The 288,358-nt window shown below is 44.8% G+C and overlaps 1 protein-coding gene across 5 annotated transcripts; it reads left to right on the plus strand.

The window, feature by feature from the left end:
- The first annotated feature begins 21,797 nt into the window (after window positions 1–21,797).
- On the plus strand, window positions 21,798–165,190 carry LOC147691754 (cdc42 effector protein 2-like). Of its 5 annotated transcripts, none has more exons than XM_086938035.1 (2): window positions 21,798–21,919; window positions 163,629–165,190. In XM_086938035.1, exon 2 carries the CDS (start codon window positions 164,050–164,052, stop codon window positions 164,812–164,814), a length of 765 nt encoding a protein of 254 aa, XP_086794161.1. In that variant the 5' UTR covers window positions 21,798–21,919; window positions 163,629–164,049; the 3' UTR covers window positions 164,815–165,190. The 5 variants fall into 5 exon arrangements, with proteins under 5 accessions (XP_086794161.1, XP_086794164.1, XP_086794163.1 ...); XM_086938038.1 differs by having other exon boundaries at window positions 21,918–21,967; XM_086938037.1 differs by lacking the exon at window positions 21,798–21,919 and adding an exon at window positions 59,206–59,341.
- Window positions 165,191–288,358: the final 123,168 nt, after the last annotated feature.

The following is a 288,358-nucleotide window of genomic DNA, read 5'->3' on the forward strand; positions in this document are numbered from 1 at the left end:
GTCCTGGGCTCTGCTATATGCACTGGCTATTTCAACCGCCGTTTCTAGAGTGAGGTTTGCCTGTTGCCGCACCCATCGTTGAATGGGTGGATGCAGAGATGTTAAATATTGTTCTAAATATATTTTTGCCATAATCCCATCTTTAGTTGTAGTAGTTGGCTTCAACCAACGATCGGCCATGTCTTTTACCCTAAAATAGAGTGCACGTGGAGTTTCTTGTGGACCCTCTTTCATTTGTCGCAACTTGATTCGATATGTTTCATCATCTATTCCTAGTCTTTCCAAAATACATTTTTTTATGTCGGCGTAGGGAACCGTTCCCTGAAGAGTTGCAGCTTGATAAGCAGCCTGTAAGTCACCTGACAACAGTGGACCCAAATATTGACCCCATTTTTCCGGGGGCCATGATGCCGTGTTAGCCATGCGTTCGAAATTACTAAAGAAAAAGTCTGGGTCTTCTCCTGCAACGTATCGTTGTAACACTACCGAGGGTAAGGTTGTTGGCCCTCTTTGTTGACTGAGTGCTGCGGTTAATTTGTCCACAACGGTTCCCTGTGTTTGTTCTTGGTCGGTGAGTACTTTTTGTAACTTCCCTCGGTCTTCTTCCACGACCGTTAGGAACCGCTCCATAACTTTTCCCAAATGTTCTTGGTTTTCAGCCATTTTGGCTAGGGCGGCCTCCATTACGCCTTCAAATCCCACTTCTGACACCACTTGTGGGAGGGCAGGCTTGATAAACAGGCGAGGAGGCTGCAAAATGGGTTTAAAAGAAGGTTTATTAAGAATTGGTAAAGAAGTTGAAGGTTGTTGAGTTATAGGCTTTTGAGATTGTACGGCGTCGTCCGAGTCTGACGAGGATGTGGAAGTTCGATCTTCGTTGTATCCGTGATCGTGATGTTTTCCCCGGAGGCTCATAGGAAAGAAAGAAATGAAAAGGAGCCGTTAGAATTAAGTAGTGTTAGGTTCGGAAAAGTCATACCATCCTAACGTTACAAACTAAGCGCTTTGGTGCACAGTCCTGCACCCAGTATGGACTAAAAAAAACACGATAGGGTTTTATCACCCTCAAAATGATAGTCTCCTATTATTTTAGTTCTAAGGTTCGATTATCAGGATGGGCTGGCAATAACATAAGACTCAACCTAAGGCAGTGTTATTTTCACAAAGAACGCATAAATTATTACTTTGTTGAACGCTACCTCCACCCCTGCGTTACCACCCACTCCCGACTGTTCCCAGTTTACAATCACTAACCTGGCTCCGCCGTAACTCTCCTGAGTCACGGCCGCTCTCCAGCCACCTCCGGACACCACCAATCTTCGGACCACGTTTCTACTTCGTCCTCGTTGGCTCCGGTTGTCCAATTCTCTCTTCGGTCGGGTTCCGCGTCTTCTTCCTGCTTTACACCGGGTCCCGCGTTTTCCTGCTTGAATTCGGGTCCCGCATTATCCTGCTTGTATTCGGGTCCCGCGTCTTCCTGCTTGAATTCGGGTCCCGTGTTTTCCTGCTTGTATTCGGGTCCTGCGTCTTCCTGCTTGAATTCGGGTCCCGCGTCTTCCTGCTTGGATTCGGGTCCCGCGTCTTCCTGCTTGAATTCGGGTCCCGCGTCTTCCGTCCACGTTGTCCTCGTTCCACCTCCTTCTCTCTCATAACGGTTATTCCACTCCCCTCTTATTGGTCCTGAGGAACTGTTTCCGGTCGTCGAGGGAGGGATTTCCGGGTCGTATCCCCGTTCGTAGCCCTGCGAAGATAGACGAGAGGAGCCTGGATGTCGTAGTCGGAAAGGTCTGGTAGGCAAACTCTCACATGGGGTGAGTTAGATAATCTGAGGGAGGCGATAGATGGCTATAGATCAGGGCCGTGGTGGTGGTGGAGGCCAAGTTTCAATGAGATATTTGCTCATGAGGAATGATTTGGCATCCTTTTTGAAGCGAGTTAGAGAGGGGATTCTTCTGATCTTCGGTGGGTGAGAGTTCCATATTCTTGGAGCAGCCCTGGAGAAAGCCCGGTTGCAGTTTTTTTTCCTCTCCGAAAGCGTGCGGGTTGGAGCAGTGGGTCTCTGGCAGATCAGGAGTTTCTGATTCCTCCGGAAATCACATGTTTCTGCCTCAGATATGCAGGGGAGTTAGAGTATAAGGCCTTGTGTGTGATGCATGCTACTTTGAGCTATATTCTTGCCTCCAGGGGAAGCCAGTTGAGAGCTTCCAGGTGTGGGGAAATAGGTTTGTATTTCCTCGTGCCGGTGAGTAGTCTGGTGGCCACGTTCAGGCAGGCTTTTAGAGGTGCCAGGGAGATCTTGGGTAGACCCGAGAGGGTAGAGCAGCCGTATTCCAGTCTAGAGATGACAAGTGCTTGGACTGCCATTTTTAGGTCGAGAGTATTGAGGAAGGTTTTCAGTTTTCTAAGATAGCTCAGGTGGAATCTTGATTTGGCCATTGAATTGATGTAGTCGCGCATGTTCAGATTACTGCTGAGGGTGATTCCCAGGGATTTGGCCGAATCCACAATAGTTGGTGGGCAATTCAGGGCTGTGATAGCCTTAATCCAGGATTGAATCTCAAGGTTGGTGTTAGGCGGGGCGATCAGGAGAAATTCCGTTTTCTTTGCGTTGAGTTTGAGTTGATTGGATGCGAGCCATTGGACAATGAGTTTCAAGGCTTCGTTCAGGGAGAGGATCTCTTCGAGAGATGAGGTTTTGATATAGATCTGAGTATCATCAGCGTACATATGACAGGAGATATTAGCAGTGCGTATTACTTCGGTAAGCGGTTCCAGGTAAAGATTGAAGAGGATGAGGGAAAGTGTTGATCCTTGCGGGACTCCAACCGTGACAGGGGACTGTGCCGATAGGTTGCCGTTGACAAGGAATCTCTGGGACCGGTTATGGAGGGAGGAACTGAACCACTCTAGAACAGTGCCATCCAAACCCATCCTGAATTTGAGGCGCTCAAGTAGTTTTTCATGGTTGACCGTGTCGAAGGCAGATGATAGGTCCAGGAGGATTAGCAGACAGGTATTGCCTTGGTCAAGGGCTTGGAGAGCATCGTCAATGATGTGGAGCATAGTAGTTTCGGTGCTGTGCCCTGGTCTAAATCCTGATTGGTAGTCATCAAGCAGGTGGCAGTTGTTGATGTGTTGACTTAGCTGCTGTTGCACACATTTCTCCATCACTTTGGCTAAGAGGGGGATGTTGGAGATGGGTCTGAAGTTGTCCGGGGAAGCTGGATCCAGTGATGGCTTTTTCAGAATGGGGAGAACTTGCCCGGCTTTAAGAGAGCATGAGCATTTTCAATGATTTCAACAGCAAAGCATTGCACATAAAATACAGAAACAAGCATTCACCAAACAGATAATTACTTTACAAATAAATATTTTAAAAATCTACATTTTAATAGGAAGGTTGGAGCTTTTCTACATTCAATTGAGGTCGCTCATCGTCCAGACTATCTATATCTATCTATATCTATATCTATATATATATCTATATATCTATATCTATATCTATATCTATATCTATATATATATATGTATATATATATATATATATGTATATATATATATATATATGAAAAACGTGTCTCCTGTTAAAGCTGCAGTCCAAGTTGAGAGGGGGTCCGTAAAAAGCCGACAAGAGACTTCACTCGGCTTTCAATATTCCAAAGGTAATCCGGCAGCAAGGCAGGCTTCACTCTACTCGAAAACACGGACACGGACCCAAATTCGGTGCAAAGTGATTTAATCGGTGTTAGTTTTCCCAGCCATCATGACGCGTTTCGCGCTACACAGAGCGCTTGATCACATGACACAGGTAAATTTACGGCATTGGTTTATAAACTGATGACATTGCAAGTCTTGGCCTACAAAATGCATAGACATGAAGAAAATCCTCGTTTGTGAACTACAATGACCTGTTCTTTTCAATACAATGTGTTTATGTATGAATAATGCATTCAATATGCAGTCAGCCAAATGAAATAAATTAAATCGTGTGCATCAGTAAAAAAACATACAATGCCTAAGTATTGTGAAGGTGAGAAACAATATTAGACGTGATTTAAAATAAATGAATTCATTATTATTGAGTCTTGGTGCAGCATGACTCCTGATGTTCGTAATGAATATATATCATTCAATTATAGCAGCAAAACATTTTCTTTACATCCCTGGGTGTATTCACGGGTGGAACGGTATGGAGCCCCATACGTTTGGAATGTTCCTTTAATTACAATCCCCAAGGGATGGAGATAAAGTGCAAGAAAACAATATCATATGACCTCCCGGAAAGCCACTCATAAGGGGGTTTAGGGTGATATCAGTAAAGTACCATGATTGTACAGTCCAGCTACAGTTAATGTGCAAAGTAACGCATGTTTAAATATGGATTCTGAAATTCACATCAATAAATAAATGAATAAATTTCCATTTGTAAAATACCGACCATCATCAGCAATAAATAGATAAATATACATAGACAAATCAATTCATAATTACACCTATAATTAAGACCTTAAAATGGTATATACAGGCTAAAATTGATTTATAAATTGTACATATCTACAAAACCATCACAGTGAATATTGTTGCTAAAAGATGGTATGGCATTACAAAACTTAAGAATTCATCATAATAAATATATATCTAAAATCCATAAAACATGCTAATTCATAATGCAATTAAAATTGGACCACATCCTAAAATATCGTGTATGTCCCCAGTAGACCCACTATAAGCATGTGTAAAGATCTTCAGTAATGTTAAGGCCTGACGGGTGTTTGGTGTTCAGTGCAAGTATATAGTGAGTCTCGAGGCGGCGAAGTTTATCCTCTCTGTTGCCGCCTCGTCTACTTGCCGGTACGCAGTCTATTACATAGTACCTAAGTTTGTTACTCTTGGAGTCGTGCTTGGCTTTAAAATGTCTCGCGACAGGGTAGGTATTATCTTGATTGTCAATTGCTCTGAGATGTTGGAGAATTCTTTTGTGTGCGGGATGTTTAGTGCTCCCAACATAGAGCAGCTCACATGGACAAATCAAGACATAGACGGCGTATTCAGTTTTGCATGTTAACACCTTATCTATTTTATGTTCCCTCCTGTCAAATGGCGAGCGGTATCAAGATTTGTTAACTGCTTGTTGGCAAGCCTTGCATACCTTACAATTAAAAAAGCCTGTGTGTGTTTGATACCAGGCTGTTGACTCCAAGATCTCTGGGCTGGTTTTCACCAGTTCGTCCCTCATAGACTGCCCCCTACTATAAGTGATGGATGGTCTTTTTGGAAGATCGCTTCCTATCACCGGGTCACTGAGGACTAATGGCCAATTTTTGCTGATGATGGACTGTATTTGTTTGAATTGTGCGCTATACTGCACTATTATCCTGAATTCAGGTGGCTTAGTGACTGTAGCATTAGCTTCCAGTGGCAACTCAGGATGTCTTAACAGCAGTTCGGATCTATCTTTTAATTCAGTTTTTTGGATAGCTGCATCTATAATTTTACTTGAGTAACCCCTCTGTAGGAATCTGTTTTTACTCTCTTTTTGTGCGTCTCTCAGGTCACTCTCCCTGCTATGTATCCTTTTAAGCCTGAGCATTTCCCCGTACGGAATGCTGTTCACTAGATGTTTAATATGTGAACTTTTGGCATGCAGGGTAGAGTTCCCTGCGGTGGATTTACGGTGTAGTCTCGTCTCTAGATTGCCTTGTTCAACAAACACTTCTGTGTCTAAGAATGTGATAGATGTTTTACTTATAGTGGCAGTAAACTGGAGGTTCAGATTGTTTCTATTGATGTTAGTTATGAATAATTCTGCTGATGTTACATCCCCCCTCCAGATAACAAACAGGTCATCGATGAAGCGTAACCAAGTTACCACCCTGTTTTGCATTGTCTCTGCGTGTTCTACCATGAGGACCAGCTCCTCCCAATAGCCCATGTGCAAGCACGCGTAGCTAGGAGAGAAGCTGGCCCCCATGGCAACACCCTGTAGCTGCCTATACATCATATTGTTGAACATAAAAACATTGCTGTTTAGACAAAACTTTGCCATATCCACCAACATATTGTTATGCTCTGTCATGTTGGGTTGTGCTCTTTGCAGGTAGAAGTTCATGGCATTGAGGCCGTCTGAGTGTATGATACTCGTGTATAGTGAACACACGTCCAATGCGATTAGTAAATAGTCCGGGTTCCATGCAATGTTCTTTATTTTATTCAAAAAATCGCTAGTATCACTTATATATGACGGCAGTCTTTTTACCTCCCCCTGCAGGAAGAAATCCACATATTGTGACAAATGTTCAGAGCAGCTGTTCCTAGCTGAAATAATGGGACGCCCAGGAGGATTTAGCGGGTCCTTATGCAGTTTAGGCAAAAAGTACATTGTTGGTACAATGGGATGATCGTTTTTAAGGAACTTGTGTTCAGATTTGGTAATCAGGCCCTTGGTTTTCCATTTGGACAATTTTTTATAACAGTCCATATATACCGCCTTTAGTTCCAATCCTGTAAATCTGCCTAGTGTGATCCCTGGTTAGAGTAGGCACCGAGGCGAGAATTATCGAGTCCGCTGACCCTGGTCCATAACCCTGCCGGGAATTGAACCCTGGTCCCGGGCCGTTCTCTGCTTCCGGGTCTGCCGCCTCTAACTAGTGAGCCACACCACTATGTTCTGTTTGATGTACCTGCACTGCTCCCACAAATCAATTTATTTATACTTTATTAATCTGTTAATATTATTAGTTTTCTAAGCAGTAATGGACCCTATGAGTGGTAGTAAATTTATTTTTTTGTTAATTAAAACTAAAAATACAAAAAAAATAAACATTACTTTAAAACCACATAAAATCCCTTCATCTTTTTAATTTGTGCACCATGTGCGGTTGCACCAAAATGTAAAGTAGTTAATATGTAGTTCGCTGTTAATGCGGCATGAGGGGAGGACCACACCCAGGTTTCAATCCTAAAGTCTTGTTAAGCGCAGAGAATTATGTCGAATTAAAGTGCTGGTGCATCAAGGTGTAATCATAATCAGTGCAGTAGGCTTCGTGGCCCCCATGGGCTGTAACTATATATTTGCATATTTAGGCATAACTCTCTTGCCCCATAAGTCATTGAAGCCACACATTACCAAGGCTATGGTTCAAACTGACCACAGACCTCTCATATGGCTAATGTAAATGAAAGGGGAAAATCCAAAACTACTAAGATGGTCCATCGCCCTACAGGGAATGGACTTTGAGGTAGAACACCGACCAGGGACTGCCCATGCCAATGCAGAAGGACTTTCCAGGTTCTTCCACTTAGTCAATGAAGACTCCCTAGGGCAAGGTTAGTCTCATCACCTTTCGTTTGGGTGGGGTGGGGAGTTGTGTGAGAAAGTGCCATCTTTCTTGCATGGTATGCCACCACTTTTTGCTGAATTGCTGATGTGCTTTGACTGAGTGTGCATGCAAAGGCAGTGTGTGTGTGTCAGGGTGCAGGGCCCCTAAGGGTGGCACAATAAGTGCTGCAGCCCTCAGGGGTCTTCTCTGGTCAGAATGCCCTGGGTATCTAGGGTACCATTTACCAGGGGCTGACATGTGGCCAGAGATGCCAATTGGGTTTTAGTTTCAAAAGAGTTTTAGGGAAGGAACACAGGCTCTGTTTACCTGATTGGCAGGAGCCATCCGCTCTCTTGGGCCTGCAGCAAAGCACATCCTGGGCGAGGTGCTAGGTCTCCTCCCCCAGGATGGGCAGGGGAAGCTACAAAGGCATGCTGCCTTTGTTAGCTTCTCCAGGCCACTTGGTGTACTCAGCAAAAGGCCCCCACCGGTTCTGACCCCCACTCTGGCGGGAAGACAGGCGGGAAACCCTAAGTGAGGAAAGGGGGTGTGCCAGCCTCTGCCAACCCCACCCCTCAGGTGGGAGATGCGAGGTGAAGCACGACTCCGGGCTCCAGCCATCTTGAGGATGGGGAGCCCTGCCCAATCAAAGATAGGCTCCTGCCTCCTCCCACAGGAGAGGAGCAGGATAGGGGGTGTACTCACCCCAGGACAGGGACCCATTGGTCTCTGCCCTTACCCTACTTGTAACACCCCTAAATTTAGTATTTAGGGGCACCCTGAACCTTCCTTCCTCAGATCTCGATTTGAAACAAGCAAGAAGATCAAGAAACCAGAAGACATGCCGTGAAGCTGTTAACAAGAGGAAGACACCAACTGACTTGGCCCCTGCCAAATCAATGCTGACCGTTCTCACTCAAGCTGTCAGGGCGGCCCAATGGCGAGGGAAGTCCTTCATAATATAGTAAGCAGTGATACACACCGTTGAGCAGCAGAAATGTAAACAAGTTTTTTTTATGACCGAGGATGTGGTAAATAAATGAGGGACTGTGTTTTAGAGGCGGATTCTTGATGCATGCTCGATAATTAGTAAGTCATTTACCCAGGTCTGTATGTGACATTGTATTTCTACTGTCTAGTGTATTTTTGATACGAAATATAAAAATATTTATAGAATGAAAGTATGTTACAGCATTTGATAATTTAAATGTTCATAAGTCATTCGCAGTAGTTATGCATCCCAGTTATATTCTGTTTCATTCAAACCACGTATGAAGCTTTTTTTGCCCTTAAAGTATTCAGCAACCCTGTTGTATGCTATGTATTCAAGATACTTACAGCGTTTTGATTCTGACTGCACCCCTTGCATAACTTTTGTATCCAAGTCATTCACAGCGCTTTCTAGTAAAGTATTGTGCATTGCTGTCTGATGCGATGCATCCAAGTCATTTACAGCTCTTTTATTCTGCACCCCTGTCATAAGTTATGCATCCAAGCAGTGATGGCGCGTGAACAATCCAGTGTGTTTGTCACCTAACATGAGCAGTTCAGACTTTATGAACTCAATTTAAACAGCGCCTACACATTGAATGAATGAATGAATGAATGAGAATCTTAAATGTCATGCTTGAGTCTGGATCAAATATATATGAGAATGCAAAAAATCATAACAAGTCCCCACTGCCCACTTCCACGTTTTCTCCATGGCCACCATATGATCTACTTTAATGACGACAATCACATTCATATTGTGAATGGAAGTGGCATCCAGATGTTTGCAGACAATGTTTGTAAATGGCACAGACACTGTAGGGGCATATTGTTCTTGCAGCTATGCCCTCGCCTGTCGGATGGTGCACCCTGCCTTAGGGCTGCAAGGCCTTCTAGAGTAGTGACTTACCCGTGCCGAAGGCAGTGTTGTGTAGGCATATTAACCCACAACAAAGCCTCCTCTTCCTTTAAGTGGATTTTGGATGACGTCAGTGGTTGCAGTGTGAGAGATCTATTGGGACGACCTTCCCAATCTTTCCCAGTTCCCATACCGTGTGTTTAAAAACTGCAGTTCCAGAACATAATGCTGACCTTCAGGTGCCTCAGGCTGAAAGGAAAGCGAGGGGGGTCTCCTGTTCTGTGAAGCCAAGTGAGAGACAGACAGCGAAAGAAGAAACAGTCTCTCCAAGTTGTCTGCTAACTGAAGTAAATGGAAATGTGTGCCGTTGGTTATACAGCAAATTTAAATACTGCGTGGGAGCCAGTATATGGATTCAATTGATGGAGTCATTTGGGATTTCAAGGGGACAAATATTAATTATTTATGAGAGGTAATGAAAGAGTGTTATCAACTGAATTCAGGAGTGCATCCTTCTATTGAAAACTAATAAAACAAGCATTGGCAAAGCCAACTGGTCTTGACCATGCAATATGTTTTTAGCCATGTTGTACCCCAGCATGGCTAAAAATGTGTGGGGTAAAGGAGAGTGGACAATGAAGTAAACAGTAACAAAATATTTGATTCAGACCTCAACTGAGATCAACAAATACAGAATTAAAATAATTTTATATACTCATAAAAATGATTAGATAAAAGACTTTTGCTTTTTAGGCTTACTACAAGTTGGTACAGTAGCAGTATTCTACCACCTACTCATTCAGCATTCGATAGGATTAGATATGGTGAAATCTTCGGTTTTGTGTTTATAACTTAAAACAACTGCAAAAAGCTTTTTAAAAACTTAAACAGATTATGACAGACAAATTCATTAACGGGAGAGTTACACAATTTGATTAGGTCTTGGGCAGAGACTGCGTTATACTTTAATTGAATTGGGGTTATATAACGTTGACGAGCGGCAACTATGCTCACATTAGGACATATTAATAAAACGTGTACAAAATCTTGTTGGCAACAAAAAAATAAAAAAAAATTAAAAAAGTGTTGTAAAGTGGTGTAGAGTGGAGTGTAATAGAGCTGACTGGTATAGAGTGTTGTGGAGTGTCGTGGATGGTGCAGAGTGTCATAGAGTGGAAGTAAATAGAGTGGAGTAGAGTGTCAGAGTACAGTAATGTTGTAGAGGAGTGGCATAGAGGGTTGTAGAGTGGTGTACAGCAGGGTGGTGTGGCATAGATGGTGTTCTGTAGAGAGGAGTAGAGTGCTATAGAGTAGAGTGACGCGCAGTAGATTGTTGTATAGATGAGTGGCACATGGTGGAGTAGTGTAGGAGAGTGGAATGGCATAGACTGGAGTAGTGTTGTACAGTCAAGTGGCATAGAGTAGAGTGGAGTGGAGTGGCATAGAGTTTCAGAGTGGAGTGATGTGGGGTGGCTTAGAGTGGGGCTGTGGAGTAGTGTGTCGCAGAATAGAGTAAAGTATAGTGGCATGGAGTGGCGTACAAGGAGTTGCATAGGGCATCGTAGAGCAGAGAAGTGTTGTAGAGTGGAGTGGCATAGAGTTGAGTAGTGTTGTATATAGGAGTAGAGTGGAGTAGAGTGGAGTAGAGTTTAATGGAGTAGAGCACTATAGAGTGGAATGTTGTCTGGTGAAGTGTAGTAGAGTGGTCTAGAGTGAAGTGAGTAAAGTACAGTAGTGCAAAGTAGATTGACATAAAGTGCATTGGCTTTGAGTAAACTGATGTAATCCATTGGGGTAGAGTGCAGTGACACAGAACTGAGGGGTGAAGAGTAGATTGCAATGGCGTAGGGTGGAGTTGTGTAGAGAGGAGTAGAGTAGCATAGAGTGCAGTGGAGCAGAGTGCAGCGACGTAGAGTAGATTGTTTCAGAGTACAGTGAAGTGATGGAGAGTGGAGTGGGTTAGAGTGCAGCGCTGTAGAGTGCAGTGGCATAGAGTACATTGTCGTGGAGTGCATAGTCATAGAGGCTTTAGAGCAGGGGCCTTCAAACTGTGGGGCACGACCCCCAGGGGGGCTGTGGAGTGATACAAAGGGGTCTCGCATTCCCAGTCACACTTCTGCCTAGGCCCATAGAACTACAAGGGCTTCAGCTCCCCTCCTCCCCGATTGTGTGTCTCAGCACGGGCTGCTGCAGTACAGCTCGAGCTAATGTGGGCTCAGCTGGGCAGTGTCTGGAGTCTTATCTCCAGCACGCCCGAGTTTTTCACAGGCCTTTAAAGACCATTTGCATATTTATATACCTTTGTAAACTGGTTACCAAGGCTTAGTTTTTTTTCTGGTTCCAGTGCCCACTGGGCCCCCACTCTGCCTATTCCTTACATTTGCATACTACATTTACTGCTGTAGTGTGAGAATGTATTTCATGAAAAGGAATATAAAGTAGGGTTGCCAAAAGAAAAATGCCTGCCATGTGTTGTTTAAAGAGCCTGCAAAGACCTCCTCTTGACACTAAAAAGAGTTATAAATAAAAAAGTATGCATTCATTCGTTATGGGACTATTCTGTCTTTGTTCTCATTAATTATCAGTCATGGATCATTCAGGCTGCCCTAAAACACAATTAAAAGTGCTTTCTATTTATATTTGCTGTTCTAAGTATGCACAAATAAGTGCTGAAAATACAGCTTTAGGTGACTGCTTATTTTTGTACAGTCTGGGACATCAAAATAATGAGCTGGCAACCCTAACCATAGGACTGGAAGTTTGTTGCAGGATCAGAACATTATTTGTTTCCTCCAACCTCGATCCCTAATTAATACCATAATAGCAATAGTTTAACTTATATCTTAAAGCCTACGCCGCCGTCAATAACATGTTGAGTTGCTTGAAGTGTCTGGGAATGCACCCTGCATTCAGACAACTCACTTCTCATTCTCGCCCTTCACTTTCACGCACACCCTGCACTCACAGCGATCACTATGAAGGCACAGTGATCACCATGCACTCACACCATTCATCCGCTCACAGTGATCACTATGCACTCACAATGCTCTTGCGCTGTTCACACTGTACCTCACTGTGCAGTCACATGAGCACACTACTTATCCTGCACTCATGTCACACTTCAATCACCTGTCTCCCTCACTGCTCAATCTACAATCTTAGTCAAATAAGCCCAACACTAACCATACATTCATTCGTCCCACTCTGCACTTACCTCCGCACCCAAATTCATATGGTCACCTCACTCACCCTGCAGTCACTCCTCTTACCCTACTCTCACACTGTTGCATCACTCACCGTGCACTCACATGGGCGCTCCTGCCACCTACACAGCGCAGAGGGTTAATATGCCTGCTACACAGAACATGTACCATGCAGATCACAGAACTGAGTGTGAGTAAACTATGAGTAGCACTATAAAAAAATGAAATGTTTGTCTGAAAGGTGCTATAGAGAGTTGAGGTGCATTGTTGGTGAGTGGTAGTGAGGGAATTTATGGAGAAGGAGGAAACCGGGGGGTGGGGCACCAAAAATGACTGTGGCACCGTGTGCAACCAGTGCTAGGGCCAGCTCCCCTCCCACCCCTCCAAAGTTCAGATCTAGGGGCTCCCCTGCTTCTGCCTATGATTATTATTTACATTTGCAGAGTGCTGCTGTTACCAAAAGGTGTCCTGGTGCTAATAGCCATCTGCTGCCTGAAGCAAATGAGAAACACACATAAGGGAAAGGAGAACCAGCCAAATGGGGTAACCTACAGAGCATAGAGGCAGGTTTTTATATCTTTCTAAAGGATAATAGATTCTTGGTGGAGTGAAGCAAAGGAGGGTGCAAGTTCCATAACTGCGCGGCCTGCACTAAAACGCAAGACAGACAATTCATGCCTTCCTGAATTAGGGAACAATAAGCAGGGTGGAACAGGCTGAGAGGAGCATACGGCTTCAACCCGTATGTTTGGTGATAAGAGAGGACAGCAAGGGAGTGAAAGAATTTAATTGAAGAGGTCGGGGATGAGGAAAAATGTGAAGTGCCGATGGGAAGTGTGGACACGCAAGAAGTGAGTGTGAGCCAAAGGTGAGGGCTTCTGTTAAACTGAGAGAGATAATCTGTGACCTAAAAAGATAATTTGATGAGACATGGTTGAGGGACAGCAGTGATAGGGAAAGAGAGGGTACTGGGGTGGGTGGTGAGCAGTGATTAATTTGTAATAAAACATGTGCCAGGGCCCTCACCAGTAGGCCACTGCAACTTTAACTACCCACCCATTGCCTTGCCTGCGCGGCCAATGACAATACCTATGCAACTACCAACCATAACACGTGTACCAAGGGTGACTATTGAGACTATTTCAAGCCCCCAAAAGAATAAGAATGGCATGGGTGTCAGGAGTTTATTGCTTTTAATGTATATTGAATTAATTAACAGCAGTTCTGCTCATCTCTAAATTACCAGACAGAGCCAAAATGTGGAAGACTGTCAGAGTGCCAGTGCGGAGCACCGGAAACCACCTGCTGAAATTAGGCACTGGTCCTGCGGTAACAGGGGAGAGGGACATTGGTTTAAGAAGGTGTCGAAGAAAAAAGGGGAGATGTGAAAAATGAAGGGGGGACTGGAGAGGTGTAAGATACAAATAGACATAGGCTTGAGGTGAATGAGAAATGCTGAGGGAACACGAGAGGTGACGGGCCGGAGTAGTGGCGTAACAAAACTTCAGGGGGCCCCCCTGCAAAGTACATGCAGGGGGCCCATAAGCTCCGGACCCTGTCCAGAGCTCTAAGGCCAGGGACCTGCCAATGCTGAAGAGGGTCCCTCGGAGCTCGGGCCCCCTCACCGCAGGGGCTGCGGGGCTTTTGTTACGCCACTAGGCTCACTTGGTTCTATGAACACCCCTTTGCTAGGAATCTTAGAATTATCACTACATAAGACTTCCTCTTCCCAGTCCTAAGATTTGAAGGGTGCAAATCTCTAAGGACTGACTTCTAAAATCTTTAACTAAAAATATGAAAGATTTTTGCACCACTCCTCCAGGGGAGGGATAGGACAGAACTGTAGCATGGCACAGGCTTGTATGGCATCTGTGGTAGACAGGTAATGCTTGTTTTATTATTTAGTTCAGTGAGGTTTGAAGGACTTATTCAAAGAGAATGAATTAAAGAGGAGGCTGCTCTGCTTCCATCTTCTTTATGATTAAGGCATAAGTCTTGTTAGGTGAGCAGCCAATGGATTCCTGCATGCCACTTCTCCTCTTTGCCCTGATGATGCCATGAAACTGTTTATGTACTCCACAATGCACAGCAAGCAGCATGGTGGGGAGAGTTTCAAAAATAAACTTTCTTTTTCCCTGTCTGTGTAAAATTTGGAAAATTGTTATGGAGCCTTGCTTGGCTGATCTCGCGGAGTGGATCCCTAGATGCAGAGGGTTGTAAATGATGCTTCTGGGCCAGTTTTGTGCTCTATCCCAGTAGTATTTGCACACACTTTTCATAGGAGCTTTCTTTATTTAAGAAGAAGCTCAGTTTCACATGGTTAGTAGTTTCACTGAGCATATTTTGTGCTAAAAGTATCTCTTGTATGCTATGAACGTGCACACACAGATCACACAGGCATAACAGGAGAGAGCAATAGCATTGGTCTGTTTTCCCTACATCTCCTGCTACTCTATTCCAGTTAACAAATATTTTGAGGCTGATGATTGAAAAGACTGAATGCTGTCATTGATATGCATTTCTAACCTCAGTTGCATCTGCATGGTCCTGGTCTTATTCCAAATGAATGGACGTCTCAACCTGGTTATCATCTGGGAGGGAATGATGAAGATTTTGTCTCTTTGATAAATCATGATGAAATCCTTACAGTGGAGCAAAATGGTGTTATATTTTTTAAGTGTTTTCATTCAAAGTCCTAAGATATGATTTTTTGGTTCCTTCCTGAGATCTTCCATTAGTTGCAAAGGCTTTCCAGCTGGCCCGTTTGAGCCCATAAACAGGCCCCTTTTAATATCCTTTCTGCTAAGGTAGTTTTTCTGGAGGTCATCGCTTTGGCAAGGAGAATAGAGCAAATTGGTGCCCTACATTTTTTTCTTCTTTTCTTTCCTGTGGTCATTGTCTTACGTCTCTCTCCTGCTTTCATTCCGAAATAAATTATTCGTACTTATCTATATCCTTCCACTTCTTTACCTGGGGAGATTCTTCTGCACTCTCTAGATGTGGACAGAGCTGTATGCATTTACCTTCAGAGAACTTCTGAACTTCATTCATCAGATCATTTTCTATGACTTTTGGTTCACTATGAAAATGATATAAACCTTCAGTGGATACCTTTAGTGATCGAGTATGAAGTGCAATTTTAACCTCTTATGAGTCGTCACGTATTCCTTTCTCGCCTTCTATTTTGGGTTGCTCCATATGGCTTGTTGGGCAGTGGCCCTGAGAATTTCAGTTTACAGACTAGACTGCATGTGTTAAATGTTGTGGTTATGTTGGTTGCTTCAGTCTTTGAAGCAGTGAATACATTAATATATTTTATTTATTTTCCAGGTAAATGTATGGGTGCAGCATCAATTTCTTTTTTGTTTGTTCAACCATGCCTCTTTTGTTTATTATATCATCAAATCCTATAACTGAGAGAAAGAAGTGTAACAAAGCAGTAATGCCCTAATTACGTACTGGCACTTTTCATTATCCTGAGTATACTTTTCCTTGCCCCAGTCCTACTCCCTCCATCCCTTTCTTGAAGTTGTGGGAGGCATAGATGTATTTTGTTATGCTAACAATTTCAGTAAGTGTTTAGGGTAGAGCTCTGTCTAGTACCTTCCTTGGAGGAGGGTCAGAAGACAGTCCTTCCTCAACTCTTAGGACTGGGAAAAGTAAGAGTATATAATGAAAGTAACTGGTAAGTAATAAAGGAGTTCTGTAAAACTCAGCACTGGAAGCTTCTAAGCTTTCCTCTCACCACTGGCCAACAACAGGGTACAAGGTAATATACATGAAATCGTCCAAAGCCTTCCCTCTCTGCAAAGGCCTAATCAATGCCTTAATAATGAGCAAAATAGACAACTGTAAAAGCTCCTTTCCAACCTTCCACGATATGCTCTTGCCTTACTGGACAAGGACCTCAGCTTTGCCAATCAACCCTTATTTGACCACCCCAAACAATGATGAGGGCAGTGAAAAGACAGAATGGCAAGAGGTGATTAAAGGTGAAGTGAGAGGTTGAATGGAGAGAGTTCAGAAGTTGTAAAAAGGGGTGAAAGAAAATGGCCTGCAAAGTGAGAGGGATCTGGGATTGGGAGAGAAGAGAGAGGGGTGGAAGGGAAGGGGTGAGAGGAAAGCGGCATGGTTATACTGTTGTACTGCTTAACTCTACACAAGACCACCAGGGTTTTAAGGGACCCTGCTGCTCCCGGCCAGGGTCAGGTGAGCGTCTAATGTGGCAGCACGTATTCCTGCGGAGTGGAAGGCCCTTCACAATGGTTGACTAGACATCTTTCTGATGTTAATTGCTGTATTTTGGTTATAAACTGGAACTGATGGGGTGAAATCGTTCCTCAGTGTTACTGTATGTACAAAATTGCCAAAATAATGAAGCAATGCTATCCAAAATAATGTTGTCCTCACCTGCCTCATAATTCCAGTAGCCCTGCCTAAAGGTTTAGACATTTTTGACAGGAGTGGGTCCTTACGCCTGAAAATGTTGACAGGGGGGTCTCGGCATCCAAACGTTTGAAAACCTCTGCTTTAGAGTGAAGTGGCATAGAGCGCAGTGTCACAGAGTGCAGTCGTGCACAGTAAATTAAAGTGGTGCAGAGTGGACTGGATGGAGTGTAGTGGCGTAGAGTGCAGTGGCGTGGAGTGTATTGGCTTAGAGTGCTGTAGAGTGGTGCAGAGTAGAGTGGTGCCAAGTAGAGGGAAGTGACGTAGAGTGCAATTGCGCAGAGTAGAGGGGCATGGAGTTCAGTAGAATACAGTGCAGGCTTGCAGAGTAGAGTGTTGCAGAGTGAACTTGTGTAGAGTGCATAAAGTGCATTGGTGAATAGTGCAGTGGCGTGGGTTGGTGCAAAGTAAAGTGCCCTGGGTGCAATGCTGATCTAGAGTCCGAGATACATATGGTCTTTTTCTGTCCTCTATACAAGATTCCCAGGAAGAATTGGATTGTCCCTATTTGCAGAAATGTGGGCATCAGGCAGCACCTCGATTCGTTCCGAATACTAAAAACTGACCTGTCGCCATGGATTGTGTTTGGGGTTACTAAATTCTTGGCGGCAATGTGGAATCTAAGAAGGAAAAAAGTGGAATAATGATCTGGTTTTAGTTGCATAGCGCCCAAGGACTAACTGATCTGCAATTTTAGCCCCTCCTTTTTAAATGACCCTATTCTGTAATCAGTGTTCTATCATTTCTAATGTTGTTTTTAACGTGTTGCTTTTATGACATACATGTCGAAATAAAGATTTAATAATAATAAAGTGACGTAGAGTGCATTGATGTAGAGTAGAGTGGTACAGAGTGCAGTGGCGTAGAGTGTTGCAGAGTAGAGTATAGTGGCATACAGTTCAGTGGTGCAGAACAGATTGGTGTAGAGTGCAGTGTCGTAGAATATATTTATTTTGAGTAAAGTGGCTTATAGTGCATTGGCGTAGAGTGCAGCGGTGTAGAGTGGCTTATAGTGCAGTGGCACAGGGTAGATTGCAGTGTCATAGAGTTGAATTGTGCACATTGGAACAGAGTGGCGCGGAGTAGATTGTTTCAGAGTAGAATAAAGTGCCGTAGAGTGCAGTCGCGTAGAGTACAGTGTCGTAGAGTACATTGGTGCAGAGTAGAGCAGTATGGGGTAGAGTGCATTGGCACAGAGTAGAGTAGATAAGCGTTGAGAGAACCGGCATAGAGAGGAGTGGTGCAGAGTGGAGTGCAGTAACCTAGTGTGGAGTAGACAAAGTATAGTGCAGTGATGCAGTGTAGAGTGGCATAGTGTGGAATTGTGCAGAATAAAGTGCAATGTCGTGGAGTGGTGTATAATGGAATGAAGGGGGGTAAATTGGAATATCCATGGTATGGTAGCACTCTGCCATTACAGACAAAACATTTTCAATTGAAATCACCATTACATTTGCTCAGACATTCAGTTTTAATGATAAAAGTATACAGCGCACAAACGATAATGTGTGGAAATGTCATCAGCTAGTGTATTGACTTGATTTGATCATATTAAAATATTTGTTTCCACCATACTTCATAATTACCCAAAAACGTGCTTCAATTGTGCTTTCCTTTTTCTGAAATATTTACAGTTCATTTACAGACATTTAAATTTGGTTTTGTGCTAGAAAAATTACATTGTACATCACACCAAAAGTAGCTAGCATGATTGTCACATAAATGCTTTCACTTTGAAGTCAGAGAAAGAAAAGTAAACACCAAGCTCCCTGGAATACAGAGCCTGACATGTGACCTCTGACATTGCATACAAATGTGAGTTACAATCCACAGAGCCAATGGTGGCAAGGGTGGAATGCTTTCCAGGGAACTTTTTCCAAATGTCCCCAAGATGCTGTTTGCAACCAGGCATGGCTTCCCCCTAAATAAGTGTGCACTGGGTGCAGTCTGATCTGTTAACATTAAAAATATATATATAAGTGCTTGCTGTTTTTTTTATCTTATACACTAACAGCCTTGTATATGTCTTTGACGATGGGACACAATCACAAATGTGGCTGACGGCTCATTCTGCCTATTACAGGTGCATTATAGCCCAAACCACTTGTAATACAGCGGGCGGGATATCTGCCACATTCAAATGAGCAGCCCACCTGCCAAACTCTAATCAAAACATTTAATACCTGCATATTTTGAAGCACCATTTCTTATATTGTGTATAATTTAGTTTTAAAGTGACGTGCATATCCACATTCGCTCCCAGGCTGAGACCTTGTAGCACTATAGAGGCCACTATATCACTGTACTTGGTGCCGGATTCGGTTCTGTAACTGTCCGGTTACACACACAGACGTCTGTAAAGATCCTAGGAACCAACTGAACTTTCGTAACATAAAGAATACATTTTTCACAGATTACTTTAAATTGCATTTATTTTTTCCATTTAAAGTGTGGAGGTTATACCAAAAACACAGTTGCAGAATATGTTGTTCTTTTTCAGACTCGTCTCTGGCCCTGCCTGTGTAACTCAATTCAATTTCAAAGCTTTTATTCGATTTATAAAAAAATCATACAAGCAAAACATGAAATCAATCCATTACATTAAAAATTGTTATAAAATACGAAATTTATACAGGGGAATCCAAGATAATTCATGTGAGGATAGGACACATACTGACAAGCGTTTACATTGGAGCGTGATTAAGAAACACATAAAAATGGCAAAAAGGAAAAGAAGTTAACAGTTAAAATCGTACAGACAGGAGTAAATAAATTAGCACAAAATGTTTATCCTGGCAGCTGTACGTTGAACAACAAGCCCCCGCCTAATCATGGGACAAAAAAAATTTTGATTTAAAATTTGTTGATACAGACAGGAAAGTATAGAAATATAGCAGCATTAAATATATCCTGGCAGCTGTATGATAAAAGTATAAAAGAATCAAGAAAAAGAAAACATGTACAGACAGGGTTAAAGGTAAATTGAACACTGCTAAAAAAGTGCTCACCCTGGCAGCTGAACGTTTTGAGAAGTACAGACAGGAATATGGAGATCATGGCAATACAATACTTTTCCTGGCAGCTGTACATTTCAAAATATAAATGGCAACAAAAAAACATATGTCCACATTTTCTAAAGCTGATAATAACACAAGGGCATTCTTAAAAGACCGTATATTGTATTTAATAAATATAGGTTTTAAGTACCTTAATCTTAGAAAATGATAAAATTTACAAAAAAGTAGGAAATGGCAGCAACTCTGGCGTGAAACATTGTCACAAGGGCAGGGGGTTTCAGATTTCTGTTTCTGTACTAGGAACGCAACAAGATGGTGTACAATGCCCAACCTGACGCGAGTTAAAACATATTGATGAGATGTGCGGCTGACATGTAGGAGATATGCTTGGAACCCCGATGGTAAGTTAAGTTCTCTATAGAACTTTACGGTAGTTAACTTGCCATATGCCTCATCTCGCCCTTTCTTTTTGAACATCAATAAAGTTTGTTTAATCTCTTTTTTGGGTATTTCTACCGCGAGTTCGGGGTCAGTGAGAACATCAATATCAAACAGAGTCTTAAACCAAAAACTAATGTATTTCAGCCAAAGAATACGTAAAGAAAAGTCCAGGCCTATACAGTCAAGAATAATTTCTTGAGTGAATCGAGTTTCAGGCTTAGCCCAAATAGAACGCCACAATAAGAGTGGACGAACGGCTGCTAAGTCCGAGATAAACTCGACCCCAACCTCGTCATGAATTAATTGAATGGAGGCGGAGTGGGGAACACATAGCACTTTTCTTAGGAACTTGTTCTCCTCTTTTTGGAGAGGGGTGCCATCTGTGTGGCCCCACACTCCAGCCCCATACAATGCTGAGGGAACACAGCGAATATTGTAGATGTTAATCATGTCACGAATGCTTCTCGAGCCGAGCTTAGATGAGAAGCGAAAAACACTGCTGGTACAGCGAGTCATTTTCATCCTAGCATTTTCAAGCTCTGATTTCCAGGATCCATCATTAGCATAGGTGATTCCTAAATAACAGAATGTTTTAACTTGTAACATTTTATCGCTGTCTAGATAGAAATTGGACTTTAGTTTATTGGCTGACTCACCGCACAACATAACATAGGTCTTGGATTTGTTTACACAGAGTCTCCTGTTTTGGATATCTGCCACATTCAAATGAGCAGCCCAACTGCCAAACTCTAATCAAAACATTTAATACCTGCATATTTTGAAGCACCATTTCTTATATTGTGTATAATTTAGTTTTAAAGTGACGTGCATATCCACATTCGCTCCCAGGCTGAGACCTTGTAGCACTATAGAGGCCACTATATCACTGTACTTGGTGCCGGATTCGGTTCTGTAACTGTCCGGTTACACACACAGACGTCTGTAAAGATCCTAGGAACCAACTGAACTTTCGTAACATAAAGAATACATTTTTCACAGATTACTTTAAATTGCATTTATTTTTTCCATTTAAAGTGTGGAGGTTATACCAAAAACACAGTTGCAGAATATGTTGTTCTTTTTCAGACTCGTCTCTGGCCCTGCCTGTGTAACTCAAACGACCTTGTCATTGCCCCATTCAACAGTTACCATATTTGCATTTGCTTCAGCCTCTGAATGAGCTGTGAAGTAGGGCTGTCATTGAGGCCCCGTCTCACACGCAGTCCTGTACGTATCAGATAAGAAAACTGTGAGCCGTGGAAGCGTCGGCAGCACTGGCTAAGAAACACGAAGGGGGTGCAGAAGCTCTCTCTGCGTTGGACGTCTGAGTACAGCTTTATCTCATAACCAAAACATGGCGGGGGGCCTATGAACGAGGTGCTCCCTCAACGGGCCCACCCTTTTGAACGTCGGTGTAACCGCAGCGTTAGCGCCAATCCGGTACTATCGCGACAACACGAGCTCCAACCAAAGTGGTGACGTCAGTTCGCCCCGCCTTACTGTGGGCATGACGACAGAGGGAGGGCAGTGACAGGCGTGGTTTTACGGCGATGAGGGGTGTGTCTCTGAGTAGGGGCACGGCGCTGCGGCTGAGGCTTGAGCGCATACTTTTCTGGAGTAGTGAGTTGCACATTTCTGGGACAGGTGAGTGGGGAGCGGATTCTGTACCTTACAGGTGGTAGTGGTTAACAGGTCTGTTTAAATGTGTGTCACTTGTTTTTATCTGCCGTCGTGTGTGTTATGTCATGCCTGTATATAGCCTGTGGCTAATGTTCAGAGTATCGTTCGTTGTAACAAGTTCCCATGTACCGCTCGTGTTACATATTGTGCTATGTGCAAGGTATTCAAATACATTTGTTTTATACACAAACCTTCATGTGCAGCACCGTGAGTTTGTGCGTGTTTGTATGTGTGTATTTTTGGAATGCTAACTGCAATATGCTACTTTTTACCATTACATGGTGAGTGGAGGCGCTATGCTTCACGAAAGTAGTGCATTGAGTGGGTCGTCATGATAGCCCTCCCTTCCCTCACCAACCGAAATAAATAGCGCATCACCGCCTCGCGATGTGCATAAAGTTATATGCTACACTGTTTTTTTCATGTACCTTGTAATATCTGCCACCATAGCACAAAGAGTTAGCTGCTGCTCCACATAGTAAAACAATAGTTGTAAGGTGCAGTCTATTAAGTGGTGTGTTTCACATTACCCTGATGGTACTCTGGCAGTAACAAAGAATGTGACCTTGGTACTGTAGCAGTAAAGGGTGGACTATATGGCCTTAGGACACTTGTTCTATATAAAAAAATATTGGTCTCCATGTTGCTCATTTATAGCATATATCAGTATACTCTATGGAGGGCTGCTGCATGGCGATATCTTGTAACTGCTGAAGTTCCTTGGCCTTGCTATGCTGTGAATGGGCTCTGAAATTACCAGTGGCCAGTTGGTGTGGGCTTGTTTAGGTGCTGGGGCACGACAGCGATGTGCTGAAGAAGGTTCTAGTAGGATTGGGGTGGCTCGTGATGGGTTGGTGACACGGGATCCCCTCCAGCCCGCTCACCCCAGGCAGGCCCCGCAGACAACTTCTTGTGTGCCGAGGAGGGCCCTTCGTAGACGGAGTAATGACATTATTGGTCCATGGGACTACCGAGGTGAGGGGAGAAAAGGAGTGAATTGTGCTGTCTCCCGAGGAATTCCAGGAAGGGCGTGGTCATCGTTCAGAGAACTGGGGGCAGATACTTACAAATAAGGTGGGTCACAATAGGGTGGGGTACCTGCGTGTTAGGTTCTCTTAGGGAAGGTTACTGGCAGGTTGCAGTTGCTGCCAATAGGCAGAGCCACTGGGATTATGCAATTCTCGGCTCCTGTGTTTTCTGCATAATCATGGCTGTGCATTACTTGCCAATCAATCCAGAATCTGCTGCATTCATTGCAGATTTCGCAAGAAAAATATTTCTAGTGCAAACGTTACTAAATAAAACGTGCCACACACATTTCCGGGTTGTGGCTGCTCCCGAGCAAAGCTTAACCAGCCACCTTTCAGTTGCTATTTTCTCTATCCAGGTGTTAAATTGGCACTAATGAGGTGCAACTTTGAAGTGGCAACGTTGCCAGTCGTGAGAATGACAAAATAACAAATGAATACTGCTACAGATTGTACCACCTAATTCTTTTTTCTTACCACATCATTTTGTAAGCCATACTGTATAATACAACATTATCCGCCAATAAGGCATAATTCCAGTGGTCCTGCCTATAAGGAATAACCATGTGGAGAAGAGGAGCCTAAAAAAAACTCCCAAATCCCCAGGGGGTAATGAGTTAGAAGGAGAGTGTTCAAGCGGCCTAATTTTTAACTGTAATATGCAACAATGGGTCGTATATAGTTGTGCCACAGTAAACAATTAGATTAGGCAAACCTTAGACCCATGGGAACCTGGGTATACAATGATACCATGTAACAACGGTCCGTATAGGCATCTTATTTGAAAGAATATTAACGATCAATTTGGACAAACAACTCTCATGAATCATGAATATTCAAATGAGTGCCAGACCCATTTGGTGCTGGCACATTAACGCAACAAAACAATAATAAAAGCACAACGAACACAACTTTTTAATAGCATATATATATATATATATATATATATATATATATATATATATATATATATATATATATATATATATATATATATATATATATATACAGTGAAACCACAAGCATTCAGTAATAAGGATGGGACTTCCCCGAAAAACAAAAAAAGTTATTAAAAAGGTAAAACATGCAATGTGTTCCTCATTGTCAAAGCTGCTCCATGAATAATATACACACGGCTTTCCTTTAGTAACAGACACCTTCCCACATTTTTTGTATGGGTCTTGTGGAAAAATAGACACAAACAACTGTTTGTTACAGTGATTAGTCAATGACTTTTCCACCCCTGAAAGGGAAAAGGGATATCATCAGGACTTAGAATTGCATGGACATCCTGAATGCCAGAAGGCGTGGGCGTGACATGCAAAAGGTGTGTATGCTCACCATTGAAATAGTGAAGGTTATAGTACCGTACTCCTGTAGGACATAGGAATAGGTGATAAAGTACAGCCCCGAACAGGAGCTGTTGTTGGTTCCTTCCTTACTAAAGTGTTGTTACACAAAACCAAGGAATGCCTGGGCGTTTTGCTGGCTCTGCCTGAAGTGTCCAGGGCAAAAGAATAGTGGGGGAGTGAGTATACCCCCTCACGCAGGTAGCTGTGATCCGTCTGAAGGCAATCCCTGTTTTTGTGTAACAAAACTTTAATGAATAGGATTCTCTTCCTCACGCTCCATCCCTTTTAGCACATTGGCTGATGGCTCTATTCATTTCCCTTATTCTGCCCCTAATACTGGCACCAGGAGCCAACAACAGCTCCTGCTCCGGCTGGACTTAATCTCGTCTCTCCAGTGTCCTAAAGAGAGTAAGGTACTATACCCATCACTTTTTTAAATAGTTACCCTGCACACCTTTTGCATGTCATGTCCATACCTTCTGGCATTCGGGATGTCCATGCAATTCCAAGTCTTGATGAACCTCCTTTGCCCTTTCAGGGGCATCGGCGGCTCCTTCGCTAAGGCGGCCGAGTGTTGCCCACTGCTCTTTGAGCAGTTCAAAAAGGAAATATAAAATGATAATGCAATGTTATATCATTTTATTTTCCCTCTTGGCTTAGCTGGTTTACATTTTAGGTGTGGGGCTGGGCTGTCACCAAAGCAGGGGGCGGAGTGGTGAGCACTCCCTTAAGTGCACATGCCGGTTTGGTAGCCGTCTTTGGCCGGCCAAACAGTCATGCGCACTTAGCATGTTCTCCACCTGGCTGTATTGTACAGCCTGGGAGGAGAACCAGCACAGGCTCCCAGTCCCTCTATGAGTGCCAAACCACAGCGCTCAGACTAATCACAACGCTGTTGTCATGCTGCGGACAGCAGCATCATAATTGGCTAGGGGAGTCTGGGAACCTGTGTGCTTCCTGATTCTGGAGTCAACCGATGAGGACCGAGAGGCGGTAGCCGGCCTACAAGTACATGATTTTTTTTTTCCTGCCCCGCCACCCCAATTAAGTACCAGCCACCACTGCGGGTCGAAACGTCATCGACAGATCGTTGTAACAGATAAACAGTTGTTTGTGTCTATTTTTCCACAAGACCTATCAAAAACCTCTTGGAAGTTGTCTGTCACTAAACAAAAGTCTCAAGCATTTATTGAATTCATGTATATTATTGATGTATCAGCTTTGACATTGGGGTCACATTGCACTTTTTTCCTTTTTAAGTATACTTCTTTTGTGATTTGGGGCAGTCCGGCCCATATTATTGGATGCTTGTAGTTATAAATAAAAAAAATCTTTCCTCTGAAAAGTGGTATTTATTGTGGTTTTATTATTGTCTTTTTTCATTAATGTGCCAGAACCAATTGGGTGCATTGTGAATATTCATGAGACTTGTTTGTCCAAATTGGCAGTTAATATTCTTTCAAGTAAGATGCCTATACGAACCATGGCTGCATGATATTATTGTATACCCAGGTTCCCATGGGTCTACGGGGTGATCTTGCACCCTCATCTAATTGCTAACTGTGGCACAACTATCACAATTGAATGAGCCTGTAGGGCTATGTCTTGCCGAAATCAAATGTGAAGGAGTGGAGCAGATTAGTGTGGCATTGTGTGTGTGTTAACAAAAATAAAAAATTTGGTTTGACAGTCGCCAAGACCTTTTGACATGCTACATCATCTAGTAATATACTTATAGGCAGGGCCACTGGAATCATGGGAGTCTGCAGCCACTGCTTTTTTACACATATTTAAGGATTTTCCAAATGTTCCACATATTCCTTTATCTGCTGCATAACCAGCAGATTTGAACAACAAAAAATGTGTTTCTTGCTCAAATGGATCAAAAGTTAATAAAAATGTGGCGATATGTGTTCACGCGCGTTGGAATACACTTTGCAAATGTTAACTGATAATCTTTCAGTTCCTCTTTTATGTTTTTGGCTGTTAAACTGGTACTAATGCGGTGAAATCTTTGCCCAGACAGAATTAAACTGTGCAAAAATCACAAACGAATTAAGTAATACCATCAAAAAAATGATCTCTTTTATGCCACATAATTTCCTTTTTCTTACTGCATAATTTAGTCTACCATGCCGCATATTTTGGTCTTCCCCTACTTCATAATTCCAGTGGCCTTGCTTTTAGGAGCTTTCAGCCAGCCTTCTTCATCCATTGGTCTGTTGTGTCATTCACACTTTCCTTCTACAAGCTACAGCATACATCATGGGGCAATGGGTCAGCTCACTTCAGCCATTTGCTTATTTAACTGTGAGTATTGGTATTCTGCTCTTTCACGAGGAGGATATCCACACACAAATTAGTTCCCTGCAGGGCCATGGGCTACTATGGCAACGTGTGCTTTTTGAAAGCAAAAAGAATATTTTGCCTTTAACCAATTATTTTTTTATATAGGCAGCAATGCATAGCAGCTCCCCCGCCACCCCCAATATATTTTTTTACAAAAACCATGACAACATAAAAAGAGGCACTGACAGATCCAAAAGGTTGGACGCCAACCCCAGAACTTTTGGCTTTGCCAATGTTTGCTTTTAATTAGACTGCTACTAGTGACCTGCTTTGGACATCGGAGAAGTAGAGTTGGTTACGTTGTGTGGTGTGCGCTCACGGAAGTTGCACTTCATACTTTACTCCTTTGATACTGTAATAGCCTTTCAACAGATGTCTTTCCCACAGAGTGCTTGTCACAGACTCCCAGTCTCCACCCTGCCTTCGAGCTATCTCAAGTATGGCGCAGTACAAGCAAACACTTCTCTTCTACTATACTTTCATCTAGGAAGCTTTGTAGTTTGATGTGTTTAACCATTATTAGTTGACATATTCAAGGTTTCTTTACAAACCTAACGAAAAGATTTTCAAAGGCTAGTCATATTATCTAAGCTACGGGGCAGACAGTTACCTCTTATTGATATGTGCCAATGCATGCATTTATTCATTTATTTACATTTATCTGTAGTGAGCACATGAGCCAAGAGGATGCTGAAGCACTTTATACAAATAGGTGAATGATGCAGTGAAAGCAGCGGTCCAAAAACAAGATGAACCCCCCGGGCACCAGCCTGTGTGTTGGTCCATATGGCGGGGGTTGAGAAACATTCGAAGTTTATCCTTCAAGCAGTCATTGGCTGAGATCACATCTGCTTAGCTGGTCACTGTTCCTCTAATCAAGGCCACGTTGACTTCTAGCATTCACTTCCCAGTGTAGTCTGGTCATTTGCCAGTTAAACATGACCGTTTTGATGGAATGGCCTGCTCAGAGAGTAGCTGCTGACCGTGCACAGGCAGAGGCATCACATGTTAGTGTTCGGTGACTAGAGGGCACCAGTGCCTTTGTCCATGGTGATCACTCTGTGTACCTGTTCGAGCAGTGCCTGTTCAGCAGGTTTTGTTCATTGTAGGCTGTAGATTCATTTCAGATTTTCAGCATATCCATATCAGATACATTTAGGTACATCAGGGCCTATGCACAAAGGTGAATTCGGCCCTAAAAGTAAGTTTACGAACAACTGCCAGGAATTTACAAAGGGATTCCTGGCAGGCGTTAGACCATTCGACTCCGTGACTAGTGCAGAGTTCCCTGCTCCCTTAAATCACACCTATTGGGTGGGAATGTGGGTGTTGCAGTGCATTGTTATCCTTGGAAGTTTGTGAATTCCCACGAACATGTGCTGGGGGCATTCACAAACTCCTAGCATTCCAGTTTGTAACCTGGAAAGGATTGGAGGTTTTGTCCAGCACAATGCTGGCCTAAGTGCCCTTTCTCGCGTGGAAAAGGGAATGAATCACCCCCAGATTTGGAGGGGGTGTAGGGCAAGAGGTTTCTGCATGTGCGATCATTTATTTTTTCTGTGGAGTAAAAAAACAAAAATTGGGCATTTGGACAGGAGATCTGATTCCCCTTACGGGCGTAGAGCGGGAATGGGATCCTGATTGGAAATCACATGACTTTTCGGGAATCAGTATGGAAACTTGCACCTGGCACACCTATACTTGTAGATTCATGGAAAATTGAATGAATTTAAAAAAGCAGAGATAGGCAGGTCCCTGGACGCTTGTGCCTGAGGTCTGGTTCAGACTATGGTTCGCTGGGAATCTTGAGTTCAAAACAATCCGAGTTTTCGGATAACTTTCGAGTGCTGTGGTGTGGTCACTCATGCACCCTCCTGCTCCAAGCGTGTGGTTTCCTTTCCAGCTGCAGTACAGAGGTTCATTTCACAATTAATCGACTAATAGTGTGTTGCTCCAAAGTTCCTTGCATTTGACAAAGAAAAATAGTGGCATTTTTAATAATTTTTTTGCTATTGTGTAACAGTTGTTGCAAGGGCCTGGTTAAGGAAACAGTGACATACAGACAAGAATGCCCTACTAGAAGAGTTAACATAGTTACACCCCGCTAAATGTAGATATAACTATGTGTTAAGTGCTTTTCTTTTTTATCTTTTACCTGGGTGCTGTGTCAATTTTCCTAAGACCAGCTGCATTGCCAGATTTCAGACTTATGACATTGTGCATGCAGGTCACTGCTGGGGTGTGCAATCAAACTGGGCTGCCTTGGCACCAAGCCTATTTGAAAAGCAGCTGGCATCCAGCTAAACACAGTAGAGGGCTGAATAAGTTTCATGTACCCGATGGGAAGTGAAAAAAGTTAGGGTTCACTGTCTGCCTGGATTAGTGGGGAACCTGGCACGTGCATGCCAACATTTTAGAAGGGAAAAGTGGGAGATTAAAAAAAAAAAGAATCAGGAGACAGTATTTCTCCCTTTGACTTCTATTGAAGGAAAAGCAACTTCAGGCGGGAGACAGCCAAAATAAAGCCATTTTTGGATTCACAAATCGGGAGTCTCCCACTTGAATCGGGCCTGTTGGCAGGGGCGCAATGTAGAGACGTGATACTAATTTAGCCAGAATGGAGGTGGGGGTGACTAGCTGGACTCCTCCTGCCCTGTCTACGCAGCTGATAACTAACAAAGGGATGGGACATTTGGGGCATTGACCAGTTGACAGAGTGACACGTTAACCATTGTCCTTTAGTTTGCTGCACTCAGCCAGTGTCTTGTCTTGAGAGACTTGGGATCCAATAAAAGAGCAGACGCAGGCCTAACAAGAAAGGCTATAATGTCCGAGGAGAGGATGTGGCCTTCCGGCTAGACAGCCGACTTTGGAGCTGGGAAACCAAGGCTCGAGCCTCGGGGTCGACTCCACATCCTGTGACTCTGGGCAAATCACTTAATCTCCCCGTGCCTACCAAAAACATGAATGTGTCCTTGTGTAGCGTAACTGATGCTCATGTAAAGCGCTCCAATACCCTCGGTCGGGTTTGCGCTTTATAAAACTGCGAGAAAATAAGGAGTCATAGGAGCCTGTGGTACACAAGTCATGTGTGATATGGCTTTTTTTTTTTGCCAACTGAGCATAGGGTTCTGGGACTTTCTGTTTCATCGTTATGAGTAGGGGACTGAGAATACCAACTTGCAGAGTGTATTGCTTTTTCCATGTTGTTAAAGCTATTCAGCATAATTTATGTCCTTTTGTGTGAATCGCCTCCTAAATGCAACTCGGTTACATACAACGAACATCCCAAAAGACCACGATTAACCTTCGCGGCGCGTGTCTGAGGTTGCTTTAGTCTGCAATAGAAATTGGCCCGTGAGCTGCGTCGTTGAATGCATACAATAATACTATTGATTTATTTATTTGAAAAGTTATCAGAGGTATTAGAGCGCTTTACAAGAGATAGGACATTGTTTCAGTACATTGTTACATAGTTGAATGGGGTAAGGTCTCACCTCTGACTCGCGCCTCACAGGATTGTGTCAGTGATCTTTTTTGGGTGCGACTGGTGCGCTTTACGTTTATTTCTGAACAATTGACTGGCAGATGAAAAACCCAGCTTCTAACATGAGTGAAAATGGAAAGGGTCCTTCTCCTTTAAGACTCGCCTCTCAGAGCGCGCCTCTGGGGAGCCCTCCAGGCCTGCTTGTTGTTCTCTTGCCTGACCCCTGGTCCCTGGAACCACCCAAAAATCTGGCTTGGAATGCGCGTCAGTTTGTCGAGAATCAACATGTATATAGTTAACAGAAAGCAGGCCGAAATGCGTGGTCATCACATTGTTAATAGCATTTTGAAGAATAGAATATTAGGATTTGGTATAGTCGCGGTAAAAAGTATAAATACCCCCCCAATCTCGGCTGTGAGGGTGATACCTGCTACGGGTGAGGGTGATGCGTGAAGGGGGCACGAGATAAGTTGGCAGAACAAAATTGTGCGCCTGAGCAAAGCAGTTTATATTTTTCTGTGGCGCAGTTCGTTTCTTTGCTAAACTTGGTAGCTTTGAAAATGAGACCCGATAGCACTGGGTGGGTTTAACAGTGTTCCATATAAACAGAAAGATTCTGGTTTTGCTAAGAAAAAGCTTTTCTGTTGGCACACCGGCACCGTTTCAGAGCAGCTGTTTTCGTTCAGTTATAATCTGCTTTTTTTGTGTACTCTAGTCAACATTTCGCACTGTGTAGCTCGCTATACGTCTGATAACACGCCTCGGTGCCTCTGCGGGGCATGTCGAACTATATATACCAATGCAGTCTCAATTACGGTAGCCAACAGGGTAGTGAGTTAACTTCTGGGCCCTCGCTCACGGTGAGGCTTCGAAGCGCTGCGGTTGGAAGATTCTCATAATTAACAAACGTGAAATGTGAACCTCATGGTAAGAGCGTTACTCATTTTTTATGCTAAAGCTACAGGCAGGGCTGCCCATGAGGCCCCCTTTTTGGGTCCTCGCCATCGATTACATAACTTTGGCGGTTTGGGGAGGACTTTGTGTTTGTTAGAGGCCCCGAGGAAGATGTTTGTGAACGAGGGACGTTTTGTGTGAAGAATGGGGGGGCCAGGCAGGGAGCAGCCTTTCACTGGGGCGCCCTCCATGACCCCCACATCTGAAGGTGCCGGCCCGCCGGGGCACGGCTCGGAAGGACTCATCTGCATGTGAAAACATGGGAATGAACTTGTTTTTTTTCGTGTGTTGGAACAGTTGGCCCCTTGAGTGTGCCCACTTTGCTGGCATTGAGGGTGATTTCAGGGTTTACATTGAAAAGACGCAGGAACACCCCCCACCACGTTTCCAAACACTTGAAGGCTTTTGTTCTGCTCTTCCTGGGTACAATTGTGCCGTTTCATATAATTACACCCCCTAGCGCATGGACTCCTCTTGTATATATTCAGCATACAAGATAACTGATGATATTGGAAAAAAAATCAATGAGGCCTCTCTATGTTAATGCTAGTTGGGGTTATTTATGTTCGATCCATGTCATCAGCAGAACCAACTGAATGACACCCATCTAGCAAAGCCAGAATATCTGGGCATCTATTGCAATACGTTTTTTTGTATTTCATTACTAATTTATTTAACATGATTTTTTTTCCATTTAACATCACCATTAAGGACACTCCTGTTCAAGGCGGAGCAGTCGCCAGACCTACTGTTAGGATTCCAACTGTCCCTGAAAGGATTCAGGAACGCCATTGATTTTATTTCAAGGCCCAAGGCCCTGCTCTACTTATCTGAGGAATAACCATGTAAATAACTGAAATTACCCTTTCTGGAGTATCTTTTTTTTCTTCAGGGGTGCTTGGAATCTCCCTGTAAATGTGTATTGCAGGGCGTTTTAAGAGGAACAAGTAGCATATTAACTTAGGGTAAAAGAGGCTGCTCTTGCAAGATTTTAGTTTATTTCTCCTCTCAAACTGCTGAGATACAGCCCGGTGAAGGCTATGTGTAGGTGCCCGTCCCATGTACCTCTTGAAGGTTAACACTAAGAGCAGACGATGGTATGCTTTGGAGGAGAGCACACAAAGATGCCATCCTTTACAGTGTAATCTGATCTCTCTTTCCGACCTGATGCAATAACCCTAAAGTCATCTCTGTTACTGTAGGTTGGGTGTTATGTTTGGACTCTGGCAGTGGCGGCTGGCTTGTAAGGAGGGTGGAGAGGCGGGGGAAAAAATAAAAGTAAAAGTAAAACAAATAAATATATATAATACCACTTACCATCTTGTCGCAACATCCTCCTCCGCGCTCAGATCTTCTCCAGCCAGACAGACTGGAAACTGCAGTAACCAATCCTGGGGCTGCTCTCTTGCTGCATGAGAGCAGCACCAGGTTTGGAGGGAGTGGCCTCTCTCGACGCTCCCTAGGGCACTGGAGCCCTATGCTGTCTAAGACAGCCAAAGAGACTTGCCCTTTAAACTTAAAGTGCCCTGCCCATCACTGCTTTTTGCAGCTGCCTGACTGACAGCAGCGGAAAGTCCTGCCCCGTCCTGACACTCGGCTCGGAATGGGGATTCGGAAAATAAAATGGTAATAAATTAACTTTATTACAATTTTATTCTTCGATCTCTCGGGCATTTTTGTAGTGGGACAGCGCTCCTCCGCCCTAACGGGGGAGCTGTCCTCTGGCTTTTGGATCAAATGCATGTCTGAAACTGTTCTGACCCTGCTCATTTACAAAGTTTATTGACACCACTGCTGGAGATAGGAGACATTTTTGTTTAATGGTCTACAAAGAAGACTTGCTAAGGCCTATCGGTTGTGCAGTTTCAGAGGGGACCTACTTCCTGCTCCAGTATTTCAGCACCCTTCACTGTTAAAGCTTTTATGACATTTTTTTAGTGACTACCACAGTAGGGTTTGATAGTATTGCAAAGACTAACAGGTGTATTTCTTTTCTGAAGTTTTCCATCATCTTCTTTGAGTAGTCGGGCATATGTGAAGGGTTTTACACCACGAATGCCTCTTTTTTGTTGAATCTTTAGTAATTTGAACTGTGTTCTGAAACTCTACAAGGTTGTTACTTTAGTTTTCCATTTTATCTGATCAGCACCAAGTCTTGGAGAATTGCAGCTTACTGGTGTTGTTTCTCCAGAAAGTTATTATTAATAGAAGGTGGATTATTGCAAGCAATTCATAGAGGCACTGCTCTTAAGTTCATTATGTGAAGGAGATTTCTGCAGTCTGAGTTGTAATAACATTGATAAACCTCATATGTACCTCATATTTTCCCCTAAGACTTACGAAGAACATATCGTGTACAGACATGCCTTGGTTTATCTGAATTTCTTGGAAAGCTGTATTTTGTTAATGTTCAGAGAAGTTCCAGAAGTCTGCATGAGTGCATTGTGTATGAAACCCTATGACCTAGAAACATATTTATCGTGGAGCGCACACCATGAGCTCTATTCCCCCTCAGCCAGTTAGACTTTAGCGCTGCTGAGAGGTGATGGATTAAGTTCCCTGAGAACGAAATCTTGCAAGGCATTGAGATTTCTTCAGTTCGTGTGTGTGTATATATGTATATATATATATATATATACCCAACGTGATGGGTTGCTGCTGTAATAGCAGTCTTGGAAGGAAAGGACAGAGGATGCTATTTTTCTCCCTTTTGCCTGATGTCATCCACCAAGGATAAACCAATGCATGTAATCTTGTTTTCCCGCTTACCCACTGGGATGGCCATCTTATTCTCCAGCGCCATGAAAGAGGTAGTGGAAAGTATCCCCCTCCCTCCCCCCCAATTAATAATTTTTAAGGGTCGTCTTCACATCGAAGATGGCATTTTTAAACATGTACTCATTTTTTTATGGGTTGCCTTTCTCTTTTACAAACAGCAATTCCATTTTGTCATGTTTGTCTTTAGCATGCATACAATGTTAATTAGGTGAAAACTCTTTCTATGAGTGATTCCATATGACTGGGACTTGGAGTTTCAAAGTTGTTTATGCTCAATCCAATCGTCTTGTCTTTTTTGTGTTTCCGCACCAAGTCCTTGTTCTATTATATCCGATCCAGTAAATTCTTCTTGTCATTATACTGCATTAGCCACAGAAGTAAGGCAATCTCCAGGGTAGAGAGCTTACGTTTCACAGTCATCATGGATTCTCCATCCACACCTGGAGCCCATGAACCTTGGCGTCCTAGTTACACTCTGTCCACTCGAGCAGTATTTCCAGTGACCTACAGTAGAATGGTAGTAAGGTCTGCAACATATTGCCTGAGACCTGTAAAAATTCTCATTAACATCAGTGGAGCCACCCAGCTGCCAAGACTGGGTGATCGGCCTCGTCACCAAGGGCATTGGGCCAGGTCTGGCTCCAGTGAATGTTGGGCATCTCTGCACTGTATCAACTTACATTATGTCCTGCTGTGCTTCGCTCTACTCTTGTTTTCAAAGTTGTCCCTGTAGTACAGCACATAGGTGTTTTCATGTCAGTAGGTACATGTTGTCCTGTCTTGGGCTTTTGTTTAGGAAACAAATGCTTTGTGAGTGTTGCAGGTTTGGTTCGCTTCAACCGATCGGTTGCATCAAACGATTCTAATCTATTCTATGCAGATGATGCCATCCTTTTAAGCCAAAGTAAAGTTGGACTACAACGTCTAATTAACCGAACAACCATATACGCAAAGGAAAATGAAATGGTGATAAATGAAACCAAAACTAAAATCATGGTGGTCACCAAGAAAATAAATCTGAGATATAAAGGCAAATGGTATATGGAGAACACCCAACTAGAACAAGTCGAAGTATATAGGTATCTGGGTGTATTATTTGACGAAAAGGGAAATTATCATCCACAAAAAATGGGCATAAAAAGGAAGGCAAATGCTTTGACGGCAGCATTTAGGACCCTACAGAAATCCCTTGGTAACCTCACATATCGTCCCCTCTTGAAGATTATAGCGGCAACATTGCTTCTGACTATTACATATGGCAGCACAGCGCTAATTGGGAAAGATTCGGAAATAATAAATAACGCTCTATCCAAAACATTTAAATCTCTTTTCTACCTCCCAAACAATGCCTCACCTGCACAAATTAGATTAGAATTTGGATTAAATAACCAAGTCTATGCAAGAAAGGGGCAATTCATCAAAACATGGAATCTGATAAAAAACGACCATGATAACCAGCTATCACAACTATTATGGCAAGAGATAAATAACAATGTAAAGTCACCTGCATGGAATTATATTAAAAAAGAGATAGAAGAGTTTGCTGTAATGCCAATCTGGAGCAACACAATAAGTAAGGCATCCATTAAAAAAAATAATCAACCGAACAACAAATCAACTGTCACTTGTAAATGATAAAGATATGATGGCTAAAAGAAAACGTGCATGGACAATAATAAATGGATATACAAAAATGAAGGTACAAGAATATTTAGAAATACCCTGGTCGGAAAAAAATAAGCAAGTACTTGTTAAAGCGAGATTTGGAATACTCCCGGGACTAAGTCATCTGCCCCCATGGAAAAAAATGGAGAGTTGCACACTATGCAGATTGTGTAAAAATGGAGAAGAGAACATTGTCCACCTGCTATGTATTTGTCCTGGTCTCCAGATCGAAAGAAAAACTTTACTTAAATAACCTTTTAATATACGAGGAATAAGGACATGTAGGCAGGCACTGATAAAGTCTACACTCTAATGATATACGTATAAACGCTGCATGCATAAGGTTTTTACTGATAGCTAAAACAAAATTGGGAGACTAAGTTAGAAAATTAAGAGGCTTAATTAGATGTAATGAATTTTATGGTGTAAATGTTTTTAAAGGTTTTATTATTATAGTATATGTTTTGTATTGGTAGTATTGTAAGATTTTAAATAATCAAACAATAAAGAATATACAGTATACAGAATGAAGTCAAATGAAATAATTGCATTTCTATAGCACTTACTACCCCATATGAGATGTAGAAGCGCTATTTGGACAGTAGCATGCTACTCTGGAACCCAAAAAGGATAGTGGTGAATTAATAAAGGGAGAAATCAAATTAATTTGAGCGGTGGACATGTGTGTTTGTTATTTGATTTGAAAAAGGATAGTACATGGCCACTTTATATACCTGTTTGATTAACAGTTAATGAAGCTCTGCTTTCTGAAATGTGCTAGCTGTTCATAGGCTCTTGTTAGCCACCAATAGGAGAGGCATATGCGTTCGACTTGGACCAAATGTGTTTGGATGAATGAGAGATTACCTGTAGTGTATTGCGATGGCAAACAAACAAATGAAGGTTCACCGGGTACAAGAGAATGGCAACAGCTGCCAGAAGTGATGGGTCACCCAGTAACAACTGAGTATTAACCCCTTCGGGGCTATTGACGAGCTGGGCTCGTCATCGCGCTTACCTGTCCTGCGCGGATGAAAAGGCCAGCTCGTCACGTAACGCGGTAATTTTGAATTTGCCGCGCACAGCGGGAAAAGCCGCCGCAGCGAAGCGGTTAAAGGGGCTGGTAGTGAAAGTTCTATAGTCTTAAGAGCTAAAGGTTTCACTTTGTGTAACATACAGGAAGTTAACGAAGGCTCTACTTCTAAGCAAAATGAGTAATTAAATTGCAGGCTTTACTCTTCCAGACAAACGAGTGTACTCAATTCTTGGGATCTGGGTGGGTGGCCATTTTGGTGATGCCACTGTTATGCTGCTGTCCAAATTGGCCCTTCTGTTTTGCTTCTTGGCAAGGGTTCGTGTAATATCTGTTCTCTAAATAAAGTGATAAACTTCTTCTTGGCTGTAGCATACTCATCAATGTTATCCAGATGGTTGCCTGTATTTGTCCAAGTGGTTGAGCCAGTAGAAACTCTGTACAGAACAGTTTAAAAAGGCGACAGAAGAACATGAAAACACTGAAAAGCTAGTAAATATTGTTTCCCATTTTCAAGGTCACTGGATTTATGGGATAGGGGAGGACCAAATTGTGTGCCAAGATTCACAAAATTTAGTAATAAGAAAAGGCAAGTAATGCTGCACATTTTGAGATAGTATTACTTTATTATTTTGTCACTTTTTGTACACGTTTACCCTGTCTGGGCATAGATTTTACCTCAATAGTTCCAGTTTAAGACTAAAATACAGCAATAAGCACCTGAAATGTGACCAGTGAACCTTTGCGAAGAACTTTCACTACACTGCAACATGTTGCTGTGTTTTTAGTAACTTTTGATCCGTTTGAGATGGAATTTTTTTGTCAAAATCTTCAAACTATGCAGCAGATGGCAGATTATGTGGCACATGCAACAAATCCATAATTATGCTGAAACTCTCAGGACACAGATGCACATAATTCCAGTGGACATGTCCATAATATTCGGGTAATGAGAGAATAATAGTCTAACTCTAGTTTTCGACTATGAAAATCTTTTGTCACCAGTTCTTTGCAGATAAAAAGCTGTACACGTTTTTGACCTAGTGCACACTGCAGCACAGGTGACAAATGCATAGAACACCCTAACTTTTTAGATGGTGGGGGTGCTGCATGGTAAACTCGCCGGGTTAAAGTGGAGCAACCAAAAAGGCTGCTTTTTAGTTTCTCACTTTCTTGCAAGTATGGAGGAAGGTACAAAATGATATGCCTTCCTTTTCCAATAATTACTTGTGTGATGTATCCGTTAGCCACGCCAAAGGCCTAGCTAAAAAAATGGAAGACTACAAAGGGATCTCCTGACTATCTCCCTCCACTACATGCTGGGTGTGTCTCTGTAGCCTCTCTTAAAAAGATTGCAAATAGAACAATTGATGGACAGAATGCAGAACAATGTCATTCATTCACCCTGTATAGAGATCTGGGCCTAAATACATTATTTTTTTGCTCCCCATGCCATTCCATATTTGAACCCAGCCATATGCAATTCAGTCTTGACCCTGCGCCTAATGGGAACAGTCCAGCCTGAACTGCCAGGCCAAGTTCTCCCTGGACTGAAAAAAAAGCATCCTAGGACCAGTTTGGGGGTTTGACCCCTCATCATCCAGGATAGTGAAGTACTGAAAATTATTCACCACCTCCCAATTATGGATGTTATTTCAACCCTAGGCTTGTCTCCTGGTTTGTGATCCCTGCCCCATACTCGTAGCTCATCCCACGTACCCCCTAATTCGGCGTGATCAGAGTCGTGCACCTGTCGCCATATATCCACCGGCACAAGCAAACCAAAGAACAGCTCCACATCTGCTAATGTCATAACAGCCGAGGCAGCAGCCTCGGTCAGTTCTTTGTAATAGGCTGTAGGGTTCTTGCGAGGGTGGGGCAGTTAGGATTTCAATGAAAGGACCTCACTCCTTTTCCATGGAGTGTACACCCATTGCTCCTGAAACCTGGCGTCTACTCGTTGCCGAGTAATGACCTGATTATCATCGCGCAGTTCAGGAACCTCGGGATGATAAATGGGATGGACCTCTCGCATGGGGTGCTGCGAGGTCCACTGAGTCAAGGGGTGTTCCGAAGTCCATTGGGGACATTTAAAAAATAATCTTCCCCTATACTGGACGCATAGTGACTACGTTTTTATACACTTCCTGCGGGCTCAAATTAAACCTATAGGTCCAATCACGAATCTCATACAATATTTGAGGAGCGCTCCCATTGCTAAAGCTGACCTCCCAAGCCCAAATGAGGGAATTTGACATTTGAAACACCACATGTTGTTGCATTACGGGCTCCAAATCTTTCACAGTGCTCCATATGTCTTCTACTGTATATGCGTTATTCCTGATCCATTGTACAGCTTGATCAGCTAACGCTTCCTTCTCTCCATAGGCCACGGATGACCTGGTGAACAACCGTTTACCTTCCAAACCCCCTAATGCCCCTTTCGGAGTCTGATCTGCCGCACCGGGCGTGGTGCTGGCTGATTGAGAGACCCCTATGGGACTTGGTACGCTCAGTTGTACTCTGGGGGAATGGATAGGTCGATTTAGAATCAGGGATAAGAGTGGCCATGCCTCCAGGTGAGGGAAACGGGATGTTCGTGTTGCGGTTAGGGGTGGTGGAACTCTGATCCACGGGTGCCGATGCCGGTGGTACAGCGGCTGCCTGGACGGGGACCGCAGGGTATATGCGTTGCGGGGCATATGGCGGGGGAGGTCTTTGATCTAGAAGATCCTCAATCTCATCCTCAGCTTCATTTCTTGTTACATAGCTTTTGTCGACTTGCAACCTAAATCGTCTATCTTCTATCTCTATGTTCTTTTCTGTTTTACTCTTGTCATGTGCAATAGCTTTCTGCGTGATAGTTTGCCCTTGCTGAACCTTAAGTAATTTTTCCGATCTAATACGTCTCCTTTTTGCTTCTTTCTGCCACTTATTCAGAGTATCAAACATAGCCTGTCGGCTGCGCTTGACGAAAAGACGTTCTTGTAAATACTGAATCTTTTTCTCATCAAAAGATCCAGTCTTTGGCCACTGTAATTCTATGTTATCCTTGGTGTACTTATGCCACAAGGAATTAAAGAGAAGGGGACCAATACCGTGCTTGCAATACATATCGTGGCTGGGTGTACCTTCCGGAGGAGAAGGTTGGCTTTCGTCCAATCTCATGCTTTCTGGGCGGAAACAGCCAAAGCACAGTTTGCTGAGACACGGCATTGTCCCTATCTATACTAAGTCAGCTGGAAAGGAATCAAATGTTATTATTCAAGAAAATTGAACCAAATTGTATTCAACACAATTTCATCAAACACATGGCCATGTTTTCATTCATTCAACGTACATTTTCCAACATACATAAAACAAAACGTGCTGTATACAAACGAGATACAAATAGTATACCAATATCCTGCAACCAGAAAGGGCGGAGCCCGTCAACTCCAGCCCGTGGAGAACTCTTTGATGCAATATTCAAAAGCCACAAAATTAATGTTCAATAACAGGATTGTCCTTAGACTGCCTGAAGATAGTTTACACAGGTTTCTAAACCACAGACCAACCTACAGGCCATCCGGCAGTATTCCTGGTTCACCTCCCGGACTATGCTGGCTAAGCCCGCTTTTGCAAGCGCTGCTCCAGATTTGTCCGAGCGCTACCCAATCTCAACTGTCGGCGTTCCCGAGGACAATCCGGCCCAATTGCGAACCGCAGTCTCCCACAAGAAAGGCGTGTAATCGCTATCTCCAGTTTTTCGCAACAGCCAAACCAGGGGCATCTACACGTGCAATCTCAATATTGCCCCGTCAGACCCCCTTTTCAGAGTATCTCCGTGACTATCAGTCACCAAAATGCCAAGTACCAAGTCAAGAATCCAACACAAGACAGGACAAAACACTCACCTAGTGCACGCAGGTCTGATTGCACGTTCTCCACTGCTAACTCTCAATAAGGCCAACGCTGCTGGTTCTCGGGTCACACCTGAAGGACTCCAGCGTGAGGTCACTAGCAGCTGAGATCCTCTCCACCGGAGGGGCAAAGCAAAACCCCAATTTCTCGTTGGTTTATTCTGCAATTCCCCCCCGATCAATAGTACCCCTTTTTAATGTCCCTCTCTGAGATGCAGAGAGACGACCCCAACGCGGAGTCCCGGCGGAGTCGCCAACTGAAGTACTGAAAATTATTCACCACCTCCCAATTACAGTTATCATCACAACCAATCCCATTTGCATTACCAATAATCAGTCGGTTGGCAGTGTAGAAGGTCCAAGCATTCATTAGACAAAGACAAACTCTGCCAGAGGAGCTCCTTGCGACCTAACCCCACGAGGTCCGCCAAGAAGACTGCTGGCACATTATCAGAACATCATGTATATACAGTTGCATTTGCAGAATCATTGCCCAAGATGGAAAAATACAAGCTGGTACAGTTTGGTGCATGAAGGAAAGACCATATATGGCAGACGAAGCGCTCTTGGTTTCGCTCATCCTAGATTAGCAAGGTCGGCCAGGTGACTCCCTTCTGCCAGCTTCTGAACAGCCTGCCCCGCACCCCTCCCGGAATGTGCTTATCAGGCCCTCCTCTGCTACCTACAACCTTGACGGGCCTAACGAGCTGAAACAGCAATTCTGCAACAGTTGGCGTATTTCTCAGGAGAATGCTTTCCAATATAGTAAAGTGAACGGGGCTGTTAATACAGGACTCCGAGTGAGGCCACAAAATGGCGTCGGTCGGGACAACAAAACGTAAAATGCAAAGGCCAATGCAAGCTAAGGTTCTAGAACGTGACAGATGGAAATATGCTAATGTGTATGTGCATATACTAATAGGTTTAGATACATCATGCTAATTCTAACACATCGATTATAGGAACTATATCGTCGTACCTTGATGCTAGTTCCTCAATAGCTTGATTCCAGTGGCATGGAAAGCACTGGACCCAGATCTGGACATACACGTCATGTCCTTGTTCTTCCTTAGAAGGATTGGCATCAACCTCACACCTTCATGATGATCAAAATTGGAGCTAAATGATGAATTTCATCCACCTGGAGTAACTCCAGTGACTGACACCTAAAGTATTTTGACCAAGTGATTTGGGATCTTCAATTTTGCCCACCATAGTGTGCTTGACAAAGCCATTGCGGTCACTGGCCTGTGAACCAGATCAAATCGAATGTCCACGCTGAGCTGAAGAAGGAGAGAGAAAACTTTGTTTATTTAGACCATAGTCTTTTAAACAGTACAAAGCACAATTGGGATCCAGATAATAGGGACAATATAAATTCTAAAACCAATAAATAATTAAAATACTATACAAGTAAGAAAAAGGTACCACCCTCAAAAACATACAATTTATTAACGCAATTTGCAAAAATCTCTAACTTCCTAAAAAATTTACATTAGTGGGAGAGCCCTAAAAACATTTAAGATGAATGTCCCTCCTTCAATTTCTCCCTTACAAATTCTTTTGTTGCCTTCAGAAATGTTTCCAATCCTATTACAGTTTCTAACGATGGCATATCTTTAAGTAAACAAACCGCTTGGGCATGCAAATGTATCTTATGTGATAAAAATATTGGGCGTAAAATCAATTTCCGTGTAGCTAGGACAAATGTGCAATAAAGCAATATGTGCAAAATGTCGTTTCTTAATCCTAGCCCACAGTTACAATTATCATCTGAGCCAATCAATGCTGCCTTTATTTTTTCTTCGTCTTCCAAGGATTAATCCCAACTCAGGTCCTTAAGATTTCATGTCTAAAACCTTGGTTGGGAAAATTATCCACGTACTGAAACCAAGCTTCATTTGCCCATTAGCTTTTTAACCACTGGACCGATTTTTTTTTTTTTCCCTGTCATATAATCAAGGTCCTGTGATCTTGAATAAGACTGCCCTTGTTCCCTAAGCACTCTCTTTGTAAAATCGACTACTAGGGATTGCTGAGAGAGTCTCACGTTAAGGCGTGCTGCTATTTTCTGTAGGTTTCTTCTCCCGTCCTTTGCCCAGCTAAGGCTACTTGTTTGAATCTCCTCTCTGCACCATTGTGAGACCTTCTGTACATCTCCTGGGTCCTGACGCTTCCAAAATCTTAGCAAGGCCATTTGGGTATGCACACTCCAAGATATTAACCCTAGCTCCATTCTGATTTCTTGGATCATTGTGCAGCTAGGTAGAGACATTAACATTTTTATTATTTTTCCTTCTTCCTGATCCCACCCATATTTACCACTCAGGTAAAGAACCTCTGCCCCGTACAGTACTTGCGGGGGGATCATTGCTTCGAATGCCTTTAGCATGAGTCTATCTGACATTTCACCATATTCTTCATTACATTTTTTAAGCCCACATACTGACGAAAAAGCTTTTGCTTTTTGTGCCTCCAGGTGGGTGCGCCAATCAAACCAGAGGCCTAAAGATCTATATTCTATAACTACCTCCAATTTATCTTGACCTAAAAAACTGTTAAAATTCTTATGACTCTTCTAAAAACATAAAACCTTTGTTTTTTCACTATTTACAGTTAAAAACTTTCTATCGCAATCATTTTTAAAAGCATGTAATTTTCTTTGGAGTCCTATTTCTGTTTGATCAAGGATCACAAGATCATCTGCGTATAGGAGGCAGGGAACTTTGTTACCACTCATCCTTGGGCTTGCACTTCTTTCTACTTCTAATACTGCAGGGAGATCTGCTAAGAAAATTGCAAATAACAGGGGCGCCAAAACTCACCCCTGTCTAAGGCCATTCCCTACAGATATCTTATGAGTTAGTGACCCCTGCATGTCTCTAATAACTTGGGCCCAGTTCCCTCTATGTAACTCTTTTAAGATCATCAATATGACGTCCGGCATTTCATATTTTATCATGTCTTCCCAGAATCTGTTACGGTCTACAGAGTCCAAGGCTGCCCGAAAATCGACAAAGCAGCAATGCAACTTCACATTTTGCTCTATCGATTTCTGGGCAAAACAATGATCTATTGTGGAATGGCCTTCTTTAAATCCATCCTGTTCAACTGGGATGATTGATTCCTGTTCTGCCTAAGCTTTTAACTTACCTAGTATTATTTTTTTTCAAAACCATTTTTATTAGGAGTTCAATCAAGATTCAGTACAGCCCTCCACAATCAGGAGGAGACTGTCAACGGCAGATATGAAAAGATATAGCATTGATATAGCATTGAACCCAATACATAGAGCAAATTTTTGAAACTACACCCGCCCACCAATCCCAACACCCCATCCAACCCCGTCCACTACCCACCCCTTATCCCACCCTAACCCGGTGCACGTGATCACAGTTCAGCCATAGGAGGTCGTATACAAGGGTGGAGCCGGCCAACAGTCTAGGGCGTGGGGTCAACATCCTGCGGCAGTGCATCATCCATGTCCATGGGAGGGTCGAGGGTCAAGCCTCTGTAATCCGCCCACCGTTTCCATATTTTGAAATGTTTGCGGGGACATCCCCGAGCCTCAAAAACAGGCCGCTCCAAACCCATGAGGAAGTCCAGGCCCGCCTTCCAGGCACTGAGGGGGGGGCGCGCTCGCTCTTCCAGGCCTGCACCAGGTCCCTCTTCGCCACCACCAGCCCCAGTAACAGCAGATTGCGCTTGTACATGTTGCCCCCAATATTTTCTAGAACATGAAGAAGGCCCAGCCTAGGGGTACGGGGCAGGTCCCACCCCAACACCTCAGACAGACAGTCCCAGATCCCGGCCTAGAATCGTGTCAGCCTCACACAAGACCACACAGTGTGAAAGAGGGTGCCCCTTTCAGAACCACATCTCAAGCACTCCGGAGTCGCAATGAGGCCCGCCCGCCACAAACGGTCTCTTGTGAAATAAGCTCGGTGAAGGTACTTGAACTGGATGAAGCGGAGGCGGACCGCAATAGCGGCACCACGGGGGGTTCAAGGGCCTCGCGCCAGTCGTCTTCATCCAGGGGACCAACATCCGCCTCCCACGAGACCTTCAGTGTCGAGAGCGAAGGGGAGCAGTGTGTAACCAAGGAGCGGTAAATCTGGGAGACCTTCTTGTCACCCAAATCCCCCATAAACAGTTTCGCCTCTATGGGATTAAAGTCCGGGAGATGTTCCAGTCCCACCAGGCTAGGAGTAAGAGCGTGCCGAAATTGGAGGTAACGAAAGAACTGAGACCTGGGCATGTTGAATTCAGAGCTGAGATCCTGAAAGGATTTAAGAGTGGTGCCAGAGAGGACATGTCCAAGGGACGAGATCCCAATCGCGTCCCAACCGTCGAATCCCTGCAGAGACGCAAGCGCCGGTAGCAGGCCATTACGCCACAACGGAGTCTCCGCCGTCAGCCTACCCCACCAGCCCATACGGTGTAGGGCCCTCCGCCAGACCCCGAAAACCACCTGGGTGACCCGCAGGAGCAGTCGCCTCCGCCCGGCCGAATACAGCAACGTGTGGAGGGAGGCGTCGCCCATTAGAGAGTGCTCCAGAGCATAGGCCGGGTCACAGCGGTCCCCATACCACCACTCATTAAGCACTAGGAGATGGGAGGCATGATAGTAGGACAATATATCCGCGGTTGCCAAGCCGCCGCAGTAAGTCGAGAGGAAGCACGTACGTAGCGCCACCCTGGAGGCACCCCCAGCCCACAGAAACCTGCCCAACACGGAGTCAACACTGCAGAACCACTGCGGGTCAATCGGGTAGGGATGATTCTGTAGTTGGTAGAGGAGACGGGGCAAGGCCACCATCTTAAAGATGGCCGAACGACCGTAGATGTTAAGAGGCATACGCGTCCATGTCTTGATGTCCAACTGGACCCGGTCCCAAACCGGCTGGATGTTCCGGCTCCACGCCTCCGTGGGCGAGGCCGAGAGGAAGACTCCCAGGTATTTCACACCCCCCACTGCGATCTGAAGGGACGCAGCCCAAGGATACTCAACCGCGCTACCTCCCAGCACCCATAGGGTCGACTTGCGCGGGTTAAGGAAGAGCCCCGACGCCCGACCGAATCCCTGCATCAACTCCAGGACTCGAGGGCCTGTACGCCGCAGGTCAGTCATGAAGAACAGCACATCGTCCGCATATAAAGCGATGCGGTCCGCGTGATCCGCACTCCACACAAAGCCACGATAGATGGCATCCTGGCGTACCCTGGCGGCCAACGGTTCCATGGCCAGCGCGAAAAGGTAGGGGGAGAGCGGACACCCTTGACGCGTGCCCCTGGTCACTGGGAATCGAGCCGAAGCCGCCCCAGAGACACGTACCGAGGCTGTGACCTCAGTATAGAGCAGGCGGATGTAAGAGATGAAGACCGGACCGAGGTTCAGCAGCGGTAAAAGAGTGAAGAGGAACGTCCAGCTGACCGAATCAAAGGCACTATCGATGTCGGCCAACAATAACGCCGCCTGATCCTCCGAAGAACCGATCGCATCTATCGCAGCCTGCGCCCGCCGTATATTAAGAGGCATACGAACAAGGGCAGAAATATGGGGAAGCAAGCGGTTCGCGAGCGCCTTGGCAAGGAGCTTGGCCTCGAAGTTAATAAGGGATATGGGGCGATAGGATTCATGGCGGTCCGGCGGCCTTCCCGGCTTCTGGAACACCACGATTTCGGCATGGCGCCAGTCCGGTGGGAGGCGGCTCTGCTCCCGCGCCTGCTCCAGGGCACGCAGGTAATGCGGCCCGAGCTGCAGATGGAATTTTTTATAGAATTCGCTGGGAAAGCCGCTCGGTCCCGGCGCTTTGCCCACATTTAGTTAACCCAGCGCGTCACCGAGCTCCTCAGCCGTCAGAGGAAGATCCAGGGCGTCACGCACCTCGTCAGATACAGCGGATGGGGGAACCGACGTGAGATAGTCTGCAATATCAGTAGGGGAGAGAGTCTCCCGGGAGGCATATTGACGCCCATAATAATGCGCAAAGCTCGCGGCGAGAGTGGCCGGGTCTGTAATCGCCACACCCGCGGCATCGACCAGACCCGGGAGTGTAAGGGGCTGCAAAGTTTGTTGACAGAGCCTATGGAGCATTGAGCAGGACTTGTCGCCCCACTGGTAGACCCGGCTACGGGTGGCCAGCCACGTCTGACGAGCCTCGTCCAATAAGACCGAGGAGTAAGACCGCTGCGCCTGCAGGAGCAGTCGCAGGGCGACATCATCTGCCGCCTCTCTGTGGCGAGCCTCAAGGTCTTCCACCCGCCCCGCAGCAGCAGCAATGCCCTCCAGCCGAGTCCGGCGAGCAGATGCACACCATGCAATATCAATACCCCGCAGAGTGGGCTTCATGGCCTCCCAGACGGTCACAGCGTCCACCCCCCCGGCAAGATTGTCCTGCCAGTATTGGGCGATTGCGCCACGAAGATGCCGGGAGTAGTCAGGGCGCTGCAGATGCCACGTGGACATCCGCCACCTGAGAGGTTGGCGCGCGTTATGGAGATCTATCTGGACTGCCACAGGGGAATGGTCGGAGAGCCCGCGAGGCCGAATCGCCGCCCCCTTCACTCTAGCAAGGAAGGCCCTTGGAACAAACACATAGTCCAGGCGCGAAAGGGAGCCATGGACCGCTGAGACGTATGTGTACTCGCGTCGCTCTGCATGCAAGTGCCTCCACACATCCGCCCATCCCAGACCATCCATCAGAGCCCCCAGCCGCGTGGGGGAGGACACTGGTGCCACCCCAGGCCTCCGCTGTCGGTCCATAGCCACATCCACCACATCGTTCCAGTCACCACCAATCACAGCCAGGGAGTCGGGGAGTTCAGTCCATAGGGCAAACAACCGCTCAGCCAGGGCCCATTGCAGGGGGGGGGGGGGAGCATACACACAGCCAAACACCACAGACTCCGCACCAATCTTCCCTTGGATAAACACAAAACGCCCCTGGGGGTCGAGCCACTGACGCTCGTGAATGTATGCCAGCCGCCTATGAATAAGAATGGCCACCCCCCTGGAGCCCCTAGCAAACCCAGCATGGAACACCTGGTGGAAGCCAAAGCGCTGCAGACTCAGGGCTTTCGTACCCAGCATGTGCGTTTCTTGAAGAAGGAGCACATCCGCCAGGTCCCTCTTGGCCCAGCGAAGCACCGCCCCCGTTTAATCTTGTCCAAGAGACCCCGGACATTCCAGCTAAGAACATGCATGGAAGCGCCAGTAGGCGCTAAACGGGGGACATCAACCATCATTACGACACACCCAGCCCCACAATCCCCGGCTCCCGGCCCAGGCCCCAGACCCCTCAATAGCATAGGTCAGAAAGATCACGTGCACCCCAGAAAACAGTACCCCAATACCCAGTACCCCCAGAAAGCAAACCCCCCCAACGAGCCGTCTAACAACCCAAGACCCCCCACCCCCACCCCAATACCTCAAGAAACAATGAAGTATCTGTCGCGGCATACGGTACTTCAGGCCCAGAACAGAGCGCCGAAAGTCAGACATGCCAATGGATCCCAGACAACCCCCTATCACTAACCAAGCACACTCCCAAAAACACCCCCCAAACCCAACAAGAGGAGGCAGCCCTCAGAATCTGCCCCCCCCCCCCCAAAGGTTAAGCACAATCAATAACATTGTACAATATAGTGCATTTGTTCACACGAGTCCCATACAGAAACCTAAGAGCTAGGTAATACTGCACCAGACGAAGTCCAAATCGTCGAGCAGCAGGTAATCGCCACAGCCGGCAGCCACAATAGAAATGCAAAGAGCCAAAAGTCGGTGAGCAGTGGTCAAGGCCCCTTGCCAGAGTGATCCGTCTCCGGCTGTGTGTCCCCCAGGAGGGGGTCTCGAGACAAGGACCTCCGCCTCGAACGAGACTTGCGGTGCCGCTTCCCTTTGGCCTGGTGGTCGTTCCGCTCCTGAGAAGAACTGCGTGAGGAGCCGGAGTGCAGCCCCGGTTGGACGTGTGGCCGGAGTCGGACAGCCTCGTCTGTCCAAGCAAAGACCGCCTCCGGGGAGTCAAAAAAGTGGGTCCTTGAGTTGTAGATGACACGGAGGCGGGCCGGGTACAGCAATGAGTACTGAATTTTCAGGCCCCGGAGCTTGGCCTTGGCCGCCAGAAAGGAATGTCGCTGCTGCTGGACCAGCTTGGTATAGTCCGGGAAAATCATAATTTTGCAGTTATCGAACAGCAGGGTATCCTTGAGTCGTGCCTCCCGGAGGATGACGTCCCTGTCATGGTAATTTAGGATCCGAGCGATGATCGGGCGAGGCCGCTCCCCAGCCGGCGGCTTCTGTGTCAAGGCGCGGTGGGCACGCTCTACCACAAAACAGCGCGACAGGGTATCCGGGGATAGCCAGCTCTCCAGCCACCGGGTTAGGAAAACATCCATAGGCCCTTTCTCGCAGTCCTCCGGAAAGCCGACGAAACGCAGATTATTCCGCCGTGCCCGCCCTTCGGCATCCTCCACACGGAGCGCCAGGCCCCGCTGCGTCTGCTCCAGGTCGGCAACTCTCCTCTTCAGTGCACCGACGTCGCCCTCCACCGTCGTGACCTTGGTTTCTGCCTCCGTAATGCGAGCGACCGCGTTGCGAAGGTCCTGGCGCAACAGCATCACATCGGCGCCCACCGCGCCGATCTTCGCATCCAACATATCACGGGATTGTGTGATGGCCGTCAGCAGCTCTGCATTGTCCGGGCCTGCCGCCTGACCCCCTCCGGTAGCCCTGGCACCACCCCCGGGGCCGGTGAACTTGTCGATGGGCCCCTTCGTGGCTGCAGCAAGACCACCCTTGCCTCTCGTCATGGCCGCCGGCGGGGTAGTCCGGTGATCGGCACTCGCCACGGGTCACCCCGTGGGAGCAGGCAGCAGACGGGGCACGGGGCGTCCGCGGCAGACCAGTCCCTCGGGTCCAGCTCGCCCCCAGCTCGTCAAGATATAGGCCAGTTCCGGGGGGGGGGGCACTCCACCAAGGCACAGGTATCACAAGGCAGGGGCCCAGGGCGGAATCGCCGGAATGGCGCCACCAGACCGTCCGCCCCAGGTGGCGCAGCCGACCCACGAGGCTGCTAGGGCAGGTCGATCGGGATACACCTCCGGTCCACACAACCAATCCGTCAGGACCGCTCTCCTCCGGGAAGGCCCGCGGGCCCCCTGTCCCGCAGCTCCAGCGATTCTGCTCCGGCGGTGCGGGCTGAAATGAATGACGCCCAGCCGGCTTCAGGGCTTCCCGGCGGGCAGGAGAAAAATCGAGGCCCCGGCTCACCACGCGGCAGGAAGGCCCAGCATGCACGGACCCCAAAGGCCACGCCAGCGGAGGTCTGGGGCTCCAGAAACCACACCACTGTATTCCGCCAGGCTCCAGCAAACTCCTGCACTAGCAAAGGCGAGGGAAGAGGGTGTAGGGCAAGGATAAATTAGCGGATAAGGATCGGGCCGGCAGGAGCTCTACAGAGCCGCGTCCGCCATCTTCGCCCTCGAAGCCACGCCCCCCTACCTAGTATTATTTTAGCAAAAATCTTTTCACCAATGTCAAGTAAGTTAATTAGTCTAAAATTCTTTGGTCACGGTCGACTATACCATCTTGGTCGACCGTGTCGAACAGGCAGGCCTCAGGGGCCCTGCACTGAGCTGGATCCGTTCATTTATCACTGACCGAACTCAATCAGTCAGACTAGGCTCCTTTACGGCTCCCACCATTTCTACCATCTGCGGAGTACCTCAGGGCTCTTCGCTGTCTCCCCTGCTTTTTAACTTGTATCTGCGCCCTCTTTTGTACTCCCTCAGGCACGCTAAGGTCACCATTTTCAATTACGCCGATGATTTGCAGTTCATCTTTCCTTTGAACACCAAGGACTCTGTGGTAGAATTCCAAACCACCATGTCCCACATTTTGAGTTGGATGAGCTGCAATCATCTTAAACTTAATCCAGGCAAGACCGAACTGGTCTTGCCGGGACAGAGCGCCCTCAGCTGGAACCCTAGCTTCTGGCCCACATGCATGGGCGCCCCTCCATCCAAATCATCCTCGGTCAAGAGCCTCGGCATTTTCATCAGTGAGGACCTCTCTCTGAAAAAACAAGTTGGAGCTGTTGTTTCCTCCAGTTTTTTTCAGCTGAAGAAAATAAAAAAAATCGCCCGCTTCTTTTCCCAAGCTGCCCTCACTCAGATCATTATCTCCCTGGTTTTGTCCAGATTGGACTTCTCCAACAGTCTATACCTTGGGCTCCAAACTGGAGAGCTTAAACGCCTCCAGCTGGTTCAAAACCAGGCAGCCAGACTCCTCTTGAACATTCCTAGAAGGCAATCAGTCAGACCTGGCTTGAAACAACTACATTGGCTCCCGGTCGAGCAACGTGTGGCCTTCAAAGCTGGGTGTATCCTTTTCAAATCTTTACACGACATCGGGCCCATCTTCATTAGAGACCTTTTTAAAAAATATAGTCCCCCCCGTAATCTCCGATCTGCTCATAAAGCCCTTTTGACTATCCCCCCTTACAAGAAAAAGCGTCTGGGAGGCAGCTGCTTTGACCATCTTGCCGCTGTCCTCTGGAACTCCTTCCCTCTTCACCTAAAACTTAGTGATAACATCCTCAGCTTCAGACACGCTCTGAAGACCTGGCTCTTTTCCCAGGCGCATCACTAAGCTACCTTACCTTCACCCACCGATGGCCACGCCTGTTCCTTACTACAGCGCCATGAAGCCTCCGGGCGTACGAGCGCTTAATAAATGCCAAATAACATTAACATTAACATAAACATCCCCTTTCTTATGGATCGGCCTAATTATCCCACCCTTCCAGTTAGTCGGAATCTTCCCTGATTCTAGAATTACTGAGAACATTTGGGAGAAAAATTCTGCCCACCAGGACGGCCTTGATTTTATTATCAGAGCTGGCAAGTTATCTAGATCTGCAGCTCTTGTTAAATTTAAGGTCTTTATCGTATTAAAGACATTTTGGGCCCGATGTAGGTAAATCTATATTTACCACTTCATAAATACCGAATCATACCGACTCGGTATTTATGAAGTGGTAAATTAGACGGGGGGGAGATGTAGGTATTTCAGATTCGGTAAATACCGACTCTGTAAGATTCGGTATTTACCGATTCTGTAAATACCGATTCGGTATCCCCCATTGATTCCTATGGGCCTTGAAGCCCATAGGAATCAATGGGCATTACCGATTCGGTATTTACCGAATCGGTAAATACTGATTCCAGCAAGGGTGCAGGGGGTGTCACTTTGACACCCTCTAGCACCCCCAATACTGGCTTGTGTGCCATGTGGCACACAGACATGCCCTAAGGGCATGTCTGTCTGTCACATGGCATAGGTGTGCATGCACACATGTGCATGCACACCTGGATTCTGTATTTTAACACCCAATTGGATTGGGTGTTAAAATACCGAATCTGAAAGGCCTGTGGGACTCAGAAGAGTCCCACCTACATCTGGAACAGATTCTGTAAATTTACCGATTCGGTAAATATACCGAATAGGTAAATACTGGCCCCCTACATCTCAAAGTGCCAAATACCGGTCGGAAACGGCCGATTTCGGCCGTTTCCGACCGGAATTTGCCACCTACATCGGGCCCTTTCTACTTTAAAATCTGATTTTAGATCATCTACCAGGCCACTCCAGTCCCCTAATACTTCCTCTTAAATTTCTCTCCCCGGGGTATATAATTCCTTCAAATAATCCTCCCAGGCACCCTCTTCTACCACGCAATTCATTGAGGCAACTGAGGGCTCTGTTGCTGATTGTACCAACTTCCAGGACTGACGTATATTCTTGGATTCAATGGCCTCCAGCAGATTTCCCCAACAGGTTTCCTTGTGGGCTCTTTTGGTACTATAGAGAAGTATGGTATATTCTTTCTTTAGTTTGACAAGATTTTCAGCCCTGGTCTTATCAATTGTTTTAAGCAGGCTACGCTCTTCTCTCCTTAATTTTCTCTTCTTGTTTAGACAGTCTATGTTGAACTAGTTTCCTTGTCTAATGTATTTTGTTTTCTCTTAGTAGCCCTTGCATCTGTTCTAAATTCTACCTTGATACTTTGTACCACTTGATGTATTTTTCAACATACCAAGCCAAGTTTAATCCACTCACATCCTAGATCAATGTTTTGCTGGAGCCTGGTTAACCTCCCTATGTATTCTTCTGTTAACCATGTTATGCTACTTGGGTAATCCATCTGTTGTATAATTACTTTCTCACAGACAATCTGATGGAAGTTTACCAGCTCTAATTCTTGAATATTGTGGTCACTGCCTTCTATGTGGCTAATCCTAAAGCCCTTTATTAAAGAAAAATTCCATGCTGGCATAAAAATATAATCTATGGGGCAATTTTGTGTCCCTTGTTTAAAAGTTTTCTTTGCCTGGCAATCTTGGGATAACCTACCGTTCAAACAAAAAAGGCTTTTTGATGCATTCAGGACACACCTCCTGGCCTCCATCACAATATTCACCCCCATTACCTCCCTACTCTTATTGTGTAGTTTGGACCAATAATCCTGGATTTCAGGGCACTTTCCATAGTAGGTGCCTAAACGTTCCAGTCTCCCCGCATCCCCTCCGACACTCCCCATTTTCCGCCAGTCCCATCCGGACCAGCCGAGGGCCAGTGATGTAAGTTCTGTGGAGGATCTTCAATTGGACCAGCCTAAGTCTCATCTGGATGGTTACTACCTTTGTGAAGGAGACCGCTTCTCTCCAGTCCTCATCATCCAACACCAGACCGTCCGCTCCGCACTGCTCCCTAATGGTTGCTAAGGGATCCCCCATATGATTAATCAATTTATTGTAGATCAAGGAGATAGTTTTTTAGTTCAAAATGATTTTATTGAAGTATTTTGTACACAAGAGATAGTTTTAACTGGGAGATGTCCATCTAATACCCTATCCTCCAATGGGGATGCCTCTGGGGCGTGGTGCCCCTGGGGATGTGTGTCATTAGGGCATGTCTGACCTGAAGATATCGGAAACGCTCACTTTCCTGCAAATGATATTTCCGTTGTAGAGCGTCAAATGTGAGGATCTCATCTTTCCCCCAAATGTCTCTAATCTGCGAGATCCCAATGAGATCCTATTTGTCAAACCCCTTTGTCTTCCACCGGCTTCCCAATCTCTCTGAGCTCCACAGTGGGGTTGCAAGGGTTAGTTTCCCATCCCATTTAAGTTGTCGGTGGCCGCGTGCCACACGTGCACCGCATGAGCCGATGGCCTGACAAGGGGAAACCGGCCATTCCTGGCATATAGAGCTCTAGTTATATCCCCCCCTGGGGCCTGACCGCGATCCATCGCATAACCGGATCTGATGGGGATCCATAAATAACATGGTTTATCGCCGCAAGTTGAGACGCCCAGTAGTATTTCCGAAGGTCTGGCAAGCCAATCCCCCCATCATACCAGGCAAGAGTGAGCCTGCAAAAGGAAACCTATGTTATTAAAATAATAATATTGATGTTTCAAAAACACAAGAGCAACCCATGTATCCATGTGAAGTGGGTATTAGCGAATAAAATAATAACTGTAACCTAGTTTCTGTAGAGTAAGGTTAATTAAATATATCTTTCAGACCATCCTGTACCTCAGCATTAACATATAACACAAGTAATGTCTTTGGTAACACTGAAGTTGCTACCTGGTTCAGTGAATGACCTGGAATTGGAATTGATAAGGTGAGGAAGCAATAGGGGTTGTTAATATCAATAAGTGTGCCACTTTATTCACACGTATGGAGGAGCATGTTGGTGACCGGTGTATGCCTTGTTTATAAAGATTAAATTACATATGACCCCAAATTTGAAGGCTTTCCTCGGACACCAGACTAACAGGATAAATGGCAGGCTTTGATGTGACACATTAAGTATTTCCAGTGACTGAAACGTATCTTGAACTTGGATGCATGTCATCTAGAGCAAAAGGCATCTGCCCACATCTTTCTGGTAATGCTTGCATTGACATGAGTGGGCCTTCTTCATTTTCTACATTTATTATAACAACGGATACTCAAAGTAGGGCTGGCAGGGGCGCTTGCGGCCCTACAGCCTTCTTTATGTCTGCTTGGTAAACAGAACCACGTTGCTGCTGTTCACCTGGCTGCCTGCTAGCAATCAGGAGATAGGCCATGGGGGGATAGGCTGTGAAGCTCGGGGTTCCCTGCTATGATGTACCTGCGGGGTGAACAAGATCTGCACAGAGGTTTCTTTGAGGGGCCAGCATATATTTACTAGATAAATGCGAATAAGGTACGTGCAACCCTTTAAGTACCCTACCCAACACAGTGTCCTACCTGAAAGCTATTTAGGGATATGCTAAACTTTAGAAATGCAAATATCTTCAGAGACACAGTCCAGAACTATGAAAATAGAGAGAGACTGCCCTAAACATTTTACAATAGTTCAGCTAAGTTAATGAATAGGTCTGTGTTAAAAGAAAATACATTGCAACTTCAGAAATTAAATGCACCTAAACACTGAACCGCATCTAGCTGCAGGGATGTGGCAAATGTGTCTGTTCACCTAAGTAATATGCCTGGTCAGCTCATGCAATGCTCTGCAAGGCATTCTGTATTCAGGTATGGACTAGAAACTCCACCCACTGTCCGCCCCATATTTTTCATTGACTTGTCACTGTCCACTGTAAACTGTTGCTTTTTATTGGTCAATAGACTTAGTAGTTCCTTCTTAGTACCGCCTTTTCTTATTTTGTAACCTCCCATGAGCACACCCCTGTGATGTGTGTTGCTACTCTCTAGTCTTTAATTACAGCATCCAAGCACTATTTTCTCAAATAGCTTTGTCCGGCCTGCTGTTGCAGGCAGTACACGCTCTCTCTTAACGCTTAAAAAAACTTAATAGCACGGGTGCCGAACACATTTGCAATGCAATCGGTCTTGCATTTGCAAGAGTTTATGGTATTGGCATTGTAAACAAAAATACCTTTTATTCATCTGTTTTAAAAACATATAAATAAAAGGCATTGTCATTTACAATTACAATAGCTCAAACTCTCGTAAATGTGAGACATATTGCATTGCAAATGCTTGTTGTAATAGTACTCACTGACTTAATCCAGCTTTTTTAGGAGTCATTAGGAGATTGTGAGGCCCTTTCTCTGATTCGTAGAGACGTAGATCCATTTGTGGCAGCATCTGTGGTGAATACTGCTGTTCAGTGTCTCAGTATTATTTAAATTTCATTTAGATATCTAAGACCCTAAATTTATACTCACCTAGGGTAGTGATAGTTAGTCCTCACGCCTTCTTTGGTAAAGGTATTGATACTAACATGTCATTATGGCACACTAATTCCACTTAATTAACTGAATATCCGCTAAGATCTATATCTCTTAAAGCGATTAGTTGCCTCATTTAGGGGTCAGTGGTGTGGATGAACCACAGAGCTGTACTTTGTGGCTCATAGTCTCCAATGCTTATTTCCTTTGAAGCTCATCAGCCCTGCAAGGACCAGTGCAGCCCTCAGTCATAACCCCATACCATACCTTTTGGCTCCCCAAAAAATATTTGCAAGGACCTATGTCTTTGACATAACTCTATATGCCTTAATTTCCTAGCTCTCATTCGGAAAGAGAAATATTCTGCCACTGGTTATCTAAAATGTAGAACAGAATGTAATATGCTATTAAAACTCACGCCTGCCTAATGAAGGAGCAGATGTATGAAACTTTTTACTGGTTGCCAACTCTCTGATTTGCTAAACCTGAAGTTTTGCGATTCCCTCAAGCATTTTTGGATTTACTAAACTCACTGATTCGAAAAAGTATTTCTGAATCGGTAAATGGGTGTAGAAATAAATTACAAATCTCAGCTTGGGAGGGGCTTGTTGCAGATGTCCCTTCCAAACTGCGATTTGTAACCTAATATATCTGTGGTTTGCTGCCGTAATTCCAGTTGCAAATCATTGAAAAGTTACCCGCTCCCAGGTTGGGAGGTAATTTACTCACAAAAGGGAGTCCCCTTTCGACCGCTTCCCCTATGTGAATTGTAGTACAGGTTTCAGGGGGGCAGGTGGTTGTCCACTACTGGAACCCTCACTAACCTTTTAAAAAAGAAAACTATATATATATATTTTTTATATATATTTTTTTAAATATTAGCCCTGTTAATTTTAAGGGAATCCGGCTGGTTTTAAAAAAACGTCTTTCTTTGAAACGCAATCTCAGGGATTTTGGTCTGCTGACCCTTGCAGACCACTGTCCATGTGATCGTGACTAGTCGCTGTCGCAAATTTGTGACCTGTCTAATGCTCGTTCAGCAGGACGGTCTGCAAATCACTACGATTTTATAATTTGTGAACTGACTTGAGGGCTGATTTAGATCTTGGTGGACAGGTTACTCCGTCACAACGGTGATGGATATCCTATTCTCCGAAATATAAATTCCATTATATCCTTTGGAATTTATATTTTGTTGGACGTGATATCCGTCACCATTGTGATGGAGTAATCTGTCCACAAAGATCTCATTCAGGCTCTTAATTTCTTATTTTGCTAATTGATATTCTAGTAATTCAAACTATGTGCAAAATCTGAATCGAGTCGCAAAAAGTCCGTGCGCATTTTGGGACTGCTTTTGCTTATGGATTCTTAGTACATTTGGCCCAGATTACTGTACGTTACCGAAGATGTGACTACAGTTTCAGAGATAGTATAGTTCAGACATCAGGCTGTGTGGCAACTGCTCTATACAATACAGGATTTGATTGCTCCCCGTACTTGAGGTTCCAGTGGTAGGATATTTTTCGGATGGGTGAGTCCTTAATTCCCTTTATTGACTAGAACTGGGGACTGCTAGAATCTGATGACAAATAAGGCACTTATCTTTTGCGCAGAATCCGCAGCACTGCCTCCTCATCTTACATCCCTATACAGAATAGGATTTACTTGGAGACCTGATCCACATTATTTTCTGTCAATGGCCTATGAGTTTTTGCCTTCAATACATTGTCTGCTTAGCATTTGCTGAGTTTAAAGTTACTGAGTTGCATTCGTTTAGCATGGCGAGAGAGCATGGTTTGAGTGATGCTGTGTGAAAGTGCCACCCTTTTGTTTGCACTCTGAGAAGGTGTGAGGTTAAAGGATCCTTCCTGGATGGTATCTGGACAATCTCCAAACATGCATATTATATTGGGTGTATTACTTTCTGAACAAAAACCTGTTGGTGTGAGTGGTACAAAGTGAAACTAGGTGCATGTTTTACAGCCTGTCCATTTAGAGGTTACCTGTTGTTCCACAGGAAAGAAGCGCATATGTAGATAATGACAACAGTAGGGGACTGCCAGGCCCATTCACCCCATCAGCTATATAACGGTAGCCTGTGCTTTTTCTTGTCTTAATTGTGACATAGGCACCACTTGTGTCACATATTGTTGTGCTGTTGAATGTTTTGCTGATTGAGCGTTGGTTTCTTGACTCTATTGACTGTTGGCTGGGTCCGAGCCGCTCTGGGTCCCCTTCTAGCCTGAGTTCAAGGGCATATCCAGAAATTTCCAATGTGTACATCTAATCATGTAGCTCATCGACACCCATGCTGTCAGCTAGACTGCGAGACAGTTTGACCCCCCCCCCACCTCAGTGACTTGGAAAAGTGTCCTCTGAAGTTACCAATAGAAGTGCTAGTACTCACTATCGTAAGAACATTTGCTCCTGAGAAGTGGTGATACTCTCCTACTAAATGTATTGAAGCAGTGGTGAGAATTGTAGGTACTCTCCCTTTCAAATTAAAAAAGTGCAGGTACTCGGTATCGGGAGGTACCTATCCATTTAGAGCGCTGCCAATAGGTCCGATTCAAATTGGTTTTTTTTGTTACCCTGTTTTAGACTCGGCAAAGCTGCCTTTAGCAGTCAAAAACATGCAACAAAAGCAGTGGCAGCTGGCTTCTTCCGAGGCTGCTGGGAATGCCAAATAAAATGTCCCTTACCTTCGAAAGGCGAGGTCCTCCTCCCTCATGTGTGTTCCAGGAAGCTCCCAATGCAGGAAACACCCCACCCAATCCTGGCGCTGCTTTCCCACCATGAAAGCAGCACTAGGATTAGATAAAGCGCTCCTAAGAGCACTCGAGGCCTTCACTTTTCTCTAACCCTACTGTTTAAGACTGCTAGGTTAGAGAACTTTAAAATGCGCATGTCTAGCTGTCCGTCCCAAGACGGCCGTCCCAAGAGACCTGCATTTTAAAGCTCACATCTCCCTGCTGCTGCCACTCTGCAGCGCTGACCCCGACCCATCCTGACACTTGGTTCAGGGCGAGTTGCTGAAAAATACAACGGTAATAAATAAACGTTATTACCGTGTTATTTTTCAGCTCTGGGGCTTTTGGGGCGACGTTCCTCCGCTCAAATGGAGGGGAGTTTAAATTGTGTTCCCCCTTCGAGTGCCCCACTGACTTGAGGTTGCGGATGCACCCTGCTTTCATTCAAAATTATAAGCACATTTCACGTATTACCACATAACCTTCCTCCGTGAACAACGTGCTCATGTAACTGTGCAGCGTGCCTGTAAACCTCGTCGACGCCCTAATAAGGGCGCTACAACTATTTATAATTAATTGCCTTGTTTTGGTGGTCACTCGGCAACCAAAATATGTTCAGTCCAGCGGGCTGGCCGGATGGTATTGACAGACAGAGATGCGGCCGTGCGCTCGAGTGCAGGCTGCAGGAATATTTTTAGTGTGACAGACAGACCGCGCAGTGGACATGAAGCGCGCGCGATGTTCAGGAAATAAACACCACGCCCATGACAGGGGAACATTGCAGGGGTCCTGTTGCTGCCTGCTCGGGAGAAGCCAAGGCTAGTGGTTACAGGGTAAGTGATCTCAGGGGGCGGAGGCTATACAATTACTCTACTATTTTTGCTTTGGGCAAGGCTGCTATTCGAGGGTTCTGCGTACCGAACTCTGGAAGCTTGCTCAGGGTGTGGGAGACGAAGACCTCTCTTGAAACGTTTGTTGGCTTTAGTAATATGGGATATGTGCTCCGCTAAAGTCTGTCAGGGCGATGCGCAATCAGTGGTTAAACCATTAGAACGTGAATGCATAGAGCGAATGCTTTGAAACGAAAAAGCCTCATGGGTTTTCGTTTCAATATTCTATGTTTGGCGCGAATATGGTCGTAATTAGGCGCCAGAATAAAAAAAAAAACTATGCTTTCTCCTGCCAAATGGAGACTGCAGACCGGCTAACAAAGTAAGCTAATACTGTCAGTGGGGGCGTGGTCTTGAGGGGCGTGGCCTTGTGCCAAGAGTTACCTAAGACTGAGGCACTTAAGCCCCCTCCAACCCCCAACCAAACAAAAAGCGTCATCAGTTTTAAAGCCCTTCGAAGAGTAGCTGGAAATACACTATGTACAATGCTTCCCAGCTTGTTTTCCACCTTGTGATAATCTGGTCCTCACCAGGTGGCCGTGTGAAGGGAGCCGATGGAGTGTGATAAATGGTGGCACCGTGTGAGTTGGCAGGTCTGAGGCTATAGCTGGAGGAAGGAAATGAACCAAGGAGGAAGTACAACAAGCATTGGCAAGCCAACATTTGCGAACAGGAAAGTGGGAGATTTTGAAAATAATTTCAGGGGAATGGATTTTCCCCATTGACTTCTATTAAAGCAAAAGCAGTTTCATTCGGGAGACAGCTACTATAAAGCCTTTTTTATATAACATATACAGGAGTCTCCTGCCTGAATCGGGGAATTTGGCATGTATTCATTGGCAAAGCCAAAAGATCTTACCTATGCACTATTAAGAGCTATTGGCGTTGTCAATGTCTTGTAGCCATGCTGCACAGAGGCACTGCTGTATGGCGGAATCAATGTTAGTAAAAACAAATGTGCTATGACGCGCCCTGTACTTTTTTTTCCTGGTGGGTGGGGCAAGCAACACATTGTAAATAGTGAAAGGAATGTAGTGTTTCATAAGCACAAATAATTACTTACCATGTTCATTATTGTGAGAACAGGGCATGACTCAACATGCCATGTTTGCCTAGAGCGGGGATACTTATGCATTTGGAGTGCTGTTTATTGTGGGATTTGAGGATTATTTTCAGAGGCTGTTAAATCCATCCTTCTCGCACACGGTGACTTAACTGATATATATATATATATCCTATACCGATTCGGCAGCCTGAAATCTTAATTTTCTTCAATTATGATTCTAATTGTTTATAGCACTATCACTTTAACATTTACTTTTTTAAATACAACCCTTTAGGAGTTTACATACATTGTGCAATATTCACACATCAATCTATAGATGATTTTTAAACATTGTTTACCCACTTTGGGTATGATGGTGAATCACAGTACAGCACATACATTCCATTTTTTAAATCCCTGATTAGTGTGCAAAACCAATAAATAATGAATTCCGTATTGATTTTTAGACAAATAATGCAATTGTTTTGAAATGAAATGGTTTTTAGGATGGCTTTCCTTTTCTAATTTTTTAAGGAAGTTTAAAATATTTATACTGTGTACATATATTAATTTTGTACAATGACATGTGTATATATATATATTTATGCTTTTTTAGAGAACGATTTTTTCTAAACATAAGTTATATTGTACTGTATTTAACTGTTTGCGTATTTGCACATCTATATACTTCTCACACTGTCAATTTGGTGTGGGAAACAGGGATTTTGATATGTATGGAATTAGGGCACTATGCCCAGTATTACTATCAAATATGTAACTGTGACTTTAAAAAATGTGGAATTTTGCACTGGTCACATGACCACCCATACTATATATGTCACCTCCTACTCTCCTTGCATGACATGTGATCAAGCCTCGGCTGAGGCGAAACGCGTCATGACGACTGGTGGGCTGTTTATTCACAAATAAATGCACTGAAAATTGGAACGCGCTTACTTGGTGGCTTTATTCCCTTTTCCATGTTTGCTTCGTATGCTGTGGTCGAACGTTGGTAACTCGAAGCAATATATATATATATATATATATATATATATATATATATATATATATATATATATATATATATATATATATATATATTTCACCACTTGCGCTCCTGCTACTTCGCCAGCTATCAATCCTCAGCCAACTTTCAAGCAAGAACACGGAAGACCCAAAGTGCAGGTGAGTTTTTATTTTGTAGCACACCACGCCAGGATAACGTTTCGCCCTACACAGAGGGCTTGGTCACATGGCGCACTGAAAAAAGTTGCGTGAATTTAAAGTGCTAGTGCAGTAACAACGACATCACTGATTGGTTGTAACTTAATTGGTCAAAATTAACAACACCATTGTAAAAAGCAATTTCTTTACAAGTGCAAAAGGGCAAAGCATGGCAGTATTAGGCTAATGCATGAAAATACCTGTATGAATACAGTTACGTTATCCGGTAGGATATAACAGAAGCTAACAAAGCGGAAAACCACCTGGGTATTCCCTCCGTACAAAATAATTGGAAAGGGTTGCAAGTTTATCACCATATTTCATATATTTACAACTTGTGCAAGAAGACATCCACATCAATATACGCAACCTGGCTCTTGAGTAGTCACTGCTTAAATGCAATAGCCCCTTACGATGTGAGAGTCCGCAAAACTTCTAAATAAAATATATACAAAATTTCATATATATACATCTATATACAATGGATATTTTACATACTGTTATCAGTAATCACCTTTAGGGTTTTTAACTGGTAACGTTACACCGGATAGCGCGGAAAGGGCTTAAGATTGTACACGCCCTACCACCTTTGCTAACGCCCTACTAAGGATATTGATGCCATCTATGCCCATGACGTTTGTTACTGACACCCAAATAAACAAGGGAAGGTTAAAAAGCATTGTTTTTCATTTTTGCTGAGTATAAGATTGTAAGGTACAGCTACCTCAACTACGGAAGAACTAGTACAGTAACTAGCAAAGCAACTTCAAGATATAGGATACAGGCGTGCTGCGAGCAACATACAGTTTGGAACTGGGGGGTATTGACGAGGACTGTGGAGATAGATGGAACTATAGACATGTATAAAAGTCCTCCGTGGAATTAAGACCATTGGGGCTTTTACTGTCCATCTCCAAGATATACCTGGTCTCAAGAGCCCTCAAGATCCCTTCTCGATTACCTCCCCTCCTGAGTGGACCTATGGCGTCAATAGCATAGTATCTAAGGAGCCCACTGTTATTATTATGGAACTCCTTAAAATGCCTGGCTACAGGGTATGTGGCGTCGTTCATGTTGATTGCCCGGATGTGCTGGAGCACCCTCTTGTGCACCTGCAATTTGGTACTACCAATATATTGCAGGCCACACGGGCACTCCAGCACATACACCACATATTCTGATTTACAGGTTAATTGCTTGGTAATTTTGCGGGGCACTGTAGAAAAAGCTGTCAGGAACTCGGTTTTGTTGAGTCCCTGCGAGCAAGCCTTGCAACTGGAACATTTTCTGAACCCGCGGCTTGCTGCTAACCAATTTTTCGGAGGGATCACTTCTGGGCTGGATTTAACCAGGGCATTTTGCAACGAAAACGCCTTCCTGAAAGTGATCGCGGGTTTGTTGGGCATATGTTCTTCTATAACTGGATCTAGTTTTATTAGATTCCAGTTCTGATTGATGATTTTTCTCAGCGCCCCATGTTGACTGTTATAGGCCCAAATGAGTCTGACTGGTTGCTCACTGCTGGCTGCACTAGTTTTCTGATGTTTCCGATGGGTCAGTGCTTCAGTGCGGGATAGGGCATTCGCTTTCCTGATCGCTGTATCGATAAGATGTTCTTCATAGCCCCTAGCTAGGAACCTTTGCTTACTTGCCGCTTGCGCCTCGCTGCAGTGGAATTCTGTGCTGCAGACCCGCCGAATTCTAAGCATCTCCCCGTAGGGGATGCTACGAATTGAATGCGGGGGGTGGTGGCTTTCTGCATGCAGTATAGTATTGCCCGCAGTGGGCTTCCTATAAAGCTTGGTTTCTAGCTTGCCCTGACTGACCTCCAGAGTAACATCAAGGAAATGTGCTGTGTCCTGACTGATGTGCGATGTGAAAGACAGGTTATATGAGTTCTTGTTCAAAACATCAATGAAATTGGTTACTTGCTCATAGGTTCCTCGCCATATCATTAGGATATCATCAATGTATCTATACCATCGAATGATATGGCGGGTGCAGATGTCTTGGTGAATACCATTGAGGACCTGTCTCTCCCAGTACCCCATGTGTAGACAGGCATAACTGGGAGAGAAACAGGCCCCCATGGCAACCCCTTTGATTTGTTGGTAATAGCGGTTGAGGAACATAAAATAGTTGTGATGCAAACAGAAACTCATCATGGCAAGTAACATCTTGTTATGTTCTAACAGCTCTATTGGTCGCTTGCCAAGAAAAAACTCTGAGGCCCTTAACCCATCCTTATGTACTATGCTGGTATACAAAGAGGACACATCTAGGGTTATCAGCCAGTAGTCATCATGCCACTCAAAGTCCATCAATTTCCTCATCAGGTCACTGGAGTCCTGAATATATGATGGCAATGCCAACACATGCTCCTGGAGGAACAAGTCGATGTAGGAAGTGGCTTTCTCCAGTAAACCCCGCACGCCGAGATGATGGGTCTACCTGGCGGTCTATTTGCGTTTTTGTGTACCTTTGGAATAAGGTACAACACAGGGGTTATAGGATGGTCATTTTTAAGGCATTTCAGTTCGTCCATGCTAATAAGTCCGCTGGAACGCCATCCCATGAGGAGAGAGTGGAAGTCTGTTTGTGCTTTTTTAAGTGCATTTGCATCACAATGTCTGTAACAATCCGGATCATTGAGTTGGAGGTAGGCTTCTTCAAGATATAATGTTCTTGGCCAGAGCACAATGTTACCCCCCTTATCAGATTGCCTGACTATCATGTTTTCATCCGCTTTGATTTTTTTGACCAATTTTTGATAGTTATTATTGTAGGAGAGTAGGGTCTGCAATCCCATGATCACCCAGATTTTTCGCTTTTGTTTCACTGGTTTACGACTTTCTCTGGCTGTGGGCCTGCCAATCAGACCCACAGCCTGGCTGTTCTCTTTCTAAATTACGAGATGTACCCTAGGTGCATATACCAATTGGTACTGGGCCACCTTATCAGACCCTGTAACCCAGGGCGTAGGTGTATCCAGGGCCGCCAGGGGCTGCAGCATGTATTATGCCACCCCTGACTGGCCTCCTAAATTTGACACAACTGGCTGCATGACAGCTGGGGCAAAGTCGTGTAATCACCCTTTGTTTTAGATATAGTAGCCTATATCTAACCCTCCAATGGACACCCGAGTCCCTATCAGTCACTCCTATGGCAGGCCTTGACAATCCTGAAGGCAGAGTGCATGGGCTCGTGTGAACTAAGCTCTGGCCCGAGCCGAGCCCGGTTGCAGCCTGCGGAATCAAGACCCAATGGCTGTTCCATGATAACGCGTACCATATCGGTAACTTCGGTGTCGCGTTATCAAGACATGTCGAGTAAGGTGTCATACGAATCGGGATGCTGTCCTCTCACCAACTCTGGCGACGAGGTTAGCATTCCGCCCTTCTAGAGGGACACGACATGTACGTAACTGTGAACCCCGGTTAAAGTTAACGAAGGCCTCAGCTCCACAAAATGGATGCTGCCACCACAGACACAAGTCTGACCTCCTGCTGCTGGGAGTCCTTCCAGCGAGGAGCACTTGGACAAAGGGTTTCCTGTCGAGGGCGGTGTTCGCACCGTCCCAGACAGGGTTTGTGTATTCTGGGTAGGTAGGGCTTTTGCGAGAAGGTGACTGCGGAGTGGCACCCCGGTGCTCACTACGCATCTGCCGGTTAGAACCAGTTCCAGGGGCGACAGCCCTGGCCTGGGGAAAGTCCGGCAGGGGAGAGGGGTGTAACTACCCCCCTTCCTGGTCCCACCCTTAGGGCAGGACCTAGTCATGTACCCACCCCTTTCTTTAGGATAAAGGCCGGAGCGGGGACCCTTCCAAATGAGATCATCTTTGAATCAAGAATACTTTCTACGAAAGGACTTCAAGACTCTTCTTAAGATTTCTCCCTTGTGACTAAGGAGTAGTCACCCTGCATCAGCGGGCACCATCTAAGAACTCTGCGGTTTGCTGTAAGTCCTTCCTCAAGGAATCCGACGGCCCAGCTCGACGAGAACCGGCTTCCCTGGCACCTCTGACCTCTACCCACGTCATCAGCTCAGCTGTGATCTGTGGGTGCGACGAGACCTCGAGGGACCGGCCATCATCAGAACCTGCACGTTCTTAAAAACCAGCACGACCATCGAGATAACTCTCTGGTGAGTGCTCTGGGGTCCGAGAAGCCCCGACCCTGAGCCGCTCTAGCACCGAAGTGCAGCCTCCCAGCATCTCCACGATCTGCGTGGGGCCCTTCTGCTCGCTGCTCAGCACGTTGTCTGGTCACTAGCCGCTGGCTTGTGCCCTTCTGTGACGACGACCAAGAATCAACACTGCCGGTCTGGTTGCTCCAGACTGGCCCTTGCTTCCATCTTTTGAGAAGCACCCCGGACCCTCCTGGTCCACTCAAGACGCCGACAGCGACATCCGTCGTGGGACAGCTCGCACCTCCACCGTGGTCGCCGACAACGCCTCCTGGTCCGTGAGACTGCAGAGCCTAGCGTCGCCCACTCACCTGGTCGAGGTGACGGCCAACTGGTGCCTTCCTGGTACCCTCTGACTACTGGCTAGTAGTACGAACTTGGTCCCCTCTGCTTTCAGGTTTCATCAATCTCCGATCCAGGCTTGGATCTCTACGAACTATTCATCACTGGTCGCCGGCCAGCAACTCCTTTTCGTCCGGCTCCTGGCTCGTCAGCGAAGACCCCGACGCCTGTAAGACTTGTGCAGCCGCAGCCCTCGTGGCTAGGTAACTCGGCATTTCGGTGCCTGCATAGCCTCCTTACTCTAGGGTCCCGAGTCCCTCGCTTCCGACTTGCCTTAACCTTTCCGTGTCCTCGGACACTTGTCTTTAAACTGTGCACTTGAAGTATTTGCTAAAGAGATTTGGTTTGTGCTTAGTACCCTGTCCTCATAAAGAGTACAGGGCTGTTGTGATTCTTAATAAATATACTGTTTATTTTCATAACACTTGCGTGGTGTCCTTTCACTGGGTGTTCAAGGGGTACATGTGTGGTAAACAGCTGGCTTAACGCGCCCTCTCGAGTCTTTAGCCTTAGACTGCTCGTATCCACGCTACTAGGATAGCTGGTCTATAGGTTGACTTACAACCAAACACCATAAGGGTCGTTGGAACGATACATAGCGGTCGCTAGAATAGCGAACGTTGCATATCGGGCCAACTTCTCACAATTATTACCGTGAAATTTGCCAAGGTTGGATTTCAAAGTTTTCACATGTAATGCTTTCACCTGTTTCACAACTGCATCCTGAAATATATCTATGTTGTCGTAAGGGGTGACAGGGGTGAACGTTGAACGGGGTTTAAGGTTGCTTAGGCCACCAGTATACATATTTTCTTGTCCCTGCGTGCTCTGAGAATTTGAAGCTTCTGCCCGAAGAGCTGCCAAATCCTTCATAAGCGGGACATCATTCACCACCATTCCCCCAGGTGTATCAACTGCAACCACTTTTTTACCAACATTGCGTGATTTGTTATTGGCAAAATGTTTTTTTAGCTTCAGTTTGCGCGTGAATTTAAAAAGAACCAGTCTAGTATCCACATAATTGAAGCTGCTGGGGGGGCTGTACGACAATCCTTTAGATAAAATATTGATTTCCAGGTCTGAAAAGTTTGTATCGGTCAGGTTGATGACAGATAAGCCATTATCTGCTGCCTGTGTCTGATTCCTTATTTGAGTTGCGCTATTTACTGTTTTTTGTTGGCATTCCATCGTCTGTAATTTCTTTTCTTTGGCTTTTCGCTTGGTGCGGCTTTTCCTGCGCTCCCGCCGCTTTGCGTTTGGGGTTTTGTGGATGCTGGGAATCTTGGGCGCAATGTTTCGCGCCTGTCCTGCTGGACACATTCCATTTCCTGCTCCACGGTTAGCCGTGTAAACCCCAATTGTTCTGAAGGTCTACCGGCTTCTGCTTCTGACCCGCTATCTATATTGGAACTAAGGTCTGTGAGACTCGAGCCTTCAAGGGAATTAGAGCGTGCTTGTGATGTTCCTTGCGCTGCGGTGGCGCCTGCCCGTTTTATTTTAGATGCTTTAATTGCATCATATTTGCGGGCAAACGTGAGATTCTGCCTTCATTATAATCATTTTTGTCACGCTGAAACTTGAATGCTTTGCGTTTCCTGATCACGTCCTCTTCTTTCTGCACTCGTTGTTCCATAGTTTCCCTGTATTTTTTGCATTCCTGCGTGATGTTGGCATCATCCTCGCACATATTTGCTATTACTACTTCAAGTGCATCAATCTCCGCTTGTATCTTGGTTCTGTCACTATATATATATATATATATATATATATATATATATATATATATATATATATATATATACACACATACACCACTTTTCTGACGGCAAGCTTTCTGTGACAATCTATACTTATTAATCTGCATCACTGATATAATTAGGTCGGTGGCGTGCCTGCACTGTAGGACTCTATTATTGGAGGCAGATCAACAGCGGCACAATCCCTGTTGAATAAGTGCCCATGTCCGTGCGCTTCCCCGATCCCCCACCATGTCTTCATATTTAAAGAGCTCAGACACCCCTGGAGTGGCAAGAGTACGGGGTTGAGAGGTGCACGATTCTATGCTGGAACCTGCAGCCACACGGTGGAACCTGGCTTTGCTGATCGGTTCTCTCAAGCCGAACACACAATAAACACTAAGAAGACTTACTGCACTGAAAACTCATCGTAGCCAGAAAGCCTGCTCAGCAACCACTACTTCCACTTAAAGTCCAAATTCTGAGTTATTTCCTCGTAACACAATGATCGCTGCTGGGCATTGAGAAGATAGACCGGAGCTAAAATCAAGCCTAGGGTTTTTATTTCTGAGGACTTTGGATTTTTTCAGAAGGCGGTTCATTGCTTGTCATTTACAGTCTAAGGGGAGAAAAGTCAAAACACCATGATGCAGGAATGGGATAGAGGGGACGGGCAGGCAACACAACACTGGAGGGGTGTGGGAGGGACATGGCATGCAAAGCATTGAGTGAGGAGGGTGTTAGGGGTGAGGAAAGCCCCACAATGTGGAAGGGGATGGGACACTACATCAATGCAGGAGGGAGCCGTGGCAAGTAGCGACGATGGGGCAAACAACTAAAAGAAAAAAAGTACCTCCGAAAGTGGGAGCCGTGGAACAATTCACTGAAAAAAAGGAAGCAGTACTTGGGACAAGCACCAGGGGCCGAACAAACACATGAAGAGGAAGCGAAGCCAGCAGGCACTGACCAAGGAGAAGCAAGGAAGTGAATGTGACAATGAAGCCAACCAATGGTAAGCAATTGGCAGGCTCGAAGTCCCCTGCAAGCTAACCAAATGTCTCACAAGTGATAGCATATGTGATGTCTCAGGCGAGACCGAAAAAGCAAAAAAAGACGGAAAAGAAAAATGGATACAGAAAGAAGGTTCTCACATGCAAAACAAATATAAATAAAAGACACATAGTGCACTTGATAGAGCGCGCAGTCCACCCGGGTCACCGAGATTACCAATTTCTTACACGCACTGGGCCCTGGCGTGCAAATCTAGATACAATAATGACATTTGGGTGAACCGGGTGAAGATTACCGTTTTTCCTTCTCCTCCTGCACGCTGCTATGAGCAATTAAAGTTTGGTTTACCTCTGCTTACCATGTACCCGACTTACCACAGGCACATTACTTATGACAGATCTGGAGCTATCAGGGAAATAGTAGACAGGGGCCTAGGAAAAATACTCTTTATAAATCAGTTCATACTTATCCACAATTTCTGTAAAATGACCACAGACACCTGATGATGTTAAAAGTTTTATATAGAAGTTCAAAGAAAATATGACAAGGCAATAAGTGATATGCAGAATAATACGTCAATCATCAGTATCAAAACCACTAGGTAACTATGAATTAAAACTAGGACCATTTGAGTATATGGAAGACTAAAGGTAGGAATTTAGAACAGAGCTAGTCACTGCAACTTTATACCAGGACATAGGACATGGATGGGACCTAGAACATGTACTTAACCTACGTTCTTTAGACTATTCTTGCTAAGTTCACCGCAATCATACTAAAGGAAGGGGAAAAAATTGGAACATACTAATAAATTCGACAATTCAGCAAAGTTCTAAAGGAAGGGAGAGATGTGGAACAATTCTAATAAGCAAAACGTATATAGTTTGGCATTTCAGAAATCAATCTCAAAGTCAAGATTATTCCCTTAAGAAAGAGAAAAAGATATGAGTCTAAGTGAGAGAAGACTATGGAAAAGACGCAAACCCACAGTTCATATTTACCTAATTAGGAGTGAGAACTAACCCTGGCCACGGGTCAGTTTGGAAAAGACGGGGACAAGGACCCTCAAGGATTTGGACTCCCAGAATGCGAGTAGACACAGCCCAAGGACAGTCAGGACAGGATACCCCTTAGGTTTTGGGTCAAGACTGGGCCTCCCAGGGTACGACCAACACCCACAGCTTCGGACAGCAACGCCTGCGTTACCCCTCTCCTGCAAGTAATCCGCCAGCAACCCCGATTGGGTTTTCGAATTTCCCAGCAAAGTGCTTCGCCAGCACTTAGGATTATTTCCACCCCTTAGGAGTTTGTGGAAAGTATGTACAGAGTGCTCCGCAGCACTTTAGATTTGAGCACCTATAGAGTTCGTAGGGTCAGTGACAGGTCTGCTACTCGGTCAAGTCGGACAATTTTCCTAAGCTAAACTAGGGCAGTTATACTGTTTTGGGGTCCCTCAGACCACCCACTAATGTTGCAAGTGACAGTTTCCCACATTATGATTGGTCAGGAGAGGTGGTGCGGTCATTACCACCTCCTAGAATTCGACTTTCCCACCCTAAATATTAAAATTTTCCTACCCGCCCCTTGGGTTCACGTTCCCATGCATAAGCATACAGCAGTACAGTAAAGTTCATAATCGGTAGCAACAGTATTGCTTCTTCCAAGGTGAGATTTGTTCTTCCCAGAGAGTTTCTCAGGCGCATCGTGCTTCAGGAGCCAGCTGGCTTGTTTCAGCTTCTGCGCAGTAGAGTTTTTCCCTGGTCACATGTTGGAGCCCAGCAGAGCCTCAAGTATGGCTCCACTCCCGAATTTCCCAGCCCCAGAGACGCGGTACATGAAAAGTAAGCGAGAACAAATTAAAATCACATATAAAATGATCACACTGTATACCATGATGAAATTCTAAACATCCCTTATTTTATAATAACTATAGCATTACTGTTTAGTGCGAAAAGACAGATAGGCTGAAGCAGCTGTAGCAAGCACAGAGCGTGGTAAAAGACAAGCGGCCATGTTTGCAGCAGTGCGCATGTGTAATAGACTCCCTCCAGAATGCGAGTGCGTCACATCACATGGGTATGACCGACGCATGCGCAGACTGAATTTCAGCGAAGCAGCCGTTTCTTTAGTGCAAGTTTCGTTAGTATGGGAAAGACATACAAGCAAGCATCCTGGGGACACCCGCGTGTTTGGACAAACGCTTAATAAATGACGAACAACTGGATTAATATGATTATACATTTAGGCAAGGTTCTTGTATGTGAGCAAGGCGCTTTACGTGCGAATCCTTGCTCCATCAATCCCCTCTTTGATGATATTTACTATCATCACCACATAAAGGAAACAGATGCCAACTTTTTCTCCTTCATCCACATCACTCATTTGGATTTCAACAAACTTATTGTTGAGTTTTCTTTCAGCTTCTCTATGAGAGTGGTGATTTTTCACCTTTTTGTAGACTTCATTCCTTAATTCTTCTAATTCTAGTTCATCAATATTTCTCTTCACCCCCCTCTTATTTACTGTATATTTCTTTTTGCATTTCTGGCATTTGCAGCAAATGAAAATGATCAATACAACTACGCCTATTACAACTATTGGCATCAGTATTTTCCACAAAAGATTTCTACCTAGGTTAGTAAACCAACTACCTATAGAGGAGAGACCTCCAGTCAGTCTTGTCCAGGCACTGTCAACCTCCAATGGTTTGCGTTCTTTTTCCAAATTAGTTATGTTCTTCACATATTGTTTTAATTCGATACTTTTATCAGGAATGTAAGTGCAACAATGTTGCGCTTTCAGCATTCTACAGACTCCGCCCTCTTTTGCTAATAGGGTGTCAAGAGCAAGACGGTTTTGCAAAACCATTGATCTGATCGCAACCATTTCAGTATTGACCATCAGGAATCCAGCAGCAGTGTCCGTTAATAGCCGGTCCACTACTGTAGACAATTTGCAGATTCTATGAGTGTTCAGAACTACCCCCATTCCAGGTATCAGTGCACTAAAAATATCACCTATAATTTCACCTACACTTTCACGTTTACTACGCACTAAGCCATTAGTCTCTTCATCGCTTCCAGCTGCATTATTCACATGGTATATTTTCGGGAAAACAATGCCAAAGTAGCAGCTTCCATACCAGTGATCCGGCAATTTGAAATAAGCCTTGTTCCCACATATATAATATATTCCGGGAAACACAGGTTCTGACCCATTTTTGAAACCCCAACCTCCAATTACCTTGTAATTATGTTCACACTCGCTGGAACCGATGAATACATTGTTATAGTACTCTGTCTTTTCCCTATGGATACAAAGTTTCCCCTTTCGTTCAAAATCCAACAACAAGGCAGGATTAGCTTCGCCTTGCGAGGTGTTATCCATGTGCTCAGCCCACCTAGGGACTCTATCCTTTTCGTCATTTTCTTTCTTCTGAAACTTTTCTCTCCTTCTGTCTGCCATCTTTATGAACATCTTTTCCTGCTCTTGCAGAGAACAGGTCAGATTAGCTTGTCTTGCTTCGTCTAAATCTATGTTGCCTATAGTCAGAAAATATTCTCCCATATAACGGGTCACGTCACTTTTAATATGTACAAGGTTCAGGTGTCCTCTAATAGGAAGCTCAGAAAATACTACGTCAGCATTTGAATAATAGTACTGCAAAGTGCTCCTATAAAACAAGCTAGCTAATATACTACAAGAAATTCCATAGGTTAAAGGTAGATGGTGATATGTCACGCCTTCAGCCACTGAGGTGGGTAGCTTCATGCAGACATAACAGTCCTCTATTTCCATAGCTTCTACGTAATGCACTAACAAGTTAGCAAAAACATTTAAATGTGTCCTGTTTCTCATTTTGTGAAAGTGTAGTCCATCCTCATCTGAAGCTTCTAACTTAGGTCGTGTGTGTGTCAGACTTACTTGTTTGTCACGTCTTTCTAAGCTTCGTGGTGTCTCTGCAGTCTGTACAGCCCCTACGTCTACTGCTTCTGGTTCAGTAGGGGACAAGTTAGGATTTTTACTTATCATAAAAGGTAGGAAAACTGTTAGTCCTATCCACATTACTATTAGCATTGCTATACTACACAAGCATATCTTACAGCAAGTTTTAAGACACCCACATCTGGATCTTCCAGAGACATTCGGATCAAACATTTTTAGCTTACAGGTGGCTTTTGCTACCCCTCTTCGTTTCTTTGTACCAGAGGCTCACTTCGGGGCTTTCTCAAGGAGGGTCTTCGTCAGAACTCCGATCAGCGATGGACTCTTCGTCACTGTTGCCACTGTGGTGGGGCTCGTCAATTTCCTCCAACACAAAGTAAGTCCATTCAGGGCTCCGATACAGTCGGTTCTGTTTCTTTACTCTGTCGCTCTTTCTTAGCGACTTGCCTTGGGCTGCCTTTCTTTCACTTTCAGCCCTTTTTCGGTCTTTCAGTTTTTCTTCGACTGTCTTTGGTCTGAGCCTCAGTCTCTTGACGTATCGGGGTGCACTTCTGCCTCCGTGCCTCCCAGTAGTTGAGGAAACTTGGCCTTCTTCGTGCACTCTCTTTACTTTTTGTTGTGGCACCTCAGTTTCCCTGCCTGTCTGACTAGTTCCAGGTCTTTCATCTATTTCTTCTGCCTGGTCCCTAATCTGACCCTGCTCAGATTCAAATCGTACTTGCTTTTTATTTTTAGTTGCTTTTATTTCGGTTGTCTGAGCACGTTGGTCTATTTCTATCTGTTCCTGTTCATGCTCTTCGATCTCTTCGTTTTCTTCTGCATGAACGTCAGCTCTAATTATTATCTGTCCCTCTCCAGTCTCCGGAGTTTCAGGAGGAGTTTCGATGTCTTGATCTGACCCTACTTGGCCTACTTCCTGATCAGGTGTACTGTGATTCTCGTTGACCTGACCTTCTTCCTCTATTTCTAGCTCACCTGGACTATCCCACTCACTGTCTAAGTAGGAATATTTCCTGGTTCGTATTGGGTCATGAACCTGGTCGTCGGCGGGGAACCATTCAACGTCTCGACTTGTGCTCGGCAGTTCGATGTCAGCTAGCTCCGGACTTTCCTCCTCGGAAGCCTCTTCAGCTGCGCTGCCTTCAGCTCCAGTCGCGTTTTCTCCAGTTACCCGCTTTGTGTGGCTGGCGTGGATCCACTTCGGTACACCAGCACACTTTACAGCAGTTGTAGTGACGAGGATCACTGGTCGTGGCTTTCCCCACCTTGGTTTCAGGCAACTGCTCCGGGTGTGTTTCTTTAACGCCACCCAATCTCCTGGTTGCAGTTTATGTGCTGGAGTCTTTGGCCACTCGTCAGCTGTCTCTCCAATCTGCTGAGAGAGAGAACGCACTTGGTCACCCAGCTGCTTGCAGTATTCTAATACCATATCATCAGAAATGCTTAGCAGTTTGTGTCCGGGTACCCATGCCTGTCGCATCACTCTTCCCATTAACACTTCATGGGGACTTAGGCCAGTTTTTCTGTTCGGGATACTTCTCAAACTCATCAGCACAAGGGGTAAAGCCTCTATCCAGTTCATCTTTGTGGAATCACACATTTTGGCCAATCTGGATTTCAAGGTGCCATTTATTTGCTCCACTACCCCAGAAGCCTCTGGACGTTAGGCACAATGCAGTCTTTGCTTCATTTTGAATGCTTTACAGAGTTCTTCTAGGACATCGTTGGCAAAATGCCCACCTTGGTCCGTTTCGATTGTCTCGGGAATTCCGTACCTAGGTATCAACTCCCTGAGCAATAACTTGGCTGTAGTTAGGGCATCATTTTTCTTTGCGGGATACGCTTCCACCCACCGGGAGAATAGGCAAACTATGACTAAGATATATCTATACCTTTGACACCTAGGCATTGTTATAAAGTCTGCCTGCATTCTGACAAAGGGACCTACTGCCTTTCCGATATTACTCTGTTCTACCACAGTCCTTTTTCCTGCATTGAATTGCTGACACACTAGGCACCTCTGGCAAAGCCTTTCCGCCTGGTTCCTGAATTTTGAATTACAAAACACCTTGTCAAACACCCGACACATTGCGTCCCTTCCCATATGTGTTGGTTCATGTATCGTTCTGACCATGGGGTCTATCAGGCTGTCAGGCAATACAGGCACCTCAGTCGAGTTTACCACCACACCATCATCTCTCAATTTGCATCCCTCTGCTGCCCACCTGCCTTTTTCTTGCCTGTCTGTTGCCTGTTGCAAATCCTTTAATTCTTCCCACGTTGACACATTCTCAAACAACATAAGTTGGCAGCTGGTTCCACCCCACAACGCAATTTGGAGGGACATTTGGTATCGGGCACAAAACTGGGCAATTTGGTCAGCGTACCTATTACCGGCGGTCACCTCATCATTCCCAGATTTGTGAGCCGCGCACTTGACCACAGCCAATTCTTTGGGCAATTGGATAGCTTCCAGTAAGTTATGCACCACCTTCCCATTTCTGATAGGGGTGCCTGAGGAAGTCATGAATTCTCTTTGTAACCACAATTGGCCGAAGTCATGAACAACCCCGTAACAGTACTGGCTGTCGGTGTAAACAGTTATTCTTTTGTTCTTACCCCTCTTACATGCTCTTGTTGGCGCAATGAGCTCTGCCACCTGCGCAGATTTCACTTCGCATAAGTAAGATGCTTCTATGGTTTCCGTCAATGTGACCACAGCATAGGCAGCACACAGACCCCTGCTCTCATGTCTCAAACATGAGCCGTCCACGAACATTGTCTTATCCCCATCAAGTAATGCTATTTCACGGATGTCCGGACGGGGCTTAGTACTGAACTCAGTTAAATCGATGCAATTATGTTCCCCTCCCTCTTCAACTTCTACATCTAGAGGAACAGGTAACAGTGTCGCAGGATTTAGGACATTGCACCGGGAAATGGTTACATTTTCAGCACCAATCAAAATTCTCTCATACTTAGTCAGCCGACTAGGTGTGAGGTACTGGGTCTTAGTTCTAGTCAGTAGGATTACAACAGAATGAGGAACATATACAGTGACGTGATGTCCCATGACAATGTTCTCACTCTGTTCCAGACTGACGCAAGTAGCAGCCACTGCTTTCAGGCATCCAGGTAATCCAGCAGCCACCGGATCTAGGGTGGCTGAAAAATAGGCCTCCGGTCATCTAATTAATCCGTGCTCCTGGGTCAGGACTGAAAGAGCACAATTCTCTCTCGTGTCACAGAATAGCTCAAAGGGCTTACTGTAATCAGGCATACCCAATGCAGGAGCGGTACATAGACAGTTTCTCAGAGTTACCCAAGCGTTCATGCTTTCACTGTCCCAACTGACGGGGTCTTCTACTCCTTTCTTGGTCATTTTTATCAGGGGTTTTGCTAGAGCCGCAAATCCTACAATCCATTGTCTGCAGTAACCCACAACTCCTAAGAACATTCTCGCCTCTTTCTGTGTTCTGGGCAGTTCCATTGCTTTAATTATTTTGATTCTTTCTGTAGTAACTTTCCTGATTCCTTTTTCTATCTGGTGCCCCAGATACTTCACTGAGTTCTTACAAAATTGTAACTTGTCAGGTGACACTTTATGTCCTCCCTTTCCTAGGTGATTCAGCAAGGCAATTGTGTCGGTGACACAGTCCGTCTGGGTTTTAGATGCCACTAACAGGTCATCTATGTACTGTACCAAAACAGACTCTCTTGGCAGCACTAGGGTTTCAAGGCACTTTTTTAGTATCTGGTTGAAAATCGATGGACTTTCGGTGTACCCCTGGGGGACACGATTCCAGACATAGATATGACTGTCAAATTCAAAACTAAAAAGGAACTTGCTTTCTGGATGCAATGGGATGGAAAAGAATGCATGGCACAGGTCGATGACAGTGAACCATTCTGCATTCCAGGGAATCTGATATAGTATCACTGCAGGGTTAGGCACCACAGGACAGCAAGGCACAACAATCTGGTTTACCTTGCGCAAATCTTGCACCACCCGGTATTTCCCACTAGGCTTTTTGATCCCAATGATAGGTGAATTACAGGGACTGCTCATCACTTCCTCTATTATTTCTGCTTCGAGCAGCCTGGTAATCTCAGTCGCTACTCCTGCTTTTACTTCTGCACTCATTTTGTACTGTCTCGTTTTGGGGTATACAGCATTGGTTTTTATTGCTATTTTAACTGGGTCCACATTTGCCATTAAGCCTACATCTTTTCCTGTGAAATCCCACACTTCTGGAACTACTCTTAATTGGAGCTCTTCAGGTAAATCCTCAACTGTTAAAGGTTTGATATCAGAATCTTGTCTGACTAACATCAGCTTGTACAAACCATCTTCATCGGGGGTCTGAATTTCGACGCCCTTTGGTGTGCAATAGATGGTACAATGCATCTTGCACAACAAATCCCGTCCTAGCAGGTTCACAGGACTGGAATCACAGACCACAAATCTGTGCATTTCTTTGAAATTTCCTATAGAAACTTCCATTGGTTCAGTTACTGGAGTACTTATTATTTGATTGGAGACACCCACTACTTGGATCGCTTCTCCCGAGAGGGGTAGGTTAGGAACATCCACTGTTCTTACAGTAGATCTAGTAGCACCAGTGTCCAACAGAAAGGTGACGTCTTTTCCTTCAACCTTTCCTTCAATGTATGGTCCAGTCTGGTCTACCGGTAAGGAGGCGCCAAGCACGCACTCCTCGTCCTCCCCTCTCAGGCCCCGTCAATCTTGATCTTCCCGGAGGAAGGTATCATTTAACAAATACTGTGGAATGATGGCATCTCTTTCATTCTCGATTTCCCATACTTCCGCCCTCTCATTCTGCTGACCCTGATTCTTAAAATTTTGTCTAGGAGCGCGAGGTACTGGAGGTAATTTTACCTGTTGCTGGTTCTTTCTTGTCCCCTCTTTCGGCACCTGTGGATTTAAACCATTTACAGGGGCATTACCGGCCTGCAGGTGTGGACACTCGTCTCTCCAATGCCCTATCTGGCCGCACCCATGGCAAGGAAACTTCTTCATGGCCTCTTCCCGACTCATTTTAGCTCGGGGCTTTCCTCCTCCCCCAGCAGTGGCATTCTGAGCATTATTACTAGAAGTCAATTTACTTAACTGTTTTTCCTGCTGTTCAGCTAATTTCACCTGTGCCCACATTACCTTTTCTTTGAGAGCCTTCTTTTTATTTTCGATTTCATCTTCGCAGTATTTTGCATACTTCAGGACATCATCTATGGGTTTTCCCTGCCAACTGATTTTGTTATCTCAAATCCATTGTGATATTTCAGGTCTTAATCCTAGCACAAATCTGTAACTGAAATGGGTCATGTCTTTCATGTCTACATTATCGATTCCACTGTAAGTCTTGAATACTTGCAGTAACCTTTCATAAAAGGAATGTACAGTTTCATCACGTTCTTGGGTGGTTCTATCTATTCTGGTCCAATCTGTCTCTTTTGCGGGCACCTTTTTCTTCAGGTACTGTATGACCTGATCATACTTCCTCATTACCTCAGGTGAGGGAGCTCCGGTTTTCTCATCTCTGGGATATTCATCATTGGGCCAATTAATTTCTATTTTACATTCGGTCCATAGGTCTACAGGGACCACAATGTCGAAAAACCCATCTAGGTCTTTCAAGAGACATTTCTGAACTTTTATGAAGCGTTCTACCTGCCTGTACCAATCAACTGGTTTCTCCCGTAATTTCGGGAAGTCATTAGTAAATGACACAATATCCTGTCGGGACCAAGGGACGTGTACATATTTTCCTCCTGGGACCTCTCTCATGGGGCACAATTTTCTGTCGGCTTTACTTCTTTCAACACGGATTCTGAAGCCTGAGACTTAGCCCTGCTGTCTTCCTTTTTCTTTGCCCACCGGGTTCTCCATTTCCCCACCTCTCCCCACTTCTGCAAGAGCTTCAACAATTCCTTTATCTGGATCTGTTTTCCCACTGCATTCAAGCTTTCTAAATCTTTGTCTGAAAAGTCTACTCTGTATGGTTTCTGAAGGATTTTGGAGCGGCTAACATCAATTCCCATTTCTGTGGCTGTATCCATTATCCTTTAATGGAGCAATCTAGCATTTCGGGTAAGATTTTTGCTGATAAACAGTAACTCTTCTTCACTGTACGAGCTTAGGCGCTCAACTCCTACATTTCCAGCCATCATTTCTTCTATTTCTATTCTCAATTTATATATCTCTAATGCTTTCGGTTGGGGAGTGGCCTCCTTCTCCAGCTCCTTGGTCCATCTGTCTAATTCTTCTGGGGATACTACGGTGGCACTCCTAACCCCAGATGCACCTTCAATCAACACCTCTTTGGGTCTAGTCTGACTTCTTGCCCCCGACATACTAGTCCTAGGCTCTCTAATGGGCAAGTCCATCAGGACCACAGATTCACATTCACTCTCTTGATCATCATCTATGAATACTTCCTTCCTCGGGGGAGGGATGCTAGGAGTAGGCAGTATTGGGGAGATAACAGGAGGACGAGGACTAGCCAGGTCATCTATATACAGTGGAATAGCTGGACCAATAGTTACTGGAATAGTCAGGGAATCAGGATGGGGATGTATCTGGGCAATGGTTCGAACTAAATCATCTCGCTGTCTAGCCAGGGCTTCTTTCTCCTTCTCTCGTAAAGCCTTTTCTGCAGTGTGGTCATGCAATACCTGAGGTACTAAGGGAGGATAAATACTGGGAGCAGTCGGAGTGACCAACCGAGGTGGATCTTCTCCGAACGGCTGATAATTTGGGACCGTACATTTCGGTCTGCAAAACCCATCCCCATTACTGATTTTACTGTCTGTACCCGTTCCATCTGTATCACTATCCCTCCGACATCTGGGATACTTCGAAAAAGGGTTTGGAGAATGCACAGGTTCTGATTCTGCAACATAGGGTGGTGGATTTTTCATTAACAGATCTTCTAGGTGCTCATCCTCTGAGTCCCCCACGGGCATTAAATGATGGGTCTTTTCTTTACTTTTTCCTTTCCCCTCTTCTAACACCCCCATCATTGGGAACAGTCCTTCAGTCATCATGGTTTGCCTCCACTGTTTCATTTTCTGCTCTTTGGTCTGTGCTTGAACCCTCGGATACCATTTACTTACTCCCTTGTCCATCCGGGGTCTATCTCGCTCTAGAGCCTCAATCTCCCATTCTTCCAGGGCTTCGTACTGGGTCAACCTAGGTCTAGGATGTAATTCATTCATGCGGGTCCTTAAGTTAAACAGAATCCGACCATTAAATGTACCTTCAACAGGGAAGGCTAGGACTCCGTCATCTGCGGTATACTTTGCCCAGTTTTCTAACCATACACAGGTATGGTACCCTTTATCAAACATCATGTAAGAGGCTGGAGTATTCGGCGGGGGAATGAGCACGCCTTCCCTCGTTCTAATGGGCTTGTCAGTTTTGAAAAAATTCTTTATTTTATCAGTAAATGACATTTTCCTTTTTATTCCATACATCATGTGCGGTCTACCTCGTATAAGCTGATCCTTATGAAATCCTAGGTACTTTGGATTCGGTATGAAATCTGGATACCACATGCAACTTTCCAGACTCGCTTCTAACTCGGCCTGATTAATTTTGTTTACCTTTGTGCTTCCAATGCTAGCGCGACTTTTTATTTCGTAACACCCAATCAACTCAGAGAACACAAAAGATCCTTAACCAATGGGTGCGCAAGACAGAGTCTCACGCTTCGGCACTCACCCCTCCTTCACAAATTCAGCTCCACTACACACCCGCTGTTTTGACCAATACCAGCGCGGCACGGAGTGACGTCAGAGCAGCTTTCCGCCCGACTCCCTCCTTCACAAGGTAACGGAAACTTTTTACTCTCCCTAAAGTGCGAATGCAAATCTTAGTCAACAACACGCAACGTTTGCCACTATGTCTGAGTGTTCTAAAGAGATAAAAGAATTTTCTTTCACTGCTAGTAAACCACTTCTGTCTACTTTTCATTCACTCCGGATAGACTTCTTTGCCTAACCTTTTACATACGTAAAATAGAACCTGTTATTCCCCTGACTTATCCACTTCTTCCTGGGATATATACTAAGTCAGGCTTTCACCAGCGGACTAATTTACTTACCATTCAAGCCTCGGAGACCCTACTACTTCTTCCGTATGCGACCCTTACTAGGTGATATCGCAATGAAAGTTTTATAAAGGACTCGTAGCTATCATTTACTTCAGATGCAAACAAAGGTCCTAATTAGTGCTTCCAGTTATTCCTAACCCTGCACTAATGACTCAAAACCAGTGACTTCAACAGCTAACCGGATTCTGCTCACCGTTTAGCTAAATACTTCCCCGGGGATTCAGACTACACCGAACATTTACAAACAATTTTTCTGTTAATATTACATACACACTAACAGCAGCAATGCAATATTCATATGCATAGACATATATATCCTAAAAATGTCAAAATCTTTAAATCAATGTAATAATAAAAAAAATATCAGCAGCATAGAAATTTCAGCAGCACATTTTATTTATCAGTTATCCTGTCTACCTAATCTAACTAGTCCAAGCCATCCTCTGGTTACCAGAAAATTACTGATAGAGCGCGCAGTCCACCCAGGTCACCGAGATTACCAATTTCTTACACACACTGGGCCCTGGCGTGCAAATCTAGATACAATAATGACATTTGGGTGAACCGGGTGAAGATTACCGTTTTTCCTTCTCCTCCTGCACGCTGCTATGAGCAATTAAAGTTTGGTTTACCTCTGCTTACCATGTACCCGACTTACCACAGGCACATTACTTATGACAGATCTGGAGCTATCAGGGAAATAGTAGACAGGGGCCTAGGAAAAATACTCTTTATAAATCAGTACATACTTATCCACAATTTCTGTAAAATGACCACAGACACCTGATGATGTTAAAAGTTTTATATAGAAGTTCAAAGAAAATATGACAAGGCAATAAGTGATATGCAGAATAATACGTCAATCATCAGTATCAAAACCACTAGGTAACTATGAATTAAAACTAGGACCATTTGAGTATATGGAAGACTAAAGGTAGGAATTTAGAACAGAGCTAGTCACTGCAACTTTATACCAGGACATAGGACATGGATGGGACCTAGAACATGTACTTAACCTACGTTCTTTAGACTATTCTTGCTAAGTTCACCGCAATCATACTAAAGGAAGGGGAAAAAATTGGAACATACTAATAAATTCGACAATTCAGCAAAGTTCTAAAGGAAGGGAGGGATGTGGAACAATTCTAATAAGCAAAACGTATATAGTTTGGCATTTCAGAAATCAATCTCAAAGTCAAGATTATTCCCTTAAGAAAGAGAAAAAGATATGAGTCTAAGTGAGAGAAGACTATGGAAAAGACGCAAACCCACAGTTCATATTTACCTAATTAGGAGTGAGAACTAACCCTGGCCACGGGTCAGTTTGGAAAAGACGGGGACAAGGACCCTCAAGGATTTGGACTCCCAGAATGCGAGTGTAGACAGCCCAAGGACAGTCAGGACAGGATACCCCTCAGGTTTTGGGTCAAGACTGGGCCTCCCAGGGTACGACCAACACCCACAGCTTCGGACAGCAACGCCTGCGTTACCCCTCTCCTGCAAGTAATCCGCCAGCAACCCCGATTGGGTTTTCGAATTTCCCAGCAAAGTGCTTCGCCAGCACTTAGGATTATTTCCACCCCTTAGGAGTTTGTGGAAAGTATGGACAGAGTGCTCCGCAGCACTTTAGATTTGAGCACCTATAGAGTTCGTAGGGTCAGTGACAGGTCTGCTACTCGGACAAGTCGGACAGTTTTCCCAAGCTAAACTAGGGCAGTTATACTGTTTTGGGGTCCCTCAGACCACCCACTAATGTTGCAAGTGACAGTTTCCCACATTATGATTGGTCAGGAGAGGTGGTGCGGTCATTACCACCTCCTAGAATTCGACTTTCCCACCCTAAATATTAAAATTTTCCTACCCGCCCCTTGGGTTCACGTTCCCATGCATAAGCATACAGCAGTACAGTAAAGTTCATAATAGGTAGCAACAGTATTGCTTCTTCCAAGGTGAGATTTGTTCTTCCCAGAGAGTTTCTCAGGCGCATTGTGCTTCAGGAGCCAGCTGGCTTGTTTCAGCTTCTGCGCAGTAGAGTTTTTCCCTGGTCACATGTTGGAGCCCAGCAGAGCCTCAAGTATGGCTCCACTCCCGAATTTCCCAGCCCCAGAGACGCGGTACATGAAAAGTAAGCGAGAACAAATTAAAATCACATATAAAATGATCACACTGTATACCATGATGAAATTCTAAACATCCCTTATTTTATAATAACTATAGCATTACTGTTTAGTGCGAAAAGACAGATAGGCTGAAGCAGCTGTAGCAAGCACAGAGCGTGGTAAAAGACAAGCGGCCATGTTTGCAGCAGTGCGCATGTGTAATAGACTCCCTCCAGAATGCGAGTGCGTCACATCACATGGGTATGACCGACGCATGCGCAGACTGAATTTCAGCGAAGCAGCCGTTTCTTTAGTGCAAGCTTCGTTAGTATGGGAAAGACATACAAGCAAGCATCCTGGGGACACCCGCGTGTTTGGACAAACGCTTAATAAATGACGAACAACTGGATTAATATGATTATACATTTAGGCAAGGTTCTTGTATGGGAGCAAGGCGCTTTACGTGCGAATCCTTGCTCCATCACACTGAGAGGGGTACGTCAAGAAAAAGGGGCAGCCCTCCATCTCTAGGAACCTCTGTTATATTATCCCAAAAGGAGACAGTGGTCAAGAGGGGTAGCATGAACGATGGCATTCAGGGTGGTTGGGGGATGTTTACCTCTTGTTCATGGAATACATCAATGAAGCAAAGAGATGAAAAAGTAGAGAGCATTGCAAGATAGAATTTCAATGTGAAAAAAAGTATGAACCCCAACATTTGTTTTTTTTAATAGTCTATTCACATAGAACCGGAAGATGTATTTTTTAATCACACCGCTTAGTTACAAAATATTATAATTTGTTTTCTGTCTAATTCTAAATGGGATTATATATTTGTTTTTCATCGTTACACAATGCAGCTGGAAGGAGACACGTTGTGCTCAAAGATTACACATAAGTATTCTTCTGTTTTAATCAGTGTAACTTCAAGCTCTGATGAAAAGTACAGAAAAAATCTTTTTGTAGACATAGCCAATCCTTTAAAGAGGGTGGAATCATTCCTATGAGCCTCACATATCATAAATGTAATCTAATTTCTACAAAAAAGATGGGACTTAAAAATGGTGTCCCTGTCTAATAAGACAATCAACCTTGCTACAGTGCTTAATCTGTAAAAAAAAATATAGGTGCCAGGACTCTCATCAGGAGGCCACTGTGGCATGTACCATCCGTTGCCCCCCCCCCCCCCCCCCCCCACCCCCAACAAGGGCACCCAGTGCCCGTAACTACACAACTATTAACCATCACACTCCTAGAGGTGTGACAATTCAGACCTCCAAAGCTATAAAAATGACTTTGGGCGGCATGCATTCGTCGTTTTGAATATTTATTGTAATAATAAACAACTGTTGTTGTTCTCATCAGCAAATTACATAAAAAGCACCACCATGTGTCAGGCTATCATAAGTGCTGGTGTTGATAATTAACCGCATACGCGCTAGCGGGTTTTCCCGCTGTGCGCTGAAATGTGAAAATCGCGAGTAACGTGACAAAGCCAGCTCGTCATCCGCGTAGCGCAGGTAACGCCCATAACGAGCTGGCTTTGTCACCAGCGTTGAAGGGGTTAAGTGCCAGTGCTGGGCACTGGAAACCACTGGCTCAAATTAAGCACTGCCTTGGTTCCATGCAACTACAAGAGTTGCATTGGCTAAGGGCCTATTCCACTGGGCTCCCTCTTTCAGTCCACTTGACCATTTCTTTTAATGATCTTTGATGCTCGCTCACAAGATCCATATTTTACATGAGTCTTCCTATTCTGCCTTCTCCTGTGACATGACAGACTGCCTACTTTTAAACCAGATGTGTATAAATAAACACATAGAGTGTGAGCACATCCCCGTTGTGTCTCTAAAAAATTGGCAATTTTTGACCTCCTTTTCATCCTCGTCTACATATTTATTGTTTCTTTTCGACCTTAAAGTCGATATTTTCTAACTTCAGGCAGCAACCATCTGTCCCTTTTGGTATTTTTAGAAACTGCTTGTTTCCAGGTGTGCTCCACATTTTCCAAAGTGACTAAATTATTTACAGCTCTTTTATGTAGTCAGGTAGCCTCACCTCCTTGTGTTAGTGCCCCCGGGCCTTCTATGAAATGCTGTCGAAACATTCATTGCTGCCAGACTGTGCGCTCTGATCCACACGAAATAAGTATTTCATTCTTTAAGTTTAGAAAGCTTCATTAAGTAGGATATACAAAGTAAAACATCATTACACAAACAAATGGCAATGGAAAGATATAGAAATATTAAAGTGTAACAATATGCAATGCAATCCCCAAAAGGGATATAAAAACTGTACCAAGGAACAAAGCTTTTTAAAGGTATTTTGTTTTGTGGGAGGGAGAAGAGGAGAAAGAAAGAGAGGGGAAGGAGAGGGAGAAAAGGAAGGGAGAAGTATTTCGTTCTAACTGGGAAAATGCCACACTTTCAAATGGGTGAAAAAATATTGAAAATGTCATAGGGGGCATTTTTCTGTCCCCGGAAGATAAAAAAGATTCTTTGAAAACGTACATTCGGCTGCAGTTTTGATCGATCCTCCCTTTGAGGAGCCTTGGAAAAATCCATTAGCAGGGATTTTATAATAACACTAGCAGCCCGCACCAGCGTTGCCTGGGGCAGAAGGGGGCTGGGGGCAGCATTCCAGGCTTGCGTGCACCTTACCTCAGCGCTTGCTCCCAGTCGCACAAACCCAGGCCCCCGCTCCAGTCCGCCTCACTTCACCGCCCCCACTACTCTCACCTAAATGTCTGCACCCTCCAGTCCGCCTCACTTCACCACCCCCCACTACACCAAGCCAGTCTACACGCCCCGCTGCAGTCCGCTATCCCGCTCCATTCCGCCTCACTTACCGCTCCTTCCCGGGTACTTCACCGCTCCTCCCCGCGTTTCACATACCTCATGGCGCTGCAGTCTTGCTACGTTCCCCGCTCCTCCATTCGCTGTTGTTCTCCATTCCGCTCCAGTCCGCCTTACTTTACCGCTCTTCCCCGCGGTTCACATACCTCATTCCCTCCAGTCTGGCTAAGTTTTCCGCTCCTCCCCGCGCTGTTGTCCGCTCCTCCTCGCGTTCCTGTCCTCCGATGATGTCAGCACGCACACCCCCCTTTCCAACGCTGTATTGGGTGTTGCAATTGGTGGTGTACTTTTCGAGTTTACCTGGCTCAAAGCACACAGTTCTCTCCTTATAATAGTAGTATAGATTGTAGCTAGGGGCCAACTTGGCTTCTTCGTACTCTATACTGTGTTGATGGGGTTTACTTATGGGCTTTTAAAAATGGACGCCACCCTACATGAAACCCATAGAATCCCACCTAGAGAATTATGTTTGCCCTACACTCACCGCTTCCCACTATACCTTTCTAACTTTTTCCTCTTTAGTAAAGAATGCCAGTTTGTACATTTCTAACGTGTTCTTGCAGTGTCGGTGGAGAAATTGGATGAGTGTGGCTGCACCCTTAGCTTTCTCCTTCAGACAATTGACGTTGCATCTTCCAAAAGGTAACTGTAGTGTTTTCGTCTTCAATTCCCTGTCATACAGAGGCAAAAATAACATCTGCAAACAATGCACCCCCCACAAAGGACAGTGGGTTCGAGGTAGCACAGTTCTGTTGCTATCTGACACAAGGCAGCCCAGGTCTCGATATAGACTAGACCACAAGGCTTTTGAAGATGTGCACTACTGCCATGCCGCAGCTTTGCAGGTTACCACAAAACAAAATGTCTGATCGAAGTGTGTGTACTACGCTTGCCTTGGTGCTATTATTGGACCTTTTGAAGCAGACTTCTTTGCCACGTAAATTGTCCAGTTTCAGATTGTTTCTTTAATAACATCCTCATGCGTAATCTTATACCAAAATACAATAATTTTGCTGGGAAAGCTAGATTACAGCAGTCGCATAACATTTTGATTATGATTTTGATTTTCTGAAGAAGCAATACACAGGGTAATGTGTGAATAAGAGACACTGAGTAGCATATGTACAAGCCCCTATCGCCACGGAAGCATCACTTTTAGTGACGTTCCCGTGGGGGTAGGGGCTGCGCCTTATTTACAAGGCAGGGTTAAGCCACCTAACGTGGCTTACGCTGCCTTGTAAATAAGGCCCCCTTTCACGCTATGCCTAGATTGAAAGGGGTGGGCAGTGGGTGTTGCGATGGGCGTTCCACCGCAACACCCATTGTTTTTGACACTGCCCCCTATTTATAAGGGCAGTGTAAATAGGAGGCAGCACCAAAATTAAGACCAAGAAAAACATGGTCTTAAATTGGCGAAGTGAGGAGAAATGCTGCATTTCTCCTCTATTTTGCTTTTTCCATGTGTGCTGCATTGTGCAGCGCACATGGAAAAAAGCAAAACGCGAATTGTTTACGTGTAGGAAGTTGACCCTTCCTGCACATAAACAATCCTTAAAAAAATTGACATTGTGTAACTTGCATATGTGCTACATTAACCAGCACACATAGAAGTGGCAAAATGGCATTCCAGGACTGTTTATGTGCAGGAAGTGTCACCTTCCTACACATCAACAATCCTCCCCTGCATGCAGAGACCCTTGCACTATGGTGCAAGGGTGCCTCAGTTGGCGCTATACTGCTAAGTGTAGCGCCATCGCAGGGGGAAACGCAAGGCTGCAACAAATCCTTGTAAATGTGGTGCAGCCTTGCATTTCTGAAGTGGCGGAGTGAGGTGTTAAGCCAGGACGGCTGACGCCTCACTCCGGCACTTCCTTGTACATATGCCTCTTTAGTCTCTGTTGCAATCGACATTGGCTGTAAAGAAGGTTTGTGGGACAATGTATCAGTCGGAGATTGATGGTTACATTTGACCATGACGGAAAGTTAGTTTCACTAGAAAGCTCTCCATATTCCTTTAGTCTCTGACACATTTTCTGTAATTAGTTTGATTTATTTTCTTCAATTTGTGGAGCAGTTGTTGCAGGGCTAATCACATTCAGTGTCCATGGAACACATCATTAACCATCCTAGGATTTCAAACATTTTTTCTGCTGCTTATCTCACACTAAAGCACCCTAATTCTGTTAGTCAAGTCCTTGTCACCTTGTGAGTTGTGTGGCCTGTTTGCTGAGTAAACATTAATTTGTCCCTTAGTAACCCATTTGAAAAGGAAGGTGAATAACATTTTACAAGGACAAGAAATAGTATCTAGAAAGGAGTCAACAAACTGGAATGTGCCTTAATCCCCACGGAGTAGTCTGTGCAGGGACTGTAGTGTTAGCATAGGTGAGTGCTCAGCGTTAAGCTGTTCGTTGGCTAAGCTGCTAGTGACCACGTCTGTTCAGGTTGGAGGCGTCGGTGAGCAGAGTCCATACGGAATCTGGCTGCAGGTAGATGTCAAAAGCGGTCTTTCAGGATTAAGCAGTTAGTGGGCCTGGACTGAATTTACAGGTGTACAGCTTTGAGAGCTCAGTGGGCATACTCTGTGGGTGTAACCTAGGTTGGGTCGAGCTGGTAGAGGGCTGAGCATGTACAGTAATGCACTCTAGCTAGGCGGTGTCCATATAACACTAATATATTGACGTTTAAAATACTAACTTAGAAGAGCTTTTGATGGGGGACAGTATGTACTGTTTGCTTTTGTGAGTGATTAGTGTTTAACCTCTTGAGCGCTCATGAAGAGGTCAGCTCGTCATGAACTACGGCGCTCCGGTGCTCATGACGAGCTGAGCTCGTCATGACTGCGCACGTTAGATGGAACGCTCGCATGCTGGGCTGATTCCCCTGTTGTGCTGAACGTTCCATTTGAACGGCGCGGTCATGACGAGCTCAGCTCCTCATGAGCACCGGAGCGCCGTGTTGTTTGTCGTCTTACCTTATGTTTGCTCTTCATGCACTTGTGTGTTTTGCTTGAACAAGGGTGTGTCCTCCTAATTCAGACTTGTGTGTGTTTCTGCAGTTGTGATTTTTCTTTATGCACACTTCCCCCGGGTGTGCGTGTTTATCCACTTGGCTATCTTTGTGCCCCAGGCTTGCATTCGCGGCTTTGCTGTTCCTGCACATTTTGTCTTGATTTCTTTTTTTTGGGAAGTGCATGTAAGCCTTACTTGATGCTTTGAGAGAAGCCCACAGTGGTTTATTTGATAGGTGTGTTCTACTGTTTTTGCTGTATATTTATTTGCCTGTGCAGTCACTGCCCGTGCGCCTTTGCTCCAATGCTCCGATTTCAGTCGTCCCCATTAACTGTAATGTGTGGGATGACTTCTTTTAGTACACATATTGTAAATACAAAGGGGCAGATTTACAAGCCCCTTGCGCCGCTTTTACGCCGCCGTTGCGTCACTTTTGTGACGCAGCGGCGGAGCAAAAGATGCGCCATGGTGCGGGGTATTTACAACGTGACGCAACTCCCAGATGCGTCACGTTGTACAGCCCTGCGCCAGAAGAGGCGTACGATCGCAGGGGGAGGCGTTCTTGCACAGGAACGCCTCCCAAAAGTGGCTGAGTGAAATCTACAAGATTTCACTCAGTCACTTTTGGGCCCATGCTGCGTCAAAACCTTGCGCCTGATTGAAGCAGTCGTAAGGATTGGCGCAGCATTGTGCACATAGGGCCCCCCTGATCATTGCTGGAGCTGCGTCGCGCTTGCGACGCAACTCCAGCAATGCGTCGCTTTTACGGCACAGATGCGTGACACATCTGTGCCGTTAGCCGCATTGTAAATGCGGCGCATCAAGGGTGGCGGAGCTGCGGCGCATAATTACTGGCGCATCCCTGCCGATATGCAGGGATGCACCAGCAATTTTAAATCTGCCCCAAATTGTGCAACAAGTCCCCCACAACCTGCATTTCCCCCCTGGTAGATTTCGGTAGGGAAAACCTGCTCAAGTTTACAGACGAAAAAATGCCCAAGAAATAACTGGGCAAAGCAGCAACATTATGAAATTGGGCTTATGCCCCATTTTCAGGCAGTTATCATAAACAGGTAGTATTTATCACACCCGCTCAATGCCCTGTTAGGAATATATCAGGTGTGATAAATATTACACCTTTGGCCGGCCAACCGCAATGAGGGTCTAAATGTGTCCTTCCGCGCCTGTGATCAGGCTCGCGTCATCTTTCCGTTTTCTGTGTTTTTTGGGAATAAGCTTGCGTGTGCTGTACCAGCTTGTTCTTTTCAGAGCGTGTCCCTCTGATGTTTTTTGTTCAAAATATTTCATTAGTATTTATAGTTTTGAAACGAGCCTGGCTCGCTTGCAGTTTCAGAAAATGCGTCTTCTGAGAATAGCACTCTAAATGACAAGGTTTCCTTCCCTCGTCGCTTGCCAGCTGCATATATCAATTCCCGTAATGGGTACCAGCTGTGTCTCCTCTGGGCACGTGCTCACTCACCTGCATAGCCCCGGGACTGCGGCCCCATCCTTTGCAGTGGCCCACGTGCCGAGGAGCACCAGTCCTCCTCGGTTTCCCAACTGTTGTTGACTATTGCTGTTTTCTTTTTGGAACAGTGTATGGACAGTTGCAGATAGTCTACGCACTTCCATGTTTACATTTAAGTGGGCAGGGAACCTTCATGACTGGCCGAACTAGTCGCACATCCAGGCTTCTGTCCCTCCTCGCGATATTTCCTTACACAGCTGCTTAAAATGTTTTATGTTTGGTTAGGGACAATTCGGGCACCAGCGTAACTCAGTACAGAACAAGAATATTGAATGTCAAAAATGGATAATGTATGCAGATTTTGACTCTCTTTATAACCGTGGATAATTGGTTCCAGATACAGACATTTATGACACCTCTTTTGGCCAAAATAATTTAATTCACTGGTATTTACTCTGGTCTGCATTCTAGTCCATTGTTTTTTTTTGTGTTTTTTTTTACCACAACGCCACTCTTGACGTGGAACACCCAAATGTAAAGGAGACGAGGTCCCGCTCTAGAAGGAACCTTCCAGTAGGTACCTTTCAGCCTGAACTGCCAGGCCTTGTCTCCTTCACTTGCAACCAAGACTGGTTTCAACATGTTTGAAACTCATCACTAAGTTGTAGTCTGAGTCTTGTGACACAGAAAGCAAGGGGCCCATGTCTGGGCGCACCCTTCTCACTTAGAGCACCTCACTATGAAAAACAAAAAAGTGATGGCTTATCAGCGAACAGTAAGTGTAGTGACTGCCCATGAGCAGTTGCGTTTGGATTTTACCAACAACATTTTTGTTGACCTCCAGCAGTACCCGCTCGACTTGTTGTGAAGATTGAGCGATACAACAGCACTACTCAGTGGCTGACCTAGCTACACATGTTACAACAGCATTGCGATCACTGCATTGGCTCCATGACTGGCTATATCTAGACTTCAAGGTATTTTGAAGGGTAAGTTTAGGTCTTCAACAGCCATGATTCTCCTTTCCTACAAACTATATTGTCCACTGTATCCCGCTAAGATTACCTGGCAATGCTAATACTCCAAGGGTGCCCGGGACAAAGGAAATCCAGATGGGTAACAGATGGATCATACTCTGCCTTCCTGTGAGTCTGAGGGCCACAGAATGTAGGTGTATTTGATAAAGGACTGACAATATGACTTTTCCCCAAAGACTGACTGGATTCTAATATATGACTTTCATTTTGAAGAACATCACACACTTCTAGTATTTTGCGTCTTGAGATAGCCATGAGTAGCGATACGCTCTACAAATGCATGTGATGTAGGAGTCCCTGCTCCTTTTCTTTTAGGGAGCGAAAGGGGTAGCGGAAACCTCAACCAGAAAAGATACAATGTTATCTTCAGTTTCTTCTCTGTTTCTTTATTAGAGGAAGAACTCCCTGTATTGCTTCTGGTTCTCCGAGTCTCCCAATCAAGAATGTTATTTTGAGATGCAGTCATATCAGAGGATAATTTCGTCCTCTCAGCCCTGGTGTCAACGTTGCAGTTGAGGTGCTCAAATTCCCTAGTCCTTGTCACCAAAGGATCATCGCTTTCGCTTAAACAATCACTATTGTGGTGTACGTATGACTTGTCTACAGTCCTTCAGATTGGGAACCGCTGCCGCCCAGGGCAAGTTTAGTAGTTAAGTCTTTCTAAGAGTAATCATTAAGTCTTGATGGCTATGAGAAAAGATTCTCTTGTAACCCACTTCCAAGGTAAGTGCCGCTACTAACGGATGACCGATTTCTAGTTTGGTCATGGTGTTCTCTAAAAAGCACATTTACTAGGAGCTTATTTTGGTTGGCTTTTATGTCTTTCCCCCATATGGTCTCATCATAGGGCCCAGTGATATTTATCAGTTTTGTTATGTTACTTACAGAGTGTAGCTATCACTTATAACATTGTTTGGTGCTGCAGAACCGTCAGACTGAGCTGGAACGGAATCAGAGTTAGTTGCTCTGAAACAACCATGTTTTCAGAGGTGGACTCCAGCGACCGCATAACATAACGTGTGTATGTATAAAGCGCATGTTCACCCAGGAAGGCCTCTTGATGCTGAATAACAGATGTGTATTGTTACCCCCATTCAATGGTACTCAATTTTTCAGCCTCAGAAGGATGTAAGGCTGAGTGGACCCGCCAGAATTTGAACCTTTGACCATGAGGCCCCTACAGTGGACGCATTAGTCCACTGAACCCGCAGACCTGACAAGGACTGAGCATTATATTTCTTTGATGTGAAGCTAAACAATGTTCGGCCTCCACTCCCGACCCTACAGAGCAGAGGGACCCGGAGAAGGATGAGGTTGGTTACCGCAAAAAACGAGAGTGGAATATCTATGTAGTTTGCATTTTTTTGTAGAACCACATGGGCTGCTTCATGATTGGAGCAGTGCTCCATACATAGGACTATACATGTGCTTCTGGACTTAGTTCATGGGCAGTGCAGCTATTTTAACAGAAAAACAGAAGTGGATTTATGGAACCGGACCAATAACTTTTAAGTCTCATTGGTACTCACCTGAGTTTGTGAATAGGCCCCTTACAGTCGAAGTGAGCTTCCATAATACAACCAAGAGTTAACCAGGCAGTGGGAGCAGTGATTAGACGTACCGGAGATGGACAAAGTAACATCTTCCATCAGTTTAGAATAACTTCCCTGCAGGTATGTATAGAAGTGTTGTTGGCGCCTGAGATCTGTAGGCGGCGCCTTGCATGCTCGGCGCCAGGCACGCCAAGTGTTTGGAGGCCTGGAGCAGGCATATGATGTATTTACTCCAGGAAGGAAGTCTGATGCAAGACCCGATGAGAGAATGGTTTCTGCCTGCCCAGGGATCTGCTGTATTTTGACAAACCGCAAGTGCAGGAATATGTTCGTTGAGATTTAGCATTGGAGCTGGTCTGTGCAGAGTTCAGTGTCTAAACACGACAAAAATCTCCCTCAAGACCTAAATTATTCTACAATGGATTTAATCCGCCTATGTGCAGTGAGCACCCAAACCAAATTATTAACCCACTAAACAAAATATTCCAACAAGAATATAAATATTTTTTTATTTCATTTTTTTTGTCAAAAATATTTTCATTGATTATACATGTTTTTAAATACTTTTTTTCATTTTCAACATGGATTCTAGATTCATAAATAAGCACAACACAATAAATGCAACTAAAGCAAATAAACCCCGGTAGAGAGAAACAATACAAATTCACAACAACCATTCAGACCCTACTCACACACATCCAGACAAACCTTCACATTCATAACATATCTGGGGAACTCAACCACAGAATAGCAACGTAGTTGGAAAGACCAAAGACAAGAACTGCAAACAAAAGGATGATCTCAGGGCAGTGATCAGTGTCTAGCTTGAAGGCACTGCCCAGGAGACCTCCCCTGCCTACCGTGGCGCCCTTGGCAGGGACCTGACACTACCCTTGAAAGTTGACTCTATAACCATGGTAGTTCATTGTCTCCCCGCCTGGCAGGAAGGACCAGGCACTTTGGTGGCCCAGGCGCCTGACAGCTAGACACCAGGCCTCATGGAGCCACAGGCGTGCAGATTTCATCAAGGTTCTGTATGTTGTAGAGCCTGTTTTCTCCAGTCACAGATGTGAGGAAGACGGCGAGGTATAATCGGACCAGGTGTCCCTTGTGCGCTGTAAGCAGTAAAAGTGCAACGAATGACGGTCAAGTTACCAGTCACTTGAGTGACTTAGAGGGCACTCAGGTGGTTGCATACTTTCCAATAGGGAGGCGTGTCTTCCCACCCATATATTATCCCAGGCGTCGCCCCACACCTTTGCATGCTCAATTAGAGATTGTTGTTTGACATCATTATTCCTACACATTGTTAAAAGACGTTACTCCCACACCTGCTTGCCGGGCAAGTGTGTTTTCACTAGCCTGCAGAGCTTCGCAATTTCATTTTATGTGTATTTACAGTATTGAAGAGCTTGTCTGATGGGGTGTTGCACTAAGAGGGCAGCCTCTGATCAGTGGCCAGCTGGTGCTTTAGAACCTCCTGTAAAAACAGGAGTATAACCCATAGACCAAGTTGAGGTCTGGGTAGGTACACAAAAAGGACCTCCTGGGCATGAATGATGGAAGGACGTTAGTGCCTCCAGACAGGGTCTGGACTGCCCTCTGCTCCAGGTTTATATATGAGCGCATGCGGTGTATGGTAAATTGAACGTGCAGAATGGCACTTTCATTAAACATGGTTTTCTACTTTATTGGTGGTTTGAGACCTTTACATTGTTGATGTAAGATGTTCTGTTGTCAGATTAAGAAGCATACATATTGGCAAGAGGTTTGTGATGTTTTTTCTCTTCTTGTAAAGTTTGCCCTTTGTATTGGAGGACTTCCTATGCAAGCAGATTGTTTTTCTTGTACATGAAGCATCTGATGGTTGCAAATAGCATGGATACTGGCAGGTAGGCCTACAGACATGGTTGCACTTTAGAAGTCCATAATAGCTTTTTAGGTCTGGGGTTAGCTAAGACATTCTGATTTTACAAAAAAATGTATATCTGTAATAAATATATTTAAAGGGGTTTTCAGCCAACCTTTTTCGCCTATTAGTCTGTTATTGTGTCATTGGTGTTTGTCTTCTGCCCACTACAGCATTCAACATGGGGCAGCGAGTCAGTCCACTTCAGCCATTGGCTGACTTTTCTGTAGGTGAGGGCATTCTGCTCTTTCACAAGAAAAACATCCACACACAAAGTAGTTTCCAGGAATCCAGAGGCTTCTTTCGCAATGTGTGCTTTTAGAGGCTAAAACATATTTCTATTTTTACACACTTTTTAATATATATATTGGAGGAAGCCAGCAGCTCCCCCAACAAAAAAATGTTGTTAAAGCAATGACGAAGCAAAACAAACATTGGCAATTCCAAAAGGCTTGCAGACAATGCAAGGCTGATTGACTTTGCCTATGCTTGTTTCTCTGTGTAACACAGAGTTGCATTAACTCTTCAGACCCCTCATTTTCATTGCAAGTTCCTTGTGTCTCAGATCTCATTGGATAACGATCAATACGTGCGCATTCTGTAGTAGGTGAGTGTGTGTTTCACGCCTCTTGCCCTTGGCAGATCTCCCCAACGAAGCATTGGAGAGGTAAAGATCGTTTGGCTTTCTTGCAGCAAAAATGTGGAACCAGCTGCCACTGGATCTCAGGAGTCAGCCCTCAGAAGTGCTGTTTCGTAGGAAGTTAAAAACGTGTTTTTTTAGGAGATCTCAGGCCAGTTAGTGGTGAGGCAGCTGATGGAGTCCTGCTTACTGACAAGGAGGAAGAATTTCTTAGCGCGAGACTCTACGTTGGAGTAACCAGGCACTTTACAAACGTCTAATCTAAAAAAAAAAATTGTTTAAATGCCTCCAAGCGTTAATAGTTTTTTTTAGATCCACCTAACTCCTTATTATATAAAATTATCATAAGGAGCTTACCACCAGATGCATCAACAACCCATTTTGCGATTCCTTAATAGCGAAAAATATCGATTCGCTATTAAGGAATAGCAAAATGGAATGCATCAAGAAATCACTAAAAAAATAGTGATTTCTTAGAATTCCTTAATTGCGACTCGCAAATTCCAAGTCTCAATTAAGGAATACCTCCCCATTCATTCCTATGGGCCTAGAGGCCCATAGGAATGAATGAGAAGATAATCTCAATTTGCGAATCGCAATTAGCGAATCGCAAATTGAGATTGCGATTTTAAGGGTGCAGGGGTGTCCAAAGGACACCCTGTTGCACCCCTGAAATTGATCTGTGCACATATGTTGCGCACACATGCCTTAGGGCATGTGTGTGCACAACATGAAACTTTGAAAAATGCACTTTAGTGCATTTTTCAAAGTTTTTGCAAATTACCATGAAGTTGTACTTCATGGTAATTGCGCATGCTCCTATTAGCGAATTCACTATTTTTAAAACTTTAATGCATTGCATTTAAGGAATCTCAATTTGAGATTCCTTAAATGCTAATAATCGCAATTTAGCGAATTATCAACGTGCGATTTTTGCATTTGGGATGATGCATCCCAAATGCAAAAATACCGGTTGCAAAGGGGCAGATTCTGGGAATCTGCCCCTTTGCGAGCGATTTTTGCTTGATGAATCTATGCCTTAGTATTGTGTTTTTTTTTTTAAAGATCCATGTATTCATGTCATTCACCCACTAGAGCACTTTATGTCACCCATTTTGTGTGGCACTGGATCGTGATAACTCATAAAAAAGAGATAAAAACGAGATAATATGTCGCAATGTCGCATCATCGCACCCCATCTCCGGGACATCATCAACACCTCCTTCAACACCGCCACCTTCCCGGAGATCTGGAAGCACGCCGAACTCAGCGCCCTCCTGAAGAAACCAACAGCGGACCCCACCGACCTCAAGAACTACCGGCCCATCTCGCTCCTCCCTTTTCCTGCCAAAGTCATCGAGAAGACCGTCAACAGACAGCTTGCCGCCTTCCTCGAGACAAACGGATCCCTCGACCCCTCGCAGTCCGGTTTCCGAGCCAACCACCGCACCGACACCGCCCTCATCACAGCCACTGACGATATCAGATCCCTGCTCGACAATGGGGAAACAGCGGCCCTCATCCTCCTGGACCTCTCCGCAGCATTCAACACTGTCTGCCACCGCACCCTAGTACAGCGCCTCAGCAACATCGGAATCCAAGAGAAGGCACTGGAGTGGATCATCTCATTCCTCGCCGGAAGAACCCAGAGAGTCCGCCTCCCCCCTTTCAGATCCGAGGCCACCGAAGTCATCTGCGGCGTACCACAAGGATCATCACTCAGCCCAACCCTCTTCAACGTCTACATGAGCCCTCTCGCAGCCATCGCACGCAAACACAACCTCAACATCCTCTCCTACGCCAACGACACCCAGCTAATCCTCTCCCTCACCAACGACCCCGCCACCACCAGCCTACACGAAGGGATGAAAGACGTCGCCGAATGGATGAAGAACAGCCGCCTGAAACTGAACTCGGACAAGACGGATATCCTCATCCTGGGATCATCACCCTCCACCTGGGACGACTCCTGCTGGCCCCCTGCCCTGGGCACCACTCCCAAACCAACGGACCACGCATGCAGCCTGGGTTTCATCCTGGACTCCTCCCTCTCGATGACCAGACAGGTCAACGCCGTCTCTTCATCATGTTTCAACACCCTGCGCATGTGTTCCGTAAGATCTTCAGATGGATCCCCACCGAAACCAGGAAGACTATCACCCAGGCACTCGTCACCAGCCGACTGGACTACGGAAACACCCTCTACGCCGGAACCACAGCCAAACTTCAGAAAAGACTCCTGCGCATCCAGAACGCCTCCGCACGACTCGTCCTGGACATCCCCCGACATAGCCACATCTCCGGCCACCTGAGAGACCTGCACTGGCTCCCCGTCAGCAAGAGGATCACGTTCAGGCTCCTCCCCCACGCACACAAGGCCCTCCACGACCGGGGCCCCAAGTACCTCAACAACCGCCTGACCTTCTACGCGCCCACCCGCCAGCTACGTTCAACCTGCCTCGCCCTCGCCGCCGTACCACGCATCCGCAGAGCCACCGCCGGGGGAAGATCCTTCTCCTACCTGGCAGCCAAGACATGGAACTCCCTCCTGATCCACCTCCGGCTGACCCAGGATCATCTCTCCTTTAGGAAGCTCCTCAAGACCTGGCTCTTCGAGCAGTAGCGGACCCCCCCCCCAGCGCCTTGAGACCCTTCCGGGTGAGTAGCGCGCTATACAAATGTCCATGATTGATTGATTGAATGAATGAAACAATTGCATCATAATCAATATATGTTGTCCTAACCCTTACTTGCCTTTCTAACTAAATTGTTGCATACGGGCTCCAAATGTAAATATACAAAATAATATGTTTGTAAAAAAAAAAAAGCTTCGCATTCTAGATAAGTATAAAAACTAGCTGGCCTCAATGAAACATTGTTTTTCGAACCCTCCAAACGTTAACAGGGCAGATTGCATTTGCAAAATGTTGGATAAACATTTGCATGCGTTTAGGGCCGTTTGAAAGATGCTCCTCTGAGTTTTTCGGCCGAACATGAGCTCCGCCCATATCAGTTAAAGCGCCTACTGCGGAGTTCGTCCATGGCTATCTGTTCCCGCTCTTCTTTCCTCCGAGCCTGTCTTGTCTTTGATCCTGTCATCTGAGCTCGGCTGATGACCCTTGTGCAGCAGAAAGGAATGTGCTCCTGGCACAAGCCCAGGCCGCGAGGGTGTGTGCGGAATGTGATGGAGTGACTCTTATCACGTCAGGGTGTGTGTGTAAGAAGACCTCTCTGCCTTTCCCAGCCTCGTTTATCTTCACTCGTGTTGACTTATGTGCTGACGCTTTCGCAAGGCTTTTTCTGTTGAATTTTAAAACAAGTTTCCTAAACCTCAGCTTTGTTTTTTCGAGAAGGCGTTGCTTTTATAATAGTTTACTCTGCTCTTGTGAGTGAAAAGGGTCTGAATTGAGTGCGGTAAGTATGATGTTCGTAAGTATTCGTTTTTTTCGTGTTATTTACCCATGCTCTCTGTCTCATGCCGTCTCTCTCAAGTTTTCTCGCGGTATCTGACCAATCTCTACTTTCGCTCTCACTTGCTGCAACTCCCTCTCTCGTGGCACACAGTCCCGGCCTCGGGATCGGCGTGTGATCCACGTATAAGCCAATCGTGTGCTACAGAGGAGTTAGGGTGACAAGGCGCCACATATTTGCCAGGATGCTCCCAGTTTTTCACAAGCCGTCTCGGCACATTTGAGGAAATTTAGCTCATGTCCAGGTTTTTAAAGAAGGTCGACTGAAAACGGCGGGAGGTGCTTTTTTATATTTTACAAAGCAGGGATAGTTAGCAGTTGTTTCAAGAAAGCAATTTAATTAACAGGCAAGCTACTGGGTTTAAAAATTGCAATTTATGTATGTTCTTACTGCCTGTTCTGTAATTATCCGCTGAGGAGCGCTGTCATTCTGTGCGCTCGCTTGAAGTAAAATTGTAGTCCTTCTTTTACTTGTTTGTGAAATGTCCTGGTTGTTGACTTTAAAATTCTGGTCACCCTAAGTAGAGGGTTTCCTGTCTGTAGACCCACAGGGGGTGAAACTTCCCAAAATCTGCACATGGTTTCCAGTTACTCCACCTCTTCGCACTTTAGGGAACAGAAATTAGTCCCTTGTTGTGGGGTGTTTTGCCAAAGGTACTCAGAGGAGCAATCGACTAGAATTACTGTCCATGATCTGTGGTAGAGGAGGGGGCTAGGGATACACTCTGTATATTTTCGTGTTTTGATGGTTTATTATGGGGTCTTATTATGCAAAGTCCTAAATATGTATGTGGGTCACTCTGCCTCTGTTGTTGCAAAAAAAACCAATAAAATATGTTATTTAAAAGAAGGTACTCTAGGAGGTAGGTTTTCTGTGTCGGGTTATGCCCATGACGGTGCTACAAAGAATATGGCACATGCAACTTAACAGACATATCCAGTGTGATTGTGGGATTTTAGTTATTGTGTGTGATGATTCACAGAGACAGTTTTTTGTGTGACTTTCTGCTTGAACCTGGTTAGCTCTGGTGTGTTATCTATCACATACTAGGTTCTTCATGGACCACTTACGAGTGACACTGAACTTCTCTACAGACCAAGTTTGTCTTGTTTCGAGAGGTGATTCATAGAGCGAAAGTGCGATGATTGTCCCTGAACTTGTCTAAGATGGTGTTTTGGGGTGTTGCATTTGGAGGGTGTAGAGCCAGCTGGTGGTTTCTTTTGAGCTCCCTGTAACTAGACAGTATATTATTTTCCCTGGCTCTAGTCTAGGGCCAACTTAATGTCTTGGGTTCCGGTAAGTGCAATTCTGCTGACTTTTTGATATCCTTCGTCCCTTGCATCCTTTTTTCCTGCTCAGGTATTCTCTGGGTCCTTCTGCTAAGATTGACTGACTCAAAGTACCCTAGGCTTCAGGTACCCTTGTTGGTCAGCCCCCTCTATCTTAATCCACTTCAGTTGTAGTTCACTTTAGGAATATTTTGGGTGAGGTTCCAGTACCTAACCCAAGAAGAGTATTTATACTAGTCATTCTTTTTTTGGGTGGGGGATTTATATAGCACAAACTAGACCCGAAGGTATCAGAGCGCTTTACATGAGCACCAGTTACGTCACAGACACATTCATTTTTAGGTCTCGCCTAGGCAGCTTGCATGTGTTGCTCTAGGAGGGTCTTTAGCCATCGGTCTGCTCATTTTCAAGCACACACTCGTGCTTGTGGCAGCATCCACCTTGCAGGAGCGAGCAGCCGCGCATGCCAATTGGATGTTGCTCGCTCCCGCAAGGCGGATGGCGCCACAAGCACAAGTGTGCTTGAAAAACAGCTGCTGTTAGTTTTAGCATTAGTCATTCCCTCGTGCACGGCTCTCTCTCCTAAGTGTCCCATCACATTTATTCACCACCACCACGTCCACAGTTTTTTCCAAGATTACAAAAACTAATATTCATATTTATCCTGACCTTCCTTGGATTCTTCTTTCTCACAAGTGGGATGGGGATTACCCACTATCCAAGACAAATATCCACAGTGCATTATACTCAATAACACAGCCAGTAAGGGATTGGGACCTGTTTTCTCCCCCTCATAACTTTTGAAGCATTTATTCAATTATGTTTGCATGTCACTTTCCTACTACCAGCTGCGGGACAATGCATCTTAACTTCCTGCTTGAAAAAATCTTTTCTTGTGGAGAAATCCCTTGTTCTCTTGTACCCTTGTGATATCTGATGATGTTATTCCCCCCCTCACTCGCTTGTACTCTGTCTCTCGCTTTCTCTTTCTTTTTTTTTCCCCTCACTCACTCTGGCTTTCGCTCGCACTCTGCACCACGTCCACCACCACTACGTCCACCACCACGCCCACCATCACGTCCATCATGTCCACCACCACCACGTCCGCCACCACCACGTCCACCACCACGTTCATCACCACCACCACCACGTTCATCACCACCACCACGTTCATCACCACCACGTCCACCACCACCACGTCCACCACGTCCACCACCACCACGTCCACCACCACCACGTCCACCACCACCACGTCCACCACCACCACGTCCACCACCACGTCCACCACCACCACGTCCACCACATCCACCACCACCACATCCACCACCACCACATCCACCACCACCACGTCCACCACCATGTCCACCAACATGTCCACCACCACCACCACGTCTACCACCACTGCGTCCACCACCACCACGTCCACCACCACCACGTCCACCACCACCACGTCCACCACCACCACGTCCACCACCACCACATCCACCACCACCGCGTCCACCACCACTGCGTCCACCACCTCTGCGTCCATCACCACTGCGTCCATCACCAATGCGTCCACCACCACTGCGTCCACCACCACTGCGTCCACCACCACTGCGTCCACCACCACTGCGTCCACCACCACTGCGTCCACCACATCCACCACGTCCACCACATCCACCACGTCCACCACATCCACCACGTCCACCACCATCGCGTCCACCACCACATCCACCACCACATCGTCCAACACCACATTCACCTCCACCACCTCCACATCCACCACCACCACCACGTCCACCACCACCATCACCACGTCCACCACCACCATGTCCACCACCACGCCCACCACCACGTCCATGTCCACCACCACCACGTCCGCCACCACCACGTCCACCACCACGTTCATCACCACCACGTTAATCACCACCACGTCCACCACCACCACCACCACATCCACCACATCCACCACATCCACCACCACGTCCACCACCACGTCCACCACCACGTCCACCACCACACCACGTCCACCACCACGTCCACCACCACGTCCACCACCACGTCCACCACCACGTCCACCACCACGTCCACCACCACGTCCACCACCACGTCCACCACCACTGCGTCCACCACCACTGCATCCACCACCACCATGTCCACCATGACCACCACCACGTCCACCACCACCACGTCCACCACCACCACATCCACCACCATCGCGTCCACCACCATCGCGTCCACCACCATCGCGTCCACCACCATCGCGTCCACCACCACATCCACCACCCCATTCACCACCACCACATCCACCACATCCACATCCACCACCACCACCACGTCCACCACCACGCCCACCACCACATCCATGTAGACCACCACCACGTCCGCCACCACCACGTTCATCACCACCACGTTCATCACCACCACGTCCACCACCACCACCACGTCCACCACCACGTCCACCACCACCACCATGTCCACCACCACATCCACCACATCCACCACCACCACGTCCACCACCACGTCCACCACCACGTCCACCACCACGTCCACCACCACGTCCACCACCACGTCCACCACCACGTCCACCACCACCACGTCCGCCACCATGTCCACCACCACCATGTCCACCACCACCACGTCCGCCACCACTGCGTCCACCACCACTGCGTCCACCACCACTGCGTCCACCACCACTGCGTCCACCACCACCGCGTCCACCACCACCGCATCCACCACCACTGCGTCCACCACCACCACCACCACCACCACCACCACGTCCATCACCACATCCACCACCACCACATCCATCACCACCACATCCATCACCACCACATCCATCACCACCACATCCACCACCACCACATCCACCACCACCACATCCACCACCAACACGTCCACCACCACGTCCACCACCACCATGCCCACCACATCCACCACTGCGTCCACCACCACTGCGTCCACCACCACTGCGTCCACCACCACTGCGTCCACCACCACCCCGTCCACCACCATGTCCACCACATCCACCACGTCCACCACATCCACCACGTCCACCACATCCACCACGTCCACCACATCCACCACGCCCACCACCACCACGTCCACCACCACCACATCCACCACCACATCGTCCAACACCACATTCACCACCACCACATTCACCACCACCACGTCCACATCCACCACCACGTCCACCACGTCCACCACCACCACGTCCACCACGTCCACCACCATAACGTCCACCACCACCACGTCCACCACCACGTCGTCCACCACACCACATCCACCACCATGTCCATCACCACCACCACCACCACGTCCACCACCACCACGTCCACCACCACCACTTCCACCACCACCACGTCCACCACCACTGTGTCCACCTCCACCACATCCACCACCATGTCCATCACCACCACCACCAACACCACGTCCTCCACCACCATGTCCACACCACGTCCACCACCACCACCACGTTTACCACCACCACCACCACCACGTCCTCCACCTCCACCACGTCCACCACCACCGCCTGTGACGGGTAAAGTGTCACTGGAGAACAGGGATAATAGGAGTGTCAACCCCGGCTGTACATGGGACATTTAAGGATGCATTGGGTGCGGTAATATGGGCTAGAAGTATTACACCAGACCCAAGATACATTTTGAAGAGGCGCAATGTCACAGGGGCTCCTGTAAAAGCACATGCAGCATCTCTACCTCACAGTGGCATACCTGCACGAGCCACTCACTCAAAACAAGTATTGGCTTAGCCAATAGGTCTCACATTTGGGACCTTATAAGTGTTTAGCCATGCAACAGTTGATGTTGTTGCCCCAAGGATAATGTGCTGGATAACTAAACATTTATAAGGTCCCAAAGGCGAGACCTATTGGCTATGCCAATGTTTGTTAGGCAGCGGGAGATTAAGTGATTTTCCCAGAATCACAGGATGTTGAGCACTCCTGCTGAGACCCGAACCCAGTTCCCCAGCTTCGAGGTTACCTGCTCTAGCCTTTAGGTCAAATCTTCATTGTCTCCGGCCCAGTAAGAAGTAGGAGTCGCCTCCTCTTTCCTCTTTGTGCCCTATGAATGGTTTCTAGGGTAGGAGAGTTTTGTACTTGGATTATTTGCCTAACCATTATGGAAGAGTGTGGGGATAACATTGGGGGTGAGTGTGTGGCCAAGGGATATTTTAGTGTGAGTAGTGGGACAAGGCGTATATAGAGAGCATATCTGTAATTAAAGAGTGTGGCTTAATGTGGAAGATAGTGGTGTGTGCATTCTGACGGGACATGTGGTCGTTGGCAAGAGAGTTTGCCTATGAGATAAAGTATTTGGTCATGCCTTAAGTGATGTTATATGTATTGTGCGCTTGTGGTCTGATGTGTTGTATGAGGTATATTGGTGAGGAGATCTGTTGGAGGTGTTACTGTGTTGAGGGATGTGGTGCATGGAGTGTGCACCCGGATGTATAATGTTGAAAGGTTTCATTTATGCTGTGTGGTGTAGGATGATGCACTGGAGTGTTTCCTTTGCAGGTTATGGTTTGAATAGCTGTTGTACAAGTTATGGATTGAAGTCCTAACCATAACTTGCGAATTACGGTGTTTTTCAGTTTTAATTCCAAAACAAAACTTTACTTCATCCTTTAATTTAGGTGAATTTTTAAGCCTTTTAAACCTAAAAAAGTCAACCAGAACTCCACTTTAACCTTTGGCTTTTTTTCTGTTTTTTTGGGGTGGATCATACTCCACATTCCAAAGATCTTTGCACCCAACTTTTGCAGCAAGTTATCACTCCTGCTGTGCTTGACCTTCAGCCTACATGAATCAGCACGAAATATGGCAAACCAGTAGTTATTTTTGGGGGGGTATGTCAAGTTTTAATATAGATCAACCCAAGAAGAGCTTTCATATGGTAGTAGCTTTGGTGCCTTTTCCCAGATCTGCATGAAATTCGAAAGGCCCTTATGTTCACCTTACTATTGATATATTGAGTTTAATGCAAATCCGCCAAGGAGGGGGCAGCATTAATTTGGAGCAAAAAAAAGGGTTCATTTGCAAATAATTTTGATGCTGGTCAACAAATCGGCAAGATATTTGATAAGCTGTGAACCAGTGGAGTCCACTGCTGAAATCTCGGGTTTCAGGCAGATCTGATGGAAGGGGCAGAGTTAAAGTTGAGGTTAGAACATATTTTACTTGCTAATATCTCTGGTGCTGTATCATGGACTCGTATGAACTTTGGCAGAACCTTAACATGTTTACTTTACCCGAAGTATATGGTGTGTTAAGAACATCCATCAACAGGAGGCACAGTTAGTGGAGGAGGGGTTGGAAAAAAGTACTATATGCTAATAATTTACTCACCTGCCACTCACTGGCTTCAAGCATGCACAGCACAGCACAGGTAGGCTATAGAGTCTGTGGCGTGGGTTATTTTCTTTGGGAAACCTAGTATATCAGGTTAGCAGACCAACTTTTGTACTGCAGACTCGAAATGAGCAACTGTAGCTAAAAGCTTCTTTGTCCAATGGGGGCTTTTATTTGTAGGTGTAGATCCACAAAAAGTCTGCACATCTGGGTTTGAGGACTGTCTGCGTACTCATTTTTCAACGACCTCTTTTAACTGCTTCAAATCCAGTGAGGTAATATTGGAATGCTCATTTCTTAAAAACTACTGAATGTATTTATTTACTCTGAACCAACAACATCATTGAGAAAAGATTAACATCCATTCCAAAATTGCTATAATTCCCTTCAGGGTCTCTTTCTGTGGCGGGACAGATACCTGAAAAATCGTACTTGTTTATAGAGTAATTTGAACAGCAATGGTAGGTTGGATGATGTCAGTTGAGATCTCATCAGTGATATCATCATTGACGTAATTGAACATTTTTTATGATCTAATTTGTGAGGTCCTAAACAGTGCATGGTGAGGATGCAACTTCTAGTTTGTGTTATAAACCATAACTGTTGAATCTCAGTGTTTATTTTGTTTTACAATGCTAGTTTTTATATTATTACAAGGCCTAAATGTAGCATACTTTATTTAACCCATGGCTTTTCAGTGAAGTTCTCTCTTTTTCTAAATGTAAGATTTTAGCTGTTCAAGCCGAAACACGTCTCAGGACTGGTTGGTACAATGTTGCCTGTTGAATAAAGAAAAGTTTTTCAATAGTCAGAATATATATATATATATATATATATATATATATATATATATATATATATATGTATGTATGTATGTGTATATATATATATATATGTATGTATGTATGTGTATATATATATATATGTATATATATATATATATATATATATATATATATATATATATTAAAATATAATAATTTTTTTTGTGAACAAAGCCGAGGTCAGGCTGAAACGCGTTGGTTAGAGTTGTTATTGAATAAACCGAGCTGAAAATCACCCAAGTCTGTGTGCCTCATCATTGGAGTAAAATTGTTGTTTTTGGTCCATGATCCGGCCCCTATGCGGAGCACCAGTAGTGGAGCGCAAACAGGGTTTGACGGACAGGGGTGTGGAAATTTTTCAAAAATCTACTTGGCCAGGGGACAAAAAGTTACATAAATCTACTTGTCCTGGGAAGGTAACTGCTTGCCCCGCCTACTCAATAAATTACTACGGTAGGTCTGCACAGAGAGAACCTGCACTGCAATCATTGCAACATACTGAGCAATATATATTTCAAATGCAAATCCAATTATGCAGTGCATGGTCATTCACTCTCAAATGCAACTGTTGTACTGAGTGGTTGTACAGCATGTGTACAGATGTGTCCATGTGCCCTGCAACCAATTATCAACTAGTGTGCATGTAACACATTTTCATTGAGTTGGGTAACAATAAAAATGTATTATTCAGCACAAAATTAGCCCTCTGGGTAAATGTGTGCTTTACAAATGCAAGTTATATTATCAAGCTAGGACACAGGCCTAAACACCGAGGCATTTTCCATGCACCTCTTGCACTGATGGGGGTAGAGTCTGAGTTCAAGATGCAGGACTCTTTCCTTTCACCTATAAAAAAGGGAAAGCTTCAGAGCCTGCTTTGTCTGTGAAAGGAAAGCACCGTGCTGGTCATGTGAGCATTTATTTTTTGCTGATAGTTTATATAGCGCGATCACGACCCAAAGGTATTGGAGCACTTCTCATGAGCACCAGTTACAATACACAAGATTGTGTTAATTATTTTTTTTTTTTAGGCCAGAACAGATTAAGTGACCTGCAATACTGAGACTCAAACCTGGTCCCCAAGGTTCAAAGTTGGCAGCTCTGGCTGTAACAGGGCGGTCAGGAGCGGGGTGGGTATGTGTGGGGTCTTTGTGTGAAGGGCATAGGGATGGTGGTGGGGCAGCCCCACTCTCTCTTAGTAATGGGGGACTCCTTCCTCCCTTCACCCACTCTGGAGTCTGTGACATGAGGCCATGGCCCTACCTCTTCTCCTTCCCTGCTCTCTAAGCCCCATGGCAGCAAGTTCTGAATCCTGTGTTCAGAGGGCAGTGAGAGTGCAGGGGTGGTAGCAGAAACAGCTTGAGAGGCTGGAAAAGGTGCTGACTGCTCAGTGGTTGAATTGCATTAAAACATTTATAAGAACTGTGATGCTGCACAAAACGGTGGAAGCAGGGTTAGTGAGTCTGGGGACTGGGTCAAAGCAGTGGCTAAAAAACCCAAAATATTTTCTAACTTTTTATGGTCTTTCACCTTCAGGTAAACTACATGTATAATAATGGACAGCTTTAATTGAAGTGAAAGTTATGTTAATCAGTGGAACACTATGAAACCTCTATTAGTTCCTGCACTGATCAACCGATGAACATTTAGCACAGCAGGCAGGAATCTCTCGGACAGACCATCCTAGGCACAGGCACCCACATGTGCAGACTGCACATGCATCTCTGTGAACAGGTAGCTGTGCAAGTTTCGCTGTAGACTTCTGATGCTGGCCACAGGCATCCATCCTGCAGGCCACTGAACTCCACCAGAGACAACATCAAACTATAAAAAGAGCCGGGCAAACCTTTGAGTAGCTATGTTTGAAGTGGGGCTGTGAGATGCAAATTAGTCTCTGCTGAAGGTGGGTTTGGCCACCGGAAGTGGAAGGGGTAATTTAACAGCTCTGTATCCGCAGGGGCCTGTCCTGGAGGCTTTGATGCCACCTAATGGTGACACTGAACCAGTGACAATGAGGGGTTATGACCCTGAGATCCCCTGAAAATCATTTTTTAGTCCGAATAAAAAATAATGCGGAGGGGAGAGTGCAGGCATCGAGTGGGGTTTTGGGCTTGGCATGAGCTTCAGGAGTGGCAATAGGGGTGAGGGCAACAGTCTAAACATTCTTCATGTACTTCTAACGTACCCAAGCATTGATGGCTCTTTGCCTAAATAGAGCTCGAGAAAATCTGATCACATCACAAGCTACTGTGATGCTTACTGATTACAGCCTCCATTCCCGATAGGACAGCCAATGAGGTCGAAGGTCTGCTGCGGTGATCAGTTTGTAACCTACGTGCCATAGATAGATATAAGTATGGTAGTTTGGTGGGCTTTTGTGCCTGCTACCACATATAATGTAGAGACACCTGCAGTTCCCCAGCCCTGATCCTAGTGAGTTAGATCAGCAGGCTGAGGCTTTTCTTCTGTGATCTGTTTACAATGTGCCTGTCTTAGGCTCCAAAGCCAGTATGCTAGTTTGAAGGGTTGATTACCTGTTGGAGAGGGACAGGGGTAAAGGGAAAAGGGGCGGGGGAGAGGAGCGGGCAGGGGGGAGAAAATGAAGTATAGACTGCATGTGAACGTGTATTAATGCAAGGAAGCGTGGAGTCGTTGGTATCTTTACTGCATGTTTAGTAGTTGATACAGTCGAACTCCCTGGAGTAACGGGGGAATACAGAGAACATTTTTATAACAGCAGGAACACCCTAACTTGAGGTGCTTTAGCAAGAACCGATTGGTGTGCATGGAGTATGTGAAGAGTGTGCGAGGACAAGTAGTAGCGAGGAATTACTAGGTTGTGCACTCGTGCAGTTCGTTTTGATATTTTCCCCTTTTTTTCTGACACAGTCTGAGCAACAGGGAGAGAGAGAATCATTTTAGAGCAAAATTACACCTGCTAAAACCAGAATATAACAAAGGTGTGCGGGTTCCAAGACTGAAGGGAGTACATTTAACTATGATGAAGTAAAGGAGTTCAGCTGCTGCAAGCTGACTCGTGACTGGGAGCTCATGGAGTGCTCCTACAGAGTGCTGGGGTGTCTCTTGCAAACCCTGCATGCCTCCCGTGCAGCCCACATGCAGGATATTCTGTGCCAGGCGAGTGTTAGGGGAATTGCGCAATTTTCAGTGCTATAAAATTAATTTCACCAGTTCCGTTGTAGCTTGCTAAAACACCCAATTATCACAAATGACGTTAGAGCGCTAGTTGGAAATAATTTTCTTTGTGGTCTCCTGGAAGAAAGCAGACAATGTGGTGCTCCGAACACACAACATGTAATGTGCAAAATGGGGAGGGTGCCAGGCGTCCTCTTGATTGGACTGATGTGGTTTGACCCATACGAGTCAACCAGTTAAACTGCAAGTAATGAGCTGCGAGAATCATCCTAGGAGGGGGCTTTGAGGAGGAAGAGACAGGGCTGAGGCGCTTGCAGCACGTGGCTGCATGCAGCACTCACGACCCAAGCCGTTATTTCAAAATGTGCTTACACAGGCACATGGTCCCGAAAAATACCAGAAAAGAGAGCGTGAAATGTTGGTGTGTGAGAGAAAAATAATGCAAGGAAGAGAGAATGAGACCGTGTTAACTCATGTCACATTGTGTGCAATGTGAGCTGCGCACTCTATTAGCCCACCAATGAATGAGTTTCTGCGCTGTGTTACTGATTCGGGACACTGTAATTTCAACATCTCTTCGTCTTTTTACATATTATATAACAGCATACAGAGGCTCACTGTCGCAAGGTAAATTCTCATACCGGCAAAAAGAAGATTGCTTCGATAAAGGCACTGTGCCGGTTAACGGTTTGCAACTTCTGTCCCTAAAGGAAATAAATACAAATTGCATATGCGCCCCAACAGTTTTAAAATCCACCAGCTGTCACAGACAATACGAGGTAAAACAAAGATATTGCTCATTTGCTCTAATGCTAACGTGTGGTGATGCGGAGATACTGAGCGCAGGAATTTTAAATGTTTACGACCCAGTATAATTCTTTAATGGCACATTTAATATAATATGCATAGTTGAGCTCCACTTAAAGAACAGGTCGCTTCAAACCCCAAGTTAGCACGCTCTGTTTTCTCTAGTGGAATCTGAACTGGGCACTAGCGTAATGCCGCGTTATTTTCACTGCGATCAGTGGAGCTCTCAGCAGGATGTTTGCATTTCTTTTTCAATTTGCGAGCAGAGAGAATAATGTGAACTGTATTCCTACGACCCTGATGCCGCAAGTTCACTTTGCATTAGCCTATTAATAATAATGTCACACTTTCTTCTCACCTCGTTCTAAAGGTCGCGTCCCAGCATCGAGTTATTTGTGCTATCCTCATGTGTTAAAATGGAAACGGCTTCCTCGTGGTTCTCTGCACGTCCAACCCATTGATATTTAGAAAGCGAGACACCAGATTGCTGACATTGCCGCGTGTTGAGACTGACGCTTCAGTCCCCCAGCCAATCACAGGCTACAGCCAGTCATGGGCTGCTAGCCAATCAGAGGCTTTAAAAGCATGTTCGGGCTTTCTGATTGGTCGTGAGTCCCAAAGTGCGCAAATCCTGTATTTTATGTACGCGATTTAATGTCTACTTGTCCATCGGACAAAATAGACATTAAATCTTCTTGCCCGTGATAAAAATCAACATGGCTCGGGCGTCGGGCGATACGATTCCCCCACCCCTGGACGGATCACTTTGTATGCATATATATATATATATATATATATATATATATATATATATATATATATATATATATATCGCCAATAGATTGGTATAGTTAGGACCAAAGTTTCCAAAGGAAAAGCGTTTTTTGTTTTGCCCAATAACTTTGGCCCCGCTTGACGAATCACCACGAAATTTCACAAAACGTCCATTTTTTTGGTTTAGCTGCTTTGTTGAACGTTTCGGGGTGATCCGTCAAGCAGGGGCCCAGAAAAAGGTGGGGGTCCTAAAACGCGTTTTCCCCATGTTAAGTCTATATAGGGGGGTTTCATCTTTTGAACATAACTACAGCCTGAACTGCTGAATGCAATAACACCAAATTTGGCATAAAGCTAGATGTTGGTCCAGAATGTGTGATTTTTGTGATTTGGTGTAAATCAGTTCGGTAATTTTTGAGATATCTATCTTTAAAAAAAATAGATATCTGGGGACGCGAGTCATTGCAGCGGATTTGCGAATCCTACTAAAATTTGAGTGGCTGTCAACACTTCAACCAGGAAGTGTTGGTAGACATCTTTGGACTCGGCCACATTACTTCTACATACGTTCACACACTTGCACTCTACGCTTGTTTAAAGTATCACATGCTACACCACTCTGTACCACTTCAGTCTATACCACTACACTGCACCTCACTTAACGCCACTCCTCTTTATGCCACACCACTCTACTCCACTCTACTGTAACCTATTCCACTCTGTGCCACTCCATTTTATGCCAGTCATCACTTTTCCATGCCACTGTACACTATTCCATTGTACAACCCTTCACCACACTTCACTCTGTCACTCTACACCACTCCACTGTATGCTATCTATTTTATGCCGCTCCACTCTACACCAACCCAGTCTACACCACTCCACTGTACGCCACTACAGTGTACTTCCCTCCACTCTACTGTACGCTATTCTACTCTTTGCCACTTCCCTGGACGCCACTCCACTGTAAGCTATTCCGCTGTAAGCCACTCCACTCTACTCTATTCCACTGTATGAAGCTCCAGCCTACGCCAATCCGCTCTAACCAATTCCACTCCACGCCACTCCACTCTGCACCACTCCACTCAATGCCAATCCTCTGTACCCCACTCCACTCTGTTATTCCACTCTATGCTTCTCCACCCTACCCAACTCCACTGCACGCTACTTCACTCTAAGCCACGCCACTGTACCTTACGCCACTCCAATATGTTATTCCTCTGTACACAACTACATTCTACGCCGCTCCAGTCTATGCCACTCCACTCTACACCACTCCACGCTGTTCCACGGTACGCCCCTCCACTCTGTCTCTTCACTGTACACCACTCCAATGTATTCCACTCCATTGTACGCTATGCTACTCCACTCTACCCTACTCCAGTCTATGCCACTCCACTCTACACCACTCAAGTGTATGGAACTCCACTATATACCACTCAACTTTACAATATTACACTCTACACCACTCCACACCATGCCACTCAATTGTACGCAATGCCACTCTACACTACTCCATTCTACGCTATTGCACTATATGCCACTCAATTCTACATTATTTCAATCTATGCCACTACAGCCAATGCTATTCCACTCTACAGTCCACTGTACGCCACTCCACTGTGTGCTAATCCACTCTTTTCCACTTCACTCTACACCACTACACTCTACACTATTCCACTTTACGCCCCTACACTATACCTCACTCCACTTTATGCCACTCCACTTTACTCTACAATATTCCACTCTACCCCACTCCACTTTTCGTCACTCCAGTATCCACCACTCCACTTTACACTAATTCACTGTACACCACTCAACTTTACACCACTCTACTCTACGCCTCTCCACTCTACACCACTCGCTATTACGCTCCGCGCCACTCTATTCTATGCCACTCCAATGTATGCCCCTCCACTCTACACCACTCAACTCTATGCTGTTCCGCTATACGCAATTCCAATCTACTTCCCTACACTCTACGCTATTCCACTCTATGCTACTCGCCCTTCCAGTCTTTCACTTCACTGTACACAACTCCACTATACACCACTCCACTCTATGCTGTTACACTCAACACCACTCCTCTCTACATGATTCCACTGTACACCACTACACTATACCTCACTCCTCTTTGTCAGTCTTCTTTACGTCATTCCACTCTAATCCACTCTACTGCACCCAATTATATGCCACTCCACTTCCTGTCACTCCAGTATCCACCACTCCACTTTACGCTAATCCACTGTTCACGACTCCACTCTACACCACTTCACTCCGCTCTACACCACCCCACTGTGCGCTATTACACTCTATGCCACTCCATTCTATGCCACTCTAGTCTACGCTACTCCATTGTATGCCCCTCCACTCCTTACCACTTCTCTGTATGCTATTCTATTGTACGCAACTCCAATTTACACCCCTCCAGTCTGCGCTATTACACTCTTCACTACTCCACTCTTACGGAACTCTAGTGAAAACAACACCACTATCCGCTACTCCACTCTACTCTGCTCTACTCTATTCTACTCCACTCTTTGGTATTCCACTGTAAGCCACTCCACTTTACGTCACTCCTTTTGTATGCCACTCCACTCAGCACTATTCCACTCTACATCATTCCACTCTACGCCACTCCACTGTATGCTATTCCAATCTGCTTCACTTTATGCTACTCCACTGTTCCACTGAACACCATTATACTGTACCTCACTCCACTCTACACAATTCAACTGTGCACCACTCTAAGTCACTCTACTCTAGGCTTTTCCACTCCATTTTATACCAATCTACTCGATTACTCCTATGTATGCCACTCCACCGCTTCACTACACAACACTCCACTGCATGCTATTCCACGCTATGCCACTCCAGTCTGTACCACCCCACTGTATGCCACTACACTGTACCTCACTACACTCTATACCACTCCACATTACTGTACTCCATTCCACTCTTTGCCACTGCACAGTATGCCACTCCACTGTCTGCTATTCTGCTCTACGCAACTCCATTCCGCTCCACTCTACTCTACGCGATGCCACTCCATTTTAAGCCAGTCCACTCTACTCTGCTCCACTGTACACTAGTCCACTCTTCACTCTGACACTACACTCTACGCTATTCCACTGTACTTAACTCCACTCTGTGCTATTCCATGCTATGCTACTCCACTCTACACCTCTCCTCGCCCCTACACTGTACACTGTTCCACTATATGGCACTCCACTCTGCACCACTCCACTCTACACCACTCCATTCTACACTATTCCACTGCACACCACTCTACTCTTCGCCACTATGTGCTACTGCACCCTACTTTTCTCCACTCGACACCTCTCAAATCTATGCCACTCCACTGTACGCTATTCCACTGTGCGCCTCTAAACTCTACTCTACTCCACTCTACACCACTCCACACCACTCCACACCACTCCACTCTACACCACTGCACTCTACCCAACTCCACTATGCGTCACTTCACTCTACGAGAATCCACTTAATGGTATAAAACTCAACACTAATCCAATGTACGCAATACCACTCTGCCCTGCTCCACTGTTCGTCACTACACTGTGCGACACTCTCCTCCACTCTACCGTATGAAATTACAATGACACTGGACTATAATTTTAGAATTTCGAACGTTTGGGTACTTTAAGTTTTAGTTTCTATAGAAAGAATAAATACATTTGTCCTAACTATAGCTAAGGTTTAACCTCTGTTTTTTTCATTGAAAAAAAATAGATAACACGCATATCGAACCAGCCATCTCTCAACAGTAAAAAGGCATTTATGTTAATGTGTTTCATAGTTTATGCAGGTGCAAAATAATATTTTTATTCTTTCTTAATCCTTATGACCCAAGGGAACAAGACCCATTTTGGAGTCTAAATGCATTGGTCTTTCACTTGTGCCATAAGGATAACTAAGCAATAATAAGGTTCCTTTGTACATGCTTAAACATAATGGTACAACGGTTTCCTGGTGAAACTTGCACTGTACTGCAGCACAATAGGGTTGAACTTTGAGCAGCGTCTCCCACTGGAGCACCGCGGTTCCTTACGGGTGGACCAAGCTGGGTCCTTTGTGAGTATTGCAGTAGCTACACCATGAAAAATATTACTTTTAAAAAGTGTTGGCCTGAGGAGGTCCCCTTTTGCCCACCCCACAAGAAGGCCCCCTTGACCTCAAAGATAGTCCTGTAGTGGCAGCTGCAACATTCTGTTTAGAGTTGTGGCTAGCCAGTTAGTTCTAGCAGTTCCAAAGGACCTGGGAAGTCCCTAAAACCAAAATGGCAAACAGGAGAAAGGATTCCCTCAGCCAATCAGACGTCCCTACTTTTTAAAGTTCTTGGCACCCCATGGGTACAGGGCGACCAGCTGTCCAGAGTACCTAACTTTTTAACCCCCAACACATCTTTAAATGCTCATTTCTCTAACTGCTAAATGGATTTACACCAAATCACAGAGCATGTTTGTGAGATTTTTGTTTTGTATCGGAGAGCAAAATTTCCTATGGGAAATAACATGGTAAATCAAAATTTTGGGACATGCCCTTTTCCTTTGCCACTGCTTGACTGATCAGCGCAAAACGGTCTTTTTTTTGGGACGTTTTATCAACGTTGTTATTTTATTGTGTGTTATGTTGATTTGTAAAGTGCAGCAAACCTCCCATGAGGGTACCCAGGCACTAGAACATGTGAGTGGGTGTATTTATTGTTCCTGCAGAGTTATTCGAAGAGCTATGCCTTCAGCTTCTTGTGGAACTCAAGAAGTGAGGAGGAGGCTGTAATGTGATGGAGGAAGTCGTTCTATATTTTGGTTACAATGTAGGAGAATAAGTGCCTTCCTCTGTGTTTTGTGTGAATGCAGGGGTGTGCTAGAGAGAGTGAGGTAGAGCATAGGTATCTGTTCGGCTGGTGAAAGTGTATGAGGACGTTAAGGTATGTTGGTCCAATGTTGTGTAGGGCTTTGTATGTGTGAGTAAGGAGTTTGAATTGGCTGTGTTTGTTGATGGGGAGCCAGTGGAGCTTTTTGAGTTGAGATGTGATGTGGGCGTGGAGGAGGAGGTCCAGTATGAGTCTAGCAGTGGTCTGGATGGTTTGGAGTCTTTTTTTAGCAGTTGCTTGGAGATTCCACATAGAGGGTGTTGCGGTTGTTGAGTCTGCTTGTGGTGATTGTTTGGGTGACATTCTGCCTGGTGTTCTTTGGTAGCCATTTGAATATTTTGCTTAGGATGCATAAGATGTTGAGGGAGGAGGTGCTCACTTTATTTGACTTGCGCTGTCATGGAGAGTTTGTCATCTAGGATGATCCCAAGATTTCTTGCATGGTCGGTAAACGTTGGTACTGGTCCTAGCTTTGATGACCTCCACGTGGAGTCCCGTAGGGAGGTCTTGTTTCCAAAGCTCAGCATGTCTGTCTTTTCAGAGTTTAGCTTCAGGCCGTAGTTCTCATCAAGTCTGTTACCATGGTCACCCAATTTGTGAAGTTGGTTCTGGAGGTCCGTCAGGGAGAGGATAAGTTGGGTGTCGTCTGCATATGAGATGATTGAGATGTCTATGGATCGGATGATGTTGGCAGGTGGGGTCATGTAGATGCTGAACAGGGTGGTGTTGGGCGATTCCTGGGGGACTCTGCAGATCAGTCTCTGATGTGAAAAGTGACATTCTTACTCTTTAGGTGCTTCCCATGAGGAAAGAGCAGATCCTTGGATTGTGGTCCTTGGATACTTCTGTTGTGCTGTCTTCTGATCAGGATGTTGTGTGGGACTATACTAAAGGCTGCTGGTATGCCGAGTAGGATGAGGTCTGCCATTTCTCTGTGGTCTGGGATGGTCCTAATGTTGTCATTGGCTGCAATGAGTGCCGCTTCAATGCTGATATTCTTTCATTTATTCAAAAATGCTCTTCCTATGTCAAGCTTTTGTTTTTCTATGCTCTCTTTTTATAGTCCCCCTTTTATTTATTTCCTTCTCCTTTTATTTTAATTTTAATTTTTAATAAGCATACTACAGCTTATGAGAATGTGCTAACAGGCTGCATTCTTGCAACTCGTCTCATCTGCAGTGCAAGCTTCCTGTGGGGACCACTGCCTGTAAAGCAGATGCCTATCATGGAATGGCATTGCCATAAACAGGTCCACTCGAATTGTGTGGCAGGGGAGGACCACATTATGCAGCTGGGTTGACTAAACTATGCATCAAAAGATGAATTATGCAAATTCATGAAGTAAATTTTGTGATTTGTTTACATCATAATGTTGTCATTTATCATCACTGTCTGGACAAAACTTTCATCTCATTAGTACCAGTTTAACAACCAAGTACAGTAAGAAGCAACTGAAAGATGACCAGTCAGCCTTTCAAGAGGGCCATTTACTATGTGGCAACTTGAGTAGCCATAATTTCAGTAACACTTAATCTGTTTGAGTTAGAAACATTTTTTGTGTTAAAATAAAAAGATTATGCAGCAGATGATGGATTATGTGGCAAATTCAGCAAATGTATAATTATGCGGAAAGCGCTCTGGCCACAAAATTGCATAATTTCAGTTGCCCTATCCAAAGTGTACCATTGTGGTACTACTTTATTTGCACGCATATGCCCTCCATGTTTTGGCAGCAGTAAGTCTTCATTTTTCTTTTCTCTTCTAATTTATCTTGCGCATGTGGATTTTTGTGTGTTTTCTTGTGTTTTTGTAAGTAGGCGAATGCAAGAATGAGACAGTGGAGGGATGCTGAATATATCATTGCAAGGATGAGTGGCAGATTGCATGCATTATGACTTACTGGGTGTGTAAATCCATCAAAGACAGAGGAGACACTTTAATTTGCAAGCCAGATCTTCTGGCACTGCCAAAGCTTGTTTGAAATATTTACATAGTAGAGCTCCAATGCCAGATCGAACGCCTTAGCAGTGTTTAAGGCAAACCAAAGCGACCAAACCGGTTTTTCCTTTCTCCTCTTACTTTTGGCAGCTCAACGGGGATATTCGGAACTTAATATTGTTTGTTGTAATTGGCAGACAATGTTGTGTAATTCGCGGAAAAAGTTATTTCTCTGTGTGCAAAATGGGAACCGTTTTTTAAACTTTTAAATATGCCATGATGTCCTGCATGTGTTGTTCTTCGTATGTTGAATCATATGTGTCTATGTGAAAAGGTGCAATACATGTAGTCCTCATGGTTTACTGATCTACAGATGAATGCGAAGCAGTAGTCCTACATTTGATGAATGTTTGAGTCATAGACTGTACAGTAATATGCAGCTTATTTGAAACATATTCAGGAGTGCTTGGGATCACAATCACAGACTCTAAAGACAAGTGCGGCTCCTCTGCTAAGGCGAAGGAGCCTCGCCCCACTTCTTTAAGAGCAGTGCAAAGGAAAAATAAATCGATTATAATAGAACATTATTATAATTTTTTTTTTTTAGTATTGAGCTTGCAGTTGCACTGCAGCCAGGTTAGGTTAGGGCAGAGAGGGGCTGGGCTCTGGGGAGCCAGAGGGAGGAGGAGTGGTTGCTGCACCTAAAGTGCGCATGACTGTTTGGCCGGCTGCTTTGGGCCGGCCAAACCATCATGCACACTTTGCATGTTCTCCTCTGGCTGTATTGCACAGCCTGGGTGGAGAAAAAGCACAGCCTCCCACTTGCTCCCTGAGGGCCGAACCACGGTGCTCAGAGCAATCACAATGCTGCTGTAATGCAGCGTTGGGATTAGCTAGGGGAGGCTGGGAGCCTCTGTGCTTCCTGGTACCTGTGTTGGAGGAGAGGGGGGGGGGAGTCTGGGGACCAGCAGGAAAGTATTATTTTTCTTCTAATCCTCCCACCTACCCCTGCCCTGCCACCATTATCTACCAGCCACCATTGGTAAAGACTGAACTGTTTAGTTGCCCTTACAGTGAGACCCCGTTGAGCTATCCTCATCATGATGGTATTTATTTTAAATCAGTTTGTAATATCCAGCCGGAAACTTAACTTTGAAACACGTTCGCCAGACGTCTCAGGTGGGGCATGTTATGAATGCAGGGTTCCTAGGGAAGATTAAAAGTTGCAAAGACTTTTGTTTGACCCATGGAGCAAAATTACTAAAATAAAGTAGGTTTAACAATAAATAGAGCTGAAAATTAAATTACTTCAAAAGGAGGGCTGAAGGGAAATATTGGCCTCTTTTCCTGGATTTTTGAGAATTCGGTGATTCGCTCATTCAAGATCATCTGGTATGATGCACTAATAATCTAAAATAATAAAAAAGTATTACCTAAAATCAACTTAAACTAAGCTTTTTCAATACTTAAAAGTATGCATCACACGTTTGAAAGAGATGAGGGGTGATGGGGGTGTAAATTAAGTCCATTTGGTGAGATAAATTAAGCAAAACTGGTAATTAAGTGGGGGTGTTGAGGCAAACTGTTATTGACAACAGACTCAGATGATTTAAGTGTGGACATGTTTGTAATCTGTGGAATTGTGCTGTGTGCAAAGAAAGAACACTATGCCTGGGTGTGTAGAGCAGCAAAGACCCATCAAGAAGAGTAGTGATAAGAAGTGAAAAGTTCTGTCCTGCAAGCATGCAAGTGCCATAGTTTCTGTGGAAGATCTGGGAATGCCTGAATGTGAAATAATGTTGGATGAGAAGAAAAGTATGGTTGAATAAGATTATAAATTGCTGGCCCTGTATACCCATGTCAGTGACACGAGGTTTGAGAGGAGAGGGACTTTAATGGCCGAATGTCAGAAGTAGAGGAATCTGATATCAATCTGTAACCTTATGGGAAAAGAAGATTGACTTAGTTGGCATGTTATGCATCGACATTTTACAGGGGGTGGTTGGGCATTAGTTGGTAAATGGGTCTACAGTTATCCTTTCATGCGATATCCATTTTGGTACATCTCTTGCACTATTACTAATTTTGGAGCTTACGTTTCAGATACTGTGCAACTTATTCCAAACCTTTCAAAGGCCTACCCACTGCCTCCTGATTTTGTGGCACCCTTCTCCGAACTGCAATTTTGTGCTGTGGTACACTGGTCTAGCCCCCACAATAGAATGCCTTATTAGAGTGTAGTTTAGTTAATACCTGATCTGTTGGGGACTGTGCCTAACTCATTCAAGGCCTTCTTATTGCCCTTGACAAGCATGTGTTTTCTTTGTATGGAGACATGGTGGTCAGATATCAAGTACCCTTCCTTTGTTCTCCTTAATTCCACCACTCCTCCATTTAAAGCAGGCTATTATCAGAGAAAGGTGGTGGGGCTGGCTCTTTCAAGAACATCTTTCCTATAAGGGTCTGTCATCAGCCCCTAAATTGTTCTTGAAACGACTTTCTCGGTTTCAAATGAACTGTGCATTATCAAAACCCAGTCCATGATGAGAATTAGAGAAATCCAACATCAATCAAGTTATGGCAAAGGAATATTGACTTATTTGGTATGATATGCATCGAAATTGTATTCCATGGGAGGTGTACTGATGGTAAGGTATGTGTGGCTAAGATGGGAGACAGGCTGGAGACATTAACGTGATATAGGAATAACTAGATCCCTGTGCAAAAGACCAAGTAAGATTGGTTTCAAATTCTCTAGAGAGAGAAATATCGTGAACAAGTTTCCCATTGTGCTCAGGAAAGGTCTTGGTGTACTCAGACTTGCAATAAGGAAAGATGCCAAACCAGTATTGCACAAGCGCTGACGTCCTGAATTTGTTGAATGAACCTTTGAAGGAGGAGTTTCAAATGTTGATGAAAGCAAATGTGATTGAGTCAGTCTAAGTATCAAAATGGTTGTCACCAGTTGTTTTGGCAAGCAAGAAACTTTGTAAGAACGTATTTGTAATAACCATCATCTTAGAGGACAGCTGGCAGTCCTCCTTTATAGACTTGTACACTAATAACCCCCTTATCATTCCAGAGATTAACTGGTTGAAAGAGCATGTATTACCACTTGCACACAAAAACCGCCATAATCACACATCAGATAGACCAGCATAACACAGCGTAGACCCCCCACCCACCTCTGTTATTGCCCAATGGGTTGGGATATTTGTAGCGTTAGTGGAAGCCAAGCAGCGGTCGGTACAATACATAATGTGATCACTGCTCTGGGAGAAGCAGGGAGCTCCTCACAATGACCTGGCTGTTCTGTTCCCTGCAACCCACACTACCCACCAGCTCACTGCATGTGTCACCACATCATTACGTTTGGATGCGATTGGTCATCTTAGGAATTGAAAATCCATAAGGTGTCATGACACATTTTACTAACACTACTGCTGCTGGCATGATACACTATTACAGTTTTTTCTGCTGCAACCAGCACTGCAAGTATTGAAACTTGTGAGGCTGCAATGTGAGGCAGGGATGGAGAGGGAAGGTAGCAAGGCTGGTTTTGTGAGGGGCATTGGTCAATAGCTATGCACCTCCATTAAAATTCATGTGGGAGTGTGGACAGTGGTTCAGATGGGTCTCAGGGCAGTCGTGCATTACCTTGCTCCAGGTGTGACAATTGAAGCCTTTAATTTCTGGTGCTACATTACTGTTGGACCCAAACAGAACATCCACTACACCCTTTCAGTCCTTGACCCTCAGGGGTAAGAAGGTAGAACAGCACATGGCTTACTTTGGGAGGAGGTGTGGGTTAGAAACTCATAATCCTGCAAAATGCACATTAGTACTCATTCATATATCTTTGATTCACACACAAGTAAATACTTAGCATACAATTACAAATGTACACAATGAAAACCAGGCCTCTCTAGGCCCTCCTGAACCAGAAATATGTGCAAGACGGTACCTCAGTATCAAACGGGTTTAAGCCATTCACTATGTTTGTGACAAAATCAGTAGTAAGGAGTTTTACATTAATAGCTCTATGACAGATACTATAGTAAAGGACTTTGACAGATTTCCCAACGTAAAACCTCTTAAACCTATATTTGTAAGAGTGCACAATGTTAAACATCTTTCTGTTGTATTAGAATTCACAATATAAAACCCCACTCTTATGTAGTTTCCATAGGGTTACACCATTTAAAGCCTCCTCAGGCCAGTTCAAATTTAACAACATCACTATCAGTTAGGAGCATTTGAACAACTTCATATGTGGACTGCTAACACAAAGGCTGCCAATCACATGCTCATTAAGCAGATCAACAAATGCATAGAGCCAGAGTCTCCCAAGCCCTTTCCACACACACACAATGCTTGGCAGTGCAGCTGGTGCTAGTCCTTATGTGATCAGAAGAAAAGGGCTTTAGGAAACACTCCAGAGGGAAGGGGTTTGGCTCCGCCCAGAAGGTGAGTACTGATTTTGCTTGGGCCGAAGTTGTTTCTTCCTCTGAAAAAGAGTACTTTGTGAGAAAGCTTATGCTTAATACAGCAGGGCTGATTTAGTTCTGGTAAAAAGCCACCGCTCAAGACTGTAGGTCTCATGTCCATTATAAAGAGTTATGACATAGGCAGTAGGCCTGACTTATGTATTGTGAAAAGCACATGTTAAAACTAATAGGCCTTTAAGGTTGGATTGCCATCTCGCTGTGTTAAATCATATAGACGGGTATTTTGCTTCATGGAATATCATAGATTTCCATAGAAGGCAAAGGTTTTCATGTTGGTTATCCCCTTTGTCATACCCTTGAGGTAGAAGATTTGCACTTTGAGAAACCCTTAGTTTTGCCATTTTCCGGAGTAGCATGCTACTCGCGGAAAAGCTCTTTGATGCCTCTTCAGTGATAGTAACCTCTATATAAATAGAATTACACTTACAGTTTTAGGTGTTGTCTATTGTTTTGCCAACTGTGAGTTTGTACATATTTGTAATATTGACTATATACAGATAATTCCCTTGCAAGGAAGCTTAAGCGAAATACAGTAGTCCTCAGTTGGTCATTGCTGCAAGCCACAACGGTGTAATATCTGTATTATGAAAATTTAGGAGAAACTCAACAAGCCTGGCTCATGTATTGTGAAACTCATATGCTGAAGCCAATAGGAATTTAAAGGTGGATTGCCTTACAGTGTGTTACCACCGCTAGAGGGGTATTGTAGTGATAGAGCGCGCAGGTCACCCGGCTCACCAAACTTTTCCACGCACTGGGCCCTGGCGTGATTATTTCCAATGTTCACGTTTTACTACTGGGGTGAACCAGGCGATTTCAACGCACGCTCCTATGAGTAATCGGTTGGGTGACTCTTACACCACATACTATTCATGTACCTGACTTACCACAGGCACATTACTCCTGACAGATCAGGAGCTAGCAGTGGACAGGTGATAAGGGTTTTCCTAAAAGGGAGAAGATTCTACTTTACACATTTGATACCTTTAATATTACTTTAATGTATAATGACCAGACACCTTGATGGTTTTAAGGGTTTTATATAGTATAAGTTTAGAACGAAAATGCCATTACAAGTAGGCAAATGCACAGTAATACATCAATGATAAGTATTAGAACCAGAATATAACTTTGGAGGAGAGTGAGTATCATGGAATACAAGGGAATACTATAGGGCATGAATCATAATGAATATTTATCTAATACAGTTTAATCTAGGGCAAGGACGTGAGGAAAAACCTAATGTGTGACCTAATAATTTTATACTATTTCCTAAACCTTATGCTATCTTTCTAAATTCACGACAACCATACTAAGGGAAAGGGAATAAGTGGAACAAGCTAGATAAACAGTCGGGTTTAACAATGTCCTATAGGAAGGGTAAAAGTGGAACATTTACTAATAATCAATTGCATGAAATTACATTCAAAGGGACAATGGAGAATATCACAGGCAAGATTGCTTTAATCAGAGGAGGAAAAGTTTAGGGTATAGTATAGACAGACACCTATGTCAATAGTTACCTAGGTGAGAATGAGGACTAACCCTGGCCACGGGTCAGTTGGGAAAGAACGGGACAAGGACCCTCAAGGATTCAGGGAATACCAGAAGGTGAGCAGGTACAGCTCATGGACAGTCAGGACAGGATACCCCTCAGGTCTGGGTCAGGACTGGGTTCACCAAGGCTCGACCAACCCCTCACAGCATCGGATGCAACGCCAGCGTTACCCCCTCTTCTGCACGGAATCCGCCAATAACCCCGATTGGGTTTTCGAATCTCCCAGCAAAGTGCTTCGCTTAGCACTTAGGACTAATTTCCACCCCTTGGAGTTTGTGGAAAGTTTCAGGCAGAATGCTCCGCAGCACTCTGTATCAGGCACCTATAGAGTTCGTAGGGTCAGTGACAGGTCTGCTACTCGGACAAGTCGGACAATTTCTCTAAGCTAAGCTAGGCTATTTATACAAGTTTAGATCCCCAAGACCACCCATAAATGTTGCAAAATGACAAAGTCCCATCTTCTGATTGGTCAAGGGAGGTGGTTTGGTCATAGTTACCACCTATACTGCACGTGACATTATCCCTCCCCCTAACACCTGGTTCCCAGGCCTACGTGTGGGAAAGTACAATAGTGAAGAAAAGATTTGCAACATTGTTGCACATTTCAAAATAGAAATAGCACGTCTTCAAGGGCAAAGGTGCGCCTGGAAAGGACAGTCCCCTTTTCAATGGCCAATCTGGTCAGGTTCCATTGCTGCACGTCCCAAATCTTTGGTCACATGATGAGGGATACGTCAGCTTCAAAAATGGATCCCATCCTCATTTCAAGGCCCTCATTTACGCGGTACATGAAAAGTAAGCGAAAACAAATTAATAACACAGAATAAAATGAATACACTGTACACCATGACCAACTACTCTTAATCCCTTATTTTATAATACTTATAGCATTAAGAGTTAGTGCAGAAAAGATGCATAGACAAAAGCGGCTTAAGATAGCATGAAGCATGATTAGTGACAAGCGGCCATTTTAACATCACTGCGCATGTGCGAACTTTTCCCTCCAGATTGCGAGTGCGTCACATCACATGGGTATGACCGACGCATGCGCAGACTGGATTTCTGCAAAGCGGCCATTTTATTAATGTGCAAGCTTGATTACGATGAAAAAACACATAGGCAAGCCTCCTAGGGACACCCGTGTGTTGGGGAAATATAAATAAATGACAAACAATCGGAGTTAGTACAGTTAGGATTTAAGTCGAGGTTCATGAAGAGAGCAAGTCGCGTTACGTGCGAATCCTTGCTCCATCAATCCCCTCTTTGATGATATTTACTATCATCACTACACATGAAAACAGATGCCAACTTCATTCATCAAATTCATCCATCTCAACCTCAATGAACTTATTGTTGAGTTTTCTCTCCGCCTCCCTGTGTGTATGATTGTTCTTTATTTTCTTATATATCTGGTTTCTTAATTCTTCTAATTCTAAGTCTTCAGCTTTTCGCTTTCCTCTTTTATTCACTACATATTTTCTGCATTTCTGACATTTGCAACAGATGAATATGATCAGAACAATCACACCTATTCCAACTATTGGCATCAGTATTTTCCATAAAAGACTTTTACCAATGTTAGAGAACCAACTACCTACAGAGGAGAGACCATCAGTCAGTCTCTTCCAGGCACTGTCAACCTCCAATGGTTTGAGCTCTTTTTCCAAATTAGTAATGTTTCTTATATACTTCTTAATTTCGACACTTTTATCAGGAATGTAAGTACAACAATGTTGTGCCCTCAGCATCCTGCAGACTCCGCCCTCTTTTGCCAATAAGGTATCAAGAGCAAGGCGATTTTGTAAAACCATTGATCTGATCGCAACCATTTCGGTATTGATCATCAGAAATCCAGCAGCAGTGTCAGTGGATAACCGATCCACTACTGTAGATAATTTGCAGATTCTATGAGTATTCAGAGCTACTCCCATTCCAGGTATCAGTGCGCTAAAAATATCACCTATAATTTCTCCTACACTTTCACGTTTGCTACGCACTAAGCCATTAGTAATCTCATTGCTTCCAGCTGCATTGTTCACATGGTATATTTTCGGAAAGACAATGCCAAAGTAGCAGCTTCCATACCAGTGATCTGGCAATTTGAAATAAGCCTTGTTTCCACATATATAATAAATTCCTGGAAACACAGGTTCTGACCCATTTTTGAAACCCCAACCTCCAATTACCTTGTAATTATGTTCACACTCGCTGGAACCAATGAATACATTGTTATAATAACTAGTCTTTTCTCTATGAAGACAGAGTTTCCCTTTCCGTTCAAAATCCAGCAACAGAGCAGGAGTAACTTCGCTTTGTGAGGTGTTATCCATGTTTTCTGCCCATCTAGGGGTTCTGTTCTGTTCGTCATTTGCCTTTTTCTGAAACTTTTCCCTTCTCTTCTCTGCCATCTTCAAGAACATTTTCTCTTGAGCATGTAAGGAACACGTCAAGTTGTCTCTACGAGCTTCATTCAGATCTATGTCACCTATAGTCAGGAAATATTCCCCCATGTAGCGAGTCACTCCACCAAGGGTATGTACACGGTTCAGATTCCCTCTAATAGGAAGTTCTGAAAAGATAACGTCAGTGTTTGAGTAATAATACTGTAAAGTGCTTCTATAAAACAAACTAGCTAAAATACTACAGGAAATTCCATAGGTCAGGGGTAAATGGTGGTATGTCACGCCTTCAGCTACTGAAGTAGGTAGCATCATGCAGACATAGCAATCTTCTATTTCCATAGCTTCTACATAGTGCACTAAAAGATTAGCGAAAACATTTAAGTGTGTCCTGTTCTTCATTTGGTGATAATGTAGTTCTCCCTCATCTGATGCTTCTAAGTCGGGTCGTGCATGTCTCAGACTCATTGCATTGTCATGTCTTTCTACACTTCGTGGTGTTTCTTCAGTATGTACAACTTCTGCGTCTTGTGTCGTCAAGTCTGTAGGATACATGTTAGGGTCTTTGCTCATCATAAAAGGTATAAACACTGTTAATCCTATCCATATCATTACTAGCACCACTACACTACAGATGCATATTTTACAGCATGTCTTGCAACAGCTAAATCTGGACCTTCCAGTGACATTTGAATCAGACATTTTATCTTACAGGTGGCGTTTTCCAACCCCTCTTCGTTTCTTTTCAGCAGAGGTTTTACTTCGCTTCACCTCAAGGAGGGTCTTCGTCAGAACTCCAACCAGCAATGGACCCTTCGTCACTTTTGCCACAAGCTTCGGGCTCATCAATTTCTTCCAACACCAGATAGGTCCACTCAGGGCTCCGATACAGTTTATTCTGTTTCTTTACTCTGCCGCCCTTTCGGATGGACTTTCCTCGGGCTTCTTTTCTTTCACTTTCAGCCCGTTGTTGGTCCTTTAGTTTTTCTTCGACTGTTTTTATTCTTATTCTTAGTCTTTTTACATATCGGGGTTCATCCTTCTTTTCGATCCTGTTTGTAGTCGAGGAAACTTGCTCTTCCTCGTGAACCCTTTTGCTTTTTCTTCTTTGTCGCACAATTGCTTCAGCAGTGTCCTTTTCCCTACCTGTCTGACTAGTTCCAGGTCTTTTGTCTATTTCTTCTGCCTGGTCCTTAATCTGACCTAGTTCAGGGGTAGACTGTTTTTGATCTTCGTTTGTCAGTGATTCACTGGACTCTTCTTCCTGAACACGTTCATCTATTACTAACTGGCCTGGTTCATGCTCTTCGATCTCTTGATTTTCTTCCGCATGAACTTCTGCTTTGACTACTATCTGTCCCTTTCCAGTCTCCTCTGGCTCAGGAGGAGGAGTGTCGATGACTTGTTCTGTCCCTACTTGGCCTATTCCCTGATCAGATGTTATGATGGCTTTGATGATCTGACCTTCTCCTTCTTGTTCTGACTCACCTGCACTGTCCCACTCACTAACTAGGTAAGAGTATTTTCGGGTTCTTATTGGATCAAGAACCTGATCATCGGCAGGAAACCATTCAACTTCTTGACTTGTGCCTGGTAGTTCGATGTCAGCGGGATCCGGACCCTCTTCTGGAGTCTCCTCAGCTGGACCACCTTCGGCTTCAGTCGCGTTTTCTCCAGTTACCTTCTTCGTGAGACTTGCATGGATCCACTTTGGTACACCAGCACACTTCACAGCAGTTGTGGTGACAAGGATCACTTGTCGAGGCCTGCCCCACTTTGGTCCAAGGCAACTCGTCCGGGTGTGTTTCTTTAACACCACCCAATCACCTGGTTTCAGTTTGTGTGCTGGAGTTGTAGGCCATTCGACAGCAGTCTCTCCAATCTGGTGAGAGATAGAACGCACTTGGTCACCCAACTGCCTGCAGTATTCTAGCACCATATCATCAGAAATACTTAGCAGTTTGTGTCCAGGTACCCATGCCTGTCGCATCATTCTTCCCATCAGCACTTCATGGGGGCTCAGGCCTGTCTTTCTGTTTGGAATACTTCTCAAGCTCATCAGTACCATGGGCAAAGCTTCTATCCAGTTCATTTTTGTGGAGTCACACAGTTTTGCCAGCCTGGACTTGAGAGTGCCGTTTATCTGCTCGACTATTCCAGAAGCCTCTGGATGATAGGCACAGTGCAGCCTTTGCTCCATTTTGAATGCTCTGCAGAGTTCCTTTAGGACCTCGTTTGAAAAATGTCCACCTTGGTCTGTTTCAATTGTCTCAGGAATTCCAAAGCGTGGTATCAGTTCCCTAAGTAATAATTTAGCTACAGTCAGGGCATCATTCTTCTTTGCTGGGTAAGCCTCCACCCACCGGGAAAACAAGCAAACTATGACCAGGACATATCTATATCCTTTGCACAAGGGCATTGTTATGAAGTCTGCCTGCATCCTAATGAAGGGACCTTCTGCTCTCCCAATGGTACTTTGTTCCACTACTGTCTTCTTTCCTGCATTGAATTGTTGACACACTAAACACCTCTGACAAAGTTTGTCTGCTGTGCTCCTGAATTTTGAACTGTAGAACACCTTTTCAAACATACGGCACATAGCATCCCTCCCAATATGTGTTGGTTCATGTATTATCCGTGCCATTGCGGTAACCAGTCGTTCAGGTAGTACAGGCATACCAGTCTTGTGGACCACAACACCATCTCCTTCCCTTGGTCGACATTCATCCTGCCTCCACATGTCCCTTTCTTTCCTGTCTGTTGTCTGTTGTAGTTCTCTCAGTAGTGTGGCTCACTGGTTAGAGGCGGCAGACCCGAGAGCAGAGGACGGCCCGGGACCAGGGTTCGATTCCTGACGCGGCATGTTTCTGGACCAGGGTCAGCGGACTCGATAATTCTCTCGCCTCGGTGCCCACTCTGATCAGCGATCACACTCGGCAACTCTGGGCATAAGCTTGCCTCATCTGCACTAACGGCCCCACCAGACCGCCGGGGATGCCTGGTCTCACCCTGGAGATACCCATTAAGGGACCATCTCTCAGGGAAGCCAGGAAGGGTTTCGCAGCGGTCGAAGCGCGGAGATACTCCTCCGGGAGTCTATCCTAGCGCTATATAAACCCACAATTAAATTAATTAAATTAAATTAAATTCATCCCATGTTCCCAATCTTTCAAACAACATCAGTTGGCAGCTGCTTTCACCTCCCCATAATTTAATTAGGAGGGACATTTTGTGTCGGGCGCAGTACTGGGCAATTTGGTCTGCATATCTGTTCCCGGCTGTCACCTCGTCATTTCCAGATCGGTGAGCCGCACACTTGACCACAGCCAATTCTTTGGGCAATTGGATGGCTTCTAGTAAGTTTTGTACTGGTTTTCCATTTCGGATAGGAGAACCTGAGGAAGTCATGAATTCTCTTTGCAACCAAAGCTGGCCGAAGTCATGAACAACCCCATAACAGTACTGACTGTCAGTATAAACGGTTACCCGTTTGTTTTTCCCAATTTTACAAGCTCTTGTCAGGGCAATGAGCTCCGCTACTTGAGCAGATTTAACTTCCCAAAGATAGGAAGCTTCCAGCGTTCTTTCCAAAGTGACTACAGCATAGGCAGCACTCAAACCTCCATTCTCATGTCTCAAGCATGAACCATCCACAAACATTTTGAGGTCTTCATCCACCAAGGCCACTTCTCTAATATCTGGACGGGGTTTTGTGCTAAATTCAGTCAAGTCTATGCAGTTATGGTCAATTTCACCTCCTGCCTCTACATCAATGGGAAGGGGCAATAGAGTGGCAGGGTTTAGAATATTACAACGGGAAATTATTACATTTTCTGCACCAATGAGAATCCTCTCATACTTAGTCAGCCGACTAGGGGTCAGATACTGTGTCTTGGTTCGGGTAAGTAAGATCACAACTGAATGTGGGACAAATACAGTTACAGGATGTCCCATCACAATGTTCTCACTCTGCTCTAGGCTTGTACAGGTAGCGGCTACTGCTTTCAGGCACCCAGGTAATCCAGCAGCCACTGGATCTAGGGCGGCTGAAAAGTAGGCCACGGGACGTCTAATCAGACCATGTTCCTGGGTTAAGACCGAGAGCGCACAATTGTCTCTCGTGTCACAGAACAATTCAAAGTTCTTGGAATAGTCAGGCATTCCTAATGCAGGAGCTGTGCACAGACAATTCCGCAATGTTACCCAAGCAGTCATGCATTCATCATTCCAACAAACTGGGTCTTCCGCTCCTTTCTTTGTCATGTTAATCAAGGGTTTAGCTATAGCCGCGAAACCCACGATCCATTGTCTGCAGTACCCAACAACCCCTAGGAACATTCTTACTTCTTTCTGGGTTACTGGTAGTGACATTTCTCGAATTATTTTAATTCTTTCTGTAGTGACTTTCCTGATCCCTTTCTCTATCTGGTGCCCCAGATATTTTACTGATGTTTTGCAGAACTGTAATTTGTCTGGTGAGACCTTATGTCCTCCTTTTCCTAGGTGATTCAGCAAGGCAATGGTATCAGTGGCACAGTCGTCTTGACTTCTAGATGCCACCAGTAGGTCATCTATGTACTGTACCAGGACAGACTCTTTAGGCAGTACTAAGGATTCAAGGCACTTCTTTAGAATCTGGTTGAAAATCGATGGACTTTCGGTGTACCCCTGGGGGACACGATTCCAGACATAGACCTGGCTGTTGAATTCAAAACTGAAAAGGAATTTGCTTTCTGGATGCAATGGGATGGAAAAGAACGCATGGCACAAGTCTATGACAGTGAACCATTCCGCCTCCCAAGGAATTTGATACAGTATTACTGCGGGGTTAGGCACTATGGGACAGCAAGGTACTACAATTTGGTTTACCTTGCGCAGGTCCTGCACTACCCTATACTTTCCGCTAGGCTTCTTAATTCCCAGTATGGGTGAATTACAGGGACTACTCATCACTTCCTGAATGATGTTTGCTTTGAGCAATCTGTTTAACTCCTTTGCAACTCCTTCTTTCACTTCTGCACTCATTTTATACTGTTTGGTATTTGGGTATACAGCATTTGCTTTTATTGTTATTTTAACTGGGTCTACATTTGCCATTAAGCCTACATCCTTCCCAGTGAAATCCCAAACTTCAGGTATTACGCTTGATTGCAGTTCTTCAGGTAGACTTTCAATTGACATGGGCTTAATGTCGGTGTCAGGCCTTAATAACATTAATTTATACAGGCCATCTTCATCTGGGGTCTGGATTTCCACACCATTTGGTGAGCAAAAGATGGTGCAACGCATTTTGCACAACAGATCTCGTCCCAATAGGTTTACGGGACTAGAATCACAGACCACAAATCTGTGCATTTCCTTGAAATTTCCTATGGAAATTTCCATAGGTTCTGTTACCGGAGTACTGATTATCTGATTTGAAACTCCCACTACTTGGATAGCTTCTCCCGAGAGGGGTAGGTTAGGAACGTCCGCTGTTCTCACAGTGGAACGGGTAGCACCAGTGTCCAACAGAAAGGTGACATCTGTCCCTTCAACCTTTCCTTCAATGTATGGTCCAGTCTGGTCTACCGGTAAGGAGGCGCCAAGCACGCACTCCTTGTCCTCCCCTCTCAGGCCCCGTCAGTATTGATCATCACAGAGAAAAGTATCATTTAACAGGTACTGTGGAATGGGTGCATTTCTTTCATTCTCTCCTTCCCACACTTCGACCCTTTCATTCTGTGGACCCTGATTCCTATAATTCTGTCTAGGAGCGCGTGGCACCGGGGGTTGATTTACCTGCTGTTGGGTCTTTCGGATCCCCTCTTTCTGCACCTGTGGATTTAAACCATTTACGGGGACATTACCAGCCTGCAAGTGCGGACATTTATCTCTCCAATGTCCCATGTTACCACATCCGTGACAGGGGAATTTTTCCATAGCCTCTTCCCTACTCATTTTTACCCGGGGCCTGCCTCCACCCCCAGCATTCGGATTTGGAGCATTATTACTGTTAGTCATTTTACTTAACTGTTTTTCTTGTTGTTCAGCTAATTTCACCTGAGCCCACATTACTTTCTCCTTTAGGGCTTTCTTTTTGTTCTCGATCTCATCTTCGCAGTATTTGGCATACTTGAGAACATCATCAATGGGTTTCCCTTGCCAACTGATTTTGTTATCCCTAATCCACTGGGATATTTCAGGTCTCAATCCTAACACGAACCGATAACAGAAATGTGTCATATCCTTCAGGTCCACATTATCGATTCCACTGTAAGTTTTGAAGACCTGCAGTAACCTTTCATAATAGGAGTGGACTGATTCATCACGCTCTTGGGTAGTTCTATCTATACGGGTCCAATCAGTTTCTTTTGCGGGCACCTTCTTCTTGAGGTACTGTATGACTTGCTCATACTTCCTCATTACTTCAGGTGCGGGAGCTCCGGTTATCTCGTCTCTCGCATATTCTTCACTAGGCCAATCAATTTCAATTTTGCAGTCGGTCCACAAATCTACAGGGACCACAATGTCGAAAAAACCATCCAGGTCTTTCAGAAGACATTTCTGAACTTTTATGAAGCGTTCGACCTGTCGGTACCAATCGACTGGTTTCTCCCGTAATTTTGGAAAGTCATTGGTAAAGGATACTATATCTTGTCTGGACCAAGGGACATGGACATATTTTCCCCCTGGGACTTCTCTCATGGGACATAATTTTTCTGGTTTGTCAGCTTCTTGTAAGACGTACTCAGCAGTCCGTGGTCTCTCCCTGCTATCTTCCTTTTTCTTTGCCCACCTGGCTTTCCACTTGTCTAGATCTCCCCATTTCTGTGCTAAATTTATTAGTTCTTTAATCTGCGTCTTCTTCCCTGCGGTATTCAGGTTTTCTAGATCTTTGTCTGAAAATTCTACCCTGTAGGATTTCTGTAGTACCTTGGATCTGCTGATATCTATTCCCATACAAACTGCCGTGTCCACTAATTTGTCATAGTATGTTTTTGCGTTCCGGGTAAGGTGTTTGCACATGAACAACAACTCATCTTCCTCCCGGACATTCAATCGTTCTAACCCCACATTCCCTGCGCTCAGTTCCTCTAGCTCTATTCTTAGCTTATAAATATCTAGTGGTTTCGGATGAGGGGTTCCCTTTTCTAATTCTCGGGTCCATCTTTCTATTTCCTCGGGAGTTACCACTGTCGCACTTTGAGTTCCTGATGAAGACTCTATTAGTACGTCTTTGTTCCTAGTCTGAGTTCTCATTTGAGACATACTAGGTCCCTGCTCCCTGTTAGGCAGATCCATCAAGGAAGCCATGGACTCACATTCACTCGCTTGGTCATCAATAATGAGTGGTTCCCTTCTGGGCGGGGGCATCATCGGGGTTATGACTGGAGTTTTAGGAGTATTCATTCTGTCCCCATATAGGGGAAAAACTGGACCAATGGTTACTGGAATTGTCAGGGCTTCAGGATTTGGATTAATCTGAGCTATGGCATGTATGAGATCATTCCGCTGTCCTCTCAGAGCGTCCCTTTCCTGCTCGTGTAATACCCTATTCATGGGGGGATCCTGTATCATTTGGGGTACTAGAGAAGGATATAGATTCGGAGCTGATGGAGTGGACAAAACTAGTCCTTCACCAAAAGGGTTGTAATTCGGGACCACGGGGTCGGGTCTACTAAATCCCTCTCCTCCCGCTCTTCTCTGTTCTATCCCTGTGGAATCGGCTTCACTAACACTTCTTCTTCCTGAAGGTCTCAATGGAGTAGTTGAGCTCTGGGATCTGGCTTCTTCATTATAAGGCGGGGGACCTTTCATAAATAAGTCCTCTAAAAACTCATCTTCCGATTCACCCAGGGGCATCATGTGCCGGGTTTTCTCAGTACATTTCTTCCCTCCCGCCATCTCATTAGCTCCGAACATGGGGAATAACCCTTCTACCATCATATTTTGTCTCCATTGTTTTAATTTCTGCTCCTTGGTTTCTTTTACCATTTTTGGATACCATCGGGTCACTCCCTTGTCCATTCGGGGTCTGTCTCGCTCTAGAGCTTCAATTTCCCATTCCTCTAAAGCTTCATACTGAGTTAATCTAGGTCTGGGATGTAATTCATTCATTCGGGTCCTCAGGTTAAATAGGATTCTCCCGTTAAAAGTACCATCAATGGGAAAGGCTAAAACTCCATCCTCCGCAGTGTACTTTACCCAGTTCTGTAACCATACACAGGTATGATACCCTTTCTCCAACATCATGAAAGAGGCTGGAGTATCTGGCGGAGGAATGATCACGCCTTCCCTAGTTCGTACGGGTTTGTCAGTTTTGAAGAAATTCTTTATTTTGCTGGCAAATGACATTTTTCTCTTTCCTCCGTACATGTTGTGAGGTCTGCCTTTGCTCATCAACTCTTTATGACACCCTAGATTTCGTGGATCAGGCAGAAAATCAGGGTACCACATACACCGCTCGTAACAATCTATAAGCTCGGTGCGGAAAATTTTTACTTCGTTTGTGCTTCCAATGCTAGCGCGACTCCAATTTCTCAACAACCAATCAGTGCAGAGGTTGCAAAGGTTCTCGACCAATGGGTGTGCGGCCTTTTCGCGAGACGCGTTCTCACGCTAAGGCACTCACCCCTCCCTTACAATTTCGGCTTCACTACACACCCGCTGGTTTAACCAATACCAGCGCGGCACGAAGTGACGTCAGAGCAGCCCTTCGACTGTCTCCCTCCTTTACAAGGTAACGGAAACTTTGTATTTTCTCTAAGGTGCTAACGTAAATTTTAGTCAACAACGTATAACATTCGCCATTGTGTAGGAGTGTTCTAAAGAGATAGAAAGTTCTTCTTTTACTGCAAGTAAACCACTTCTGTCTACTTTTCATACACTTCGGATAGACTTCTCTTGCCTACCCTCACGCAAGCATTAGAAAACCTGCTATTACCCAGTCTCATCCACTTCTTTCCGGGATATATACTAAGCCTGGGGTTCGTCAGCGTTTCCCTTTGCTATCATACAAGCTCCGATGACTCTATTACTCCCTTAGTGTGACCCTTACTAGGTGATATCAGACCAAGGTTTCTATCAGAATCCCGTTACTTTCATTCATACAGTTTTCCGAAAAAGACCTAATTAGCGCTTCCAGTTCCACTTGAACCATGCACTAATCTTTCCTCCCTACAAATGACCTCAGAACGCGATGGATTCTACTCACCATCCGTTATACAATTCCCCGGGGATTTCAGACAACACTCAACAATCACACACAATTGGTTAACAAAACATATAATATTTAGCAGCAATACATATATAACTCATTTAAACAATTTCGAAATCGATTTCTTTTGCAATAAAATATTAAGTAACACAATCAATATTAAAAAAACAATTTTAGCAGCACATTTATTTTTCACGGTTTATTTTCTAACTATCTTATCTACCTATCTTACTAGTCCTAACCATACCTCTGCTTACCAGAAATTACTGATAGAGCGCGCAGGTCACCCGGCTCACCAAACTTTTCCACGCACTGGGCCCTGGCGTGATTATTTCCAATGTTCACGTTTTACTACTGGGGTGAACCAGGCGATTTCAACGCACGCTCCTATGAGTAATCGGTTGGGTGACTCTTACACCACATACTATTCATGTACCTGACTTACCACAGGCACATTACTCCTGACAGATCAGGAGCTAGCAGTGGACAGGTGATAAGGGTTTTCCTAAAAGGGAGAAGATTCTACTTTACACATTTGATACCTTTAATATTACTTTAATGTATAATGACCACAGACACCTTGATGGTTTTAAGGGTTTTATATAGTATAAGTTTAGAACGAAAATGCCATTACAAGTAGGCAAATGCACAGTAATACATCAATGATAAGTATTAGAACCAGAATATAACTTTGGAGGAGAGTGAGTATCATGGAATACAAGGGAATACTATAGGGCATGAATCATAATGAATATTTATCTAATACAGTTTAATCTAGGGCAAGGACGTGAGGAAAAACCTAATGTGTGACCTAATAATTTTATACTATTTCCTAAACCTTATGCTATCTTTCTAAATTCACGACAACCATACTAAGGGAAAGGGAATAAGTGGAACAAGCTAGATAAACAGTCGGGTTTAACAATGTCCTATAGGAAGGGTAAAAGTGGAACATTTACTAATAATCAATTGCATGAAATTACATTCAAAGGGACAATGGAGAATATCACAGGCAAGATTGCTTTAATCAGAGGAGGAAAAGTTTAGGGTATAGTATAGACAGACACCTATGTCAATAGTTACCTAGGTGAGAATGAGGACTAACCCTGGCCACGGGTCAGTTGGGAAAGAACGGGACAAGGACCCTCAAGGATTCAGGGAATACCAGAAGGTGAGCAGGTACAGCTCATGGACAGTCAGGACAGGATACCCCTCAGGTCTGGGTCAGGACTGGGTTCACCAAGGCTCGACCAACCCCTCACAGCATCGGATGCAACGCCAGCGTTACCCCCTCTTCTGCACGGAATCCGCCAATAACCCCGATTGGGTTTTCGAATCTCCCAGCAAAGTGCTTCGCTTAGCACTTAGGACTAATTTCCACCCCTTGGAGTTTGTGGAAAGTTTCAGGCAGAATGCTCCGCAGCACTCTGTATCAGGCACCTATAGTGTTCGTAGGGTCAGTGACAGGTCTGCTACTCGGACAAGTCGGACAATTTCTCTAAGCTAAGCTAGGCTATTTATACAAGTTTAGATCCCCAAGACCACCCATAAATGTTGCAAAATGACAAAGTCCCATCTTCTGATTGGTCAAGGGAGGTGGTTTGGTCATAGTTACCACCTATACTGCACGTGACATTATCCCTCCCCCTAACACCTGGTTCCCAGGCCTACGTGTGGGAAAGTACAATAGTGAAGAAAAGATTTGCAACATTGTTGCACATTTCAAAATAGAAATAGCACGTCTTCAAGGGCAAAGGTGCGCCTGGAAAGGACAGTCCCCTTTTCAATGGCCAATCTGGTCAGTTTCCATTGCTGCACGTCCCAAATCTTTGGTCACATGATGAGGGATACGTCAGCTTCAAAAATGGATCCCATCCTCATTTCAAGGCCCTCATTTACGCGGTACATGAAAAGTAAGCGAAAACAAATTAATAACACAGAATAAAATGAATACACTGTACACCATGACCAACTACTCTTAATCCCTTATTTTATAATACTTATAGCATTAAGAGTTAGTGCAGAAAAGATGCATAGACAAAAGCGGCTTAAGATAGCATGAAGCATGATTAGTGACAAGCGGCCATTTTAACATCACTGCGCATGTGCGAACTTTTCCCTCCAGATTGCGAGTGCGTCACATCACATGGGTATGACCGACGCATGCGCAGACTGGATTTCTGCAAAGCGGCCATTTTATTAATGTGCAAGCTTGATTACGATGAAAAAACACATAGGCAAGCCTCCTAGGGACACCCGTGTGTTGGGGAAATGTAAATAAATGACAAACAATCGGAGTTAGTACAGTTAGGATTTAAGTCGAGGTTCATGAAGAGAGCAAGTCGCGTTACGTGCGAATCCTTGCTCCATCAGTAGTACATGGATTCTCACAGATTACTGTAATGGGAAGGGGTTGGGGGTTGGTAGCCCCCTCTGAGAAACCCTGTGTCTAGGAGATACCCTTTTATAATCCTTATTAAACCCTCTTAGGAGGGTTCAATATTGTTTTGTTAGTTGTAACTGTGTATATTTACATTTTTCTGACTGAGGGTTGCCTTGTGAGAAACCTTATGCAGAATTCACTTGACCTGAGTTGGTTATGGCGACAAGCTATTGATAAAGGCTACTGGCCTGAATGGTTCATTGGGAAATGTTATTTCAGATGCTGTAGGTTCGACCTGTTATTTAGAAAACGTTACAACAAAAATAGGCCTGACCAACTTATTGGGAAAAATGTGTGTTAAAGCTAAGAGCATTTAATGATTGATTGTCATTTCTCTTTGTTAGACAAAGCCTGTAGGCAGGTATTTTGTTACATGGATTCTCACACATTACTGTAGTAGAAAATTATTTTGGGCTTATTACTTCCTTAGACAAACCCTGGTGGGTGTAGAGTTGCACTAGGATATTCCTACAAGACACTCCTAGGAAATACAGGCAGGTTTAAATGTCTCCCAGGCTCTTGTAATAAAGAAACATTTTAAAAAACTCTACATGCATCCAACAAAGGATCTTTGGGTCAACACTTTTCTGTGTGTTAGTGTCTCATTCACATTCTAATTCTTCCATGTTGCACGGGATCGTGGGTTGGCCCATTCCTACCACTGGCTCTCTTGCCCTGTGAGTGATGGCATTAAGCCCGATCCCGTGCACATCCACTTTAGCCAGTGTTCTTCTGTGCCTTAGTGGATGGGCGAGTCATATATTTTTCAATTTTTTTCCTTTTATATGTCCCCTTTCATTTCTCACCTTCTTTTTCATTTACAGCGTCCTTCGGCTCTCCAGACAGTCCTAGCAGACATGCATTACTTTGATTCTTTTAATTTATCTTGCATGTGTTGTGTTTGTGCCGGTTTTATTGCGGATGGTTAAGTGAGTTAAAATAAGAATGAGTCTGTGGGAGAACGAATGGATATATGAGGGCAGGCATTAGTTAGGGTGTACATGTTTTACCTGATCTCATAAATGACTAAAGAAGTGCTTTCAGTGAAAAAACAGACCTATTGGCATTGACAGTGCTTGTTAATTCTTTGATTGTAGATGCATGAGATCTCACACATAGCTACAGATCTCACTACTCAAACCTAAAAAGACAAATATATTGCCAATCTCTTTCTTATGTATGGCCTAGCTCCATCATTAGCGCCAGCCTCTTTTTGTCCGGAAAATTCCTATGAAAAATACATAAAAATGTATATACATAAGTTACTTTTGATTATTCCACTTCATCCAATGGTGTGTTGGGGTGTCTTTCGCATTTTGTTTCTGCCCACCACAATATCCAGCCTGGGCCATGTGTCAACTCATGATCCAATGGCTGCCTGGCATTGTGAGTTACCACATTTTGTTTGATTACGTGGGCACAGCTTCCTGAAATAAAACAAATTGCAGTTCAGCGGCAGGGCTTGTGTGTCTGACTGTGTGGCCACTCCTTTATTTATTCGTTTGACAATTGTTATCTTTTATATTGAATATATTGAAAATAAACAAAATAAAAACAATTGCACGTATGACAAGGCTAGATCTATTAGTTTTGCCAAAGCTTTCTTTTCTTTGTCTGTGCACCTCATGACTTAAATGCTCAAATTAGGCGCTTGCTAATGTCCCTTGCATAGGTGATAAACTTAGTTGTTTGTCGTTAAGCACATATTATTGACAGTGGTGTGACTGATTCATCGGCCTTCTTAGGACGCATTAGGCAGTGAAATACAAGAGTTCAGATAGGATCCGTAAACGTTGCAATAGCACCATCTGCTGGATGAACGTGTGTACACTAGTTAAAACTGGTTCAGGACGTCGATCTTCGTGAATTTAAAAGCAGTCTGTGCTATCGCAAAAATCCACCAATGTGGCATATGCACCAAGGGCCATATTTATTAAGAAATCATTAACTTCATCAAGAGATAATGTGGCTAAACGGCTAGAGCGGCCGACTTTGATGCTGGGGACCAGGTTCGAGTCTGGCTGGAGGCTCAAGCATCCTGTGATTCTGGGCAAATCACTTATTCTCCCTGTGCCTAAAAATGAATGTGTCCGTCTGTAATGCAACTGGTGTTCATGTAAAGCGCTCTGATACCTTTGAGGCGAGTTTGCGCCATATAAAACTCCCCAAAAAAAAAGGTCACCATCTGTGCTGCGTGATCCAGAAAGGGCCATCCTCAGTTGATCCATATATTGACCCGAGAGTAACCCAGTCCCCATTAATTTTATTCACATTTTTTATTATAGAAGTTTTCTATAGCGCTGGCCAGACCCGAGGGTATCGGAGCCCTTTACAGCAGAATGGAAAGAAGTCAAATATAGGACAATAGAACAAAATAGACGTAATCATAAGTGTTCAGAGATTAAAATCGTGTTGAGCGCCTGAGGTGCGACGTTGAGGTAGAGAGGTCAAGGAATCCAAGGTGCACTGTTGAGGTAGAGCGGTCAAGAGGTATTCTCAATGCATAGTCAAAGTTTTAAGCTGAATTTATCTCCTAGCGGTGATGAGCCAAGGCTGTGGGTTAGGGAGAGGGGATGAGGTAGGCAGTAGGTGCCCGATGTCAGGTGACTGCCAGGAGGAGGTGTGTGAGTCACGTAATTGAGTTCGGGAAGGCACAGTTGAGGTAGAGGACTTTTAGGCGGATTTTGAATTTTGGAAAGGAGGGGGTAGTTCTGATGTCCACAGGGATGGAGTTCCAGATTTTGGAGCGTTGCCTGCAAAAGAGCGGGCTGCGGTTTTTTGTTTGCGCGTTTTCATGGGGATGGGTAGGAGGGAGTTGGAACTCCAATTAATCATACATTCTATTAAAGCCCATCTGCCCCACTGGTCCTCAAGTCTTTTCCTAATTACCACATCTTTTAATCTAGATAGTATAGCCACCCCTCTAGTTTTAGCCCCCTGCTTTGAATGAGCAAGCAAATGAAACCCCAGCTGTTCTAGTAGAAACCCTTGGTCCCCTCAATATGTATCTCCTGCAGACATACGAAATCCGCATGCATTGCTCTCAACAATGCTGATACTCGTTGCTTCCTAAGATGATCGTTCAGGCTGCACACATTGAGCATAACTATTCATGTACACATTAAAACAAATCTGGTGCCTGTCCTAACCAATTATCCAGCAAAACAACGGTCCGTCTCCTCTTCTTGTCTTCTAGCTTTCCAAGATCCATATCCTCAATCATTTTATTTTGTATATGCCAACATGTGCGATCCCTGCAATCCCTCCAGTGCCTAACTGTGCTGTGCCCTGTGCCCTTGCCCATCCCCCCGCACCACCTCCTTCAGAACCCTCCCACCCCCCTTACAGGCAAATAGGTCAGTCATGACCTATGTGTGACAGCTATGAGTCCATAGGGTGTAGTAAGCCCCAACTCCCTTTATAACCAAACTTAATATACTAGTGCTGTAGCTGTGCTCTCCCTAGTATTCCAATACTACATTTAATACTGCATCTCTTTGGCAACCACCTTATACAACATGTAAACCCTACTGGGCCTTTTATCACAATACGGTGCTGGTGCCCCTTTTGTCCTTCTTTTATCTTAGTTCTGTCAGATATGCTTGGGCCTTAATTTCAGAGAGGAACATCCTGACTTGGCCATTTACCAACACTTTAAGACGAGATGGAAATAGCAAGAAAACCTTGCAGCCCAAGTTCTGGAACGCCGGAATCAGCTGTCTTAACCGCCATCTCCTCTCCACAGTGGCATGATAGAAGTCTGGGCGGGCAAAGAATGTCGCACCCTCAAATGAACGCCTGGCCTCGGGGTTTGCCTTGTCGATAACCTCCTGTCTAAGCAGGTAATTCCCCAGATAGACAAGAATAGATCTGGGCCTATCGGACTCGGAAGCCACATATCCCTTCCTCTGAGTCAGGGGGAACTGATGTGCCCGCTGAACCTCGCTCTGCCAATTCCCTGTTGACATTTCCGGGAAAGCCCCCCTCAGCAAGGCAATGACAAATGCCAGGGCATCCTGCCCCTCAGCCCCCTCCGCCACTCCAAGTAGTCTGATATTGTTCCGTCTTTGACGGTTCTCGAAATCTTTGAGTTTCCACTGTACGTCCTCCGCAACTTTCTCTTGTGCTTCCTTGAATGCTTGCCATTTGCTGACATCGTCCTCGACTTTCCCCGTCCTTTCCCCCGTCCTTTCCTCCACCTGAGTAACTCTGCCTGAAATGTCAGCATACAGTTAATTCATTTTCCTTAACGACCCCTGTATTTTTTTTAGTTGCCTGTTTGGCCTTTCGGCTCTCCGACCTAGCTTCCCCCTGCATTTGCTTCAAGCTAGTGTACAATAAGTCCATGGTAGGGATCTGCGATGGACTAGATCCAACCTCGGTCTCAAGAAGAACAGCCCCCCGTGCTGAGTGCCCGTGTCCCCATCAGCTGCTGCTCGTACCTGCGCCTCCTTTACCGCTTGAGATACCTGCAAGCCCTCCTCAGTCTCAGAAAGAACAGTCCCCTCGTACTGAGTGTCCGCACCACTATCAGCTGCTACCGCTTGTGCCTGCGCCTCCAGCTCCGCTTACGATGCCTGAGGAGTCTGCTCATCGAGTCTGTCATCCATAGGCCCGCCGCTCGGCTTACTTTGTCTTTCTGCCGGCCCAGGAGCGCATTGTGTCTGCGTCTCGTCCAGGGACACACTGTATCCAGCATCACCCGCCTCAAGGTTTCCTGGAGCTTCCACCGTTACCATGGGGGAAAGACTTGTACAAGGTAGGCTGTCGGAGCGTATTCTCCTTATTTCTTGTGCCTCCGTTTTGCCGATTCCTAGCGCCTTTCCGGGCAGCGGCTTTAGTCTCTTTTTCTCCACTACTGCATTCACCGCTTGTGTCTTCAGGAGCCTCTGTGTTCTTGGCGGCCAACCTTCGTGCCTGAGCTATGCCTCGTAGGTTAGGAGCCGGAGCAGGAATCTGTGCCGCTGCTTCTTTTGGCTTTTCCTTGAGGACCGAGGATTCCTTCTGCTCTTTCGGGGCCTTGGGCCCTCTCAGCGTTATTCTGCTCTCAAGGCTCCCTAGGCTCCGGTGAAAGCGAGCCTTCGGTAATTTTGCCACGAAAGAGATGACTCGCCATGGGAAACTGTCCTGTCAGATTTCCAATCCAGATGACCAGTCAAATAGCGCTCCAATCTGCTAAAAATGCTCAGCATGCTACAGCATCCTTCTGTCTTAGGGAGGGAAGAAGAGTGTGACTACTCCCTACGGTCGGTCAGCGGCCATCTTGCCCCATCGCACATCGTGTCAACCCGGAGGTATTTGCCTTTTTAGATTTAGAATTAGCTACATGGGCTCCGCATGTAATTCTCTGTGGGTATTTTAACATCACAGGAGTAGGAAGCTTGGGTATGGACCCTACCGAGCGATATCAAGGCCGGAAGAAAAGAGTGTCATGCAATTCTAAGCCCAGCAAAGAATAATGCATTGGTAGATGTCTGGACAAAGCCGAAGCCCAAAGATTCAGGGATTACTTATTACTCCGCCCCTCACAAGGTCTGTGTCACACTGGATTATTTTCTTGTCTCCAATTGTTTGTTGTCAAAATTTCAGATTGAAAAGCTGCCTCGGATTAACTCTGATCACAATCCTCTAGTTTTTTCCCCTAGATACCACGAGGGCAGCTAGGCACGAGCACATGTGGACCTTTGAGCGGGGATTATTAAAGGATGATAATTACATGCGATATATGAAAAGCTGGATTAAATGATATTGGGAAATAGAGGTAGTACTTCCTCAGGAATCTCTTGGGACACCTTCAACCAAGGGAACCTGTCAGATTCCATTCAGGTTTTGGAGGAGACTGCAAAATGTCTGCAGTGGTGACTGCTCAACTGCCATTGGGCCAACTGCAGACCTCTCTCCCTACCCCACCCAAAGTGCTGATGAATGCATTGCTATTGGTTTGCGGAGTTTATCGGAAATAGGCAGAGATTGGAGGACTCTGGTCTCCACCAGAGATCTGTCTCCACATCATCCTACTTGGCATTGAAAGCCATTCTGCCATCCATCACGGGAAGGCTGGTTCAGGCCCTCATGGTCAACACCACCGCCATGTGGTATTGCAACAAGCATAGCGGAATGGAGTACTGGGCCCTCTGCCAAGAAGTCTGGTGCCTCTGAAACTGGCTAGATGGTTAGGGCATTTCCCTGATCGTGTATCACCTTGCAGGATTGCTGAAGACCGGCGTGGACAAACTCAGCTGATGATGCATAGGTGTACAGGAATGGCAGTCCCAACTAGAGGTGGAGCATGTCCTCTTCCAGCAATGTGGACAACCCTGGCTTGCTCTCTTTGCCACTGCTGAGAAGATGTAGCGTCACACTTTTGCACTGGAGTTCCCAAGAAGGCTTTTGATTGGAGATGTATTTCTCCTTGAATGGAGCTTGGACTCTTGTTTGCCTTTCAGCTGCTACCTCTCCTACCCCGAGTTCTGAGCAAGATCAGGAACAACTGGACCCAAGTCTCCTAGAAGTGTGGCTCAATGGTTAGAGGCGGCAGACCCGAAAGCTGAGATCGGCCCGGGACCAGGGTTCGATTCCCAATGCGGCAGGGTCTTGGGTCAAAATGTCTGCGGGCCTGATAATTCTCGCCTCGGCGCCTACTCTAACCTTGGGTTCCACTCTGCAACTCTGGGCAATAGCTTGCTTAATCTTCACAACGGCCCCTTCAACGCCGGGGATGCCTGGTCTCACCTTGGGGGTGCCCAGAAGGGACCATCTCACAGGGAAAGCCAGGACGGGTTCCCCAGCGGTATACAGCGCCGGGACGCCCGCGGAGGGGGCAGCTGTGCGCTGTACAAGAATACAACATTTACATTTTACATTTACTCTGGACTGGGCCAGGAGAGTTTGGTAACCTGAAATTTTGGGCATGAGTTTCTGTCCTCCGATCAATCTGCCACTTCGGGGGACTCTTCTATTGCAGCAACAATGCAGTGTCATGCACCCAGGCGTAGTCAATCTACACATCCATTTGTGGAGATTGACCATCAGCAGTTGACTGTATGAGATCTTCGTCCCGAAGTAGTGGTTGTCACCCTTGCGGCCAGGCGTCCTTCTACAAAATCTGTTTATGCTGGGCACTGGAACACGTATGTAGCTTGGTATGGCTCCCGTAATACAGACCAACTTCAGGCCACCCATTTGGAGGTATTATTAACTATTTTATCTTTGGCCCAGCAAGGAATTGCAGTGGGAATGGGTAAGGGTTATCTGTCTTCCCTTTTGGCCTTTTTGCATTTACTAGACCAACAGTTCTTGTTTGCATCACAGCTTTGATACGATTTCTCAAAGGTTTAATCCAGATTTCCTCCTAAACTCTTTCTAATGCCATAGTGGGACATTAATTGGGTTCTCAATTCAATTCATAAGTCTTTATTTCGATTTTTTTAAATCATAAAAGACATTTACAACAGCTAAACATATTCTAAGATTAGAATTTAAAATTATCCTCCATTAGCAGCTAAGAATGACCACAATACACCGCATCTATTATTGGCCATCCATCAAAAATGTAAACATATAGATTAAATACATATAAGCAAATATTCAAATATTACTAAAATCAGGTTAAAACATAAATATACAATTCATTTCATTTTACAGATACATTTTAAAAAACATTTCTAATATTAAAAGATTGTAAAATTATAAATTCATCATTAAACACATTTTACAATCTCAGGTGACCTGAGCCCATAAAAAAAAAACATTAAAAAGACCCACTAAAATGTTTTGCGAGCCCGGATAATCCACATCCGGTGGAGGAACTTAGCCACAGCTATGACCAAGGCCTGGGAATTGTCAGTTCGAAGAATCCTGACAGACTCACAACCTGTTTTGAGACCTAACTGAACACAAATGGGTTTTAGCCAGGATATTCTAGGAGACTTATATTCAGGGCAGGCAAATAGTATATGCCCAATGCCTTCCCGCTGGGTGGGACAGAAGGGGCAGGCAGAGCCTTGTCCCACCGCCACCTCGCGGTGAAGGCATTGAGTGGTAATGTCCCCACCCTGAACTGATGGTATTTCTTCCTGTCCCCCGGGATAGTAATCCAGTCCCAATAACCCTCGAGGGCTGGAGAGTGTTTCAGTCCTAGGAATTCCGCCGTTAGTGATGGTTCAAAAGAACGGCCGAATCTTTTTACTTCAAGCATGTTCCAGTACAGGTCTCTGAATGTTTTTCTAGGTGGAAAGGAATTCCCTAATGGGTCATCCCACAACGGGGATAGGCCCATGGCCATATATATTGTTTTTACCTCCCTCAACCATAGTATTTTGTGAGCCCTATCAGCATCTCTGACCTCCAGAAAGACTCGAGCATACTGGAAGAGTTCTGGAGTAACCCATAATCTCCTCCAGTAGGCCGCTGATCTATATCTGGCCATATCTTCAAGGCAATGAGTTCCCAGGTCGTAGCGGAGAGGGATCAGCGGAGTAGAAACCGGGAGGCCTGTGATATTGCGCAAGAATTTACTTTGCGCGCCCGTCAGCTTCTTTAGGTCGCTAAGTCCCCACAATTCAGCCCCGTAAAGAACTGCCGCTCCAACTTTGGCATCATAGATCTTTAAAACCGGGGTGATTGGCCTAGTATGTGACAAATAAAATTCCTTGGTGAGTGCTCCCGTCAGCTGTGCGTGCTTCGTGAACAGCTGGTTAGTGTGATGTCTCCAATCTAGTTTGGATGATATGGTGATGCCCAAATAGGTGAATACTTGGGTCTGTTCCAGTTGGACCCCATCCATAACCACCTTCCCTCTGACGTGTTTGGTTTTATGTAGGACCATGAACTTAGTTTTAGTTGTGTTTATGACAAGTCCATGGTCGTTGCAGAAGATTTCAAAGACATCAATGGCCTTCTGGAGGCCCTGTTGTGTTTTGGAGATTAATAACGTGTCATCTGCAAACATCAACAGGGGGATCAGCTTACCATCCAACTTCGGAGCATCAGTTGGATGCTGTTCATAGTAGCTGATCACCCTGTTGATTTATAGTGAGAAGAGTGTAGGGGCTAGTACGCACCCTTGGCGAACTCCCCTTGCGATTGGAAATTTATAAGTTACACTCCCCTGCTGGTTCCATCGGACTCTGGCAAATTTTTCATCATGTAGTCTAATTAAGAGGGACAGGATATCCAATGGGATGCCCTGATCCTGTAAGGCTGCCCACAATTTTGCGCGTGGCACTAGGTCGAACGCTGATTTAAGATCAACGAAAGCTGCAAACAGCATACCCCCCCTAATAGCACAACACGCCAATATGTTAAAACAAATCTAAAAACTTGATCAACCGTACTGGTATGGCTGCGGAACCCTGCCTGGAGAGCCGATAGAAAATTATTGACCTCAATCCAACCCTGGATACGCTGCAGTAAAAGCTTCGCCACCACCTTTTGTATGCATGCTATAGGGCTGATTGGCCTGTAATTTCCTGGGTCCGAGCACTCCCCCTTCTTAAAGATTGGGATAATCTCGGCACCCTTCCAGGACTCCGGTATGGGTGAGCCCATAGCAATACCATACGCTAACAAGTGGATATAAGAAGCCCAAAGGTCCTTGTCATGCATGAAGAGGTCTGCTGGAACTAAATCTAGGCCTGGAGCTCTAGCTTTTGGGATATTGTTCAAAGTCTTAAGGACTTCTATTCTGGTGAAAGAAAGATGATTTGTGCCCTTGGTTATATTAGAAAGGACCTCACACTCATCACCATTTTTATCAGTAGGCGCAAACTGGGATGCATAGTGAGAAACCCAGGCATCAGGCGAAACATGACTAATAGGTTCCCTTTTAACCCCCCCTTCCCCATTTGACCATATCCCAAAAGGAGCACATTGATCTTTCTCCACTAGCACTCAGCAACTCCCTCCAGTATTCTTCGTCCCACTCACGTTTTGCCTTGTATTGTTTTTTTTATACATGAGTCGGGCGGTCTTAATCCTAGTTATATCTTTAGTTTTTACTGCATCTGATAGGGCCTAATACGCAACCCTGCAAGACTTGCCATACCATTGGTCTTCCTTCCTCACAGGCCTACTCTGTTTTTTGGCACCTTTTTAAGAAAGAAACATCTTAACTGATTAAAAAATGTATCATGGATCAGGCCAGTATTTGATACGACTTCCTCCACAGTGGAGTTGTTCTGAAGTTCCACCATAGCCTGGACTGTTAAATTCCTCATTGCAACAATGCTTTCTTCATTCATTGCACAGTTAGCCCATCTTACTCGTCTATTATCGTTTGAGAGGGCTATTTCAACACAATCTTTTTGGCCCTCGCTTTTAGATAATTCGAATAGCAGTGGTTCCCAAACTTTTTACTCTTGAGGAACCCCATTGAGTCACCACTGGAAGCCGGGGACCCCCAAGCAATTTGTAGGAGTTAAATTTCAAACATTAAACAGTCATTCGAAAAAAAATACACATGTGTGCACACAAAACAAATACTCAAAGTACTAAGGATTTTGGGGCCAGATGTACGACCATTTCATTTAGCACCTCGCAATTGGCGACACATTGCGAGTGGCAAATTGCGAGTCTCTAAATGAAATGTGCAACAGTGTGTTTAACACTGTTTGGGATTCCCAATGGGGTCGCAAATTGCGAGGTTCATTAATATAAATGAGCCTCTTGCAATTTGCGAGCCCATTGGGAATGCCAGCCCTCCCAGTGATGGTGGCCTGCTGGGCTCTGCAGGCCACCATGTCTCGGACTGCTTTTAAATAAAGCAGTTTTAAACACAAAAATGGAGCCTGTTTACCATGCATTTAAAAAAAAAAAGAAAATGAAATGTTTCGTTTCATTTTCTAAGGGCAGGCAGAGGTCCCTGGGACCACTGCCGGACCTAAAAAAATTATTTTGCATGCATTTGCAGAGGGTAAGAGGTCCCTGGGGACCCCTTCCAATTTGTGGATGCATTACCATCTACTTGAAGTAGGTGGTAATTGTGACTGTTTTGCGACCGCAAAACATTTTTATATGGTTTTGAGACTCGCTATTTGGAAGGGAATGCCCCTTCCAAATAGCAAGTTGCAAAACCTATTTAGAGAGTCGCAAACAAATTGCGACTCGCGAAATAGGCTATGTACATGGCCCAATAGGTTTTTGCATGCGCAAACGGGTTCGCGAACCCATTCGCGCATATAAAAACAGATCGTACATCTGGCCCATAGTATTTTATATTGAAGTAATAGCCCCTCCGTCACATGTATTTCATTTGTTTTGTAGCATCTTTCATACCATTGTAGGATGTCCGAGCACTTTACATCACACACATATAGAAACATTGAATCATACATGTAAATCAGTATGTATATAAAATGTTTAAAGAGTGCTTGGTCTGGAAAAGCACAAACTCAGGATTCATAGCATAACACAGTGGCTAGCATTGACTTTAACAATAAAAATGTATTTCCACCCAAATATATATTTTTAGCAGCATCAGGTAATGAATAACTGGGACAAAATATAAGTTACTAACTGGTACCATGCAGTTTGCAAGCAGTTCTTTGAAGACAGTTTATAGGTCCCTCTGCTTGATTACGATTGTCACTTATGAAGTGCACAGTAACAAAGGAATCTCTGTGACAAAAGCAGTAACCATGAACCTAGGCACATAAAATGCTGCTTTTTAAGATGCATGTTACACGTTCTTTGCAGTAGGCACATTAACCCTCTGTGCTACATTAGTTAAATCAAAGCTGCCACTGAACAAAACTCTCCTCGCTCTCCAGCAGGTACATTAATCACTGGCATTCTCTTGACACTTTTATTGTTGCTGGAAAGCTGCTAATTATACAAGAAATGTTTCTGTGCTTTTAAAACTGTTGCCTACGGACCCCCTGGGAATGTGTCACGGACCCCTGGGGGTCCGCGGACCACAGCTTGGGAAACACTGGCCTAAATGATAGAATAATGGGTCATGGTCGCTCTCTACCCGAACCACTATCCGCATATCCTCAATGCTGGCCCAATTCTCTTTGTTAATGAGGATATAATCTATACGGCTATGGGATACACCATTGTTAAAGGTAGAGGCGTCCTGTTTGTCGGAACCCGTTCTTCAATTTGTAGCACGTAGACCGTGCTCTACACATAGGACTTTAAGTTTCAGCGCAGCCTCTGTCCATCTTTTAATAGGTGGTATTGTCAACTAAGGGATATTCCAGATATAATTCTCTTCCACCGTGAGGTCTATGTCATAGATGTCTAGAGGTTCGAAACAACAATTAAAATCTCCAGCTACAATAATATTACCATTTGAGCAGTATCGCTTGAGAAGAGCGTCTAATTGGTCTACTACTTCAGTGGATTTACCTCCTGGCAACCCCCTAGAGTAGATATTGAAAACAAATAAGTCCTTATGATTAGGGCATTTAAGTTTAATTAACAAAATATCTGGGCTATTGGTATCCAGCTGGGAAGTGGAATACCTACTATCCTGCTTTACCCATGTAAGAAGGCCTCTCTTTGGTCTCCCCCGCAAGCTAGGGTTAGCTGGAGTATAAAAATTTAGATATCCTTGCTTAAATTCTGGGTTTACCTGCCATGTTTCCTGGAGAAAAATCATATCCCTGGTATCTAAAAAGGCTAGCCAATCCAGGGATGTTACTTTACTTCTCAACCCTGCCACATTCCATGAAACTAAGGTGGGTACATGTAGGTAGTTGGTACTGTTAAATTGGACAGGGGAACCAGTACCCTCCCTACCCTCCGTTGGTGATATACCCCCACATTTAGAAGCCTTTACTAACTCATGAATTGGATCAGTTCTACTCTTTGCTAAGCCATCAATCCCAAAAGAGTTAGGATCTTCCAATGAGATATTTACCGGGGGGCAAGGTTCCATATCATTTCTAGATAGACATGATTCCTCGTGGTCCCCCCCTCAGCTAGAGGAAGTCGATCATTACAATCTAGAGAATTGAAAATCTCAAATCTATTGCTTAGTGGAAGAGTACTACTTATGGGGACAACCAATGGCAAACCCTGGCCCTTTGTGAGTGTTCCTATTTCTGGACGTGGGTGATAAAAATAGCCCAGTGGAAGAACATTTACAGAGTCATAATGAATCCTAAGCGATCCAGTCTGCCTAAGAATAAGTCTAACCAATTCTGGTGAGCTGAAATTTACAATGACACAGTCCCCCTGTATTCCCTTGTTTGAATGACCCAACCAGGATACTCTACGAACCATCTTGAAATTGGCATATAAATGTTCTCCCAAAACTGTTTTAATACTCAGGAAGTGTAGGGCCTTATTTTTCAGCGCTGACCAGTGTTCTACCTCACCATCTGGGAGTTTGGGGACATTAGCGAAAATAACAGTATAGGGACAGGCCTCCGGGGGTAAATGAAGGATAACTTCCCTTGAAGATTTATTAGCATTTGGGAATAATCTCCCACTCGGGCCCTTAGGTGGAGACTTAACTGGGGGATTAAGGGTTGGGGTAACTGAAGGTAACTCCGGGGCTATAGGGACTTTAGTAGTAGTAGTCTTCGAGCTTCCTAGGTCATTGGGCTTTATACCTACGGGAACAGGAATGTTAGTAATTGGTGCTACTATTTTCGTAGTCCCTTTGTCAAGCAGACGGTCATTTCTAAGATGATTTTCCATAAGATCTAGCCTGCGTTCTATCATCTCAAGTTTCTTCATTACTGGACGGAGAAGGGCTCCGAATAACTCCTCAATGTGCCCAATCAACTCAGGCATGGTTCCTTCAACGGGACCATTTGGGGGAAGGGACAGTATATCAGACCCGGGATTCGGCGCTGGGCAAAATATTTGGGGAATAGAATTTTCTCGATTTTCACCTAACTCGGTTGCAGAATTTTTATTTTTTGCTAACTTTGCTTGTTGACGGCTACCTTTCGGGGGGCCATGAGCTTTTCTCTTCGCTGATTGATCTTTCTTTCTAGCCCCAGGAGGTAATTGTAACTGCCTGGTGCGTGTAACGAGAGGGGAGGGTGAAGGGCTAAGTGTAGGTGAACCATCTGAATTTGAGATGTGCAAAACTGCCACACTGTAATCCAAGGAGGGGGGGGGGGGGGGGGGGAGTACCGGCACCTGTAGGGAATCAGGGTTTGTACATATGTTATCAGAGGCATGGGGGACCACGGCTAAATCAGGGTTTATATTTGAACATTGTAACGGATCTAGTGAGAGTCTCCTTTCAACTAGTGCTATCTCCTTGTTAATTTCCACTTCAGCTCATTTGAGAAAAGCGTCCATTGTCCCAACACCACCACCACCCCTTCGAATAGTCTCGCTCATTTTGATGGAATAAACTGCCCCCGAATTAGTACAGACTAGTAGGACTCTTATGTGAGCAATAATACCGTTATGACAAAATTAGAGAAGTGGCCCGTCCCGTCCTCCTCCGTCCCCGGACGGCCACAGACGGCCCGCCCTTTGACTGGGCTTCACTCTGGCGCTCCCGCGATGCGGGGAGTGATGCGGCTATTTGTGCGCCTCCTGGCGCCTTTTCCCGTAGTGCGGCTTCCGGCCGCAAGGCCCTCTGGGGAATGTAGTTTAGCCCCGCGAGCTCACCCCCGCAGAGCGGCCGCCGAGATTTCACAAAAATGCGGCGGCAGGGGGTGAGCAGGGACACCAGGACAGCCAAGACAGGTAACTGGTCCACCTACGTGCAGGTAAATCCCAGTCTCGCCAAAGTTTCCAAAGTGAAAAAAGCAGCCCCCTGTGGGTTCTCACTTTTCTTATGTGCACCCCTTTTGAGCTGCTGCACAGCTGTCCCCTATGTGTCAAGACGCTGAAGAAAGTCTTTGTCATCAGGATAACCTCAGCTGTCTGCCCAGCGGCCCTACGCCCCATCTTTCCAGATGAACTGGTAATGAGGACTAGAGCAGCGTTTCTACTAAAGGTTGTGACTCCTTTACCTGTCACACAGTCCATCACACTTCTAAAGTTCTTTGCTCTGCCTCACAGCTGAAAAGAGCACGAGGGGCCTCATCCTTTGAATACTAGAAAAGTGCTGACATTTTACATTTGTTGTGTGGAGGATCAGCTCTTTATGGGGTTTTCTGGGGCAAAGAAAGGAAAGGCAGTACAGAGGAGGATGATAATCAGGTGGGTAGTCCTCTAAATTTAGATCCACTATGCTTTGGCCAAGTAGCAAGCTTCAGAAGGATTGAGGACTCATTTCACAAGAGCCAAGGATGGTACCACTACCCTGGCATGTGGAGTGCAAGTTCTGGATATTTATCAGACTGCAATGTGGGCATCCATGCACACGCGAAGGGCGTTTTGGCAAATTCGGCCCCAAAGGACTTTTTGGTTGTAGTCATTCCACAGAACCACCACTGCTTTGGTATCTATTCTACAGGTGAATATGAAGTTAGAAGTATGTAACCGAAGAACAAGATACTAACCTTCTTTCTGGTGGATACTACTGCAAATTCCTCACCCCTCTCTTGTCTCTCTGTCTCTCCGTCTCTCCGTTCTCCAGAATGGACTCTTTTCCATCTAAAAAGGTCCCAACTGAGAGATCTGCACACTGACGCAATTAATTGAGCTACATGTCAGAGGGCGCGGACTGTGTCAAGAAAGAAACTGGAGTCAGCCAGCTTAAGGAAGCTTATAAGCGGCTCCAGCCGTCATTTCCAGGGTTGAGCGGGGTTGACACACAACTGTTTGATGACACCTACCCGTGTACAGGGGCTATGCTGAAACATTTTCCATACCCAGACTGGCATGTAAGGATATTCAACAAATGTGGAATCGGCAGTTACATGTAGTATTCACCTGGAGAGCGATTCCGAAGGTAAGCAACTTGTTCCTCTGTCTGGAGATTCCACACACTCAGAATTGTGGGTTGCGGATTTCCACTCAGAGTTATCAGTCTGGGTGAAATTCTGCCAATGGTATTGAGGGCTTCTGAGTATATTTCTCGACTCTGTGTGGCCCTTTAGTACTTTCTGTTTTGATCCTTCATCCTCTTTTTTGGGTTTTCCTAACAAATAAAGTACTTGGCCACAGTGTGATTTCAGGAAGACAAAGTAAGGGGAGAACTTGTTCCACTTTTCTTGGCTTATTCTCATAATGTAAAGAGAGATTTGACAGAAAGAGGGAGCATAAAGACTGAAGAAGCAAGCTAATGGTAAAGATCAAGGCCATTGTCACTTTCTTTGACAACCAAGACACCAGAATGTTGTAAATTAAACAAAAAATGTGTAAGATGTCTGGTGTGCTAAATGAGAACCGTTGATATCAGTGTTCGCAAGTCACTGGTTTAAATACATGCATAGTAAACTCTGCCTTCCATCCTTCCGAAGACGGAAAATTGAGTACCATCCACTAACTGAACTAGTAACACCTATTTATTATAACACTTGGGGATCCTTGTTTAACAAATTAGATTGTTACCTGTCTGCTTCCATTTTTTCTCTTACTTATTTTTAAAAATAATTTTAAACATTGACAAAGCTACTAGGGTTGATCTTGGCACACAAGTAAGTTTTTTTTATTTTTTTTCTGCAAACATACGCAATAAACATAACCTGTTTAAAAGTAATGAAAAATGTTTTTAAAGTTTCATTGTCTTGCGGTGGCATGCACGTTATCACAAGAATGACCAGCACAAAAATTATAAAACATGAAATGAAAGCAGAGCTTGTCTTACCAGTGTTGGCACCGAAGTGGACTACGTTTCAGGCTGATGAGCATTTGTTAACAAGTAAAAATAAAAAATGCTGTCATGGACAGTGAAGTGGTCAGACCCTTATTCACATGCTGTTGTGGGAGGAGGCAAACTGTTGATGACACTTAAACAGTTGTGTGTCAGAATATCGAGTTCAAGAATATCATGTTGGTAGCAGAATCATTGTAGAAAAAATATCTACAACCAAAATATCAACAAGCCTACACACACACGCACATCTGTGTAAATATAGATTTACTGTTCTTAACTCCCCATTAACTTACTATGAAGGTATAGATCTTTAACTTACAAACATATTCAATTTACAATAGTAAACCCATACTTCTGTTTTTACCCTGCCAATATTTTAGCAATGACATTTTTGAAGAAGCTCAATATTCTGATACAGTACCACTTAAACAGACCAATAGATTGAGAGGTTTGACCAAAACCCTTTATATGTACGTATATATTTGTGAATTTATTTGAAAACCAGAGGCTAGCGAGACAGCTAGCGCTGTCTACAGGTCAAAGCTAAAAACAGCTTAATCAGCCTTCTTACTTTTAAAGCATTTTTAAATCTAGTGTTAATTACAATTTGTTAAGAACATATTGCCCTAAAAGGCATAAGAATCTTTTGGAAAAGAGAGATTTCTCATTTTAAAGAGTGTAGCGGCATTCAGACTAGAATAGTTATTATGATTCTATGACTTTGATGGAGATAACTCCTACTGGAACACTAAGATACAAACGGGTACCTTTTTCTTAATGCCTGAAATGCTGCTGAATGAACTGTAACTGACAGGATAGAAAGAATAAACACACGGGTTGCAGGAGAAATGGGTAGGGATGCCACTTGTTTTCACTTAATAAAGGAGTGAAGCACTTTGAGAGCAGAACATGTTGAACTCGTAGGGAGAGGAGAGTGATCCCTTGGTTGGTAATAACACCTTTTTAGCATAGAGGTTCCAGATATAACCTTTATTCTAACCCTTGTATGTGCAGGATCACCACCCACCTGATAGAAGAGCAGGTACTTGGTGATGGTTGACCCAAGAGATGGACAATGTATGGGGCCTTCTGGTGTTTTGAAGAGATATTGTTGTTGGAGGCCTGCTTGGAATTGCCTATTCTTGGCCCCAGGGCCATTCGGTGAAATTCAAAATATGGTTAATTGGTAAGTCACAGCAGAGTGAAATTAAAAAACCTAAAAGTAGGAATTGTAATAGTCCCAGGGTATGTCCACGGTCTAAGTATGGTCTGTAGTGCTACTATAGGTAGGGAAATGGAGAAAATGACTGCTGCATGATGGAGACAACTTAATTTCCTTGAAGGACATGCACTTCTACTGTGTGTGTGTGGGGTGGGGGGGGGGGGTCTGTGACTTTAGGTTGAGCTTTCAAGATAGCACAGCTGCATGGTTGAAAAATACATATTATGTGCTTACCAAAAACCTACAGCAAGCTTGAAACCTGCCCTATGTTTACCATTGGTTAGCTTTACAGTAACTCATTTCCTTGCTTCTTATTCAGTGGCTTGCCTTATCAATCTTCGTTTTTGTCCCTCCAGTGAGAATATCCTCTTGATTTGGCTGACTTTTGTCTTTCCACTTCTCACTTTTAGGAAACGACTTTTTCTTTTTAGATAAGCATTACATGACACACACTGTGTGTGTTTTCTAGCTCTTTTACTCCTGTGTTCCGACAAATGCCCTCTTTGCTCTGTGTTCCTCTTCATGTACTTCTCCCCTGCCTCCAGGGATCTGCGTTGTTCTTGTCCTCGTGTGTCTACCCCCACCCCATGTTGCAATCAACCTTGTGTGCTGCTCGCTCTATCAAGTGCTTCTCCCCCAAACCCTGCTCAGTCTTCTCCCACACCCTCCCATTCAACAGTATGCTTCTCCCCCACGTTGGCTTCCGCCCCGTGTTGCTCTCTCCCTTGTGCATGGTTCTCCCACCTCCACCCCACATGCTCCCCCCATATTTGCAATCTTTTTTTGGGGGAATAATTTGTACTCTTAGGGAAAAAATATTCATTTCTTTATTTCCAGTTCAAGTAGTGTCTGCAATCTTCACTTGATAAAGAAAAGACAAAGCAAATAGCACCTGTCATTCCACTTGCATACACAAGCATTATAATACATGCACAAACCAGCCAGTGACACAACTGGTCGCACCATTGTACTTTTTAAAAGTTTTTTTTTTTTTTTACCGATTATACACAGCATTGTGAAAAAAATGTTTTGCTTTTCCCCCTGACACTGCACATTGTACAGTATTGCAAAAAGCCAACATATCACAGAAGGTAGACCTGTTGGCTTTTTCAAAACACAGTAAGACCTGACTCTACTTCAAGAACAGATTCACTTGGATTTCATACGTATCTTTAGCTCCCACAATTTTGTGTGCTACGTGGGCAGTTATTTATATACTGTCTCCCACCATAAATCCCTGTTCTATTAGTTATTCTGTTCCCACCATGTACACCCCAGCGTGTAGTGCTACACAAATTCTAATAAATGAAAGAAATGTGTGAAAAGGTATGGAGTGCCTCACGGAAGTAACACCAAGGGAGTCCACTGGTAGGTTCTCACCAGTGGGCTCAGGTTCTCCTCATTAGCATAACCATACCAAAACAAAAATAAACAAGGATAACGTGCAGGTATAGTGAAAAAGTAGTAAAACCAGTGGTGGAAATACTGGTGACGTGAGCGCTAGGACGTGTCTCCCTAGTGCTTGTAAACTCTGACCCCAAGTAAAGTGGAACCTGAGACTTTAGGACCAAGTCATTTGAAATAAAAACGAGCTAAACCTACACTAGCTGTCCTCTTTTATTCTGTGCCGTGGGTTTGCTCACATTAAAAGACACTCTTCTATCTCTGTAGAGGGCCGACATGTTTCATTGCCATGGATTGTATTTAGGCAATTTCTTCAGGGCAAGGGTCAGTTCTCACCACTCTGCATTCATTTCATATGTAGATAGTTACCGCTTTGATGCCCTTCTTAGGCATATCGGTGAACCCTTCGTTATCACTCTAGCGGTCCGTTCCCAGTGCTACTTCCTGTTAGCCGGGTTCGTTAAAGTGCTGTATTCTAACTCGTCCAGACCGGTTGGCTTTGCCAGTGCTCAGTAGAAAGGCAGTCAGGCTGTTTTACATTTTATCATGTAAACTAGTAGGTGGTAGGAGGGACGGGACAGGGGTTAATGCCCCGGTTACTTACCGGTAATCTTCATTACTCCGAGTATAGTCTTCCTCACCACATGACTTACATAGTGAGCTTCAGCTCCACGACAGAACCCTCCAAAGTAAAAAAAAGCATCCCATCCCCTCCCAACATGGCCGACCAGTCACCCCTGACCTCTATAAGAGGCGGGCCAGCCCAACCAACAGCCTGAACCACCAAGCAAACAATGAAGCCGATAGCCAGACAGGGAGGGGGGGAGGGAACTCATGTGGTGAGGAAGACTATACTCGGAGTAATGAAGATTACCGGTAAGTAACCGGGGCATTACCTCCTCGTTAGTCTTCCTCGCCACATGACTTACATAGTGAGCAAATACCCAAGCCAAAAGGCTTCATTGACCACAAGAAGAACAACACCACACGGTGAAGTAGAAAACCAACACAAGGTTTATTCAGTACAAAAGAAAGAAAACAGGAATCACAGAAAACCTGAATCAAGAAACAAAAAAGGCCATTAAGGAGGCACAGCTCCAGCACTCAGTACGGCCCCAGCAAAATCCCCAAGAACCGAACCACCCAGGACAAAATGATAATGTTCCATGAACATGTGGGGGGACAACCACGTCGCCGCCCGACAAATCTCCTCAGTGGAGACACCCTTGAAAGAGGCCCAGGACACAGACACACTCCTAGTGGAACGACCCTGGACCCCCACCGGAACAACCGAACCCAGTGAAGCATAGGCAAGTAGGATAGCCTGCTTAAGCCAGCGACTCAAGGTGGAAAGAGTGGGCTTGTGGCCAGAATGAAGGGGACCGAACGTCACGAACCGGCTGTCACACCGGGAAAAGGAAGACGTGCGCTCAAGGTAAACCAAAACAGCACGCCGGACATCCAGCAAGGACAGGGAAGGATCCGCGTCGGGAGGGAAAGAAGGCAACGACACCTCCCGAGACCGGTTCACCAAGGAAGGAACCTTGGGAAGAAACCGGGGGTCATGACGGAGAACCAGCCGGTCAGGCAAAACCCTCAAGAAGGGAGGAGAGCGAAGGAACGAACCCAGCTCGCCCATCCGACCGGCAGACACAATGGCCACCAGGAAAACCACCTTAAAGGTGAGAAACCGCAGAGCCTCCAAAGCCAGGGGTTCAAAGGGGGGACCCTGAAGGGTCCGCAGAACGAGGGGGAGATCCCAAGGGGGAGACAGGCAGAGCGTCCAAGGGCGACGGAGAAAACAACTCCGGAGCAAACGAGCCACCAGGGAATCCAGCCCGTCGAAATCCGGACTGCGGAAGGCCCGCAAGGCCGCCCACTGGGCCCTCAGTGACATCAGGCCCTGAACCCTTAGCCAGAGACGAACAGGAGCGGATCCCTGAGCCAGAAGGGACCCCAGATCCCGCCACAAAGTGTCCCGGCGACCCAGAGGCAAGAACACCTTCCCCAGCACCATGTCCAGCCGACCCCCAATGAAGACCAAGTCCTGAGTGGGGAACAGATGGGACTTCCGCTCGTTGATCAGGAAGCCGTGGGAGGAGAGAACCTCGCAGACCCGTCCGACGTGCAGCATCCCCTTGGAAAAAGAAGAGGCAGAGATTAACCAATCGTCCAGGTAAGGAAAAACCCTGATCCCCTCCCGGTGAAGAATACCCACCAGGGGAGCCAGGATTTTAGTAAACACCCTCGGGGCAGATGATAAGCCAAACGGAAGTACCTGGAACTGATAGTTGGAACCCCCAACGCAGAACCGGAGGAAGGACTGAGAAACCGGATGGACCGGGACATGGAGGTAGGCGTCGAGGAGATCCAGAGAAGCCACCACTTCGCCCTGAACCAGAAGAGGCAGAATTTCCTGCAGAGAGATCATCTTGAATTTAGTATGTGGAATATAAGAATTCAACCACTTCAAATCCAAAACTGGCCGAAAATCCCCAGAAACCTTCCTTACCAGAAAAAGGATGGAGTAGACGCCCGAACCCCTCTGCGAAGGCGGGACCGGGCGGATGGCCCGCTTGGCAAGCAAGTCCTGAACTCCGGCCAGCAAGGCCCGTCTCTTGACCAGCAAAGAAGGTAGGGGCGTAGCGAGGAAAAAGTCCGGAGGAGGGGACGAGAAGGTGATGGAAAATCCCTCCTTCACAATCCGAAGAGCCCAAAGATCTGAGACGGACTCCTCCCAGGCCGGGAGGAAATGGCGCAGACGGCCCCCCACAGGGAACACCCCGGAGGGAGATGGCCGAAAGTCAGGATTTAGGGGTGGAAGAGGAAGCGGCAGCTGCAGGCTGAGACCGGGATTTGTTGAAGAACGGGGCGCCCCGGCCGCGACCCTTTCCTCGAAAGGGCGCGCTGCCCTTACCCCTGGAAGACGAGGAGAAAATCCGGCCGCGACCAGGGAAGCGGGCCCCAGAAGACTTAATGGGAGCCAGCAACTTGCGGTCTTCAGCAGACTTCTTAATCATAACCTCCAGAGGAGGGCCAAACAACTTAGAACCAGAAAACGGTATCTTCATGAGCAAAGCCTTCTGGGCTGCCTCTGACTTCCAATGACGCAGCCAGATCTGACGCCGAGGCTGAATCTCAGCACCTCCAGCGGCAGCCGCCGTACCCAGAGTGTCAAAGGAGATGTCCGACAGAAGGCGCGTCTGCTGTTCCATCAAGGCAAGGGTCGGGACAACATCAGCCCCCTGATCCAGGAGCTCACCCAGGGACTGGAAGTCCTTCAACAAAGACTGCACAGTGCAAGACAAATAGGCCGAGGCCCTGATGGAGAAATTAGCCGCAGCATAAGAACGTTTAGCAGCAGCCTCCACACGCTTGTCCACAGGGTCAGAGGGGGAGGCGTCCTCCGAAATGATCGAACCCTGGGAAGACAGTCCCACCACCAGAGAGTCCACCTTCACCGCCTGAGGGAAATCCTTAGAGAATTCATCAACAGCGTAACGCTTCGACAGATACCGTGGAAAAGACTGCTTATCCACATCCAACCACTCTCCCTCAATGACCTTCTTGATGGACGCATGCAGAGGAAGGGAGTCCGGAGCCTTGCGTTGATACTGCACAAAGAAATCCTCAGAAACATCCTCCGCCGCAGGAGGAGGGAAAGCCAAGTTACCCCTGACGTGGGAAAGAACCTCACGAAGTTCCTGACCCTGGATGTAACGGCCATGGAGATCCTCCTCCTCCCCCTCCGCATCTGACACAGGAGTGGGGTCCCTGCGAGGACGCTTCGGTGAGGAAGGGCCCAGGGCATCACGCTGCGCAAGGGCATCAGCCACAGCAGACTGGATCATCAACTGCAGGGATTGCGCAGAGAAAGGCAAAGCAGATAAGGAGTCAGACACCGACCCTGCAGCGACAGAATCCTGATCCATCACAACAAGAGCAACACACCACCTCGCTGAGAAAAAAAGGTGAAACTCAGGGGCACCCAGAACGCCGGAAGAATAAATAGTCAGCAGTGGAACCCAGCTGAAGGCAATCAAAACAAACAAGCAGCACCCAGCGCGAAACCCCGCCCACAAGGGGCGGGAAGCGCCCGGGGCCAATCCCAGCGCGGTACGCAGCTGTGGGCCATAGGCAAGAAAACCCCGTCAAAGGCGGCAGCGTCCAGCGCCGTGAAACCAGCAGCAGACCGGCAGAAGGGAAGCCCCAGCAGTGCCCCAGATCACCGAGGTAAGAATGCGCCCGCCCAAGCCGCACAAACGCGGGAGGAGGGACGCGCCGCAAGAAGCACTTGCGGCCTCAGCAGGCACACGGAATACAGCGCGAGAGCTGGAGGCCGAGCCCGCACATAGAGAAGGAAACGCGCCCGCCCAAGCCGTACAAACGCGGCAGACAGGGACGCGTTGCACACATCACAAAGGAGGCTGGGCCCGTACACCAAAAACGGGAAACGGCGGCCGCCCCAAGCAAGGGGCATGTAAGCAACCGGAGCCCCAGTAAGAAAACAGGGGCACCCCCAGCGCTGGACCACCAGAGCCCGAAAGGGGCGAGGGTCCACAAAATAACGACCGGGAGCAGTCAAGACAATGAATCCACATCCCCGGCCGCCCCCCCCCTGTAAACCCACGGCACGCTACAGCAGCACCCAACCGGCCCCACAGGACCGGGGGAAGGAAGAGGGGGGGGATTTTAAGTTCCAGGAACCAGGGTCCGCTAAGGCAGGAACTCCAACCCAAAACCCATGGACCAGCTAGAGCAGGTCCAACTTACCTGCACAGCGCCTCTGGAGAGAATCGCGCAGAACAAAAAAAACAGGCTGTTGGTTGGGCCGGCCCGCCTCTTATAGAGGTCAGGGGTGACTGGTCGGCCATGTTGGGAGGGGATGGGAGGCTTTTTTTACTTTGGAGGGTTCTGTCGTGGAGCTGAAGCTCACTATGTAAGTCATGTGGCGAGGAAGACTAACGAGGAGGTAATAAGATAATCTAGTGACCAGAGGTTGAAACATTTATGGTAGTAGTACAGTAAGAAAGGGCACGTTGGACATGAGGTCTAAATAGGGTCACTCAGAGGGGGTGGGTATATGTCAGTGATTATTTCGGGGTGGAAACACGGAACTGAGTGATGAGTGTGTTCTATGTTCTAGGTTTTAAAGATTGGATCACCAAGAATTAAGTTGACTACCTTGCACCATGTCATCACAGATATTGTTTTCAGCCCTAGACTTTAAATCCATAAATCATCAGTACCAGATGTGTTAATCTAATTAACTCAGTGGAACCAAAGTAGGACTACAACTCCAGAACGCATTTGTCGGCCATAACAAAGCCCAAGACTGGAAGCTTTGGGGCTCATTTATGAAAAGTGTTGTATCACTGCGGTAAACTAATGATGCAACACGTTTCACTCTTCCCTCCTTGCGACACCATGGATGTACAGTATTTACTTATGGTGCTCCATGTTGCAAGGATTGACAGATGCGTCTGTAAACCTGACGTATCTGTCGGCGCAAAACTGACACATTGCTAGAGTTGTTTTGTAAGCATGACCCAACTCCGGCAATGCATGGGGAGGCCTATACCTATTGCACTATGTCGCCCTTATGCCTGCTATGACGCAGTGGCACCCTAGAAGTGTTGTAGTGAAATCAGATAGATTTCACTGCGCCAACTCTACGAGGCTTTCTTGTGTGGGAATGCCCACCCTTCATACATTATACCTGACGCAGGTATAATGTGGCACAGGAGTTTTCAAAGTGACACCTCTGCCTAGATGCATCTCTTTGTAAATATGGCGCTAAAGTGTTGCAAGGGGCTCATAAATAAGCCCCTCTGTCTGTGATGACATGGAGTGAGGTGAACACCTTGCGATGCACGGTGAGGGACCGAGTTGTTCCAAAATGGAGTTCCAGTCGTCAAAAAGTATTTAAAATGCACATGTGGACACTATAAAATGTTTTGATATTTTTACATTTATTTTGTTGCTGTAGTGGTAATAATAAATGCTATGTGAAACCAATCTCAGTATGTATCCTAACTGTTCCTAGTGATGTCTCTGAAGACAGTGCCAGAAAAGGAAGCCAATGCTGACTTTCTTATTTGTTTATTTCTAGACTGGAAAACGTCCAGGAAGCGGAATGACCATCAAACTATAATCTATTCCCTGGGAAGCTCCGTTTCATCTGCAAGAGTTACAAGACGACAGGGATGATATTTGGTTCTGAAGCTTTGTACTTCGTTGTGGTCCCACACTGCTAAAAGCATCTTTCCCAGCTCGTTTGTTCCCATCCAGTTTTGCAAACTACAGGGCTGTACTGCTCGGAACAATACTGTGGAGTTAATTCCAGGAAAGCTTGATTCTTATTTGTTAGAAAGATAAGAAACAGACTATTGGTTCTGACACTGTGTAAAACTTTGACATTTGTTTTGTTTAAAGACTCAGCCAAAAGAGTGGAATTAAGTATAAATTTGATACATCTGCTTGAAATAATTCTGTGTGATGAATGCTGAGTAAATTGGATTTCTAATACGGCGATGTCAACAAAAGCTCCGATCTACCTCAAGCGGGGGAGCCGCAAAGGCAAGAAAGAAAAGCTGCGGGACATCCTGTCCTCTGACATGATCAGCCCTCCTCTGGGGGACTTCCGGCACACCATCCATATTGGAAGTGGGGGAGAGAACGACATGTTTGGCGACATCTCCTTCCTGCAAGGGAAGTTTCATTTGCTGCCACGGACGCAGGGGAACCGCGGGGCGCAGAGAAGCAGCCAGTATGAGGTGCCATTTGAGTTTTCACGGACTGCTACCGTAGCCGGTCATGAGCAGCGGCTGGCGGAAAACTCATCCCCTCTCCTAAAAAACGCCATCTCTTTGCCTGTCATTGAAGGGCCACAGGCTGTCATGCTTCCTTCCACCCAGGTTCCACCACCGAAACCTCCGCGACTTCATTTGGAGGACAGAGTTCCATCACCCTCTGCCTCCATTCAAGACCATAAAGACAACACCGCACACCACAAGACCACAGGAGGACTTCCATCGCCTACAAATAACAGCAGGACTGAGCAGATGTCACCAAGCTCATCTTCAGGTCTCAAACCAGGGCCTGCTCCTCACAACGGGTTCCCAGCAGCGACAGCAGGAGACGAGACCTTCCTGTCTCATGCGGGGTCAATGCTTTCCTTACATGTCGACCTTGGGCCTTCCATTATGGATGATGTGCTCCAAGTAATGGACAAACATCATGCTAATGCCCCCCCTGCACCTTTGCATGAGCCTAGCAGGCGGGAAATCTTCACGTAGATGTTGAGTGCTGCAGTCTGAGAGACATCAAAAATCTGCAACTGTGTCCGTGGAAAGGTTTTCGGGGTAAAAAGCAGTGCCTTGTATGATTTAGAAAGCTACTTGGGACACAACTGATTCTAATTTGCCCCAATTTCTTATGTAAAATGCCTTTGCTGTGGAAATTCTCCCTTCTTGTTTAGTATGGCCATGGGCCAAGAATGGAACAACCAGGTTCATAAGGATGTTTAAGAAAAACATATACAATGTCATTTTTCTACCATAATTTTGATGTTTTTGTAGGTTTCAAAAAAGATTTTTTTGTCACTTTGTGTTCAAGAATCTATCGCAGCCAGTCCATTAGAGTCAATAAAAGCAGGTTTGGAGGTACAAGAAAGTCTGATTATTTTGGGGATTGGCTGGTAAAGGATGAGGATCCATCCATGCTAGGGGCACCTGACTTTTTGAAATAAAAGAAACCTGAATGAGACCGAACTCAGTGGAGCCTTTGACCGCAAATTTCCACGGAGAATAAAAATCCCTCTTCCAGGAGTCTTCTTCGGAGTGCATATTTTGCCCCAAAGGGAGTGTCGCCTAAGTCTGCCTTATTACTGGTTAGTTGTTTATGCTTACAGTTTGCTCTTTTATGACCTTCACGGAACGTCGTCTTATTTCTTTTCCCAGTTATCTTGGTGTGTTGTGTTACTACATTCCCCCCAACCTGAGGTTATATCACTAAAAGTGCTGTTCCGTAAGCAACCAACGCAGTCGTAGCATAGTGACGCTTGGAGGTGCACATATTGACGTCATAGAACTACCACAATGGATGCATCATGTGAGCTGCCTTTTATTTAAATTCTTTGGTCAAAAAAGTAAGTACTGGAAAAAAGAATGAACCTCAATAGCACACAACAGGTATGGCAGGCAAAGTGCATGCAACTGGATTGAAACAATGAGGGTGAGCCATCTGGGTGATACATTTTAGGAAAAAACCTCGATGAAAAAGGTAGACTGAAACAATAGCATGCACAGTGAAATGCACAGTGAAGTGACCCTGTTGGTTTTAGAATCCAGCAGAATTAACATAATGACATTTTATGCTCAGTCCATATTATGCCAGTAAATATTCTCCCTTGGATCACACATTTTGGTCTTAATTGAGGAGATTCATGGGATTATACAGGTATCTTGTCGGTTCCTTCCTCGTTCTGGTAATATTAATATTAGTTTAGTGGTATTAGGCTATTTACTAAGCACAACATTCACCCTATCAGATCTCTTGGCGTTTTAGAAAATGAACTGCAGTTTCATCCATTTTCTATGCCAGATATTCTATTCTAACCTATTTATTTTTTATATGTGGACGTTTACCCGGGACTAGGGTGCCCAGGTGCTATACTAGCATCCTACAGTAAGCTTCCTAATTGAAAAGTAGTGTTTTAGCTGTTTAGAAAAGGTATCTCGGCATGGATTATTGCATAGTTTAGTGGATGGATTCCTCCATGCTCTAGATGTTAGTATTGAAAATCTTCTACTTCTGGCTTTTTAATCCCTGGATTCTGAAGCAAGTTCACCGTGCTGGATTGTAGGTTCCTAGCATGAGTGTATCTCGGAAACCGAAAAGCCATGTAAATGGGAGTGGATGTATAGGTAGCTTTATGGCTCGTACAAAGTGCCTGAAAATACATATTTTGTGAATAGGTGACAAGCGTACAGATCTAAGATCATAGGATATCCTGTCACGATGCTTGAGCCAAATATAGTGGGAAGTTTGCTTGCTCGTATAGAGTGTAAAAATTCAGTTGGGGGTTAAAGTTGACTCCAAAAATGCATTCTTAATTGTAATGCACAGGAGGGGGACCTAACGTTTAAGGCCGTTCGTGAGACCAGGTAGACTTGTCCCCAAAGACTAACTTTTCCACCTAAAATAGAGTTTAGGAAGAAAACACATCTTTAGTTTCTTACGAAATGTCTCATGATTACAGGTCGAAACTGGGATAATGGTTATTATCTACAGACGTGACAGTGACCTGTAAGGTAGATGATAGATAGATACTTTTTTTTACTGTTTCAAGTTATTTGAAATCATCACAATATTAAAACAACATTCTTCTTAAAAACAATAAAACAGTGCGAAAACATAATATAGCTTATTCAGTTCCTACATTTAGCATCCTATAACAGCCAAGATTAACCAGCCAATAATACTGCAACACAATTACCTCAATTACAAGCATGATCGCCTAAAGTGCAGGGTGTAATTTTTTATTTATTTAATGTGATTTTATATAGCGCAAACATTACCCGAAGGTGTCAGATCGCTTTACAAAAGAACCAGTGCGATACATAAGGATTTATGATTACATGAGTTACATAATAGATACAGGATTATATGAGTTACATAATAGATACAAACAGAAAAAAATATGCAAAAGTACAAGTTGTAAAGTCACTCAAGGAAGAGATATAAATGGATAAACTCTAAGAATCACATAGGAATGGTAGTGAGCACAAAGGTCTACTACATATACTAGTGGTTAGAGATATATATAGGATACTTCGTACCGGCTTGTGTCTCCTGCTGACGATGCGCCACCTGACTATGGGATTGATCCCGGAAAGACCCACACTGGCATGGCATGGCAAAAAGAAAATAAAATTGCCTAATTCTACCTGAAGAAATGAGAGAGTGCGTCATTATTGTGCCAAACTGACACGTTATTGAAAATAAGCAAACCGACTTGGCTCTGCCAGAAAAGAAACGCACCGCCCTTTATCGAAGTGCACCAGCGTCAAACTTTGGGCTGAAAATCTGTATATATATATATATCTCTATATCCAACCTTCGTCAATGTTTACCGAAGCGCCTGACCACCATGTTATTAAACATACATTTCCTGTGTTGACATAGTGAAAGGACTCATTTGCGCTACACTAATCACGCGCCATATTGGACTTCCTAATGGCATACTATCATGCATTCAATGTGCAGGTTATAAAACATCGAACGCATTGTATACATATTGCACTTGTTCAACATATCTCGCCCACAGATGGGCAAAATCGACCAAAAGTGGTCTCAATCCAGCCCTGTATGGGCCTCGTCCTCTCCCAAGAGTCAATCACTGGAACAAAATTAACATAGGTCCGAAATACACCTTTGAAATAAAGGAAGAAGTCAAAGTAATAGAGAGGAGAGAATATATAGAAAAGAGAGAATATAGAGTACCTCAAAAGGAGAAAAGACACATTTATACATATATACATATGTACATACTAGACAAAATCCCCAAAACAATTAGGAGATAAATAATTAAATCACTAGATCAATTGAGAAAAAACAACCATCCAGAAAAAAGGACGAAACAACCCTTTTCCCCGTTTGGCTGAGCCCCACCCTATGCAGGTGTTAGATACCAATACAGATTAAACATATATACAAATGTACAATATAGCGAGTCGCAGATCTATTTACATAATGGGTTCAATCGTACCCTCATAACTTACTCTCCAAGATGTATCGCTAATTCTTCACTGCTATTTAAGCCTAGCGGAACCTTGGTTTGGAGGTCAATTATAAACCTCGATTCCAATCTCCTCAGGTTGAGCACCCTGTCTCCTCCCCGGGGATTTGGTGGAACCTGATCTAGACAGAAGAAACTCAACTGATCTCTGTTCCGTTTATAAGCTGTGTCGAAGTGACGTGCCACAGGATATGTCTCATCTCCTTTGCCAATGGCCCACATATGCTCCAAAACCCTGATCTTGGCTGGGTGAATCGTGCTCCCCACATAACGTAGGCCACAAGGGCATACTAGGCAATACACTACATAAGAGCTGGTGCAGGTAAGAAATTTTCTGATAATCCTCTTCTCTCCAGTAATCGGAATATCATAAGCAAGGACCCTTCTCCTGCCCTTGCACGCCTTGCATTTCCCACATGGGAAAAACCCTTGCATATTGCCAAAAGATGAGGTCATGTTGTCTATGAGCTTTATTTTACGCTTTGTTCTCCGTAGGAGATGGTCTTCCCACAATATTTACAGATCTTTCGGAAATCTGCAAATCGTGGCTGAATGCACGGCATCGTTTCACTTTCCTCTGGTGCAGACGGAGTGGGTTGCTTCCTTTTTGAGGTGGTGCTTGTGGATTGGGGAGGGATACTGGCCAGTTCCCTCATCTCTGCAGCAGAATAATTTATTGGATGCTTGCGCTGCATGTGGCGTATCATCGTGTTGTTTCCAAATGAATATTTCTTGTTCGGGTTTCCCCTGGAAAGTTCCACACCACAGATTTTGCAAGTCACCTTGGCTGCATTTACTTTTTTCTTCCCCTGTGGGATGGAAAAAAACTCCCATATAATGTGGGGTCTTGGCTGGTATGGGGTATTTTGTTCATCAAGCCATCTTCTTCCTCCTCCTCCTCCTCTTCCTCCTCTTGTAGACCACCAATGATATCCCTTGGTGGTTGTGGTGGTGGTGGTGGTGGTGGTGGTTCAGATGCACCAGCTGCTGCTGCTACTGAAGCCATTATAAAGATCAAAAAGGTACAGAGAGGTACAAACAGGTCTTCCTAAGTCAAAGGACAAAGTCAGAATAAGGAAAAAAGGTGGGGTCTTTCATCCTTTTGAAAAAAAAAATGTATTGAACCAATGAAAAGTGTTATTTTCAGGTCACATGACCAGGGGCTTCATCATTATGAAACCAAAACTGTTATGAACCAATAAAAAGTGTTATTTTCAGGTCACATGACCTGATGCGCTTACGCTACGCGCCCCGGGGCGCGCCCAGGGGCGCGTCGGACGCCTACGTTGCGCAATCGTATTCGCTCGAGTGCTTCTGGGTGCATTTACGCCGTGCGTATCACGCGGTCGCGGCTACGCGATACGTCACGATCATGTTTTCGTTCACGATATTGGCGCTTACGGGACGCTCCCCGGTGCGCGCCCCGGGGCGCTTCATAAAACTACGCTTTCTGGGGCGCGCACCGGGAGTGCTCCAAGGCAAAAAATAAATTTGAAAAAATATATATATACAAAAAAAATTGGCAAAATTGTAGGGACTGGTAGCCCGATGTGCCTTTGCTATGCCTCAAGATATATGATCAAGTGGTTTTTACGAAAATTAACTTTGAAAAAAATATATATTGTGCTACATTGGGCTATATATATGTTTGAGCCCAAATGCAGCCCAAATGTAGCCCAATGTAGCCCGAAGATGGCCACCAGAGACAAAAAAAAAACCAAATGTAGCCCAAATATCAGCCAGATGTAGCCCAAATATAGCCCAATGACAGAATGTCACAGAGTGTTCTAAAGTGATCAGTGATGTCATGAGTGATGTCACTGACCATGTCATGAGTGATGTAATATGTGACGTCATCAGCAGTGCATTACACGCGCAAGTTATAGTGAGTCCAACTAACTATAACGTGGAATTTCAATGGTTTTATGTCAGTAAAATTTCCAGCTAACTATAACTGGTGTGAAACCTATGGTTTTTTCAGTGAATATATATATATATATATATTCAATGAAAAAACCATTGGTTATAGAACATATATAGTTAGGAATTTGCATTTACAAAACCTTATTTTACTCGCATAAAACCATTGAAATTCCATATATAGTTAGATGCGCTAACTATATATCGCGCACCCGCAATCCACTGCTGATGATGTCACATATTACATCATTCATGACATGGTCAGTGACATCACTGATGACATCACTGATGACATCTCAAATGACATCACTGATGACATCACTGATGACAACTCAAATGACATCACTGACAACATCACAGATGACATCATTCATGTGTTAATACGATGAACCTCTACAGACTCTGATATATCCTTAGATACACTCAGTGAAAACAGACACTCACAGATTGTCACTCATCCATGGAGTTACTCATACACCTAGACAGTCATGCAAAGAATCAATCACACCTCCAATTCCTCAACTATACAGTTATACACACCTTACTTATTGAAACATATTCTAACACATATTTACTCTCTTATATAATCCCTAATAAAAGTTCACAATGATCCATACAGCCACTCACACATTCACTGGCTCTAATGCACAGTTATTTATATATGTTAACTCTCACATGTACTGTGTTTTGCATATGTACTTACTTTGACATGTAGCACTGAGTTATCCATTCACTCACCAATACACTCATGCACACAGTCAACCGCCCATACAGCTGTTTCCACATGCACTTTTGAAACCATACATCTAGTGAATCAACTGCTCACACATCTATGCACAGAGTCACACACCTCCCAGCCACTCACACATATACTCAGTCTCCCATACAAATACTTGGGCAACCAATCAATAACCCATATAGTTACTCATATAGCTACTTATCAACACATGCAACAGTTTACAGAACAACAGACATAATGATGCACAAATTAAGACAGTTTAGTCACTAACCCATGCACTCAGTGAGACACATTTAATCACTCACTCATACAGTCAGTCATGCACCTACTAAATCCTTCATCCAGACACTTATACATCCACTCATTCTTCAATATGTAAGACATATTTTAACTTTACAGAAACATACAGTCACTGGATGTTGTCATCAGTGATGTCATTTGAGATGTCATCAGTGATGTCATCAGTGATGTCACTGACCATGTCATGAATGATGTAATATGTGACATAATCAGCAGTGGATTGCGGGTGCGCGATATATAGTTAGCGCATCTAACTATATATGGAATTTCAATGGTTTTATGCGAGTAAAATAAGGTTTTGTAAATGCAAATTCCTAACTATATATGTTCTATAACCAATGGTTTTTTCATTGAATTTTCAAGGTTTTGTAAATGCAAATTCCTAACTATATATGGACTATAACCTATGGTTTTTTTCATTGAATTTCATTGGTTTTTTAAAAGCTAATATCTGTAGCTGTAAAATGTATTCTTCTTTAAATCTTAAAATATATTTTACATGTTTTTTATACATTTTAAAAAAAAAAAAAATGTTGTTGCGCTCCTAGTCCGCGAACCGGTCAGCTTCCTGTTAGCTCAATTTAAAGCCGCGACTTGGTGCGCGAACCGGTAATCGTTCCTTTAGCGTAACTGTTACGTTATCATGACGTTTTGCGTTGTCGCGTAATATGTTATCCGACGCGCCAATTTAGCGGACCCGGAAGCGGTCCGGAAAGCGGCGCAAAGCGCGAAACGTAAAGACAGCACGTCATGTGACTTTTCATTGGTTCATTTCACTTTTGGTTTCCTAATGATGTAATACTAGGTCATGTGATCTAAAATTAACACTTTTCATTGGTTTAGAACTTTTGCTTTTCCCAAATGATGAAAACCCCTCCTTCTTTCCTCACTCTGACTTTCATCTTGGTGAGAGAAAGACCCTTTTACATTCTAGAGAAATGGCTTCAGTTGTTGCTTCTGGTAGTGTTCCCCCACCACCACCTCCACCTCCTCATGGAAAGAAAGGACCACCTACTCAACCAATCTTTGAAGAAGAGGAAGATCAGGAAGAGGAGGAAGAGCCTGAATTTTTGCCTGAGGAGCCCAGGAGGTACAACAGAAAGGAAAATTTCATCTGGCAATTTTTTTAATTTCCACCAGGGCAAAAGAAAGTCAACGCAAGATATGTCTTTTGCCGTATCTGTGATGAACGCCTTTCAAGGGGGACGGACAAAAAATATAGTTTTGGAAATTTTACAATGCACAGGCACATGAGTAGGTGGCACCCAAATAATTATAGTGCTGCTCAGCTTTGCAACGAACAACAAAATCCCCCGGCAATAGCAAGAAGATCTGGCGTGCCGGAAATATCGGGACCAGAGGCAAGGGAGTTGATCCCGAATATTCAAATGGACATGGGGGAAGTGAAACAAATGTGCGTGTGGTGCAATCAAATATTATGCTACCGAGAAAGTAGCATTACTCTTATAATAAGAGCAATCAAAAATCATGTATGTCCAAAACGTCCCAAAAAATAAATTCTTCTTTTTTGTTGTTGCTCCTGTTGAGCCCTTTTCAATGAATCATTTTTGTTTCCCCCCTCCCCCCAAAAAATAAAAAAAATTACAAAATGTTCAGAAAAAAACAAAAAAATATAAAAAATGTTCAGAAAAATAATTAAAAAAAATTAAAACAACAAAAACCAAAAAAAAAGTTCTTTTCAGAACTACCTCCCCATTATAAAAAAAAATTGGTAGAATTTTTGGAACTCTGCCAAGCTCTATTTCTTTTAGTTCGCTCCCAGTTCGCACTCCGGTACGCGAACCAGGAGCGAACCAAAAATTTTTTTTTTTTTAAAAAAACAGTAAGTATAAGGAAAGGAAACAGACAGTTATGTTACAAGAAAGACAGCTATAGGGAGTAAAGAAAAGATACTGTTACCCGCAATTTACTTCTGATCATGTCATATATTACATCATTTTTGACATGGTCAGTGACATCATCAGCAGTGGATTGCGAGTAACAGTATCTTTTGTTTACTTCCTATAGCTGTCTTTCTTGTAACATAAATGTCTGTTTCCTATCTTTATACTTACTGTTCTTGTTTTAAAAATTTTTTGAGATCATTCACAAACAGTAACATTAATAGAGACAGAATGAGTGAATAATAATGAAGAAGTATGAGAAGAGAGGGAGTGAGAAAAATACTGGAAGGAGTAGAATAATTAAGTAATAGAGAAAGGAATGAGAGAAGAAGCAAACACAGGAAAGTAAAGATTAAAGAAATGAAGCAGTAGAACTAATAGATGTTAAATGTGATAGAGTAAATGATTGATTGAGGGTGACGATAAGGTGTGTCCTCTGTAAAAGTTTGTTTAAGATGAAGCGTACTCAGGGTTGCATATCAAATTTATGCTTGTTGAAGAATACAGAGGAGATTGGAAAGGGGCGACCACTCGGTCCCCCCGAACGTATGGATGAGTGCCTCGATCCCCCCGGGAAGCCATTTTTGGGCGGGAGGCGCGTCTCGGCTGGTATGCCCGAAGCGGCGTAGCCGGGGCGCGCTTTTTCCCGCCCTAGAGTGGGCTGGCCTAGACACCGACGCAGCCAGCCACGCCCTCGGGGCGGGCAGGGGCGGGTTTTCGCCCGCCCTGAAGACGGATAAAAGAAGGCGCAAGACCAGAAGACGTCCTCTTGTTCTTGTGCTCCGAAGCTGCACCTCCTCGCTACACGTGAGCTCGGGACGGAACGAAGAGCCAATTTTGAGCGTTTTGATCTTTTTCTTTGTCTTCTAGATACTTCGTCATAGAGATGCCCAAGAAAGGCGCAAAGAGAATGACGACTGAGCAGATGGTTCGGGCCCTCTTTAAGGATATGTCCGACATAAAGAAGCGGCTGGCGGAGCGAGACGGGGAGGAAGGGTCGGGCCAACCACCGGCTGGAGGGAGACCTAAGAGGCCGAGAAGGGTTCCAGCCGGGGGAGATGTCCCGGCTCCCTCTGCCCCGCTCGAGGCGCCGACCCCAGTACCGATCGAGGGGAATCCAATCCCCGTTGTCGTCACCCCGACACCTAAGGAAGATATGCCCCCCGAGCTGGCAGCACAGCTAGCAGCTTGGTTGGGGGATAGCAGTGATGGCGCCACGGCTGCCGAGGCACAGGCGCTGATAAAGGGGCTTCGTGAGAAGAAAGAGGCAGCTAGAGTGGCTGCACCGTTGGCAGGGACAGACAAGCCGCAAGCGGCAGAAGCTGCGTCCGGTTCAGGTAAGCGGCCATTGCCGATTGCACGGGACGAGTCAGCACCCTCTCGTAGAGAGAGATTGGGACAACATGTGCCTTTAGCCATAAAGGAAAAGATCTGGGCAGGGGAATACGTGAATATTTTTTCCTTGCTTGTTGATCATTATGATGTGGAGCATGTAAAAAGTCAGAAGGACCTAATGCATCCGAGTGTTTGGCGCGCAAAAATGGCCGCCTTTAAGGTAAATGAGAACATTGGCAACTGGGGCAATGCCTGGGGTATTTTTACATCGATTTTGGGGGAACGTAGGCCCGAGTTGCTTCCTGAGTTTCCCGTTTACCAATCACGAATTATGGGTTACTCGACGGCGTATCAAGGTAACCATTGGTTTTGTTATGATAATCTGTTCAGGAAAGAAAAGGAACATAACAAGAGTTTGACCTGGGATTGTTACGATTCTTTAACGTGGGATAAAATGAAGGAATCGGGAATGTTAAGAATGCCATTGGTCGGGAGCAATGTTGTTGATCACTCCCGCCAAAATGTGGGGTCGCCCTTTCGACCAAGTACGAGCACCGACGACCAGTCGAGGCCCGCAGGTAATACCGGGAGAAAGGGTTTCTGTTATAACTTCAACAGAGGGAAATGTACCAGGCCTCCGGGGTCCTGTAAATTTAGACACGAGTGTAGTACGTGTGGGTCATCCCATCCTGAGTCATCGTGCAGAGCCAGAACGGGTGAGAATGGGGGTAAGGGAGGCGCCAAACAGGTCTAATATAGTCCGAGGGGCGCCTTTACCAACCCCGATTGATACCTTGGCAATGATCCCCTGGCTCAGCGATTACCCGGATCGTGCTTCTGCCGGGGTGCTGCGGAACGGTTTTACACATGGTTTCCGCATCCCGGTGGGGGACTTTCAGGGTGTAGGGATTTGCAAGAATCAGCTTTCCGTCTTACAACATTCATCTGTGGTGCAGGAAAAAATTCAGAAAGAGGTTAGCCGGGGACGGGTTGCCGGCCCGTTTAGTGTACCCCCGGTACCGGATTTTGTTTGTTCTCCGTTAGGGGTGGTCCCCAAGAAGGACCCAGGTGAGTTTCGTCTGATCCATAATCTGTCTGCTCCACACGGCCTTTCGGTAAACGACGCAATTGATCCTGAAGTTTGTTCGGTGCGATACGCATCGTTTGATGAGGCAGTAGCCATCTTGAATCGCCTGGGGCCCGGGACGTTGATGGCGAAATCAGATATCGAGTCAGCGTTCCGGTTGCTCCCGGTACACCCAGACGATCAGCGTCTTTTGGGATTCGGGTTTCAGGGATCATTTTACATGGATAGGTGTATGCCAATGGGATGCTCTATATCATGTGCTTATTTTGAGCAATTCAGTACTTTCCTGCAATGGGTGTTCACTAAGAAGACGGGTTTTCGAAATGTAATGCACTACCTTGACGACTTTTTGTTCCTTGGCCCCGCCGGAAACCCCGAGTGTGCCCAGGCCTTAGATGAATTCTGTGTGTTGATGGGTCATTTTGGCGTGCCGTTGGCACCGGGTAAAACTATGGGTCCCACGACTTGCCTCGAGTTTTTGGGGATCGAGTTGGACTCAAGGGAGGGGTGTTTCCGTTTACCAGCCAGCAGAGTGTTGAAATTCAGGTCAGCCCTCCGAGTATGTTTAAATACACCCAAGGTTACACTGCATCAGTTGCAACAATTAGTGGGGAAGTTGAATTTTGCCTTAAGAGTAATCCCAATGGCTCGCCCTTTTTCCCGCTCCATTGCCCAAGCGATGATTGGCCTGAAGGAGGGTCATCATCGCACGAGGTTATCGGCCGAGGTCCGCCAGGACATGCGGATATGGTTAGCATTCCTGGCGGACTTCAATGGCCGAGTCGTCTGGAACAAGCCAGCCGTGTCCTCGGAAGAGCTTGGGCTATGGACGGATTCAGCAGGAAGCATAGGTTTCGGCGCCATCTTCGGCACGAACTGGTCTGCTCAAAGATGGCCCCTATGGTGGCACGAGAAGGGGCTAACGAGTAATATCGCTTTCCTTGAATTATTTCCCATTCTCGTGGCCCTGAGAACCTGGCCAGAAGGTTTCAGAGATCATTCTGTCGTTTTTTGGTCCGACAATATGACCGTGGTAGAATGCATCAACAGTCAGTCAGCCCATTGTAAATTGATTTTGAGGCTGCTCAAAGAAATTGTCCTACTATGTATGCAACTGAACGTGGTTTTCAGAGCAAAACATGTCCCAGGAGTGATGAATCAGGCCGCTGACGCACTGTCTCGTTTTCACATGCAGGCTTTCTCGGGTTTCCTCCCTTCAGCGGACCCGGAGCCGGCACCCTTCCCCGAAGCTCTCTGGTCTCTCGGTGCCCCGAACTTCGTCACCTCGTGGGAGAGAGTCTAGCACCCAGGACAAGGAAGGCATATGAAGGGGCGTTCCGGGCCTATTTAGCCTTTTTGGGGGCAGAGAGAGGGGGTCTTTGGGGTCAGGAAGAGTGGGTAGTACTCTTTCTTATGTCTTTACACAGGGCTGGGAAATCGGTGGCTACGGCCCAAAGGCATCGTGCCGCCATTTCCTTTGTTGCCAGGGCCCATGGCATCCTGGACCCAACAGCGTCTTTCACAGTACAGAAAGCGCTGCGTGGGTGGCAACGCCTAGAGGGTCGCAGAGTAGACGTGAGACGACCGATAGGTCTAGACAGGTTGTCCCTGTTACTGGCCACACTCCCGAACACATGCTCGTCCCCTTTTGAGACCTGTTTGTTCCGGTCTGCATTTACGCTGGCGTTTCACGGGGCTATGAGAGTTAGTGAGCTGGTTGCAAGGAACAAACAGGATGTGACGGGGGGCCTGTGCAGAGAACATGTTCAGGTCAGGGGGGACGCGATGATTGTCTCCTTTCTCCGGTCTAAGACCGACCAAGATGGGAGAGGGGACTGTACGATCATTCGCAGGAACCCCGAGTCATCCATGTGTCCGGTACAGTGCTTAGAAGATTACCTAGCACAGAGAGTGGCATCATGGGGGGGGACATTGTTGAGGCATGCAGACGCCACCCCGCTGACGAGGTTTCAGTTTCAACGGGTGCTTGCAATGGCCATTGCCGCAGCGGGCTTGGACCCGGGCGAATTTGGGACCCACTCCTTTCGTATAGGGGCTGCCACTGAAGCTACAGCCAGGGGTCTTAATGTAGAACAAGTGAAACGTGTGGGGCGCTGGTCCTCCAATTGTTATAAGAGGTACGTGCGATTGCACATGTTGTGAAGCTGTATTCATGTACTCACGCCTCTTGTCTTTTGTTTGTTTTCAGTTGCGCAAGCCTACGCGGCAGGGCAGACTGAGCAGTCGACCCAACACCAGGCCAGCGGTCGCACGTCACCGGCTGTGAAGAAGGAGGTGTGGGTCGTGGGCCACTCATACGTGAGACGGGCCGCAGACGTATTCAAAGCAGGTGACATGATTCACGTAGCTGGGGAATACGGGTACAGAGTGTCCTTCTACGGAAGGGGCGGTCTCTGTATTGACCAGTTTCAGGAATTTTTTGAGGGCCTGTTAGAGCGGATGAGGTCACCGCCGTCCATAGTCATAGTACATTTGGGGGGCAATGATTTGGTCACCACCGGTAGACGACTGCTCCTGGAGGCTATGCTTTCCACGGTAAGTTGGTTAGCGAGGAGAGTTCCGGGGTGCCTAATTGCGTGGTCTCATGTGATCCCACGAAAAGTGTGGCGGGGGGCTATCTCGATCCCTGCTTTGAATCATTCCGTTAAAAAATTGAATAACAAAGTGAGTAGGTTGTTCCGTTCCAAGACATTGCATTCAATCTCGCATAATTGTATTAATGATGACAGTATGTATCTGGGGGATGGTGTGCATTTGTCGAGGGCAGGGAATGAGTTACTCATAGGAGACTTCCTAGCCTGGTTAAAATCTTTAAAGCATGACCTTTAGGTAGGAGTTTTGTGGGGGGTCCGGATAGCCGGTCAACTATCCGGACCTGTGGCGGTAAGGTCATGATCGGTGAGCACTAATTGGTAGATCCCTATGAGTGGGCGTCACCCAACACGGATGGGAGCGCTCGGGAGAGGTGGCCATTGGCCCCTCAGTGGGGAGGCGGTCCCGTCTAAGGGCGGGTCGCCGGAAGTAAAGGAAAGGCGGTCAAGGCCCCTTCCTTTGTAGGAGGGGTTACAGCCCCCTCCTGGGGAATTTCCCGGGGCCAGTGTCATCTGCGACGGCAGATGCGGTAAGTTGTGTGGGGTGGGGAGAGGTCAACGATACCTTCTAGATACCACACACAAGTGTTCGAACGACCTTTAAATGGCGTCGAGTCTTAAGTGCCCCCGTCAAGTCAAGGGAAATTGTTAGTAGTTGCACTTGAGGTAAGCCCCTGTGCCATCGCCCCTCCTAAGTGGGAGGGGTAAGTCTGGTTAGGGATCTTGACACCGGTTATGACCTTGCCGTTGGCCCTTAAACGTTAGGATGTACAATTTCAGTGTTCTTAGAGAATGTTTTTGTAGGATGCTAGTTCGGCTAGGAGAACCTCTGTATTAGAGATTATGTTAAGGTTAGCCAAACATCGTAATGTGATAATGAAATTGTACATAACATGAAAACGTTTAATGTTTTTAATTTTTTGTTTTAATAAATACGGCCGGGATGGTCACTCCATCCCACATCCAAAAACTTTAAGAACTGTTTCCGGTTTCCCTTCCTTTTGGGGATTGTGTTGAGAGGGGGTGGCGGGTATCTCGGCCATATGGAAAGGGGCGACCACTCGGTCCCCCCGAACGTATGGATGAGTGCCTCGATCCCCCCGGGAAGCCATTTTTGGGCGGGAGGCGCGTCTCGGCTGGTATGCCCGAAGCGGCGTAGCCGGGGCGCGCTTTTTCCCGCCCTAGAGTGGGCTGGCCTAGACACCGACGCAGCCAGCCACGCCCTCGGGGCGGGCAGGGGCGGGTTTTCGCCCGCCCTGAAGACGGATAAAAGAAGGCGCAAGACCAGAAGACGTCCTCTTGTTCTTGTGCTCCGAAGCTGCACCTCCTCGCTACACGTGAGCTCGGGACGGAACGAAGAGCCAATTTTGACCCACCCACCAGCCCCTGAGGACAGCAAAGTTGTAGTACAATAAAGTGAATTGATAAGTTTGTTTTTTCCGTTTTGTTTACAGGTGATAACAGTATCAGTTTGTGGTTAATCATAATAAAGGATGGTGAATATCGTTTAGGTTGTAACGATTAAAATAATTTGATATAGTGTTGCATTTCTAGCATGTTCTTTCGGTCGTAGCGACCAATGTTTTCATAGGTTTAAGAATTGTCGTATTTATTTTTGGTAGGCGGTAAGGTCATGATCGGTGAGCACTAATTGGTAGATCCCTATGAGTGGGCGTCACCCAACACGGATGGGAGCGCTCGGGAGAGGTGGCCATTGGCCCCTCAGTGGGGAGGCGGTCCCGTCTAAGGGCGGGTCGCCGGAAGTAAAGGAAAGGCGGTCAAGGCCCCTTCCTTTGTAGGAGGGGTTACAGCCCCCTCCTGGGGAATTTCCCGGGGCCAGTGTCATCTGCGACGGCAGATGCGGTAAGTTGTGTGGGGTGGGGAGAGGTCAACGATACCTTCTAGATACCACACACAAGTGTTCGAACGACCTTTAAATGGCGTCGAGTCTTAAGTGCCCCCGTCAAGTCAAGGGAAATTGTTAGTAGTTGCACTTGAGGTAAGCCCCTGTGCCATCGCCCCTCCTAAGTGGGAGGGGTAAGTCTGGTTAGGGATCTTGACACCGGTTATGACCTTGCCGTTGGCCCTTAAACGTTAGGATGTACAATTTCAGTGTTCTTAGAGAATGTTTTTGTAGGATGCTAGTTCGGCTAGGAGAACCTCTGTATTAGAGATTATGTTAAGGTTAGCCAAACATCGTAATGTGATAATGAAATTGTACATAACATGAAAACGTTTAATGTTTTTAATTTTTTGTTTTAATAAATACGGCCGGGATGGTCACTCCATCCCACATCCAAAAACTTTAAGAACTGTTTCCGGTTTCCCTTCCTTTTGGGGATTGTGTTGAGAGGGGGTGGCGGGTATCTCGGCCATAAATACATGTGAAGACCTACCATTGTAGTAAAACATGCCCACTTATTACATCATTCATAACATAGTCAGTGACATCATCAGCAGTGGAATGCGGGTTAAAAAAGTAGAAAACATTTACCTTATAATTCTTGTTAACTTTTAAAGAAAATTTTTCATACTTTCAATCTGTAAAAGAGAGAACAAACATTTCCAAAAATATTAAAACATGTATTTAAAAATTAGAAAAAAGAAGGGAAAAGGTTCAAGAAGAAACAGTTTTTAAACAACTTTGACACTTACAGAAGCCTCTGCTTCTCTACGACCCCTACACAATCCTAAAGATATTTATTTTAAACAAACAGTATCTTCATGCTGATGAAATGAGGCCTATTTTGCAACATGGTGCTTCTTTTGCATTGCTGATGTCTCACAATAGTGATGCAATAGCAGCGCAAAAGAGATGTAAAGCCATCATAAAATTGTGTCTAACATTTTAAATGATTGTTTCAGGATGCAAATAAGATGTGTGCTTTCAAGAGCTTTCTTTGAGGTGAGGCCTATTACTTTTTTTTAAAAAAAACAGTACCCAGAAGTACAGCACTGTAAGCATTAAAATTGACACTTACAGAAGACTCAGTTTCTCCATATCTACCTCACATTTCTAAATGTATATCATAAGTACAAAAAGCAGAACATTAATTATACATGTTAAATGGTTTATTTTTGCTGTTCTCAGAATGTATCAAATTTCACTTAAATCAGTGACTTGAAGGTATTCATCATGTAACAGCGGGGAAAAAAAACACAATCAAAATGATTGTGTTTAAAAAACCCATACAACCTAAGAAATCTGAATTCAAAACTCCTTAAAATTAACTTACTTTCAATGACGTCGAAGGATCACCTATGAACAGCGTCCACTCTGTTGTGCTATAAATATTTTCAGTCCGCCACTTTCTGAAAGAAAACCTCCATCGTTTTGAAAAATATGTTACATACAAGAAAAGACTTCTCACATTCTATCACATGTTTCCACTAGGCCAAATCATGTTGCAGCGATTCGCAACTCTTGTAATTCTTCCAATCAAATCCCGTCATTTTCTATTTTCGCAACTTTCAAAAAGAAAACATTTGAGATTATTTTCACAATCCTGGACTACTAATATCTTACTCTTCTTTGTCACTCATGTTCTCCTTTTCCTATGACACTGATACTGCTTACTATGAAGCAGACTTACTTGCATCAGGTTTATATAGTTGGATTTTTAAATTGACATTATAATTAAAAGTTTTGGACCAATAATCTAGACAGCATTGCAGACTTACATTCCCTCTACTTGATGAACCTTTTGCAATTCCTCACAGGAAATCCCAAAATTCTTTCTTTAAAATTTTGGTTTTAAAAACACCAGGTAACAATTTTTAAGGTCAAACGGCAATTTTTTTTTGAAAGTTACAACGGAATCATTGCAGAATGACCAGCCGTTTCGAGACTTTAAATAAGCTGTATAATGTCCTGATGTTGTTGAAGGACCATCGTGATAGATAATTGCTACAGTTACAAAAGTCCTTCCTGATATTGACAGCTGAGAAGCCACAAAATTTTTTATTAAAGTTGACAATTTTGATCCATCAGGCCTACATCGTTGGATCATTAAAATGACATACTGGCCATATCTACGTATAAATAATGTTGACATCATTTCAGATTTACATTGGCTACACTCCATGTTGTGATCCGCTGCATTTACTAGCTTATTAAAGGACACTGATTTACTGTCTGGCAAAGTTAAATATATAAATCTTTCTGAGTCTACACTAGTAGTACTTGATACCATACAGTTCTCGCAGTCATGCTGCCATTGATAAGAAAGCCCAAACAGGTGATCTACATCTACACCCTCATCTTGCAATACATCAAGCATAAACATTAAAAACTCCTGACAATCTTGCTGATTATTTTCAGAGAAGTCTGTTTGACCTGAACATTCATCTAACAGATAACGAACTTCAGACACACTTTCTACTTTTGTTCGATCAGTGCTACATTTTTCGAAAACAGAATTCAACAAACAGCATAAAATTTGTTCTGAATTCAACAGAATCTGTTCTTTTAAACTCTCTAGTGAAAAGAGAACATTAACCACTACATTTGCATAGCAGTTGACACCAGAACTGTTTTCAAATTGAAAACCGACAACATCTTCAACAGAATCCACTTTCTTTCTGCTAACAATTTTCGGTTCATCGACTTTTGGTCTTTTTGCTACAACCTCCCTACTATTACTGATATTTCTACGTTTCCGGCCTACCACACGTTTCTCAAACAAAGGATATTGAGGCAAATGTGGCGCATACTCTCTTCTTAACCTATTGTATTCCTTAACACAATCTAGATCCGCACAAATGTTTGTGACATCACAGTCAATCAAGTACAATCCCGATAAAGTTCTAACTCGTGACAATGCCACATATGCCATACCCTCCTTGAACACAGAACTGCCAATATTCACCAATGCACTGTCTACACTTAAACCTTGAGATTTATGGATTGTCACCGCATATGCCAAGCAAACAGGAAACTGTTTACGGCGAACATATAAGTCTTTAACAAGCAAAAACCTAGCAGAACAACGACCAATTAGCTGTACTTCCTCAATGCCATCAAATTTAATTTTTAAAAATTCTATTCCATCTCTATTTCTGTATTTCTCAAAATCAACAACATTACCCATTGATCCATTTACCAGACCTCTTTCAACATGTAAATTCCTTCTCAAAATAATTCGGCAATTTAAACACACATTCAAAGTCTTTTCAAAACCCGCTGTTTTAGATATAGTCTTCTCTAATGAATCCAATTTTGATTTCAAATTCTCTGACAAAATAATTGTTGATCCCATATGCTCTATTTTGTCAATAGCTTCAAGTTTCACAATCTCTTGCTTTTCTAAATTCAACATTTTGTTGTTGAAGATGGCACATTCTGCAAGAGTTGGCATCAAACATATTCCGGATTTCTTCTCAGTAATTTTCTGAAAAATATTCTCAGCCACAATCTCTTGTTCGGGATATAAATTTGAAAGTAATCGTGCATTTAAAGCTTCTTTTCCATGCTCGGTCACTTTTCCAATTCTAATATCTTGTAGAATATTCTTGTAATCTTCATCTTTTGCCTGACGCATATTTTCATGCAGTTCAGCATAATTGAAGTTTAACCATATATTGACGTTGCCAATGCTCCCTAGGCACTTCCTGGTATCTTCATGCGTGAGTATTTTGAACACAGGTTGTCCTTTTACTGGTGTCAGCTGCAGAAGATCTCCGAAAACAATGATGTGTTTGCCACCAAATAACACATCATATTCAGTTTTAAGTACTTCTTGCATTCTCAAATGCACAAAGGCAAGCATGACATTGGAAACCATGCTTACTTCGTCAATGATAAGTAGTTTCATTTTCCTCAAGACTCTTGAAACTTCACAGCAAGCATCCCCAGATAACTTGTGGTATTGTAATTTGTTGTCATGCTCCACCGGCAGCATCAGTAGACGATGCAAAGTAATACCTTTAATGTTATGTGCTGCAAGTCCAGTAGGAGCGGTGACAACACAAGACAGCGATGACTCAGTCCTTTCCTGCAGATAGCATGAAATTGCTTTAATGAGGAAACTTTTTCCAGTTCCCGCTTCTCCACTCACATACAGTCGGACAGGCTTCAACGATGTACATGAGCACTCTTTCTTCTCATGACTTAATCCATGCTCAATTTGCTTGGTAACTTCATCATATATTTTCCTCTGCTCAACGTTGAGTTGTTTTTCCAAGTCTTCTAAATTAACTGAATCCTCCTGAGCATGTGCCATGGCTCTTTCCACTTCATTCATAGCAGTGGCAGCTTCATTTTCGATAATAGGTCCTCCAAGTGGATCTTGACTCAATGAAACAGAACTCTGACTGTCCTGAGAACTGTCTCTGGCAATCTCGGCTGCCATCGTTGCTTCCTGCTCAATTTCCAAAGTTAGCATTTCTTGATATTTGGGAAAAGCAGGACATTCTATGGTCTCCTTAGCAGCAGTGAAAGAGTCTTCGTAACAGAGGAAATCTCCAAGCAGTTCCTCTTCTGCACGCCAAGGCTTGAAAAGTTGCAAAAGTGCTAAATAGAAAAACTCCTTTTTTTCTGGAGATTCGCCACTCAATTTTCGATGGTTTACTAATTGGCATTTTCTTTGCTTGACCAGGCATCCCTCACTTCCAATTACAGCATACACTCCTTTCTCAATATCTTCTTTGATGTTCCTCTTGAATATATAATTTTGTAGAACCTCATATAGACAAACATTCTCAAGGTGACTGCTTCGATTTGGATAATATGTATCCAACATGTTGGTCTTCAAAATGTCGGTACTGTTTGGTTCCTTTTCTGCCAAATATTCAATTTCCCGGACAGGTTTTAGAACTCGATTTCGCGTTGCAGCAAGACCAAGACTCGCCCAAACAATACTCCTGGATTTGGCATAGAGACTTGCTGAAGACAATCGATCTGAACATTCGTAAGCTCCGATTTCTCGATGCGACAACATTTTCAGAATGAAACTGTACAACTTCTTGCTGAGGCTCTTTTCATGGGAAATGTCCTCCCACATATCCTTCAGTTCTGTCTTTTCTTTTTTGGTGATGTAAGATGTCACATACCGAGCCACAGCCATACAGTTGTCACCCACAAACTGTATATCCATGTTAGCATTCCACATGGACAAAATCACTGGGTTGTAGTCGTTGATGTACTTGGACTCTTCGTTCCTTTTCAAATTGTATGTATTTTTGGGTGATTTCCTCGTCACATTATGTCGCAGTGAAGACATCAAACTGTTCACTCTTCCTTTAGAAATCACCGGTCGTGGAAAGTTGAAACGACATTTGGTGTAGAACTTGTCCTTGTTTCTGAATTTACGACGACAGTACTTTCCACAACGATGGCTTTGGAAACGTAGAACTTGTTCTCTTAGGCTTTTCTTCTCCGTTGCGTTTGGAACAGCACACGTAGAATACTGTTCTATGAAATTCATCACTAAGTCATCCGGATCTGTTCCAAATTTAGGTGCATCCTTCATCCACAACAACATATGTATATGAGGAGCATCTCTTGCTTGGTACTCCTTTCTCCAGAAGAAATCCAACACCTCTCCAAGAGGTGGATTCTTCTTATTTGTGATGAAAGACATCATAGCTTCAAATCTATGATTGAAGTACCTGCATACATTCACAGGATCCAAAGAACACAGTTCTCCAGGTGTCTTGAATTCAATGTTTTCAATATTTCCATTTGCCTCTCGTAGAAATTCAAGTAAGTCTTCCCAGCCATACTCGGCACAGCTCAGAGTGAGGAACCATGTCAGAGTTCCTAAGTTCCTCAGCATACATTTTAAATCACCATGACGACGGTACCAGTACTCATTAGTACCACGCTGACACGCCATGAGATTAATTAAGTGAGAATCCAAAATACTGTCTTGGACATTGACTTTATGCATAAAGTCCCTTGCCGAGATATTTCGCATCTGTATACCACTTTTTAAGATGTGGTTCACTGCATATGACAGTCCAGACAGATCGCTTTCAAACAGGAGATGAAACAAATAGGGAATGCATTGACGAAACCTAGGATCTTCGGCATACAATCGTAAAGTCCGGTATTCAGAAGCAGGAATTTGATGAGATCGCTCATCATATCTTCCTCCTCGACCTGTGGGAAATAGCTGTGGGAAACACCGAGCTTCCAAACTTTCCTCCCAAACACTAATGGGACTCCCTTTGGCTTGTTTCATTTGAAACAACTCAATAGCATTCCCCATGACTTCCTTGGAATGCAAAGGATGAACACTATAATGTTCATATATTTCTTCACTTTTAGAGGCCTCTACTTTCTCAATTTGGCCAGCACACAAATCGCTATCCTCTTCATCACTTACTTCCTCTTCTGCAACATATACATTCTTATAGTACTTATTATTTTTCTTCAAATACACTGTTGCCTTTTTGACTTTCCTAACATCCACTAAATCTTGCCATATTTCCTTATTCTTTGTCGGAACCCCATTAACCAAGATAACCAGAGGTTCCTCTTCCACTTTTTCTATTCCAATTGTGTTAATGTTTTTGTTCAAATCTAGAGGCAAATAAACAACTCTTCCCTTTAATCCTCTCTGTAAATCTGCTGGAGGCAACTTCCCTGTCTTTGGCTCCATTCTTACAATAGCCTGAAAGGGATGGATACTTTGAATCAAAATAGATTCATAAGTATTTAAATCCTTCAATTCAGAAGGAATCTCAACCAATTCCAGATTATTATGAACTGCCCTAGCAGGCATCTGGTTTTGGTTTAATTTATTACAACAATAAGTACACACACGTTGATCCGATCCCAAATCAAAATAATTTTCTACCATCAAGTATGTGGCAAAATCCTACCATTCACTATTATTTTCCCTTTCACTTTTTGCATATAAATCCACTACCTTAGTCTGATTCTTATAATAAGTGCGTCGACAACATACACAAATGAAATTAGGCCTCTCACTTGATTTCATCTGAAACGTGGCAATTTCCTTCTGAAAATTATCTGTACTGGAAACCTGTACATTATCTTCAACATTACCCTCTACTTCAGGGTCAATTTGAACATTCTCATCTTTACTACTAAAGTAACAAAACTCAATTTCTTCACAAATATTCTTCACATCTATTTCAGAACCATGCAAAAGTGCAGCACATAATTGTTTAAGCATAATTGCTGGACTCTTAGCATAATACAACATTCTCACTAATTTTCTCACTTTATTATGATGCACTGCTAGCATCCTGAAATGATGAAAAACACTCTGGCATACTCTCCTGGAAAGACAAGCCAGTGAATGACCACGCAAACCTGTCATTTGTCTCACTCTGCAAGGATCTAATTCTTGCAACAACTTCATTTTCTGCTTCAAACTTTTCTTATTAAATGTCCGTATAAAATCACAAAGCAAATTGATGGAAACCTGTCGCACACTGCAAATAGAACTACACTTCCAAATGTACACAGGACCCTTAGGACGTCTTCCTAAAACCTCATCACTTAGCACCTCTTCTGTCTCTGTTGTCACAAGTTTTTCTTTTTCAACTGGACAACCATCCTTCACTTCATAAGCTCGACCACTGGTGTCAACTGCAAACACCAAATCATTATCCTGAAAATAACTCTCCTCATTAAAAAATGCCTCAGAACTTGAACTATGCATCCATTCTCCGGAAAAAACTTCACAAAAGTTACTACGATTTACTACTCTCTTCCATCTACTGTTTGTTTTGAAATCAGAAATTACCTTGCTTAGTTTCCTAATTCTATTGATTACCAAAATAAACAACTTTCGCTTAATTTCAAAAGCATGATCAATAATTTTCTCTACATTTTTCTTCTTCTTATAAAATGCCGCTTTCTGTTGGCCTTTCTTAATATTTTTTAATAAATTAACTATTATCCTGTTACGGAACATTCGTTTTCGAATGTCCCTAAACTGTTGTTTCCTTCTACTATCATGCACAGAGTTATCTCTTCCTCTACCAGTAACATTTTTGATGGGTCTTTCCTTTCCATTTAAATTGCTCTTCTTTTTGTGAACTGAAACATTTTTGCGATAAATACTTTTTTTACTAAAAATATTTCTTAAGAATGATTTTGTGCTCTTACCCGGAGCTTTCTTGGTGTTTTGATAAGTATTTGGGGAAGAGGACTGCTGCAATAAAAAATCATCCTGCTGTCTTTGACGTTTTCTAGCCTTTCTAATTCTATTTTTCGTAGGCATTTTTCAAAATATGAAAAGATCTGCAGTTGAATCTGTGGAAAAATATAATAAAAAATGTTATTAACCACTATTACCAAACAGTAAATGAATAACAGTCATCAAAAACTTAATGCCCTACTTATTATTTAACATAGCAAATCTTTTGCACCAGCACTGCATCACAAAAATGACACACAGTGGTACAAAACAGGCATACAACAATCATAAATCTCTCCCTAATATTTTAAATGATTAATTCAGGATGACGATAAGGTGTGGCCTATCTAAAGGTTTGTTTAGGCCCAGATCTTTGGACTGGGGTGAATGTATGTCATTGATCCTCATTCAGTCCATCGCCTGTTTTGTTTATTTGAGGTGAGGCCAACACATGGTTGCAGATAAGATTTTCACTGAAGAAAACAAAGGAGATAATACATGTGAAGGCCTACCAATGAAGTAAGTCATTATTTGAAATCAATTACATTTCTGGATATGTACTGCTAAAGCTTCATACGTTGTTTTGGGTCATATTTATAAGGCATATGAGTGTGTATGATGTTATTTTTCCTTTTTAAATGGAAAGCGTTCTTCATGATGCAAGTTTCTTGTAAATACGCTCCCACCTGCGAAACGGAACTTTGCGATGCGAAGATGATTGGCTCCCCGGTGTCTGTCAACATTCTAAACAGTCCGGAGCGGCCGCCATCTTATCTCTCGGTAGGATCGAGAGAGAAGAAGAGGTGAAAAACGAAGGGGGAATTTAATGAAAGAGGGCAAGGTATACCCCTCTTGACCCCCTAGGAATGTTGTTGGGATTTTTAAAGGGTCCCGTGGGGAAAATAAAAAAAGATATATTTTTCACGGTAGAAGCGCTTCCCGAACCGCGAACTGGGCCGCAAACTGGTAGCGAAACGGGAATTCGCCATTTTGTGCTTCGTTTTAATTAAATTACTAGGTATAAGGGGGTGCGGGAGACCATTTTCTGCTTCGTTTTAATTAAATTACTAGGTATAAGGGGGTGCGGGAGACGTATCCTAATCCCTTATATTTTCTGAGGGTGGCTGAGGAGGCTCATATATGTTGATACATGTCTTCCAGCGGCTGTGCGTGAGCTTTTTTTTTTTTTTTGCTGCGTCACGTCTGTTAACGTTCGATTCGAAGGAAATCAGGAAGTGTTGACCATCAATTTGTCAGTGCGATAAAGTATTTTGTTATAAATGAATCCTTATTGATAAACATTGTCTGCGCCATCTTGCCTTTTTTACAATGCCACAATTTTGTCGTGCACGGCAGCCATTTTACATGCCAGGCCGGTCCCAGGCTATCACCTAGCCCTGCGGATGTACTTTATGGCCCTAGCTGTAGAGAATCCAGACATGCCAACCCTCCCGATTCAGGCGTCAGACTACTGATTTCAGTGGTACTCTCCCGCCTCCCGATTCCTGCAAGCAAAAACCCGGGGGCATATTACCAACAACTAGCGATAACTTGTTTAGAGACAAAAATTATCGCCGCACATCGGCGATTTTTATCGCAGATAAACCTTGCTATTAGCAAGGTTTATCGCAAATGTGATAAAAAACGGCCGCAATGCATGAATATCGCTGAAAAGTCAGCGATATTCATGCAATATCCAGCAAATGCTCTTAGCCATGTTATCCACCTCCCATTGGATAACATGGCTAAGAACTGCTCGCAAATGCGATAAAAAACGGCTGCAATGCATGAATATCGCTGAAAAGTCAGCGATATTCATGCATTATCCAGCAAATGCTCTTAGCCATGTTATCCACCTCCCATTGGATAACATGGCTAAGAACTGCTCAGGGCCCCATGAGGAACGCTTTCCATTTAAAAAGGAAAAAATAACATCATAGAAAATAATCGTTTTTAAACACAGCATATAAATAAATTGTATACCTGCATTCAAGAGGAAATGACTGAAAATGTCCTTGAGACACATGAAAGCGTTTTCTGGAATGCCCTAGCACCGTTTTTTGGACATTATTAACATGGCTATGTAACTCCCATAATCAAAATCTAAATTTGCCAAGCGCAAGTGGGAGCGTATTTACAAGACACTTGCCCCATGAGGAATGCTTTCCATTTAAAAAGGAAAAAATAACATCAAAGACACTCAAATGCCTTATAAATATGACGCAAAACAACCTATGAAGCTCTAGCAATACATATCCAGAAATGTAATTGATTTCAAAAATGGTTTTTAAAAACAACATATCTGTTTCAGCTTACATAAGAGACCATGGAATGGGCTTCATATACAACAATAACTTGTGTTACTGCACGCCAGAATGCAACACCGAATATGCAATTACAATTTCTCAAAGTAACAAAATCTATTTCTATATCACTAGAGACAAAGCCACATTTTAAAAACACAGCTTTCTTCATCATTTTCTCCTTAAATCATACTATTCTCTATCTAAAATAAATAAATCTTTTCTCACCTTAGCAAATACTTTTTGAGTTTTGAAAACAGTCTCAGAAATACACCAAATTGTCTTCAGCAGAAGAAAAAGGATGCACTCCAGAGGCTGCAGCTATTGAAAGCACAGAAATACAGATATTCATTTCACATATCTCTCATATTAGCCAATCATAACTCTTCCCTCACTTTTTTCAAATCAAAACCCTTCCCCCCTCTGCCCTCTCTGCCTTTTTTCCATAGCAACCACCTCCTGGAAGACCTCTCATGTTTGCAAATTCACACAACAATGTTTCAATTGAACTCTGAACTCTTAGTGCACCTGCGTATCCAGTGCAATCTTTCATTAAATGTTTCTTCCTTGACCATTCAAATTACATCTTTCAAAGAACACATCCATGCACCCTAACTTTCTGTTTTCAGAAATGGAAATGCACCAATCACTGCTAATGAATCATTAGCATTGGAAATCCACAGTTTTTTTTCTTTACAAACTCCTACTGTTTCAACTGCCCTTTCATTACCACACTTCATCTGACTGCAGCCCAACCTTCTCCCACCATGTTTAAGGTCTGGATTGTTGGACATAGTTACATCCACTGGGCTCAAAGGTATGCTGCGAACAGAAATTTACACAACCTCAATTTACAAGATGTGGAAATTAAGTGGTTGGGCCAAAGAGGATTAAAATGTCACCAATTGATACCATTGGTGAAAACCTTTATGCATTTGCCAAAACCTGACCTGTTAATAGTGCACTGTGGAGGTAATGATTTGGGCACTTTGACTGGGGTAGGTCTGGAAATGCTTTTAAAGGACACCTTTGAGCAATTAATGGCACTTTTTCCTCAAACTGCCTTGGTATATTCCAATATATGCCAAAGACAGAAATGGAGGTGGTCCAACCAATTTTGTCCACAAATTGAGAAAGCGAGGAAGCATGTAAACAAATCTGTTTCAGCTTACATGAGAGACCATGGAATGGGCTCCTTGTACAACAATAACTTGCGTTACTACATGCAAGATATCTACAGAGGAGATGGAGTTCACTTCTCAGATGAGGGCAACAGAATTTTCATTCTGAATTTAAGACTGTGCATTGGTACCTACTTATAAGTACCTAAATGTACCATAAACCCAAAAGCTCTTCTCAGAGCTACCCTTCATCTGATCACTCACAATTAATATTTTTCTCTAACTTATTTTTGTAATTTTCAACAAACTACGCTCAAAGAGCGCTACCCGGTACGCGAACTGAAAGCTAACCGCGCAAAATTTTTAAAAAAATGTTTTTTCTCCGCACATATGGTCCTCCTCAGCCACCCTCAGAAAACCTAGGGGGTCAAAATACTTGTACCGTGTCCCCTTCTACCCATTCTGAACATTCTTTACCCTCCATTTTATATCTTAATTCGACCGAAACACAAAATGGTGGACTCCCGTTACGCTCCTAGTTCGCGGACCGGACCGCTTCCCAGGAAACGGTCCAAAAAAAAGGTGGGAAAGTAATTCACAGAAAAAAGACTGGAGACACTCTCACCAAATATAGATTAGCTTATACTACATAACAATCCCTTTCTTTTTCACAAATTTGATTGAAATTCCATTTAGCCATTAAGTCTATAGACCTCTCTAAATACCGTGAGGTAAATTACTTCACAAAACACATCTGAAGTGTTGGAATTGACAACCAATGAAAATGTTACTTTCATTTTCTACTTTTATTACCTGACATTTGATTGGTTAAATACCTGAATATATATAAAGGAAGAGAAGAAAACACAGCCATTTTGACTACTACTTCTTGTTGTACATCACATTTCAATAGCTTCCAAAAACTTCAACTTCTTTGTGAAGGTAAGTTATAATTTTTAAAAATGAAATATATTGTGCACTATAACTTAATATAGTAGACTTTTTCTGATAGATATACACTATCCCTCTGTAGTAGTTATGGATTTAGATAGACTTCTCTGTTATAGTTATGAATGGAGTTAGGCTTCTCTTGGTTAAATCACATACACTTTTTTATAGTCCTATTTCCACTCTGATACTATACACTACCAAAAGAAGAATTCACAGATAAAAACTGCCTATCTAACATTAATCCCAACAGTGCCCTATCTCTACTGATATATATTTTTTTATTCAAAATTTCAGGCAAAATGGAAGGCGAGCAACAAGTTACATTTTCAATTGAACGGAAGGAGAGCAGCCAAGACAAAATTGATGATTTCATGGATCAAAGTAGAGACCACGAACTTCTACAATGTGTTGAAGCAGTGGATAACCTGCTTCAAAATGAAAAAGAGTTACACCCTATATTCAATTTTGACATTTCTGACACTGAAATGTTAGAAAGTTTAATGAAGTATGAAACACAATCATAATAAAAAAAAAATTAAAAATAAAGAAAACAAAAAACAAAAAAAAACAAAAACAACAAACAATTAACATTCAGTATTAAAAAAGTCTATCATTCTATTATCCTTATAGTACGCTGTCCAGAACGCTTTCCGGTTCGCGTACTAGGCGCTCACCACGCAAAAAAAAAAATTTTTTTTTTTGCCCAAATTTTTTTTTTGCCCTGCTGGAACCTTTTACAACCTCCACATAAAACCTAGGGGGTCAGGGAGGATCTACTATGCCCCCTTATGGAAATTTCCCCCTTTCTTTTGGCCTCCTCTGTCTCTCGATCCTACCGAGAGACAAGATGGCGGCCGCACCGGACTGTTTAGAATGTTGACAGACACCGAAGAGCCAATCAGCTTTCCGTGCGCAAAGTTCCGTAACGCGAAAAGTACGCGAACCGGATCGCTGCCCGGACCGCTGTTACAGATATATATCTTGTTTTAAACGTTAATTTCTCAAAATCCACTGGAGCACATATATTGAGACCTAGCAAAGGCACATCGGGCTAACAGTCCCTACAATTTTGCCAAGTTTCGTGCAAATCCATTCAGCCGTTCGAGCTAAAAGTGAGGCCAAACGCCCTATGGAAATTAACATGGGAAAAACGCGTTTTGGGACCCCCCTTTTTTCTCGGCCCCCCCTTGCCGAACACCCCCCAAATTTTCAGGGGCTGCTCAGAAACAAAATGTGCCATTTTCCTGAAAATTTCAGCCGATTCCGTCCACAAACGCCAAAGTTATTAGACATAGAATTTTCAGAAATCCCATAGGGAAAAAATCCTAACTATATATACCTACTGGCGACCGCCAGTAGGTAATATATATATATATATATATATATATATATATATATACACAAATAGTGGATTACATTTTACCAGCGATTAGGCTTGGACAAGTATATATTACATATTTACAGAATGAACGTAGAAATAAAAAATCAAAAGGGGTATCAAAACGCTCTTAGGTCTCTTGGGCTGGATGGCACTGCCCTATCCTGGTTTGCTTCCTTCCTTGAGGGTCGCACTTTTCAAGTCTTTTCTGCTAAGGCATCATCTAAGATCTTCGTATCAGCACATGCAGTCCCTCAGGGATCCATTTTAAGACCTCTGCTCTTCAACATCTATGTCAGACCTCTGGCAGAGATTGTGGAAGAGGCGGGTCTTTCCCTATATTCATATGCGGATGATACACAGATTGTCTTCTTGCTTTCCACCACTAAAGACGCTACGACATCTGCCCTTCAGTGCGGCCTACGGCAAGTGACAGAGTGGATGTGCCTTAACTTTTTTGAAGTTAAATGGGGATAAGACTGAGGTGCTTATCCTGGGCAAGCACAAGGACCTATGGGCCCTCCCCATTGGCCTCAGGAAATGGGTTCCTGTCCCCTACCTGTCACCCATGTCCGTAATCTGGGAATCATTATTGATGATAGTCTCTCTATGAGACAACAGGTGGCAAGTGTTGTTGCCATCTGTTTTACGATCTTGAGGTGGCTTCGTAAGATGATTTGGATGCTTCATGCCTTAACCCAACATACGGTAGTCCAGGCACTCATCACCTCTTGCCTTGATTACTGCAATGTTCTCTATCTCGGTAGCTGCCAAACGGTACTGAGAAAGCTACAGGTAGTTCAGAACTCTGCAGTACGCCTTCTTTGTCAAGTTCCAAGACAGGCTTCCATCTTGCCGTATTCACGTGACCTTCACTGGCTTCGAATTAATCAAAGAATTAAATTTAAAACCCTGTGTTACATTTTTAAAATCAAACCAGGTGTGGCACCAGCGTATCTGCAAGAGCTCATCCATCCTTACATTCCTTCTCGTCCCCTGCGTTCTACAGCCCACGGAGACTTCGTGATTCCCAGATTTAAACTTGCAAGAATGAGAGGCCATTTCTTTTCTTGTCTTGGCCCCAAAATCTGGAATTCTCTTCCGGTGTCCTTGAAGAATGACCCGTCCTATCTCCGCTTTCGAAGAAATCTTAAAACTTGGCTCTTTTAGTAGCAAATGGTTCTTGACTGCTCCTTTTCTTGCAATTTGTGTGCTAGGCGCCGGGAAACCACTTTTTGGGTAGCTGCGCGCTGTACAAAACTAATTTAATAATAATAATAATAGAGAGCACTAGGTGGGGGAGCAGAGTCGGAGGCTGAGATTGGTGAGAGGAGAGAGAGGGATCTGAGGGGGAGAAAGAGATAAGGCAGTCCAGCGAAAGAGAAATGTCTGAAGGTCGGCAGGATGGAATCCAATGGACCAAAGGAAAGGACAAGAATCAACAAAATGGCGGACCCGGGTCGTGGGCATCGATCGAAGCCATCTCAAAACGGCAAGATGCACCCAGGTCAAGACCCAAAAAACCAGGAGAGCAGAGTTCCGATAAATGGGGTCGGAGGGGGGACGCAGTCACAGCACCAAGGGAAGGCGGAGGGCATTAAAATGTCTACGGTTTGCCTGCACAGGCACAGCACCACAAGGGCATCAGGCTGACGACCAGCGCATCAAGGAGAGCCTAGAACTGGAGCGAGCCTCTGAATAGGTAGAGACCACTTGTAATCACTCAGTGGGATAAGAAGGGGTACACCCACAAAAAAAGAGTTCTGTCGTACTAGTAGTTGTTTTATTCCGTGATAGGTTGCCCCAAACAACAAAAACAAAACTGAGGTTCTATAGGAAATGGGACGTAGTCTTCCTCTGTGTGATTCTTTCTCCCCTCAGTATATGGCAGGACTTGCTTTTCTCTTCTCTTTCACACAACGAGCAGCCGCAGAGGGATGGAAGTATATTGTACCCTCAAAATAAAAAATGAGCAACAGAACATAAGACGAAATGCTCAGAGACTCCTATGTAGACCTACACCAAAACACCCTGGTGGTTGTGTTGCGTGTTTCATTACTTGAAGTGCATTGGTGCAATTTTACAGCCCCCACCACCTCCCTACGGTGAAATAACGGAGGAGAGGTACTTGCCTTTAGCCACGGCCCTCCTGGGCCGTGGAAGGAGTCCTCTCTCTCCTCTGGACGGATTGGACTGGCAGAGAGTGAGGATGGGTGGCCGATCGTTCAGAGTAGCGGCGGCCAAACTCTGGAACTCCCTGCCGATATCTCTAAGGAGTCTTGAGGATCTTTTAGCCTTCAGGAAGGCGTTAAAAACCTACCTTTTCCCCAGGACAGGTTAAGTTGCTGAATTTGCTGGTTCATCGTTCAAAGCGTCAGGATGCCCTTGGGGTGACAGGTTTGCGCTATACAAATATACCACAATACATTACAAAGGTTGCCTCTAGGCTGTTCCCCGTCGTCTGCTTCATCTAGGGTTCTTGTCTGCACTTGCTCCTTGTCCTCGCTGACTTCTGCTTTCTTCTCCTGGCTCCTCTTATCAGGCTCCTCGCTCTCACCCTCCGCGGTGTTGTTTTTTCCCGGCGTCTCTTTCCCCCATAGATCCCAGTCTCCCTCTCTCTGCGTTTCATGTGTCCGCTGGGGTCACGTGGTGGACGTCCCGCTCAGCTGGACAGGCAACCGCCTTGTCGCCCAGGTAATCCACTGTAGCCATCTTGGGTGTCCCGCTCCCGGGATTACAGCACCCTTTAAGTGTAGCGGTGATAGGGGATGAATGCTGTGTTGAGGTCTAATGAAAGTCAGGTGGAATGACCCACAAGGGGTCAGGGAGATAAAAAAAAGGTTAAAAACATCTTCTGGAGCTTTAACCGATTCAGTGTTGTCCTCGGAAGTAACCATCATGCATTTGGGAAATCCAGTGAAATGAGGTGGAGACAGCAACTGAACTTCTACACAGGAGGTTTACTCGACTTCCAGGGCCAAAGAAAGTCATTTTTGGCCAGCAAATAACATGTATGCTCAAGGCCTCCGTAGAAGACAAATGGTCAATGAACTGATTGTTGTTGGTAAAGTGCGTAGTGAAATAAGAAGTGGCAGGAATCTCTGCAGCGCATCCGGTAACTAAAGTGCAATTTTGACTCGATTGAGTAAGTGCCACTGCAACCAACTTGGCAAAATTCATTGTGGCTGTGCTCTACTGGTCAGATTCTTATTAGATGCAGGACTGGCAATCCGAAGCGGCTCCAAGCCAATTGACCATAGGAAAGTGAGAGGTGCAATAAAATCTAGCGACCATCACTGCCGCCTTGCTAGAAACTGAAGTGAAAGTTGATGAATTAAATGAGAAAAGTGCTGCTGTAGCGTCATGTGAAAGTCCATTTTAGCAATGCTTTGAGTGAGTGTCTTTTTTTGAGGTGGAGAGGCGGAGATCAAAGAGAGGTCCACTAGAATGGGTCTGCATGAACCACAGGTAGACCCATTGCGGTCTCACCTACTTGCCAGAGTTATGGTAAACTTCAAGGCTAAAAAGAAGGGTCTAAAAGTTCCCTAACTTAAAAGCTTAGTGATGTAGATTCAATAGCTTCAGTGCTTCTCTAAGGAATTTCACTCCTCTTTACTGAAAGCTACATATCCACACCACTCAAGCACTCGGCAATGCCTGTTATATTTACTTATGCCGAGTGTGCGGAACAACGGTTTCAGCTAATAGGATCTAGACTTCTTTAGGGCTGGGCACATGCATATCACGTTAGTCAGACTTTTCTTCTTGTAATTACATATGCGACAGTTGTGTTCCGCTGATCCGGTTAAACAACCACATTTGTGGTCTTTTAGGGGAATTAAACTACATCTCAGTCCCATGAGATCATTTCTAATGGCCAGTTTCATGGGTCTGGCTCGATATTATGCTTTCCCCCGGATCTCAATACTGAGTCTCACATACACTGGCGTGGGGACAGCTTTTGTTTGTCCTCAATTCCAGACTGTACCTACGCCTTTTTAACCAACAATGTTGCAGTAAGGTTCGGGGTTAAATTGTGTTTAAAGATATCCAGCGCATCAAGCGCTTCCATTACCTCCCTCAGGTACAGTTACCACATGATTTTTTTGCCGTGTATTCCTCACCCTATGATTTATTTCAGTGACCCTGGGGGTGCAGCTTTCAGCTCCATATAGTATCCAAAAAACCGGGCTTCAACCTATTCAGTTTATTTATAGAGACCAAATTCCAGCTGTATCTGTGAGGATGGTGCAGCGTCCGGAAGACGCCTATAACATCTTATTTGCGCTTTGTCCAGCCAGAAAGAGATCTGATCTTTAAAAATCAATGAACTATATGTGAGCTTTGGCATGAATTTGATGTTGATTACTTTACAGATGCTAGTTAAATCAGGACTGCTTATCTTAAAGGCCAGATTTTTTAAAGCTCATTGTTAGTGGCAGATCAGATATACTGGACAGATGTGTGACATTGGAACCACGCTGGTTAAAGTAGATGCTCAGGTATTTAAGGCTTGTCACTTGTTCCAGACTACCTTGTTCATAGAGAAATTGAGTTTGGCAGTATGTTTGTTTCGGACTCCACAAGCTATGATATTTGTTTTGGCATATTTAACTTTTAGGATATTTTCTGCACAATACAGGGCGAAGGCCACCAGAGATCGCTGTAGCCCTACATAGTACATAGTAAAGCATTATCAGCTTACTGAATGCACTGTATGTGAGAGCTGGCAAATTTAGGTGGAAAAGCACATATAGACGTCAGAGCTTTGTTTATGTCCGCCAAGTAAAGATTGAACAACAGTGGAGCAAGGATACAACCTTGTTTTAATCTTAAAGTGGTCTAGATTTAATGGGTTGTGACTCTTTTAGATGTAATTTTTACCTTTACCCAGATTCATATCTATAGACTTCTAATGGCTCTTAAAAGATTTTCCGAGATACCCCAGTTACACAACTTCTGTCAAAGTCTCCCTCTGTTCACTTTATCAAGGGTGTTTAAAATCGATCGATGCAACGTAAAGTGGGGAGAACTTTTTTGATGTTAGCGGATTTGATTAAAGAAGAGAAGATGATCAGATTATCTTCTGTGTCATGCCAGCTCCTAAAGCCAAATAGAGTGGAGTGTGTTCGGGCCTTAGTGTTGGACCATTCCTCTAACTCTTTATTCAAGATCTTTGCGAAGCATTTGGTTCCATTTCAAGTAGGGCGATGAGCCGGAAGTTATATGGACTATTGCATGCACCTTTTTTTGTGAATTGGAGTGAGTATGGCACACCTCCAGCTATCTGGCAATGCATTTTACCCATACACAGTTTTTAAAGACCGGGCTAAGCAGGGATGCCCAATCTCTTATGAAAGATAAAGATTTTCACGTAGGTAAGCCATTCTGGCACGGGGCTCCAGCAGCTCGGAAAGAGGCCAGTACACGTTTGATTGCATCTTGACATGACAATAATTCACCCCAGTGCAGCAGATCTTTGTTGCTACAGTCGACTAATTCTTCAGATGGATTGTCCAGACCGCAGTCTTTTTTGCCAGTGTTGTACAGGTTGAAAATATAGTCCAACCACTTGACGGCCAACACAGCAGGCAAAACTTTTCAAGTGTTTAGGCTCGATCTTGTCTTGAAGAGTTTCCAAAACTTTGCAGGATTTTCAGTTTTCAAGGCCTCATGTAGTTTATTCTATGCCAATGCTTTGTTGGCTTGTGAGATTTCCCAGACTTTGGATCTATAGGCCTTCCCAGCCTTCCAGATTTCAGCCAATTGTGAGGAAGTGTTGCTGCTTTTAATTGCTGACCTCCGCAATTTGTTTAATTCTCACTTAAGGGCTCTCAGTGCATGGTTGCCTGATCCCATGTGGGTCTTATTGCGTACAGCTTTTTGGGCCTTGCTAGTTAATCTGTCAGTTAGTTTTTTAAGTGAATCCGGCCAATTTGCAAATGAAGGTAGAGAATTCCTTGCCTCGTGTTGTAGAAATTCTCTTCTCTCAGATCTGCCCAGGCAGAAGGTGAGGGATTTGTTGACCCTCTTATTCTAAGCAGCCCACAAGTGCCCTCTTATATACCAATTGTTTGCAGTTGTGACAATCTGGGTGGATCACTGTGGAGAGTACAGGATAGCCTTGCATGATCACTCAATGTATGGAGGATTTGAAAGTTACTTGCCCATGTGAAGTACTGGGTAGAAATCCAGATATAATCTATTAGAGAAGCACAGGAGCTCGTATATGTGCAGCGGGCTGGTTGATCCTTAGCCCCTCTTCCATTTAGTATTCTAAAGTCCTAGGCATTTAAAGAGGAGGCACATACCTGCCCAGCCTTATCCTTCTTTAAGGGTCCCAGAAGAATCCCCCGGGATGCCCCATGCATTATCCTCTTCCTAGTGCAACGGGGTGGATCTGGAGTTTTGAAAAGGAACATATTGAAGTCGCCAGCCAGGACCCACATTTCTGCAAGATGCTCCTGTCTTAGACCTTTAATTTTAAAATGTCTCCAGTAGCTATTTTCTTTTTTAGCTGTTTCGGATTTATGTAGAAGTTTCCAATGATAAGTCCTGGCATCTTTCTTCTGTGCCCAGAAGATTAACTCTCAGTTCTGGCTACAGGACTTTATGGACCAGAATTGAAACTCCTCCTGATGGAAATCCCCCTTTAGTGGATGTTTCAGCCAGTGAAAATAAATCATTATGATCCTGCTAGACAAACCATGGTCGTCAACTGCCAGGTTATCTGATGGCAAATTATATCCTTTTTTCAGATTTCTTCAACTGCATTGTTGTCATTCAGGAGAGAATTTAAACCACTTATATTCTACAAACACATTTGGAGATTGTGATTAAACCGTTGTGTATGGAGGCATGGAGATTAGTGTTTCTTGGGGTCACTCTTTACTTAGATGGACTTCAGCTGGAACTCTTAGTCAGTCAAAATACTCTTTTGTTCGTTGCCTGTTCCATTGAAATTCTGATCTGCTCTAATAAAGATCAAGGATATTGAGATCCTTTGGAATCACATACAGAGTCTCGCTGGTAATGAAACTGGATTCTTTCCAGACACCTAGGATATTTTGGTTTCAAAGGCTTACTTATAGTTATTCCCTTTTCAGCCAAAATCTTTGAGTGGGACTCCACCCACCTGACTATCTCCTTGGTACGAATCGTAATTTTGCGGCTTCGTTTAAACTGTCTTTTTTGCCAGTGATATAATGTAGGTCAGATCTATAGATTCGAGCGACCCCAACTCAGGTCGGGCCAACAGCAATTTAAGTAGATTGCTCCCATTCAGAATGCCTACCTGGCCACGCGAGATATATTCTGGGTGGAATATGAGAATCTCCTCCAGACTCTCTGCATCCTGTTGGTCAAATACTGACTCAGGCAAGGCTTTTGGATGGTCTGCCGAAGGGATTCCTGACCTGGGGTTCAATCCTACTGAATTTATTAGAGCGGCAGCGATTGTTGCGTACAATGGTACATACGTGTCGGCAGTGAGATTCCAGGGGAATATGTCTGACCTGTCCGACCGTTCCAGGGCGGGTTTCCAGCCTGTTGGGACTGAGGTTGCCAAAAGACCTCGATTTTCGATGTTTGGATTCCCACAACCTGAGTAGGATGTGCGGCTATGGTGGACGGCCATGGGGAAAATGGTCTATCTCCTTAGTACTTTGTTGGGATGAAAATCCCCTCATCTTGTATATTGGAGGCTAGGGATATGTTATTGATGTTAGCTTCTGCTTTTGTAGCAAGTTCAGTTGGCTGAGCTAAAATTACCTCAACCAACACGGAGATGTGGTCTCTCTATTGAGGACTTTGTTGGGTATGAGTTGCCGAGGGTACAATCTTAATGCTGGATTAAGCATTTGTAACTAGTTAAGTTGTTTGAATCAAGTGGTCATCCTTTCTTTTAGGGCACTAGGGGCACAGGAGCTGTCCACAGTGGTCTCTCCAGTGATTTCTATTGCACTTGTTGGACTAATGCAAGAAGGGTTTTGACAGGCTTCAAAAGGCAGCTGAGGATCGCTGGATAGGATGCCGACCTGATCCCTTGATGGTGGTTATAGTTTTTTTTCCTTGGGGTCCTATGAGAGGCTTCTAAATATGGGATAAAGTTTCGCCTTTACTTCTTTGTTTCTGATTTAATTTTTTCAAACATTTTCTGTCCTTCTGTGAGAGCTTAATTGGAGAGGAATCCACTTGTGCTGGGTTGCAAGATTTTAGACTAGCAGTGTCTACTAAACTAACTACACATGGACTAATTGGGGCAATTTCATCTAGAGCCGAGCGCCCCACCTCTTCCTCAGGAGCCAATTGCTGCACAGATTCGTAATGTATAGTGATTGATGCTGCGTCAATATGGAAATAATTCACGAAATAGCTCTTGGTTTATTGTTCTTATTGCTTGCTTTGTACTCTGTAAGTAAGTCCAACATGATTCCCAGGAGGGCTGAGATTTTTTCTAGGAGTAAAGAGCAGTAGCAAAGTTCAGGGGGCTTGTCCACCTGTTGCTGAGCTTTCAATATGAGAGTATTTAAATAGCCCAGTGGACACTTGTTTTTTTAACAATATTTGTCAGATTGTAAATATCGATATTTGTGATTCCAATTTGTCAGCGTGCATCATGGCCACCAGACTCATGGTTGGCAGTGTGCGGCCTATGATTGCCCACCAGTTCGGTAGATGAAGTTCTGCGGTAGCCGCATCCTTGATTAGCTTTTAAAAATCCGAGTCCCAGCAGCGATTTTCTGTATTACGTTTATGAGACAGTAAGTCATTGTCAATTTTGGATGCTTCAATGTTAATGGAAGAGCTGGAGCCCATTCACCGCCTTTTGGCCAGCGGGTCATTGGTGCTTCCTATCATGATCAATTTGGATTCATTAGATTAATTACTGGGGGGAAAGTCAAATGAGTCTTTTGCATTGAGGAGCTGATTATCCCTTATGCAGAGTTCCTCTAACTTTTCTGACATGAGCATGAAATGAGCTTTATGTGGGCTAAGCGTGGAACAAGGTTTGCTTATGACAGGGTTTTTTTTGTCTGGGACCCCATTGGGCTTTCTTGCTGGAGTTGTATCCGAGCGGCAATCACTATGATTGTAGGCCTGATCGTAGTTTGTATTAGCAGAAGTATTAGGCTCTGTCATAAGCGCAGTGGGTTCCACAATACGGTCACCCCCAGTTGAGGCGGACCCTTGAGGCGCCCATCCTGGGAATGTTGCAACTATTGTGACATCTGGGAACAGGGCGAAATTGGATGCAAAACCTCCGTCACCTGTCTAACTTTTCCTCCTAAAATAGAGTTTAGGAAGTAAGCACATCTTTAGTTTCCTACGAAATTTCAGGTAATTACAAGTCGAAACTGTGGGATAATTGTTAACTACAGACGTAGATATGTAGTTAAGTGTGAACTCCGACCTGTAAGAGCAATTTCATTGAAACGAACTGGAAAGGAACCAATAAAATATCTATACTGTCTCTTGTTTTGCATCACCTAAAAAAAACAAAAAGCTAAGGCCTAGGCCCAGATTTGCTAAGCGTTCATGGAATGCAGAGCAGCAAGCAAAGTTGCTGCATTGTATCAACTGGAGAGCAGACCTGTGTCATATCTATATTGGAATGGTGCAGTTCTGGTCTCTCCATGCGCTGGGCCACTTTGTGCAACCATGTGCCAATAGGGCCCGGATCCTCCAGCATGCTCCAAGCCTGCCCAAACCCACCTTCCAATGAATTCCTTGAGAAAGGGTGGTTGTAAAACTGCCATGTTCAATAACAATAATCATAAACATGAAAATCCATAAGATCAGGAAAACATAGACATTATCAAAATTGCATTAATCATTCTTCAAAATTGCATTTTTATTATTAAAAATTCTTCTTTCCCCCAGCACCAATGGGCACTCTGGCTCACATCTCCCCAGGCTGAGTTCCCCACGCCAGCTGCAACCCTCAAGTCCTTGTCCGCCATTTCCAAGGGCCCACCCCTCGGCCACCAGGCTGCCCAGGATCCCAGGAGGCTCGTACCTGTCGCCCTAGCCTCCCCAGCCGGTGGCCTCCATTTCCCTGCGGAGAGCTTACCGTCTCTCCCCTCAGTGCTGGCTTAGGGAGTGCGCAAGGCGGACTCCCGTCCATTGTGTAAGTGTATGTCAATGGTCCAATGTCTCATTACCGCAACTCACCCCTTCCAACTACTGAATTAAGGGACGGGTGGGTGGGAGTTTAAATTGTTAGCGTCTAGGAGCGGGAAAACACGAAGTTCAGTGAGGTGAGAGCAGGTCCGGTGCAGGCGAGGGAAAGAGGCAGAGACCCCCGCGCTGCTGCCCTAAATAGGTCATGGCCTCTGACCCCTGCCCACACCGGACGTGCGTCACCCCCGCCCCAGAAGCACTTCTCTGGGCCGGCCTCCCATAGGGCTGCCGGCCCCCTACACTGACTAATTGCGCTGCGTGGGCCGGGGGGCCGGGCCCTAAATGCGCGCTTGTCCAGCCTCGCGCTTGGTATTCAGGCTCCCTTGTGCCATACTGCAAGGGTGTCCCCATTGTGGTTTGCACCGTTTTTGTGCAAAAAGACTCTGGTGCAAGGCTATTTCCTTTATGTATGGCTGCTGCAGAATGCATCACAGATGCAAAGAGAAAATAACGAGGAGAAATAAATATATTTCTCCTTATTAAAGCCAGTCTTAGGGAAGTGCAGGATTTTGGGGAAAACATGCCTAAAAGTCTTTGTATATTCGGATTTGGGTCAAATACTTTGGTAGATGCAAGAGAAAGCCCACGCACCACCCATGGAAGCTTCCCTTGTAAAAAACTAATGCAAGGCAGCACATTGAGCCGCTTTGCATTACTGTTTGTTGCAAACCAACACATCACCATTTGCGTTGGTTTGTAAATTCCAAACAGGATAAGTAACACAAACCAGACACAAAACCTTTGAAAATGTGGGCCCCAATTTACAAATCAATTATGCATTTCAGCACAGCAAGTAAAGTAGCTGCGTTGCATGGATGGGATGAGAGCAGAATAGCACAATATCTACGAAGATGTGGCGTTGTACTGATATCTCCCTGAGCTGCCGCACTTTTTGTTGCACACTTTATGCTCTTGATCACTGCACCCACGCCCATAACATAGTGATGCACTATCAGTGTGTCCGCTGAGAGCAAGCCTCTGAGGTGGGAAAGGGGTTTCTATGGACCCCTGCCCCATAGAAATCCCTTGCAGGGGGGTGCAGTAACTCCCTGCACCCGTTTGCTAGGGGATGTCTGTCTGCCTTTGAAGTGCAGGTGGGTACCGCATGCACAAAAAAGACAGTGACTGCTATAATGAACCTGCTTCCATCCATCTTTCACTAATGCGCTGCCCCCAGGCCAATCATGAGTCCTCTGCTGCCCTTGGGACAGCTTATTGATTGCAATGGGGTGCACGGTGGCACAGGCAGTGACATTGCACCCATTGGTGTTCAGCTGTCTTAAATTCAGCTTATCCTGTCTATAGGGTGTATTATAAAATATGGCCTTTTTTTCGATCCCAGCTGGTAAATTATACTGTCCAGAGAGGACACTCTACATAGGATCTGCTCATACTTGGGCACGGACACCTCCCTTGTTTGTATTTGTTAGGTGTTTTCATGTCGTCCTGGTCTCATGGTCTTTAATTTGTTGTCTTCTGTCTTTTTTTTGCTTCTTTGGCTGTTCCTAGTGTCAAGATGCTTTGGTGAACATGCGCTGATTAAATATAAAACATTTTTTCCCCAAAAATTCTATGCAGTGGAAGTTTTGTAAACTTGAATCTCCTTCTTACAGATTAATCAAGCATGGAGGCAACTTTAAGAGGAGCCCAGAAAATGTGCTATTTCCTTTCAAGTGAAATTAAACACAGTATGTCTAAGTTGGATTGTTCCTCGCTTTGAGCACCCTTATTGTCACGTGAATGTTACTCCACCAGTCTTATTAAAAGCAGGTTTGCTAAGTGTGCTTTCAAGTGGACCATAAATAGGGTCTTGCATAATTGTAATGTCCATTTCTGAAGTCTAAGGGAATAGGCTAATGGAAGGAGCATATACGCAAATATTAGCATTAAAAAAGAATCAAAATGCAATTTAAAGGATTAAAAAATATAAACCGGTAAACATTGTAACTTTGTATTAAAAATGTAAAAAGCAATATAGCAATAAAATGGACGCAAGGATTATCTGTCATTTCAGAACATCGCAAAGGTCTTTTCGCAGGATAAATGTTTTCTTGTTTTGGCAATGCTGTGCAGAAAAGCAGGGCTACCATAAGTTGTCAGGGCTTCTTAGACACTAAGACGCATACTATAGATGTCAGTGAGCGTCTTGGGGATCCTAAAGCAAGCACACATGGCCATATTCTCCGAACCATTGTCCTCTTGACCCTTCTGCCTTCCTAACGAATCAATATTGTCCTCCCAATGCACACTGCCCTGGCCAATCTCAACCCCCACAACATTTCCCATTACCCAGAACCACCCTCTCCCCCACCTTCTTCCAACTAACAAGCATGTTTTGTAGATGCAAATCATCCACCTACCCATGCTGAAACCTCCCTCTGCTCCTATAAAACCATCGATGGCTCCTCCTTAGCGAAGACACCTTGTCAATCTGAATATGGGATCACGTGCCGTAACTGCAGCAGGATGATAAGTGACGGACTGGTAGTTGTTTTTGACCTCACGAATCATCAAAAAGATAAAGGAGTTGAAAACAGAGATCGGAAGGAAAGTCAAACAAGATCGATAAAGGCCTCCTGTGCCCTCACAAAGAGGGCATACAATCCAGCACTTTAATCTGCAAAGAGATGTTATTACTTAATGTACATAGCCAACACAGAATGCCCTTCAAAAGAATTATTCAGAGTTTGAGAAGAAAGACGTAACCGAGAATTCACCTTCTTTGTCATACTGCACTGATAAGGTTTCTGAGATGGAATTTTCGATCGGCTCTTCTAAAAAAAAAAAAAAAAAAAAATGGAAAATGCATTCAGAAACAATACTACAAACATGCAACTTGCAAGGGTCGGCAGCAACAGGACTATAGTTGAGTACAACCAGCAGGGGCGGCTCTAGGCTCATGGTGGCCCTGTGCAGGGAGCGTAGGTAGGGGGCCCCGGAAGAGGGGGTCCGGGCGGGGCGGAGTATGTAGCAATCTTAAAATTAGTTCCTTTATAACATTCTGGGCATAGTTTAACTTTGACGACTTTGTTAGAAGAGACTCTGCACATATACGATGATTGATTTCTCTCCCGCATTTTAAGCTGCTGCTGTATAATATTTGAAAGACACACCACCCTATACTATTGCGCCGGCCGCTATGAACACTGGAAGGCATTGGACATGATCTATTATGCACTAGCTACTTGTAGCAAGATATTGTACCTTGAAAGCATTGGTATCTCCCACAAAGTCATCTAAGTGAAACATGTGTTGTATGTGCTAGCTAAATTCCACAGATAAACAGAGTAGAACACTCCTCTCAAGACTATCATCTTGTGTAATCATTCCATCCAACAAGAAAACATCTTTTGAGATAAAAACATTCTTAGTGTAGGTGAAAAAGCTCTGGAACACCTTGCCAAGTGAGATACAAATCATGAATTACCATCTGAAATTATTTCCAAAATAAGGATACAGAAATAGCCTTGCATCTTATCTCTGCAAGCCCAAACAAATGTGAAGTCAGAACAAAACACACTGCTTAAAAATGATCCATGTAAAAAACAAGAATGAGGCCAGTTCCAGGAAGAGCTTCAGAAATTACCACCATTATGCACCACATTGGCCAACTCTAAGCGGTCTTGGAATAATACTTCTCTAAGAGGTCCTAGTGGGGGTTCCAGGGCGCCCGGCTGTCAGATGGAGTTAGAGTGCACGGAAGACGGCAAGCACCGAGGCACTGGGGTGACACGCCGGTAATGTGTTTTCATCTCTTCATAGGGAAAAGTCGCCACAGTCTGCCCGACATTTAACTTCCGAGTTCATTGGTCAGCAGGCCTCTGTCCAGCAGTGCCTTTGAGAACTCACTTGGAAGATGTCCTTTATAGAATTTCTGCATATTAGGCACCTGGTGAAATGCTTTATTCATCCTATCGAAAAATAAATATACACTAAACAGGAAGATGCCGATTGGCACTTCTTACATTGATGTTAGCCGCTTGTCCGTGGACATTTTAATGTCAGACAAACGTTCTTCCAGACCTGCACATGGAGCAATGGGACTGCATTTTCACCTAGACACGCTCTCTCTGTCGCACACGCCCTCCTACACAAACGCAAACATATCAAGAAAACATGAACATATCACAGACACCTATAGATCTATAGCCACAAACACGCACGGGACAAACAGGGGCACGCGCTCAAAGCAAACACGCAACACGCACAGATATAATCAAAAAACATACTGAACATACACAAACGCACACACCAAGCAAGCAACCAGTTCAAGCATACACACATACAACAATAAGCATGCAAAGGAAATGAACACAAATGAGCTCTTGCACACACACCCCCACATACAACATGCGGCCATCCCCTGAAGCCCCTATTATTAATGATACGAGAGCAGGTGCCGGATACTTATACTGAGACAGCCTGTAACCTGAGCAAACCAACAACATCCCCTACCCAGATTAGACCAGCAGAAACAAGAATGCCAGGGCTTTCTGAGATCAGAAAAGCCACTGCAAAAACATCACCCTTTCAAACAAGTACTCTCTCACGGTTTAGCGTGGTGCTCGAGAAGCAATTCGCCCTGGCTTCTCGCGAGAGATATGAAGCGCTATACAAATACATTTTGTAACTGGACTACGTTACTGGTGTTAGACTATTGCAGAGTGATTGATTCCTATAATGTTACTGGCATGTGATGTTATTTTATTATTTTATTTTAGCTAACTGAGAGTAAGTGTATTTTTAGGAGATTTAATAGCCTTTATAAATGTATACTTTCTAATAGCGTTGTTTTAAGGGTGTGCCGTATTGAAATGAAGCTGTAATCGAACAACTATCATTATTAAAAAAAATAGCACCCCCTGGTTATACGTGTCTTATGGAGATAGAGCAGGGCTAAAACACAATCAGTAAAATAAAATAGCGTGCCATCTTTTCATCCAGATGAACCAGCAGTGCATCCTGCTCTCGCTCGATGTCACAGCCCTCCGGCCTTCAGTCTCCTGCTCTCAAACAGCGACGCCTGTTTGAGGCCTTCGACGGTAACCTGCTGCAGTATAATATTTGAAACTAAAGACACACCACCCTATACTATTGCGCCGCTATGAACACTGGAAGGCATAGGCTTTGGACATTATCTATTATGCAGGTGGCGTTCCCTCGACCTTCCATCAGACCCAGGGCAGGCACGCGCCGGAAAGGACAGTACTACTCCCACCCAGGGTCAGAGTAACATATTTTGTGACTACAGCAGAATCTACATTCATATCTGCCTCTGCAACTGACGCCAGGTGCGTTCAGACTTTACCTTGTTTCTGAAGCAGGACAGCTCACTTTAGTCCGACCACCACCAGAAATGCAGACTGACATACGCCACCACGACGCACGTGGGAAGCAGTATGAGGAGGTTGGGTCTGCAGTGCGCAGACTACTCTATCCTTTGCTTCCGGCGTCTGCCAGCCGCAACCGCCGCCCTTGGTGACATTGATTGATTGAAACACCCCGGCTCCACTGACTGCCAATCAGGAACGAGGAACACAGGTCGGTGCGGAGCCAGAGGCCAGGCAGTGAAAGGGAGGAGGGGAGGGGGGGGTAGGTGACTCAGGGCTTTGGAGGCCGCCAAATCCCTGCCTGGGGCCGCCACAAATATGTATGTATCCGATTCCTCGTGGCGGCCCCTGGAGTTTGGCGGCCCTGTGCAGGTGCACACCTTGCACATGCCTAAGGCCGGCCCTGCAACCAGCATCTTCTATCCTTCATTTATCCAACACTGTATTTAGCAGTCTAATGAAAGTGGATCTCCAGCAATCTACGCCCCAGCTAAAATATCTAAAAGCATTCTACTAAATACATGTGCTGGACCCATGGTCAGAAATATTGTTAAGAATTCCTTAAATTGGACATTTTTCAGACAAGACCAACTACATCAGATCACTCCTAAAAAAAAAAAAAAAAGAACCTTGACCCATCACACCAAGCTAACTACAGACCGCTTTTCAGTGAACTTTTCCTGGGAAACGTACAGTAGTTTTCTCTCCACTATCCACTTTTGTTGAAGAAAATAATGTACTTCTGGAACAACAGTCCAGGTTCAGGTCAGTCAGGAACAGAGACAGCGTTTAATAGCCGTCTGGGAGGATCTAAAACTAACAATGGGCACAAAAAGAGTGGCATCATTACAACTTTTAGACCTGGCAGGTTCTTTTGCCACTGTACACCGTCGGACACTCTGAAGAAGCCGGGAAGAGATTGGCATACATGGAAATTTACCTCTGCCACCTCACACCTCACATTGTGGCTCACACGGCTCAACCATTTCTCCACTCCTGTTCAATCTTTACCTGTCTACAGCCGACGTAGTCACTACTTTTAATCTCATGTTACAGTGATGCAGACAAAAAGGTCATCCTAAAACTAAAGCACCCAATGGACATATACCTGAGGAATGCCTCAGTGCCACCAACTAAGGCATGATCAACCATCTTAAGTTCAAGTTCTCCAAAACTGAGATCACTGCTTGTGGACAATAGAATGACCCCCAGCCCACTACCATATGGCCCAAAACAATAGAGGCTCCACCGGCAACATCTATGGAAGCGAGTCGTTGGAATGAGCATGGACTCCAACCTACCCTAACCTCACTTACTAATGAATACACAAGGAACACCTATACAGAATGCAGATGCCAAGATGCATCGTCCCCCACTTGACAAACCAGCAAAAACTACAGACCATTCTCACCCTTGTCATTTTGAGGGTGAGCTACAGTAATGGCTTATCTCTAGTTGCTTACTGCTTTCATGTAAGGAAATGGCAAAGGATTTAAAACACCCTGGTGAGACAACTATACACTAATCTCCGCCCGAGGAAGCACATTACGTTGGAGCTGCAAGATCTACACTGGCTGCCAATAGTGAATCTTTCTAGATGCTCTGTATCATCCACAGAGCCTCACAGGGGTAAGGCCCACTACAATTACAAGTGAAACTCCAACTATGTTCCAGGATAGGTGAGTCCATTCAAGATTGGAACCCAAACTCATCTTGCCTCCTTAGACGAAAAACTCTATCAGGGGAACTTCATTTACAGTGCATAATTGTAGATATCCAATATCTTAAATTCAGGCAGTAAATGAAAACCCGGTTATTTCTAAGATGATTGATGCCACAGAACATTTGACATCAAATAAAATGACATCTTTAACTAGAACAGTGATCTCTGCATAGGTGTTCCAAAGCTACCAAAGCAGCACAATCAACTATTAGCCAGATATCTTCAGGTAATGAGTTTCAATTATATGGCCACGTTGCAACAGTTTACCAAAACCGATAGTAAGCAGTACAGGCCAGCTAGTAACCTACTTTCTTTTCACACCTGACAAAGTCTCTCCAGCATGATTGACTGTTACCGTAGCTGCTAGGAAACTATTACAGAACTGAAATTATCATAAAACACTAGGTCCAGCTGTCCAGCTAAACGCTGTCACTTAATAACAACAACAAAGAGTTAACTTGTGAAGTGATTGGTCATGTATAGTGAGCTTCCTAGAAGACTCTAATACAGTCCATCACAATGGAGCAAATAGATGGCATCATGGAGGACTCTAATTTAGTACATACCTGCAAGTCCCGTCATCCACTACTATAAGTAAAGAATTACCATCTAATTCCTACACACAAATAGGGATGACAACAATGCTTACCTTCTTGGTGGATCTCTGCTCTCTCACCACCCTCCTTGACTCCTCTTATTCTTTTTTTTTTTTTTGGAAAACCTTTATTTGCCGAAAAAGTACACCGCTATTCAGCCATACATCCCGGAGGCCAGGCAGCATTTTATCAATACTCAGAATCGTGCACAAAACATAACACAGGAATAGTCAGGTTTAATTTTCAAATGAGATATCATGGAACAATGAATAAACCAATTACCAAAAGAGAGGAGAAAAGGAAGAGAGACGAGAAAGGGAAGGAACAAAAAGGAAGAAGCTAGGCTGAGGACAGGCAGCGTATTCTGGGCACGCATCACTGGGAGTGATCGGGGGTTACACACCCTATCTTTCAATCAATCCAATGAGTGACAGCATTGCAGATGGGGAGTAATAGAACAGGATTACAAGTATGGAACCACGGGAAGGGGGCTCTACGGAGACAGACGGGCTTCGGGCGTTGCCGCCTCGGGGGGCACACAGATGTCTCCTCGATATGAGTTCCACGCTCCCCACACAGACCCCCACATCCTGGGCTTGCCTCGGGCCACATATACAGTTTTCTCGCGGAGCATACACCAATCCATGTTGGTTTTCCACAGTCCGATCGTGGGGGGAGCAGGTGCTCCCCACCTCTGGGCAATGTCTCTCTTAGCTATCATGTTGCCCAGGGTGACCCAGCGGGTCTGGGCAACATTGTAATCATTCGGGCCCCAGATGTTGAGAAGACGGCGCCGGGCCTCCGCAGGCAAGGTCACACCAGTCACATCTCTCATCACATCATGCACCCGATTCCAGAATCGAGCCACCCCAGGACATTCCCAAATAATGTGCATGAAAGTCGCAAGCATGCCACATCCTCTCCGGCACATTCCGTCCTGCGAAAGCCCCATGTGTATGAGCCTAGAGCCCGTGACATAGACCCTGTGGAGAATCTTCAGTTGAACGAGTCGAAGCCTTGCCGAGATGGCCACCTCCCTAGGGTAAGAAACCGCTGACTGCCACTCTTCATCATCCACCTCAATCCCATCGTTCACCCAAAGCTCTCTCAGTTTCATCAGCAAGTCAGTCCGCACGTTGATAAGTTTCTTATAAGTCAGGGAGATGGCACTATCTGGCATGTGTCCGTCCAGCACTCTATCCTCCAGTGGAGACGATTCAGGTACTGCCTCCCCCACCGTTATACAGGACGAGAGAGCGTGGCAGAGTTGTGCATATCGGAAGTATTCCGACGCGCCCAGTTGGAACTCGGCCTGTAGTGCCTCAAAGGACTTAACCACCCCTCTAGCAATAACATCCCCCACCTTCGATATCCCAATAACATCCCACCTGTCGAACCCTTTGGTATGCCACAGTTTCCCTAACAGGTCATATAGCGGAGTGGCCATGGTAAGCCTGCCCTGCCAGGCCAGAGTTCTGGTCACCGCCCTCCACAGCCATACCGCCGTCTTGGTGGGCCCCGTCAACTTCCGATCCAGAGACCTCGAATACAACGCCCTATAATAGTTCCCATCATTCATAAGCCACCGGTCCATGGCATAGCCAGGACTGACTGCCGGGCCGTAAAGTCCGTGATTGACCGCTGCCAGCTGGGACGCCCAGTAGTAACGACGCATATCGGGTAAGGCGATGCCGCCATCGTACCACGGTATGGTCAATTTCGTCAAGGATATCCGTGGCCTACCGTCCCACAGCAGGGTGCGCTGCAAGTTCTCAATCTCTCCAAAATATTTAGCGGGCACCGGATCCTGAGTGTTCTGCAGCGCGTAGAGGAACCGCGGCAAAGACATCATTTTAAACAATGCCGCCCGGCCCAGTAAGGAAATCGGTAACTTCTTCCAACCCTCCACCTCTCGGCGCAGCCTCACCAAAGGAGGAAGCAAATTGTGCGTGTATCGTACCCGGGGATCTTTTGATACATAGATACCCAGATACTTAAAGCCCTGTTGGGCCACTTGTATTGCACAGCCGCGGAGAAGGCGTGGAGTGTCACCACACAACGTGTAGAGAGAGGATTTGGACCAATTAATAACCAGGCCCGAGTAGCCACCGAAAGTGCCCAGCAAGTCAAACGCCACTATAAGGGAGCGGCACGGGGAGGTGAGATACAAGAGGATGTCGTCGGCATATAGCGATACCCGATCCTCAAATCCCGGTGACCACGTAATCCCCGCGACATCAGGATGAACCCGGATCCACGCTGCCAGCGGTTCAAGCGCCAACGCGAATAGGAGAGGTGACAGTGGGCACCCCTGTCTGGTGCCTCTGTGTAACGCGAAGGAGGCAGATACTCGACCATTCACAGTCCCATTAGCTAACGGAGCAGAGTAGAGAAGCCGGACCCAGCCGATGTAAGCGGGCCCGAACCCAAACTTGGCAAGCACGGCCCACAGGTAATTCCACTCCAGGGAGTCGAAAGCCATGGTGGCGTCAAGCGAAGCAAGCACAGTCGATTCAGTAAGCAGCTGCGCCCGCGCCATGACCGCGTGGAGCCTGCGAAGATTGAGGGCCGTGTTGCGGTGCGGTATGAATCCGGATTGGTCCGGATGAACCAAATCCGAAATCACCCCCACCAGACGATTAGCTAGTAGTTTCGCCAGAATTTTGGGCTCGGCGTTAAGCAGGGAGATGGGCCGGTAGGAGCGGCATAGGTCACGCGGCTTCCCCTCCTTGTGTATGACCACTATGGTGCCAAGTCGTTGGTCAAGCGGGAGTTCACCGGCCTCGCGAGCCTCAAGGAACATGTCTAGCAGGGGCGCGGCCACTGTATCGGCCTTAAGCTTGTACAATTCCACAGGAATGCCGTTGGGCCCCGGCGCCTTGCCGGAGCGCAACGACCGGATCGCCAGCGCCACCTCATCGACCGCAATATCCCGGTCCATGTCGTCCCACTCGACATCTGATAAACAGGGAAGCTCAATGCCCTCCAAAAAGGAGGTCGAAGCAGATTCCGGCAGGAAAGCCACCGACGTATAAACCGCCTCAAAGTATTCCGCAAACGATCCAGCAATAGCGGCCGGGTCCGTCACGACCAGGCCGTCCTCGCCCAGTATCTCCGGAACCACTCGAGAGGCAAGTTCTCTCCTGTCAAGCCACGCCAGAAGTTTGCCGGCCTTATCCCCAGAGTCATATATCCTGCCTTGCTGTTCCCTGCTCACCGCCTTCGCCGCGTCAGTGGCAGTGGCCCTAAGTTCCGTTTGTTTCAGGGAAAGAGCATGGAGCAGGTCCGGAGTCGGCCCCAGGGCCAACTGGGAATTCAAATCAAGAATGTCAGACTCCAACCGCACCATGTCCTCATCACGTCGCCTACGCGCTTCCGCAATCAAAGAGAAGGCTTCGCCGCGGAGCACGGTTTTAAAGGCCTCCCAAAGGGAGACGGCAGAGTCAACCAAACCGGAGTTCTCGGCGAAGTACCTCTCTATGGACTTCGCTAGGAGGTCCCGGGTCTTAGGATTACGGAAGTACCAGGGGTTGATAGGGGCAACCCTCGACGTCGCGATAATGTGAAAATCAAATGACACCCAAACCGGGGAGTGATCTGAGATGCCCCTGGCCATCAGACGAGCAGTGGAGACCGACTGTGCCTGGGCCGCAGGGGTTAGGACATAGTCGATACGGGAAAGGCTACCATGGGCACCCGAGTGGAAAGTATACTGTCGCAAGGCGGGGTGCAATAGGCGCCAGCAGTCAATCAGCCCCATGGAGCCAATAAAGTCCGGGAGCCAAGACTGTGATGTACGTAGGTCTCTGGATGGGAAGCGATCTAGGTCCCCCGATACCACTGAGTTAAAGTCCCCCCCCAGAATCAGCAAGCCATCAGGGAGATTCAAAATGGCGCTACCCAGGTCCTGAAAAGTGGTTGCTTGCAGCCCCGGGGGGATGTAGACCGAAACCAAAACCAGGGTGCGCCCCTCCCATTTACCCACCACCGCCACATATCGGCCTCTCTCGTCAACAAGGGTAGACTCCACCTCCAGTGGAAGGGACATGCGCACCATGATACCCACCCCCCTGGAGCCCGTGGAGAACCCCGAATGAGCCACCATCTTAAACCCTCTCCTGTTCAATGCCTTACACGTATTTCCTACAAGATGGGTTTCCTGCAGGAGAACAACATCCGGAGAACAACGTTTAAGCATTTGTAACACAACACCCCGTTTTATTCGATCCCCCAACCCGTTCACGTTCCAACTCAACAAGTTCAGCGATTTACCCCCCATCATCAAGGACGCTCCACCCCATCAACCCCACCCGGAATGGCGCCCGCAAAGCAAATACATCAGAACAGTGAGACCCCAGCCAGAACAAAGAAAGAAATAATAGAGAGAATAGAAAAAACGCACCCCAACTACCCCCCACCCTGCACCCCTGCATTAGACTAATAGCCACCCCAACTAGCAGTGTGCCTGTCGCCCCTTAAACTAACCTACAAGAAGCCCCTTAGAGGAGAAAGGAGGCATCCTATCCCCCCCGTCACCCTCCATATGACTAACAGAGATATCAGAAGCAAAAGCAGCAGTTTCTAGAGTCGGTGCCACTCGCAGCAACCCCCCCCAGAGAAAGGCAGAAGTCCATTCGTTCATTCCTGGGAACCTGACCCTCCAGTAGCCTCCTCCGTCTGATCAGCCGGGTCGGTCCGTTGTTGAGACAGGGTATCAAGCCAGTCCCCTGCCGCATCCGGAAGGTCGAAAAACAAAGTTCGATGACCGTGTTCAATTCGAAGTTTAGCAGGATAGAGCATAGAGTAGCGCATCCCCAACTCTCTAAGTCTCCTCTTTACCCCAGCGAAACTCTGGCAACGTTTCTGAACAGCTTGAGTAAAGTCAGGAAAAAAGTTCACGTCCGAGTTCTGAAAGCGCAGCGGGCCAGCGGTCCTCGATGCCTGTAGAATGGCGTCACGGTCTCTATAATTGAACAGTCTCGCAATGATGGGGCGAGGGGAAGCGCCCGTCTTCGGTGGGCCGCCCGGTATTCTGTGAGCCCTTTCAACCGAAAAAAATTTGCTCAATCCACCCGGTGCTAGATTCTTGACCACTAGTTCTTCTACAAAGAGTTCAGCTGATTCCTCCTCGGCTTTCTCCGGCACTCCAGTGATGCAAACGTTCTGGCGTCGCGCACGGCCCTCGAACTCATCCAGCCGGCGTGCCAGCAGCCCGTTAGCCATTTTCAGGTCGCGGACCTCTGTCTGCACATCAGACATATCATTGACTAAGCTCGATGTTTTAAGGTCCAGCGACTTCACCCGATCATTCGTCTTACCAAGATCAGCTCTGATAAGATTCAGTTCAATCTTTAGGGTGTCCACCTTGCCGGACAGCGCTTCGTGAAGAGTGTGCATCTCAGTCTTCACCCCAGCAATCGCACCCATCACGTCCCGAAGCGTGAATTCAGAATCCTCGGGGGACTCGTCCCTTAACGGGTCCTTAGATCGGCCCGCCAGTCCCGGCGATCCCTTAGAATGGGAGAATCGTTCCGGAATAGTAGATTGGGACTGATTCGGCTTCCTACTAACTCTCGGAGGCTTGCCTTTGTCCGAGTCCCCCTTGCCCGCCATGTTGGCACACCAGGGCAAAGTAGTCCAGAGGGGTGAAGAAGGCATGAGGCGCGCCTACAGTCGGCACGATGAGACCCTGAAGGCCACCAAAGGAGGTTACAGCTTAGAGCGTGGAATCCAGTCACACCAGTCAGGTCAAGGAAGCCTAGGCAGAACGTCCCGTGGAGAGCCACCACTCGTATCCATCGACGTCTGCCAGTGACGCAGGCGGGGCCACCAAAGTCACGACGAGCTAACTTGGTTCAGGAATGTCGGATTTTCGTTCTGGAAACGGGCGCCGCATCAGCCCCGGCTCAGCAATTGATACCCACTACCGTGGGACAGGATGGGTAGCAGGATCTTTGCGGAGGATCGGGAGGTCTTCGGAGCTCCGAGCTCACGCGGCCATCTTGGTTGCCCGCGAAGCTCCTCCCCCGACTCCTCTTATTCTTATCGCAACAAGACTTAGGGCCTGATTAGGATGTCGGGCGGTCAGATCATTGACAGGCTGCCAGTGACGGTCTGACTGCAGACATCCCTTCAGTTTGACTGCCGCATTATGATGCTGGTGGTCGAACACAAGACTGGCACCTCCGCCAAGATCTGAGATCCCGAAGGGCGGCGGTTGGAGCAGCGTCTTAGCATGGCAGCTGTGCCAAGGCAGTCACTGTCAACAGGATTACAATATCCCTTTCCGACAGCCTTTTCATGGCAGGAATCCTGCCATGGAAAGGTTGTCAGAAAGGGATTTGGGGGTCCCAAACCGGGCCCCGTCCATAGTGGGCCACTGAAAAGTGGCCCTGAGGGAACATGTAGTGCCCCTATTCACCTCCATGCACCATGTGCCATGCACGACATGGTGCATGGCACATGGTGCACAGGCGTGAAGAAGGCGCTGCACCGCAGTGGCATCTGCTGTAGCCCTTGTAAATGGCTGAGCCATGCTGCCGTCCGCGTAGTGGTACCGCCGACTGCCAGCCTGGCGGTCATATCCAAATACAGCGGTCTGACCCCTGCATGCTCATCGGGCGGTCTCTCGACCAATGCAATAACGGCTGCCGGTCCGACACTTGGCATCATAATGATGACCTCACTGAGCAGGTGTGATAACCGACTTTTTCGACCCTCTTTGAGAGGGAAGATGATGGAGAATGACTCCAGCCTATTACCCTTAGAGTATAGGGATTAGGACTATAAGTAGGACCTATCCATGAGGCACAGTAGTGCATTTTCGTACCCTTTTCTTTAGATCAGGGCTTATAAACTTAAGCTAGGGGATAGATATATAAGTATTAGTGATGATCCATCCTTTTGTAAGAGTATTAGTACATCTTCTGTGGAGTTATGCGTATTTTGGGCCTTGTAGGCCTTAAACGGGACAGACTCCATCTTGCTCTCTGCCTGGTAGTTCGAGAGGCTTTCTAGGTCAAGTGTAATGTTTTAGTTTTAAGGTGTTGTTCGCTTGGAGAGAACCGGTTCAGGCTGGCCCTTATCGAAAGACTGTATTTTTCTCCACTCTGAAGACACAACTCCAGGCCGGCCGGCTGGGAACGTGCCCTTGGTACGGGGAGGTACAAGAATTTGGTGGGCGGCAGGTTGCTGGCCGTAACTTTCCATGAAAGGGCAGGTTTTGATATTAGCGAAAGTGTTAGGCAATGAGTCAGTCAGTCTGTAGGCGGCAGCTAGCCGTTAGCATCTATGCCATTAATTATTTCCAGAGCAGACAATCGCCATTTTGAAGTCCGAGAAAAGATTCTGAAACCGAGACTCTCTAAGAAAGACTGAAGGAGAAATAGCGCGGAGCGCACAGAAACAGAGAGAGAGAGAGAGAGACGGTAGCTAATAGCCAGCGAGGTTCCAGTGACTTGGAGGGAAGCAGAGGAGATTGAGCATAGCGGTGCAGACGTGTACCCGTGACTGCTGAGGTGTGATTCCGAGACGAGCCAAGACACAGAGACGAGAAGGGAACCTAGATGACTGCCGAGCCCCGACTTCACATTAATAAGGTGATCTCTGCCCTTTTCCTTGTTAAGCGCGCATTCTAACCTTTACTTTTCTTTACAGTATATACATTGTGTAGTATTGTGTTTATTTTTTGTTGTAATAAAGAAAACACCCCAGTTCATAATGAACCGACATGTGCCTTGTATTCTTGTTCAATCAGGGTAACCTGAGCTTCTAGTTAGACATTGTTTGCATGAACGGATGCGAATCCCGATCAGGTAAGGAATGACTGAGCAAGTAGGGAGAGAGGGAACATTTGATGTCAGGAGCAGAAGGTACATATTATAATTTGGCCATACCAATTTCTATTATCGTAGTTTCCTTCCGAGTAGATAACCAACGACTTCATCCTTAAATGTTCATAGGAAAGTGATTGTACCGTGTGTAAGTGAGAGCACCGGAGGGAGACGGTGTGGAGGCTCACCGGATTGTGAGCCGTGTGTGAGTGAGAGCACCGGAGGGAGACGGTGTGGAGGCTCGCCGGATTGTGAGCCGTGTGTAAGTGAGAGCACCGGAGGGAGACGGTGTGGAGGCTCGCCGGATTGTGAGCCGTATGTAAGTGAGAGCACCTAAGATAGAGAGGTGTGTAGATCTGCCAGATTGCAGATCGGATATTAATGAGAGCACTGGGTCTGCAGGCCTATGTGTGTAGGCGCGCCGGATTGTGCGTCGGGTGAGCACTGATGATCAGTGTGTAATGGTACATTATCAGACCTGCCCTAGGGTAGACCAGTCTGGGCCTATGTGGCCGCGAGACCAATAGGTGTGAATAGGATATTGTAGAAAACCAATGCATGTTTATTGCTATGTTTCCCATCCTTAGGTATAAGATGTATATACATATATCCATACCCATTGTAAATATATTCTAAGGAGGGAGGTGAGTACGTTCCGGCTGGGTTAGAGGGGCTCATAGGAGCTGATTCCATCTGGTCCGAGAATCTGGTCGGTACATCTGGCGTCACAAACTGTTTACGAAGCCTGTGTGCGCTGTATTGTTTTCATCTTGTTGGTTTGCGCTCGGCTCGTACGTATTTTCTTTGTTGATAATTGTATATATATATATTTTTTTTTTTTGGGTGTTAAAATGTTTTCGAAAAAAAAATCAAAATCTACTTTTAAATTGCCTGTTGATATTCCCGGCTGGGAGTCGACGCCTTATGAGGCTCTGGCCCGTGAGTGGGCCGATTCTACTGGTTTGAGTGAGAATTGGACTTCTTGTTTGGAGCAGGCGGAGCCCGCTGATGTGGTTTCTTGCTTGCAAAAAGCGCCAGTAGTGAAGGGTGATGAGCTTCCTATTTTAGGACGCAGAGGTTGGATTGTGTTGACTGCGTACAGAATGCTGCATGAGAAGTTTACTAAATTGCAGAAGCGGTTTGTTGATATGGAAGAAAAGTTTATTGAAGTGCAGAATGCGCACACTCTTTTGCGATGTCAAAATAAATTGCTTGCCGACAAACTTGAAACTTATCAAACTATAGCCGAAAGGGCTGCAGTACGCATTGCGAAATATAAATACAGACACCGCCGTGGTCGTGTGTCTACACGGAAAGTGCGTCTGGTCGTGGCAAAAGCCGGACTGGATTGGAATCCTGATGAGTGGGATGGTAATATCTGGGACTCGAACGAATCTGGCTCCTCGGCCGAGGAGGGTGACAAGCGCGAGTCTTCTCGCACCGGACGTGATTGTAAACCTGCTTCTTGTGACAAAGACGACGTTTCTGATGATCGTGGTCGCTCTACCAATTCTGATGACATATTACGCTCTGATTGTTCTTCTAAATCTAAGGACCGGGCTTCCTCGGAGGCTCTTCCGGAGGTTTCTGCTCACCCTGTGTTTCGACGTAAATTACAACAGGCTCCTGGTATGCCGAATGGTATTCATTTGGATAGTATTGAAGATTTTACTCAACAGGAGGTTAGTGACATTTTACAACGATTTCGACAACGACCCGGTAAAACTTTGCTTACCTGGATGGTGCGCCTTTATGAACTAGGTGCTGCCGGTATTATGCTTGATGCTGGTGATTGCTTACGTTTTTGCTCTTTGAGTTCCGATTCTACTGTACAAGATCATTTTCGGAATTATAATGGTGCTGGCCAAATTAGCTTGCTCCAGCTCGCGAACGATGGCTGTAACCATAAATGTCCTACTGAATCTGATTGGCCTGTCAATGACAAGCCATGGTACACTTTGCGCGATGCGTCGCAACGTTTGAAAGAGGAAGTAATGAAAACTGCCATTTTTCTCAGTACGTCTGACAGATTGTTGGATGGTCTTTTAACATCTTCTGTGCGTAATCGCATTATCCGTTCTTCGCCTGTTGCTTATAAGCAGGTTATGATGACTTTGTTGATCAATCAAACTGGCAATCCTTTGTCTATGGTACTTGAATCTGTTCGTCAGCTTGGTGAGTTGGGTGAATGGTTTAAACCCGAGAGACAATCTCGACCTGAAGGTCGTACCGCTGTGGATTATAAATTTTCTAGACGTGATATGTTTCTTGCACTTTTGGCTGATGGTGTGAAAAGGGAGGACATTGATGGTGAACCTAATAATCGCTTGTGGGACATGTTTCGTAAGCGTGGTTTGGATCGGAAGGAGGGTGCCCGTCGTGTACGTAAGAATGATTGTGACCGAGGATCTGATGACAGTGGTGATGAGAGGTGTCGTGTGGATGCTGATCGCCGTGATGACCGGCGTTATGAACGTGATATTTCCCCCCGCCGTGAGAGCGTAAGGGTGAGAGAGGGAGAGAGAGACAGGGGAAGAGATGATCGTGTCTCTAATAGACGCAGAGATGAGAGAAGTTATTCCCCTGATGTTAGACGACGGGAGGACCGTCACAAGCTTTCTGACCGTAATTCTCAATTCTTTGGACATGACACTAATCCGTTTCGTAATAGAGATGGATATGAGCAGAATATTCTGATTCCGAAAAAAGTTGAAAACATCTATCCTGATTTGTCTTGGTTGGCTGACCATGGTAAAAATGACTAGGAAATTGGTCAAGCTCCGGTACGCAGGTGGGCTCATAAAGACAATAGACCCTATGTAGATATTGAAATTTTTTGGAAACATCGTAATATCCAAAGGGCCCGAGCATTGGTGGATACTGGGGCGGAGGCCACTTTAATTCATGGTAAATCGAAAAAATTCAAAGGACAGTTTTTTACAATTACTGGTTTAGGTGGTAAGGAAACTCCCGCAGTGCAAACTGCGCTTGACATGAAAATTGGCCGAATTCCCCGTAAAGAATATTCTGTGTTAGTTGTGCCTCTCCTGGAATATATAATTGGAATTGACATTTTAAAAGGAATGACTTTGCATCTTGATGATGGCTGTTATCAATTTGGTACGAAGCATTACATTTCGTCCAGACCCGTACAGGTTGGTCGTTTGCGGATGCCCCCCATTAAGATTCCCCAAGCTACGAAAGTTGTTTCTCAGAAACAATATCGAATTCCAGGTGGTCATGAAGAAATTAGTGCCACAATTCAGGATCTGATTGATGCAGGGGTTTTAACTCCAATCACTTCTGCTTGGAATAATCCCGTGTGGCCTGTGCGCAAAAGTGATAATTCTTGGCGCATGACGGTTGATTATCGACAATTAAACAAACACACTCCGCCTTTGGCTGTTGCTGTGCCTGACATGGTTACTTTGATTCAGAGAATTCAGAAGCATCCAGGTACATGGTATGCGTCCATTGATATTGCTAATGCTTTCTTTTCGATTCCAATTGCCCCCGAGTGTCAGGAGCAATTCAGTTTTACCTGGCATGGCCGTCAAATGACGTTTAGGAGTCTTCCTCAAGGTTATGTACATAGTCCTACGATCTGTCACCGGCTGGTGGCGGAACATTTATCTGAGGTGCCCGTACATCCCCAGATTCAGGTGTGCCATTATATTGATGATGTTTTGATTCAAGGTGAGACGCAAGACCAAGTCCAATCACATTTAGATCAGATTCTTGACTGTTTACGTGCAAAAGGTTGGGAAATTAATGCTGATAAATTGCAGGGCCCTTCCCAGAATGTTAAATTTTTAGGAATTAATTGGCATGAAGGTCACAGAGAAGTGATCCCGCAGGTGAGGCGTAAAATTTTGGATTTCGCTGTTCCGAGAAACAGAAAGGAGGCTCAATGTTTTATTGGCCTGTTTGGTTTTTGGCGTCAGCATATTCCCCATTTAAGTCAGATTTTAGCTCCTCTGTACCGAGTCACCCGTAAAAAGAATGCGTTTGAGTGGGGTGAACCACAACAAAATGCTTTTAATTTGGCGAAAGAAGCAATTCAGTATGCTTTGGATTTGTGGCCCGTGGGCGAAGGTGATGTGGATTTGAATGTTTCTGTGGATGGCCTGTATGCCAATTGGAGTCTGTGGCAAAAGCAGGGCAGACAAAAAATGCCGTTGGGTTTTTGGACTAAAAAGTTACCTGAGGCTGGTGAGCGTTATACACCTTTTGAAAAACAGTTGCTTGCTTGTTATTGGGCTCTGGTGGATACCGAGCAATTGACGTTGGGTCATACTGTGATCTTGAGACCTGAAATTCCTATCATGCAGTGGGTTTTGAGTTCGCCGAAATCTCATCGAATTGGACATGCTCAGGAAGCGAGTATCATTAAATGGAAATGGTACATTCAGGACAGAGCGCGTGTGGGTCCAAAAGGTGTGGCTGTGTTGCATGAGCGAGTGGCGCAGGCGCCATCAACTGAGACTGGAAATGATTGTTCTGTACCTGTAGTCCAGGAATCTCCGGTTGGGTGGGGTAAGCCATTTGATGATTTGTCCGCGGAGGACAGAAAACATGTGTGGTTTACGGATGGTTCGGCAAAGTTCATTGGTGAGAAACGGCACTGGAAAGCAGTGTCATTCAACCCTGTCACGCAAAAATTATTGAGTACAACTGGTGATGGAAAGAGTAGTCAATATGCTGAATTGTATGCAGTTTACCAAGTTTTGAAACAGGAACTGCCTGGCACATGTCATATTTTTACTGATTCCTGGTCCACTGCTAATGGACTGGCGGTTTGGTTACCAACTTGGCATTCTCATAATTGGGAATTGCATTCAAAAGAACTGTGGGGTAAGGAATTATGGCAAGAAATTTGGGAATTGCTCCCACAGAGTACTGTTACAATCTTTCATGTGGATGCTCATACCCCGATTGACTCCCTTGACAAATTTTTTCATAACATTGCAGATGAAAAGTCTAAAATTTCTGAGGCAGTGGTGGACATGCAGGATTCTGATTTGGCAGGATTGGCGAAATGGGCCCACCAAAAAGCGGGACATTTTGGAGAAAGAGCCACTAGCAGGTGGGCTTCCGATCGAGGGATTCATATCCCCTTAAATTTGATTAAAGATGTCATTCTGCATTGTCCTATCTGTCAGCATTCTAGAAAAAGAACAGTACCTCATATTGTTAAAGGCCATTTACATCGAGGACAAATGCCCGCCCAAATTTGGCAAATTGATTATATTGGCCCACTCCCTATGAGCAAAAATTGTCAATATATTTGCACAGCTGTTGATACTTTTAGTGGCCTGTTGGTCGCTTTCCCTTGCAAACAAGCCACCCAAGTGAATACCATTAAGACCCTGGAATTGCTTATTTTATATTATGGTGTTCCATTCCAAATTCAGTCGGATAATGCATCCCATTTTCGTGGAAGATTGGTGCAGGAATTCTGTGTTGAAAATAATATTGAATGGATTTTTCATATTCCATATTATCCACAGGCCTCGGGCCTCATTGAGCGTATGAATGGTTTGTTAAAAGAACAACTACGTAAATTGACTGACGACCATTACAGTAACTGGAGAGATTTTTTGCTCCAGGCATTAATGATTCTAAATAATCGCCCTTTGTTACATGCTGAATCTCCTTTAATGCGTTTGTTTCCTCCAACTGTTGATGCAAAACCCTATTCCACGTCCACTACTGTTATGTACTGGGAAATTACCCCCGGAGCTTTAGCTCCATGCAGAGCGACCCCAGGTTGTGCAGGCTTGGACCTGCATGCTATGAATGATGCGATCCTGAAAGGCAGAGACCGAATTATTGTTGAGACCGGCGTTGGTGTCTGTATACCAGCCGGTAGTTTTGGACTTATTGCCCCTAGATCGGGCCTTGCCATGAAAGGTATTCAAGTTCTCGGAGGAGTAATTGACAGTGATTATCAGGGAGAGATTAAGGTTCTTCTGCTTAATAGCAGTGAAATTGACTTATCGATCAAAAAATCTGACCGTGTTGCTCAGTTACTCATTATGCCTGTCTTCAGTGGTGAGATTAAGAGAGGCTCTGCCCCAACTTTGCTGACAGTACGAGGCCAAAAAGGATTCGGTTCCACCGATAATCCCGGTGCCAAAATATGGGTGCAATCGCCTAAACATCCCCCTGAACAGGCTGAAGTTATTGCGACCGGTCATGACAACACCATTTTGGTGATGAAGCCAGGGAAAGATAGCTGGGAAGCTGTCCCAGCTGACAAATGTTACTTACGAGAATGATTAAGGCCTTTGTTTGTATTCTTTCAGGTCATTCTCTGGACTGCTGCTGCAGGATGTGCCGGCGTTGGACTCCTTTTGGTCTGCTACGCCGGGAGAGGAGAGGACCCACCGACTTCGGTTGATTGGAGAACACGAGTTCCTCGATCCTTCGCTGCATGGTATTCGTCGTCAAACTTCTGGATTACCCTTGCTAAACGGGTTACTAACTCTCCGCATTTTTGCCTCACTCCCATGAGGTCTGTGACTGATATCTTGGCGACCTGCTTGGTTGCTGTCCCTGCATCTACTGAAACTTTGAGACATATTTTCAATATTTCAAATGCCCGACCCAATATTATTCTGGGCGACTTTGCGGCCCATGAGTTTTGCCCTTTATGTACTATTCTTCCTGATTCTGATTTCCCTATGCATTCCCAAATCACGACCTATAATATTACGCAGGGTGACTTATGTTTTATCCTAACATGTGATCCCAAGGCTATCACTGAATGCATCAAATTAAAAATTCAGGCTGCCACTTCCTTTTCAGCTCATCAACGATTGCTGTGTTTAAAGAGACTTCCGAATTCATGTGTCTCCGTGAAAAATAATATGACATGTAATCGTTTATTAGTTGCCCCTAGTTCTTACCGTTCTATGTTGCTGCCCTCTGGGTGGTTGTTTTCCTGCGGGAACTCATCTTGGCCCTATATTCCCGCTAATATTTCTGGTGGTCCATGTGCCATCACTAGATTGAGTTTATTAATGTTTTCTTCACATCCTAGTTCACGTTCCCGTATGATACGAGATTCAATGTCATTACATGAAGATTGTGATTCCTCTGTTCACCTGTACTCTAAATCAGAATACCTTGGTTTAGCTTTTTCTATTATTGGAGTCCCTGCATTGGCTGTTTATAATGCCAAAACGATTGGCAAGATGGCCTGCTGGATGGTTAAATCCATCAACCAAACATCTACTGTTTTGTCTGATATGTTATTAGATGCCCAGGGTGAACGTGGAGCTATTTTACAGAATCGCGCAGCTATTGATTATCTTTTGTTAAAACATGGACATGAATGTTCTGATTTTGAAGGCCTATGCTGTTTTAATTTGTCCGACCATTCCACATCAATCCAAGCCCATATTGACAAACTACACGACTTGACTGCAGAAATTAGACAACACATTGATCAAGGCTTATTTGACTGGCTCTTTAATTGGTTACCTGACTTGCATTCTTTACGACAGATTTTAGGGGGTGTTATTGTTGCCATTTGTGTTTTGATAGCTGTTTGTTGCTGTATTCAGTGCATTCCTTCTCTATTACTATTTTGTGGCTTTGATAGGAGGAATAGGTCAGTTAATTTTGTTTCTTATTATTCTTCCACTGATGTTAGTTCGGTATAAGATATGGCTAATAGACTGGAGTCAAGGGTGAAGTGTGATAACCGACTTTTTCGACCCTCTTTGAGAGGGAAGATGATGGAGAATGACTCCAGCCTATTACCCTTAGAGTATAGGGATTAGGACTATAAGTAGAACCTATCCATGAGGCACAGTAGTGCATTTTCGTACCCTTTTCTTTAGATCAGGGCTTATAAACTTAAGCTAGGGGATAGATATATAAGTATTAGTGATGATCCATCCTTTTGTAAGAGTATTAGTACATCTTCTGTGGAGTTATGCGTATTTTGGGCCTTGTAGGCCTTAAACGGGACAGACTCCATCTTGCTCTCTGCCTGGTAGTTCGAGAGGCTTTCTAGGTCAAGTGTAATGTTTTAGTTTTAAGGTGTTGTTCGCTTGGAGAGAACCGGTTCAGGCTGGCCCTTATCGAAAGACTGTATTTTTCTCCACTCCGAAGACACAACTCCAGGCCGGCCGGCTGGGAACGTGCCCTTGGTACGGGGAGGTACAAGAATTTGGTGGGCGGCAGGTTGCTGGCCGTAACTTTCCATGAAAGGGCAGGTTTTGATATTAGCGAAAGTGTTAGGCAATGAGTCAGTCAGTCTGTAGGCGGCAGCTAGCCGTTAGCATCTATGCCATTAATTATTTCCAGAGCAGACAATCGCCATTTTGAAGTCCGAGAAAAGATTCTGAAACCGAGACTCTCTAAGAAAGACTGAAGGAGAAATAGCGCGGAGCGCACAGAAACAGAGAGAGAGAGAGAGAGACGGTTGCTAATAGCCAGCGAGGTTCCAGTGACTTGGAGGGAAGCAGAGGAGATTGAGCATAGCGGTGCAGACGTGTACCCGTGACTGCTGAGGTGTGATTCCGAGACGAGCCAAGACACAGAGACGAGAAGGGAACCTAGATGACTGCCGAGCCCCGACTTCACATTAATAAGGTGATCTCTGCCCTTTTCCTTGTTAAGCGCGCATTCTAACCTTTTTTTTTCTTTACAGTATATACATTGTGTAGTATTGTGTTTATTTTTTGTTGTAATAAAGAAAACACCCCAGTTCATAATGAACCGACATGTGCCTTGTATTCTTGTTCAATCAGGGTAACCTGAGCTTCTAGTTAGACATTGTTTGTATGAACGGATGCGAATCCCGATCAGGTAAGGAATGACTGAGCAAGTAGGGAGAGAGGGAACATTTGATGTCAGGGGCAGAAGGTACATATTATAATTTGGCCATACCAATTTCTATTATCGTAGTTTCATTCCGAGTAGATAACCAACGACTTCATCCTTAAATGTTCATAGGAAAGTGATTGTACCGTGTGTAAGTGAGAGCACCGGAGGGAGACGGTGTGGAGGCTCACCGGATTGTGAGCCGTGTGTGAGTGAGAGCACCGGAGGGAGACGGTGTGGAGGCTCGCCGGATTGTGAGCCGTGTGTAAGTGAGAGCACCGGAGGGAGACGGTGTGGAGGCTTGCCGGATTGTGAGCCGTGTGTAAGTGAGAGCACCTAAGATAGAGAGGTGTGTAGATCTGCCAGATTGCAGATCGGATATTAATGAGAGCACTGGGTCTGCAGGCCAATGTGTGTAGGCGCGCCGGATTGTGCGTCGGGTGAGCACTGATGATCAGTGTGTAATGGTACATTATCAGACCTGCCCTAGGGTAGACCAGTCTGGGCCTACGTGGCCGCGAGACCAATAGGTGTGAATAGGATATTGTAGAAAACCAATGCATGTTTATTGCTATCTTTCCCATCCTTAGGTATAAGATGTATATACATATATCCATACCCATTGTAAATATATTCTAAGGAGGGAGGTGAGTACGTTCCGGCTGGGTTAGAGGGGCTCATAGGAGCTGATTCCATCTGGTCCGAGAATCTGGTCGGTACATCAGGTTAGCTGTATGCAACATTTTTCTCTGTACCAACCGCATGGGGTTTGAGAAAAATAGAATGAAACGGGTTATCTACAATCGTTGCACATGTAACATGGAAAATGTAGAAAAATCTATTACATGGGGATTATGTGTGTGTCTATCTCTCACATATCAATGCTAAGCACTGCGCTCCAAAGCAAGATAAGTGTATGTCTTTGGTCATTCACACAGTTCACCAAATCACTTCTACATAGGTTTAAGCACCCTGACAATCTAAGCACTCCCCACAGTGTAGGTTGCTACCAATCCAAAAATGAGTGTCAGCATGCTAAAAGAGGTTAGGAAGCACTATATAAATACTACTACTATTGGAGACATGTACAGGTAATTGCTGTAAAAGTCAGACTGCCCAGCTGAAGGCACGCATGTTGCTTAGCACTTATAAGGAAGTTGTGGGTGGGAGATCTATCAACAGAAATCTCACCCCATTTTGTTATGGCTGTACAATAGCACCTTCCAAGTGTAAAACTGGCTATTTCATATAATTTGCCACTCTTTTTTTCTGAAAAGGCACTTTTGAGGATATTAATAACCTTAGCATTATACGTTTTGGAAAATTGCACTAGTGCTTTTAATCCAGTGACCTCAGCTGGGATTCGGTGTACTTGAACCATGGAAGGTTGTTGAAAAGAAGATGCAAGGTAAGAGTGTGATTCTTCTTTAATGCCAACAAGACAGGAGCAATGATGTACAGCCACATCCAGTATTCACACCAACTGTCATCTCTCTACTTAACATTCCAGAACTTCCTAAGGTGGAAGTTCTGAGAAGAGAGATTGTCATGGATACAACCCAACACATCTTCCCCCCTATACAAATGAAAACACTGGAAAACAAAATAATTACAAAGTTTCATAACAAAAGAACAACATCATAGAACAGAGATGTAACAAGTAAAAGAATATAGCATACCACAGAAAAAATTACTAAAACATAATATAATCATTAAACTTACTGGGTGACCTTGTAGATCTGGTGGAAGGTTCACGGATGTGAGAACCATGACATGTGCTACTATGGTTACAACAGGTTGCATGGGGAAATTTAGAAACAGAGATTTTACTTTTATTCCACCATCTTCCATCTTCCAGTTGTACAGCACTTTTGTTAGCCCTTACTACAAGCTTGGGATCAGAGAATTTAGATTGGAAAGGGGCGACCACTCGGTCCCCCCGAACGTATGGCGGAGTACCACGATCCCCCCGGGAAGCCATCTTGGGCGGGAGGCGAGTCTCGGCTGGTATGCCCGAAGCGGCGTAGCCGGGGCGCGCCTTTTCCCGCCCTAGAGTGGGTTGGCCTAGACACTGACGCGGCTGGCCACGCCCTTGGGGCAGGCAGGGGCGGGTTTACGCCCGCCCTGAAGACGGATAAAAGGAGAAGCAAGATCAGAAGGCATCCTCTTGTTCCTGTGCTCTGAAGCTGCACCTCCTCGCTGCACGTGAGCTCGAGACGGAACGAAGAGCCAATTTTGACCCACCCACCAGCCCCTGAGGACAGCAAGTGGTTTTTTGAATAAAGTTGATGGATAACTCTGATTTTCGTTTACAGGTTGTGGTATTATCGTGACGATTTTGAGTATGTAATAAAGAATGGTCGATTTGTGTTACGTTTCGCAAATAAAGAAATTCTGCTTTAGTGTTCATTGGTAAGCATGCTTTTAATAAAATTGTAGTTGCTACTGTCTTTTTAGTTTAGTCATTTAGTTAGCATTGTCGTATTTATTTTGGTCGGGCGGTAAGGTCATGATCGGTGAGCACTAATTGGAAGATCCCTATGAGTGGGCGTCACCCAGCACGGATGGGAGCGCTCGGGGGAGGTGGCCATTGGCCCCTCAACGGGGAGGCGGTCCCTTCTAAGGATGGGTCGCCGAAAGAAAAGGAAAGGCGGTCAAGGCCCCTTCCTGGGTAGGAGGGGTTACAGCCCCCTCCTGGGGAATTTCCCGGGGCCAGGACGTCTGCGACGGCAGATGTGGTAAGTTGTGTGGGGTTTGGGGGGGGGTCTACGCTACCTTCTAGATACCTCACACGAGTCCTCGTACGACCTCTAAGTGGCGTCGAGTTTTATTGGGGCCCCCGTCAAGTCAAGGGAAATTGGTAATTGCACTTGAGGTACGCCTCTGGGCCGCCCCTCACAAGTGGGGGCGATATTTCTGGGTTAGGGATCTTGACACCGGTTACGACCTTGCCGTTGGCCCTTAAACGTTAGGATGTACAATTTCAAAATTTCAAGTAAATGTTTTGTAGGATGTTAGTTCGGCTAGGAGAACCTTTGTATTAGAGAATCTGTTAAGGTTAGCCAAACATCGCAATGTGGTAATGAAATTGTACATAATATGAAACTGTTTATTTAATGTTTTAATTTTGTTTCATATTTTAATAAATACGGCCGGGAGGGTTACTCCCTCCCGTCTTCCAAAAACTTCAGAACTGTTTCCGGTTTCCCATCCTTGGGGATTGTGTTGAGAGGATGTGGCGGGTATCTCAGCCATAGAACCTTTGGCCAAAATTCGGGGACATTTGACTCTGACAAAATCTCCTACATTAACCTCAAGTTCTCTTGTACAAGGTTGAATGTACTTCTTTTGAGCTTCAGCTCTTTTCTTGTTTACATCCTGTATATTGGCTGTCGGTAAATTGAACGCACCCATCCATCCCCTTAACAGTTTTGAAGAAGGAATGCGGCCCCCAAGTAAAACAAATGGAGAAACGTCTCTGTCAGAGTTAGGAGTATTGCGTACAGCCCACAACAGGTTCTTAGCTCATTTTTGCAATTTAAATTACTAGCTTTGGACAGTTGTACATTGTCCTTGATCACCCTATTGAACCTCTCGACAAGACCATTACTCCAACGGTGATAGAGGGAGGTTTTAGTGTGTTTGATATCCATAAAACTTTAAAAGTTCTCAAATTCTGAAGATGTAAATTAGCATCCGTTGTCTGATACAATTTCATCAGGGATGCCATCCCTAGCAAATAGAAACTCAAGAAATTCTATAATGGAAGAAGTTTGTGGGGACTTTAACAAATTTCAACTCTGGCCAGCGGCTGTAGTAATCTATGAGAACTATACCATATTCAGAAACACAACAGTCGGATAATGTCAAAGGGCCAATGATGTCGATGGCCAATTTAGACCAGGGTTTGGAAGGAACATCAACAGATTGAACTGGGCTGGGAACTGTTACTTGAGATTTGTCACTAACAGCACCGTGGAAACAATCCCCAACAAGATGTTCTAAATTTTTGTCAAGAACTGGCCACCAGAACTGCTCCCTAACTCTCCTCTTCATCGCACGCTGGCCTATATGGCCCTCATGAGCTAAGGTAAGTATTTTATTCCTAATGCTTGCAGGAACCACAAGAGAAGCAGATAGATATAAAAAATCATTGATTATTGAAATTTCATCAAAAACATGCTTACATTTTTCAATAGATTCATCAAGGGAATACTCTCTACTCCACCCGTGTTAATCATATTTATAAGCTTTTTAATATCCACATGTGTGCAATAAGCATCACTCCAAACACTTTCTAAGATAGCACCACGAAGCTCAGAAATGGCATAACAAGACAAATCAACACCATTTATGTCCTCACAATCATCTGTGTCATTGACACTAGGCAATCTAGATAAACAATCTGCCAAAATATTCCGTATTCCAGGAACATGCTCAATGACAAAATTATGTTCCAACAACCTATACTGCCATTTTGCAATACGGGGTGTAGCCTTTTCTTCCCCTTTTGTAGTGAAAAGCTAGACTAAAGGTTTATGATCCACTCTTACAGTGAATTTTGATCCCCACAAGTAATGTTTAAAATGAACAATGCCCCACCAACATGCTAAGGCCTCACGTTCTATTACATAATATGTGGCTTCGGCACCCTTGAGACCCCTGGATGCAAACGCTACCACCTCATCTCTACCATTTCTGCGCTGCATTAGTACAGCGCCAAGACCTTTCTGACTAGCGTCCGTCATGATTATAGTATGGTCATTAATGTCAAAAGGCTTGAGGGGAATGGCATGTGCAATTTCATACTTGATTAGTTGGAATTCTTTGGTGCATTCTTCAAACCATTTAAAAATGCATTTTTCTTAAGAAGGTTTCTCATGTGAAAAGTTTTTGAACAACGATTGGGTACAAACCTAGCATAGAACTAGATGAGTCCCATGAAAGATCTCAACTGATCCTTGTCCTTGGGAACACAAAAATCTTCTATGGCCTTGACTAAACTGGCTTTCGGTTCAACACATTTTTCAGATAATTTGTACCCCAAATAATCCACAGAGGTTACATTCATCTTACTCTTTTCAGCACTCAAAGTAGCACCTTTTTCTTTCAAGATATTGAACACAGTACATAATGTTACATCATGTAGATTTTGACCCGAACCGTAAACCAAAATATCATCTTGAATAGACATCACCCAAGGGATGTCCTTGAACATGCTTTCCACAATTCTCTGAAAAACTGCGGACGCAGATGCAAGACCAAATGGCATGTCTTTATATTGGAACAATCCTTCTGGGGTGATGAATGCAGTATAATGTCACGAGTCAGGGTGCAAATCAATTTGATGGTAAGCCAATGTAATTTCGAGTAGACTAAACCTTTTACCATTCTTAGGGGACTAGTCATCTCAGTGATATTTGGCAATGGATGTTGATCACCCCAGATGTGACAATGTAAATCGCGAAGATCAACACACACGTGCAGAGATCCATTGGCTTTCCAAGCTAAAACGATAGGAGGAACCAAATCCGATGATTCTCTGGGTTCTATGACATCAATGGCACAAAGTTTTTCGAATTCCTTTTTAAGTCCTTCACGTAAAGCCAATGGTACCCTACGGACCTTATGTACTACAGGTTAGCTACCATCAAGTAATTTAATTTTGAGCTTGAAACCTTTAAATAAACCTAATTTGTTATTAAAAATCTTGGGATGGGTAGATTCCCATGTTACTTCCTTAAGGGCTTGCACCAAAATCAAATCTTTTTTTAATATGACGATGTGGATATTTAGGTTCTAAAATGATTCCTAGATTGCCTTGGTCTTGCCAACCCAAAAGGCATGTATCATCTTTAGCAACATAGATAGTACTGTTGAAAGCTTCAAGAACGACAGAGGCGGAGAATTTATGATGCAACTTTATTCACCATCCTGTTCTCCAACAACAGCTTCACTCACAACGTTCTATGGTGAGCTCTGACAGGTGATGCCAACAGGGAGGGGAAAGCGGAGGTGGACGGAGCGTACCAATTAGAAACATAACTACAACACACCTCCCTTCCTATACAATGGGGAAGTGCATAAGCATAGCATTATTAAAGTAGGCAGGGGGAACAGGAGGTAACGAACATATGGATACACGTGACGTATTCATCATAGAATAAGTAAAAAACTTTACAGTCACAATGCAGATCTTACAATTTTGTCACAGCTCCACCACTGCCCATTCTCGAGTTGTACAACATGGTTAAAAGCTTTGACGATGCGGCACTGGGGATAGAACTTACTCTGGGTGTGCCGGTCCTTTGTATTTCTTTTAACCTGTACCACATCACCGGCTTCCCACCTTGGTATTTTTACCCCGTGCTTCTGATCATACCACACTTTGTATTTTGTTTGGTGCAGAACTACCTTCCTGCTGATTTCTTCCTGGTCAAACGCTGGCTCCCTGCCCCCCTCCAGCCACCCCGGGTTGAGCTTGGTGCATGGTTCTCTCCTTCGGAGTGAGGCAAAAGGGGAAACACCTGACACTGTGTTAGGGAGGAGTGGTAGGCCCACAAGCAATTTCGTAAGTGGTGTTCTACATCGTGGCTGTTGGCCACAGCTAGTTGAATGTGTTCTTTTATCATCCTGTTCGCTCGTTCCACAGGGCCATTGGCTTTTGGGCAATAGAGTTCTGTCAATTCATGTTTTATGTTCAAGTTGTCTAAAAACTCGTTCATGGCTAGTGAGGTGAACTGTAACCTGTTGTCCGTGATAAGAGTTGAAGGTATGCCCTCATTAGAGAATGCATCTCTCAGGAATTCTAACACTGTATTTGTGTCGACCCGATGCACGAACTTCAGGGTGATCCAATGTGAGGTGTAGTTGATTAGGACGATCATGAACCGCCTCTGGATTCCCAGGTTGTTCATGGGCCCAATGATGTCCATGGCTAGTTTGTTACATGGTTCTGTCGGTACTCTGACTGGGGATAATGGTGCTCTGTGTACTTCCTTGGATTTGTCACTTTTGGCACAGCTTACACATTCCTTAACTTCCTGTTCTGTCATGGTGTCCATCTTGGGGAACCAAAACGTCGCCCTGACTCTATTCTTCATGATGCTGCGCCCCAAGTGTCCTATGTGCGCCAATTTTATGATCCTTTTGCGGATCCCTGCTGGTGGTATCACTCTGCCTTGGTGGCACACTCTGTTCCCCGTGATGCTCAGCTTGTTTCTGATTTCCCAGAATTCCTTGAGTTCCTCTTTGAGCTCCTTTTTCTTTCCTGACCATCCCTTTACTATGATGCTTCTGAGTCTCTGTAGCTCCTTATCTTCTTCCATTGCCTTGTCCCATTATCCTTCTGAGATGGCCGGGTCATCTACCACCATGACAGGCTTATCCAGTATTTCTTCTTGTACCTCTGTATGCAGAGGCGACCTCGATAAGTAGTCTGCAATTTTGTTTTCTTCTCCTGGTAAGTACTCCACCTTGAAATTGAAATTCTCCAGCCCCAGTATCCATCTACTTATGCGCGGAGTACAGTTCTCCATTCTTTTCACGGTAAAAATTGAGGTGAGAGGCTTGTGGTCCGTCCTGATGGTGAATGACAAACCCCACAAGAAGAATCTGAAATGTCTCACTGTCTAGAAACACGCCAGTGCTTCTTTCTCGATTACGGAGTAATTGTGTTCTGCTCTAGTAAGGCAAAGGGAAGAAAATGCAACTATCTTCTCTTCTTTCCCTTCTCTTTGTATGAGGGTTACCCCAAGACCCTTGTTTGAGGCGTCTGCTGCTAGGATAGTCTTTTTCCTTGTGTCAAAGGTTCCTAATGCCAGTGAGTTCAGGATTTCCTCTCTTAGTCCGTCCATGACACCCTTGTGTTCTTCTTCCCATACAAACTCCCTGTTCTTCTTCAGTCTGTGAGCCGCAAAATTCTCGATGTATTTGGTCATGTATTCCATGAGCCCGAGGAAGGATTTGAGTTCCTCTTTGTTCTTTGGGTAAGGTGCATCTTTAACTGCCTTGAGTAAGTTGCTTTTTGGCCTGAATCCATCTTCTGAAATTGAGTGTCCCAAATAATCAACTGTAGTTACTCTTATTCTGCACTTGTCCCTTCGTACTGTTAGTCCAGCACTCGTTAACTTCTGGAATGCCAATATGAGCATCTCATCATGTTCCTCAACGCTACGTCCATAGACCAAGATGTCTTCTTGGAAAAACATCGAACGATCAACCCCTTTTAGGATTTGCTACATTTTCTGGAAGATTGCTGCAGCTGACGCTAGACCGAAAGGCATCCTCTTGAACATGAACGCCCCATGGTGGGTTATGAACGCAGTGAGAGGCCTTGACTCCGGGTGTAGATCTACCTGGTGATACGCCATTGATAGGTCGATCACACTGAAGAATTTTGCTTGTCCCATGGTGCTTAGCATTTCGTTTATGTTGGGAATAGGGTGCCTCTCCACCGAAATGTTTTCGCTGAGGCTGCGTAAGTCCACACATAAGCGGATGCCTTCCCCATTGGCTTTGGCTGCGATGACCACAGGGGCCAACCACTCTGAGCAGTCTACAGGTTGTGTGATCCCTGTGTCACACAGCTTGTTCAGTTCTTCCTCCAAAGGTTCTGATGAAGCGAACTTTTAAAATGTATCAAGTTTTCGTTTGCAGACTTGAACTGTTACATGTTTTTGTATTAATTCAACCTAGAATAATGTACACCTTCATAAACACGCGGGATTAATAATATGTGCTCTTGTTGAATTTGTCAGTACGTTTGAATAATATATTAACTTTGTATTTCCGTTTTGTCAACATTAACTGCGGCTGATTAAATTAATAGCATGTGCTTATTTTTAAATGTGCTCTCGTTCATGTCGTGTCTTTTATGTGGCAGAGTTTTGTTCATTTCTTGTGCTTAAAGCTAGGTAACATAGACTAATGGGTTAACATTAGTGAAGGGGGTGGGTAACAGAATAATTATCATTACTCGAATTAATTGATGTCTTGTGTTTCCTTGCATACTAGAGTCTCGGTAAAAGAGGCCTGTGGCCTGTTCTAAAATGGATATCCCCGAAGTCCTGTCGAGATGGGCCATGCACAGCAAAGGATGAATGAAAAGCGTTTTGTTCATAATCTTCGAAAAACAAATACGTGGAAACTGAACTGTGCAGGATGTGCCTAGCGTTGTATAACTTTCATTGCCAAGGACAGGACATAGCGGCGGAAAAGCTCGAGCTGAGGAAGCAATGAACTGTTATTTAATAAAATGTTGCGAAGCTCTTCGGAAGAGCTAGTGTCACACATAGACAATGGACAAGGCCGCTTTTAGAAAATATGATTTTGAATGAGAAGGCGATGACTTCATGGACTGATGCTTGACGACCAATCATTTTGCGAGATGGTCTGTTATTTGTATTCTTTTAGCTAGTTTTAGATAGAGAAAAGGTATAAAACTTGGTCCCTTGGGAGGAGCTTTGTTGGCTCGTTCCTGTACTCGTGAGATGCTGTCGGACTTCTGACTCACGTAAGACAACTTTGAACTTTAAATTTTTCCCCTTAGGTTTCATTTAGTTAAGATAGGGAAATAGGGTTTAGGGAATGAGACTCAATTTGCTTTAACATTTCTCGTGCTGATTTGATTTGAACTGACAGTCTAATGTGCCTTACTAAATAAAATGATGCTTATTAAATGCAAATAAAAGAATTAATACTTTGAATAATGTTCTTTGCTTGATAATAAAGATAATAAAATAGATTTTGAAATGACAAGCTGGTCTTAGTTATTTCGTATTAAGTTACCATCAGTTAATCCATTGCCTAGGTTTTGACTTAATTAAATGTTCATTTAAGTGGTTTGATTAATTGGGTCACATGATTCAGTTGGTCAATTCTTGTCTCAGTCATTTATGGGCCTAGTGTTGAAATTGTGAATAATGGTATTGTGGTGTAGAGATGTGCTTATGAGACAGAATTTCCTTTGTCCCGCTGGATCAATTCTCTGGTAGCGGAGTTCGGTTACTATGGTAACTGACATGTCACATGGTAATTACATAGGATACATGTTTAACACATGTTAAGGTTTGTCTAGTTGTTATATGTTGTCGAAAGGTTTTTTCCAGTAGTGAAAAAATCCTGGTTCTGTGCCGGCAGAGTAGTGTGACAGGTGAAGTTACACAGTTCATTTGTTCTGTTTCAAATTGGGGATATTGAATACATCACTAGTGTTGTGGACGTACAGCACAAGTTTAGGGATTTTTAGGTATGACAGGTTGTATGTATAGTGAGGTTTGCCTATGAAATTGTAGCTCTGAGTATAGGGACTAGGAGCCCGTTTGAAAACTCGTTGTGAAAAGAGTAGTAGGATTTTTTTCCGAGCTTGTGTGAAGGGTAAGGTAGCGTCGTCTATTCTTACTGGCGATTGTGGATTTCTATTGGTTGGTTAGAGTCCTGCCAAAGATTTCATGTATACTTGGACAGGGTTTTCCGTTTGAATGCGTAAAATTGATTTTGTGAAAATAACGTCTATTTCACAAGAGTGAAAACTTGAATGTCTGGTAAAACTATCACTTTGTTTAGCGAAACAGACAAATGGTTTGTTTTTCCGTGTTATTAACTGAAATTCATTGAAAATAATTGTTTTAAAATGGCGCTGTGAAAATATTTTGCGAAGGAGGGGTGAGTTTGCGGAGCGGAGACAGCGAAGCTGCAGCGGCAGTATACGTCACAGGGTTTGGGCTGCGATTGGTCAACATACGTCACAGCAAGCGCACTGATTGGTCCACGTGACCAAAACGAGCTGTTAGCTGATTGTTCCTTTCTGAAAACAGTATTTTCATTGGTTGAGCAAGGTAGTGACGTGGCTTAACCTGATTGGCTTGTTGGTGAGTTTTGCGCACGGATTGGCTAGAGTAGCGGGACAACAACAACAAGGAAATACTTACGATCTTTTCTAAATTAAACGGAATAGTTTTAGGTTTAAAGCATTTTTTATTATTATAACAGAAGGAACATGGGGAAGGGAAGTGGAGGTCAAGGTTACATACAGTACAATGAAAAGAAAAAAGAGACATGTCGCAGCATTTCTAGTCGCAAAGGGGGAGGTCGGTGATCCAGGAGGGGAAGGGAAAGCATCAGCTGTAAGGCAGTAAGGTAGTGCGCACCACCCTCCTATATTCCCCGACCCCCCCACCAAAGCTAAGAGCAAATAGCTTCCTGCAACACAGTCAAATACAACGCAGTCCCTCCAAGCCCCCGGCCCCCATAAAAGGAAGAAAAAAGGAAATAATACCCCAACATCCCCGTCCAATAGCCCTTAATAAGAAACATCTGCCCCAAACAGCCTACCCCCAACCCCTAAGCCCTCCAGCCCCATCCCTCCTAATCCGCCGGGGCCGCCGGTGGCGTCAGCCTAAGAAGGCGCAGGTACCTCGGACATGTGAGCTCCCTAAATTCTGTGGATAGCAGTGCCAGGAAGGGGTGCCAGAGCTCCTCGAACTGATCTACATTTCCAGCCACTGTAAGCGACATCTTCTCCATACCCAGTACCTGCCAGAGTCTATGCAACCAACCAGTGATGGAGGGGGTCGTGGAGGTGCGCCAGTGGACAAGGATATTTTGGACCGCCGAGCCTAGCGCAATAGCAATCTGCCTACCCCTGCGGGACTTCAGCGGGTACATTAAGTCGTTGGGGAGGCGTAGCAAGACATACGCCGGGAAGCGCGGCAGTTCAATCTCAAAGTGTCTATCCACCTATTCCAAGACCTCCGTCCAGTAAGCAGTCAGTACCGGGCAATCCCAAAGAATGTGTGATAGAGTACCCTCTTGTCCGCAGCCCCGCCAGCACCCCTTATCGGTGAGCTTGTGCATCTCATAGAGCCTCTCCGGGGTGTAATACCAGTAGGTGGACACCTTAGTAAAAGTCTCCGTCAGCCCAGTGTGGTATGCAGAGTGCCTCGCCCGATATGCGATCTTGTCCCACTCCTTGTGGCTCAGGGTCCTGCCCAACTCTCTATGCCAGCGCTCCCTCCCCGGATTATGGAAATGAAACGGCGGGGGTTGAAGAAATTTATATAGATCGGAAATAAGCTTGGCATCCGAGGTCCGAGTCACTAGCCATCGCTCGTAAGGAGTGATTTGACGGGCTGCGACGTCGCGCACCTGGGATTGGAGAGCCCAGTGGCGGACCTGCATGTAGCGCAATCTGTCCACCTCCGTCAAACCAAATTCCTGTCGAAGGTGCTGGAAAGGAAGCACGCCCTCCGGCCCGTAAATCTGAAAAAGTGCCCTGCAACCCGCACTGACCCAGTGGGTAAAAGCTCCCGGCTCTAAGCCCGGAGTAAAGTCCGGGTTACCAACTATGGGCGTAAACGGTGACGGGAAGGTAGTCAGCTCGCGAAGCTCGCAAACCGCGTCCCACACCCGCAGGGGAACCCGGGTGACAAAAGAGGCGTAGAGGTTAGCCGGGCGGTGCGCGCGCCGCAGGAACGGAACCTCCTGAAGGGTACGTCCCGCTACCGCCTGATCCTGAAAGAGCCAATGCTTGTCAGATTCCCACCTGCTCCATTCCACCAAATATCTGAGTTGCGCCGCCTGAAAATACTTCCGGAGATCCGGGATACCAAGACCTCCCACCTCCGGAGCAAGCGTGGAGAGAACTCTCTTCATCCGAGGCTTGCGGCCTTGCCACACGAAGCGGGAAATGTCAGCCTGCGCTTGCTGTATCCAACCCACAGGGGGCTGGAGAGGTAGAGCTCGAAAAAGGTACAAGATCTGAGGCAGCATCGTCATCTTCACCGCTGCAATACGGCCCAACCACGAGAGCAGGCCCTTGTTCCATCGGCCGAGTTACTCCTTAATCTTCTTACTAAGGGAAGAGTAATTTGCCTTGACCATTTCAGGCAGCGAGGGCGCCAGCAGGATCCCCAGGTATGGCACCGTGGATGAAGACCACTGCATGGGGAAAAGACGCTGAAGGTATCTCCTGGTGTCCGCGGCAAGCGACACGTCCAGGGCAGCCGATTTGGTCATATTCATTTTAAAACCGGCCACGCGTGCAAAGGCGTCCAATTCCTGGACGCAAGCAGGGAGGGACCTCCTGGGGTCATCCAAGGTCAACAGGACATCGTCCGCATAAAGGCTAACAGCATGTGTATACTGACCCATCTTAACCCCAATAGCGTCTGGATTATCGCGTATCCTCTGGGCAAACGGCTCCATATAGAGAGCGAACAAAAGCGGCGAGAGGGGGCAGCCCTGTCTCGTGCCGCGCTCAATGACAAAACTACTCGAGCTGTGCCCATTGACCCGAACCGATGCTGACGGTCTTTTATAGCAATTGAAGACCATGGTGCGGAACTTCTCGCCAATTCCCAGTTTCCGGAGAACCAGCTCAAGGTACGGCCAATGAACTCTATCAAAGGCCTTCTCCGCATCGACCGACAGTAACATCCGCTCCCCCGGGACGCGCAAGGCCTTTTCCAAGATGTGCGTTACCCTCTTGGTGTTGTCAACTGTCTGTCTACCGGGTACAAAGCCAGCCTGGTCCGCCTCCACCAGACCCGGTAGGTGCAGGCCAAGTCTGGCCGCCAGGATCCCCGTGTAGAGCTTAAGATCAACATTCAGAAGCGAAATAGGCCTATAAGAACCACACAGGGTCCGGTCCTTCCCGGGTTTCGGAATGACCGACACAGTCGCGGAAAGGAGGTCCGGCGGGATAGCCCCCGGTTCGGAGAAGGAGTTGAACAGGCGAGCTAGGATAGGCGCCACTATAGAACAGAAGGTCTTGTAGATCAAGGCCGTATAGCCATCCGGGCCCGGGGCTTTACCATGTTTCAATCACGCTATAGCGGAGATGACCTCCTCCACATGGATGTCTCTTTCAAGGTGGTCCGCCTGGGCGGGCTCAAGCACCGGGAGGGTCACAGACTCCAGATAATCCTCAGCGTCCCCTGGCGAGGAGGGTTCTGCGGCATACAACTCCTCATAGAAGCTACGAAAGGAGTCCGCTACCTCCGCGTCACCAGAAACAGAAACTCCGTCTGCACCCACGAGCTCCTTCACCACATTGCGTTGCTGCGCAGCCCTGAGCCGATGGGCCAGGAGCTTACCGCATTTGTCCCCGCCCGTGTAAAAGGCATGCTTCAGGCGCAACGCCGCATATTCCGCTCGATCTAGGTCTAGCGCAGAAAGGAGTTTCCTCGCCGCTTTCAGCTGCCTCCAAACTCGAGGAGCCCCCGTTCGACGGTGAACCTGCTCAAGCTCCCTGACCTGCGCAGTCAGTTCGTCCCTCTTGCACTGCCGCTCCCTGTTCTCGGCCGAGGAAATGGAGATAAATTCCCCCCTGAGGACCGCCTTCAAGGCCGCCCACTGCGTCGCTTGGGATGTGTCGGAGTTGCCATTGTGGACTAGATAGTCCTGAATGATCTCCTCCACTCGCTTCACGACCGACTTCTTATGCAGAAGAGTATCCCGGAGCCGCCATAACCCTCTGGAGGGGGAGGCCGCCGGCCACGCAAAGACACCGGAAACCGGTGCATGATCTGACAGGGACAGGACCCCAATGTCCGCCGTCGTGGCGGCTGTGCGTAGCGGACCACTCACCAGGAGGTAGTCTAACCGCGAATAAGTGCGGTGCGCGTGAGAGAAATAGGAATAGTCCCTATCGGTGGGGTGCATAGCGCGCCAGAGGTCATGCAAATCCATCTCTGCGATCCGATCTTGCACTACGCAGGAAAGCTCCCCCGTCTGTGGAGAGAGCTGGGCAGATCTATCCATAGCCGAGTCGAAGACAATGTTCAGGTCTCCTCCCAAGACAACATGGCGATCGGGCGAGGCAGTGACATCCACCAACACTGATTCCAGGAAACGATCCTGGTGATCATTCGGGCTGTAAACGGAGCCAACCGTGAAGGCAATACCCCCAAGCCGCATCCGATACACCAGGAGCCTGCCCTTTTGTTCGGCATATTTGTACAAGACCTCGCCCCTGAAAGAGCTAGCTAGAAGAATGGCTACGCCTGCAGTCTTGGTCGCTGCCGAAGAGAAGAATTGGGTGGGGAACTTGACAGAGCGCAGCCTATGACAATCTTTGGATAGCAAATGAGTTTCCTGCAGAAGGCATATGTCCGCCTGCGTCCCCTCCAGTAGGGATAGGATCGCTCTGCGCTTCACGGGATTGTTCAGACCCTTAACATTAAGGGTCACCACTTTCAAGGATGGCATCTCCCCCAGGGAACCGGAGCACTGTGCAGCAAGCGAGGGATCAGCGGTGGGGGCGCGCGGGGCAGGAGCTCAGGGAAGGCCAAAACCAGCCTCACGCGTGTCTGGGCAGTATCGGACGGGACCCCCCCCACAACAAAACAATTCGTAAGCCCTCCCAGAACCAACCCATGGCAACCAGCCAAAAACACAAACAAAGAAAAACACCCCATTGTCTCAGTCCGGCCCGAACGGGCAAGTCTGTAGAAACCAATCAAGTGGACGTTCAGCCACTCACCTCCAACCGTTCCCCCCCAACCTCCAGCCCCAACCCAGCATCGTAGAAGCTAAGCATCTCTCCCCCCGGAGTGAAGTTAGGCTGTCATGGCCACGCCGTTGGATTCAGGCAAGTTCCTGGCCGCTGTTCTCAGGGCTTCCTCTATATCCGCCCTGATGGTAGGGGAATCAGGGCGACTCGCAGTCGCCGACGATTGTCTCCTCGCCGATCTCCGCCGGTTCCGTCTCTCCGAGCGCCTCCACGTGGGCGTCGCCCCGTCTTCCTCCGTGGCCATGAGTCCCAATACTCCACAGATGTCTTGGAGGGAGCGCAGCTGATGTAACACTCCGTTCCACCTAAAGATGAGGCGGAAGGGGTGACCCCAGGAGTAGGGCGTTTCGTGCTCCCGCAGAAAGTCTGTAGCAATCCGGAAGGACCTGCGCTTCTGCAGCGTGATGGCGGACAGGTCCTGGTAGAGCGCCACTGGCCGCTCTCTGAAAGTTAGAGGCTGCTTCCTGCGGGCCTCTGCCATGATGCGCTCCTTCAAGGGGAAATCGGGCAGGAACGCCAGAATGTCCGGTGGGGGTGCTGATGACTGGCGCTGTCGGCCCACTCTGTGCGCCCTATCTATGCGGATCGGGAATTCTGCATCTTCTCCCAAAATCTCTCGGAACAAGTCCTGCAGATAGGCCACCAGATCCGACCCCTCGTCCGCGGACGGGACACCCCGCACCCGGATGTTGTTCCGCCTGGACCTGTTCTCGAGGTCCTCAGAGTGGGCCTGGAGCTCGACACACTGCTCCCGGAGACGGAGAACGTCCTGCTGGAGATGGACTATCTCCTCATCTCTGCGCTGGGCCGCCGTTTCCACCGTGTCAACACGCTCGCCAAGGCCCTCCACTTTCCTTCGCACTTCACGGACCTCGCTGGCCACTTCCTTCTTTAGCGTCTGGAAGTCGTCCTTAAGGGAACTAAATAAGTCCTCCATGAAGAACCTCGTAACCGGCGGTTCACCTCCAGTTGCGTCTGCCGAGGCCCGGGAGGACCCCGGCGACGGCTGCGTCCTGTCCCTCAGCTGCTGGGCTCTACTGAGCATGTCCGGCAGCGTGCGGTCACCCCTTCTCGAGCCTCCTCTCCCAGCCATCGTGGCCGCTGCAGTGAGCTAGGTCCAGGGCCGGCCGCCTCAGATGCGTCCAGCCACTCGTGGGCACCAGATGTGAGGCCCTGCCGAAGACAAAAGTGCTGCGTCACCTTCGACAAAATGGCGGCTCAGGCCGGGGCGAAACGGTCGCTGTACCGACCAGGGTGGCAATCGGGGGCCAAAGTCAGGGTCCCTCAGCAGCGCGCCCCTTGGAAAATTAGGTCAGGAGCCAAGGCTAAAAGAGGCACCCGCCCGCCTAAGACACGGGTGGAGGTCGCCAGCTCCAGCTCCACAGGGAGAAGATGGTGGCAGGGCGGGGCCCGGTAGAGCGGCCCGGGCTGGCGAGACCGCCAGCGAACCCCGGGGCACAGTAAGCAAGAAAGGTCCGCAGCCAGTGTCTCACAGTCTCGCCAGCGGGTCCATCCAGGCCGGCTGCCGCGTAGATGTCTCTGGTCCTCGCCGTCAGGTCCGGGGCCCGCGCCACACCATGCACCGTCGACGGTATCGAGGGGCCAAGGCGCCAGCTGAGGTCCAGGGTCCGCTGCGTGTCGGTGACACCGGTCACATAGGCTCCGGCCGGGGGGCGCTGTTATTCCCTGGAGCACGTCGGGCCCGAACACTCGGGATCGCCAGCTTTCAGCACCAGGCCCAGCCGCGGCGCCTGGACAGCAATGCAATACGCTCCGCCTCCCAGGCTCTCCTCCGTGCTCCGAACTTTGAGCAAACTTTCGGGGTACGTCCCCCGGGGCGATAGGAGTCAAAGTAGTATCAATAGGTGCACCAGGAACTCCGGCACAGTCCCCTCACCCGCAAAGCAGCTGCGGGGGGAGAGAAGCGCAGAAATCGGGGCTCGAGCTGAGCCGGGCCGGAGGAGCTACGGGAGGAAGCGTCCGCTCACCCCGCCATCTTGGCCACGCCCCCCGGAATAGTTTTAAATCATGAGCTATTGGTACGATAAAGAGGAAAAGAAGCCGTCATGGTATCAGAAATTTAAAAATGTATTCAATCCTGACAAGAAAATTGAAACGCGTGGTGGAAAATTACTTCATAAGTACAAAACACCCGCAGCATACATGGAAGGAGAATATGGTTATCATACTGTTCTCTGGTTTGAAAATTGGATGCAATATACCAAGAATGATGGTGTATTAGCGTGGCCGGAAGACGGATCGTTTAGTGTTAAAGTTTTGAGAAACGTAAGAGATAAAATGATGGCTCTCACGCCAAAGCCCAGACCCACTCAATTTGAAGCTTTAGTTGAATGGGAAATTGAAATGATGGAGCTCGAACGAGAAAGCAGGGGAATATCAAGAGGCCCAAAATTAGATATAAATAGGGAAACTCATCAAGATAGAGTGCATCGTTGGAGAAAAGCAGGCATGCATGATGGTTTGTACCCAGTTAGAGAAATGGTTGTTGAAACTTCAGGTCAAAAGAATTCCCGAAAGAAAGGTCATCTTGATGAAGAATTAGATGATGCAGTTTTAGAAGAAATTCTTACTAATCCACCACCTTATCAGCCAAGCTGTTCACAGTCTACCCCAAGAGGTTCTTCAGGAATTTTTCCTAGTGCACCTCTTAGAGAGGTTGATGAAAATTCAACCAGATTTTTAAGATTACCTGAAAGGGCAAGGTCAAGAAGTAAATCTAATACCCCAAGAGAAAGCAGAAACTATCCAGAAATTCCAGAATTGAGAAATAATTTCCCGAAAAATGATAAAAGAGCAGAGGTACCTGAAAATATACCAAACGTGTCAGAATATTTAAAAGCGAAGGGAGAATTAATTCAGCAATTAACAAAAGGGATGGAAGCAGTAACGGTACCAGTAACAATTGGTCCTGTTGTACCAGTTTTTGAACAAGGTGAAAACAGACAGTCAGCTCTGACTATTCCATTAAATGCGGAAATTCAGAAAGTGTCTGAAAATTTTCATTCGGAATTAACAGAAATCCATCGAGATGAAACAATGCCAAATTTAACTTTTAATCAAAGCTTGTCAAATGATGTCACACCATCAGCTGCGGGTTCTGATTCTGGGTCTTTAGAAAAGACCACGAATAAAACAGATTCCACTAATTCCACAAGTTCCTGAGTCTAAACAACTTCATGTTGCAAAATTAAAAGCAGATTTAGAAGAATTAATTATTGGCACAATTGGAACTGACTGTTTGAAGCAATATCAGGATGATGGACTGTTGTTTATTTGCAAAAGTATTCAATGGAAAACGAAAAATAAATATGATCAATTTGAAGAAGTGGCTGCTGAATTAGATATAGATTTAAGTCGACAGAAGCAATTGCAAAAACATTACAGAGTGGATTTTTCTGAGAAAGACATTGAGAACCTGAATACCACAGGCAGGATAACCCATGTAAAAGAGTTAATTGTGTTTCTAAAAAGATTAGGTGAATTAAGTAAATGGAGAGTTACATGGACAAAGAAAAGAGAGAAAGAGGAGAAGTTCTAAATGAATTTCCTATGAGGGAAATAGCTGGCGGAGGTTATGTTCATGTTCCATGGACAAGACAGGACATTTTACTCTTTACGAATGAGAGAAAAGCCAGTAGAATGGTATCGTCAGGTAGACAGATTTATAAAAGTTTCAAAAGTTCTGTGGATTGATCTTGATGGTTTCTTTGACATTGTTGTCCCATCAGATCTTTGGACAGAATGTAAAATTTCTGTAGGTTGGCCCAGAGAAGAACCAGCTCGACATAAAATAACAGGTGCTCCTTCAGCTGATGTCATGGATTTCTATGACAAAGTAATTGTGTGGCTGAAAAACAAGATTCCTCCAAAGGAAGTTGATTGGGTTAAAATAGACAGAACAAACCAAGAACCAAAAGAATCAGTTCATTCCTTTTATGAAAGATTACTCCTGGTATTTAAACAATACAGTGTCTATGAAAAAATAAGTACAAGGACATGAGCCACTTCATTTACAGATTTGTTTATGGCTTAAGACCTGAAATTGGAGAAATGATTAGAAACGGAATTGTCGGCTGGCAATCCCTTTCAGTTGATGATATCCTGAGAAAAGCAAAATACTGCAGTGATTAGATAGATGCTAAGCAGAAGAAGCTTAAAGAAAAGGCAATGTGGGCATAGGTGAAGGTAGCTGAACAACAAATAGCAAACTTAGAAAATAAAAATGTCCAGCAGAATCAAGGAAAATTCAAGGGAAACTTTGTAAATAAACCAAAACTTTATGTAAATATTGAAGAGCTTAAACAAAAGCTCCCATGTTTTAATTGCGGTGAGATTGAACACTGGAAGCGAGAATGTAAGAATCCACCCAGAAATTTTAAAAATTCCTCATTAAATCCACAGATGCAGAGTGAGATAAATCAGCAGCAACAGCTACAGCGACAGTTAAATGAAATAAGTCAGCAGCAACAGCTACAGCGACAGTTAGTGAATCAGCAGACCCAATTGAATCAGCAGAGCCAAATTCCACAGCCACCTCTACCAAATTGTATGAATGCACAGAGATTCAGTCCTGAGACGGGATTCTGCGGAGCTGAGCAGGAAAACAGATCGCAAAGAGTGAATGTGTCGAATGTCTCTCAACAATTTTGGCTAAAAGAAAATGAGAGCAGTGATTCAGAAGATTACTCATGACGGTGACTTAGAGAGGAGGAAGAGTGTGTGCTTGGAGCCACTCTTGAGGTAGATCAGTCAGGTCCATTTGTAAATGGTAAAGTGAATGATGTAGATGTCACTTGGAAAGGGGCGACCACTCGGTCCCCCCGAACGTATGGTTGGGTGCCCCGATCCTCCTGGGAAACCATTTTGGGCGGGGGCGTGTCTCGGCTGGTATGCCCGAAGCGGCATAGCCGGGGTGCGCCTTTTCCCGCCCAAGAGGGGTTGTCCTAGACACCTACACCGATGGCCACGCCCAGTAGGCGTACCGGAGGAGGGTACACGCCCTCCCGAAGAAGAATAAATAGAGCGGGAATCCGAAGAAGCGTCCTCTTGTTCCTGTGCTCGGAAGGCTGCACCCACCCGTTGCTCGTGAGCCCTCGACGGAACAAGGAGCAATTTTGACCCACCCACCAGCCCCTTATGGCAATGTTTTGGTTTTGCAATAAAGTTTTTTGCTCTGACAGGCCCCTTTTTTCCTCCGTATAGAAGTAAATGAATGTTTAGATTGAGGATGTGACTTCTGTCTGTAGGATTCTGTTTTTTCTTTTAGGAGTAAACAGTCTTGATACTATTAGACATGCTCATATTTTCTTCCTTAGTAGGTGAACAAATGTCGTATTTATTTTTTGGTCGGGCGGTAAGGTCATAATCGGTGAGCAGTAATTTCAAGGTCCCTAGAGGGGGGCGCCACCCACTATGGATGGGAGCGCCCGGGGGGAGGCGGCCATTGGCCCCTCCCACTGGGAGGCGTCACCCACTAAGGATGGGTCGCCTAAGGGGAGACGGCCATAGGCCCCTTCCAGGGGAGGAGGCGGCTATATGCCCCTCCTACGAATTTCCCGGGGCCCGGTTATCCGCGACGGCGGATATGATAGAGAGTGTGGGGATGGGGGGGGGAGTCCACGCTGTCCTTCCTACAGATACCTCACACGGGAGCTCGGACGACCTTTAAGATGGCGTCGAGCGGAAAGGGGGGCCCCCAACAAGACAAGGGAAATTACAGTTGGCAAGGAGGGTACAGTCCTCTGCGCGGCCGCCACTCACACCGTGAGGGCGAGAGTTTTGGTAGTAGGGATCTGACACCGGTTAAGACCTTGCCGTTGGCCCTTAATGCTAGGATGTACAATTTTAATTTAGAATGTATGCATTTGCAGGATGTTAGACTCGGCTAGGAAACCTTTGTATTAGAGATTTGTTAAGGTTAGCCAAAGAACATGTCTTCATCGAAATGTAATAAATGAAAATTGTACATGATTATGAAACTTTTATTTAATGTTTTAAATTTTGTTTCATATTTTAATAAATACGGCCGGGAGGGTGACTCCCTCCCGCCTTCCAAAAGTTCAGAACTGCGTCCGACTTCCCATCCTTGGGGATTGTGTTGGGAGGGGGTGATGGGCATCCCGGCCATATTTCTTGTGGACACTGGTGCTACCCGTTCTACTGTTAGATCAGTGGAAATTGAAAATCTTCCTCTCTCGGGTGAGACAATCCAGGTTGTAGGTGTAGCTAATCAACAAATAAAGACAGATTTGACAAAACCAGTTAATGTAGAAATTGGAAATTACAAAGACAAACACAGATTTGTTGTCTGTAACAGCAGTCCCGTTAACCTATCAGGTCGGGATTTGTTGTGTAAAATGAACTGTAAAATATATTGCTCACCGGATGGTATTGAGCTTCAGACCTTAGAAGAAGATGGTCTGTATAAATTAACAATGCTAATGGTTGAAGAAGAAAACAAAATGTTTCCTGTTTTTGATAAAAACAATTTACCTGAAGAATTGAAAGAGGCAGTTAATCCGAAAATTTGGGATTTAACTGGTGATGAAATGGGTTTAATGAAACATGTGGACCCAGTAAAGATTACTGTAAAGCAAGGGATAGATTTTCCAAACATTCCCCAGTAAAAAATGAAAGCTGAAACTATTGAGGATGTCATTCCTGTGATTGAAAAATTTATTAAGCAAGGTGTTTTAAAGGAAATTGAGAGCAGCCCATGTAATTCACCGATTATGGGAATCAAAAAGCCAAACGGAACTTACAGAATAGTTCAGGACCTGAGAAAGGTTAACCAAATCGTTGTTCCTTGCTGTCCAGTTATACCAAACCCAGCGGTAATTCTATATCAGATTCCGCATGATGCAGAATGGTATACGGTCATTGACCTATGTAATGCCTTCTTTACAGTTCCACTGCATCCAGAAAGCCAACAAATTTTTGCGTTCAGATTCCAGGATTGCATTTTAGCATGGTGTCGTATCCCTCAAGGGTATACTGAGAGTCCATCTATATTTAATCAGTTGTTAAAGAAATCCCTGGAAGATTTAGAATTGCCTGGAAAGTCAACATTGGTCCAGTACATTGATGACCTCCTTGTGGCTGCAAAAACTCGAGAAAATTGTGTAACAGACACCATTACACTTTTGAATCGATTAGCAGATGAGGGACATAAAGTGTCACCTGCAAAACTACAGTTTTGCAAACAAGAGGTAAAATACCTTGGTCACAGAATTGCAAAAGGAATCAGACAAGTGACAATTGAAAGAATAAAAATGATTCGAGAAATACAACCTCCAACAACACAAAGACAGATCAGAATGTTTCTAGGAATGGTTTGTTATTGTCGCCAATGGATTTGTGGGTTTTCAGTAATTGCGAAACCACTACAACGGCTAACAAAAGCAGACATTAAAGACCCAATTACTTTGGCAAAAACAGAATTAGAGGCTTTTGAAAAGCTAAGGAGAAGTCTGTGTGAAGCTCCAGCATTATGGATGCCAGACTACGACAAGGAATTTGAGCTGTACTGCAGTGAAAGGGAAGGTTGTGCATTGTCAGTTCTAATTCAGAAACATGGAAAAATGAGAAAGCCAATAGCTTACTTTTCAGCTGTTCTTGATCCTGTTGCAAAAGCATTGCCAGGTTGCTTAAAAGCAGTGGCTGCAACAAGTGTAAGCCTTGAGCAAAGTGAAGGAATCATAATGGGGTTTTCTGTAAAAGTATATGTACCTCATTCAGTTGAAAAGCTTCTTACCAGAAATAAAACACAGCACCTGTCGAGTAACAGATTGACCGAATATGAAAAAGTTATTCTGGGATCAGATAATGTATCTATTGCGAGGTGTGTTAATCTTAATCCCTCTACACTTTTGCTGGATAGTGTGGTTACTGAAATCGGTAATGAAGCTGATGTTGATCATGAGTGTTTGGATGTTTTGGAATACTGTACTAAACCTAGAGGAGACATTAAAGATGTGCCTTTACCAGAGTCAGACATTGTTTACTTTGTTGATGGCTCCTGTCTAAGAACAGATGAAGGCATTCTGAGAGCAGCATATTCAGTTTGCACAGTTGCAGAAATAGTTGAAGGTTCAACTCTTGAAGGAATTCGTTCAGCTCAAGTGGCAGAATTAATTGGTTTAATTTGTGCATGTGAAAGAGCAAAAGGAAAAAAGGTTACCATAGTGACTGATAGTCAGTATGGATATGGCGTAGTCCATGACTATGGCCAGCTCTGGTCTCAAAGAGGTTATTTGACTTCTGCGGGAACACCAATCAGAAATGCAAAATTGATCAAAAGACTGATCGATGACATTCAATTACCTTAGAAAATAGCTGTTGTCAAATGTGGAGTGCACAAGAAGGGTGAGGACTATATATTACTAAAGGCAATACCTTTGCAGATGAAACCACGTTACTGCGCGAAAAACAATCTTTCAATTAATCGAGAAAAAGACAATGAACATGTTATGAACCTACTCATGCTAATATCTGTAGTTGAAACATGTCAGGGAGTAAAAGATTTACAAAATGAGGCAAATGATGAGGAGAAAAACACATGGCTAAAAGAAGGTTGCAGACAGAGGGAGGAAGATGAAATTTGGGTTTACAAAGATGGCAGACCTGTTATGCCCAATTGCATGATTGCTGACATGGCACGGATGTACCATGGACCAGGTCATTTAGGAAGAGATTCAATGACTCGAATGTTCAGGGAGACTTGGTATAATCCAAAATTAAGGATTATTGCGGAGTCACTTTACCAAAGATGTTTGATCTGCCAGCAAATCAATCCAAACAGAAAAACAGTTGTGAGCATGGGAACCATAGGACGGAAGGGTGGTCCTTTTACCAGGTTGCAAATGGATTTCATTGACATGCAGCCCTATAACAAGCTAAGATATGTCCTTGTTATTGTCTGTCTGTTTTCAAGATGGGTGGAAGCGTTCCCAACTCGTCACAATGACTCAGTTACTGTGGCAAAATTGCTCTTAGGGTAGATCATACCAAGGTACGGATTTCCAGTAACCATTGAAAGTGATCGTGGCACACATTTTGAAAACAGATTGCTAAAATTAATTTGTGAGGCCTTCAGTATAAAGCAAAAGTTACATTGCGCATACAGACCAGAAGCATCAGGCGTGGTTGAACAAATTAATGGCACAATTAAAAATAGAATTGGAAAAATGTGCCTAGCTTCAGGGATGAAGTGGACAGATGCACTTCCACTTGTTTTTATGTCTTTGAGGAGCACACCAGATAAAAAGACAGGTCTTAGCCCTCATGATATACTCATGGGAAGAGTAATGAGACAGGCTTTTATACAAGTTGGAAAATTGTTAACAATAAGTTAAAGTGCAATTATAGAGTATTGTCTGACGTGGTAACTTCTGTATTCCCTCAGGTGGGAACAGATGTGATTTCAAAAGAAAAGGAGCAGGCTCATGATCTATTGCCAGGAGACTGGGTCAGAACAAAAGTTCATCGGAGAAGAAACTGTTTAGTACCCAGGTGGCAAAAAGCAAGACAGGTGATACTAGTCACAACAAATGCAGTTAAATGCAAAGGTCTGAAGAGGTGGGTGCATGCGAGTCATACCATTCGTGTACCACCTCCTGATAATCCTGATGAGGATAGTGACGAAACAACAACTGATTCATACTCTGAAGAAGAGCCTGAAAATCCAGATTCTGAAGATCGACAAGAAGGTCGACATCTGGAAGATTCTGATACGAATCAGGCCTCGAATGAAAAAGATCTAGAGATTGTGATTCTAGATTCAGAAAATGATGAAAATGTTCTAGAAAAAGGAAAAGAAAAAGAAACTGTGTCAGAGGAGAATCAAGATCAGGAAAGTATTGAAAAGCAGATTGAAAGCTCTGAAAGCAGGAACGAAAATTCTGAAACTGGGAAGTTAGAAGTAATTCCAGAAGAGGAGGAGGATGAATTACCAAGTTCCAGCTACAGAGATGTTGTTCCCAATGGAGTGAAGCTGGCGAGTAAAGAAGTTCCTAGATATAGAATTGAAATCTCTGAAACTGACTCGGACGATAGTGATGAAGAGTCTGAAATAAGAAAATTCAGAAAAAGGGCTTGGAAAGCTGAATGTAACGAAACCGAGCCTAAGAAGAAACTCTTGAGAAAAGGTGATATCTGGCTGAAAGAAAATCTAAAGTTCAAATTGGTGAACAAATCAAAGGAGCAGATTAATGAGATATCAAGTCAGAAAAGTGAATCGGACAAAAAAGATCAAGCAGGAAAGAAAATTGAAGTAATTAGCAGAAGGGGCAAAAGACCATTGGGGCCAAATCAAAAGTACAAGTCTCCTGAGTGGGCCTACATCATAATCACACCAGTAGTGGAGATTAGTAGTAGTAGTGAGGAAGATCTGGAAGAAAACAGTGACAATGATTAGAAATAATTTTCTTAAAGTTGAGGTTTATTTTTAGCATAAGGCTGAAAAAATTGTGTTAGGTGACACAAGGTCGAAGAAATTGTGTTAGCTGGAAAAACACTTTTATGTAAGACGCAAGGTCGAAGAAAAGCTGTTAGAGGATTACTAAAAAAAAAATTAAAAAGGGGAGGTGTTTTTAGTATTACTACTATTTTTAAATTTTTGTTTGAGTAAAAAAAAAAAAAAAAAGAATGCCTAATACTGACAATTCAAGGTGTGCTATCCTCAGGAGATGTTGTAAAATGTCTTCTATTTGTGTGATTTTAATCATTTTAGTTTGGGTAATTTTGGCAGTTATTTTTCCTCTTGGTGTAGACAAGGAGGATTATAAAGTAAACATGACAAGTAAAGCTGAATCTAAACAAGCTGCTCATGATGTTGCAGGCAAAACTAACAGGGTTATTGAGCACAACCAGAGATCCACCAAGATAGATCTGTTGGTGATTTTTCTACTAATTCTTTTTCAAGACTTTTGTCAGAGTATGTAAGGGTCATGAATGTCAAGGACTGTTATGTTTGTGTAAAGCTTCCTACTTCAGTTTCAGAAGGGGTAAAATATAACAAGCTTCCCCTTACTTATGGAATAACATGTCGTCTGGAGTACTATTACTCAGACTTTGATGACATTTTTGCAAATCTGAAAGTTGTACATAGTCTAAACAAAGTTAGACCTGCTAAACAGATGAGGGAATTATTTTTGGTAACTAACGAACTCACCTACGAGTATGCTTACAAAAACAATTTAACCTGCAAAATGAGAGATGAAGAAAGGTCTTTTCTCAAGTTGGTTGAGGAGAGAAGAGTGATTTACAAAAGAAATGAGATGCTGAAACAGACTAAATCCAAGTTTTGGCAGCTCGAGGACGAGAAGCTCAATGGTGAAAATAGATATGCTGCTATTCACATAGATGATCCTGTTAGTGGGAAATTCTGTGTTAGAAGAGACAACACGCTTTACGACAGTTATTTTGTGTGTGCTAGCCAATGTGAGGACACTTATCGTATTGTAGGGGGTTGGGGATTTAAGGGTGCAAGGATCCAATTTTCCCTGGAATTTATTTTGTTTGTTGGAACAAAGCATATTTTAGTCTCCCAGACCATTGGCATGGGACATGCTACCTTGGTCTAGTCTTTCCCAAAAATGTTCATGTGGACAGAAATGGAGAAGGTTCATTTGAAATTGGCAAACATCTGAACAGGTACAAGAGAGAAAGCTTCTCTGAAATCATGGGAGATATATTTGGTGCAATAATTCCTATGGTGGGAATAACCCTGAATGCAATTAAAATTAGAAAGGTGTCCACAATTGTTGACAGATTGTCCACTGATACTGCAAGTGGTTTCCAATTAGTTAATACTGAACTCATTGCCACCAGAAACATGGTTATGCAGAACCGTCTTGCTTTAGACATTCTCCTAGCAAAAGAGGGAGGAGTCTGTGGGATTTTGCATGTTCAGCATTGCTGCACTTATATCCCAGACAAAAGCCAGAACATAGAGTTGCTTATAAAGAATATTACTGAATTTCACTCAGAAATAGAACCCATGGAAAGTGACAATTTCTCAGAACGTTTGAGCAAAAGATTTGAGGCAATTAGGAAATGGTTTACTGAAATTGGCAGTTCAATCATTGGCAAAGTACTTTATCCTGTAATAATCATTGTTATAGTAACACTTTTGTTAAAAATCAGTTGCATGATTCACAAGAGAAAGAAGCATATGAGGGAAAAAAGAAGAATTTATAAACTCAGAAAAGCTCAGGAGAAGGAGATAGAAATGGAAGAATTTCGTAGAGCTCAATATGAGAGTTCCAGACAAACTGCTGAGACAGGAGTTTAGATTTACTAACACAGAGAGTGTTCATAATATGACATTTCTAAAAAGTTAAAAAATGTTATAACATTTTTGGGTTTTGTTTGGTGGTTTAAAAATCCTCAGCTGAGGGAGTTGATGAAGCGAACTTTTAAAATGTATCAAGTTTTCGTTTGCAGACTTGAACTCCCATAATCAATAAAAATATTAACGAGTGTTGCATGTTTTTGTATTAACTCAACCTAGAATAATGTGCACCTTCATAAACACGCGGGATTAATAATATGTGCTCTTGTTGCATTTGTCAGTACGTTTGAATAATATATTAACTTTGTCTTTCCGTTTTGTCAACATTAACTGCGGCTGATTAAAATAATAGCATGTGCTTATTTTTAAATGTGCTCTCGTTCATGTCGTGTCTTTTATGTGACAGAGTTTTGTTCATTTCTTGTGCTTAAAGCTAGGTAACATAGACTAATGGGTTAACATTTGTGAAGGGGGTGGGTAACAGAATAATTATCATTACTCGAATTAATTCATGTCTTGTGTTTCCTTGCATACTAGAGTCTCGGTAAAAAAGGCCTGTGGCCTGTTCTAAAATGGATATCCCCGAAGTCCTTAGAGATGGGCCATGCACAGCAAAGAATGAATGAAAAGCGTTTTGTTCATAATCTTCGAAAAACAAATACGTGGAAACTGAACTGTGCAGGATGTGCCTAGCGTTGTATAACTTTCATTGCAAAGGACAGGACATAGCGGCGGAAAAGCTCGAGCTGAGGAAGTAATAAACTGTTATTTAATAAAATGTTGCGAAGCTCTTCGGAAGAGCTAGTGTCACACGTAGACAATGGACAAGGCCGCTTTTAGAAAATATGATTTTGAATGAGAAGGCGATGACTTCATGGACTGATGCTTGACGACCAATCATTTTGCGAGATGGTCTGTTATTTGTATTCTTTTAGCTAGTTTCAGATAGAGAAAAGGTATAAAACTTGGTCCCTTGGGAGGAGTTTTGTTGGCTCGTTCCTGTACTCATGAGATGCTGTCGGACTTCTGACTCACGTAAGACAACTTTGAACTTTACATTTTTCCCCTTAGGTTTCATTTAGTTAGGATAGGGAAATAGGGTTTAGGGAATGAGACTCAATTTGCTTTAACATTTCTCTTGCTGATTTGATTTGAACTGAAAGTCTAATGTGCCTTACTAAATAAAATGATGCTTATTAAATGCAAATAAAAGAATTAATACTTTGAATAATGTTCATTGCTTGATAATAAAGATAATAAAATAGATTTTGAAATGACAAGCTGGTCTTAGTTATTTCGTATTAAGTTACCATCAGTTAATCCATTGCCTAGGTTTTGACTTAATTAAATGTTCATTTAAGTGGCTTGATTAATTAGGTCACATGATTCAGTTGGTCAATTCATGTCTCAGTCATTTATGGGCCTAGTGTTGAAATTGTGAATAATGGTGAGTATCGTGGTGTAGAGATGTGCTTATGAGACAGAATTTCCTTTTGCCCGCTGTATCAGTTCCCTCATTAGTTGTGGCACTGGGCGCAGTTTGTGGACCACAGGTATTGCGCTGGATTTGAGTTTAATCTTGTGTTGGAAATCGTGGAGGCAGCCTAACTCTTTTTTGAATAATTTGGGAAACTCTTCACAGATGGTGTCACAACTGCTGGTTTCCCTGTTGAGAAGAACTTGCTCTTTGCTATTTGGGTCCAGGATGATACCTAGAGCCTTCTGGTGCTACCACCCGAATAGATTTGAACCGGACTCTACAATGTATATTTTTCCAACTGCTCTCCTGTCTTTGAATTGGATTTTCATCTCTTTCATTCCCATCAAAGGTATAGGTTCCCTGCTGTACCCTGTGGGAGAGATGTCAGGTTCCTGTAAAGATGTTATAGGTTCTTCCCCTAATTTCTCAAAATCTTCTTTGCTTATTAGGGTAAAAGGAGAGCATGAATCTGCGTACATGGTGACATTCTTGTTGTTCAATAATACTTCACATTTAGGGTAGATGGCGTTAATTGATCCTGCATTACTTTTGAGTTGCAGGACATCTTCTCACAAGGTGACGCACAATTCACCTCCTTAATCTGGGCTTTCACTCCTTCTTTCTCACTGTTTCCTATATGGGGTTCCCCTTCCCTGCATACTCTTGCAAAATGCCCCCTCCTGTTACATTTTTTACATGTAATGCTTCTTGCAGGGCACTTGAGGTTATTTGCAACTACCGCATCTGTTGCACTTTAAATTACTATTTGTCTCAACTACCCTGCTGCTCAAATTTTCCTTAAATTTTACCTTGTAAACTTCACCTTCTTCGTCTTTCTCCTTGACATTTGCTACAACTTCGCTGTTAGGCTTCATTTCTTTTATGCACTTGCCAGCGTGTTCAATGGATTTGGCAATCTCCACAGCTTCTCTCAAGCAGGGGTTCTTAGCTAAAAGTTTTTCTTGGATGCGTGTGTTGTTGGTGCAACGCACCAACTGGTCCCTTATGAGAGAATCTGTGAGGTTGCCAAACTCGCACAGTTGTGTGAAGACCCACAAAGCAGCAATGTCATTCTGGACTGATTCCTGCTTACCTTGTCCCCTGTTAAAGAATTTATGGCGTTCCAGGACCACATTTATTTTATCTCCAAAATGCGTCTCCAGTTTTTCCACAGTACACATAAACACATCAACATTTGCCCCTTCCCCTACGCTAGCAGGTTCAGGTAAGGTTTCGTATAGTTTTCTTCCATGTATACCTAAATTAAGGAGCAGAATATGTTGCTTACGCAAAGATGTGAAACGTTCTTCCCCAATGGCTACAATATATCATTCAAATAACTTGAACCATTCCTTCCAACAGATTTCCGGCTCACCTATTTCATTCAGGAAAGGGGGTGGTTAGCTCATGCCTGCAGCCACCATCAGGGGGACGTTTGGTATAGCTTAACTGGTCCAGGTGGAAACTCCGGACCTACGAAAATTACTAGAGGTCTCTGAATACACCCCCCCCCCCCCCCCCCCCCACACACACACACACACACAGAAAATAGGGTCCTGAAAGACAGGTGAAAACCCACCAGGGTAGCACTGATTGGAGAGTAAACTGAAGGGACACGAGAAATCTGCAGGGGTAAAAAGGTATGGCAATAGGAAAGAAGGAACAAAAGCCCAATGGTCTAAAAGTGGAGGGAAGTGAAGATAGCGCAACAGTACCGTAATATGATGATACCACAAATATATAGTATATTCAACATCCACTGTAAAGCAACCGGTAAATTAGGATCACTTTGCCCTAGTAACCGCTCTGCATGAAGCTGTAAGATACGAGGAAATTGCCGAGGTCCTTCAGTTACACAGTCCATGTGGGAACAAAATCCAAAGAAGTGTTACACTCCCATCATCAGGTTGAAATTGGTACTGCACAGTCCGAGCACTCAGGAAGGAGAAACTGACTAACTTCCTTTACTGACAGGAGATTCTGGAGAAACTGACAGGAATGTCAACAGCATACGCTTCAGAACACGGTGCTTGCAGGTAGTCGAAACAAAACTCAGCTCACCAGATTTGTGCACAATTGCCTTTAAAACATAAATTGGCATGAAATTCACCTATGACATTGGTGTTTTTACCACCATAAGCAATAGGACGAACCAGTGAATGACTTAGGACATGACCTTGGGATTGAAACAAATCTTCCCATATCTTGTCACTTATGAGAATAAATGGAGACCCTGAGTCGGCTAACACTTTGATATCTCTTCCATTCACAGTGAGAATACATTATGGTCGTTTTGATTCTTGTATAACCATGAAAATGACATCTGCATTGTGAGATTTAGTCAATATGCAAATCTGATCTTCATGACTTGAGGATGATACCTCTGAAGTTTGTTCAATGTTGAGGATTTTCTTTGTTGAAGAAGTGCTGTGGTTAACAGATGATTTATTATTGGATCTACAAACATTTGCAAAATGCCCTCATTCAAAACTAAACATTTACTACACGTCTTATTAAGAGCAGGACAAAATTTAGCACTACCAAGGTGGGTACTGCTACCACAACGGTAACATTCCCAACGTTTGTTAGAAGATCTGAATTTTTTTTTCCCATGGCGTTTGTCCTTTGGAGTGGATTTGGATTTACTTTTAATGACTGAAATACTTTGTGCTGGAGTATAGAAATCGACATTTGTTCCAAATACGATGTAGTGCTTTCAATTCTAGTAGCAATTTCTATTGCTTTTTGTAGAGACAGGCCAGGCTTATTTAAAAGAACCTCCTGGACTTCAACAGTACTGCCCTCAACCACTGTGTGAAAGCTGCAGTGCTTCCTTCAAAAGCTGACCACAAACAGTGTGTCAGCCGCAGTACTGCCTTCAAAAGGTGACCACAAACAGCAGTCTTCAAAAGGTGACCACAAACCATGTGACAGCAGCAGTACTGCCTTCAAAAGGTGACCACAAGCTGTGTGACAAAAGCAGTGCTGCCTTCAAGAGGTGACCACAAACCATATGACAGCAACAGTACTGCCTTCAAAAGATAACCCAAACAGTGTGTCAGCAGTAGTACTGTCTTCAAAAGGTGACCACAAACAGTGTGACAGCAGAAGTACCTCTAATAATAAAAATAGTAATGCAGTAATATTATTGCCAAGGGGAATTCCCCTTTACAATGATTTGGGAGGTTACTGTGGTGTGTGGTTTATAGGGAGTTGGATTCCCCCTTGACAATAATATTACTGCATTACTATTATTATAATTACAGTGTTTTATAAAGTTACTGGTACTACATGGTAATGCAGTATGTGAACAGGGTATTATTGGGAATGCAGTATGTGAACAGAGTATTATTGTGGGAGTCCCCGATCTTGCAAAAGTATGCAGTAGGGGTAAGTATACGGTATATTACAGTACACCCTTGTTGTCTGTTTCTGGCCTCGGTGTTAGTCGTGGGGTGTTTCCACCCTTCACTACATTATTTTCTAATGTTTTTTGGGAAGGATGGGGCTTACACAAATCTTTGCTCAATTATTTTCTCAGCTAGTGTCTGCTGTGTTTGAACCGTAAAGGACGATCCTCAAACCTTCGGATCGCAGCAAGCTCAACACCTTGGATTTCGCTCGCCACGCCAGCCCAAACCTTGTATTTTGATCACTGCTCTGGGTCATCAGCTGACTGTTTCAAACAAAGGAGACAGACATGAGTCATCTTGAGGGCAGATCATCGCCAGGAAAAAGAAGATGCAAGGTAAGAGTGTAATTCTTCTTTAATGCCAACAAGACAGGAGCAACGATGTAAAGCCACATCCAGTATTCACACCAACTGTCATCTCTCTACTTAACATTCCAGAACTTCCTAAGGTGGAAGTTCTGAGAAGAGAGATTGTCATGGATACAACCCAACAGTTGTTTGCATGAGAAAGGACATTTTCTGGAAGTGACTAACACTTTTCAAATAAATAAGTCACAAATAGTGCTGGCTAAACCCAGAGTTACTTCTGCTTGTCAGATTAAAGCATAAATAGATGCATTAGATAAGTGGTTTTATGGTAGCTTGCTGGTCAATGTCCTGACCTATTTAGAATTGTATGTTGACATCTGCTTTTATTATTCCTGATCAAAATATAACCATCACTTTGCAGACATCAAATACATACCAACTAGACCCATCTTCCTGCGTACATAGTTACAAAACGCAAACCTTTGTGGAGTCCAAATTGATTAATAAACTAGCTCCAGATTAAGACACCTTTTCATCACAGCATATAAGAGAAGGTTAATGTGGAGAGAGAGGCCTCGGAACAGAAAACTGCACCAAATCCCAAGCTAATTAAAGCCATCATTCTCTTTGGCATCCATCTAGGCTTTACCACCATTAGGCCCTTTTTCTGGTCAGTATTTCAGGAATAAAGCGCGGAAAGAAAAGCAGCCTATCTTCCCACATTATCACTGAACCTTTCTTTATTGTGGTAATTTATTTCGCCACTCCCTTACTGAAAGGATGATGATCATTGTACCACCACTTTCAGCATTACCAGTTTGACATGTTCAAGATATTCTGTTCACCACAGGGTGTTATAGTCTTGGTCTCCATATCCAGCAGTCACTCGAAAAAAGCGTGCTTGTCAGCTCTTAAAACATTCCTCTGAATTTCCGCTCACCCAACATTCTCATTTGTCCACCTGTCCGCAAATTGGCCAGACAATCAATTTTGGCTTCCAACAATGAGACACTATCAATGTTATTGGTCCTGAAAACCATCACTTCTCTCACATCATTGGATGACTCTTGTATTTGCCCATCCAGTACCTGCATTTGTTTTCACCACAAATTGCTCATTCTTAACCCCTACTACTCTGTTAGTTAAACCCTTCAGCTCATCCTACAAGGCCTTCACAGGTCTTTCAATGTTAGTTTTTTTGGGCCATGTCTGAGTGCACAGCAGTAATGAAACACAAAAGGCTACTTTTAAGTGGTGAAAAGTGAGGATCCTCACCCGCCCATGAACCATTATACTTTTGCTCTCCACTCCAGAGGTTGAAGAAGTCTTCTTTATGTCGCTGTTTGTCAGCCATATTTAGCAAAGAAGCACTAGGCCAGGAGAGAGCACCAACCTTCAATCCAGCAGACCACAGTCATTATACCCTAACCTCCACACAGGGATTCCATTATCCAGACCGGTAGAAATCACAGGATTACAAACACCAATGGCGGGATGTATGACAGAACCACGCATGCCGTTACAACGCAGTCTAAACCACGAATAAGTTTAAACCGGGCACATCTTTACCACACATGTCCATAGATATATTACAACTACCTTTACCACGCATACTTTGCCATGCATGTCGTTACAAGACAAGATTAATAAACATGTTAAGAAAAGGTTACTGCACTGCTAAATATATTTTTTACATAAATAAATAATTGTTGACATTTTCCAAAATATTGTAAAACTTACAGGAATGTAATTAATTTACTTACCCACATTTTTTTTACAGAAAAATAAAAAAAAATAAACACAACACATATATAACTTAGAGCAATACATCAGAAACAATTCCATTACAACTTTAGTCCTTCCTTTGTTTTCCGGCTTGTAAAACAACCTGAGCAAAACTAAAATGGCTGTCATAGTAAGTGGCGACTTTAGAAAACATTTTCCTAAATCATTTCAAATAAATACACTTTTAGTAAGAATATTAAATATGTTAAAATGTACATTCCAATGCATATTTTTGTTCGAAATGTAATTTCCCCTCCAAGAAAAATATAAAACAAGCTGTCCACCATTTTGTGACCAGTGGTGCACTGACACTGATCGTAACCACGTCTCTTCGGCTCTCTCAGAACAGTAACCGTTTGCTGTAGAGACACTGTCATCTACCAGGCAAAGAAAAAACAGCATTTAAGTAAACAACATACCTAGTACGAGCAAATTATTCCCAATGATTTATTTTTTTCCCATTATTTCTCCGATTTTGACAGCCTCTAGTAAAACCTTTTTTACCTCTTACAGCAATCAATTACTGTAATGTAAGTAGCCATTCATTATATTTTTTATTAAAGATAAAAAATTCTGACATTTTTCTTAAATTAATTTAAAAAATACTTTTTCTAACACTACCGTGCGACCATCTAGGCAGATGCTAGACAGAGACTGGGGGCAAAGTCTATTCTAACTACACTGGGGACATTCCTCAGGGCAGGTGCTGGACAGTGTCTGTGGGCAAAATTGCTATTCCTACTCCGCTTGGGGCGTCCCTCAGGACATTTGCATGACAGTGACCGGGGGCAAAAATGACTATTCTAACTCTGCTGCCCACGTCCCTCAAGGCAGGTGCTAGACAGTGACAGGGAAAAAATTACTATTCTTACCCCGCTGGAGGCATCCCTCAGGGCAGGTGCTAGGCAGTGACTGGGGACAAAATTATTATTCTAACTCCGCTGGAGGCGTCCCCCAGGGCAGGTGCTAGACAGAGACTTGGGGCAATATTACTATTCTTACTTTGCTGGGGGCGTCCCTTAAGGCATGTGCTGGACAGTGATTGGGGGCAAAATTACTGGTCTTACTCCACTAGGGGTGTTGCTCAGGGCAGGTGCTGGACAGTGACTGTGTGTAATGACCGGATTCTCAGACCAAGAATCACCCACTCACCTAGATACAACTAACCCGGCCAAAACGTAACACCATCCCTTCCCGGACCCTATTTACAATGGTTCCTGAATACTTACCCGGGAATGGGGCACTCGCAATATACAAGCTTACATAATCAAAACACTGCTAGATCTAAGGGATTACTAAGAATAGTCACTAATAACTACGGAATTCCATGTCCCATCCTATGATCTTACCTTATAGCCCCGCGACAATCCGGCCCGGACTATTCTACTCTCCTTCTCATGGTGGAGAGCAGCTCACTCTACCACACCAACCACAATTGGTGTTCTCATTAACGCCCTATCTTGAGCGATCTCATTACACACCATCCCCAATTGGTGCTCTCACTAATGCCCTATCTTGAGCAATCTCATTACACACCAATCCCAATTGGTGCTCTCATTAACGCCCTATCTTGAGCGATCGCACTGTCCTATTAATACCTCCTTCTCTCTCTCTCTATTGGGGAAGTTTCTAAATACCTAATATTTACTGGGAGTCTATCTTATATAAATTGTTATCCCTCATGTGATAGATAGGAGATCCGATCCTCTCACACAAGAACTACCAAATTGTTACACTAAAGAATTATTCCCTGACATAAAACTCACATCAATCTCCCGCATCAGTTACCTGTAGGAAGGGAATCGCCCATCCTTCCGTACGCTGGCACCTGGCTGTAAAGAAAGGTTAGCTTTATCATAGAAACAATACTCAAGTATGTGTTCGTTACAAACTGGGGTCCCTTTATTACACAATAACAGACAAAGAAAACATTATATTATAAAGTCACAACACTACCTAACAATCTAAGCATAGCCTGAAAACTAAAGGAAAGAATTAGTATAGATGCACGCTATAATAGCAGGACAGACTTCACCTTATAATTACGGAGTCCGGTTCTTGCTGTCATCTGGGTCCCTCTCTCGTCTGTGCCTTGGCTCCTCTCAGATTCTACTCTGCACCCACGGATACACGTCTGCACCGCTATGCTCCTTCAAAGCACTGGAACCCTTCTATCGTCTTCTTCTTCTCTGTGTCTCAGCTCTGCACCGATCACTTTGCACTGGCTTCCTCTCTCCCACTGTCTTCATCTCCAGACTTCAATCTAATGATATAGTTTCAGCCGCTCTGGAAACCATCTGACTCCATCTGACCAAACTGATCCAACCGACTTCTTCAACTCCAAAAATCATCTGACTCCTTCAATTCCAAAAACCATCTGACTCCTTCAATTCCAAAAACCATCTGACCTCTCTGCTCTTTTGTTCTCTGATAATATGGGAAGCTCTCTGCTCATGGAAATTTCCAGTAAGCACCCGCCTCCCACCGAATTCCTGCACCGAGTCCCGAGCTCCCTGTGCTCCCACAGTGGCCAGCTGTAGTTGCGTCTAGAGCCCAGGGAAGTAAGCACATTCCTTCGATAAGGGCTGATCCTCACCGGTTTCGAACTAGTGAATAACAGGCTCAACTCTAAACATCACTTCTGACCTACAAGCACCTCAGACAACTGAGGCAGGAAGACAAGATGGCTGCTCTCTAGTTTAGGCCTTTAGGCCCGAAAAGAGGCAAAAGAGTCATAGAATCATGCCAAAGCCAATAGGCAAACACTGCAAATAGATAATTACTGCAAAGGAAAGATGGCTACCCTCTAGTTTAGGCCTCTAGGCCAGAAAAGAAGCAAAAGAGTCATAGAATCATGCCAAAGCCAATAGGCAAACACTGCAAATAGATTATTACTGCAAAGGAAAGATGGCTGCCCTCTAGTTTAGGCCTCTAGGCCCGAAAAGCGGCAATAGAGACATAGAATCATGCCAAAGCCAATAGGCAAGCCCTACAAAAAGGCTAAAAATAGGGATCTAACCACTATACTAGGATGGTAGTAGACCAAAGTCACCATCACTCAGAAATAGGACAAAATATCTGGTCACTACACTGTGGACACGTTTTTTATTATCTGTCCACTCTGGGTTTAACCCTGGGCAAGTTCTCCTCAGTGACAGGAAGGGTGAATAAAATTGTAATGGGAAAAACAGAAACATGTTTTTTCTTTTCCTACAATGCCAGACAAAACCTGAAAATACTGTGGAGAATCAGAAAATATTCACCTTTCCACCCCAGACCAGCACAATGCATCACACATTTAGAAGACAACCTTTAAATATAAGTAATCAAAACACGAAACCATAACAGTAGTCAAAAATATGTAGCAAAGAACGTGTTCTATTTTTTTTGTCTCCACAACTAGAAAATCAACCACACAGGATGGCAAAATACTCAAAGCCCAAACCTGATTCTGAACCCCACAGACTTTCTCATAAAGTGCACACACTATACTTCAGGTAAACAAATCTCCCCTTTCCATTTTTCGTTCGCTGACAAGCACTCTTATTTTGTAGGTTGTACTGTGAAAAGAAGCTATGCAATGTAACAATTTCAGCTGAATTTTTATAATGTTCCTTTTCTCTGTTGCTAGCCAAAATTGACCAAGCAATTTGTCTTTTTTTCCAAACAGGCATACAAACAGTGTGTACAAATTATAAATTTTTAAAAAATACAATTTCTGCCCTCTGTTTTGCCCTCTTCTCTCGGTTTAGCTTTTTCTGCTTTTTTTCCTGCCCTCCATTGTGCCTTTCCTGCTAGTGTGTCTGCCCTCTGCTTGTGTCTCCTCTGCTAGTTTCTTGCTCTGTTTCTGCCTTTTCTGCTAGCTTTTCTGCCCTCTATTTTGCCTATCCTGCTCGTTTTTATGACCTCTGTGTTGCCCTCTTCTGCCCTGTTTTCTGCCCTCTGTTATGCTCTCTTCTGATCCATTTTGCCTTTTCTACTAGTTTTTCTGCTCTCTGTTTTGCCTTTTTCTGCTTGTTTTCCTCTTCCAGATGTTTCCCTCTTCCTGCCATTTACCTCCTCCTGCCTTTTGCCTCCTCCCGACACCCAGCTCCCCACCCTCCACCCAGGACCTACTGAATGGAGGCCGTTGCATGACCCCATTGAGCAAGCCCTTGTGCCAGCGCCACCTGTGACAATTCTCCTGTCCAGCTTGCCAGCACTCCGCTACCCTCTCCTGCCTGTCTACCTGCTGCCCTCTGCTGTGCCTTCTCTGCTCGTTTCTTGCTCTATTTTGCTTATCGTCTCATTTTCTGCCCTCTGTTTTGCCTTTTCTACTTGTTTTTCTGCCATCTGTTTTGCTTGTTTTCTTGTCCTCTGTTTTGCCTTTTCTGCTCGTTTATCTGCCCTCTCTTTTGGCCTCTTCTGATCTGTTTTGCCTTTTCTGCTCGAATGTCTGCCCTCTGTTTTGCTTTTTTCTGCCCTCCATTTTAAATTTCTTCTCATTTTTCAACCCTCTGTTTTCCCATTTCTGCTTGTTTTTCCACCCTCTGACCTATTCTGCTCATTTTCCTGCCCTCTGTTTTGCCATTTCTCCTCATTTTGCGCCCTCTGTCTTGCCTTTTCTGCTAATTATTCTGCTCTCCGTTTTGCCTTTTTCCGCTCGTTTCTTACCTCTTCCCGCTGTTTCGTAAAGAACTGTCGCAGGGGGAGCTAACACTACGGAGACCTCGAGTCGCAGTGCCCAGATATCCCCAGCGGTGACAGTGCCACGCTCTACAAATGCTGATTGATTGAGTCAGGCATTAACCTGAGAAACGTGGCAGCTATACAGGATATACTGAAGAAATTGTGTTTAATTCCTATCACTGCAAAATAAAGCCATCACATAAATACAAGGAATGCCCCAGCTCCTCTACTGACTGTCGTGTCTCTTTCTGTCTATGTTGTGACGCAATTCTGGTCTGTGCAGGAGGAAGTGCGTGGCTGGAGGGCAATGGGCGAGTGGAGACTGAGCGTGCTTGGCTAGGAGAGTGTGGAGACCTTCACTCAGTGTTCTGCATAGTCTATGCCTCATGTGAGGCCCAAAACAACAATTCATGATTCCTGCTATGTAAATTCATGCACACAAATTAAAGGCCAGGACCAGATTGGCAACCTCAACAGTGTACAAATATTACTAGACAAACATTGGCAATGCCAATAGGTCTGGTTTATAAGTGAAAGTGCTCCTTCATTCACTGATCAGTGTAGGCACTCGCACACATGCTCTCTGTCACTCATCCTTTCACCCAATGACTCATTCTTGAAATTGCCACCCTTACTTATCTGCAGCAAAATAGACAAAACAAACTGCATATGCAGGATATATTAAAAGAATAAAAGTAGACCAAAGAATACATGCCACAAACTAAACTTGAGGGAGCGTATAATTGCAATCCAAAAATAAAACTGAACATAGTAGTGGTCGCCCTGGTGCAGTGTTATTGTACATAATCTATTGTTGTTTTAAAGTTCCAACATAGCTCCAAGTTTAAAAGAAACATATTTGCCATCTTTAATCAGTAAAAACAATGATACACTATGCAAACATAATTTAAAAAATGGCCACACTATAAACATTTCACTGGGTGGCCTTCTTTGAATGCTAAATTCTACAGTGCATTTTTGTTGCTCTAATCCAAGGGGTCCAACATTATGCTTCTAGACATGGTGGACATTTTGTAGTTATAAAGTAATGATACACTTTTGCCAATACCTTTCCATGATGGCCAGTAAAATTAGAACTAGTAGTCACACAGGATGCATCACACTGCAGATGAAATGAGCAACAAGCAAGTGTCCTGGAAGAACTGTCTGGGAAACTGCAGGAAGCTCCAAAAAAGAAGAAGGGGAAAGAAATGAAATGGGATCTATGAAAGGGAAAAATGAGAAGCTAAAGTATTTATACACCAGCCCAGGTACTGAAGCACACTTATTTTAAGGCAGATGTGCACATCTGATCAAGGAAAATTCCATAACTCACAGGGCAATGCTGATAATGACAGAAATAGGCTAAACCAGGAATGGCCTCCTATAGTATATGTCATAAGGAGATGAAGAGTGTGACTGTAGGTATATATATGTAAATATGTGACGTCTTTGGATTTTTTTTTTATTACAAGAGCCTGGCAGACAACTGCACCTGCAAAGTTCTCCTAAAATGGCCTAGCAAAGAGTATCACAATACAAATATTCTACCTTTGGGGTTTGTCAAACAAGGTTCCAAACACAAAATCCTTGCCTTGTGCAGTAATATGTGAGAATCCATGTAACAAAATACCAGTCTACAGGTTTTAACGTGGTGTATAACAATCCACCCTCAACAGAATATTGGATTTACTAAACAATAATGACAAAAGGTCAGGCCTATTTCCTCTTGCTTGCCATGGTGACTGGCTGCACTATTAGGGCTCTTGGTCTGCCAACCACCAGGGAATGCTGCCAACCCTGAACAATTCTGAAACCAAGAGAGTCGGGGTAATCCTGGGTGGTGTGGTATGTATGAATCACTGCCTGTGTTCTTATCCAAGAACGATTCAGAAAAGGGGGTGGTGATGAACAGAGTGTCTGAATTAAGCAGACCACTCTTACCCAGTCCAAAGATCAGGGCTTGATCCATCACCGTTATTTATCTCACTGCACCATCCCAGCTCAGAACCTGGCTATATGCAAATCAGTCTGTCCCTGGCCCAGTGCATCATGGGAACAGGGCAGACTAAACTACCAAGCCAATTCTTCACCAGAAAGGAGACAAGCTACCGGGGACCGGTTTCTGGCATTTCAGCCGTCTTCGGCCCGGCTTGCTTGAATCCTGATGATGCAGTGAGAAAGGGACTCATGTCTGAGTATACCCTGCCACACCTATAGTGGCCAAAAACAGTGCAGTGAGCTAAAAAACGGTGTTGGATCTAGCCCTGATCTCTTGACTGGGTGAGAGTATTCTGCTTAATTCAGAAACTCTGTCCATCACCACCCCTTGTTGTTAAATATTTTGTCCACCCTAAGCGTGGAAGGGTATACTCAGATGTGAGTCCCTTGTTCATTGCACCATCAGGATTCAAGCAAGCCGGGCCGACGACGGCTGAAATGCCAGAAACCGGTCCCCGGAAGCTTGTTTCCTTCCCAGTTTAAGAATTGGCTTGGTACTTTGGTTTGCCCTGTTCCCATCATGGAACAGACTAATTTGCATATAGCCGGGTTCTGAGCTGGGATGGTGCAGTGAGCTAAAAAACATGTTGGATCTAGCCCTGATCTCTTGACTGGGTGAGAGTATTCTGCTTAATTCAGAAACTCTGTCCATCACCACCCCTTGTTGTTAAATATTTTGTCCACCCTAAGCGTGGAAGGGTATACTCAGATGTGAGTCCCTTGTTCATTGCACCATCAGGATTCAAGCAAGCCGGGCCGACGACGGCTGAAATGCCAGAAACCGGTCCCCGGAAGCTTGTTTCCTTCCCAGTGTAAGAATTGGCTTGGTACTTTGGTTTGCCCTGTTCCCATCATGCACTGGGACAGGAACAGACTAATTTGCATATAGCCGGGTTCTGAGCTGGGATGGTGCAGTGAGCTAAAAAACGGTGTTAGATCTAGCCCTGATCTCTTGACTGGGTGAGAGTATTCTGCTTAATTCAGAAACTCTGTCCATCACCACCCCTTGTTGTTAAATATTTTGTCCACCCTAAGCGTGGAAGGGTATACTCAGATGTGAGTCCCTTGTTCATTGCACCATCAGGATTCAAGCAAGCCGGGCCGACGACGGCTGAAATGCCAGAAACCGGTCCCCGGAAGCTTGTTTCCTTCCCAGTGTAAGTATTTGCTTGGTACTTTGGTTTGCCCTGTTCCCATTATGCACTGGGACAGGAACAGACTAATTTGCATATAGCCGGGTTCTGAGCTGGGATGGTGCAGTGAGCTAAAAAACGGTGTTGGATCTAGCCCTGATCTCTTGACTGGGTGAGAGTATTCTGCTTAATTCAGAAACTCTGTCCATCACCACCCCTTGTTGTTAAATATTTTGTCCACCCTAAGCGTGGAAGGGTATACTCAGATGTGAGTCCCTTGTTCATTGCACCATCAGGATTCAAGCAAGCCGGGCCGACGACGGCTGAAATGCCAGAAACCGGTCCCCGGAAGCTTGTTTCCTTCCCAGTGTAAGAATTGGCTTGGTACTTTGGTTTGCCCTGTTCCCATCATGCACTGGGACAGGAACAGACTAATTTGCATATAGCCAGGTTCTGAGCTGGGATGGTGCAGTGAGCTAAAAAAACGGTGTTGGATCTAGCCCTGATCTCTTGACTGGGTGAGAGTATTCTGCTTAGTTCAGAAACTCTGTCCATCACCACCCCTTGTTGTTAAATATTTTGTCCACCCTAAGCGTGGAAGGGTATACTCAGATGTGAGTCCCTTGTTCATTGCACCATCAGGATTCAAGCAAGCCGGGCCAACGACGGCTGAAATGCCAGAAACCGGTCCCCGGAAGCTTGTTTCCTTCCCAGTTTAAGAATTGGCTTGGTACTTTGGTTTGCCCTGTTCCCATCATGGAACAGACTAATTTGCATATAGCCGGGTTCTGAGCTGGGATGGTGCAGTGAGCTAAAAAACATGTTGGATCTAGCCCTGATCTCTTGACTGGGTGAGAGTATTCTGCTTAATTCAGAAACTCTGTCCATCACCACCCCTTGTTGTTAAATATTTTGTCCACCCTAAGCGTGGAAGGGTATACTCAGATGTGAGTCCCTTGTTCATTGCACCATCAGGATTCAAGCAAGCCGGGCCCGCGACGGCTGAAATGCCAGAAACCGGTCCCCGGAAGCTTGTTTCCTTCCCAGTGTAAGAATTGGCTTGGTACTTTGGTTTGCCCTGTTCCCATCATGCACTGGGACAGGAACAGACTAATTTGCATATAGCCAGGTTCTGAGCTGGGATGGTGCAGTGAGCTAAAAAACGGTGTTGGATCTAGCCCTGATCTCTTGACTGGGTGAGAGTATTCTGCTTAATTCAGAAACTCTGTCCATCACCACCCCTTGTTGTTAAATATTTTGTCCACCCTAAGCGTGGAAGGGTATACTCAGATGTGAGTCCCTTGTTCATTGCACCATCAGGATTCAAGCAAGCCGGGCCGACGACGGCTGAAATGCCAGAAACCGGTCCCCGGAAGCTTGTTTCCTTCCCAGTTTAAGAATTGGCTTGGTACTTTGGTTTGCCCTGTTCCCATCATGGTACAGACTAATTTGCATATAGCCGGGTTCTGAGCTGGGATGGTGCAGTGAGCTAAAAAACATGTTGAATCTAGCCCTGATCTCTTGACTGGGTGAGAGTATTCTGCTTAATTCAGAAACTCTGTCCATCACCACCCCTTGTTGTTAAATATTTTGTCCACCCTAAGCGTGGAAGGGTATACTCAGATGTGAGTCCCTTGTTCATTGCACCATCAGGATTCAAGCAAGCCGGGCCGACGACGGCTGAAATGCCAGAAACCGGTCCCCGGAAGCTTGTTTCCTTCCCAGTGTAAGAATTGGCTTGGTACTTTGGTTTGCCCTGTTCCCATCATGCACTGGGACAGGAACAGACTAATTTGCATATAGCCGGGTTCTGAGCTGGGATGGTGCAGTGAGCTAAAAAACGGTGTTGGATCTAGCCCTGATCTCTTGACTGGGTGAGAGTATTCTGCTTAATTCAGAAACTCTGTCCATCACCACCCCTTGTTGTTAAATATTTTGTCCACCCTAAGCGTGGAAGGGTATACTCAGATGTGAGTCCCTTGTTCATTGCACCATCAGGATTCAAGCAAGCCGGGCCGACGACGGCTGAAATGCCAGAAACCGGTCCCCGGAAGCTTGTTTCCTTCCCAGTGTAAGAATTGGCTTGGTACTTTGGTTTGCCCTGTTCCCATTATGCACTGGGACAGGAACAGACTAATTTGCATATAGCCGGGTTCTGAGCTGGGATGGTGCAGTGAGCTAAAAAACGGTGTTGGATCTAGCCCTGATCTCTTGACTGGGTGAGAGTATTCTGATTAATTCAGAAACTCTGTCCATCACCACCCCTTGTTGTTAAATATTTTGTCCACCCTAAGCGTGGAAGGGTATACTCAGATGTGAGTCCCTTGTTCATTGCACCATCAGGATTCAAGCAAGCCGGGCCGACGACGGCTGAAATGCCAGAAACCGGTCCCCGGAAGCTTGTTTCCTTCCCAGTGTAAGAATTGGCTTGGTACTTTGGTTTGCCCTGTTCCCATCATGCACTGGGACAGGAACAGACTAATTTGCATATAGCCAGGTTCTGAGCTGGGATGGTGCAGTGAGCTAAAAAACGGTGTTGGATCTAGCCCTGATCTCTTGACTGGGTGAGAGTATTCTGCTTAATTCAGAAACTCTGTCCATCACCACCCCTTGTTGTTAAATATTTTGTCCACCCTAAGCGTGGAAGGGTATATTCAGATGTGAGTCCCTTGTTCATTGCACCATCAGGATTCAAGCAAGCCGGGCCGACGACGGCTGAAATGCAAGAAACCGGTCCCCGGAAGCTTGTTTCCTTCCCAGTGTAAGAATTGGCTTGGTACTTTGGTTTGCCCTGTTCCCATCATGCACTGGGACAGGAACAGACTAATTTGCATATAGCCAGGTTCTGAGCTGGGATGGTGCAGTGAGCTAAAAAACGGGGTTGGATCTAGCCCTGATCTCTTGACTGGGTGAGAGTATTCTGCTTAATTCAGAAACTCTGTCCATCACCACCCCTTGTTGTTAAATACTTATCCAAGAATGTCCTGCAAACGTCACAGTGTGGGTCAAAACGGCTAATTTCCCATATTCATATTTATGTGACAGTAAGCCAGTTGCACTAAACGATCATATTCTTAACACCCTGCGTTCCCACACTTCTTCTGATTGCAATGCTATCTTCCGTGTGTGGGTAGACCTATTGCACATCATTGGAACAAACAAAAACTGTAACCATATGAGGTAATTTTCACCACATTGACTTCACATGTTCCACATTTTCACAGGTTCTTGTTGTGGGCGATAGGCCATGCAATACAAGTGGAGCATTGTTTTTATTAGGAGAGTCAGGAAATACTGAGTGGTAGAAATGTTGTGGATCCTTACAGCTGCAAGAACTTTCCCTCACAGAAATATGAGGGAAATGTGTGATTTTATGCAAAGTTTGTAATGTACAGTGCAATCTAGGTAAGACAACATTGTTGGATCCACACAAGACATGCCACTCTGGACTCCCCTGTGTATTTAGTTTTCAGAAATGTCTAGGTTTGGTAGGTCTCCCTGGGTGCCAGCCGCGCCTGGCCCCAAAGCCCGGGGCTACCCACATCTCCAGCATGGGTCAATTTTGAAAGCAAAATATTGATTTTCCTTGTTACATTTTGGGGTCTTTCCTGTCATGGGCAATATGCTCACACACAATAAATTGGGTAACATATGTATCAGGGTAAATGTGAGATTCCTGAATAGAAGAACATTTGTTGTTATCAATTGAATTTATCTTTATTCTTAGCTCCCAAATGTAAGGCTGTGGAAGAAAGTATCCATTTTGAAAAATGCTCTCTGAATCACATAATAGTATGGGTAACCCCAAATTGAAAGTTGCACAAGTAATCACTATTTCTAAACTCAGCATTTGGGGTATATTTAAAAATGCTTACGTTTCCTTCATACCATCAGAACCTGGTCAGAGGCCCTCGGGCAAGCAATGGCTACTGGGCCACTGACATGGGGGCCGGGATCGTTTGCCTCTGATGTTCCAGGATTCAATCTACTATGACTTTGCAAAATGGCCAAGTATGAGCACTTCAACATATGACTCTCAGTGGTTGTGATGGCAAGCAGTAACAAGCATCTCAGGGAGGTTTGTGTTGTCAAAAAACAGGCTTAGCACTCAACAGCCACCCAACAGTGCAATAATATGGTTGTCCAGTCCAGTACTTATCTTTTCAAAAGAAAAGTAATGTATTACTCTTAACACGCAGTACTGCACAGTATAGCAAAAAGTAGCAAATACCTGAAGTATGAGTGACAAGATTACTCTCAGGTGAGGGTGCTCCTTCTCTACTCCCTTCCACCTCTCTTACCCTAAGAATGCTCTGGTGTGGGTCTCAGTGCAGTTAGTAGTCTTATGTGGTAATAACAAGCACTCAGTCTCTCTCACTAGGTTTGGTTCAGTGGTAGGCCTTGCATCAGCCTCCTGCACTTCAGTCTGCTCTGCTCCCCGCAGGCAGACAAGGGCTGCATGACAGTGCTATGTAAACAGCAGCAAGTGTAGCCTCTGCGGCTGTGATCCCTTGGGACCCAGTCGGGCCTCCCGCCTCTGGATTGGCTTAGTATTTTGGTTCAGCCGCTTAGGCGAGATGCCAATGCAGTCCTGCTCCAGGTCCGGGGTCGTTAGCCAGGCTGCTTCAAGGCACTGTGGGGCGGCGGTGGCTGGGTCTGATCAGTTGTGCTTCTGGGATAGCACCTCGGGTAGCCAATCAGTTGTTCAGTGCACATTGTTAAGTGCCTCAAGACAGCAGCTTTGCTTCCAATGGCATAGTCTGCACAGCTTACGATTGGCACGTGCTGTGGCTAGCCTCAAAAGTCATTTCTTTTAGGAACACTTGTTGCAAGTAAAACACACAATGAGCAAAATAACGATGGATTAAACCCAGATCTGCGACTGAAATTTGCATATGGTCATGTCTGAACTGGGGTGGCTTGGTGAGCAAAATAACGATGGATTAAACCCAGATCTGTGACTGGGGGGGAATGTTTTGCCATTGTGCAACATTCCATCCATCATCTTGTGTGTTTTACACTTGGTGCAAGTGCCAGAACTTTACAGGTTTCTTCTTCAGTGCTACAGACCCTTGGGCATACACAGTTCAGTGCTACTGCTTCGACCCTAGGGTCGAAGGGGAGATCCAGAGCTGTTCCGTAAAACCTTCCAATTATCCATAGTGACCATCTCAGAACTAGTAGCATGCCAGCCATGCTCTTCACGTGTATCTGTTGGACAGACAAGTGGACAGCTCCTCCTGCAGGGGTGGTGCAATCCTTCCCCCTTCTCCCCAGTCATTCCAGGACTGGGAAGCAACTCCTCCTCCAGATCAGGCTACAGGTGATGTCCCCTCCCCTCTGGGAAGTTGGCTGTCAGTCAGACATCAGCTCTGGTTGCACAGTAGTCTTCTGGGTGCTTTTTGGACCACCCCCTTCATGGTCAAAAAGAACTTTGAATAGGACCAAGAAGTGGGTAATGGCTTCCAATCCTATTCCGAGATGGCTGATAGGGGATGTGTATTCTCTATCTGCACTTTCAGAAATGTTTTGGGTGGGTCCTCTTTTCATGTTTCAGACTAAGCCTCTGTCTAGAGTGATGCTTCTCACTGCAGAATCGCCTCCAGGTGGGACACCTACACCACAGCCACAAGGAGGTATGAGTATTCTGCACTTGACCATTCAACATCCAGCCACACTTGTCAGTGATCAGGAATAGAGACAAAAGACTGGCCTCGTGTTAAAGGACTGTTCACACTCTGACAACAGAACTGTAGTAATAAGGAAAACACATACGACGCGGAGACGCCGTATTTTAAGGATTTCGAGTTACCGGACCTTCTTGGGCGGTCAAAGGAAATTGATTAATTGAAATAGCTGAAGAAGACACGCATCCACGAGAGCAGGGCATTCCAACTGAGAATATAGGCTCTGTCGTATCAGAAGACATGAGTCCCCTAGAATAGGAGAAAAGTGTGTGTGTTGAACTACTTGTTCTATCATTGAAGAACAACACATGGATTGAAACGGACTATATACACAACAGTCGTAGTACATATTAAGAGATATAATTTCCTGTTTTTTTAAAAGAAATCGTTCGCTCACTTCAATCAGGCCTACTTACAGAGGCCATTCTACAACACAGGCAATTGAAAAGCCTTCAAGTCTGAAAACAAAATTGAGAAAGATTTATAGTATTTACAGAAAGTCTGGGAGGAGGTATATATTCCTGATCAAAAGTCAAAGGGGCAGATTTATGATAACTGGCGCATCCCCAGGGATGCGCCAGTTATTTTGCGCCGCTGCTCCGCCACCCATGGTGCGTCGCATTTACAATGCGGCGCACCATGGGGCAAAAACGGCACAGATGCGTGACGCATCTCTGCCGTAAATGTGGCGCATTGCTGGAGTTGTGTTGCAAGCGCGACGCTGCTCCAGCAAGGCTCGGGGGTGCCCTATCTTTACAATGCTGCGTCAAGACCTACGCCTGCTTCAATTGTATTGTATTGTATTGTATTGTATGTTGGATTTATATAGCGCTTATCACCCAGGGGTCTCTAAGCGCTTGCCTTGGGAACCCGTCCTGGCTTTTCCCTGTGAGATAGCCCCTACAGGGCATCCCCAAGGTGAAAGCCAGGCATCCCGCCGCGGGGGGCCGTTGTGGAGATTAAGCAAGCTTAATGCCCAGAGTTGCAGAGTGTGAACCCATGATTAGGTCAGGCACCGAAGCGAGAATTATCGAGTCCGTGGACATTTGAGCTCAAGACCCTGCCGCGTCGGGAAGCAGGCACAGGGTTTTGACGCAGCATTGACCTGAAAGTGACTGAGTGAAATCTTATAGATTTCACTCAGCCACTTTTGCGAGGCGCACCTCCCCAGGAACGCCCACCCTGCGCCGGAACGCCCACAAGTGGTGCAGGGCTTTACAACGTGACGCATCTGCCTAGATGTGTCACGTTGTAAATGGGTCGTAGGGATGCGCCACGTTTACGCCGCTGTTGCGTGACGCAAACGTGGCGCATTCCCAACATAAATCTGCCCCAATGTGTTTTGAATCCACTCACTAGAATACCTGGAAGTGATATAGTGTTATTCTACCAGTTGTTCTATTGTGTTATGAAAGTTGGATCAGGTTATGCAACAGTCTATGGAGGATTGCGCAAAAGGGTCTCCTAATGCTTTTTTCGTATTGTTTTATGTACTTTGTGACTTTGTTTGTTTTTTAATGCAATACAGTGGAATTGCTTTTATGAAGGAACTTAGTTAAGTTTTTTGTATAAATTCCGGATTACATTTTAACTCTATTTTTATTGAAAAATAAATCATTTACTAACGGTACATCTCTATTTGGGGTATATAATGTCCATCTTTTTTGGATGGTACAGATATTATACCCGTTGAGAGTAATTGTGTGAATAGTATGAAAGCTGCTTAATTCTGGTTAATTTTTTGGATCAAGCCAAGGGAAGTTTTTCCCTATTACTGATTTCAGTGTCCTGTTCCCTTGGACAGTGGGGCCACCTCTCTAGTTTTAAACAACAGAGCTGTAGTCCCATCATTCACACTTATTATCCATTAAATGGCATATTTCAGAAAGTTTAATGAGCAGCCCTCTGAATCAAAAAGACCTAATTGATTTTCTAAGTGGAAGCGAGTCACCTCATTCCCCACTTCGCTGACTAGATTATCTTTCGCCTGTCTGGGGAATGCAAGTGATATACTTTCACGGTCTGGGAAAGGAATCTCACCTCCATCTTGTGTATCTGAACAGGCTATGGTTTTCCAAAATTGAACCTACTAGCCTGTTTGGTGTCAGTCTGGTTTGCTTAGATACTAATTTATGTTTCTTAGATCAAGGATTTGGGCTAATCTGTAGCAGCAGAATTTTATAGGAGTGGCTCTACAACTGTGACACAGGTAAAAGGTCTGTCACACTAGGATTTTACAAAAAAAGGGTAGGCTGATACCACTGCATCACAATCATTAACCTATGACTGAGACAGTAGTCCTCTGCCACTATGGAGAGCACGCTTGTTGCACATCTTGAGGTCCAGGACAGATCCAGGGCTGGAGTTTTGTCAATGGGCCTGTCTTGTGTATTGGTTTCACCTTTGCACTGTGTTAAGTTGGCATGTGCTAGTTACAGTTTTAAACGCCACCTCTGCACAAGACACATTTTGTTATTAATGCTTTTCGCGTAGTTAGGTATTTTCCTTTACACGAGAATAACATGTTTGCTTATAATATCAGTCTTGCTTGGTAAGCTATGTCTGTACAGTTAGTGCCGAGGCCTTCAAGGTTGTTTCAACACAGCGCTTATTGTTTGGATTGATCAGCGCACAGAGTAGACATAATATGGATGCATCTGTGGCCAACTTTGGTTTTAGGCGCGAATGATACTGCACTGTGCAAATGTACGCACAAAAATGGGGGTGTATAGAGTGAGTAACATAAACAATATAAACAAACAGAGAAAGCCCCAATAAGGCAAATCACTCTATTTGAAAAAACTGCCCTCACTCACATACCGAAGTATGTGACATGCTTCATCATCAGGCCTGCTTGCAATACGCCCTGGTGTAGCCACACACAGGGCGGAGCATTAGGGAGGGGGAAAAAAATAATAAACTTCTCTTAACAAGACATATAGTCAAGACAATTGGACATAGACGACATGTAACACAAATCTTGGTGAATGCCGTGCAAGCACCAAGTGACCACCACTGAAAAGTGCAACGAAAAGTGCAGTTAGGAAAAGTGATTAAAACTGATTAAGGGTGTCAACCAGAACACAACCTTTATTAAACTTTTCTTGACGCCCCTATCAGGATTAAAAAAAGGAAGAGGATGGGAAAAAGCCACAACGAGATAATTAGGAATCTCAAAGCTTCCCTCCTACCACTGCCAGAGTCAACATGTTTCGACTGCTCTGTATGTGCCCATCGGGTCACTCCGGTCTTCTTCAGGACCGTCGCATGCAGTGCCACTCTGGGTTTCTCCGTACTTCGGATAATGATAGCCCTGGGGTGAGGTAGGTCCACTAGATCTATACCCCTCCCGTGATGAGTGTGGAGACAGTTCCCTCAGGTGCGGGAAAACATTCCCTGTCGTAATAAAAGAGAAGATAGTACAGACACTCTTAGTAGTCACATATTCTTACTATCATTCCTTCTTCGTTATGTCTCTTTAAGACAAAAACCATTGGAGCCCCATTATCTAGTGTAGAGCTAAAATCCTAGTAACAAATTGTACCCTGAGTCCTGCTCAGATATGTCTTATCGCTTGCCCATTTTTAACCTGATGTATACAGGATGCAGGCCCTTTCAATCATCCCTTTCCTCACATTTTACATGGTCATTCGTATCTCGTACCTAGCCCCCTTGGTGTTCATGGGGCCATCATTATACTACAACCTACTTCTTATCCTGTCTCAGTGTCCACACTCGAAAAGAGTGTACGCATAGTTGTGCACTTACCGAGTTCATATTATTTACAAACTCGAACTGGTGTCCTGTGAGAGGGACGCCAAAGAACACAATCTGGAATGAAATGGAGTGAATAAGGGAGAAAATGTTACCTTAGATGCCTCCACCACCCGATGTGCACCTCTGTTTACAAACGCTAAAACCGAGTCTAGCGTTATGGTGCTTTCATCGGGTCTACGCTGCCAAATGCGTTCTATGCGCTCGCCCCCTCGAGCCCTCTCCTTACCGCTCTGCTGGCGAGTCCCGGCTCAGTCACCTGCAGACCGTGACAACGCGCAGATGATACGCACAGTGTCTTTCAGAGCTTAAAAGATGTCCGATGCCGGTTAGAGCGTCCCACGTGACCGCGTCGTCGTCGTCACGTGGAGCGTTCTCCATATCATGGGAAATGTAGTTCTATAGGCATGTAACGACCCACGTTGTTGGTTCGAGGCTCCTACTGCGCTGCGGTGTATATTAAATTACATAGCAACTGCCCTGCAGTCTAATAGATGGCATTACAATAGATCGAATTTTACCGCAGTGTGCCCCATAGGTGTCAAAGTCATGTTTAGTGGGGTGCAGCTGTGGCCAACGAATGTTACTGCACTGCGCAAGGCAGGAGACACAAACTTGATGAATATCCGTATGCAGAGTGTTGGTGTAGGAGATGATGTGATCCATTCCTGCTGAACCCAAAGGTATGGGCTCGCCCTTCTAAAACACAAAGAAACCTTCTGTAGATATAATATAATATACTAGCTAGGGAGGGTAAACTGAGGTTCTATTTAGACCTGTTTCCTTTAGCATTTTAACATGCTTTCACCTTTTGTATTTTATGGAATAGTAACTATGCTTTTAACCTTGATCTTTATAATATGTTTGCTTGTATTAGCTAAGATACTGCGTTTGAGAACACTGCATTAGAAATAAACATATCAAACTTGCACGTGTCCTCATTGACTCCTCGTCCTGGATTGATATGTTAGTATAACAAAAGAGTGTTCATGTGTTTCACATTTCCTGAGGTGTTCTAAGTCCATGTTCTGGGTTGTCTAAATCATTGGGGTTTTGTAAGTACCAATGAGACACTGATTGCTAGTCTGGTAGGGGATTTTGGATACTAAGGTGAGTTTTGGCACACCCTAACTCACTGAGGTTCTAAGTCTCTATGCACAGTTCTGTATAGGAGCAGAAATCCCTGCTACATGGCGCCCGATCGTTGGTGGTCTTATTACATGACACTTGAGTAGTACTTATATCGGTCCTTAACACCCTTCGCTATTGTTTCCGGAAAACAGTAGTGTCGGACAAACCTGCCTATATTAATATAGGTCCTTTCAAGCTTGATTATTTCAAAACGGTTTCCTTGAATTACTACCCAGTTGTGCTACGTATTTTTGTTGTACCTTTTTCTTTCTGAGTAGCTATGGCCGCGGTGGACATTCCGCAACATAGTCGCATTGTGGTGCGCAATCACTTGCAGAATTATCATGTCCCTGTGGATGGCATGGCCGTGATTATGGTGGTGAGTGCAGAGGTGGCTTACCCATACGAAATATTTTATTCGTGGGTGACCTTCCCAGCTGTGAACGCTAATACCAATGTGTTCGACACGTACACTCCCACTGCTGTGCCGCAGGACTATGCTTCGTATAGGACACAGTAAGTTCTGATTGATACTTGGCAGCATGAGTTTGGTTTAATGGCGTCCTACCCCACTCTTTAACAGCTCCGAGGTTAGATCCATTGTCCATTATAGGCACGATTTGACTTGTTTTGGCTGGATTTACACCTCATCCTCAGCACAGGGCGTGTTCCGTTGCTGAGTTAAGACGACTACATGTAGTCGCTATTTATGTAATTAGGTCGTTAGTGTAATACATTACCCGCAATCTCCCGGGCAGGGCCCCAGGAGGTGCGGCACTTCCTGCTGGACAGGGCGGAATGAAACTTAGCTCTGTAATGGTCAACGCTGTGATGGGCAAGCACCCCCAGGATAAGGATGAATTTCCTTTCTGGTTTGCCGAGAAGTTTGACCAGCTGGAAGCAGTATTTCCTAACATGACTCCTGGTGAAAAACAGCCTCAGCATGCCTAAGGAGAAATTGGCGACTGTGAGTCGTGGGGGAAGATCTTTGCGGCAGTTTATGCGAGGTTTTTTGGCACTCCGTCCACAACTGTCCTTCCGACGGTCATTAAGCGTGTTCAAGATGAAAACGGACCGGAGGCAGGGGTTGAATTGGGTATGCGCCTTTGCGGCTCCTTTGATGTAGTTTCCGATCTCATACTTGCGAATGTCAAGGGGGATGCGGTGAGCTTTAAGATGTCCAATGCATTGCAGGAAGGTTCCCAATGCCGACAAACCCCGTCAGTTACCGAGGATTATTGTGGCGGTTTATAAGACTGTGGGCCACAGTAGCGCGGGTGTCAAGCCGTTCTCCAATAAGGAGAAAAAGCAACCCCAAGGGCCAAATTCAGAAAATGACGAACAGCCCAAAACCAAAAAACAAATTTGGCCGAAAAAATAAAAACAGGGTAAACAATAACAAAAGCAGAAACAGGAGTCTCGTCCTGCATCACCAGTGCCTGCACCTACAGAACGTATTTATGACTTGCGCGATCGCGCGACGATAAAATCACCTGATCGTTTTCAGGTTTCTGAACAACGCTTTCCTTGTTCTTTTCAGGACTCATCGGCCTCATCGACCGGTGGTGGAGGTGTCGGCAGAGGTCGGGGTGGCCAACAGGGATGCGACCAGCCCCGCCTGAAAGACGGTAAAGGCAAGCAGGACGATTCAACCCCGAAGAGACCCCAGTTTCAGAAAAAGAAAGTTGCCGCTTTAACAGCGAGATATGCCACAGATAGTGAGAACGCGGCTTCGGAATCAGACATGGGCTCTGACCTTGCTAGACAGCGCGGCGGAGATTACCATAGTGCGAGAGACCCTGCGTCCGCTACTGAAGGTGACAGCGACTGATCGATATGTTGTTGTGGAGACCGCTGATACTAGAGTAGCTCCCCCTGATAGGCTTTATGAAATAGTCCTTTTAATTGAAGGTGACATACAACGTAGAATCAAAGGGGTATTTTGGAAGAATCTTACGACTACATATGACATTTTGTTAGCGGAGGCTGACTGGCCCCCACCTTTTGTGCTCCCAGCTCCGAGAGGGGAGGAGGTGATCTCCCTAGTTTCGCGCACACGGTCTCGAAAGAGCATGCGCTGAATTTTGCAGAAGAGTGGGCTAAGGCTCTTGCGCCGGCTTTGTACCGTACACAATGTGGTTGGGATAAATTTTCCCCACACCACGAGATTCCTTTACGGTCTATGCCACAGCCTCAACCTCAATATACCATCCGACGTGAAGCTAAGGCTTCCGTCGCGGAAATCCTTGAACAATTGGAATATCAAGGTGTGATTGAAACTTGTGTGTCACCGATAAATAACCCTCTTTTTACTGTAACCAAGCCTGACGGTTTGTACCGTTTGGTATTGGATTACCGGCATTTGAACTCGCATTGCCATACCTGTGCAGTACAGAATACTCATGGCTCTGCTCTTGTAGATGGTCTTGTGCGTAAACGTTTTAAAACTACGCTTGACATTTCCAACTTTTTTTTGCCCACAATTTGGACGGACTGAGTTACCAGTGCACCAGTTTTACCTGTGGCGGCAAACAACGCCACTATACTTGTTTACCTATGGGCTATAAGAATAGTCCAGGCGAGTTTGCTGCCCGTATTGTCTCTCTTTTAGAGAGGATAGACACTGATGCGTGTTCGTATGTGGATGACATATATCTCACAGACGACGAACTTTGGGCGCATCTGTGTCACGTTGACCACATAATTTGTAACTTTGCGGACTTCGGTTACAAATTTAACTTTGCAAAGTCTCACATTGCAGAGTATACTGAGCTGTTCCTGGGCTACGAGCTCAACAATGAAGGTAGAGGATTGGCTCCTCACTTCTTGGAGAAATACACACAACTGTACGCTCCTACAACTCTGAAGAAATTACAGTCCTTGCTGGGACTTTTGAATTTCAGGCGTACTTATATTCCCGAATATGCCCAGCGTATCAAGCCTTTGTATGCTTTGATACAACCAACTTTTACCAAATCTTGCTGGCTGCCGGAACATTCAGCTATTTTGCAATCTTTGCAAGCTGATCTTCTAGAATCTGAATTCTTACTGACCTGTGATAACCACATCAACCTGGTGATAAGAATCATCCCTGGGGCGGTGGGTTTCACGTACCTTACTTTTAACGAAGGAGACACAGTACCTATTGCTTACAAGTCACACTTGTACACTTCGGCTGAAATGCAGTTTTCCTCTGAGGAAAAAGTTTTAACAGCAGTGCAAATGGCGATTCTCAAGGAACGTGCACTGTCACAGGGAAAACGCATGTTGGTTGTTACCCCGTTTCCTGCGTTAGAGGCAATGACGAAAGCCAGTGTACCAAATTCTAAAGCTTTGCACCCTCGGTGGATACAATGGTCAGCATCTTTGACATCTCCGGATGTCACGTTTATTTTTGATGCCTCCTTACAGTCGCAGGAGTTTTTGCAGTATGAATTTGTTCATCCTGCCCCTTTGGCTATGCGGCCTTTGGAGGACTTCCATTGCATCATATACAGTGATGGTTCTGTGCAGGTTGCGCATGGGTCTAAACACGCATACATTTCTGCTTGCGCTATTGTGGTAGGTGCCATGGTGAATGACGAGTTCAAGTCCAGAGTCGTGCACACACAGACTCTAGGGGACTGCACCGCACAATTGGCAGAGCTTCGTGCTCTGATGCTTGCATTGGAGTACGCTGATCCTGGTGTGTCAACTCTTATTGTGAGTGATTCTTACTACTGTGTCCAGTCTTACAATGACAACCTTTTCTTTTGGATACAGAATGATTTTCGTGATTCCAAGGTTAGCACAATAAAACATAAAATGATCTGGGTCTGAGTGGCTGAGCTTAAAGAGCAGTTGCCACTCGTGTTTGTGATTCATACTCTTGGTCATCAGCGCGTGGGAGTCCACGCTGTTGGCAATTCGCTTGCCGATGAGGCAGCAAAATCAGCGGTATCTACATATTTGGTTGCAGCAGTTACACGTTCCAAAAGTAAGATTGATGATGATATCTTGGCAGCTGTTGCTGCAACTGAGAAGGGAGGTAAACATCCAAAAGGATTCCCTTCCCAGTATTCATACCACTTAAGTCCTGATAAAGTTCCTTATGTGAAAATTCCTAACGTTGGTGAGAGATTGCTTCCCAACGCGGACCGCAGGCCTACTCTGATTACCGCAGCCCATGAAGGTGTTGCGTCTGCGCATGCAGGCACTTCGGCTACTGTAGCTCAGTTACAACGTTTCTGGTGGCGGGGACTGTACAAACAGACGTGTGATTATGTCCTTCAATGTGACATTTGCCAGCAGATTAAGCCTTCAACTGCTGCGCGTCCGCCACAGACACAGTTGTACATTTCTAATAAACTTCTTGGGTGTGTTTATTTAGATCACTGCGGTCCCTTTTCTTCTGGTACTGCGTATAAGTACATCTTAGTAGCAGTTGATTCATAAACACGCTTTGTGTGGGTCTGGCCTCACCGCAGCGCTGATTCACGGACTGTCATAAGAGACTTGCGTATCTTTGTAGGGATTTTTGCCTGTGGTACCTTCCATTCGGATAAGGGTCTGGCTTTCGCCTCTAAGGCGTATAAGAATGCCATGACTTCATTGGGGACCTAGTCAAGTTTTCGTCTCCATACCGACTTGAGGGTAATAGTGTTGTGGAACGAATGAACCGAGATTTAAAGCAGTCTTTGACGGCTCGAGTTATAGGCACTGGCAGGAACTGGCTGGCTCATCTCAATGGCGTGCAGCGTGCTCTTAATAATCTCCCTAAAAGGTCTCTGGGTGGGCGGACCCCATACGAAATGCTCTTTGGTATCAAGAGGTATGTACCGGACCTGGACGGTCTAGACTCGGTGGCTCAAGCCGCCTCCTTTGACATAGATGAACATTGCAATGTTTTACAGGATCTACAAAAGACAAGAGACAGTCTTGAAAAGGAGCATTTGCCCTCCACCTCGGATGATGCGTTGCAGATCCCGGTAGTTGGCTGGCTACCCCAAGTTGGAGAACTAGTTCGTGAGAAGATCAATAACAAGAAAGAATTTGGTCCCTCTTATCGAGCTCCAGTTCCAGTGCTTGGAGTGAAGGGCACAAGAACAGTCATTTTACCACCACTTCCAGGTCGTAAGGCGAACAGGTATATCTCCGTTGACAATGTCAAGATACACAGAGTGGCCGATTCTTCTTAGTATGACACCGGCAGTCTCATGTCCTTCGATTTTGAGAAATTCTGTTTTGGCCCTGGTTTCCAATCCTGTGCCTGATGTTGCTCTCGAGTTGCCTGCAATTTCCAGTCCTTTATTGAGTATACTGCCTGGTACTCAACATGATGACAATGAATATACTTATCCTACTGACTTATCGATGCCTGATTTGCAAACTCGCTTGGCTACAGAATCCAGATTTTCATTTGACACTGTATCCCACACATCTAAAAAACCCTCGAAGATTTCTAATTTGGCAAGACTGTTTAAAAAACGTTTTTTGATTCCCCCTTGGACTTATATTTGGATGGTGCGTTTTTCGATTTACCTTTTTATGACAATTGGTTTTGTATTTTATTTTTTCCGTCTCGTCAATGGCTCCCCATTCCTCATCGCACAGAGTGTAGAGAAACTTAGCTTTCGTTAACATCACAGCTTGGCCTGTCCTAGATGAGATTGTATGGGATGTGGTTTGATTTCAAATTCATGGGTCCACTGGGGTTATAAATGTCCCTAATGTGCTTAGAGTGTCAATCGGGGATGTGGTTAACAAAGTATACGTTCTAATGATTGGGATGTTCAGGCCATTGAATCATTGTTCTCTGATTTGAAATATTATGCTGCCTTTGATGCTGAAGATTTGTACTTGGAGTCTGCTAATTACGGTGATTTGTATTGTTATCAACATTTTGGCAATCAATATTCGCATAAAGCTAATACCAGGAGACTCACTGTAAATTACACCCAGTGGGAACACTGTCCAGCTCCTATACAAGGCAGTTCTGCTACTTTTTGAAAAGGTTCACTTACTTTAGAGATTTTAATCAATCTAATCCTAATGCCTTTTATTTTAAATGGGTGATAAATCCATATCCAAAGTTAGACTTACCGATACTAAATTATTGTATTCGAAGTCCTTTCTAGACCAGTTGGCTTTTGGGGGCTAGGAGTTGTGGAAGGATACAATTGTCCTTAAATCGGTTTGGGGTTCTAAAAGCTGGCAAGTGCAAGGCACTGAGGCTTTGCACCGTGCATGCCTCATCCCGAACCATATGTTGTTTTTTAATTCTACTATTTCACAAACAACATGCTTTGGATTGGCTACTCCTAAAAGACTGAATGCTCCTTCCTTTCCTGATGTAGAGGTATATTCCGGTTGGGGTCATTTTACAAAATTTTCCATGAGAGAGTTATAAACTCTATTATGGAATTCCTCCTTTAACATATCCAGTTTGGATCCCAAAGGCTGGTTGCTCTGGCACAGAAGTGCTGATTCATGCCAGCATCGTTTTCTGGGTTTAGCTCATGGCTTTACACAGGTCAGGGTAGATCCCCATTTTGAAAGTGGCCATTCTGTAACTACCTATTCTGTAGGC

This window comes from Lissotriton vulgaris, chromosome 9 (genome assembly GCF_964263255.1).
Source record: "Lissotriton vulgaris chromosome 9, aLisVul1.2, whole genome shotgun sequence".
Taxonomy (NCBI): Eukaryota; Metazoa; Chordata; class Amphibia; order Caudata; family Salamandridae; genus Lissotriton; species Lissotriton vulgaris.

What these genes read in the sequence shown, in the direction of transcription:
- LOC147691754 (XM_086938035.1), top strand. Translation starts at nt 164,050, where the DNA reads ATGTCAACAAAAGCTCCGATCTACCTCAAGCGGGGGAGCCGCAAAGGC.